Source organism: Trifolium pratense, linkage group LG6, assembly GCF_020283565.1.
Source record: "Trifolium pratense cultivar HEN17-A07 linkage group LG6, ARS_RC_1.1, whole genome shotgun sequence".
NCBI lineage: Eukaryota > Viridiplantae > Streptophyta > Magnoliopsida > Fabales > Fabaceae > Trifolium > Trifolium pratense.
Genome location: NC_060064.1, coordinates 21,577,928 through 21,796,224, shown reverse-complemented (window position 1 = coordinate 21,796,224; position 218,297 = coordinate 21,577,928). Strand labels below are relative to the sequence as shown.

The window sequence follows — 218,297 nt, the reverse complement described above, 5'->3', positions numbered from 1 at the left end:
ACCAAATCAAACGTCGACCTTGATACCACCTTAGAATTAAGAGTTGGATCTAACTCAACCATATACAAATCCGACTTGTAAGGTGAGAATTATACCTTTACTTTATAAACTCATATATATCTAGGTCATCTCACGTCCGATGTGACACTTCTTAACACCACACTTACACCCAAAACTTTAAAGCATTAAGTTTACGGATCCTCTCATTTATAAAATGTTCAACCTCAACTCTTCTAACTATGAGACTTATCTCATACTTGATAGATCTGAATGTGCAAGTCAAAGGCAAGTAAATATTTACATCTAATTAAATGTGCACTTTCATTAAACTCTTTTTTTTTTTAGATCATTAAACTCATTTTTTAATAATGCAATGTTACAAATCACGATTTATTTCAAGTTTAACTACTCCCTCCATCCCATTTTATAAGAGCTAATTTGACGAAATGACACTATTTATTTATCTTACTTTGACCATATTTTGTTAATAATATATAGATATAAATATTAGCATATAAGATCTTGTTTGATTCGTTTTGATGAGTATTTTCAAAATATCAAGTTTTTATAATTTTTACTAATACGAAATAAAAGATATTAACGATTAAAATTGTGCGTTGACATACGCGCATTAGTCAAACTAACTCTTATATTTTGGGACGAAGGGAGTATTAAATTAAATCCACCGTAAAAAAAAAAAACTATTAAATTCAATCTTAGATTGAATAAGTACTTGTTTGGACTCCAAGTATTCTCATCTAGTCACTTGCTTGACTTAATATTCTAAATCTAAACGGCAAGTGACTCAATTAACCTTACTTTGAAGCAACATGCACTATATTATAGACTATTCAAAGATACATAAATCTGAGATTAGAATAAGTACCATGTCTAATAAATGGATATAAAGAATCATCACATTAAAAAATTTAGTCAACATAATTTAATTAGTAAACACATTATAGTATGAAAAGGTCAGAGATCAAACCTCGAATTCTTACACCTATTTGCCTTGCATTATGGGATCAAACTGTGGTAACTAAACAGTAAACAATTTGGAAAAAAAAAAGAGTCACATCAAAATCACCTAAAACAACCAACAAAATACTACTAGTATTAGATAAGGGAAATCAAAATCCAACTACCAAATATCCTAAAAAAAGCTACATCTAAATTATTTATTTGTTCATGAAACGTGTCAACAATTTGTCAAAACAAAAAAGTGTCAACATTATTATTTATTTACGAAAAAATAAGACTCGTTTTCCTGGAATTAACAAATAAGATTGAATTTGAAAATCAACATAATGAAAATCATAAGAGTGATAGTGCTGTACAAAAATACAAAGATTAAGAAAAAGTATATAATAGCTTTACTCCAGAAAAAGTATATAATAGATTATAAAAGACGAAAAGTATGTGTCAAAAAAAAAAATGAAAAGTAGTATACTTATTGGTATTTTTTTTTATAGCATTTCATTACTAATTATGTTACTTGTTGGAGTTGATTGTCAAGTTCCACATCATCTAGTTTCTTAAATAAAGGAGAGGATGTTAAAAAATAGCTATTAGAGAAATCTCACATCGTTTAGTGTGGTGAAATAAGGGGAAAACCAATATAGTAGTTTTTTATATATAAAAAAAATAGTAGAAAAAGTTAATTTTTCATAACGTGACTACTCTAAAGTTTGAACAAACAAGAATTCGAGTTCTAGTTAGAAGTGTTGGTCGCATTTAGTATCTGACAATACCTTAACTCAAATTATCCTCAACAGAGAGATAGGCAAGAGACATGTGATGACAAAAAAATTTAGGATGTTTTTAGATAGTTTTTAGGTTTATTTTAGTTCATTTTAGTAGTTTTTAGAGAGCCAAACATGAAAAATACCTAAGAAATTAAGTTACTTGAAGAAAAAGAAGAGTTAGAAGAATTACACAAAATGGAGCAAAAATTGTAGGAAATTACCTTTGAAGATATCATGCCATAATGGGATACATCGTGCCACGATGAGAATAAATATTTGAAGAAAAACTACGGCTTGCATCGTGCCACGATGGTGAATTTGTGAAGGATCATCCCACAATGGGACTGATCGTGGCATGATCAATGGGCTCGAGTTTGGAGCACAAGAAACTCTATAAATAGAGCTCTTAGCTACCATAATTCACATTAATTCAAGATGAAGCAATTCAAAAGAGTTCAAGAGAAGGCAAGGAACTCAAGGAAGGAAATCTCCCCACCATTGGGAGTAATTCTTCTAGCGTTTTAAAGAGGTTACTTTTTATGTGTAATTTTCTAACTCTTTTGTTATGTTAATTATTATGCTTATGGGTACTATAATTACCTTATGTTAGGTTGAGTAGATGAACTGCTATAAGAATATTTGAAACATGTAATTGGTTCGAAAATCATTATATTACTTGCAATTCAGTTTATTATCTTTGTTCTTCATGCTATTTTATAGGTAGACGTATTTATGAGTTGTTCTCAAGAATTATCTTTCTAGTAACATAACTTTTAAATCTCGATCTGTGGTAATTAATCTAGCCAACACTAGGATAACTCAATTAATTAATGCTTTCATGAATTCCAACACTAGGGGTAATTAAATCTCGATATGTGGTAATTAATCTCCGCAGTGTTATTTTGTCTCTAGTAGAATCTCGGCCGTCGATCATGTGTAGTAGAATCTTCTTCGAATTATTTTCATATATTTATTGGTTGTATTTTGACAAATTTCGCTATTGTAAGTGCAAAATAACATATAAATTGTCCATAGTGATGTAGTTAATATATTTTGAAAAAAATAATAAGAGTAAAAATGAAATAAAATATAAAAAAGTATATGCTATAACCTCATATAGACTACTTAAAATAACATCTTAAAAAGTACTAAAAACTAATTAAATAAATTTATTATCAAACATATCAACTTTTATAAACCAAACTTATAAACTAATCCAATAAACTATAAATCAACTTATTAAACTTACCAACATGTAACTCCGTAAATACATGTAATTAGTGACTATATCGATAGTTTACATCTAAGTCGGTTGATATATAATATATTGGACCCACCAACAAATATTTCCAAGAGAGTGAGAATATCAAAAGGGTCTATTTTTCCACTGCTCTCTCCTATTGTTGGCTGTTTCTGTTCCCCCCACCACCTTCAATCTCATCTTCCTTCATAATTCATGGGTTCCTTTTGTTTTCTTATATACTCACTCTGACATAAAAAAGTTTCAATTTTTCTAACATGGGTCTTTGATATTTTCTGTGTTTTCCTTATCTTTAACTCCCCCTTTTGTGTCTTTGGACTTATGGGTTGTTTCTGATGTGTATTTGGGTGTCACTACTATTGAGTTTTTTGTTGAAGAATCTGTGAAGTGAGTGTTGATTTTTGTGGTTGGAGATGTTGGGTTCAGGGACCAATTTGGTGACAACTGTTATTGGATTTGGCATGAGTGCCACTTTCATTGTGTTTGTCTGCACAAGAATAATTTGTGGAAGGCTTAGAGGTGGTGTTGAATCTAGGATGATGTATGAGATTGAATCAAGATTTGATATAGAACAGGTAATTTCAGTATACACCCCCCTTTTTTGACTTGATTTTTGGCACTTTGCTCAGTTTTATTTGGTCATGATGTGTCCTAGATTATAAATCTGATCCAATACTTGAAGTATGTATATGTAGAATAAGGATATCTTCAATTTACTTTATTTTATTTCTGACTCTGATGCAAATGCTGCATTCTATCTCTAGAATATAATAATCTTACTTACCTATAAAATTATGCATACATATGTATTTGTATGTATGAATATATATAACCAACTTGTTGAGCTCAAGTGATTAATGAGCTTAAGATAAGGACAACTCATTTGGGAGAACCTGAGTTCAAATTTTGGCTGGAACAAATCTTTCGCCACACTTTACTTACTCGGCGAAATTCTGGATTACCAGGGGCCTTCCATAGAGTTAATACAAAAAAAAAATGTATGTATGGATGTATGAACTGATTTCTTTAGGTTTGTGGTAAGAATGGTAAGATAGTTTGTTTTAGCTTCTAAAATCCTCCTTATAGTGAATAGTTTTCACAGGAAATATATCATAATTTCAAGTTCATGAAGTTTTGAATGTTTTCTGACCCTTAAAAAGTTCAATCAATGTGTGGTCACAGCAAAATGTAATGCCTGATTCATAATTTGGTTTATGTCATTTTGTAACTTACCAAGGTTTGGTGCTTTAGTTTTTAATTTTCGATTGTTTACTGATAGCCAGAACATCGTGTTAATGACCCTGACACTGAACCAGTTCTGATTGAAGCAATCCCTACTTTGAAGTTCAATCAAGAGGCTTTCAGTTCCATTGAAGATACACAGTAAGTTGTATTCATCTTATTTCTAAAGTTCTCTATGATAGCTTATGAAAACAACTTATAGCTTATATGAAACTAGGTTGACTTTATTTTATCCTTTGTTATGTATATAACTTATACATATGAATTTATATAATAAGTGATTATGTTGTAAGTAACTAATTAAGTTGTTTATCTAAACAGGGGCCTTAAACTTGATAGATTAATAAGTTTATGGGAAAAGGAGCCAATGAATAGATAAAATAACTGAGTTTTTTCTTCAACAGGTGTGTAATATGTTTGGCAGACTACAAAGAAAGAGAAATATTGCGCATCATGCCCAAATGCGGCCACACTTTTCATCTTTCGTGCATTGATATATGGCTGAGGAAACAATCTACCTGTCCAGTGTGCCGTCTACCATTGAAAAACTCTTCCGAAACAAAACATGTGAGACCTGTGACATTCACTGCGAGCCAACCTCTTGACGAGTCACACACATCGGATAGGAACACAGATATCGAGAGGCACATTGAACCTACTGCTGTTAACTCCATACAACCAACTTCCTCAGAATCAGAAGCAAGGCAATGATCTAAGGTAGCTAAAGGGTTGTTCTGCTCTCAAAAAGAGACTAGTGGTCATTTTCTGGTTCTATAGAAAAACGCTTTTAATTAGATTTTGGATTCAAATTCTTTCTATGTATTATGGTTTTCATATTCAGTTGGTGATGTAAAATAGGCCATGCCAACAGTGGTTTTCTGCAGCAGAGATGTACATAATATATTTTCTTCTGTAGCATATGCAGGTCTAGGTTTTCATGGAATTTATTTTACACCATGTTTCAAGTTCTTTTTTCCTTCAAAAAAAAAAAAGTTCTTTTGATTATAGCATTGCTTCCTCTGGCAAACACACTACTGTTTGTTTATACCGAACAAGATTAAACAAATATTTTTCAGTAGCAATTTTTTTTTTCTTTCTGAACGATGCTTCCTGTCCTAAGATGGATCTTGAAAATTTTGATGCTACTAGGGTGATATATATGTCTTTTTTTTTTTTTGTTACACTAGGGTGATATATATGTCAATATGCAAGAAATGAAATGAGTTAAAAAAGTTGTAGTAGAATATTTATAATTGGTTTTTACATTTTTCTGATAATTTTAAGATATTGTTTTCCTGAAAACTATAAGATATTAAGATTTCTCTGATGACCAATTAAGCAATGATTTCTGCTTTTTTATTTTTTTGATATAAAATTAAGCAATGATTTCTTCCATATGATTGTAGATCCAATCTTCAATTATTGCATTGGTAAATGGTGACAACAAAAGTTGTCTCCCATTGTGGAAATGGATTAGCAATCTGTTTAGCATATCAGTGTACTCATTTCCTCAATGAATTGACTAAGAGCATCCTATAAGATTTCTTTGGTGTCTCCGCTTCAAAAGTTAGTAATAAGATAACTGAACTTAAAATAGTTGGTAATAAAATAAAAATTTCAAAAACCCCATCAAAATATTTGTAATAAGATAACTGAACTTTGTTTCAAAAAATAAAATAAAATAGGGTGATTGAGTAATCCCAGTGAAATCTTCAACTATCATCTTCGGATCTAATATTTGGATGATAAAGTCGTTGTAGTCGTTAGGTGAGGACTTTGGCCTGTAATATAGATGATCATTGTTGGTGATTGAACACTGTTGTTGTGAAGGAGAAGGAGGGATTGGTACATACGCACATTCCGACGATCAAGTCTGTAAGCGCCATAGAATGGGAAGTATTTAGTGTTAGATATTGCAGCTTTGAAGTAACCTTTAGGCAGACTTTATATAAGGAAAAAATTAGGGTTGCAAAAACATAGAATATTCTTTCAACCCCTGTGATTGTGATAGGTGTTGTCTGATGGTAGGGCAGTTGTTCCAGATGATCTACGGATCCCCACCGGACGGTAATCGTCTGTAATCAAGGCGTGTCCAATATATGATTTGCTTTGTCGTTCATGGACCTAACGACCCAGTCCATTACACGAATAGAGGATTAATGAACCCAAATATGGTAAAAGAGTTGGACTTATACTCTTATTTTTATATGCTAACTAGTAATCAAGAGCACTAGTTAATAAACCAAATATAATAATTGTATAGCCATATAATAATTGTATATAGCCACTATTATATAAAAAATATTTTTTTAATAGAAAATTTACTTATTTTATTTTCTTGGTTTAATTAGTCAAGGTCCCATAAAGATATTTTAGGTTTCACAATGGTCCCTTAAAGAAAAAAAAGGTCCGGATTGGTTCCTTAAGGACATCTCCGTTAGTCATTTTGGTTATTTCCGTTAGTTTTTGACAAAAAGCGTTAAATGGTAAAAAAAAAAACACTGTTCATCTTCTTCCTCCTCTCTTCTTCATCTTTTTCATAAACATCATAAAAAATATACTCAAATTTTCAATAAACCTTCAAACAAATCCAAAAATTAATCTTTTTCCTCAATTTTCCAACATCACATTCTTCCTCAATTTGTCTCTTCAATTTCCTTCTAAAGCTTAAACCAAGCAAGTATTGGTTGATTTATGTTCAATATCACGTTCTGAAGCTTTTCCAATCGTTAATTTTGCGTGAGTTTGCTTGAATCATGTTTTGGTCATTTTTATGTTCTTAAGTTGTTGTTTCTATTTTCAAAATATAAGTCTCCACTGTGAAATCTAAGCATAGATTAATGACCAGTGCTAAAAATCAAGCGAATTTGTGTATTCTTTTGTGATTTTTGAAGCCGATTTGAGTTTTTTTGTGAAAGCTCCATTGAAGCTTCAGTGATGTGTTCGTGGTGAGTCCATTGAAGAAGATGAAGAAATGGAGAGAAAAAAATAGTTGTTGATGGTGTATTGCTAGATGTGGTAGACATACAAAATCCAATGGTTACTATTTTGACAAAAGAATCAAAGGTTAAGATTAAATGATTTATTAAGATCTATGGTGGACCACATGTAATGTTGGTCCACCTAATATATTTGGTGTTAATAAATTAACGGAAGGGACCAATGTGGCAAAGGTGATATCAATAAGGGACCAATTCATACATTTTTTTTCTTTAAGGAACCATTATGAAACCTAAAATGTCTTTAAATGATCATTTAACTAATTAAGCCTATTTTCTTTAAGCAGTGACTCATACATTATCCTTTGTGGGCAACAATAAGGTTATGTTTGGATCGATGGAATGAGATGGAATGAAATGGAAAGGAATAGAATAATGCTCCATTGTTTGGATTTGTACAATAATAATGGAATGAAATAGAATAAGATGAAATGAATTTTATCACATATCACCACTTACCTTTAATTTTGTTCCTCTCATTTCTAAAATATCCAAACAATAGAATGAAAGATTTATTTCATTCATCTCCATTGTTTTTCACTCCACTCTATTCCGCTCCGCTACATCCCATTATATTTCATCAATTCAAAGAGAGCCTCCGTTTAATTCGAAGGAAGAAAAATACAAAAACCAAAGAGTTTAGTTGGAAGGAAAAAAAAAAATTAGAAGGAAGAAAAATACGAAAATCGAAGAATGAACGTGGACTATATTTAATTTATATTCATCCATGAATTTTCATGTTTTCCTTTATTCCAACTTTCTTTCCATCCAAACAAACGTACCCTAATCTCACAAGCCAAACTCAAATGATGTGAATATGATATGATGATGTTGTGAATGAACTGAAAAAGTACTGAGTAACGCCCCAAAAAAAAACATCATCAACTTCCTTAACCCAAACAAACCTACCTAGTACACACTTTTCTTGTTCCTTATTTGCTTATTTAACACACACACGCATCACAACACACCCTTTTGTACTTTGTAACTTTATTCCTTAAAATCTCTAAAAAAAAAAGTGATCTTTTTCATTCCATGATGGAAGAACCAAACTCATCATTATCAGAACTCATAGTTTCTCTCGAACAAGCTACTTTCATGGCAAAACAACTATCTTCAAATTCAACCAATCCAACCCATCTCAATCAAATCCACAATTCTTGTCACGACCCAATTCCAATCGTGACCGGCGCACGAACTAATACTAGTCCGGCAAGCCTAATGACCGAATTTAACAAACAATAAATATAATATTTCCAAATCAAAATAAATCCTGTTTACAGCATATACATCATTAAGTCAGAAGTTTCAAAATATACGTTTAAATTTATGCATTTCAACACAAAAGATTCCTAGACTCAAGATAGCTGCAGATATTCGATCAACTCAAAATATACATATACAAAGTAACATTTCATCAAGGAAGCCTACCAAAAGAATGATACCGACGACTCTCAATATCTGCTAGAAACCCCTACTCAGCTGACTTTGAATCTGAAAAAAAAATAGAAGATGAAGGGGTAAGTCACAAGGACTTAGTGAGAGATAACAACCACTACCAACTAGATGGGAAACACACAAGGCACGAGCATTTGATTTTTAGAAAGCTTGTAACAATTCTTGTAAAGTAGTAATTTGGTAATATAAATAATATTCGATTCAAATCATTATAGAGTTTGAAATTTAAATAAGAAAAATATAGAAATCCAATCAAATAAAAAGATTTGTTACGAAAGAATCGAGAGACGGCTCCATCTCGTTGATAGCCCTTTCCTCCTAAGAGTGGCCTTTCACTTAGGGGCGGCTCCATCTAACGGATAGCCCTTTTCTCCTCGATTACGAAAATGCATCCTCATCAAATCAATAAAAGAATTTGTTACGATAGAATCAAGAGACGGCTCCATCTCGTTGATAGCCCTTTCCTCCTAAGAGCGGCCTTTCACTTAGGGGCGGCTCCATCTAACGGATAGCCCTTTTCTCCTTGATATCGTATAACTAGGTGCACCTAGATCGTTATTCTCGTTAACGGCTAAATGGTCAAAATCGTGAATTCAAAATACATTCCACTAAAACCATGTTTTAACAACAATTCCAAACTTATGTAAAATTAAACACAATCAAACCATAATTTTCAATCCGCTACTTTATATATCATAAGAAATCAAACTATCATAAGAAATCAAACTAGAGTCCATATGTAAACAAATAAGGATGACGAAGACGGTTTCAAAGGCGTGTTTCCCAATAAAAATATTTATAATCAATATTAACATAGAAAATTAGTAACATATAATTTATAACGGTAGTTAAAATAAGTGATAATGATCGTCATCAACTCACAGTTATGACGAATCAACTAAGTTTGCTCTCCCACCACTCCTGAGAAGCATGTGAAGCTTCCAGCGTCATATCTGAGTATCAATAATATTATATTTTCCTTTAGATTCACAAACTCATAATAGAACTTTAGTAATGATAGATAACCATGAAATCCTATAATATTATACTCTAACTTCTGAAATTAATTTCTAACCCACTAATCATGTCTAATTATACACTAATTGAAATGTAAGTTGATAAATATACCTCAAAGAGTCTCAATGAACAATTTTCCAAGAGTGGGTATTCATCTCCTTCCTTAAAGCATTAACCCTAACCCCAAAATTATACCCAATAATATTTGTGGAAGCATGAGAAAGCTTATACTAGAGATGTAGTGTCTTCCTTTTAAGTGTATGGTTGATATTTGTTGTTGGAATGAGAAGAGATGAAATGGAAAGATAGAGAAAAGGAAAGAAAGAAAAAACGTGGAACAGGGGAAGTAGAGAAAGTGAAAGAAGAAACTAGAAATGTGGAGAATTGATGGGTGGGGTGGGGTTCAGTGGTTTTTATTTATTTTTATTATTATTTATTTATTTTTTAAATGAAACGGTGCGTTTCAATCTTCCCCCCTTAAAAAAATTCGTCCTCGAATTTATACTACTAACCTTGATTCTCAAATAAACGTGGATACTTGTCACACATGACTTATCTGGGTTCTCAAGCTATTATCTCGTTAAACAATCTCTGTCGTAGATTATTTACTTAAACGACACCCTTTGATCATAAACATATATATCACTTTCTTATCTATATATTATAGTTGTCAAATGGTTCGACATAAGAAAATCCTAGTCTAGCTGCACATTTTCATGACTAATCGCATGAAAGGGTCATAAAGGTATTTCTAGAGCATAGAAATATAACAATCACATGGACTGTCGAGAGATATGGTCGAAGGGCTAAACGAAAAGCTAGAAGTTTGAATTTCTGCCAAAACTTCATTCCAATGAACCTTGAACCAATTTTCCCATTTTTTGTCAAACCACAATACACCCTACATTGGTGAAACATGTAGGAATACATGGACTCCCACCCTAAGCCTTAAGGATGACACCTCTGATTGGAGTAGGACTCTTCCTACTTCGAGTTAGCATTAAACACTCTTAGATGATCTTAACCTTTTCAATAATATCTCGAATCAACTCTAGACGCACTAGTTTAGACTAACCAACCTCAAACCATCCTATCGAAAACATACATCATCTATACACAATGTTGCAAAAGGCACCACTTTAATACTAGATTGGTAACTATTTATATGAAAATTATATCATAGAAAAAACATTGACCAACTTCCTCCAATATTAACAACAATAGCACGAAACATATTCTCTATGTATTGTATAGTTTTAACAGATTGACCATCAGTCCGAGGGTAATGATTGTACTAAGATTTAAAACGGGTTTCCATTTCAGATAGACTTCCAAAACAGAGCAGTCAACTGAGCCATGTTGCTAAAGATAATAGAGATTGACATACCATGTAAAGAAACGATCTCGTTTAAATTATTCTTAGCATACTGAGGTGGAATATTAGTATTCTTAACAAATAAAGAATCTGCAGACTTCGTTAATTAATTTATAATCACCCACAGAGTCATAAACTTTTTGAGTTAGTGGTAAAAATATAATGAAATCCATGACAATGCACTCCCACTTTAGCTTACCTATTTCAACAAGTTGAAGTAAAGTTGAAAGCTTTTGGTCATCAACCTAAACTTGCTAGCACACCAAGCACAAAATCTTTTACCTCCCCTTTCATCCATTTCCAGCGGTATAATTATCTTAAGTATTAGTAGATTTTATTCGAATCTGAGTGAATAGTATAACAAGAATGATGATACTCCTTTAATATTATTTTTTTTTCTTAAATCACCAATATTTGGGACACGTAAAATCAAGACTTCAACCACAAAACACCGTAAAATCAACTAAGAAGTTCGTAACTTACAGTTTCTCGCATTATCTACCAACTTGACCAAGTCTAAACCTTGACAGAGACTTCATGATATCATCAACTACGGAAAAAAATAAATTTGGGGGGACGATTTACACATGGTCTAACAATGTCCTTGAATGATCAAGCTAAAATTAAATTCCACTTTCAACAAGTTCTTGTAATTCTTTAATTATAGGCCCCTTTATTTTGGTAAAATGAGCAAGAATGGGATCATGAACTTCTTTCTTCCTTATAAGCAATATCAGGGATTCCCAAGGAAAAGAAGTTGGGCTAATAAATATCTTATTGAGAAAATCATGTAGTTTCTCTCTTAACACCTAAAGTTTTGTTAACCATTTGTTCTAGACGTATGGATGTCGTTGAGTGTTAGGAACTAAATCTATGGAGAACTTAATCTTCTTATCATGGGGCAATCTAAGAATTTATTTTATTTTTAACTCACTTGTATATTCATAATCAGAACCAATTGTCCTTGACAACCACTGTAAATAAATTGTTAGCTCCTAAACATGAGATTAAATTATATGGTACCAAACCACATTTTTCCTCGAAAGGCCGGAGAAAGTTATTACTCAGCATCTTAATTCTCACTACCTTGTTATAGTAGACTATGGTGACATGATGGAAGAACAACCAATTCATACTCAACATCTTATCTTAATCTATACTAAAGCTACTAGTGTGATAATATTTGCGTCATATCTGCCAACAATCATCCCTCATGTTATGTCATACTCGACCACATTGAAAGCACAATTTTTTTCCATCTTTGTAAAAAAATTCAGATTGAAATCAACCACTATAGAATCAAAATTACTCTAAGGAAAAGTGAATTTTTTTTTTATATGCCTCGTGATCTAATCTACGACTCTGCACTGCCAAAAAGTATGTCTACTAAAACTATCCCACTTGTGATACTAATCTTTGTTGTCCCTAATGACCAAATATAACTTCACCACCACGATAATAATTACAATATGACCATTCAACTCGTTTCTCACGAGAATCTTGTTTACCACCACCCTTAAGCTTTTGTTACCTAATATGGCTCGAAACCTCTATAACTTTCACAATTAGACTCAACCACAAATCAAGAGCAATGCTATGGACAATCCTTCTACACTCACGTTCAAAGACATCCAATAATAGCATGCTACATCACTCTTTTCACTAAAGGCAGTAACCGGCAACCGAAACAGCTAGTTCAAGAATTGAAATACGCATTGCGTTTCTCTCTCTCTCTCTCTCTCTCTCTCTCTCTCTCTCTCTCTCTCTCTCTCTCTCTGAAACGAGCAGTCACTACTCAAAATATGATTTTAGACAGAGTGTGACGGTGGTCAGATACTGAGATATATCGTGTAAAAGATGGCAATAAAGGTGACGACGAACTCAGACTAGTCAAAATTGAAAAGCTCACAAAGGACTTGGATCTGGTCTCTAATCGTTAAATCGGTATCTGTTGTGACGATCGGGAGGTTAAAGAGAAGTGGCCAATTTTAGAGAGAAAATGTGATTCTCACAAACTATGGTAGATCAATTGAGTTGCAGAATAAAAATGTTAAAAGAAAGGGAAATAGACAATAGCTATGAAAGAAGGATGATGTTTGAGTGTGGTGTTAAAGAAATGAAAGATATGCTTGATGAATGATAATGGTGGAGCGTTTGAAGTTGGATTTCTTTATTATTTTATTTTATTTTATATATATATATATATATTTTTTTTTACTCTGGAATTGACATATCCTCAGTTTGTTCAAATCTCTCTCATAATCGTGAGCCAATCCATCCCCAACACTTCCTAGAAGAAAATGGACCATGTACAATCAAGAGATCTCACTCCATGCCAACGTCGATGATCCTATTTGTACATGTAAGTGTATCAAACAAGTCATATACCAAATCCTCCAACTTAAATGATGTCAACTTCACCGCCCTTATATCTGAGCATCCTAATGCTTTTTATAACCTCTTTAGATAGTCAATGAATTTAAGTGGATCCTCACGCACACTAGACGTAGTAAAGGTAAGGATTTAAGTATCATGAATTTATCTATATCAACATTAATCTCTCTAGATGGGGTTATCGTCTAGTACTCACCCTGGCTAACTACTTGTGGCCCATCAAGATTTGTTTGTCTTAGATTATCATTATCATGCTACTTCTCAACAACAATCACAATAAGTTGTTGCAATACCTTTAGCAATATCCGTCTTCCTCTAGGCACCTCAACACTAACTACTACTACAACCAATCACGTCCGTCGACATGAACGCCGCATCCTCGATCATCTACTTTAAATCGACAACGAGTACGTACGAATCATAACCTCTTTAACTAGGTTGGGAAGTATACCATAAGGAACAAACTTCGCTTCTAGTGGAGATCTAGTGGTGGGTGGCATCCTCGCCAAATGAAAGAAAATTGACCGAATATTGGACAAGACGACAGAGGGAGACAAATCAAAGACCAAAAGAGATCATTGGATTGGACAACAAGTGAGACTACCATAGAATGCTAATAGCTTCTTACGAGTAAATGGTGCCGCGGTTCACAATTTACTAGCAAGAATCTATTCTCATTCTATGTCTGCAGCTATTAGGACCTACAACCGAGCTCTGATACCAACTTTGTCACGACCCAATTCCAATCGTGACCGGCGCACGAACTAATACTAGTCCGGCAAGCCTAATGACCGAATTTAACAAACAATAAATATAATATTTCCAAATCAAAATAAATCCTGTTTACAGCATATACATCATTAAGTCAGAAGTTTCAAAATATACGTTTAAATTTATGCATTTCAACACAAAAGATTCCTAGACTCAAGATAGCTGCAGATATTCGATCAACTCAAAATATACATATACAAAGTAACATTTCATCAAGGAAGCCTACCAAAAGAATGATACCGACGACTCTCAATATCTGCTAGAAACCCCTACTCAGCTGACTTTGAATCTGAAAAAAAAATAGAAGATGAAGGGGTAAGTCACAAGGACTTAGTGAGAGATAACAACCACTACCAACTAGATGGGAAACACACAAGGCACGAGCATTTGATTTTTAGAAAGCTTGTAACAATTCTTGTAAAGTAGTAATTTGGTAATATAAATAATATTCGATTCAAATCATTATAGAGTTTGAAATTTAAATAAGAAAAATATAGAAATCCAATCAAATAAAAAGATTTGTTACGAAAGAATCGAGAGACGGCTCCATCTCGTTGATAGCCCTTTCCTCCTAAGAGTGGCCTTTCACTTAGGGGCGGCTCCATCTAACGGATAGCCCTTTTCTCCTCGATTACGAAAATGCATCCTCATCAAATCAATAAAAGAATTTGTTACGATAGAATCAAGAGACGGCTCCATCTCGTTGATAGCCCTTTCCTCCTAAGAGCGGCCTTTCACTTAGGGGCGGCTCCATCTAACGGATAGCCCTTTTCTCCTTGATATCGTATAACTAGGTGCACCTAGATCGTTATTCTCGTTAACGGCTAAATGGTCAAAATCGTGAATTCAAAATACATTCCACTAAAACCATGTTTTAACAACAATTCCAAACTTATGTAAAATTAAACACAATCAAACCATAATTTTCAATCCGCTACTTTATATATCATAAGAAATCAAACTATCATAAGAAATCAAACTAGAGTCCATATGTAAACAAATAAGGATGACGAAGACGGTTTCAAAGGCGTGTTTCCCAATAAAAATATTTATAATCAATATTAACATAGAAAATTAGTAACATATAATTTATAACGGTAGTTAAAATAAGTGATAATGATCGTCATCAACTCACAGTTATGACGAATCAACTAAGTTTGCTCTCCCACCACTCCTGAGAAGCATGTGAAGCTTCCAGCGTCATATCTGAGTATCAATAATATTATATTTTCCTTTAGATTCACAAACTCATAATAGAACTTTAGTAATGATAGATAACCATGAAATCCTATAATATTATACTCTAACTTCTGAAATTAATTTCTAACCCACTAATCATGTCTAATTATACACTAATTGAAATGTAAGTTGATAAATATACCTCAAAGAGTCTCAATGAACAATTTTCCAAGAGTGGGTATTCATCTCCTTCCTTAAAGCATTAACCCTAACCCCAAAATTATACCCAATAATATTTGTGGAAGCATGAGAAAGCTTATACTAGAGATGTAGTGTCTTCCTTTTAAGTGTATGGTTGATATTTGTTGTTGGAATGAGAAGAGATGAAATGGAAAGATAGAGAAAAGGAAAGAAAGAAAAAACGTGGAACAGGGGAAGTAGAGAAAGTGAAAGAAGAAACTAGAAATGTGGAGAATTGATGGGTGGGGTGGGGTTCAGTGGTTTTTATTTATTTTTATTATTATTTATTTATTTTTTAAATGAAACGGTGCGTTTCAATTCTTTACACCAAACACACCATCATCTCACTTCCTTTCTCTCCACCTTTCAATCCCCTCCGGTGCTGGAAAACTCTGTCTCCTCTGCCAACGGTGCAGCCCCTATGCAGCTGGGAGATGATGAGGAGGAGGAGGAGGATGAAGAGACTTCAAAGTGCACAATTGATAAGGTTGAGCAGCAATTAAGAGATTGTTTCATTAAAAATAAGCGGCCAAAACGGCCATTGTCGCCGTCTACCGTGGCACGGGTGGAGGAGAAACGGTTTGCCAATGATGGGTTTGTTAAGGGATATGATCCACATGCTGTTAAGTTGAGGGCATTGGACCTTGTGTACCAGTTTCATGGCTGATGATTATGTATTTTGTGGTTTCAATTTCTCAATCTTGCTACAGAATTTTTTGTTTGTTTAGGAATAGGAAGATTAATTTTTGTGATGATTAATAGGTTTTAGGCATGAAATGGAAGAAGATTTGGGATGTATTGTAGATTGAGATCAGGCTGCATAAATCAAACAAGATTAATTTTTGTGATGATAGCATTTCTCTGTTTCTCTGTTTTTTGTACTAATTATCTTTTATTGGTTACATTACCTATGTAACCATGCGTCATGCCTGCCGTAAGCGGGCTTTGGTGGGGGAACCCGTAGGAACTGGGGACAACCTGCCGAATTCACATCAGAAATCGCCAGAATACAAATGAAATCTTGATGTTTAGCTAATTAATATTTGAGTTCAATTGAAAAATGTCTTCAGTTTCCCTTTATGATATGGCAAGCACCTGTTTCAGCTTCAAGAATAGCTACAAACAAGATTCCGAATTGCAGTTGCATTGCAATACTTGTTATTGTAGAAAATTATGATCAAATACAATTTATGAGACTGTAATTGTGGTTATAGAGACGTCAGAAAACTTATTGTCACAGACGTCACAATCCTGGTTGTGGAATGTTTTTTAAAACCATGGCTACAAGTGCCTTTGATGGCAGTGAAACTTACAAGATTATACACAACATAGTACAAACGGTGCAGTGCAGGGTATGAACCTAATATCTTTCTATTATTTATGAACATCGTACCCCTATTCTTGATACATTAGTTGAAGAAAACTGTTGGGATTCCAATATATTCTCAACCTGAGATGTCATCATGATTCTCAATACTGCGATTCTCTATTTGAATCATGTATGTGCTGCAACAAAGAGCCTTGTGAATCTTTAGGACCTTCTTCTGCTAGAGTTTGGTCTTCAATTCGACATAAATGCAGCCTGCTACTCTTTGGTAATTATGTTATGCAGTTTTACGAAATCATTCATCGTAAGTTCTTCAGGCCTTGACTGGAGACATCAGAAGAACAGATGAGTCAGCAAAATCATTGAGAGACAAAATATCAAATACGCAAAAAAATAAATAGCAAAGAAATAGTACATGCCACATGTGAAGACTGACACAGACACAAATACTAGTGACGACACTAACACGTTGACACCGGTAATAATTTTAAAAAACACAAGTTCATTGAATGTGATCACATGTGCCGTTGTTGGACATTGGCCCATGTTATACACCGGACACTCCATCAATAAGAAGTGTTGGTGCTATAGTGCATGGTGATAACTGATAACTTACAGTACTTAGAACTCCTATGCTTTCTAAAGCTTCTTCTATCTCAACGGATGTGCATATGTGCTGAAGTGACTTGCGTATCATCTTACGCTTTGCGTTGAATGCTGAATTAACCTGTATAGAACTGAACTGTTACTGAAAAATAGTGGAAGGGGTGTCTTTGTGTGTGACATTTGGAAGATAACATTATCTGAGCGATGAAACTGAAGATGAAAATCCTCAGGAGCTCAGTGCATGACAATGTATGATTGAGAAAGGGAAGCTACCATTGCGAAGAAGCTTTTACTCGATGAAACTTGGGGATATTCTGATGGTTGCTTCAGTTTGAATGAGACAACGGCTGCGTCAACCTAGACAAATATGAAAATGAATAAGACTGATTTCTGTTACCACCCACAAAATCTACTGTCATGTAATATACAGCCAATAATCATATTTCCTGTCATTTTAAGGACCTATTACTAACATTCCTTCCTTTTTTATTTTTATAGTTAATAGTTAAATAAAATGGTTTTCTTTACTTTCAGCACCAGTAAAGGTTTCACTTTCTTGAAAAACAGTGTTCGCGAGGCATAGTTTTAAGTGGTTGAGCCGAGACACCCGGAGGAGTTTGAGTAGAAGGTCAAAGGTTCAAACCCTGACTACTACATACTAACAGCTAACATTTGTCTTTCTAACAAATATATCGGGAAAAAATAATTACTTCATGGGAATCACCTGTTTTTCTGTTTGTATTATATATCATATGCGGCACGGTATCAAATTTCAAGTCTCAACTGAAAAAATTTCATCAGCCACTTCGCCTTACAGTTTGTTTTAGATTTTAGTGAAAACAAAATGGCTCGCTTCCCAATACACTTTTTACCAAAAGAGGTTTTTGTTGCTTCAACTGGAATTTCGTTCGATATCATTTAAAAGCTAAAACAACCAGGCAAGTGAGTTTCTTTTAGATTTATTATGGTAGCTAGTGACATATATACATTCTGAAACACAAGTTTCTCGCTTTCCTGAAACGAACTTTCATAGAGTACAATGTTTTTCTTTAATTTAATAAAACCACAAATATCTCTTGATTTCAAAATAATCATATATACAATTACAACTAATGTTTCTTGCATATATTGGATGATCCTAAAAGAATCGCATGGAAAGCAAATTTAGAATGAGATATTTTATACTTTACTGTTCTCAAGTGCATATGAAAACAAAATATCATATCACTTACATTAGGCTCCGGGAAAAAGTTTGTCCTAGCAACCTTAAATTTGTACTCAGGATCTGAAAAGTGAGTCAGGACTTCAGCATAAAATAAACTAAATTTGGTGTAAAGGATATCAAAATCTCTAGTTGCATTTTGATGTACAATAATTATTTAAGAAACCACATCAAAGCATTAAAATCCAATTTATTTTCAAAATGATTTCTGAGAACCATTCATCGATTCATGAATGCCAACACATGTTAAGCGCATTCTTCCATTACTGGATTTGTTTAATGAGTTTTATTTGATTTACTAACATGAAAGCTCGTGATTGTTGATTGTAAAAGGATAGGAACTGTCAACCAATATATGCCAAGGTATTACTCAACTATTATTTTTATGCACCTGAGTAGTAATTAACAAATATATTGATGGGACGATACTCAGGGGTCCGTAGCGATGGTTCTACCAAGCGCAGGGCAGTCTCCTCCTGCAATAATTTGATCTGTTTAGTCAATAATTGTTATTACATCAAGACCATGAAAAATAAAAAGGAAGCCAATAGAAACTTGATATGAATACAATCAGTTACAATGAATCAGATGTAAATATACAGTACACGACTAGTGAGAAATCAATTCTAACCTGAAGTAAGAGAACCACTTCTGAGAAAATGTCACCCATTGGAAGTAATAGTTTGATCACATCTGTACTGATATAGAATGGAATGTTAGCAACCACCTGCAAACAACATACCGCTTCAGGATTTGCAATAAGTTACATAATCATGCAAAATTAATTTGGCAGAGGAGAGCACCAAAATGTCATGGTTAAAATATTGCTACTTAATTTAGGACACATGAAGTTAAGCTGTCAAATGACTTTAATTAGGTTTATGTCATTCAGTTAAGTCAGTGGCTAGTGGGTTATTGCTAATAAATATAGCAACTCAGTTTGCATAGTTACGAAAGAAATGACCAAACAAATCAACAACAATTGTGATTTCCACTTTTCTTCAAGCGATTACACCAAAGATGTCATGTAGGTTACTTAACTCCTCCAAAGAGAGTTAGGTATAAATTATTGGATTTTTGAGAACTACTAAACTACTGAAAATGGTTTTGAACTACTACCTACAAATTATTGGATTAATTAATGTTTGACCTCTTGATAAAATGTTGGCAGGTTTTGAACTACTACCTACAAATTATAGGTTGTCACCCATCGTAATCGTGCTCAAGGCACAACCGAATTAAATGTTAGGTCAAGTTTATCATCCTTTATAAAGTGGCCAACACTTTCTAATGTTTGACAAATAACAAAATAATGGTGTATTGTTGTTTAGTAGTTTGGGAAATAGAATCCTCACTTTTGATTTTCTAGTATCTGAATATATTTCCTTTGTGCTTCCAACCAATGATGATATATGAGCGCGCACATGACATTTGACAATATCCTCATTCAAAACCTGCAAACATTTTATCAAAACGTCAAACTTTAATTATACATAACGATCTAAATTATCATTATTTTAGCATAAAAATCAGACATGTGACACTGACATTGGAAGATGAAATACCACCCATCAATAAAATTAGGAGGCTAAAGATGATCCAAAATTTAAAGCGTTGCGGAGAAATTACAAGGTGTAGCATAAAATCAGTTGAATTAAATAAGAAGCATTTTAGGAGAAAAAGTATGGAACAATAGCTAAAGTAGATTCAAGAGACATTCCTGAACTAAATACAATTTTAGACTCTCTAACTATAACAAGGAAAGCAAGACAAGTAGTACTTGAAGCATGTGACGTGTATATCAAAAAGAGATATAATATAGTGCAAATTCGATTTTTTCAATAATATTATAGCCACATTAGCATGCAAAAAGTTATATAGTGCAAATTCGATTTTTTCAAAAATATTATATCCTACTACAAGTCGCATCTTAATTATTATCAACGAGAAAGCTACAAACATATCATATAAAATTCAAAATCATCACGAGTTGTACCTTGAACTTTCCTGTACTAGAAAATCTTTCACTCACGAGGGCAGCCATGTGTTTATCCTACATCCCATGAAAGATAGAAAAGCATAAACTTAAGTTGTTGAAGTAAAACTAAACAAAGCAATGAGAAAACATCACTTAGAGTTCAGCATAGTTCTACTAACGAAAACCTGCAAACCTTCTCAACTGCCAGAACAAATGCACCAGAGTTTATTAGAGTATTGGTCAAGGAACCAGTTCCTGGCCCAATTTCCAGCACCACGTCACCTTCCTCAACACCAGCCACACCAACAAGTTGCTCATTTATGTCAGAGTTCAGCATATAATTCTGCAAATTAAATAACACCCTAATGAAGCATTAGTTTTACACCCTAATTTAACAAATTTTCGTAAGCATTAGTTTTACACCAAAAACTCTCAAATGAAGCTCTCAAATAATTTCCAGCAAAAGCATCTCTAAATGATAAGACAAAACCGGATTTTGGAATGCTAAAACACAAAATTCATGTCACAACAAAGCACACCCCACCAACAAACAAAATCTTGTGCTCGATAAAAATGCCCCAATGAAATATGCAAGCAGCATCCATATAAATAACTTCCAAACAACAAAACACAAGGACAAAATCAGATTTTGGTCACAAGTTTGGATAAACAGCTTAATTAAGCACTTACAGCATAAGAGTTTATCATGTAAGTCATTTTGATGTATAAACTATTTATATAACACAACACAAAAGATAAAATAACGTCAAACGGTTGCCGTATGAGTTATAAGCTGTTTTCATAAGCTATTTTAGAGAACTTATGGAAATAAGTTGAAACAACTTATGCACATGTGTTATATGTCATAAGTTGTTTCTGTGAATTCTCTCAAACAGTCTCACAAGTGCTTAGACGAGACAACAAGCTCAAATAACACACGCCCACCTCATGTTCGATGAAACGCCCCAGAGAGTACCCACAAAAAAATCACCACAAAACAAATGAATTTTGGAGTGTGACAACACAATTGGTCATACCTGACCAAGAGATTTTCTGGGGATTCTGCCTTTGGAGTTAAGAGCTTTGAGAGTGGCATGGTAATCGTCTTTGGTTGGCGTCGAAGCTCTATTGTTTCCACGGCCACAAGTTACGTATAATTTTCTCCTCCGCTCATTTAACGGCGGATTTTGGCGGCCGTTGAAGGTTGCGCTGTGAGATATTGGCGGGAGCGTTTGAAGATAGCATAGGTGAGAAAGAGAATGAGACATTTTTTCAGGTTGTTAGTTATTCCCGTTACAATATCCCTTTGTGTTTCTAGCTTATACAAATGCTAAAAAGTAGTGAATTATTTCTTATAAAAACAAACAAGTAATTATTAAGTTTGGGGTTTTGTTTGTATTAAGCAGGTATGTGGTATAGACTGAGTAATGTTCAAAAAATGTTGGGTCGCCTAAGATCTATATACGTAATTTTTCAAAGATTGAGTTTTACTATAGATACATAAAGGGTTTAGCGGCTCAACCACAATCAAGTAAACAACCATATAAAACATAATAGTGATGTCAAATTTCGGTAGTGTCAAAATACCATCATCCAACCATTCCTCTTCACTCTCTTTCTAATTCAAACGCTCACTCTCAATCAAAGCACCTCACCTTGTTATCATACTTCTATGTCCCTAGATTTGGAATTTTGGATATATATTCACAGATTGATTGCTAACTCTACCAAAAATTGTAATGCTACTATATTTTCAAAGTTAAGGTACATCATTTTTAATTTTTTTTTTAAAAGTGGTTAAGGTACATTATTATTTATTAGTAGTATAACAATGTACTCAAAGGTAGAAACTGATGACATTATTCAAACTAATTTTTAACTACACATACACACTGAACTACCCTTGGTCATTCATGATCACAAAAAGGGTCTGTTGTCACTGTTTCAACATTCAGTTATCACAAAAGGGTCATTGGTTTCAACATTCAGTTAGCGCATATCACTAGTCAAACAAAAGGCGACGCCTAACAGATTTTGGAATATTAGGACTTGACGATTTTCTCTTCATTTTTGAGCCTCCACTATCCGGGCTATCGTCTTTCTTGGATGATGACTCTTCTCCATGTTTTGGATTATGTTTACTTTTGGTTGTTGGGAAGAACTCTGTTATATTTAGCTGGACACCTTTTGAGTTTAGTGATGATGTTGAGGACGTTTCATTTTCTTGAGATCTTGAGGTTGGATTCTTTTTTCTTTTCGATTCCTTCAGTTCCTGCAAATTTAAATCATTTAGATCTCAACACAAAAGAGGTACCTATATCATGTAAATGGCCTTAAACTATTTCCAAATCCATTTTATATAAAACTAAGATCTCTGAAAGTAAACATATTTCCAACGTTGAAACAAAAGTGGTTAATTGCGTCAGTTAGAGGTTAATCATCAACACTCTTTTAATATTCATAAACAACAGAAGTGGGATAATTAACACACCTGTTCCTGCCAAAACCTTTTCACTTCTTCCGGAAAAGCAGCACCTATAAGGTCCATATTTTCATCTGTCAACAGAAAACTACATCCACCTTCTTCACAAGTCTCAGGAAAATCGCAATCGTCCAGTAGATGTAGATCCACCGTTTCATCAAGCTCTAGATCCATAGCATCTTGTTGCGTGCCAGATTGATTTGATGGAGTTTTAGAAGCAACATTTCCCATCACACGTTTCCACTTGACAACATAAGACTGATATCCGTATCTCGTTTTCACACGTTTTAAAGAATCAAACTCAAACTGTCCAAACAACAAATTATCAGTTGTAGTTGTAGCCATTTCTCTCAAGAAGATGGTGGACATCATAGGAAACATTATCCGTCGAATGTATGACGGATCCCAGTGCTGATGGAAGTTTAGAAAACCAATCAGGAGTTCAACTTTTGGTTGTTCCCATGAGATCTGAGGGCCATCATTTGCTGCAAACAAAGTTATATAAATATAGAATGAGTGAAAGATACAATGGTACACTAATATGCCAAAACCTATGTTTTCAAAACCGAGTCATGGTTCAACTACTTTAAATCCCTCAAATCAGGACGAAACTACGGTAAACCACTTAAATAACTGAACCGTAGACAGAGAATCGTCCGTTTCGGTTTATAAAATGTTGCTTAAAACAACTTTAGTATATATAACATTTTCACATTCAGAAAAAAAAATAAAATATGTCGATGATAATCTTCATCTTAGTTCACGTACCAGAAAAATAACCATTGTCATTGCATAAATACATATCAATGATTTCATCCTTTGGAAAATTTGGCTCCTTTGCAATCTTGTCACAAATTCTTGTGTGCCAATTTTCCATCTTTTTCTGCTCCTTATGTTTCCTATTCTGTCAATCAAATATCATTAAGTGCTTTTGAAATTTATTAAAAAAATGAATGTCTAGCTCAATAAAAATCAATGTTTTGATTAAACCAAAAATATAATTAAAAAATGGGTTCATAGGTGTTTATCCCCCTCCAAAATATTCAACAAATCAGACGGTGACAAATTGATCTAGAGGCCATACCATACCACAAGAGATGCAATCACATTTAAAACCCTCTGGTTTTTTCAGGCAACTTTCATGGTTATCTGTGACACAAAACTCACACGAAAACTTCGTATGATCTTTTTTGCTGCCTGGATGCCCACAGAATGAGCAGTGAGGTTGTTTCGTATTTGGGGAGCTCCCATCAATATCCACATTGTCCTCAGATTTAATGTCAATAGGAATTTGAAAAGCATTCCCTTTGCCTATCTCATGTAATCTGCGTTAAAGATCATAATCAATCAGGACCACAAAGACCGAAAAATTTATCCTGTTCATCTAATATATTTTATGACCACTATTTCATACCTAAACATGAAAGCTATGATATCTTAAGGACTTAACAAATTATCTAGCTTTCTGTTCGAGAAGTTTTGTAACTTCCATAACTGTTACCGAGTTAGCTATAACCCAAACTAACTCTATTATCTATAAATATAGGTGCAACTTAGTGTATCAGTAATTAAATAATTTTATATGATAAATTGCATTCAATTCAGAATCCAGTTTGTACTCTTAAGGATTTATTCATACCTATTCAATACATCATCTTCACTAAAAGCTTGAACAAAACGAAGAGCACTGTCAAGTCCAATCCCTTGAACACCACTCAAATCGTGATCATTTCCAACCAAAAGAGAGATAGCTATTAAGTGTTTCCTCTTCAATCCAAGCCCAGCTTCAATATCTGACATATTGTAGCATTCAAACGGTTCCTGCATGCAAAAAAATTCTCAAACATGGTACAAAAAGGTAAAGAAACTAAGGCGTGCCTACTTTCCAAACTACAGGAAGGGGAGAGAACGAATGCATGACAAGAGTTAGAAAAAAGTATTACCAGAGGATCACTATATTTTTCTGGTTCAATTATCTCGTAAGATGATAAAAGCCAGTGATGGTTGTATGCATGTTTTTGCAGATAACGCAAACTTAAATTATAAACCAAAATTTTCCGTGGTTGTATATTATTCAGTTTTCTGCGAGACAGGAGAGGGAAAATATAAAAAATTATAGTTGCAAATGCTATAGAAGGCTCACAATGTCTTTAAGATGAGAACCAATAGAAGCCGTGGTAGGAAGAGATAGTTAGGAGAACATTATAATTAAGACAGTTGACACAGGTAAAAGTGTAAGTTTGTAAGGCTTTCATGCAAATGTCTAACATTGCAAAGTTATCGAAGTTTTGGGAAAAGATAAACTATCATGGTAGATTAAATAAGTAATTATTTTCATGATTTGACTATTGAGGAAAAAGAAGAAACGGGAACAATAACGTTCCTTTATAGATATAATAACCTGAACAAAACTCAAAACTAAGGTTGTCAGCCTCTATTATAATTAAGATTCACGAATCATGATACCGTTTTTTACTATAAAGAAAAATACAGCAAAGATGGTTACTTACTTTGGAATTGGGAGCGAAAGATTTTATAATGCATTTGGCCCCAAAGAGGAATGCATCGCTGTCAGGTGCGATGCATGCATATACATGATCTTCATTATTTAACTGGGCACAGAGTGCTTCAGCCTCTCCTTTAGCTTTCAGTACAGGAATCCCAAGTAGCTTAGCAAGTTCCTATCACCGATTAACAGGGAACTATAAGAAAAAGGTTGTGCAAAAGAACAACTAACAAAACAAAAATGAAAAACGCGACTCCACATCTGGAAAGTAAATAAGATTTGGGTCGAAAAATAAGATTTTGGTATAAAGGTAAACATATTGGTAGCAACTGAATACAAACATAGAGTCAGCACAATAGTTTGTGTTGATAAAAATCAAGTTGAAAGAATTATCGCACCACACACTCTTGAACACATTTTGAAAATGAACTGTTCCTCTCAGCTGAAACACCGCCTCCAGGTACCGGCAAGCTAGTCAATTCAATTCCAGATGACCGGAAAAATCTAGCAATCCTGGCTTGTGATTTCAATGGCGATGGAGTCCCATCAACAACAAACACGGGAAATGCTCCAAACTACAAAATGAAAACATTATATCATCATCAAACATCACTTTCATCCTTGGTTAGATTTTTCAATACCAACTTAACACAAAAGAACCGAAGTCTAAAAGGAAAAAAGGAACAATAACTTGGATTGCCACCATCAAACTCCACTCCATTCAAATACTACCAACAATAAATACTTCAATTTGAATTCATTAAGCTTCAATTGATGTTGAGTCATACTCAAACATAACCAAAAAGGCAATAACACATTTTACAGCAATCACATAATTAAACTAACCCAAAACCAAACAATATCTTCACTTTTCTCTTATATAATCAAAAGGGTCCCAAAAAAATCAACTCTTATCTACAAAGAAGCTAAAATCATCATCATTTGAATTCAATAAGCCCCAATTGCTGTTGAACCATACTTAAACATAACAAAAAAGGTAACAACACATTTTCTAACAATCACATAATTAAACTAACCCAAACACAAACAATCACTTAACATTTTTTCTAAAATAATCAAAAAAAGTTATAAAAATCAATTCTTTCCACAAAGAAGCTAAAACCATCAACAATTTCATCACATTATCTACCATGCAACAAAAGGTAATAAACGGAATAAGAGAGAACCTTAGAAAACAGATTAATCGTACGGAAGAAAGTGAGTCTGAGATGAGGTTTGTTGACATGGGTTTTGATAACATTGTTATGCTGAACAATCCAAAACGATAAGTCAATAGCAACTCGCTTGTTTCTCAAGAAATCAAAACCTTCATTGCGTGCATAGGGCTTCAACAAGTCCCAGAAATTACCACCAACACCCATTGATAAATTGTGTTTTCTGCTTAATCACGAAAATGGGTAACCGAAAACATAATCAAAATTCAGTCTTGTTGCGAATCAGACACTGAACCGGTTCGTGTGTTAGGTTACGTTTTGGAAGAGAAGAAGACAGAGTGTTTTTTTTTTTTTTGGAACAAAAACATAGAATTTAGCCGTTGGGTGTTTTGTACCGTTACAGATTTGAGATGATTGAGACTTCAAAAGCCCATTTTATGATTTTCAGTGTAATAAGCTCTCAGTCTCTCAATGTTATATACAAAGACATAAGGTTCTGCTATTTGCACCCCATGTTTTACTAAATGTATTACAAGTTCTCATGAGTTTAATGGATATATACTATAAATTAATTTTACACGGAACGATCTAAAATTCTTTATTATACTAAAAAAATAGGGTGAAATGGGGTGATTTGACGACATACAAAGTTGCCGGTGGTTGGTATCCAAAAAAAAATAGTTGATTGTGTATATATTCATTTTTCTCTTATTTATTATGACATCCTATAATATAAATTCACTTTTTAACCAAAAATATATAAATAAAAGTTCACTTTCAAAAATATTATCTATAGATATAAATCTATTGAAAAAATTATATTATTTATTTGTAACACTTAGGTCCTTTATCTTTTATTTTTCTCATTTAGGTCATTTATCTTTTTTTTTCTTTTTGGTACACAAATCCATCCTTTGCTTCATTTTTTGCTTAAAAAATGCTGACATGACAGTGATTTGGCAGCCATGTCACAATTTTTTAAAATTATTTTCCCCATATAATTATTTAAAAGAAATTCTGGAATTTTAAAAATAAAAAATGAAAACTTAACAATCCTCATCTTCAATCCACAAAACTAAAACCTAAAATCCATGAAACCAGAATGTGTTTATGGTTGATTTTAATTTTATGAATTTTGGTAATTTCAATTTTATAGTTTATGAGAAGATTGATGTAAACTATAACACATAGATTTATTTAGTTTTGAGTTTATTTGGATGTATTTGGCTAACTAAAATGAAAATAAAATTTCTGTAAATAAAAATTAATTTAATAATAGTATAAAAATGATATATTAAATTAATAAAATTATATGTTTAGTATAATGAGATTTCCTCTTATTTGTGTTTTATCACTTAGTCTTCTCTATTTCTAAGTTCGATTTTTAGATTTTTTTTTCCACCTTTGTTATTGTATATGTACACTTTGACGTGAAATATATATTACACTAAAATAAAATTTTGTCATATAAAAATTAATTTAATAATATATAATTAACTTAATAATAATATATAAATTAAAAGATATTTTGGTGAACACTTTATTATAGTTTATTGTAGACCTTTGTGATCTAAAGGTGAAAATTAATCTCCCACCATAAAAGACCTACGTTATTTTCCCATGCCAGTCAACATTAGGCGTGATCGTGGTGCGACTTGGTTCGGTTTTGAACATAAAAGTCATTATAACCGCGAGATAAAAATGTATGTGGTTCGGTTTGGTTTTCAGTTGGTTTTTAAAGAGTCATCCAAACCAAACCAAAGTGGTTATGATTGGTTCGGTTTGTGCGATTTATCGCGATATAAAAAATATGACAATATTATCAACTTGTTACAAAATAAATATAGGAAATTTTAATTTATTTTATTGTTTCCATGATATATTATGCATATACAAAAATTGCACATACATAAGACTTATTTTTAATACCAACAGTATAGTTCTTAATCGTGTAAAATGATATATTTTGACAGCCTACTGTTTTATGAATTCAATTTAGGTTAAGCTTGCTAAGTTGGATTAGGTAATATGTTGATTGCTACTAGTTGATAGAGTTTAAGTTAAGTATTACAGTTTGGTTTAGTTCGGTTTCTGAAATAAAAACCGCAAACCAAACCGTGCAGTTTAGAAGAAAAATGATTCGTACAGTTCACACTAAATGTGATTTTTTGCGATTTTCGATTTGGATTGATTCAATTTACGGTTTCACTTTTGGATTGGTTCGGACACAATCCCCTAGTTGGCGCATGTAAATATAGCACACGAAAGTAGCTAACGAAAGATGCAAAGAAGAACCTAAATGCCAAATTAAGCAATTCACATTTCAAACGCACTGAATAATTGTTAACCATATGAATACTTTTTTTGCCACAATTTTGATCGGTGCTTTGCCGTTTCAGTCACGTTGTATTGCAAAGCCGCAAACATTAATTGATGGTCTTCTTAAATTTCTTTTTTTTTTTTTTGACAAAAGAAATTTCTTAATTGTGTCAACTTTTGTGGATTTTATTTTTCTAAAAATAGTTATCTTCACCGATCCTTAATTGATTCAGTAATAATTGATGATATATTCAATAAGAAGAATCACGGTTCGATCTTTTGCAATTGTGATCGGAAAAAAGTTGGAATCACTTGATATCAGAATTGACTTGTAAATCAAATTAGACGGTTTAGTGGACCGAATATCGTAAAAAAAAAAATAGTTACCATAAGATAACTGCAACGTCAATACACATACACTATTTCAACTTGGATAAATTTTTGTGTAAAAAAACATGCATAAAAATTTGTCAACATTGAAGTAAATATGATGGAATGGAAGTTTTGTTTTTTTGGAATGGAAGTTGAGTATAGGTAAAATCTTATGTAAATTTCAAGGGAAATAAAAAAGCTTAAAAATTGCGTCCATTAAACAACATAAAATGAATATGTTCTTATGGTCATTGTAATAAAAAATCTGAATAAATTACAATGACCATATTTTTATTACAATGACCATAACGGATAAATTATTAAAATATTATGATCATTGAAATAAATAAAAGGCCAAATACATTAAGTAATAAATATGTTTTTTAAGTATTTAATTTATTTCATCATTATTATTCGAGTTATTTTTCGTTAAAGAAAAGTCGACGTAACCATTAGCTTAGTGAAGTGACAGTGGCACTAAACACTTCATTTTGGCTTCACAATAACAAGATGCAACATTCAGTTCCACCTCACTAACTCCACGGTCACATCAAGATTTTTATAACGAAAGATATATAATTAGAAGATTAACATTGCCGTAAATTAGAAACTTTTTTTCACAACACAGTAAATTAGAAACTTAAAAAACTCATATATTACCAAAAACTTAAATGACTACTTATCTGTTATATAAAAAATTTAACGATCTATGTGTTACAAAAGCGAAACTTAAATGACCTCTAAATATATTTGGCCTAAATACAACTATTGGAAGGTGGAGTACCGGTAAGCCTCACAAATTGCGGTGTTTTACAGAAGGAACCTTATTTTTTTTTTGAAGAAGCTAAAATGAGATATATATATTAACCAAAAATAGTCACCTCAGCACAAGGTGTGCCTAGATGAGCTACCAGAGTTTACAAAGAGACAAAAAGAAAAATATAAAGATCAAAATCATACAAGGCCCAAACATAACAAAGGACTCGACCACCATCTATGGTAGTTTAAAGCCAAAGTAATATTCTTTGACTTCAGCCACCTATACGAAAATAACTTGATCTTATCCAATAACTGAAGGGAAGTGCTAGTTGAGCCTCTGAACAATATATGATTTCTTTCCGTCCATATGACCCATACGCTGACAAGCTAAATAAGCTGCAAAAAAGACCGGCGTGCCCGAGATCCACCCAAAGATGATGTGAAATGGACGAAGTGGTCCCGGATAGTACTGGAGTCCGTCAAAGAAATGTCAATCCACGTGCATACCAAAGCCCAAAGAGAACCAAAGAAACTACAAGAGATGAATAAATGATGAGCCGACTCTGCCTCCCCACAACCAGCTACACACACCTGTGCTGAAGAAGATATGATGCCTCGAATAACCAGGTTTGTCTTTGTAGGTAACCTGTCACGAAGTAGTCGCCACGCAAAGATGGATACCTTCAGAGGAACCTGAGGATGCCAAATAAGATGATCTGCATCATCCATAGTAACCGAATCACGAGTAGTCAAAAGCTGGTAAACTCCTCGAACAGTGTAACCTGTGTCAGGATCTGGCTGCCACCGCCACCTATCTGAGAACTGTGCCTGTAAAGAAATGTTAGCAAGTAAAGACTGACACTCCCTCAACATGTCCTCCTCCCACGCCCTCAATTGCCTCCGCCAAACCCAAGCCGCCCCATCCATCCCCCACCCTAACGAGAACATCTCAGCCACCGTACGCAATTTGGTCTCTGATAAAGCAAACAGACGGCCAAATTGCTCACATAAAGGAGACTCATCCACCCAGGGGTCAGTCCAAAAAAGAGTATCTGAACCATCCCCCACCATCCTAACAACATTCTCCCCGAACCAACCTCCCCCCGGCTCTCCAACACCATCCCGAATGCTCACTATCTCTCGCCACCACAAAGATCCTCGCCGCCCTCCATCTCTCAATCTCCCTCGCTCCACCCCATAACGAGCTGCCAACACACGAAACCACAACCCCTCTCGATCCACTAACATCCTCCAACACCATTTACCTAACAGTGCCAAATTAAACTCCCGCAACTGTCGTACCCCCAAACCTCCATACTCTTTCCGTAAACAAATAGTTTTCCAATTTACCCAAGCTGTTTTCCTAAAATCCTCACACCCCCCCCAAAAAAATTTAATTAAAAGAGATTCAATAGAGGAAATGATACCCGAAGGAGCTTTGAAGAAGGATAGAGCATAGACAGGTAGAGATGTCAAGACAGACTTAATCAAAACCAGACGACCACCAAAAGAAAGCGACTCTTCCACCCAGATAATCTATTCTTTAAACGTTCCAACACCGATTTCCAAAAGTCCAAACGCCTCGAGTCACCCCCAATAGGAAGGCCCAGATAAAGAAAAGGTATTTTTCCCACTTTACAACATAAAGCAGACGCAGCTTCGCCTAACCAGGATTCGGGAATATTCACCCCAACAAGCATACTTTTGTTAAAATTGACCTTTAAACCTGACATAGTCTCAAACAACACTAGTAACGCTCTCAGTGCCCGTACATTAGCCCAACTCTTCTCCCCCATTAGAAGAGTGTCATTAGCAAACTGCAAGTGCGACACCGAAATAGGATCCGACTCCCCTAAACTATATCCCACAAATAAATTACGCGCTACCATAGCCTCCATCAACACATTTAACCCCTCCGCGGCCAAGAGGAAAAGAAAAGGAGACAATGGATCTCCTTGTCTAAGGCCTCTCTCGAGAGTAAACTCATCAGTTGGGCTACCATTAACCAGAATAGATGCCGTAGCCGTACCCACACACTCCCTAATCCACTTCCTCCATAAAGTAGGAAACGACATACTCTCCATAACCTTGTCCAAATAACTCCAATCCACCGAATCATAGGCTTTCTCGAAATCCACCTTGAAAAGCATAAGTTCCTTCTTAGACTTCCGAGCCTCATCCACAACCTCATTAGCTATAAGAATTCCATCCAGAATCTGCCTATCTTTAACGAACGCCGTCTGAGACTCCGATATCACACTTCCAATAACAAGACGTAACCGATTCGCGAGGACCTTCGCCAAGATTATATAAATACTACCAACTAACGAAATCGGTCGAAAATCATTCAGCCGTTGAGGGCTATCAACCTTTGGGATCAATGCAATAAAAGTAGAATTAATACCTTTTGTCAGTTTTCCATTCCGATGAAAATCTATAATAAAACGCATGACATCTCCACTCAACTCCGTCCAAAAATCCTTAAAGAAACCAAAGTTTATCCCATCAGGCCCAGGACTTTTAAAACTATCACAATCCCACACAGCTGCTTTCACCTCTGCTTCCGTAAAAGGTTTGATAAGGCTACTACACTCAATATGGTTCAACTTCTTAAACTGAAGATTATCCACTCCGGGTCTTTCCATATTTGGATTCTTGAAGTGAGACGCAAAATGCGAGAACACAGCCTGCCTGATCGGAGTCACACCCTCCAAATTAACCCCACCCACTTGAATTACCGAGATAGCATTTCGTCGTCTGCGTTCCGCCAAGACTGAATGGAAGTACTTAGTATTAGCGTCACCCTCCTTGAGCCACAGCGAACGCGACTGTTGCCAACTAATACTAGCATGCAAGCGAGACATCGAGTGAATACCAGCAGTGACCCCATGAAGCTCAGTTAACTCTACTTCTGTCAACTCTTCCTCCTCCCCCTTCTGATCTAAAACCGACAAGCGCTCTTTCAAGGATTCAATTCTGCTAGGCAAATTCTGAACGTGAGCTTGGTGCCAACCTTTCAAAGCTACCTTTATCATCTTAAGCTTCTCCTTAAGCACAAACCCACCCCAGCCATCGACATGAAAAGAATTCCATTTCTCTTTAACAAAAGAATTGTAACCAGGAACATCTGTCCAACATTTAAGCATCCTTGAAGGACGGGGTCCCCAATCTTCCTCACTTGCAGAAAGAACTAGGGGACAGTGATCAGAAAGCCCTCGCAAATTAGCCACCTGCTTGCAATTGGGCCAAGTCAAGCACCATTCCTCAGAAAGCAAAAACCTATCTAAACGGCTCATCGCGAGGCCATCCCCTTTAAACCACGTAAATTTGCGACCAATAAGGGGAAGATCAATAAGATTATTCTCATCAATAAACCGATTAAAAGGAGCAATATCCACACTGCGATGGCTCCCTCTAGAGGAGCGCCTTTCCTCAGGTTGTCTAACTGCATTAAAATCACCTCAAATACACACCCTCTCTCTCCCCATCAATTGAATCCGAGCCGATAAAGAGTCCCAAAGCCCTTGCTTAGCACCATCATCACATGGCGCATAGACATTGGCCAGTAGAAACTCATCTCCAGATTTAACAAACCTACCCCGACACCACAAGACATGGTTGCTAGTCTCAGACGTCCACACCTCCACCTCAGATGTATCCCAAAGTGTTAGCAAACCCCCCGATGCCCCAACTGAAGGCCGATATGAAAACGCATGTTGCGAGCTACCCCAAAGGGCCGAGCACATAAAAACGTCGCAGTGTGATAACTTAGTCTCCTGAAGACAGAGGATGAAAGGTTTCTGGTCCCCCACCAACTTACGCACTTCCTTCCTCTTTTCAAACCCACCCAAGCCTCTAATATTCCAAGATATAATCTTTCTCGGCGTCCTGACTAACCTCTTAGTTAAGGAAAAAAAAAGTGTAAAAAAATTGTATAGAAAATATCATTTTTAAAAGTTTCACTGCATACTTGTTTCAAGATTATATTGCTTTTTTTTTTATTTTTTAATTAGTGCCCCTATCCTAGGGACTTTGGTTAACATTTTTTTTATTGGGTCATGTTAACTCGTGTCCTTATCGCACGATAAATTATCCAAATAAAAAAACTTAATATTAAAAATGTTGATTACACAAGCACAAAAAAAAAATCGATTTCTTAACATGTGCTCATGAGGCATACAATGGCGGTATCAAGGGTGGGCTGGGGTGGGTCACGGCCCACCCCCACTCCAAAAAATATATATTCTTTTATAGAGAAAATATTAGTTCAAATATATTATCAATTTTAAGTGATTTTTTATACGTATTAGTACAAATATCAATATAAATATTAGTTTCGAATTTATTAATGATTATTGTAAGTTACTTGGTACACATATTATTAGTTCAAGTATTAGTTTGTAGTCTATCATTAATGATTTAAGTCACTTGGTATAAGCAAAATATTATTTTAAGTTACACAATTTAATTTTATAATAATCAACTTGATTTTGTTTGGCAAAAAATATCATATAGCTAATTGAATTTGTAGTATTGAATAAAATTAGCAATGAACAAACCTATAAATATGAAATGATATATATAAAAAACTTTTATTAATATTTTAAATTTTTAAAGTAAGATAATAAAGATAAAATTGGAGTAAACCATAGCTAATATAAATAAGCTATAAGCTTATAAAAAAATGTTATCATATTTTATCTTCAATATGAGCTTATAAGCTATGAACCATATGTTTTAACTTTGATATTGCCAAATAGAGTGGTTCTCGTAAACTTAGCTCAATTTATAGAGACGTCGCATATACTTCTTCCGTCCCAAAATATAAGTAAAAGTGAGTCAAAGAAACTTAATGTATTTATTTAAAGATTTGGACCAAATACATTCGTTTTTGTTGACTAACTTTTATTTATATTTTGGTATAAATGAAGTATTATACAAGAGTTAGAGTTCGAATCCTGGACATTTCATATTATCACATGTATCATCATTGAAGTTAAAAACCCAAATGCATTTTAATTATGTTAGTGGCGGCTTCTTGAGTTTAGGATGAGTCACTACTAAAGCACATGCAAGTGTTCTTTGGTTACGTTTAGTAGTTTTCATCCTTCAAATTGTGAAAAGAAGAATCTTGATTGGAAATTGGGGCGAATAACAAAAACTTTTTACTTTTCGTTTCTCAAAAACTAACTATTTGAGTTGTTTTTTTGAAGAAGAACTATTTGAGTTGTTACATGGTTAAAAGTATTACTCCTTCCGTTATAAAATGAATGTCACTTTAATTAAAAGTTGTTTTAAAATGATTATTATTATTCTTTTAATGTAATTTTTTTAGTTTATGTCATCTAATTATTACTATATACGTTATTCCAAAAAAATATAAGAATAATTAGTAGGACTAGTTTAGTAAAAATAGCCAAAATGTGTTTATAGATTTTTTTTTGTTGACAAAAGCGTCTATAGATCTTTTAAGTTTTATATTTGTAATAAATAGGTCCTTTAAATTTTTAAAGTTACAAATATATCATTTAAGTTTTACGTAAAAATATGAGTAGCGAGAATACCAATTTTAGAAAGCTTTTCTCTAGGATGGAGCTCTGGCGATTTCAATTGCACTGTTGTAATCCCTAATCGAAATTTGGGCTTGTAATTTCAGACTGTCGAGCTGCGTCTTCCGCCAGCAATCACTGGGTTGAGTCTTCTGATGCCTTCCTTTTCCTTCTGAAGTGGCTCGATTGCTTTAAGAACGACGGAGGGTTGTGTCTTGTCGTCACCGACATTACACAATAACACACACAACCATTCCTTCTTCAAGGTTAGTTTAAAATATAGCAATTGAGTGAACTGTTGTGGTTTCTTCTCTATGCTTCGTTGTGTTTTTCACTCTGGATTGTTTGTACTTGTTGTATTTATACTGGGATTGTGGTGTTTTCTGCTGCTCAGAACTGTTTTGCTACAAACTGTAGCTACAGTACTAGGACAACAATTAAGCACCCCACTATTTTCCTCTCATGGATCCTTTTCTCCTTGACCCTTCTCAAACCACCATGGTTAACAAAAACAACTTAAGCTCAACGGTGAAGTTGTTTGCTAGAGTGGTTGGTAATGTTTTCGACATTCCGGTTAGCCAACTTCCTCAGCCTTGATACCGCCAGAGTCTGGCACGGGCGTGTGAGCATTGGCACGACCATGATAGAGGCTTCAAGCGTGATCTTCTCAACTTTTGGGGCCTGTCACGACCGTGTGAGCATTGGCACGACCGTGACAGCCTTTAATGGTCTCTTACGTTTCTACTATTTGCATTAGTTAATCATTTCCGCCAGTTTTTTCACTAACTTTATTTGAACTATACATGTGTCCAAGTATCCACATGTATGTCCACGTATGCAAACCGTTTACCACATGCGACAAAACTGATGGAAAGGACTAACTAACGCAAATGGTGGAAACGTAACCAAATTGGTATTTTTTAAACGTAATGGACCAAGTTGAAACCTAAAATAAACGTACGTGACCAAATGTGTAGTTAAACCAATTTTATATTCTAAAATCATAAAATTAGTAATAAATTTTAAGATAACGAAAAATAAATTTCTTAAATAATGGCTTTAAAGTTTTTTTAACATAAAACAACGGTTTATTTATGCGAAGATGGATTAAAGTGTATATTTTAACATACGAGGGGAGGGAAGTGTAATTCAACCTTCTTTCAAGGGAGGGGAGTGTAATTTACTCTTATAAGTATTTAAAATTTTGAATTTTACTTCATTTAAAAAATTTCAAAAAGTTTTGGTTCCTCAATTTTTTTCGACTTTTGGTCCATTCTTTTAAGTCGACTCATGTGTATTTTTCACATATTTAAATAAATCATTTTTTTCATCTTTTATAATATTCTAAGAATCTCAACTACAAATATTTAGAATTTTTTAACTTAAATATTAATAATTTTTAGTCAAAAACTTAAAAAATCATATTTAATTCATTCATTTTTTTTTTGAAGTAACGTTACTATAAGATATACTCTTTGTATATATTATAATATATAGATTAAGAGTTTAATTGTTGTGCACCGTCTGTGTAAAGATTTTTTACACATACATTAATTCAATGATGCGTTGCCACAGCATGTGTAAAATAAATTTAGACCGACGATGCATATAAATTAAATTCTATAGATTAATAATATATAGTAATGTTACACGTTGATATATACACTATTAGAATAGATGAGAAATCACAAAAGTTATTTTTTTTAACCAGATATGTTAATTCTTACTATATATTATTAATTCTTAATATCTCTTATATTCTAAGTTTGTTCCGAAATACAAACCCTAAACCTAATTCTTTTCCCCCTCTTTTTACTACTGTTTTATATTAAAAAAAATACAATTTTGTCTAACATGGGAATCAAACCTGCCTCCATTGCATACAAAAAAATCTTTCAACCACTAAAACATGTTTTTCAATTGTGATTAACGTTAGGAATCTCATCTCTTAACCCTCCCATATATGACATAAATTTATTTCACATCATTATCATTTTTTCCCTCTTTTATTGAGTGACCCACATTCTTAATTTTGCTATCAATTAACTTTAATCTATGCGTATCAATTAATGTTTGGTTGCTAATTTTTTTTATTTTATTTGCATCTATAATAAGATAGCCCACATTCTTAATTTTACTATCAATTAATCTTAATCTATGCGTATCAATCAATGTTTGGTTGCTAATTTTTTTTATTTGCGCCTATAATAAGCCAACCCACATTCTTAATTTATGCATGTCAATCAACGTTGGCTGCTAAAAAAAACTATTTTTCGCCTATAATAAGCATAATTTTTGCACCGCACATGTTGGAAAATTTTACATTAGAAAATTCTTAGTTAACTAATCTTCGTCAATTAAAGGAAAATTTGGTTATTCGTTTTGTAATTTTTTTTATAATATTTTTTTCAACCCGTTACCTAATTTTCAACCCTAATTTTTTGGGACACCTTTCATTTTTTCACATTAAACTAAATAAATTTTCACTAGAAATTTCCACTATTTAATTCCATTCCAAATATTACAAATATACAATTTCAAAATAAATTTTAAAAATATACAAATAAAATTTTTAATATAGTATATAAGAAAATATTTCGTAATATAACATAATTTAAGGGCTCTTAAATATCTTAGAATCCTTTGTATAAAGGCAAATTGAAGAACGTGTATTGGAGCCATTGAGAGCGACGTATAATTATAATTATTACTTTTAATGGCCGAGTGACATATAAATTGACAAAGAGAGTATTTCCAAATTTGATTCTGTATTTTGAAAAGGATGGCCTAATAATACATATTTTCCTTATAATACCAAAATAGTCCTTTCTTATTCAACTGAACAAAATATATTGGGTAAAAAAAAATCTGTTTCTTTATTTGTTCATTAAAGAAAAAAGAAATCTGGTTTTTTTAATACTAAAAGCTAAAAAGGGGGTCATGCTAGTAAAAACTGAAAGGACCCTGCCTAAATAATTTCATTCCTAAATACACACTAACCCCTATCTAGGAGCATGAAATATCTGCATGAAGTCCACATGACATAACTGCCCTTGTATGTGTAGCTGGCCAATTCCTCTTCTAGTAATAATAAGAAAATATTAAATAATTTACTAATAAAATATTAAATAATTTTCCTTCAAAAAAAAAATTTAAATAATTTACTAATAAATAAACTTTAAATTAAAACATTTCTTCGGAAAATTATTAAATTAAAGACATTTACTATGGTTTCAACACGAGACCACATAATTATATGCATGAGAATTTCTAATGGTAATTGTCATTTTCCCTGCATGTAGACTCTAAAGGTCCTTTAAGTTTTGTGTTTGTAATAAATAATTTTTTTAATTTTTTTAAGTAATAAATAAGTTTTTAAAGTTTTTAATTTATTGCACTGTTATTCTAAGTTATTCTCCATTATAAAAATGTTGAAGTAATTTAGTGAGGTGGTAGTGAACACTGCATTTTAACTTCAAAATAAAAAAATAGCTTTTTGTGCAAGTTAACGATTATGTTACTGTTTTTGTAACGGACGCTAGAAGGGTAATAATGCGATAAATTAAAAACTTAAAGACCTATTTGGTACCTAAAAAATTTAAAGACCTATTTATTATTTAAATTTTTTTAAGAACTTATCGGTTACAGACGTGAAACTTAAAGATAATTGATTCCATTATGCAAGATAAAACTTCCAAATTTTGATCCTTTAAGATCCCTCCCATGCATAAAGAGAGAATGTACAAAATCTTAAATACTTTTCCATTTTTTCTAATTAAAATATTAAATTGCGAGTCTTCTCCTCATTCAAACAGAATACGAAAGACTTTTTCAACAAGAAAATCAAAATATCTAATATTTTCCTATAAAGTATGCATAGAAAATCCCTGATCTTTTTGAGAAAAAAAAAATCTCTACTTAACTTCAAAGATGTTTTGAACAGAAAAAATCTCTAAAACTTTAAAGATTTAATCAGGTTAAACTCAATGTTTCAATCGCAGTTCCTAATAATATTGTTTTGTACCGTAATTATCAACTCAATTACTTCATCCGTCTTAATATAAGATCTCTTTCACTAAAGCACAAAAATTAAGAAAAATTGTTTTTGCATTAAATCTGTTAATAATAAACATTTTGTTTCCAAAATTATCCCTCAACTATTAAGATATAGAAATAATGGTCTCTTTATTACTCTTTATTTAATTAGGGGTTTTTTTGTGAAAATTTAATTAATTCACATTGGGACTTCAAAAATATTCTTACAAAATGGAACAACAAAATTTTGAAAAGAGATCTTATATACTACCTCCGTCCCTAATTATAAGACCCAATTTAATTTCAAAAAAATAATTATAAGACCTTGTTTGAGCAGTGCACGTACGCCAATGCACAATTTTAATCACTAATATCTTTAATTGTCTATTAATAAAAATTATAAAAAATTAATATTTTAAAAATACTGATCAAAACAAATTGAACATATCTTATATGTTAATATTTACATTTATATATTATTAAAAAAATATGGTCAAAATAAATTAAATAAATAGTATATTTTTATAAAACATGATTTTATAATTAGGGACGGATGTAGTATTAAAAACGAGTAGTATATTTATAAGTTAAAAATATCTAGTACAATTAATTCCACCTTTGCGTAGAATCAGCATTACACATAAACACATTCACAGTACAGCACACCATAAATTCTATGGTAAGAAACGCACAAACCTACGCACGCTCCTTTCTCTCTCTCCTTACTTTCTCTCTCTATATTTTCCATGCATAAAAATATGCCTCATTAGGACTATTAAACCAAGTTTCCATTTTGTGCCACCACTAAACTCTCTCTTCTTCTTCTTCTTTGCTTAAAGTCAACATGCAAAATTTTTAGCCTAAAATGCTTCTCATTATTTGAGCAACTTTTGAGTTTCAAAAATATAATCTTTCTATTGAATTGGATTCTGGGTTTGTTCCAAAATCCAATTTTTTCATTTGGGTTGGTTCCAAATTTAAAGAAAAATAAGGGGTTAGTGAATGGTAATGAAGGAAGAACAGGGTCGTAGTTTGTTTGGAATTTCACTCTCTGACAGACCCAGATGGCAACAATTCCTCATTTGTTCATCTGGATTCTTCTTTGGATATCTTGTTAATGGTATCTGCGAGGTATACATGTTCTGTTGTCTTTTTTGTTTTCTTGAATTCTTTTCTGTTTTGTTTATGTAATCTTTGTTGTTTACAATTTTTTTCAATTGAATTGTGCTTCAATATAGACAAATAAAAAAATAAACACATTTTTTGTGTTTTTTTATTTGTTTGTTTGTGTAGAAAGGGGTTAAGTTGAATTTTGTTTTGATTGATTTTGATAAATTTCTTCAATATTTTTTCCCTTTTTATGTTTTCATACTCAGTAGCTTAATGTTAATTTTCCAGGATTAGAACTATAGTTTGTATAATCTCCATGGTTTCTTGTATGAAACTTATACTTCAAATTTTTCATTGTTTTTTCTTCTAATCTTAATAGATTTTGTTTGATATATATGATGATATGAATTAATTTTTTTGGATTTAACCCTTCGGTTCCGAGGGGAAGGATTCTGTTAATCCGGAATTCGGCCTGTAGACAAGTAAAGTCTGGCTGGCCAGCCAATAATGATTGTTTTAGTTGGACATTGAATTCTGGATTAATGTGAAGTTATTAATCTGTTATTTGGTATTAATTGTTTTCTCATTTGCTTGATTTTCAGGAATATGTGTATAACAGGCTCCATTTCAGGTGAATTTCATAACCTGTTACTGTTTAATTTGTTACTAGTTTTTAGCTTTCAACTAGTTAAAAAAATGATTGATTTTTTATCGGGAGGGGGCTGAAACTACTTTATACCAGTAGTGACCCCGGAACCAGATTAAACTGGCGGTGAAAGCCAAAAAAAAAAAAAATGATTGATTTTTTATTTTGGTTTTCTTGTTTCAGCTATGGTTGGTACTTCACATTTATTCAAGGATTTGTTTACCTCTTTCTGATTTACCTCCAAGGTTTCACAAGCAAGCAAATGGTGAACCCATGGAAAACTTATGTGAAGCTTTCTGCTGTACTTATGGGTTCACATGGCCTAACAAAGGGATCTTTGGCTTTTCTTAATTACCCTGCACAAATTATGTTTAAATCCACTAAGGTAACTTAAAAAAGCACAATAGTGCATAGACAAAACAAAGCACCTACCTTTACTTTACCCATTTTTGAAGGATACTGTTTTCAATTGGTTATATTAATTTGAAAGACATGGAATCACACGGTTCACTTTTTGTGCTTACGTCAATTTTTGAACAATATTGTTAATCTCCGATTGCAGAAAAAGCAGTTTTCTAAAATTCCGCTACACCGTGAAGCACAGACACTCCTTAGATTAGGCGTGTCCCGGTGTCGGACACGCGTCGGTGTCGGACACTGACACGACACTGACACTTATGATTACATTGAATTATGTCATATTCTTAAATTATTATCGGTGTCGACGTGTCGGTGACCGTGTCGTGTCCGGTGTCTGTGTCCGTGTCCGTGTCCGTGCTTCATAAACACTATAGCACCACTATATCTGCAGTTTAACACATGGTGGTTAAATAGTGGCATAGATTGCATAGAAGAATTGAACATACTGTTTTGTTCCACGATACTCTATTTAACACAAAATATTGTGAAATAGCAGCTATAGCATTGTTGCATAGGAATTTGAACAAACTGCTATTTTCTACAATCTGCAATTGACAACACTTTATACTAAATTGCATGTCGCAAAACAATATCGGTTTCTCCAAATTCTGTTATCCTAAAACCACTATTTCACAACTTATAATTGAATTTAGCAAACTTATAATTCAGAACTTAAAACTAGTTGACACTTGTTAAGTCATAAGTGAACATTGAATTTCCAATATAATCGATCAATTTTTTGATGCAATAGGTTCTGCCAGTGATGATAATGGGTGCCTTTATTCCTGGTCTGAGAAGGAAGTATCCAATTCATGAATATCTATCTGCAGTACTCTTGGTAGTTGGATTGATCTTATTCACGCTAGCAGATGCACATACATCACCTAATTTCAGTGTTGTTGGTGTTGTTATGATAACTGGTGCTTTGGTTATGGATTCTTTTCTTGGAAATCTTCAAGAAGCAATCTTTACTATGAATCCTGATACCACACAGGTGATTTTCAATTACTTCCTATTCATCTGTTTGCTTTTCCATACCAAATTTCCGATCGTTTACATCATTAGAAAATTTTGATATAAAATGCATGTTTAGGGAATAAAGTTCTGTTTGGATTGACTTTTTCAATCTTATCTACTGATATAAAAGTACTTGTGAGACCGTTTGAAAAAACTTATAAGTTGTTTTGGCTTATTTCTATAAGTTACAAGTTAACTTATGAAAACAACTTGTAACATATAAGAAAAACACACATCATTTTATCTTTTGTTAGAGAAATAACTTATACATAAGCACACGTGCTTATGCTAAACGAAAGCATCTAAATTTAACAAAGTTGTTTATCCAAAACAAGGCCTACATTAAAATTGTGACACTTTTTTGTTGTTAACACAGATGGAGATGCTCTTTTGTTCTACAGTAGTGGGATTACCTTTCTTAATCCCACCTATGCTTTTTACAGGAGAATTATTCAAAGCATGGACTTCATGTTCACAGGTAAATTTGGAATAAACAGCTCCTTTTTTTTTCTTTTTTTCTTTTTTCTTTCTACACTTTTTCTTATCAATAGAATCACACTTTTCTTGTCCTTGCAGCATCCCTATGTGTATGGTGTATTAGTCTTTGAAGCAATGGCTACATTTATAGGTCAAGTTTCTGTCCTCTCTCTCATTGCCCTTTTTGGTGCTGCCACTACAGCCATGGTAAATTACTATCACAAGCTATTCCTCATCTCAATATGTCAGTTTGGACCATTGTTTGTAGTACTGTCCCTAACATTAATATGAAAAAACAAGTACCTTGTGCATCATAAATGCTATTAAATGACCATCATAAACACACTTTTATTCCTCATTTCAATATGTCATGTCCCTCATTGACTTGCGCATCTTTATTAAATACTTGAATTTGAATTGCCCTGATAACTCTGAGCTCGGCCGAGAAGTAAATAAAGTTTGTCCAAATATTGTTTTAGTCATGGATTAAACTTTGGTTCTCGATTCAATCATAACTGAAGTTGTTAATTCCATACAATGAGATGAAAATCTTAAAAATTAATTTGTCATACCACCATATTTTTATTTTATTTTTTGGCTTCAAATAGCCTAATGGCGAAACTCACACACAGACACACACACACACACTAAGTGCTGATAAATGGAGAGTTGTCGGTTCAAACCTGTGCCCTTTACTATATGAGTTGTGCTTAAGGAACGTATGAGCACTGTATATGAGATGAAATTTCAATTGTTGTCACATAATGTGATATTAACTTATTTCAATTCATTGATTTGAATGACAGATAACAACAGCAAGAAAGGCAGTGACATTGCTACTATCATACTTGATATTTACAAAACCATTAACAGAACAACATGGGAGTGGACTAATACTCATAGCTATGGGTATCACATTGAAGATGTTGCCTGAAAACAAACCTATAATCACCAAGAGAGCCTTAAATTCATCTCCAAAAACCAATACTGCAAAATCTACTACTGCTGATGAAGAGTTGGGGGAATTGCAGAATTCTGTAGGTGAAGATGATGAAAGGAGGCCCTTGGTCTAGCTAGCTTAAATGTTGTCAATGCAATTTTTATTTATTTATTTATTTTATTTTTCTGTCCTTATTTTAAATTTCATATTTTCTTTCTCATTTTTATATCATGTTAAAGGAAAAAGAAAATAAGTGTAATTTGATGTTCAATATACAAATTTTTATTGAATGCCTTTTAGATAAAAAAATTTACTTTATCCACAGCTTAAATATAAGTACACTTTTTCCTATGTGCTCTTTAATGGACAATAATTGAGCTTGTTCCTTCAAAAGCAAACTTTGAATTGGATTTAAGCATGTTGAGAACATCACAAAAATTTATCAAGATAACAAAATTGAATATATGAGATTATTATTTTAATTTGCTGTTGTTTTTTATTTTCTCATCTTTTCAACTCTTTTATAGAGTTTTATAGGAGAGAATTACCCATGTATAGTTGCAACTATGTTAATTAGTAGGATGGTAACATATATAGCTAGCTTTCAAAATTATTATTATTTTTGATAAATTAAGAGAAAGCTTTCAAAATTATGATGAAAACACCAATTGTATTATTTTGGTTTTTAATGGAATAACATAGGTTTAAATTTTAATGGATATGTTTATGTTAATTATTACAAATTATTTTTACACTAGCATTCAATAATAATTATTTATTTATCCATATGATATAAGCTTTCAATGCAACGGTGAATTTTGTAAAATTTGTATTCGTTAAAGTGTTATTGAGCGGTGTAATATTACTCAAATGTTACATTAGTGTAATTTGATCTCTCCCTATATATATATATATATATATATATATATATATATATATATATATATATATATATATATATATATATATATATATATATATATATATATATATATAATGTAAGGGTTAAATATTTTTTTTTCATATAAAATAATGATCTTTTCAGTTTAATCATAACTTAATTTTTAGTCCCTAAAAAAATTATACTACACTCATTTTAGTCCCTGACTCGATAATAATATTCTTGTGACCAACATTATAAGCCACTAAAAATGATATAATCCCTCCGTCCGGGTAGATCTTGCACTTACTTGTATTCCGATTGGTGTGTTAATCCCTTATTATGTATTTTTAGCATTTAGGGGATTTTCATTGTATTGTAAGGATTTGAGTACTCCTTGTACTCCTTATTAATACAATTTTTGATTATCAAAAAAAAAATATAATCCCTCCGTCCCAAAATATATAGTCAACAAAAGTTGATGTATCATGTATATGCTCTAAAATTTAATTCAGATACATTAACTTTTATTGACCTATTTTTACTTATATTTTGTAAATCAGGGAGTATAACTCTACCATCAAGTAAATGATACCACAAAAATCAAAGAAATTCAATAATCATTGGCCATTATTATTCCTCATAATACCACCCGATCTCCGGAAAGAGAGCTGCCATCAACATTGTTTATATTATGAAGAGAATATACCACCATTGACCCATTTGTTTCTTAGAACTAAAAGTGCTATTCCTGGTTATAAGAAAAGATAGGTATTTTCATAATTTTGGAGCGTTTATCTGACGACAAACAAGAACAAGTCATAATATCTCAAATAAAAATTAATTAAAAGTTACTAGTTATACTACATGCAAATTTATTTATGTGATTTTATTCTTATTATTTGTTGGATAAATATTTCAAATTATCAAAGAGCAATAAAAGCCTCACCAAAAATATAACGTTAAGGATCATACTAACTAGTGTCAACGGGACGAGCTTAAAAAAAGGTCAATTTTGCATCAAAACTAGCATTTTTTATATTTTAAATATATTTATTACATAAGATCCAAAAAAAATGTGTTTGATTTGCTAAAAAATAAAAATCATACAGAACAACTTCAGTTATTTTGTGTTTAATTCTACGCCCATTAATTTACTAATACTACTACCACCGTGTAAAAACAAATTTTAGTCCTTCATTTTTTAGAGCCTCACTATCGCAGGACATGTGGCTGGCCCGAGCTTGTCCTTATCGCACTAATTAGCATTTTCTTAATGTTAATACTAAGATAAAAGAATTCAATTAAATTACAATATTTTTTAAGTCACTATATTTGGTTTAATGATAAAACATTTTGTTAGAAAAAATTCCAATATTTATTGACCGCAGTGTGTGACTAAGATATTTATTGTTACGTTCTTTTCTTTCTGGCAGTTTACAGCTAGACGGTGGCCATGTGGTAATTCACTAAAACGTGTCAACAACGTTCCATGAAAACAGAAAGGTCTTGCTGACCAGTGCCCCGGGACACTAGTTAAGAAACTAAAAGAAGAAATAAAATAAAAGTTGTGCATGGAAAACATCAAAATATAGATTTTTGTTGTATTGATTACACTATTTTCAAGTAAAACTTTTTAAATTTAAATCCTTAACAAGTGCTCCTGAGACACTATTTAGCATTTGCCAAACAAAAATCGCACTCATTGGCTACGTGTTTGTTATTTTTTTTTAAAGGATTGGCTACGTGTTAATTCACCAACATGCAAAGTGACACTTTGATTTTAATATTTTTTTACGGAAACTTTGATTTTAATTTTATATATTTTGTCGAGTAAAGTGACACTTTGATAAACGTAAACAAAAAGAAAAAAAGAAAGAGAAAAGAATAAACCATGAAATTGTTCATCACTGTGAAAACAGAAAACATTGCAAGTACTTGCCATAATTTACCACAACCACAAAGTTCCAAAAATTTAATAATTAAAAAAAAATTTGAGTTGTAATGGATGAGAGTGGTGGCAATAACAACACAAGGCTCCTCCATGAAGATAGTGGTGGTGATTTAGAAAGGAAAAGTGAAAGACCAAAAGAACCTTGGAGAGGAGAATATGTAAAGAGCGTAGTTTATGGAGGGCTTGATGCCATTATCACTTGCTTTTCTCTCATTTCCTCAATCTCAGCTAGTACAGTTCCTCTGGTTCCGCGTTTGTACGTGTCTATTATGCAAATTTATGTAAACAAAAATGTTTTATGTTATGGTGAGTTTGTTCATAAAAGATTTTTACTCTTAATAAGAAAAACGTCAAAGATATTGTTGGTGGTAATGGTATTATGAAAAATTCACACAAAAAAATTGTATATCTTCTTTGTATAAAGGTATATATAGAGTTATAAATTAGCTTATAAATTAATCACCATAAACTCATCAATTAAATGCTATTTGCTATTTTTAACCATTATGCACTTTTCATATAATCCATTTTATTTTAATTGTAAATCCTTATTAATACTCCCTCCGGTTCTTTTTATAAGGAATATTTTGGAAAAAAAAATTTAGTCTTTTTTATAAGAAACTTTGACCAATTTTCAAATGTTTTAAATGTTCAATTTCACTTATGCCCTTATTTATTATGAGAGATAATTTAAAAATAAATAAGTTACTTGAATAAAGAGTAATTAAATAAGGGTATACATGAAATAAATTTAAATTTGTAAGAGTATTAAATGAAAATAACTATGTTAAATGTGCTTCCCTGGTCTGTGTAATTTTTTCAAAGTGTTCCTTATAAAAAGGACCGGAGGGAGTATATACAAATAAATCTTAGCATATGTTATTTATTTGTCTCGACGAATATTTTTAAAATATAAAATTTTATAATCTTTTATAATGGATAATTAAAGATATTTGTGATCAAATTGCAGATTAACATTAACATGTATACAGTGATATAAAACGACACAAAAAACGAAAGGAGGATTAATTTGTAGATTCATTAAATACTTGATGTATCTGATCTATATTTATTATTTAAAATAATCTAAAAGTGACTTATAAAAAAGCAACATATGTAGTGTAAACAAAGCCATGAATTGAGATTGAAGTTGTGGAGTACTTCAACATAAAGGCCTTTCTCTTTTAAATTATTGAAAGAAAATGGAATCCAGTGCTTAATGATGTTATGGTACGTTGTTACAGCATGTTTGTCCTTTTCAAGAACAAAAATTTGTAGTTTGTGCCGACAAAATTTCCATGCAGAATGGAACCAATGTGCGAAATTTTCTCATCACACCCGTGAAAATTCCATTTTTACCCTTGGTCAAAAAATTCGGAACGTGTTTTTCGAATTTTTTTTGCCTTCAAAAACAACTTCGAAATGTGTTTTTCGAATTTTTTCTAAATTTGAACTAAAAAAAATTCGGAAAACACGTTCCGAATTTTTTGAAGGGCAAAAATAGAATTTCCAGAGATGCGGTGAGAAAGTGGGTAGTGGGATGATAAATTTTCCCAATGTGTATATTTAAATATTCTTGTATACATGTCATAGCAAAATAGAAATGACAAATTCTACCAAAAAAAAAAAAGAAATGACAAATTAAGTTGGCTCCCACCAGGTTCTCATTATTGGAGAGATTTCAAACTCCAGATTTTCCTTTTTTTTCACACCTATTGTGTGTGAGTCTAGTCAATTAAGTTATTAGACCCCAAAAAAAACAAGAAGACAAAGTTAAAATCTACTTGCCCTTTGGGACATTTGTTGTAAATATCTAATTATTTGTCTCTTACTTTTTCTTTTTATCAAAAATAAAATGATTCAAGTGTTGTTATATATATGATCCAATTCAAGCTTATGGCCGGGGTGGATCCAGACGTAAATTATCAGTAGGGTTAATATTTTTGGTCTAAAAACTATATTATATTAAATTTACTAAAACATTATACTAAAGATAAATAGTTGTAGCAACTAAATTTACACCCTCCTTAGAGTAGAAAATAGTTTTATTCATTTGTTGAAAATGCGTTAAATTACATCATTACTGACTGTTCTAAGAATATCTCTTAGAACATAAGCATTGTAATGGTAAATGACTTATTGATTATCTAGCTTGAGTTTTAGTGCACTATAGTATTATCTTAAGTGTAGTTTTAGTGAAAAGGGACAAGTAGCACTTTTGGGTGCATTCCCAATGTGTTTTATTTATAGTATTGTCTTCTACATTCAATCATGTTTGTCTGCAATTAATGTTGATTCTCATGCCATTGACAATTAAGGGTGCATGTTATTTTAACAGGATTGAGATTTTCGGATTTGGATTCTCTCAAAAAAAAAAATGTATGTACAAAGAGTAATAAGCATTTAAGAAGAGAGAAAAAAAGAAATGAATGATTAAGATTACTACAATATGACCGCATGCGGCAGACATAAATGAGTTGTTGAGATACCATTTGACTTTGACTGCATGCGGTACAAATCATAAATGAGGAGTTGAGATATCATTCGACGGTACAAATTATAAAGGAACAGTTAAGATTTCACTGCCGAAAATGTTCATCGCAAGAGATTAGATCCCATTTTAACTTGTGTGCTACACTTTGAATGCAGGGAATGTGTTGGTTCTTGGCTTTGCTAACCTAGTAGCAGATGCAATATCAATGGGATTTGGTGACATAGTGTCTGCTAGCTCTGAGAGGGATGTGATCATTGAGGAAAGGAGAGTGACAGAGTGGGATGTCTTAAATAGCAGGGGAAATGAACAAAGAGACTTAGTTAGATACTATCAATCTCTTGGGATGGACTACAATGATGCAGCCACGGTACGTACGTATATACGTTTCCATGTTTGTACCTTGTTTCAAATCTTCGCATTTTAGGAGTCCTCTTTCGATAAACAACTTAATTAAGTATTTATAGCCTAAAGTGTTTATGTATAATATGCAATTTCTATTACCGGAAGCTATACAAGTAGGGCCAATTTCAATGCCGGTTGAAGATAAAATGGCAAATAGTTTAAGTTCTAAACAGTTTAATCCTTTTTTTTTTTTTTTACTTTGGTGCAAGGTTGTGAATATATTTACAAAATACAATGACATACTGGTGGACCAAAAAATGGTAGCTGACAAAGGAATTCTACCAGCAGACCAAGAAGTGAAGCCTTGGAAGAATGGCCTCATCACATTTACATCTTTCATGATCTTTGGCTCAATACCTCTTCTATCTTTCATCATCCTTATACCATTTACAGATAGTGAGTCGGTTAAGTTTGTAAGTGCTTGCCTTGTTTCAGCACTTGGTCTTGCTGTTCTTGGTGTGGCAAGGGCAAGGATTGCTGGTCAAAACATGGTGTTCACAACAGCTATTACTCTTTTCAGTGGTGTCATAGCAGGAGCTGCTGCTTATTTAGTAGGGAAGGTTGATAAACTATAGCTTAATTAGTAGCAATGGCCTCTTTGACTCTTTCTTTGGCAATGAATGATGTATAAACTGGCCTAATCACCTTGGACAAAGTCCAAACTTTGTACATGTTTAGTTCTAGTCTAATATCTATCTTTATTAGGCAGGTTATAAATGCACTTGAAATAGGGATGGCGATGAGTAGGTATGGGTAGGGTAGTTCAGTACCTATCTCTATACTCGTAATTTGAAAAAATACCCGTAACAATTCCCATATCCGCGTGAGTAACACTCTTTGTACTCATGCCCATATATACCCTATGGGTGCCTAAGTACACGTACCCGTCAAGCAGTGAGATCATAGATTTGAGTAATACTCTTTGCATAAAATATAAAGGGACTATCAAATTTTGTTGCAACATTTTTCTCCCAATTTAATCATTTATCTAAACTCTTTTATTTACTTTCTGCACCGTTTGATCTCAATCTAATGATCATCGAAGTATTCAATAATAAATGTTTAAAAGAATTTCTCAAGAAAATTCAAACTCTATAGGCAACATTAGTTTGGTAAAACAAGAATAAGTTCTTCATATTACTTATTGATCATAAAACTTCATTTTCACCCTCATTTTTAAGGGCATGCCAAATGGAGTATAAGAATAATAAATGTGCCAGACATTTTTCAGAATCAACTTTCCACTCTAAAGAATTGGAGCTAAATAACCCTTCCAATAATCATGTAAACTGATAAAAATGATTGAGGCCAAAAACATAAATAACAATGAGTAAAAATCTAACTTGGACTAATGGTTAGGTAACAAGAAGAAGACTTTACAATGCGACATGGTTATTAAGGAACACTGATCTCTTCGTTCATCGATAACTGCAGAGCATGTTCTGCTTCTTTCAAGAATAATCGAGTTAGCTGTTTTTGACCTCGTCTATATACTATAGCAGACCATTTGTTTCTAGTCATCAACTTTGTTTCTGCCGACTCATTTGCCATTCTGCTCAAAGGAAATCAAGAAAAATGTATTACAAAGACAACAATATATTGTAGGAAAAATAGTGTGTGAAAGGCAAGTTTATTTTTTTGGCTGAAAAATGATAATTTATAGAAATCCTGCACATGCAGAGCTTATGAAAATTTATAATTGCTTACTGTTTACTATCTTCCTGGCTATCAATTATAAGGGCCTTCTTGAGCAATTCAGAGTCACTTTCCTCAGTTCCAGAATGCTCTTCAAGATCCATTAACCTTAAATGCAGTCAAAATATGAAATAAATTAGGCGTCGCACACAAGATACATCAATGTTGGCACTCTAGTTTGTCGGTATTTCCTCAATAAGTGAAATGGCACATCGGATATAAAAAAGAACATTCAACTTCATTTGCATACTCAATTTGCAATTAGAAGAATGTAGTGTAGGATTAAGACACCAAATATATTTTAGGTTATAGTTAGTGATAAATACTGATAAAATCGACTGTTAGGGTTGTTACGTAATTCATGGAACTCACTTGACATGAAGAAGATCAACTAGCACTTGTAAAGCTCCAGAATCACCACAAACCTCCCATATTGCTGATTGGACATCTGTATCTGATAATTGCCTCTCCCCTTCAGGTCCAACAAGCTTCATGTAAAAGAATAAAACTTGTAATAATGATGAAATTAAAAATAAGCAATTCAAATCAAAGCATAATTGTCAGGTCTATTTTGTCTTTGAAGATAAATGCATCATACAATTTTCAGATGCTATTCTTGGATTGGCAAAAAGCAGAGTGTTATATATCAATGGTCTGTTTGGATTGGCTAATTTTAGCTTATCATTTAATGGTATAACCAATTATATGATAAGCACTTATGCTATAAGTGTTTAATTAAGTTACTTATCCAAGTAGCAGAAAAAATCACATCACTTAGCAGCAGTGAAGTCATGAATACGACAGGATATATGTGGTAAATCTTGATAGAATGCAGTTTCAGTTACTAAGGCTGGAGCTAATTAAGGGAACCATAAAAAGAAAATGTTGCATAAAAACTGCACCTCTTCTAGCATTGACGAAACCTTGAAAAGCTCATCCTCTTGCATGGCTATGGTCCTCAAGGTAGCCATAAATTTTTCAGGAAAAACAAGCTTGTTTACATAAGATGGAAACTTGCGCTGACCACTCCAACTATAGTTGCAAGCATTGTTGCTCTTTTTATTTTCTCCACTGTTTTCGGTGCCTAATGGAAAAAATCCATTATCCAGGAGAGTTTTGGGTAAAAGACATCTCATTTCAGCATTCTGTAAACACAAACCAAAATAACAGAAAGTGAATATACAATAGATAATATCAAATAGGTAAAATAAATCATATGCGACTTCTTAGAAGAATCGCATAAAGTTGAAGATAAACAACTATTGGCATACCTGCACTTCAAGAAGCTGGCCTTTAGACTCTGACAAAGAAATAGTATTTATCGCTTCTGTAGGATAATGGACCTGAGGGACAATAGAAACTGAATCATGCCAACAGAAACAGCTAAGGAATGGAAGTAGTATGTTAAGTAGAAATTTTAGTCTTGGTGCACAAGATACAAGTGTAAGTCATTACCATGAGGTAGTCATCTTTGTTACCATCAATGACGAAACCATACAGATATAGAAGTTCCTGCATCAAGTGGAAAAATATGGAAACCATGTAACACTTGAAATAAGCTTCAAAGTAACTTACACATCAACCTTCAACAAAACAAAAGCTCCATTTGGGCTCATGCATTTCGTAAACTATTATATGCAAGCATATATTCAAAATTTCACACGCCGAGTCAAATAAGCTAAAAGGTCTAGTGTTTGATGCAATGCCTTGATTAAATTTTATTGACCAGTAAATTATGAATCCAGTTCTATTAAACCTTTTGTTCAGTCAATTTGAATAAACAGCCAGCAAGGCATTGAACCGGTACTGAGCACAAGGAAAACTCATGATAAGGCCTTATGTTTATTGTCGAAAATATATTAGGACCTTTATATTTATCGAATAGGATTATTATATAGGCAATATTGTATCGTATCGTATCATATCATGTAAATAGGAATGATATCTTTTATATTTATTCCCATGAGCATATATTTAAATATCCACTATAATACACCACACTGTGTAATTAAGACACACAGTTTCACAGTATTATGTCTCTGCTCTCACTCAATCAACAGTGCTTAATCAAAAGAAGAGAAGAGAAAAGTAAACTATAGAATATAAAATACCTCATTTCCTTTGTTGCCATAACTAATGGAAATTTCTTGAACAATCTGTGAGGGACTTTGTGTAGCTTTACAGCCAAGAAATGAAATGACGTGAATTTAATATTAACTAGTACAAAATCAAATGCACATACACTACAAGACTGAAAACACAAATGAATGTTACCCGAAAGAAGATACATAGAGACAGGAACTCCTGTTGTTATGCCCGTTCCATCAACTTCCCATGTTGCTATTGGCTTCAGATCTGATTGGCAATGTAATCAAGGTAAATAACATCTTCTCATGAAGCATTTGATATATCTACCATATATCGCAAGAAAAATAATTTAGCCTTGCACAAAACCCGACATGCATATATACATGCATACAAATATCAGCTGTTTGATAATAGGGACTTCGATGCTGTGCAGGAAATTGATAAATAATAACCAAAATATATAAGGTACTTGATTGAGGTGTCAGAATGGGGAAAAAATCAGATTCCAATCAATGAAAAACAAGGAATGTATTTTAAAAGCACATAGTGAAGTGAAATTGTCATAGCTTCAAGCATTAATTTACCATGGTTGCAAAAATCAATGCCAGGAACAAGACCCTCAACCCAAACAGTGTCTCCTTGCACTGTGCTATGTGTTGTTTCCTTAGTTAGATCGTCAGATTTTATAACCTGGTTTCCTGCAACAAAACTTCCTTATTTAGACATCAGTTTAAACTTCCTTATTTAGATATCAGTTTAAACTCAAAACTTCCTTATATATATATTAGAAGGTGTGCTGTGCATATTAGCAAGCTACACCTTTCTACTTTTGACAAAAAAACCATTCTCTATTTATTCAAAAGTAATTAAATCCATGTCTTTTTTGGTCATTTTGCAACTCAACACAACTTTTTTATTTCTCCTAGTTTCAACCCATCACCTTGTTGCTGAAAGAAACTGATTGTTGTTCATTAAAGGCAATAATTTTGAATGTGGCAACGTGATCTCCAGATGAAAAAAATGCATACAAATTAAGACATAATGGAAGCATATATGGAACACACAAATATTAAAAGCATGAGAAAATTGTTTCAAATTATTGGATTGAGGAAGAAGTATAATGGAAGTGAAAAAATGGTTCATTGATGGCTCTTTTTCTTGAAAACATACATGTGCTGAATGTTTAAACACATGAGCGGTGGATAGAGACAAGGAGAAATAAAAGAGTTGTGTTGCAAAATGACAAAAAAAAAATAAAAATTAATTAGAAAATGGTTTTTTTTGTCATAAGTAGAAAGGTGTAGCTTGCTAATGCACACCTTCTAATTTTTGAGTGGGTGTGCATTAGCATTACACACACACACACACACACACACACACACACACACACACACATATATATATATATATATATATATAGAGAGAGAGAGAGAGAGAGAGATGGAGTGACCTTTTTCATCAGCTTCTTGAGTGCAACTCTGATGAACATTTTGCATCTCAGGAAATACATAAGAACGTGGCAATGGAATGTTCAAAGCGCGGCTCCAAAATACTGAATTTGCCCTAGCATGAATGCAAGTCGCATATCAACCTCCACAGATTTAGTTGAAGTCATAATCATACACAAATTCACTAGAAGTACATACCAAAGAAAATCTTCAAAGCACACCTCACTGGAATAAACAGGACACACACAAGAGAACCATTGTTAATGTACGTTTAAAATTTAAAAATTGCTGTTTCAAAAGAATATCAATAAAGCACATTTCAACTATTCACATATAACATTGTATAGCCAGCAACATTTAATTTTTAGTGCAATAATGGCTTTAATGTAAAGTGAAGCAGTGTGGTACTAGTAACAATGTTATCGAGGGTGAATTTAAGGGCGAATAAAATGCCAACTAATATAAATTCTAAACTAACTTAAATTCCTAAATTATTTATTTAAGTCTAATTTCATACTCTATCAGAGGGCGGATGGCAGACCATGGTGGAGAGCCAAAAATCTGACATACCAGCCAACATATGACAGCGTTGTGCCATCATCCTTTACAAAACTACCATATCGGTTTTCCAAAAATCCGCCATGGCCGATATTTGACAACACTGACTAGTAAATTATACTTCGAAAACTGTATTTCTCAATTTGAAAATCAAATTGACGTGATTGACATATATACCCTACATTAAATAAGTCAAACTTTAAGATGTCAAAATATCAATAGGTGTAATACTATGTCAATTATAAACCGCTTAAAAAAGCAAAATAATAAACACAAAATACAATTTTACCCAACACGTACATCTCCGAATTTCCATCATTCAAAAGTTTCTTCACTAAATCCTTCACTTTAGTTTCATACAAATTCAACAGGCTTTTCTTCTGCAAGATAAGACAGTTATCAAATACTCCTAAATAAGATGAAAACAAGTTAATGCCAGAAATAACATCTGGTTCTATCCCAAACCTCATTAAACAAACTAAATTTGTTCACCTGAAAGGTTGAAACAGCCATAAAAAAAGCTAGATTCCCATTACACCATGGAGATTATATTAGAAAAGCTATGTTCGGGTTTTATGTAATTTTCACATAGTATCTAGTGCAATTCCTCCTATACCATTCTAGTGTTGTCAATTGCAAAAATTAGCAATTTGTTCAAATTCCGCTACGCTATTACTGCTGTGCTGCACTATTGCACCACAATAATCTCTATTTAACAAAACTTTGTACTAAATAACATATCGCGGAACAGTAATAAATTTGTTCAAATTCCACTACACTATAGCTCTTATTTGACAACACTGGAAGATTCAGTGATAAGTAAAAAATTATACTGCACACGACCACTTCAAATTAAATATTATTACTCAAGAAAATAGACAAGAGCATCAGAGGAGAGCAATCACAAGGAATATTTTTAAAAATTTTGGGAAACATATAAAGCACATAAACCAACACAGTTATTATTACCTGTAACTCAGTTGCACGGTATAATGTTGTTCCTCTTAGCTCTTGAAGTTCCTCTTCACTAAACCAAAGTGTATTTCCAAAAGTGGTTGGAAGCATATCAAGGTACCTGATTAAATTTCAGGATCTCCACAAGTGAGTGAAACTCCCAACACAATCTGTAGTTTTGAATAAAGTAAAATTAAATAAACCATACATACGGCTTCCATAGAGAACCCTTACGCAAACGCTCCACCGTCAATAGCAACATCATTAAGAGCCTGTCATCTACATCTCCTTCTTCAAACAATGCTCTACATTCTGGTCCTAGAAAAGGATCTTGCAACACCCTCATTGGAGTAATTGCTAACTCTAGTGGAACAACCAACAAAATCCCTTTTTTTTCAAAGAAAACAAAATTACTTTCTCTGTTTTCAAAAAGTAAGGCACAGAGATATAAACATTATTCAATGTAAAAATTGTTTCACATAAGAACACCTGGCAATTAGTATCTCAAATTTTTTCTGTTTTCTGAAGAATGACTTTTTCTTTGCTTCATATACAATATGAGTATGAAGCTGTTTGAAATGACTTGTCTGAACTTATTTATTGGCATAAGCACTTGTGAGAATGTTTGTTAGAGCTTTTGTAAACATTTTCAGTTTATTTCTATAAGCTCTAGATTAGTTATGAACACAATTTTTCTTTATTTTATCTTTTATTATAGAAATGACTTATACATAATAAGCACTTATACCATAAACGATTATGCTATAAGCACTTAAAGAAGCTATTTATCCAAACAAGACCTAAATCAAGTATCCAATATTAATAGAATTGCACATTATCTCAAATTCAAAACAACAAGAATATTGATATTAGCACATGATTACCAGCATCAGAAACATCTTTATCAGAGAAGATGCCAAACCCTTTTATGGAATCACAGTACTTGATATTGCAACCTCGTAGCTCCACCCCATTTGCCTGTATTCAAGACCAAAATCAAAATTAAAAACTAGGCAAAGGAAACCATTTTGAAAATTCATTATTGAATGGTATCAAAGCTTAATGATGTTAAGAAACCTGTAGCCATTGCAAGAAAGTATCGAGCTTTGCTTCTGGGTTCGCCATAGCTACCTCCTCAACTCTTGGTTTGCGCCTATTTTGATAGGAGAAAGGTGAAGGTTTAAAGGGTTTAAAGCTTGTTGTTTATTTTGATTTTGATTTTGATTTGATGTGCTCTGTTTTTAGATCTTTGGTTTTGCCCATTTTCTTGTGATCGTTAGAAATGTTTTGTTTTATTTTATTTTATTAAGTATTTTTTTTAATCGACTAAACAACCATATATAATAAAAAATAGCGATCTAAATTATCATAAGCTGTGTGCACAATCTAGATGCTAAGAAATTGTCAATATACAAAAATAAGCAAAATATATGTTAAACAATATGTTAAACAATCGAAAAGAAAAGTCATTAATCGGACAAACCCAAACAAAGTAAAGGGTTAAAAATCCAAAAGATAAACGAGCAATCGAAATCTTTGAACTTCACTTGAACCACCACCAAACATGTAATGTAATTTGAAAAATCGTTGAATCTGTATCGAAAGTTTTACCATTAAAATAGCAATCATTTCGAGCCATTCATATCGCCCAAATCCTCGCAAACTAGATAACTTAGAAGTACTTATTATACTTCAAAAAGCGAACATGTAATCCGCCGAAGAACGCCACTCCATACCTTATGGGTCAAATCACAGACAAAGAAAAGATACAATAATGTTTCATCGAACTCGCAACCAAGAAGAACACAATGTTAAGCATCAAATATTCAAAACAACCCTTTTAAAGAGGTTATCACGAGTAGGAATCTGATTCTCCATGAAGCGCCAAGCAAACACCGATACCTTAACCAACACCACTTGATTCCAAACAAACTCAGTAGAATTCAACACTGGTTCCGCTTCCTCCTAAGCACAGGTTAAAGATTGATAAGCACCCTTAACAGTAAAAACATCCGAGTGCAAAAACATCCAATGCCACCTGTCGAGCGCATATGCTGCAAAACTAGGAAACTGATCTCGCAATGATACCCCTTCTTCCAACCAAGGGTCATCCCAAAATAAGGAGTCCTCCCCATTACCTACCTGTTTAAAGATGAATTTGTCGAACCAACGATCAATTCCATTGAAGGATCCCTTTTTAATACTATTAATGCCCTTCCACCACCTCGAAGACTTCCGCCCATCTGCGCCAATTAAACATTTACTCTCTCCATATTCAAGAACTAAAACCTCACGCCAAAACCCATCCATCTCCGTATTCAACCTCCAACACCATTTACCTAATATAGCAACATTAAACTCTTTCACCCTCCTAACCCCAAGACCCCCCGACTACTCTCTAGACACACCTTATACTAATGAATCCAATGCACCTTACGAGCCTCCTCATCTCCACCCCACAAAAAAGATTTAAAAAGAGATTTGATGATAGATACAATACTTGCGGGAGCGTTGAAAAAGGAAAGAAAATAAACTGGAAGCGAAGACAAAGCAGCTTTAAGGAGAACCAAACGACCCCTCATAGACATATTACTACACTTCCAGGTTGACAATCGAGATTTAATTTTATCAATGACAGGTTTCCAGAACGATAGTCTTCTAGGATTACCCCCGATAGGCAAACCGAGATAGTTAAAAGGGGTCTTTCCAATTTTACAATGTGACACACTAGCGGCCTCCTCCAACCAAGGATCAGAAACATTCACCTCAGCCAATAAACTTTTTTGAAAGTTAACTTTTAAGCTTGACATCACTTTAAACAATAGCAAAATAGCTTTTATAGCTCGGATATTTGCCCAATTCTTCTCGGCCACCACAAGAGTATCATCAGCAAACTGCAGATAGGTGACCTTATACAGTACATCCTCCCCAACCGAAAAGCCTAAAAACAAATTTACAAGAACTGAAGCATTCACCATTGCATTCAACCCTTCTGCTGCAATCAGGAAAATAAAAGGTGATCAAGGATCTTCCTATCTCAACCCTCTTTCAAATTTGAACTCATCAGTAGGAATATCATTAACTAAGACCGATGTAAAAGCTGATCTTACACACTCTGATATCCATCTTCGCCACTTCCAAGGAAAATTCATTTTCCTCATAACAGAAAATAGATAATTCAACTCCACCGAATCATATGCTTTTTCGAAATCAACTTTGAACAAAGTAAATTCCTTCTTTTTTCTTTTTTGCTTCATCCACAAGCTCATTGGCAATTAAAATACCATCAAGAATCTGACGACCCTTCACAAAAGCTGATTGGTTGACAGAAATCACATTACCAATCACTTTACTCAACTAGTTTGCTAGCACCTTTGCCAAAACCTTATAAATACAACCAACCAAAGAAATAGGTATGTAGTCAGATATGCTCAAAGGAACGTCCACCTTAGGAATAAGAACAATAAATGTGTTATTCACCCCTTTGACCAAACCTTCCATTTGAGTGAAACTCATTGAAAAACGTACAAACTCATTAAGTCTTTCGCGATGCATCGGTCGTCAATAACATTACAACGGATACGAAACCCACTTGGGTTGGTCTGGTGGTATTGGTTTGAGACCCGAGAGTGTGATCCTCCTTAATGTCTCAGGTTCGATTCTCTAGTGTCAATTTGGGTGAGCTAATTTAGCTTCTTCAAAAACAAAACATTACAACGATACGAATTTTACAAAATTCATCGTTGGATTGAAATTTTATACCATATAGATCATCCATTATTTTTTTTTTTTAAAAAAATGAAAATAATTTGATATGTTATTGAGATCCATCAAAATTAACAGCATTCAATAAAAATCCATAAACCGTTAAGTTCGATGAGTCTCAACTTCGGAACGTAAATCCTGAAACTAAGCGTTTTCGAAACATACAATCCTAATCTATGTATATTTCAAAACCTGCAATACAAACATAATTGAGATCAAAACAAGGGATATTTTTGAGTTTTTAGGGGGTTTGGAAGCAGATAGGGGGGCCTAAAGATCAATTTTATAGGATAATTTGGAATTAGTTAAGGATAGCTTCTCTTTGGGGCCCTAGTGTTTCTTTCCCTCTCTTTGGATTTCCTTTTTTGCCCTTCAATAAAAACTTCGGTTTCTGTTTACCGAATTTTTTTTTTGTCTTAAAAAAAAAAACTTCATTTTCTGTTTCTTGAATTTGAACTAGAAAAACTTTGATTTTTGCGTTTCGAATTTTTTTTCAAAGATAAAATTGGAAATCCAAAGGGGAAAAAGAAACATGGCCTCGAAGCCATCTTAGTTAACCCTATGATAAGAGTGTAGTCAGTCTCACACTGGATCTCAGCTCAGATATAGCATTTCCTCTTCCTCGTTCTCATTCTTCATTTTTTCCCAATCCCAACCCAAAGTGTGTAAAGTTAAACGCGATCGATCGAATTAGGGTTTCGATTCTGACATTTTAGAACACGACCAAAAAAATGGGAGGTGGTGGAGCAGATCACGGTCATGGAGCCAATGGAGATTTCAGGTACAAGGTTTGGAGTATGACTGGTGGTCCTAACTGTCGCCCTAAACACTGGAAACGCAACACCGCCATCGCTATGTTCGGCGTCTTCCTCGTCTGTATCCCAATCTTCAAACTTTCCGCTAAACTCGAGGTCTCTCTCTCTCTCTCTCTCAATCCAATTCCTTTTTCTTTTACCAGATTTCACTGTTTTTCTCTTATTTATCGGAGTTATCAACATTTTCGTTGAATTTTAGTGTTTTTGTATTCGGATTTTATTGGTGTTGTTGTTATTGTATTATTATGATTTGACGAAATTAAGAATGTTTTTGGTCAATGTTAATGTTATTGAATGATGATAGCATTTCAAGAATTTTTCTGAATGTTTACTTTGAGATGTGAAAATGTTTATTGATGATTGTGTGTTTAGAAAATATGGTTCTGAATTGTTGTTATGTAGCAACAGGCGACAATTTTGTTGTATGCATCTGCAAAATGAAAGGGAAAGTTAGATTTGCACTGATTCATGGGATTGGATACCATAATATGAATCCATGGTTTGTAGATGGCATATGTGGTTCTTAAAATTGGTGATTCTTAAAACATGTAAGGGTTGGCATTGTGTTAGGAATGAGATGAGACAATACAAGATTGAATTTTTTCCTGTTCGGTCATCATTGCTTTAGCTTTTTTAGAACATTGATTTTGTCTTGGAATTTGGATTCTTCTTATGGTATTAGGGTTTTACTTTGAGTTTTAGTAGTGGTAGAGCCGTAGAGGTATATAAAAGTATAAGAACTGTAAGTTTAGTTTTTTTTTGAATGGCGAGAACTGTAAGTTTAGTGAGTACACAAATTTTAGCTTAGATGTGAAAATTGGAGAATATACCATACCTTTAGTCCCATGGAGATATGTTAACTAAAGTATCCAAGCTGGGGGGATGTAATGGAGAAAGTGGAATTCACATAAAAATACCAATCTTAAAGTTTTTTTTTTACCGAACTGTCATGTATTAATAATATGGAATTGAATGTTGGGCAATAAAGAGGAAACAAGAAAGTAAGCTCATTGTTGCAGATGAGCGGGCACAGAAAACAAGATAGGAATAGGAATCAAATTAGTAGAGGGAGTTGAGGCTTCTCCAATTGTACAATAGATTAGTCTCGTTTTTGGTCATATATGGAGAGCACTCATAAAAACAGTTGGAGGAAGGGAGAGACCTCAAAAAATTCATGTAAAACCAGTAAGAGAATTTAAGTGGTATATATTTGGACATAATTCATGATATGGCATTATGGTTTGGTTTGAACCGTGCAGCCGTTCTCACCTATTGCAAAAGGCTTTAGTTGTTGTTGTTATGGGATGAGGTTTTATCTCATCCTATGGGATTGGGAATTTTTGGTAGATGAGTCACGCACACTTTTACAAATCTATGGTAAATGGTGGATTTATTGAATTCAAAATTTCAAATGTGTAAACTGTTTTCTCCACTGGTATTGTTTGGTTTTATAATTGGATCTGTTCACATTGTCTCTACTGTTAGAAAATGTTTGTTGTTTTAAATTTTTAAGTGCTAACAAATAGAACAACCCACCTCTTTTTTATTTTATAATAATGAGGATTGAAGAATTTAGCCTCATCTTTTAGGAATATTTTGGCAAGTCTCGACTGAAAGAGAACCTATGTCTTAATCCATATACCTGCCTATGTAGAATATAAAATTTTTGGGTTAAATATGTGTTCCATATCCCTGTAAAATTGGCAAATTTGATGTATGTTCTTATTAATTTAAATATGTTGTCTTGATACAAAAGTGATATGCTTATTTTAGTAAATACTTAGCAAGGAACTAAAAACATATTGTAGGATTAAAAACAAATAAAATTTGAATATGGACCAAAATAAAAATTTGCAAATTAATTTTAAAGGGAAGAAAAACATATATAACCTTGGAAATAAAATTTCTCTCATAAAAGAGAGATATGTCAAATTCAAAAGAACATTATTTCATATGATATGTTTGTCTGTATTGTCTCCTGTTGTACTCCTTATCCTGTCTTATGTTTCAGTTTCCAAAGATCGAGATAACTTAGGCTCTTATTCATGTGTGATATATGTAGCTGCGGAGTGTAAATTATTTTCAAATAGAGTGTAGGTTGAAACAATTGGAGCGTAATAGCTGAAGAAGGCCTTTTTCTGAGCAGGGATTGTGTGTATTGGTGTTGTGCTGCAATTGTTGTACTCTTCCAAAAGAGTTCCATGCAGCATAAATTTGGGCAAGATGGTGTTTGGAACCCAATAATTGAATTCCAAAGAAATAACAATTTTATTAAGAAATAGGATAGGATACAAAAGGAGAGAATCTTTCGTCAGGAGGGTTTCCCCTTCATAATAGAGAATACTCTAATCACAATTGCCATATTCAAAGATACTCTGTAACTAATCGAAATAACTAACTAATTTATGTAACAACTCATAACTATTGTAACTACTCTAGTTACCCCTTATCCTCACTTCTTTTTCGAAAGATCAATTAGGCTCGTATTCATGTGTGATATATGTAGCTGCAGAGTGTAAAATAATTTCAAATAGAGTGTAGATTGAAACAATTGGAGTGCAATAGCCGAAAAAGGCCTTGTTCTGAGCAGGGATTGTGTGTATTGGTATTATGCTGCAATTGCACTCTTCCAAAAGAGTTCCCTGCAACATAAATTTGGGCAAGATGGGCAGTTGTGTTTCATCTTTACAGTTGGTATTGTGCTGCAATTTTTCCTGTTTACTTTTTCTTGGTACATTTATTTTTATTTTTTTTTACTTTTTTAAAAGTGAGGTTAATTACTGGTTGAAATCTACATGAATTTAGATTAGCATATACATGAGTTTTAAGTGACAATTGCTAGAGTTTATACATAATTTGCAGTTGTGATTGTATTATACTATATGTGGATCTTATGCTCTCTGGTTTTTCTAGAATTTTGTGCATATAAAATAGAATATTTGTTCCACTTTGCAACAACCAGAAAATTTACCCATGATTTACTTTGGAAATAGATGGATTAGTTAAATTTCTTTTTGGAAAATTCTATCTCTACTTTTCCTAGTTTTTGTTATTCTGTTTATACATATTGAAATGCCGGAAATTTTTGTTTATTATGTTCTTTTTTGGTATAGTTATATGATGTTTACTAGTAGTATTTTGCCATTACTAGCATACTATTATAATGGATAACAATATCTTTTTAATCCTTTCTGCAGCAACGACCACATCACCCGGTTCGCCCAATCCCTTCCCAAATGTGGTGCAAGAATTTTGGAACCAAAGACTACAAAGACTACGAATAATCTAGGACTATCTATTACATCCCTGGTGTGGGTGTTAAAATCTCTTCAAACAATTTCCTTGTTATGAACAGCTTTAAAAGAGTTGCTGCTGTCAATGTTATGTAAGACTTGTCTAGGATCATTGTAATAGACATCCTTTTCTTTCTTGGCTACATTGGCTTTAACTTGAAAGCTGAAGAAATTTCAAATAAGCTACTAATGCCTTGATTCTTTTGATAGCTTGTTCAAACTGGCATTACTTTTTTTTTTGAAAACAACTGGCATTACTGGTTATTACTATATAGTAATTGATGTTTTTATCATACACCTTTTGGTTTATAGGCCCTCAATTTTTGTATACTCTGCGTTTGAGTTTCTACAAAATTTATTGCACGATACATCCTCATTTAATCTGGATAGGATTTTTTTTTTTTTTTGGTTTACAATGAGCTGGGTATCGAACCCATGACCTATAGCGTACTACCCAAACCCCTCACCACTAGAATACGAAAATTACTTTTATGGTTGAATGAACGAATTTTTTTCTTATGATAATGAATGCAATAATTTATATGATTTCAACAGGGACTGTCAAAATTTGTAAAATGTACCAACAAATCTCATGTCTATAATCATAGATTCAGTCTTATGTGTCGACTCTGTCATATAGTACTCCAAATCATCGAGCCAATAACTCAGATTTGGATCCTCTCCAGTATTTCCTCATGTTCCTCATGTTGCCATAATTTTGACCATTCATCTAACATTTTCTCTCCTTTTTTTTCTTCTTTGTGGCTTGATATGCTCGCAAGTGCATGAGTATATTGTAATAAAAGTGTATCGAATCCACAGGGATTAATGAACAATAGAATAATAATTTCTATGAAAATATATATGATAATAGTAATGATGATTATAATGATTGAGATGATGATGATGATGATTATATTGGATTTTAGGAATTATAATAAAAGCAAGCACCCTAAGATCATGGATTTCATAAATAGCATGTATTCTTAATTATTCTCTAAACATAACTTGCTATGTGAGAACCATTTTGAAGACGAGATATAGGTTGTGCAGAATCCTCCTCCATGCTACTCTTACTGGAACGGTCGTTAATCGCTGTGCATGAATTCAAACACCACCCATCCTATCCTTGCCTTGCCTTTTTAAGGTAAGTTGCAGAACATGAGAACCTCTCCTCCAAGCTACCCATTGTTGCAGCAGTCGTTAATAGTTCCGTATCCTTGAATTTGACATCCACACACTCCCAAGTATATGATATCTCATCATACTTGGTCATAGAAAACAAAGGATCGAGGTGTTGGTGATAATCGTTCAATCTCTCGATTATAACCAACATCTTATGATTTCCAAGACACTTATCTATTTCTTATGATACCTTTACTAGTAATCACAATCAACAAATTATATAGAGAAAAGAATCACAAACACACTATAAATTACTTTCCATGACCTCAAGGTGTGGGTGGACAACTCACACCTTGATATAGTAACACTACTCTTATGAAAATATGAAAGAAAACAAGAACAATGACAGGAAAATAACAAGAACTTTTATTTGATGATTGCAATGTTTACAAAGCTTGCTTGATGAGTTTACAAAGTCAATGAGGGCTATATATAGCCTCCAAATGATCATAAAACATACATATTATTGATAAGACCATAATAACTTCACATAAGTTCCATAAAAATGAGAGAATACAAAGAGCCAAAACTGCCAAAATCTGACTTCAGGGTCTGTCACGGCTGTGTGAGGCTTGCCACGGCTGTGGCAGACTTCAGACTCTTGATCTTTGGTGTTTTCCTTCCTGAATGCAAAGTGTAACGGCTCCTTTTGTCATAAACCACGAAATTATGGTCTTTAAGCTCACTTTTGGTTATCCCTTCATAAAGGAAGTGTCCTTTAATGATCATGTGATGTCATGCCTTGCATAATCATCAAATTGGGCCTAGAAAATGCTCATTTCCACTTGTTCATGCTTTTGGACCTACAAAATATAAAACAAGAGGATTGTAGTAAAATAGTCCCAATAAATCAAGTAACAAGCAATATTTATTAGATAAAGTGACTACTAAAACTATGCATATTTTAGAGGTATCATGACTCAATTAACTGTTGAATTAGAAAAATGAACATAAACTGAAGAGAATCTAGATCCAATAACTCACTATGCTCACAATAACCAAAATACTAGAAAGAGTTAAATATGTTTTTGGTCTCTCTCAATATAAAATAGTTGAATAATTAAGATAATGATATTTTAAGGTCTTAATAATGACATGTCATCAAAATAAGTCATTTTGAACCTGTTACATGAACTTTTGTAAAAAAAAAAAGGAAACTAAAATTGAGAACTTGAAATTTAGAGGACCAAAGTTCGAAGAAATTTTTTAGAGGGACTACAAATAAAATTTGGTATATTTGGAGGAACTAAAAACATATTTAATCCTACAAAAAAGTAAAATATTATCTTAGTCCTACATATTAAAAAATAAAAATAGATAGTGGGTTAACAAGAGTTATTATATCTTGTCAAAATTTGTTCCGGGCCGGACTAAAGCCCAATGCACCTAAGACTCAATGCCAGTAAGAAGGCACACGGGGCTCTAATACATATCAACAAGCATATGATAAATGCTCAAGGTAAGGACAATCACGTTCTCTTCGCAGATGGGTTTAACCAATGAGAATTCAGCATAGTGATAAAATTGTATTATTTCCTTACCCCACTCACGTAGTGGTATTACATCTCTCTATGCATACTCATCCAAGATTTTGCCCTATATATACACATATATCTCTAAACCATGCAATCTTCACCCAATTTACTTAGCATTTCCCCTCTTTCGAATACTGACATGAGCATTGCAGTGCTAACATATTTGCACGTACCATTCCATTCATAACTCAAGCTAAGATCACCATATCGATAGTTCGTTTCTACCATTGGAGTTGTCCATTCTGCCCGTCCAGAGCAGTGGCGCCGTATGTGGGCTTAAGTGATTCACTCGTGTATAGGGTGCGCAACAGAACAATGAAGAAAAGGAGTCGATTGAAGAGACAAAAATGTTACCGGAACGGAGGTGAACGAGGGATAAACAGTATACGATGAACAGTGTAAGAGTTTAATTTTCTTGTAGGTGCACGATGGTAAAGGTGGAGGAGTATGAACAGTGTAGTGAATGGTAATATATACGCGTGGTTAATAGTAAGTTGCTAATCTGTATTTTGAAATCTTAATACAAGGGTATTCATATAAACAGACATGGTATGTGGTGATTAACTTAGTTTTTCAATTTTCGTGCCATGTTTTGAACGAATGCAGAATACATGGCAGCCGTTGATTGGATTCGTGCTGACTGCACCGATGCAGATAAAAAAGTTGCTGCTGCGAAGTACTCACCAATAAAATAAAGTGTAGTTCATCCCCTTTTTTCTTCTTCATAACTCATAAGACCGTTTGCCTTTAGATTTGAAACTAGTTTTCATTCAATCATTGACTCTTTAAAAATACGTGATTATATCATAGACTACCACTTCGTTTAAATAATGGTGGACCATAGAATTTCTTAGTTAATTTGTGGTAAATCCAAAACTTCAGATTGTTCAGTTATTATGGAATTTGTCTAGCTAATATGTAACTAATTAACAATGAAATTTGATTATCTACCATCATGGACCATGGTTCACACTAGACATAGCCTTACCGAAATGAAACAAGTTTTCAATTCCACTATTGAAAACTACACATTTTGGTATCTCAAATTTTACATTTTCTATGAAACATGAGATGAGACATATCTTCCTCATCAAACAAATTTGCATTCATTAAACAGTGATTTACCATAAAAATTACACTAGCAAGTTCCATAGTCTTTATCCAGTCTTCTTCCTTTTGAAATCTTGATGTATGTACGCAGGATTGTATGAATCTAACTTATCAAATTTGGCAATGCAATCTTTCATCCTTTTCAAAACTATTGGCATAGCAGAGCAATTGCTTGAGATCTTTTCTTGTACTAGTTTTAGTTTCTCAGCAGCCTCTGGATCTTCTGGTTCAGATGAACTTTCCTCTCTAGAAATGTTTTGTTCTGAAGCACCTGTACAGTGTACAATTTAAATAAGCTCAACACATCACATCAAATATACATCTTGCTAGAGTTGAACAAGGTGTAACCCATATATAGAACAAATCCTAAACCCCAAATGGCACAAGATCATTTCTGATATCGAAATAGTGAGTCACAGTAACAATAATAACATGCAATATGCAAACAGAAAAACAAATGCAAGTATTTTGATTAAAAAAAAGGTAGCAGGAAATATGAAAAAGACATCAGCGATAGAGGGAAGGGAATACAAAATAGGCTAAACATACAATTTGCCAAAATATAATCAGTCAAGTCTACAAATATTTTAAAAACAGAACTTGTTTTTTGTTTACACAAAAATATCCAAAATGCACTTTGAATTTCAAATAAGTTTGAACTATCACTACAACGACAACAATCAAAGTCTCTGCCAACTACATCGGGTCAACTATATGAATCAAATGGTGCTATAAGTAAGTTTGAACCACCACACTATAGTCACCATTAACATATGATGTCTAGTCTCCGTGAGCATAGCTTAGTTGGTTGGGACACCAACTTATTCACCATAAAAGATGAAATTCTAACAACTAGGCTCCTTGACCCCAAAAAAAAAATGAGCCTAGACTAGTTTTAGTTTGCAATAGAGAAAAATTCCAAATTGTATCTCCTCATCACTTGATAGAAATTGGTAGAATTTATATCTGATAGGTGCCGTAAGCTTAGCTCAGTTGGTAGGGAGTAGTGTTTAACCTAGTCTAGGACTAGCCACCTAAACTAGGCCTAATTGCTTGGGCCTTTGAACTTCTGCCTTACATACACCCTTTTAATAGGAGGTCAGGTCTACTAACATCACTCAACTTAGACAGGTGGGTAGGTGAGAAATATTGCTTCAGAAAAAACAAAGGGCAAGAACATACTACTTAGGCATACAAGCTGATGCTGACAATATATAGAAGATTAAAATGATGACCAACAACATATCATTCAAATTATAACTGCTAAGTCAGTATCTTAAAGTTCTTTTCTGTTCAGTTCAAAACAAATTATAGCATCACATGCAGCATGCCACTGTAATTCTTTAATAACAAACAAAAAAATCTTATCTTTAACAACATACAGATCACCAAGACCAGAAAAGTATTTAGGGTTTTTGTTTTGCATGAAACCCAAAACATGCAAAAAAATCTTAGCTTTACCCACATACATACAGGATCACCAATTAACCAAGAAATACAACACAGAACAGCACAGCACAGTCACCTATTGGAGCAATTACAACACCGACCAACAAGCAGATTTAAGCAATCTCAAACAGGAATTGGATCAATGGCTAAGATTACTCAGTTTATTACACTAGAAAGGGAAAAGAAAACCCTAGAAAATAGGAAAGGGGTGAGTACCTGAATTGAGTTGTGGAAGAAAGGGTCGTTGGGAATTGAGAACAGAAAGGAATGTGGATTTGAGGTGATCCGGAAGAGTTGCTCGGTGTTCTAGAATCTTCTGCCCCATTTCTTTCAAATGGAACTCTAACTTCTCTATCTCCGAATCCAAATCTTCTTCACATTCTTCCGGAGCCATATTCTGCGTTTTCTGTTTTCACGTTGACGAACAAGAAGGAGATTTGGATGTTTTGTCAGAGATTGCAAAGGTCAGGTCTTCCGTTTTGAATGAATGAAACTGAGAGAGAGACCGCTTTTGGTTTTGGGGGTTCGATTTGCTTTTCAAATTTGTTGCATACAGTATTTCAAACTCAAATATTGCATGGACCGGTTAATCTGAAATACCTCTGGAAATTTTAAAATTCGTCGAATATTTTTCCTGAAATTTTAAAATAAACAAATACATTTTCTTGAAATTTTAAAACCTCAATCAACATTAGACGGTCTATTTTTAAAACCTGAAATTATACACCGTCTATTTTTGATGACATGACAGTTAACTGCATATGTGATACCTGTCAACATTGCGTAATTGATTAGGATACACGTCACATCGGTAATTAAGTAAAATTTGCAAAATTAGACGGTTAATTGATTGAGAGAGAAGGGGGAGGGAGAGATAAAGAGAGAGGGATAGAGGGCGAAAAAGAGATGGTAAGAGAGAGAGAGAGTTACACAGAGATGGAAAGAGAGAGAGAACAATTGTAAAACAAAAACAACATATAAAATCTCTCGTTCAAGTTTCAACCGTTATAAAACCAACGCTAAGTTCATATTCCAATATCATAAAAATTAAATTAAAGTCAACAATCCAATAAAAAAGACACAAAAATGTCTAGAGATTTGCTTTTGTTACTCTGTTGGTTTCCAGGCGCGATCTACAAAATTATCAAAATATTCATGTCCGCTACTTAGGTAGCGGAATGAGTTCGTCACTTAGATAGCGGGTGTTAAAAAAAATTAGTTTTTTTTTTCCCAATTTAGATCACACGCCCTACCAGATACCCTATTACGTTTTGCATCTTCTACTTAAGTAGCAGCATCCATCCGCTACTTAAGTAGCAGACTAATACCTTCCCTTGCATAATAGACTCCCGAGCCTGAAAATGATTGTGACGACTATCTTTCCATTCCTCAAGGGTTTTATCGATGTTTCCCTTTAAAAATAAATTTTTGGTGGCGACTCTGTAGTCATTTCGAGCATTAGTACGCTCAGACATTTTACACAGCGCGACAACTCTATAGCAATATTCCTCAAAATAGGCAGAATGCAAAATAGGCAATATTTTTCATATGCCCACACATTTGAACCCATCACCAACCGACTTTAAAATTGGGCACAATATTTCCTTATAAGCGGATGCGCCATAGACATCTCTCCATGAACCACTTTATGCAACAAATGACAAGGACATTTCGACTAATCATAATGTTCCCAATTTGGCCACAAGTCCCTCGTTGATGAGCATAACAATCTCTCTAAAGTACATTGAATGGATCATTACGTCTTATCAACGACAAGCTATTCAACCGTTTACACACAAAATGATAAAAACTAAACAAATTAAAATTACTAAAAAAAAGGTAGAGAAGAGAAGTGGGAGAGGTGTGAGAAAAGAGAAGGCCCTATTTATAGAAATTTTCTTGGCTCTTGATTGGCCGTGACCACACAAGTGGCCAATCAAAATTTAACTAATGCAAAAGAGGTCCTAACCACCGACTGGTCCGCTACTTAAGTAACAAACGGTGTCCGCAAGACATGTTACAGATGACATTTTCAAAATTTCTCATTTTTATAACATCCGCTACTTAAGTAATTCTCATGATTGAAATTCCATTTGTAAAACATTTGCATTATGAAAGCTAGTTTTTGAGGTGGTTTAACCCAAGAACATTCATGAAAATATTGATGTATTTGTATTATAGTAGCCATCGTTATTGAAAAAGGTGATGATTGCATCAATATAAGAGAGACAGGGCTGAGGAACAAGTTGAAGGCCTGTGTCACTGTGTGTTATGTAATTTCTGAAAGGAAAACAAGAAAGAGCTTTATATTCATGGAGGTGGTGGTGTGGGTGAGTGGAGAAGAGAGGTGGAAGTGAAAGAGGGAAGGAATGAGGTGGTTTTATTTTATAGATAAAGAAATTGGAGAATGAAAAAATTACAAAAATGGGACACCGTGTCTTTCAAAAGAACAAGGGAAAATAAAACAACGCCAACGGCATATACAACAGCAGCAACAGAGATTATTCTCGGACAGAATTTTGACAACTTTCGGAGCCAAAATTTTCCAGCATAAGAGAAAAGATGAAAGTGACGTGAAAGTTGAAACCATTGTATCTCATTCTATCCCGCTATATTTCTGTACATAATGGAACTTACAATCTGCTGTACATTTTTTTTTCTCACAATTATTTCCCTTTTCCCTACCTTTATTTTCTTCTGCCTTCTACTTTGTATATGTGAGGTAATCTTCATACTGCCAGTGTACTTTCAGAGACTTGGGTCTCATCTAAATCTAATGTATCTGGGGATTGAGATTTGGATTTGCTCATAATTCTAGTATATCCATAACCAAGAGAACTTCCACTTGCTTCACACAACTGCATAAACAGAACAAGAACAAAATACATAGATTCATTCATTCATTCATTCATTCATACATCTACTATACAAGAGAGATTTGAGCATTGCATGATTTTGAATTAGTTTGGAAGATCAAATCACTAATTTAATCTCTAAAATAATGGTGTGCTATCAGTTTTGCCCCTGATATTATTAGTATTTTAAAATAGTCCCTAAAATATAAATTTTCCAATCATATTAGTCATTTTGGATCAGTCAAATTAGACACCAAAATTGTCTAGCAATGACTAATGTGATTGAGAATTTTAATTTGGGGATCATTCAGAACTCTTTAGTTCCAGGAACAAAGTTGACAACACCATACTCAGGGACTAGATCTCCAGAATGCATACCTCTGTAAGCTCAGCTAGATGTCGGCATCTGAATTCATTTATTGTCGCTGAAATCTCTGATGCGGGGAGTTTAGCCTAAAGAAAGAAAAAATACTTTATAAAATTGAATGCCAACAATCTCCATGCATTAAATATTTATATAAGCTGGTATTAACCAAAACCTTTTCTTTGAATACTTTGATTCTGAGAAGGCCTACATTAAACATTACCTGACATTCATTTCCGTTCTTTCATATTTTTTATGAAAGTGCAGCATTTGTTGCTCAGTAAATTATTACACGGGAATTTTTCAGCTAATGTAACCAAGATTTCATCACAACAAGAAACGAAAATGATCTTTTATATCTTAATAATGTCATAATTAAATAAAAGTGTTAACATAAACATTATCAGAGACAGGAGATAAAAATATTTGCATGTGGCAATCAAAATCAACTCAGATTCTCTTCAGCTGTACAGCCCGTCCAGCCAAATACACACCATTGAATCCCATCATATCTTGATTTAGCGGCGAGATTTGGCTGCACTGGTTGCAGAGGATTCAGTTAGGATATTCAATGAAATTTGATTTACCTGAGCAAGTACAGCGGCTGCTAGTTGAAGACTTGGTTCCAAGGTCTCTGGTACCACCTGCAAATGACAGAAAATGCTACAGTAAGCATTCCACTAATTTGATATAGAAAAGCAAGAATTAAGAGCATGACTATTCCTACGGTTTTGGATTTGTCCCATAAGATAACTAAAACATGAATACTGGTAATGGGTATGACAATATTACCGCAGTAGCTCCGGCCTTTTCTAAATTCAATCCATGATCAACGTCATGGGCACGGACAAACGTCTTAACGTTAGGGAAGTACTTGCTAAGAGCCCAAACTGTTCTATAATTTGCTCCAGGAGTATCTAGTGTTATAGCTGCAGCACATGCCCTTTCAGCCCCGACCTTATGTAGGACCTAGTGATCCATTAAAAAGAAAATCAGGTAACAAGAAGTATGTGACACATGTACCTAAGTCATGACTCATGTGTACTACCTCTCGACTGCCAGCATCTCCAAAGTACACAGGGAGATCCAGGGCTCGCCCAACAGCCACTCTTTCACTGTTAATATTGGCAAATATGGATAGCAGGTTAATATTGGCAGATACAGAAAAGATAAGTATTGCAAAGTGTTGAAGATATGCATTTTAGACAAAAGAATGAGAAAAATAATAATCAGTTTGATTGAAAACTATCGATAATAACTTTTGATACAAAGGTTAAACACTACTCCCTATTTATAGTAGGGATACATAACCTCAATCCTAAATAAATAAGGAAAACTTAATAAACTAATCCCAAGAGATAATATAAGACACTCTTAATCTTAAAAGGATAGAAATCATTCGTCGATAAGAAAAATCACAAGAAAAGGATAGAAATTTCGATTAGAATGTTGTGTTACCTTCTCACATCTAGTGCAACAAATGGAATAAGTCGCTCAGAAAGAAGTTGTGCAATGATCTGAAAATAACATAGGTAAACTCCTGCACACTTGATGGAAACTAATTAATATAACAAAAATATAGAGAATTTACCTGGCCAACTCGTCCAAATCCACAAATAATGATATGATCTTGCAGATCATCTGTCTGAAAAAGATGAAATCCAAAATTTCTGTTAGAGCTAGTTATTTGTTAATCTTGTTAGTTAGTTACAGTTACTTGCTTCTCAATAATTTGTGTAAATGCAGTGTATCACTTCATTTTAACATCAATTCATTATGTGAAACCACATTTAGAGTTCTACACTCAAATCTAATTCCTATAAAATATAACAGAAATATTTATCATTTCTCCGATTAAGAATTTTATTCTAAAACACTAGAACTATCGCTATAGAGTACAACAAGGTATTAGGGATTCATGGGACTTTATTAACTGACTTCATATTTACCACCTTAGTCGCAACTATACGCAACTACATTTAGACACAACAATATATAGTGGGGAAACATACTCTAGAAGTAACTCCTTTCAGAAGTTTTCCACTTGAGAACTCTTAAAGGCATTAAATTTTCTCAATCCAACCATCAAATTTAAAGCAACTATTGAGTAGATCAAGTACGCAAATTTTCATAATATTTCAAAAATTGTTTATTACTTCATCAAATAATTTCAATCCAATGAATAATATACTTTTAAAATACAAGTAAAACATCAATTTTAAGATGGTATATGTACGAATGTCCAATTCATCTAAAATTGGGTGTGCATAATCTTTAAGATAATACAACAGCATTTAACAGTTTAATTGATAAAATTTAATGTCTATGTACCGAGTGGAGTAATTTGATCTCTGAAAAGTGTGTATATATATATATATATATATATATTGAAAGGGAAAAAGAAAGAGAAAACAAGAGGCATATGGTGAAAACCGTGTGTATAAGAGCATCATGGACATTCTATTATATAGCCAATTCTACAATTAAGAGCATTAATTACAAAAGGAATATGTACTGTGAAATATGCTATGCTAAGAATAATCTAGGATACTCTATCATATTAAATATCAACAATATACACACACACACACACATAGTTTAAAGGATTAAAATTTAATGAAATTTATTCATCCAACCAATATTTCTTGAAACTCAAGAATAACTGAGCCAATCTTAAACTAATCTATCTATTATAGGAAAAGTCCTTCCTAATGACACGTGACAAAATTTCACACTTCTGTTACTCCTTTTTTCAGCTACATTTGTGCAATCTTGTACCAAATCTTTACTAATTTTTATGGACTACAAAGAAACCAATAGCAGATGCATCTTTGAGTCTTGACTTAGTTTTTCAGGAGATCAATGCATAAAATTTTGGGAATTTGAACTTAAGAAATATAACTAGCAAAGTAGGATTGGGATAGTTTAACTAAAATATTCTTCAGAATCAAGTGAACAAACCCCTGCTTCCTTGATATCAGTCTTAATACATACAACACAGTTTCATTTTACCTGCACTGCAAGACTTTTTTATTCCGATGAAACACAGGAAACAATCTACTTCTAAGAATGGTGGGGTTCAGTAGTTCACCCGTAGGAGAGCCCAGTTATGGACTCTATCATACATCTACTTTAGTAGTTCACTACTTCTAAGAATGGTGGGCTTCAGGGGTTTAGTAGTTCTCAAACAAGTGTGCTCAAAAAATCTTTTTTTATTTTGCTTTGACACACCTTAGACATTTTTTTGATTCATCTAGATACATCTACGAGGGTTATAAAGATGTGTCGAGGAGTTAAAGACATTAAATTTGATCATATCATTTTTAGCTTTTCAGTAGGAGTGGATCGATGAAGGATTATGACATCTTTGTTTAAAAAAAAAAATTAATGAAATAAATTGCTCAATTTAGATGTGTGTGTAATTTAGATCGTTTATAGATAAGTATTCATATAAGTATTCCCGGTGAGAAGTATTCATATTTTAATAAAATAATATAAGTATCGGTGTTATTGTCCTGTGTTTTTTATAGGCTTAACTACACATTTGGTCTCTTACGTTTATTTTAGGTTTCAATTTGGTTTCTTACTTTTAACAAGTATCAATTTGGTCCCTTACGTTTCCACCGTTTGCATTAGTTAGTCTTTTCCGTCAATTCGTTGACTAACTTCGTTTGTAATGTCCACATGGTTAACAGAAATGCACACATGGACACACTTATGTAATTAAAATTTTGTAAAATTCCACATAATATTGAGTTTAATAAAACAAAACATAAAATAGAAAAAATTGATTTTGTAAAGAACAACACACAATCGTCTTCTCCACCACCATCATCTTCTTCATCATATTTACTCAATCCTCTCTTCACCTTCAACAGAAAAAACACAAAGAACACCAACGAAAAATCCAGCAAATCATCATCTTCACCACCACCACCATCACCAGCTTGAGCTTCACCACATATCTACTCCATCCCTTTCACCTTTAACAATAAAAAACTACAAAGGACAAACTAAAGTTCCAGCAAGGGAACAACAACAAAACTACGAAATTGAGGCCACGTTTGTTTTAGATTGAAACTCCAAAATATCAAATCTTAAACCCAAACCTTTGCTCATCTCACCTGATCTAAAACCCATATTGAAACCCCAATCTACTAGATTGAAATGCCCAATCAACTTCCAAATCCCAAATCAAAATATTTTGTATCAAATCTGATTTCATTCTTTTTTTATCTCTGTTTCTTCTTAATCTTATGGTTTTGGAGTTTGTGATTTTCATGGTTTGGGTTTTAATTTATAAGTTTTGGTTTGAATTTGTTTGTTGGATTTTATTTCTGTTGGGTTGAGAGAGTTGAAGGAAGAGAGGTGAATGAAGAATGGCGATGAGTGAAGGAAGAGAGGATGACTAATGAGATTTTGGAGTAGATGAATGTTTGAAGGTTGTGTTTTTAGTTTGCAGATTTGCTTGAACATCATTTGCATTTCATAAAGCATTTAAAAATTATAAATATTTTTTTAATTAAGTGTTTACATGTGGCGCCTACATGTACAAAATAGGATGGCTATGTGTCCAAGTCGGCATTTCTGTTAGCCACGTGCAGGGACGGAGCCACTTGATAGGTTGTGTGGGCATGTGCCTTCACAAAGTTTTGAAAAAAAATTAAGTAGTATATAGAATAGGATACATATATATCTAGGTAACTATAATTTTTCATAAATGTGAACCAGACCACCCAAAAAAAAAAAAAAAACCCAACTCAACACAAGATAACAAGACCCTATATATATATATATATATATATCTTGTTAAACGGTATCCCTTTATCCATTTGTTGTAAAAATTTGTCGCATCGTTACCCTTTCAAGTAATCTCCTCTAACATATTGTCGTTTTCATCAAAATATCCACCATGGTGAAAGTTAATGTTAATGGTCACGGTGCAACAAAGTAAGGAGGTTAACTAGAAGCGTAACAATACAACAAATTAGAAACTTAAAAGACCTATTTGTTACCTAAAAAACTTAAGGATCTAACTGTTACCTAAGAAACGTAAATGACATAACTTTTACAAACGTAAAACTTAAAGATCCTTGAATTTGTGTTAGTAATAGTGAAAACTCTATTGTTACAGAGAATTTTTTTAATTGATAATGAGAAAATTATCAACTATTTTAGAATATAAAACATGTAGAAAACAATTTATGATATATTAAGTTATAAACGGGGCTTAAAAAATGAAATGTTATTTACATATATATATTTTTTGGTACGTGATGTTATTTACATATTTAATTCGACAAATTTATATATAATGCCCCCACTATTCAAAAGTTCTGGCTCCGTCACTGGCCACGTGGGCATTACAAACGGAGTTAGTCAACCTAGTGACGGAAAGGACTAACTTAGCGTAATGTCAATAACGTGAGGGACCAAATTGATACTTTTTAAACATAAGGGACCAAATTGAAACCTAAAATAAACGTAAGGGACCAAATGTGTATTGTGTAGTTAAGCCTTTTTTATATTAGCAATGTCATTGTGTCTGTGTTGTGTCAGATGTTTGTGTCGGAATATATGCTTCATAGATTCTAAGGCTAAAAATTTATGACCACATGCAATTATCAAAGTTACTGGTCAGCTACTAAAGTAAGGAAATTTACCTCACTTTCTACAGGTAATAAACTTCTAACATCATGCTGCTCGAAACGGGAAGCAATAAACTGGCCTCCTGCAGCTAGCCATGGAGTGATGGCCATTGAAATGCCCACAACAAGAAACAGCAAAGAAGATAGCTGAGAAGACATTATGCCCTGCAGAAATGTCAATTAGCAAAAATTAATAGTTTTATTTTTACTGATTATCAAAGAAAATAAAACTTATCAGCTACTAATACACAAATAATTTTATATTTATCAACATACAAAGATGATTGATGATAAAAAAAAACTAAAGGCAACAAGAGATACAAACTTATATTTATATTTAATTTTTTTTTTTTTTGAAAACTTGGTATCCGGCCTTAAGACCGACTAATCCAAGGGGGACCAATCCCATTTATATTTAATATATTAATTATTCTACACTTTCCAAGTAGCTAAGGTTCAGTATACAGCTAGGAGATTAAGTACAACTGCTCAACGTATCTTAGGAAGCTGTGGTCTTAATTACACCCTTGTAAACAACATATGTATTTATTACTATTGTAATTACCAACTCTATAAATAAAACCTGGTGCTGGGTGCAAAGTAGAACTCTAAGCACATTCAGAAAAATTATTTCTTCCTATTTTTCACAAGAACATTATTTATCCATTTGTCAAACTAACTCTGTCAAAATAACTTATTTTACATTGATATAAAGATATAATTCAAAGTGTAATAGTAACGCACAGATTCTTGGTAAGGAAAACAGTATTCAAAAACAAAAACCTGATTAACAGCTTCACCAAAAGCCACAAATGCAAATTCTCCACCAGGAGCAAGAAGAAGACCAGCTCTTAAAGCTGAAATGAGGGAAATCCCAAAGATTCTACCCATCAAAGAAACTAAGATAGTCTTTCCGCATATTAAGAGTGTCAGTGTCCCCATGACGACTGGGAAGTTTGAAACAAAAAGTTTTGGATCGATTGACATTCCAACCTGAAAATTTGCAAAATATAATTGCTATTAATTACATAAATAACATATTGAAGGTGGCTTTTCCCCAGAAATAAAATAAACTATTGAAGTTGGCTTAATCTTTTAATCATCCTCGCGCGCTTAACAACCATGTTTGCAACAATAATACCTAGAATTCAAAGACAAATCAACAGGAAAACTCGATATTTTTTGCTCAATTCAACATAGTTGTTATATCAAGATTCTAGATTAAACCAATGAAGCACGGACACTCCTCGGATTAGGTGCTTCCCGGTGTGGACATGCGTCGGTGTCCAACACCGACACATATGATTACATTGAGTCATGTCATTTTCTCAAATTATTATCGATGTCGCAAGTCGTTACAGGTGTCCGTGTTTGTATCCGTGCTTCATAGAGATTAACAAATGTTTCAAACTGTGTAAAACCCTTCTTGCTTTAAAAAGTTTAGTTTTCTTTCTAATAATATAAAGGTTTATCTCCAACACAAATCCTAGTTAAGTGGGATTAAGTTCGGTTAATGTTGTTGGGGAGGTGTAAAGCTCAATTCATAACCGACCACAATCATCAACGCATGTATTGCTTTTGTGAGAGGATGAGTCCACAAGAAGCATTTAGACGTCATTCATTTTAGTACTAACAAATACTCTACTGAAATTCTTTTTTCAGTTGTTTTCCAACTAAAAGGTATCCTTAAATCTTAAATTTTGAATTCTTCGTCACAAAACCGTTGTCGAATCCAAAACTAACTTTATAAATTTTTCTGGAGCAGCTAGTTACTTTGTATGGACCCATTCAAAAGAAATAGTTTGATCACTAAAGTTTTCAACTTTATATAGTTTTTCACATTGAAGGATCTAACTTTGAATTTTTCATTTTGAAAGATAACTTCGTGGCATGAAATCCTGATCATAATCATTGAATATGAAAGCACAAAGGGCAGCTTAATCTTGAAAGGAAACAAGAAGATGGAGATGAACTGTAGTGTTTGCATTCAATGCAGGAAAGAAATTTTCTATCTGGTGAAAAAATGAAATATTATCCAGTGTACTGTTGTTGCATGAGGTTGTCCCAAAAGAGGACATATAGGACCAAATCAACTCTGCTCTTTGAACAAAACCTAAAATGCATCCTATCCCTTATCCAATGACTATGACTACCATATTGTAGTACACCAGCTATGTACTCCCAAAACATAAGTAATTTAAAACAATTTTTTTGTCTTGTCAAAAAAAAAAAAAACAATTTTTTTTTTTTGTTTTTTCCTTGGAATAAGTTTTATGGAAAAATGTAAAATCAATTTTAATTGGCAATTTGCTATGGAGAAAATGAGAGAGAGAGAGAGAGAGAGAGAGAGAGAGAGAGAGAACAAATTAAATGCAATTTAAATTTAATTTCACAGGAATAAGATCAAAATTATTATTTTTTCTTATAATTTCGGACAAGAAAAGTGAGCTTTTTTCCTTATAAATTTGGACAGAGGGAGTATTTAGTATCCAGCTACCCACCACTTCCCTTTTCATCTCTAATGTATGATTCCCACTTCCCTTTTCATCTCTAATGTATGATTCGTTAAGTGTTAAGTGGTCATTTCATTGCTTTTGAATATTTCTATAAGAATAATTCGCACTAGATAATTGACGAGATGGTTTTAAATTGCAGTTCTCTAATGGATGTTTGTCACATGAACAAATAAAATAAAACAATTAATAAATTTGTGAATTTTGATATTCAGCACCTACCGTCATAAAGAAGAGCCCCAAAAGAAGGCCACGATATGGTGCAATATCAGATTCAACCTGCAAGGAAAATTCAGTTTCTGCCAGTAGTAAACCAGCCAAAAATGCTCCCAGTGCCATTGAAAGTCCTGCCTGTTTAAAGAAAAAGGGAAAAAATGTTAAGCTCAGATTATGGATACAAAAATAATGAACTTAAACCCAATGTTCTGAACATCAAACCAGGTTATGGTTTAATGATCAAACACAAAGACACACACACACACACACAAAAATGCATATTTTTTGAAGGAAAAAAAATGCATATTATTGATTTATTATATTGTTATTCTATACAATTAAGATTTAATAGTAATGAAGTTTGTAAGAATATTAAAATTTCTTTTGAGAAAACGAATAAATATTTGTACAAAACAATGTGGGACTAAGTTAACTTCTAAAAATGTTTGGTAATTTCTTCAATGATTCAGTAGTTTTCAGAATAGTCGTTAAACCAATCAATCAAACCTTGGCTAGCCTTCTCATTTTCTAAAGTATTCTAAGATAATATTACCGAAGACATGAACAATTGCTTCTATAATGAACAAAAACACTAGAAGAAACTCTTCAGCCAGTCAAAAACCTAAAGAAAGGATGAAAAGGAAAGCAATATAATAATCATGTACCCTGGCGGTAAGAAGACTGGTCCCAAGAATAACAAGAAGTGTATTGGCTGAGAAGATTTCGGCATTTTGATTTTCAGCAACTTGCTTGTATATTGGCCGAAGAAGCTGCAAAGAAGAAGATGAAACTCAGTATACACAGCCCACACTATTCTGCAAATGAAGTATCACCATTGAAAGCCTTCCTATTGAATCCCGAAATAATATCACTTATCAATTGAACAAATGGTTGTTTATGATATATATGTTTTATCATTAGGATCCTGAATGGTTGCAGCATTCAATCCACTAACCCAAGGCACAAAAATTACATAGAAACTTCCATCAAGACCTCATATTTCAACCGTTATAAACAACTAGGTACGTTATTGCAACTGGTTGAATGGCCGGCCGCAGCATTCAATCCACTAACAAGGCACAAAATTTATCAAGAACTTCCATCAGGAGTCAGGCCCTAGTAGTTCGACCGTCATAAACAACTAGGTACATTATTTCAAATGGTCCGTAACTTCGGTCAAGCATGACTATAGTTGAAACTATAGAATTGATGGCCTAGCTTTATGCGCTATACACATGTGATTTGAAAAGCACTTGAAGCAAATATTAGCAAGACAAAAATAAAATAGATATAGCGATTCATGAGGACAATAAAAAGTGATATTTCCTTTTCAAGTATAAAAAAGTAAGCGCCAGCTACAAGCCTAGGATTATGTAATAATAATTAGAAGTTGTAGTGATGAGACCTCGCATGTCAATTTTGAAAAAACTTACCAATCGTCCACCTGCAATTATGGCAGTAATGGCGACTGCTGCCTTAACAGCTGCCAGTCCAAGAGCTTCAGCAATGGCTTGAAAACCAACCTGAAAACAGAGACTGTCTCTTTTACAACGACAACCAAGCCTTATCCCACCAAGCCTAATGCATGGACAAACTAAAATATTGAATTTTTCATGTCATGAACTTTCTCAGTCCTCACCGAGGTTCGTGCAACTTGATCATATTCAAAACAGCTAAACCTCATGACAGCAATAGTCTACCTATGAGAAACAAGTATTTTACAACGGAGTGTCTAGAAAAACCTTACCCCTCCTTTGGAAGAATTTGGTGAAATAAGAGGTATGAGTATTAGCAAGACTACAACAGCCAAATCCTGAATAGAAACAAAGAGTAAAATAAATTTTGGGTCCAAATATTGCAATGCCAATTGAAGAAAGATATGAAAGGTATTCCGAGCTAATAAAAAACAGGTAAAATATGACATTTCAAATTCACACAACAATTGACCAGATAGAGCAACAGACCTAAAAAACACTATAGTAGGATAGTGCACACTGCGACTAAATAAAAACTGCTGATTAAATAATCAATATTATCTGCATATTAATGCTCAAACATTTTAAAAATAAAATACTCAAAATTCATGACACACACACGACTTAAGCAATACTTTCAGGGTGCAGAATGGCCCAACACCCCTCTCTGATCTAAGAAACAAAAAACCACACCCTCCCTTTCCCCCCAGCAGCCTACCCTTCTCGACCAATAAAATATTCCTTTCAGAAAAGTGTAGCAATCAAACCTCCTACTTTCAATTGCGGTAGACGCTGCTTCAGCAACCCCCAAAATCTAGAAACCACAACTCCTCCTTTTTCTCTTATGTACTTGACACCATCTCTTGCCCACATGCAACCACATCTCCTCTTTCAATTGCTTCTGTTTCACCTTTACCCAGGATCCAAACTTCCTTCGTAGCTAATGCAGAAGATCTCACAGCAAACACTTCCACTTTTCTCACTCCACAATCATGCACTCACGGCCCAAAAGCATACAAAAAGTTGTGATTTCCATCGCAACAATAAAATGTGACACAAAGAACCCTAGATGCTAGCTGAGGCACCAAGGGGCAACACTACAAATAAAATCTGACACAAAGAACCCTAGATGCTAGCTGAAGCACCAAGGGGCAACACTATGATGGTGCCGCTATTGTACCCTATTAAAAAACTAGTACATCAAAAAATACTAAATAAAAAGCTTGATGGGCAGATATGTAAATGTGTACATCCATCTGTTCCAACATTCAACAGCAGATAAAGATTTTTAGTTTTGCAGTTTAATTCTTGAATCTTGATCAATATTAGGAAGACCCTTGTTTATCATGTGTCATGAACCAACTCTCTCATAACATGGTACTGGCATAGAATCAGTATGCATGAAACATGATAGACTATGCAAACGGCAAAGTGCAATGATATTGATATGATCACTCAAATAACCTCTCCCGCAACTATGTGAGATCCTGTTTAGCTTATCCATAAGGTACATGCAATGGTATGGGGTATTGAAGCCAGTTATGTTTAGCTGATCCATCTTAGAATTGGGATTTGGGCCTAACTTAACCCTACAAAACCGGCTTATAAGGTGAGGATTGCCCTCACTTATAAACACACATTCAGGTCATCTCGCAACCGATGTGGGACTTCTTAACACACAAGAATTAAATTCTCTGTAAAATTTAGACATCATTTACCGATAAACTTTTTTCAGCATCCAATAAGATGGGTAAGATGCAAAATTACCTGAAAAAGTAAAACAGAAAATGTAGCTCGCCCATGCCGTGATGTGCTCTCGCCTCTTTCTTGCAACACCTGTAAAACAAGTTCACTGAAACTATTAAAGCATGGCAAACTCCCAGAAGAAGAAAAAAAAAATATAGATAGAACGTCCAGTGTCTTTTCCCATTTGATGACAAGACAACCTTCATTGCATATATAATATATTTACTCATCAAGAACTTTCGATAAAAAATGTTTATAAGATGTCCCCTAGCCATGAGATGGTGTCAAGTGAGGCAAAGGCCCCTAAGCTGAGATGAGCATTATATTTGACTTGACAGGTTTATAAAAGTTTACACACACGAATCTCTCAAGGAAAGAAAAATCAAATCATAAATTGGTTGGGTTTATAAGTTTTTCTTCCTTTAGTTACTTTATGTCTTGAGTTATGTTGTTGGGGTCTATTCCCTCACCGATAGTGTGACTTACCGCATTTCTCTCCTTTAGGATTGCAAGTAGTAAAGTAGTAGGTTTGTAAGATTTGCTGATCTTCCCAAGTAGTAGAGTAGTCATTATATTTGGCTTGGGGTGGTTTGTAAAATAGAGTTTTGGTGTGTTCTTTAGCATGGCTGCCTGAGGTTAATTAATAGATTTTGTGTGTGCGCGTGTGTGTGTGAGTGTGTGTGGTTAGATGAATTTGGGAGAGATTCTACTGAAACATTGGAAGTCTAATGACAAAATTATAAACACATTTTTAGCATAATTTTATTCTTAAGCTGGGCAGACTAAATGAGCATTGTTAATCTGGACATTGATTGCAATAAAATCAGGCCGTGACAAGAAACAGAAAGCAAGGATGTTAAACTGACTAGTGTGTGAAAATATACCACAAAGTTGGAGATGAAATCCCCTTGAAAAAAGATTAATTAAAAGCACACAATGTTTTGGTTATTAACCTGCAGAACAACGGCAGTGGATGATAAAGCCAGGCCATTCCCGATGACTATAGCAGCAGGGCCAGGTAGGCCACAGATATAATGAGCCACCAAGCCAACAACTGCAGCAGTTGCTAAAACCTGCATTTGTTGTAGTCATACATGCTATGAATTGTCAAGTAATATATTACTAGAGTATAACAAAAAATAGCTTGAGGTGAACAATAATAACAAGGATGGAAGATGGAGGTTCCCAATCACCTGCGCAGAACCTAATCCAAAAACATATTTCTTCATAGAACTGAGCCTTTCAACAGAGAGCTAAAACAACAAAGCAGTTCAAATCTTCAATTTAACTCTTGATTAGTTGATAATGGTGATGTTCAAAGTTAAGGTAGAACAAGAACTTATAGGGAAACCCCACCTCCAGGCCAATATTGAATAAAAGGAAAACAACTCCAAACTCAGCTATTGCTTTAGTCGCATGAACATGACGAATGATAGAGAGACCATAAGGCCCAATCAAGATGCCAGCAGCCAAGTAACCAAGAACAGGACTACCTAAACATCATTGCAAGATGGAGAGCATAGCATCAGCACAATGAAATGTGAATGTAGGACAAGTAATTTTATTATGCATGGCTTTAAAAGAAATTTAACACATCCAGACAATGGTTAGAATCTTCTGACAAAAAAAGCAATTTACTATTTAAGTAAAGTAAAAAGTTTCCTTAAATTTAACAGTTTCATATTGTCATAACCATAGTTTTACAAACTCTGACCAAACAGGTCAGTCAGAAGAACAGGTAAACCATGAACCAATCCACGGGTAGGTCTGATAAGGGCACAGAAACTGTGATTGGAAACCATTCTGAACCGGCGAACCAATCAAACCATGCGAACTGAACAAGGTTTAATGAGGACCAAACAAAATTTTGGTGCCACTAAGCCAAACTATGTCTGTTGCTTAAATATCACATTACATTCTCTATATGAAATCCTTCAAATGAAGGGAATTTTAAATTAATACTGTATTTATCTGTTGCTAAGATTGATTATAGAATATTATGTCTTATCAATATAAATGTATTGTATAGGTAGTGTATAATTATTATCTATTGTATTTATTTACATTTATTATACTCTTTCAATGATACTTCAATCATACAGATATGTGTATATGTATGTGTATGTGTATGTGTATGTGTATGTGTATGTGTATATGTGTATGTGTATGTGTATGTGTATGTGTAAAGTCATATGTTTATAGAATATATAGGCAAGTTTGAAACCCTCTTTGACCTTCACCAGGCCTCCAAACAATATAAAGCAACTCTATTCACCAGTTGACCAATCCAATTTTGAAAACATTGGTCATAACCCACTGTCAACAAGAAACAGGACCATGGGCCAAATAGAGTGGAGATAATCTATGCATCGAAGTTTCATTGAAGCAATTATGGAGTTTGGTGCCTAATCACATTCTCTCTAAAACATCTAGTCCTAGACAAGCAACTTTGTTAATACTATGATAGAATATGTTCAATTCAACACTCAGAAATCATGGTAACAAAGATACCTCCAGGGATTTTTTGAAATATTGGCACAAATATAACACTTGCAAGTAATAACCAGAGCATGTCAAAGAGGGAGGCTTCTTCCTCATTCACCTGGGATAAATATTTACAGTTAGATGAAATTTATAAAGTTGAGCATCAGATTAAAGGAAAAGAATGAAGAAAAGCAAACCTCCTGATGAGGTAACGACGCAATGATTTTCTTAATTTTCTTGGGGATTTTCTGGAGTTTTCTAAATAGAGGCTTTGCATTAGAAGAAAATTCTTCAGCACTGGTCACAATAACATCTGGCTGTTGAAGGAACTGAGCATTTTTCTCAGCCCTATTGGCATAGACAGCAGCTCTGAAATAAGTATTAAAAAAAAACCACATTATCGTGAATACTGGATATGTTCATTGTATAAAAACTTTAAAGATGAATTTACATGGCAAGAAGGCACAATATCGTCTCCTTTAAAAAAATTTGCTTGATATTCTGAATCATCTTTCCCGAAAATCTTAAAAAAATCATCCTAATATTTAAAAAGTTTGAAATAGATAACAATAAAAGAATAAGGCATAGGAAGGTTACACAGACCCTGCTCCCATTAACAATAACCCAAGAACTAGCTTGGGCAACTGCTTCTTTGCAGATAATATGAGGCCTTGGAAAACTGATGCTGGTGTGGACTCAGCCTCCTCTTCGGTAAAAGAAAAGAACGATGCAGAAAAGAATCGAGATGACTTTTTCGATAATGCTTTGGGAGCAAATGGTGAACTATCCTTAGTCAAATCTTTCTGTGTTTCCTGCTTTTTTGTTTGGATGGCATTCTCACTATCACTTATATAATCAGGCTGCGCTGTGTCTTCTGAAATTTGGATGGCTTTTTCAGATTCTGTTTCAGGTGATAACTTGGCAAGCAAAGATGCATCATCAATTGTGGCCAAATCTTTGTCTCTACTAACTGTGACATCATCAGAAAAACTTTCTACATTGTTCTCCTCCTCAGAAACAAGCACGACATCTTGTACTTGTATAGTTTCTACAGTGTCAGCATTCAAATTTGTAAAAGACTTATTAGCTCTCTGTAAAGCAATCTCAGCATCATTCACACGTTGTGTAGCCTCAAGTTCAAATGCAACAGCTTGCTCTGCTAAAAGCATTATGTTTGTAACATTCTCCTCAGCTTTCACTGCATCCAGCTGTGCCTTTTCAGCAATTTCTTGCAATTTGCTAGCTTCGTTTTGCAACTCTTCCTTTTTATTTTGCAAGCGCCTCAATTCTACCTCACAATTTGCCAAAGTTTCCTGGCATTCCTTTATATCTTCTTGTGCAACAAAAAGTGTGCTCTGCTTTTCTGTTAAGTCCTTACCGCCATCACTCTCATTAGAACCTTCATGTACTTCTTTTGCTGCCTCTAAAGACTCTATGACTACCTGGAGTCTTGCCTCGGCTAATGAAAGAGCCATTGTAGCATTTTGGACAGCCTCTTTGGCCTGATGTTCTTCATTTGCAACTTTTTGAATGGTGTCAAGGGTAGAATTAACATCATTCAAAGATCGGGCTGCTTCATCATGCAAAAAGATGGCAGTCTCTGATATTTTTTTAACCTTTTCCTCAAACATGGTACTATTTATTTGCGCAACTTCTAGCTCTTTCAAGGCCTTTTGCAATAGTTCTTTCAATTCATCCACACTTTGTTCCTCTACTCCTATTTCCTTCTCAGCCCTCCCTCCTTCTTCCACTGGAACATCCAATTCAACACTAGATATAGGTACCACTGCTGCATCCTCACCCGAACCTTCCACATAATCAACATTGCGGCCATTGCCATTAACATAAGCTAAAGAATCATTACCCTGGCATTTCAACCAAATGAATCTGGATCCCATAAGAAGTTTCTCATTCTTACATGACATACTTCTCTTTGTGTTCAAAACTTTAAACTCACCACCAGCAACCACTTTTGAATCATTCCAACAAGAAGAAACACAACTAACTTTGTTCTCCACACTAAAACGTGATCTCAAAACACTTTTGCCTAAAAATCCACAACCAAAACCTCTCCTATAGTCAAGAAAACCTACTTGACCTACATATTTTTGTCTATAACTAGTCTCCACGGCTCCGTGTAAAATTCTTGACTGTGGCAAACTACAACCTAAATCCATATTCATATTTCTCAATACTCAAAAAATTTCACCAATACCAATCAGCAATTCATCAAAAACCTAATGAAAAAAGAAAAAAAAAGTCAAATGTGCATATGAATTCATCCAAAGCAAAATAAGTCACAAAATTTGTAATACAGCAATAAGAAAACTAAAATCCGTGTGCGAATCTTTCAAGGATGAACAACTCAGATACAATAATATTTTCTAACGCATTCTCCATAACTAAGCAGCAATTAATCCAAAAATCGAGGCAAAAACAAATTCAAAATTAAAAAATTAAAAAAAATATTGATCAAACAAAATTTCAACATTCATTCATCAAAAACAAATAATTCACTGAGCTAAGTGAGAAAACGATATTGAAACAAATTCATAGATAATTGATCGAGAAATGTAGAGAGATAAAATATGAATTGGAGAATGAATCGACGTGGTGTTCGAAGTTCAGAGCTCAGTTCAACGAAATCTAAGAAAAAGTACAAAACGTAACTCGCAACTCGCCTAAGAAATGGAACAAGAACGCACCTAAGACGACTAGGCAGCGACAACGACGGAGTATCTTGGTGAGGCAGCGACTGCAATACACGACAGCGGTTAGCCGGTGAGTGAAGCTGCCGGCGTAGAGACGATACGAACGAGGACGACGGCGCTGCTTAATGCTACTATGCTCAGAAACTTTGCAAAATTCCAGCGTCACTTTTTCTTTTTTTTCTTTTCTTTTAGAACTAGCGAAACTCTGAAACACTTTTTTTTTTTTGTTACAAAACTCTGAAACACTTTTTATTTATTTATGAGTTGAGATCCTCTCCATTTTTTATGTTTTTCATTTCTTTTATTATCAAAGTTTTTAAATATTTTAGGGTGTATAAATGATATTTGGACCCACTCGATGTCACATTTTTGCATTTATATTCTCAAAATTATATAATAATAGAGGAAATGGAAAGAATTGCAAATGAAGAGGATCCTAACTTACATGTAATAATAATCAATTTCTTAAAAAAAAATGTAATAATAAATTTAGTAGCTAAAAATTTCACTTGAAATACGGATAAGTTGAGTCTTTGGAGTTCGAACTCCATCTTGCATAAAATATGCGATTTTCCTATTGAGTTAAGTTCACAATGAGATAAATATAATAAATTTAAAAAGGGTTTTGCTAACATGTGCCCTAAAGGCACATTTTAAGGTGTATTAAATTAACTAATATCTCATTTAATATACTTCAAAAATAGCAATAACTAACTTTATTAATTAAAAGATATAGTTCATTATATTTATTACCCATTTAAAAAAATTGCATAAGCAAAATATGATAGTTGCCAAATATGATAATTAACTATTTTGTTTTTGCTACAAAGCTTTTTTTTTTGTCAAACTGTTTTTTAAGTTGAAAACAAAATTAAATTATACTGGTAAGTATTATAAAATTCTAAAACATATTAGCAATTCAAAAGTTAAAATAGTACTAACAATCGTTACTATTACAGCATAATACTATAATATTCGGTCTTGTTCACCAAGAAAAAACAAAAAACACAAGTTAACATAAATCAAGTATTACCAGGAGTACATATAAGCCTGATTGTTAACAAACAAAAACAAAAATTGGAATCATATAATTATGGTCGTATAATCAGGCGCGTCATCATAAATCAAATTTGGCAGCATATAATATTTTTGTCTTTCCAATTCTTTTAAATAGGTAATAAATATAGTGGACCATATCTTTTAATTAATAAAGTTGATTATTACTATTTTTGAAGTAAATTAAATGGAATATTAGTTAATTAAATGCACCTTAAAATGTGCCCTTAGGGCACATGTTAGCATTTGCCATTTAAAAATACTATTGTTAATATATTGACGAGATATTCTTGTGTGGTCACGTTACAACTATCAATTTTAGACACACTCACCTACAATTACAATATAGAATTAAGTTTTTGATTATATATGTAATAATTAAAATAAAAAATTAATATTTTATGAGTGTGAATATAAGGTTTGGTGTTGTTTGTCTTTTTTATGGTGAATGACCCTTTTTTATTTTTGAAATGGCTACCAAAACGGCCATTGAGTATATGAGGGGATATTCCTAAGCTCTTTTTGTCTTAGTCTATGTTTGATTTTTAAAAGAAATGATGGAAAACTAAAAGAAAAAAAAATGTATAAAATGAAAAGATTTTTAGGTTTTTTTAGGAGTTAATAAATAGGGATAAATATCTTTTTTGTCCTTATATATCTTAAATTTCATTTTTAGTCTCTATTATTCTAGATCGGCTAAAGTCCAATATACATCAAGGCTTATCATAATGGGATAAGTACAGCATGTGGCGCAAATGACCACGGAACCAATATACGAGCACGTATAAATGATATCATGCTCCTAATATTCAAAACATGCTCCGGGCAAATGACAATTCATATGTTATATGTGGCGGATCCTCTACATATGAATGACCCCACTATATTGTAAATCCTAATATTCTCTTGTACAAGCATTCATACATCAATCCCTATGTATCACATATATGCCTCCAATTCACACTAGTTTTTACCTTATTCAAATACCGGCTTGAGCGTTCGAGTGCTAACATTTTTGCAGGTACCTTTTCCCCGTGTAAAGATCAAGAAATCATCTCATTATCAACATTCACAATTCCTACCAGCCGAATCATCATCACCTAAGACAATCATTTTTGGACAACTAGTTTAGTGGCGCCGTTTGGGATTTGATTTACCTAAAAAAATCATATTCGAACTCATTCCTTCAAAAGAAACATTTCTTTTCAAAAAGGGGAGCAACCCCCACCAGTTTCCTGAAAACTATGTCTAGACTAGGACCTCTTACTCGCAGCAGAGCCATCGCTACAACTCAGCATGGTGAACCTTCAAACCTTCATGATGTTGAAATCGTTCCAGAATCGATCAACACCCAACACAACTGCCAAGTTCCTCAGTTCGCTACTTGATTAGTGAATTTCTGATGCACTTTCTTTTATCTTATGATACGTCAATTATATGATTTCTCCCTTAATTTCTAGTGTTTTTAATGTGTTTACTAGGTTTAGTTGAGTTTTGCTTTTATTTTGTTTTCATGAATAAACACCAGTTTGACACCTTCTCATTACGCATAACATAACTAGAGCTACGAGTATCGAATTGAGGCTCGCGAATATGCGTTGGAAAGCTAAGGTGAAGAGCTACAACTTTTATGTTGAAGCCTAGAGCCAAATATGAAGTCCCATTGTGTCACGATGGCCTACATTGTGCCACGATGAGGAGGATATATTTTTTAAGGATATCTGCGCATAAACAGAAAGTTGAGAAAAATCAGGTAGCCATCGTGCCACTAATATTTGTTCAAGGATTAAAAGAACAATTGGTATTACTAATATTTGTTCAAGTGTGCAGGATTGTAAGATAAAATTTGTATCCACTTAAATTTGGTAAAGATAAGCTAAAAACAAACTGTAAAAGGAAAACTCTGAAGGTATTCAGAGGCAGCAAGCTTCAGAAGTTGAAGAGCGTCAGAAGCAGTGAACATTAAACTCTACGTCAGTGAGACTTGGAAGATCAGACGTTGGTCACTCAGAGGTTCACTTCAGAGTTGACAAAGAGGAAAGAAGAAAGTACAATGTGATCTTGGCATTTGGTGCAGTTGTCCTTTTGCCATGAATATGAAGACATTATCCATATCGTCAAAGCCAATTGAGCGGTTATTACCTAGATTGCAACTACCTTTGTAGAAAGCAAATTACAAATTCCAACAAGCTTCTCAACGGTCATCTTCAACGGATCTATTTCTCTGCCTATAAATAGAGTCATCCAGTTGAAGAAAATTATCAAGACTTATTCTGCTTGAGCGATTGTAATCAGCTGTGATTATAATGAACTCTCTTGAAAGTGCAAGGGGACTGTACTACTCTCGTTTGTGGGAGGAACCCGTATAAAAACTTTTTGTTGTCTTTTCTCTGCTCTTTCTCTCTCTACGTGTTTATATTTTCCGCTACTATACACTATGTTTTGTTAAACACCAAGAGATTTTTTAAAAAGCCAAAACACAAGCAACGTTTCAATCCAAAATTTAAAATGGAGATGTGGTGTCTCAATCTATTGATGATCCTGAATCGTTAGTTTGTTTTTAATCCCTACATTCTTTAACACTTTTCATACAACCCGAGTTTAAGCTTTAGGGGCTTCCATGATATCATGAATTTCATTGTCAATATAGTATCATTAATTACTCCCTAATTATTTCTCATTTGTTTGTTCTCTGCTAACTGAATTATTAAAAGTTCAAAGACAAATAAATTTATGGACAATATTAAATTAAATTATATTCCTTTACTATTATACAAGTTACTATTACATAGTAGTGAAATCACTACAGGAGAATAATAACCTCCAACAAAATGAATACAAGAATTAATACATTGCACATATTGAACAACTCTGTTTGAATACATAAATAAACCTCTCAAATTAGCTTACAATTAATTAAACTAATTTGTAAGCAAATTTTAGATACTGAAATTCAATCAAAAGAAGGTGGAAGGAATTCAATCTTCCTGTGTCTCAGACTTTTCTTCTGTCTGTTCCTCTGTTTCTTCATCTGGCTTTGATGGTTCATCATCAACATCAGCAGCATCAGCTGATTCAGCTGGTTCATCTGATTCAACTGGTTCAGATGGTTCAGGAGGTGGAGTTGCATTCTTTTTATTTGCAGCAGCTTGAAGTACATGATTGTAGTTTCCTTTCTCCATGAAAAGTTGTTGAAAATGGTGCTTGCAATAAAGGACACCATCTAGGGCAGCATATGAAGAATGTGTAAGGTGGCAACCTGCATGAGCACACCTAAAGCAATTCTTGTGGTAACATTCCCCTTCCAGTGTCATCTATTTCACAAAGCAAAAGTTTTAAAAATAGAACAAACTCTCTAGCATTCTTTTCCTAAGATGTTATATCCCAATGGTTGACATTGAAACAACCTCACTATTTTGTGAACAAATCCTAATAAATCATGCAAGTCATAAACAAATTTAGTGACCTATATGAATTTTTATCTAATAAAATAGAATGTGTTGGAAAGAAAGTGTGTTGTTTGCTATGTAACATCGATGTTTCAAATGGAAGGCATCTTCGGTGTTTGATATGTATCATGTCTTACACTGACATGACCCCAACACATATACTTATATTCAATGATACATTTTATCAAACTATTACTGGTGTCGACATGTCAGTCATGTTTTGTTTCCACATCACTCCTTCATAGGTTGCTTGCATTTCTCATTACATGTAATATATGAAATGGTTTTAATTATAATCAAAATATAAAAAGTGTTTAAGATAGTAATGAAAAAATTGTATTGAAATCATTTTTGTGTAATTTTGTAACTGTGAATTTTACAATCAAATTGAGTTTGATGATGTGACAAACCTTTTCCAAAGGATAGACTGTTTTTGTGCAGACTGAACATTTGTCTAGAGTTCCACTAAACATAGAGGATAGTCTGTTGGGGGCTCTATTCTGTAAATGAAGAACATTATAACTTGTATGTTAGAAAGAGTAAAGAACAATATTTAAGAACACTCAAAATCATGATCTTAAATTGCGGCCACATTATAAAAGATTTTGAGGCTTTCATAATGGCTCACAATTGCAATTTTGACTACATTTTCGCCCATTTTGTTGCAATATAAAATTGGCAGTGTAACCACGACCGCAATTTAAAACATGCTCAAAATAGTAACACTTATGTTTAGGTTGGATAGTACATACCGCCTCATTTTGTTTCTCAGAAGACTTTGCTGCCATAATTTAGCCATGAAAAAACATATCATATGTTAGTCAAATCAACACAAAGGGACAAGTGAATGTCAATTTGAGCTCAACAAACAATGTTGTAATAACTAAACAAAAGTAGAAAACAAACAATTGATAACAAAGATGTTCTACATCTTAATACCTGTTTGAAAGTTCTTGCTAAAATTGCCGGATTCTTTGAAAAGCTGCTCAAAATGTGGCTTACAATAGAGGACACCATCCATTGAGGAGTAGGTGCTCATCTGACCAACATATGAAACCAAACATAGAAAAAAAAAAATTAAAACTACACATTAATGTTTCTATCAATCAAATAACAACAAAATGTCAGCTTAATAATTTTATTACAAATTTTAATTATGACACCAAGACACTAGATGCATCATAGTCATATAAAGGATTCAATAATATGCTAAATGTCAATGCATATAGTCATAACCCAATTATGGATTCAAATTTAGTCTTAACAATGCAATCGTGTTAGAATTCTTCAGCATGAACTTTGCCGCCCGTACCTGTCACAAAGGATTAATGTCTCTTTTGCACGCAAAAAATATCTAATTTATGCAAAAATAAAGTCATAACCCTATTTCACTTCATATCAAATATGCATGTAATTAGCTAAATAAATGCATGTATCTATTCTTAACGATTTCAATATATACAATTTCCCACATGGGCTCCAAGACTAGAAAAGACCAACTATTGCTCAAGAATTAGAAATTAGAAAAAAGAAAATGATAAAAAAAGGATGCATAAATTGTTTTTTGGTGAACCAATAGCATAATGACATCAAAAGACCCAGAAGACATCCCAACTAGGTTGTCACCCCTTACGCAAGTGCTCATAATAATATAGAGATAATAAAAAAAGGAATAAATAAGCTAGAAGATGGGGGGGGGGGGGGGCAAGACCAAACCCATCAGAAACCAACAAACAAGAGCAAAACCAAAGAAAAAAACAAGAAAAGAAAAAGCCTAAGTAAATCTATAGCGAATACAATCAATTCTATTCATGATAAAAAAAGTACGCATAAATAAAACATTTTAAAGCAGAAAGAAGATTTAAACAACAATGACAATAGTATCATTAAACCATACCGTAAGATATCCCTTGCAGTGACTACATTTGAAGCAATTTTTATGGTAAGGTATATTTTCAAGAGTTAACAGGTCAACAACATAAACAGTCTTATCACAAGCTTTGCATTTATCAAGAGTTCCTGTGAATGACATTTTGTTGTTTCTTTATTTATTTACTCAAAAATGATAAAATCAAAACTAAAAAAACTTTCTCTTTTTTTTTTTTAACTTTTTCCTTTTAACACAGGTTCTAAGGATAAGAGAAAACAAGACTCATTACTTGCACCTCATGATAAATAAGGGATCGAATAAAGAAAGGACTTTGATATGTTTATGCAAAGTAGTTTATATCAGATTATAGTGGATTTGATTGCATTGGTAAATTATTGACAATTGATTAGAGACCTCACAATATTAAGGAAATGATGTAAAAATAATATGTTGTAATTTGTGGATACAAACTTTATGTTGTAATTTGTGGATACAAACTTATTGTTTGGAGTGAAATCAGGTTGGTCTCTGACCATTTCAACAGTTGAAAATAATTGTGTCTAACAAAAATAACTCATTTCAACTTTTTTTTTTCACTAGAATTTCATCAATTTTTTTTGGTAGAACTTCATAATTAATAGCCAGTCATAATACCATTCAATATGTTGAAATTATGTAATTCACACGGTGACATATATGGCTCTATATTATTGCTCAAAAGCGGGATTACTCAAAGGAACTACAAACTTTGTGTCGCTGTTATTTCTTCCTAAATTTATTTGCGTCGTAAGTTTGGATGTTTATGAACAAAACTCTTTCTCTATACTTAGAACAATATTAATTGTTGAACGACACTAATATCGCATCAGTGTGGAGACGATAACACAAATACTTACTTTTGTACTTTAACAATATAGCAACAACTAATTTAAGTCATTGTAACAAGTTTTTTTTTTCTTAACAATATATCACATTGTCACTGAAAAAAATTACTTATCCCAATGATAATTATTGTTGCCGAAAATAATACAACTTTATAGTATGCATATATCAACAACTAATTTAAGTCGTTGTATCGATTCCCCGCAACTGCGATCGGGAGGAGGCTAGAATCACTTGATGCCAGAACTGACCCCCGAACCAGATTAAACTGGTGGTGAAAACAAAAAAACAAAAACAGAAATTAGGTCGTTGTAATAAGTAGCTTTTTTTCTGTCAACAATCTCATTGTCGCTGGGGAAAGTTACTTATTCCAACAACAATTATTGTTGCTGCTAATAGTCTAATTCTCTTTGTAACCCACTCTTGCATTAGCAGTTCAAGTTATAACAACTTTAATAAGTTCATATAGGTTTTTCTGATTTTACTTGAACAATGCAAGAGTGGGTTACAAAGAGAATTAGATAGCAACGGGAATAGTTGAGATGTATCATATGCTTGGTACGTGAACATTCATGCATTCATTTGTTGAATGAAAAGGCGCTCATCTTTAGGGTGAGAAAAGTGGTGGTTATTGGTTTCAGGTAGCCAATTAAAAGATGATGACTCATCTTTAAGGGTGAGAGTGAGATAGATGGTACCACATGCATGATGTGTTTAGGTAAAATGATATATCTATGTGATATTAGAAGTACTAAAGATTAGGTGCCTTCATTATTGTTATGTGACTTAGTATGGAAATTTTTTAAATCAATATGTGTTATGTGCTTGATCCTGCTTGATGATGTGTTGATTACTTGTAGAATTTTAAATGAATACGTACTTGATTATTGATAACTTATGTTGTACGATGATGAATACTTCTATGTATTAGCTTATTTTATTTATTAAGTGTTAGTATTTAAATACGGACACTTTAGTGATTGCATTATCTAACCCTCTGTTTTGTGTATGTTCGTTGTTGCATTGTTTTAGCTTGTGGTGAGGAGATTAGCTCATGCAACTCCATTTAGTTTTATTACGATTACGATATTAGTTTGAGTTATAGTTTGTAGTGCTCTGAGTACCACTATGTCTAGGATTTCACTATCTTTTCTATACATTTTTGTTGCCGAACTCATGTTGTTTCCTTATTATATCATGAATTATGTTATCATGATTGGATTTTCATATGTTTGGGACTTATGTTGAGAAATCATTATTGGATGAATGATTAAGTACTCTGTGATGATTATTGGATGTTGGATTTGCATGCTTAGAAGATTAAGACAGATTTTAATTTTCGCTGCTTATGAAATAGATTTGTGCATGCATGTTGTATGTTTTAATTGAATGTAATGCTCTGAATGTTTGCCCTTTCCTTATTTAAGTTAATAATAGCGCGTAGATCGTTTAGGGTGTTACACAAGAAGGGGGTTGAATATGTTTAACTAGCAGAGTGTATAGCAGTGGAAAATATAAACACAGAGAGAGAGAGTAGAAAAAAAACAACACAGAAAGAGTAGAAAAAAGACAACACAAAGTTTTTATACTGGTTACTCCCACAAACGAAAGAAGTTCAGTCTCCTTGATACGCTCGCAAGTGCAGGTGTATATCATCATAATAAAAAGAGTACCGAATGGAATGGATTTGAAATAAAAAGTGCACTTGATACATTGTTTGGATTTGAAAAATAATAATGGAATGAAATTGAATATATTGGATTGAATTTCATCTCATACTACTGTTTACCTTCAATTTTGTTATATCCTTTCTAAAATATTCAAACAATGGAATGGTAGATTTATTCCATTTCGCTCCATTTTATTCCACTCCACCCTATTCATCTCGGCTTCATTCCATTATATTCCATCAATCCAAACATAGCCTCAATATTAATCTTTTTAAATGCTATATTTTTAATTCAAAATTTAATTAATAATGCTTATAGTGTTTCACTCTAACTTCAATTAAGTCTCTATGATGAATCAATGCATACAAGATTTTACTCTTTCATGTTAATTTCTTTGTCGGATCCGTCGATAGATTCACTCTGATTTTAATTTAGCCACCTTTACTAGTGGACGATGAAATTGATCCTCCAGATTAGGCTGTCCTCGAACCAGATATCGACTTTCAAGAAAAACCTTCCCAAAAAAATTAATTTTTTATTTTTATTTTTTCTCACATAAAGGCCCAATTTTAATATTTGCCTTAGGTCTCACAATATGTTGAGCCGGCCCTGTTAATTATGATTAGTTTAAGTTCAACTTGATAAAATTTATTTAAGAATTCAATTTGTTTTATTTGATTCAAACTTAAAATTATGATTAAATTAAATTATGCAAAGAAGATTTATAAATTCCTAGGTTCAATCTAAATTAAGGATTACTCTATGTAAATGTAAACATTTGGAATGCAATTAGAAAGCCATAATTAGAACAGAACTTGAAATCAATGGTTCAAACTCTTGCATGGCTCATGCTCACAAATTTGCTAAAGGTTGAACACCCTAAAACCATTCCATTTATAAGAGGCCCCCCATGATTCATGGAACTTTTTTAGATAACACCAGCATAATATATATATGTATATATATATATATATAATATATATATAAAGTCTAATAACATTCCTATTTCTTTGTTGTTCTCTGTTTTTTTTGCTCTGTTTCTGTATTGCGTCTCTGTCTTCCAACACAAATAGCAATGGCAGAGACGCAATTGAAAGCAGAATCATCTGGTTCAGCTGCACCTCCGGCTGTAGTTGAGGTACCATCATCTAATGTGGCTGTAGCTGAGCCTGAGAGTGAGTTTTAATATGCATGTTCATGTTTTCTTATTTTCTTTATTAAATCAAAATTCTCCTTTGATTTAGTTTCATTCATTTCTTATCATATGTTAACTTTACAAATTTTATTGTTAATAAACTCGCTCAGTTGGCAGAGACATCGTACTATATGTCTAGGAGTCGGGGTTTGAACTCCGGACACTCCACTTATTCACCTTTAATGTGGATTTTCTACCCACTAGACTAGTTGACAAAAAAAAACTCCATCAAGACGAATCGTTTCTAGTTCGATTTTTTGTGGGAACAATTTTTGCCCAAATTTTACTTACCTCGCGGTCGAATTATGGATTACTGGCACATTTTCCCTAGAAACCAGATGGTTAATAAAAATAAAAAATAAATAAAAAGCTTCACAAATTTTATTGTTACCACAATTGATTTATTTTTACAAATTTCATGGATTTTGGCTTACAGAGACACCAGTTCCAGCAAATAAATTAAGCTCAAGAGGAGGATCCTATGATAGGGGTTAGTTTTGATTCTTTTGGTATTTAAATTTACATTGTCTTTATTCATAAGTCATAACCAATTGACTTGTGTATATAGATATTGCTCTAGCAGAAGTTGCCAAAGAGAAAAAGTTATCTTATGTGAAGGCATGGGAAAAAAGTGAAAAAACCAAAGCAGATAACAAGTATGACTATTTTATGTGTTTTTTGCATTTTTTCATTGCAATCATAAAGTTTAAATCAAGTGACATTGCAAAAATAATCTACCAAATAAATATTTTTTGGTACTATTGCTGTATTGCATGACACTACTCATAATTCATATCAGTACTTGCATTCTTAATCTAAACTTTGGAAATGAGTTAATTTGTTAACAGAGCTCAGAAGCACATCTCTTCCATTGCTGCTTGGGAAAACAGCAAGAAGGCAGCTCTTGAAGCTGAGCTTAAAAAAATTGAGGTAATACATAACCTGATTTTCAACTTTTTATCAACTTGATCACATTATTTCTTAAAAAAAATTAACGAAGTGTATTTTTACACATTTTCTTTCTATTATACCCTCATTTTAATTCATCAATAAATTCTTATGAACAGGAACAACTAGAGAAAAAGAAAGCACGATATGGTGAAATAATGAAAAACAAGATAGCTTTAGTTGAGAAGGAAGCAGAGGAGAAGAGAGCAGTAATTGAAGCTAAACGAGGTGAAGAGGTTCTCAAGGTAGAGGAAATGGCTGCAAAATACCGTGCAACAGGAACCACTCCAAAGAAAACCATTGGATGTTTTTGATTATTTTGCTTTTTCCAAAATAATTTTTTAGTTGCACATTATTTTGTATATATATTTCTTTGACCTCAATATGTTTGTGTGCAAAAGCCACAACAAAATTGTGCAAAGAATAAATTACAAAGTTTTGTTAATGCCTCTTGTAGATCATTGGCATATAAATTAGATGGTTAATGCAATTTAAATATCAAAGTGTCACATTTTATTAAGAGTATTGCTAAATCTTATGATATAATTTGACAAGTTAATCATAAGATTTAGCAATACTCTTAATAACATAATTTGACAAGTTAACTAAAATAATGCCTAGTTTAAAATTATGATATCATAATTTCTGTCAAAGAGGGGTTTAATAGTATTTTATTAAGAGTATTGCTAAATCTTATGATATTATTTTAAATAGTTAAAATACTATTAAACCCCTCTTTGACAGAAATTATGGGGGTGCGATGTGAGTTTGATTGACTTATTTTTGAGTTTATGCAAAACAACTTATAAAATTAAATAAGTTTTTATGTATTATAAGTTTGTACATGTAATTTATGAAAAAACAGTTTGTAAAGATACAATATTTGTTATTTAAAATTTATAAATCAACATAAAAACTTATTTATTTACGTAAATTATCTTTTCGTACGTTCAAAATAAACCAATCCAATCGTACCAAAGTCATGTCATTTTAGGATTGCATGGATAGAAAGAAATACTACAAAATACCAAATAGATTGCTACATAATACTGCAAATAACATTATACACACAACCAGAAAAAGAAAAATAACAAAAGAAATTTAGAGTAGAAAAATATGAAATATGTCCCTAATTCCGCACGAAATTTCGTAACAAAAGAATTAGAATATTTTTTTTTTCGCTTCATACTAGTAGTGACAAATGCTTAAAGGGAAAAAGCAAAAGAGTTTTCCAAGAAGTTCATGTCATTGTTCATAGGAAAATCCAACAAGAGCTGCAAAGCAGTGTCTGATGAATCATCCATGTCATTAGAGCTTGATGAATCATATCCAAGAATCAAATCTTCAGCACAAAACTTATAGTTTTTCCACTCAAACTCTTCTTTCACACTATTGCTTATTGGATTATTAGAGGCTAACTCTGCTATAACAGAGTCACATTTGTTGGTAGATAATGATCCTGCAGAAATAGGACTCTGACAACAACTAGTAATTTTGTTAACATTGCGAAATGCATCTCCAACTTCAGAGTTCCATATACGGAGAAAGTAATCAGAAGAAGAAGAAGAATCAGTTTTTGTAATGGAATTAGGATTGTTGTTGTTGTTGAAGTGTGATGATGACTCAATTGAGAGTCTTGCTTCTGCTTCAAGCCTTGCACTCTCCCATTGAGCCATGTGACGTGTCGAAATCGAGGCATGTGACTTGTGATTGGGGTAACTTGATGAAGCTACTGGCTCATGTGTTTCTGGATTAATCCCCATGCTTTTCAGACGTTTCTTCAAATGCGTGTTCCAGAAGTTCTTTATCTCATTGTCCGTTCTTCCTGGTAACTGAGATGCAATTGCAGCCCACCTGAAATATTATTAAATTTGTTGAAAAATTATTGTTATTAATTAATGTACTAAAAAAATAATGGTCTGAACTAATTAAGGTTCAAAGAATGCATCCAACTATCTATATTTAATTAGAGTATTTGCAGAACCAACTAAACACATTTGTAGGCTGCAACATCAAAAAATGGATAGCTAATAGGACTTGACTGCAAAAGAAAATGTATAAATTGAAACCAGGTTTAATTAATTAATTAATTAATTAAATGCTGAATTGTTTACCTATTTCCAAGGATGGCATGAAGCTGTATGACTAGTTTTTCTTCCTCAGAAGTAAAGGGACCACGTTTAATGTCAGGTCTGAGATAGTTGGTCCACCTAAGCCTGCAACTCTTACCACAACGAAGAAGACCTGAAAGTAAAATTATATTAATTTTTTTAACGAAAAATATATTAATAACTAGATCAATGCATAACGATAAATTTATTACTCTAATAATTTTTTTTAATACTCATAATGCTTTAGAAGTGTCCAAAGATAAGGAGTCATGGTTTGGTATGCGGCTAGCTGATCTACAGTTTGAATTTTGAAATCTACTAGAGTAAATACAAAATTTGAAGTTACTTAAAATCCTAATATGTACTATATTATGGATTGTGGCTGATTCCAAAGAAAAGTTAAGAAAATGCTCTACCCAAATGTAGTACATTTTTCACCTATTGATAAATAAATAAATAAATAAATAAATAAATAAATAAAAAAGTATGTTTTTTTTTCCCTTTAAAAAATGTTTACTCAAGAATCATGATGTACATGTACCATCAAAATCTTGGTATTACAGTGATTTTGTCGATGTATATTTAATATCACAGTGAATTTATCAAAATAAAAGTGAGAGTTATTGTAATTTTATATCAGCTCCACTTTTTTATCAGCTTTTACAAAATTACGGTGACTAAATGTGATTATGACAAACTCATAGTAATACAAACATTCGCACTCACCAAAAGTGCACTATAGCAAGTCAAATACAAGCAAAAACAGAAAGAAAGAAAGAAAGAAAGAAAGAAAGAAAGAAAGAAAGAAAGAAAGAAAGAAAGAGGATGAAAACCTGTGATCTTGGGGAGAGAACGCCAGCTTCCATGACCACCATTTTTGTTGATATAGTTAGCAAGAATTTCATCCTCTTCAGTAGTCCAAGGTCCTTTCTTCAAACCCTTCTTGTCACAACATGGTGTCCTTCCCATTCTAATTAATTTCTCTCTTCAATTCTCAAACACAAAAGCACAAAAAATGCAGAATTTGGAGCATATATGTTTTCAACACTAAAGAAAAAGCACAGAAGACTGAAAGTAAGGTGAGATAGTAATAAATAGGGAAGAACATGGATTTGTGAAAAAGTTGTGTGTAATCTGAGGTGGCATTATTATTGGATGGGGGCATGCATAATTAATAGCAATAAATGCATGTTCTGTAGCATTGGAGAAGTTGCATCATCATTGAGGCAAAAAACATGCTGAAACAATGAAAGAGATTTTGCAATATTTTGGTTTTCATTTTGCACAGAACTAGTAGTATGAGAGAGAAGAAATATTGCAGTCAAGATGATAGTGATGGCATTTATGGTAGAGACTGAACAACTATGGAATGCATTTATGTTGGATTCTCTTGCAGAAAAGTCAGCGTAAGATTGAAACCAACACAGACAGTTTAAAAGAGAAGGACATTAGCATTAATGGAGGGTGCAATTATTAATGGCTTCTACATGGAGGGTACCAACAGAGTCACACACCATGAAATCAATACCTGATGAGAGAGTACACCATTTGCAATGGCCCCTCGGTGGTGATGCCTAACCATAGGTTGGGTTTGGTCTAGTGAGAAGTTTGAATAATATGCATGACGTCCTAAGCTCGATCCTCGTTGACAACATTGTAAACAAAAATGAAAAAGAACTAAACATTTAAAGCGTGATTTGTGTGGTCTAAATAGGGAGACTCAATAGCATATCATTAGTGAATTTTGGATATGTAACAAGTTATTTTCAATTCATAAATTTATTCCAGGTAAATTTATTAAGCTCATCACTTATAAATTTATTTTCAATTCATATGTAACACGTTATGAGACTCTTAACAAGATCCGAGTGAGGTCAGATGGACCAGTCATTTGAATTCAACAACTCTTGTGTATAAGCAAAGACTTGGATTTCTGTCTGTCTCCCGAGAGGTCACTTGATTGGGGATTTGTTCCTTGATCTTGAGAAACTCGGTTAGAGACTCAGCACCGAAAAAGACTTGGATTTCTTTTACACTATTAGAAATGAAAAGAGAACAAAACTGTTTATCAAAAAATGATTAAAAAACAATTAAGCTTATAAAACAACAAAATCAGGTTACCAATAATGAGCCATTAAGGCTTCTGACTACTTCTGTTTGGGAAGGTCAATAAGGGCATAAGTTATGGTGCATAAGCAAGGCTTATGCACACTATGCATAAATATCCCAGATTGCTTAACGCGCCCCCAGTTTGCTTAATGCACCCCCCATATTGCTTAGCACACCCCCAGTTTGCTTATCGCACCCCCAGTTTACTTAGCGCGCACCCCAAATTGCTTAGGCCCCCCCCAAATTGCTAAGCGCACCCCCCACCCCCAACATAAATAACACACAAAACCATTCCACAAGCAGAATGGTTTTGGATTACAACCCTCAAAAACCATTCGACAGTAAAAATGGTTTTAGTATTATAAGTACATCTAATGTGAAACATTTCACAACAAAAATGGTTTTTTTTTTTGGGGGGGGGGCGCGCGAGAAAATTTGGGGGGTGCGTGAGAAAAAAAGGGGCGCACTAGAAAATTTGGGGGTGCGTTAAGTATATGGGGGGGGCTAAGCAATTTGGGGGGTGCGCTAAGTAATTTTCATTATTTATGCATGGTGCATAAGGAAAAAGCTTATGCACCATAACCACTCCCGTCAATAAGCTAGCTTATAACTTATAAGCTAAAAGCTCTGTTTGGTAACAATTTTTAAAAGGGCTTATAGCTTATTTTTCAAACGCTATTTCAAGTAGCTTACGAGCTTATAACTTATCATTTTTCTCTCAATTTTATCCCTATCATCTTACTTGAAAAAATTAAATATTAATTAAACATATTTTTATATGTCATTTCATACTTATAAACTAGTTCAACCGCTAATTTTACCAAACACCACAAATTTAATCAGCTAGTCTATTCGCTGTCAACTCATCCGCAGTTAGTTTATCAGGTTGTTCGCTATTTTTTACCAAACAGAGTCTAAGTGTGTGGTAAGTCTAATAAGCTATCTTATAGCTTATTGGACTAACTTATAAGCTTATTTGATAAAAATAGACGTGTTTTGTAACAAGCTTATCTAATTAGCTTATAGCTTTTTTCGAGATTCTATTTCAAGTAGTGTATTAGCCTTATAGCTTATAATTTTTTACATTTTATTTCATTTTTACTCTTATTATTTTGATTTATTATTTCTTTATTTTTTTAAAAATTATTATAACTACACAGTAACCATATACTTTTATGTCATTTTGGATTTACAACAACTAAATTTGCTAAACACTTTAATTTTATTCTACTAGTTTTTAAGCTACAAGCTACCAACTATCAGCTATAAATTATCTTTTTAACTATCAGCTAGCTTATAGTTTATTTCACCAAACAGTAGCACGAATTTAAGATTTTTAATTTTTTTTTGTTTTTGCAATATTTTAAAGACTTGTAACTTGGTCGTATACATCATCAAAAAACCATGACGCAATTCATCTAGGAACTTTGTACTTGTTCTCATTCTAACTATGTTTTCAATTTCTGGTCTTTTATTTACTTGCTTTATTTGATTTTCTATTTCTATGCTACTATGAACATAAATGAGTAGTCTCATTCTTCTTAGAATTATAGTTTAAGAATATACTTTCCATAACTCTATCTCTCTTTATCTTTTGCTTAATGTAATTTCCAAACAATCTCAATTCAACCTTGTTGCACCTAAAGCATTTTAAGTATATATGTTAGAATCTAATGAAAAGAGAGAATTGAAAGTAAAATGGCTTTCATTATTGAATGAATGAGTTCAATGTACAACTAATGATCTATATATACAAGTGAAAAGCTCTATGCTAAGCTAAGCTACTCTAGCTATATACAATAACTTGTTCTACAAGTTAGTTACAATCATCTTGTATTAGCTTGCAATGTGTTGATCATAATTATCACTTAACAGCCTCCCACAAGCTGATGCTTGGTATATATCAAGCAGTCCAAGCTTGGATATAAAATTATTGAACTTTGGAGTAGGTAGTGCCTTTGTTAGAAAGTCTGCAAGCTGATCCTGTGTTGAAATGGGCAATAGCCGCATTAGCCCTTCTTGAACCTTTTCCCTCACAAGATGACAATCTATCTCTATGTGTTTAGTCCTTTCATGAAAGACTGGATTGGAAGCTATATGCAAAGCACTTTGATTATCACAAAATATAACTGGCTGCTTAGAACTTTCAACATGTAGATCCTTCAGCAAGTACAAGAGCCAAGTCAATTCACATGTTGCTGAAGATAATGCTCTATATTCTGCTTCAGAAGATGATTTGGATATGGTAGTCTGTTTCTTTGCTTTCCATGAAATCAAAGACGTGCCCAAGAAGAAACAATATCCAGTAGTGGACCTTCTTGTGTCCATACATCCTGCCCAATCTGCATCTGAATATCCAAGTAGTTGTAGATCTGCATTTCTGTGGAATAAGAGACCTCTACCAGGGTTGTGTTTGAGGTACCTAATCACTCTACAGGCTGCTTTATAATGTGTCACAGTTGGATTATGCAGAAATTGACTCAGTTGCTGAGTAGCATAGGTTATATCTGGTCTAGTATTATTGAGATATAACAGCTTACCTACAAGTCTTCTATACAAGCTTATGTCTTCAAATGGTTTACCATTGTCCTGATGAAGCTTAATAGAAGGATCCAGAGGTGTAGAGGCTGGTTTGGATCCAAGTAAGCCTGAGTCATTAAGCAAATCTAAGCAATACTTTCTCTGTGAGATACTGATGCCTTCTTTTGAATGTGCAACTTCTAATCCAAGAAAATATTTCACAACACCTAAATCTTTGATTTTGAAGTTGTGATCTAGAATGCCTTTGATTCTATTGATCTCTTGTATATCAGTACCAGCTAGTATCACATCATCAACATAAATGAGTAATGCTGTGAAATTATTCTGTTGACTGAGTGTGAAAAGGGAGTAATCAGATGTTGATTGTGTATAGCCTTCCCTGACTAACAAGGAGGTGAGCTTCTCATACCATTTCCTGCTAGCCTGTTTTAATCCATACAAACTTTTGAGAAGCTTACACACTTGATTAGGCTTGGTACATTGAACTCCATCTGGAATTTGCATATAGACATTTTCTTGCAGATCTCCATGTAAGAAGGCATTATTGACATCTAATTGATGTAGAAACCACCCTTTAATTGATGCAATAGCAAGGAGCATTCTGACTGTGGTTAGCTTGGCAACTGGTGAGAATGTGTCAAAAAAATCAAGGCCCTCCACCTGGTTATAACCTTTAGCAACTAACTTGGCCTTATATCTTTCAATAGTGCCATCAGACTTATGCTTAATCTTATAAACCCATTTACTACCAATAGGTTTAATGTTGGGTGGTAAATCCACTATCTTCCAAGTACCAGTACGAGCTAATGCCTCAAGTTCAGTATTCATAGCTTGAATCCAAGCTTCTGATTTACAAGCTTCATTATAGGTCTTAGGTTCTGTGTGTTGTGTGAGAGACATAGTGAAGACACTATATGAAGGAGACAATTGATTGAAAGAATGAAAGGAGGAGATAGGATAGAGAGTACCTGTAGATGAAGATTGTGTTGATGAACCTGTTGAATTGCATACAAAATCAGACAGATAAGAAGGTCTATGTTTTAACCTTTCTGGTCTAACATGAGGTTCAGTTGGTGAGATGGTAGGTGGAATGTCAGTTATTACAGGCAAATTTGTAGCTAGTGTGTCAGTTTGGTTAGTATCTGTGGATGGAGAAGGTGATGGTTGCAGGGGTGAAGTAGTATCAGGTGAAAGTGAGTGAGAAGGTGGGGAATCACATTCAATAGAGGTATGGTAATGCCAATGAAATTGGGTTTTATCTGTGATATAAGGTAGAATGTGATCAAAATGAGTGACATTTCTGGATATAAAAATTTCCTTAGACTCAAGATCATAAAGAACTGTGCCTTTGACACCATGCTTGTAGCCTAAGAAAACACACTTTCTGCCTCTTGGAGACAATTTTGTTCGATGAATGGTTAAAGTAGATGCATATGCAAGGGAGCCAAAAACTTTTAAATCATGCAAGTTTGGTGAATCATTATGCAGCATCTCATATGGTGATTTGTTTTGAAGGACAGGAGTAGTAATTCTATTGATAATGAAAGTAGCATGTAACACTGCATAAGACCAAAAATGTTTTGGCAAATTTGATTGATACAAAAGGGCTCTAGCAATATTCAAAATATGCTGATGCTTCCTCTCCACTCTACCATTCTGTTGTGGAGATTCCACACAGCTTGTTTGATGCAAAATACCATTTGAAGAAAAAAATTCATTCATTGAAAATTCTGGTCCATTATCAGACCTTATGATTTTGACTTGATGACTATGTTGTGTTTGTATCATTTTGACCAAATTAATTACATGTTGCCTTGTTTCAGCTTTAGATTTCATTAAAGTAATCCAAGTGAACCTGCTATAATCATCTACAGCAGTAAGAAAATAAGAGTGACCATGAATAGATTTTATTGAAATTGGACCCCAAATATCAAAGTGTATTACATCATAAGCAGATTTTGCTTTATTAAAGCTACTATTATATGGAAGTTTCTTAAACCTAGCAAAATGACAAATGTCACAGATTCCATTATGATCATCAGTTACATAAGGAAATTTATTTCTTAAGCTCACTAGTCTACTATGGGAGGGGTGTCCAAGTCTGAAATGCCAGAGAGCAGATTTAGGTATAGAGGTGTGGTTAGAACCATCAATGGAAGCCACATGAGCTACTTTATCTGTAAGATTGAGATGATACAGTCCATCATGTTCATCAGCAGAACCAATCATCTTCAAACACTTCTTGTCCTGGATTTCACAATGTGTACCATAAAAGTTAACAATGTAATTTGATGAACTACACAATTTAGACACAGCAAGCAAGTTTATAGAAAAGTTTGGTACACAAAGAACATCAGTTATAGCAAATGTTGGAGAAAAATTGACAGTGCCTGTGTATTTTGCAATTGCAGAGTTACCATTAGGTAATTTGATACTAATAGGTTTGATTTCAATATATGATTGAAACCAATTCAAGGAATTGCATATGTGGTGACTAGCACCTGAATCAATTATCCAAGTACTAAGAACACATGCATTATGAGAGGAGAGATTAATACCTTTATGAATCATTGATGTATGATCAATGTTCATGGAAGAACCAACCTGATTGGAGCTTGCAGAAACAGAATTTGGTGCAAGATTTGAATGCTGAAGAAGTGACATTAGTTGATCATACTGTTCTTGAGAGATGGATGGAGGAGTAGCTGCATTGGAATCATGATTGCCTCCCTCAACTGCAGCACTGTGAGCTGATGAAGATTTCTTCATATGTGGTGGTACACCATTCTTTTTGAAGCAATTCTCAACAACATGATTATATTTACCACAATATGAACAAGATCGAGTGGAAGGTTTGGAACTAGAAGCAAACTTTCCATTCTTAGCAGCATTGACTAGAAACTTTGAATCATCAAGTTCAGATGAATTACCTTGGCGTTCATGTTGAATTATCAAAGAAAACACTTTGTTGATGGGAGGAAGAGGATCCATAATCAAGATCTGTGACTTGACTGTGGAAAAACGATCATTCAAGCCAGAAATGAATCTAACCGTCTGAAGTAAGGTGTGATTGCGTCTTGCAGTACGCATAGCTTCGCAAGAACAACGATGGTGACAGGTACAAGTAGGAATTGGAAGATACAACTCCAATTCCTCCCAAAGAGTCTTGAGATCCGAGTAAAATTCAGTAACTGAGCGAGTTTCTTGCCTCAAAGCACAGATTTCTTGCTGCAGCTCTGAAATGCGAACTAAATCTCCTTGAGAAAAACGTTCGCGCAGATCATTCCAAATATCTCTTGCATTTTCCATGAACACCACCGATTGAGCAATGGAAGGTGAAACAGAATTCAAGATCCATGAGGAAATCAATTGATTGCAACGATGCCAAGCACGATAAGCAGGATCAAAATCATCGGTTGGCATTGCAATAGTACCGGTAACAAAATCAAATTTCATCTTCGCGCCAAGTGCGCGCTTCATTGATCGAGACCATGAGTGGTAATTGGAACCGGTGAGAAGAGGAGTGACAACAACGGAGGTAGGACCGTCGCCGGGATGAACATAGTAAGGAGAAGAGTTGTCAAGAACGGGATCCGGTGGAGGACGAACCATTGCAAACGAAGAAGAAAAGGTAGTTACGGCGGAAGCGAAACGGTTATGGTGGAGAGAGAAAACAGTTACGGTGGATCGGTAAGGCGGTTGATACCATGTTAGAATCTAATGAAAAGAGAGAATTGAAAGTAAAATGGCTTTCATTATTGAATGAATGAGTTCAATGTACAACTAATGATCTATATATACAAGTGAAAAGCTCTATGCTAAGCTAAGCTACTCTAGCTATATACAATAACTTGTTCTACAAGTTAGTTACAATCATCTTGTATTAGCTTGCAATGTGTTGATCATAATTATCACTTAACAATATATGTTAGCAAGTAGAGTTGGATAATCCCAATGCTATGATGTATCATAGCCTATGTTGCAGTTTTAACAGATTAAAAGTATTTAGAGTTTATCTTATCCACATTATACGATACTAAAGTCTTTCAACAATTAATATAATTTTAAGTATAAAAAGAGGGCTGGTTTGCACATGAATTGATCAAACAGTAAAACACTATTTAACCCTTACATTAACTATAAAGAAATGTGTTTAAAGAATAAACTCTAGTTCTGCCAAGAAAGAACAATGAACGTCAAAAGCTCATAAATACTTTTTTTTTTGACAAATATGACTATTGATGCTACAATTATTTGCTAACCTTCAAGCAAACAGTTTTGGATAAATATGACTCCACAGGACCTTCAAACTATTAATTCTTTCACTTTCTTAATGTCAATTGATTGCTAACTTCAAATGTCATTAGGCCATGGCTCGGATCGACACAGTAGTATCAAATACATTATTACACAAAAAAAATTACGGATATACCATCATCATAAAACATGCAACACATAGTGAGAAGCAAATGTGAAAATTCCCACTGGAACAAGAAAATCTTTGTGTGAACCCACAATGATGAATCAAAGACTCAATGTCATAAAGGAATAGCCAATATGGAGTCATCACAATAAGGCACATTCCTAAACAGTTTTACCAACGAAATGGGAAAATCTAGAGTAATATCAGTTACTAACAAGCACGATAGCAGATGCAATCCACGGAAAACGCAAATGGTATCCAGCATCAGACATTTAAAAACCCATTATTAAACTATAGGTCTTTTTCAGGGCTCTTAAAAGCATAAATTAAACAACAAAACAGTCAACAAAGACGTCTAACAATACCCTAACTTCCATATTGCATCCTCATGCACAGCATTCACACCTGCTTGCATGGCAGTCACATCAAGCTGTAAAACAGGTACATACACATCAATGAGCAAGAGAAACAGTTGCAACAAAATAAATGAATCCTAGTCGGAAAAGCAGTAAAAAAAAATATAAGGTGCACAAGTAAAACGTATATTTAAATTAGAATTAAAAAATCATTTAGTTGCTTAAATTTTGGCTTAGTTCTTATAGAAATGGAAATGAATTCGACTTGTAATAAAATAAAATGGAAATGAATTTGACTTTTCCAAATGGGGGTGCATTTAGAAGACAGTGCCGGTTCATTGAAAAATCAATGATTGAAATTTAAATGACTATATAATTAGTTAATTTAATCCCATTGATTCTTAAATGAATAGTGGCCATTTCATTTTATTCTCTATGCACCCCTTCACTATAGAGGAGCCAAATGGAAATACGTCTCTTTTTTATGAAAAAAGAAACAATGAAAAGTAGAGCCAATTCGTGTCTAATGAAACAAACTTTGAGACAGGTTACAAATAAAATATAAATATTTATTTTCACTCTTAAATAAATCACAAAATATCATAAACAAGACTGGCCAGCATCATAAATATTAAAGGAAGATGTTTCCTATACTAACCATTGCTATTCACCACAGATGAGGATGCAATACAACCAAGGTAATTACCACCAGTCACCGACAATATATTGCCTGATCAATGAAGGGAGGAATTTGTTTTATTTCAGTGCCGAGTTCTTGCTCAATCCTATACCTGGAAAACATAGATAGAAACACATCAGAAATCTGCGCCAAGTATCTCTGAAATTCATATAACAGAAATACTTACAAATTGAAGCGATCCTCATAGGTTATCAAGTTCACTGCTAAACCAAGGTGTCCAAACCTCCCTGATCGACCAACCTGCATATCAACAGAACATGCATGAAGACACATACAGAGAAACATTATCAATGGTAGAGGAAAAGGCAGAAATCAAACATACATACCCTGTGCAGATATGTTTCTGAGTTCTTGGGAAAATCAAAATTAATAACAACATTCACTGCTTGGATATCTATTCCCCTAGTGAAAAGATCTGTTTCAAAATGAGAAGAAAACAAAGAGTTAATCATCAGGTTGGTTAAAATAATAAAAAAACTAACCAGCTTTTTTTACCAAAAAAAAAAAAAGAATCCAACAAGCTTTAATTAGGAATTTATATGAAACAGAAGATTTAGAACACACATTATCGCTCAAAATATCATCATTGCATCAATGAATTACATTAATCATATAAATGTAAATTATGCGACTATTAACATTTAAAACTGATTTCTAACAAATATTATAGTATCAGAAAATAAAGGAAATACAGACCAGAAACAGTTAGATATTTAAGAAAGTCATAGAAAATACAAAACACTCATGTCATCTATAGCAGGAAGCTGAACTGCAATTAGCATACCGGTACAAACAAGATTCCTGCAGGCACCATTGCGGAAGTCGTGAAAAACTCTATTACGGTGGTCTTGCAACATCTTAGCATGGATATAGAAACATGAATACCCTAGTTCTGTGATTTTCTTGGCAAGGAGTTCAACCCGGTTCACAGAATTGCAGAAGATGATTGACTGGTTTATTTGCAGCTGTAATAGAAGCCAGTATTACTACATAACAAAATCTCGCAAATAAAAACATCTAAAATATTTTAGCATGGGCGACATATACCTTAGAGAAAAGAGTATTTAGGCAGTGGACCTTCTGCCTCTCCTCCACAAATGCATAAAATTGTGTAATACCCTTCAGAGTTAGTTCATCCATAAGGTTAATGATATACGGTTTACGAAGATATCTATCATTGAAGTCCTTTACAGTAACAGGAAATGTAGCTGAAAACATTAGGATTTGACGGTTTGAGGGAAGAAATTGAATCAGCTGTTCTATTGAAGGTTGGAACTCCTGGGAGAGAAGTTTATCAGCCTGAGACAGAGAGAAAAGAGAAAATGTTTATCAAAGATGAAGATGTTCAGCTATATGTTTACAACAGAAACAAGAGATGCAATATACAAAGTTTGTTGCATCAGCTACAGAGTTTAAAAAGTCAACTTAGACAAGGATAGAAAGTCCTTACCCTAGCAGACCAGACAAAAACAATAGAAATATATCACACAATATCAAACATTCTTTCCTTACTCTCATCGTAAGTCCTCGTCTAATAAACAATATTATGCTTCTCTACAAACGCTATATAAATTAGTAGATTTCAGGTAAACTGTCAATACCTCATCCATGACAAGCATAGAACAATCTTTCAGAACACAGACACCCTTCTTTGCAAGATCCAATATTCTTCCTGGAGTACCAACTAGCAGATGAACAGGTTGATATAAACGCATAATGTCATCTTTCAAGCTGGTACCACCTGTTGTGACCATAACTTGAATTTGCAAATGCTTTCCAAGCTCTTTACACACTTGAGATGTTTGCAAAGCCAATTCTCGTGTTGGAACCAGTATAACAACTGTATGAGAGGACAAAACAAAAGGCAATGGTCAGGGTAGAACCTAAAATCAATTCTTATTAAAAAAAAAGATATGAAATAACTAAAATCATCATTGAATAATGAAAGCATACATCTATACAACAAAACATATCCTTTGCTATTTGTTACGAAACAAAATAGAAGAAACGGTAGACCATTACACAATTTTGTCATGTAATTATCTATAAATAATAAATGAACAGTTAATATATGAACAAGGAACAATTAATGGATACACAAAAGACTATAGTAGCCTCACATAACTTATAGTAATTCATCTCATGTTTATATTCTTAACAATAGTAACAGCTTATCCAATAAAAATATGTTGGTTTAAAGGAATTTCCAAAATTTATGGTAAAAATGAAAGAATAATCCAGGAACAAATTACTCCCAAAACTTAATTATTATTCTGGTCAAAGTGCTGAAGACAGATATGTAGTCAAACTTGTTCTCTTTGAATATTCAATATTCACAAAAGGATATTGCAAAAATTCTATTTCCTTTACTTTTAAAATTTAATAAGATAACACTACTGAGCGCTGCCGCTGAGACAAAACAAGGCATAATCATCTCTACTAGACTTCAGAGCATCATGTAAACAAAGAGAAGGAAGCCCACCTTGAATAATATTATTATCTTGATCAATTTTTTCCAATGCAGGAATGCAAAACGCAGCTGTTTTGCCTGTTCCATTTTTAGCCCTAGCAAGAATGTCACTACCAGTAAGGGCAATTGGAATGCTTTCTTCTTGGATTGGGGATGGCCTTTCAAACCCCTTCTCATATATTCCCATTAGCAGCTCACGCTTCAAAAAGTAATCCTCAAACTCATTTCCTTTAGTTGCTGTCACGTCCTGGGGTAAAACAAATATCAAAAGGTCAAGACTAACACAATGTTTAAATGACTAACCCCAAGATGGTAACATTTATCGGGCAATGAAAAGGATATTATGAATATCTGTTGAAATATAGCCACAAACGGACATCTAGCACTTAATTTAGGATGCAAAATATGATCTATAATTATAATAATATTTAAAGAGCGACAATGAGTAGAATTTGAGATTATTTCCTTGATTTATAGATGTGTAAGAAATTATCAATATTTCAAGAATGTGCAGTTTGACAAGCATGTTAATACACCAAATTTTCAAACTCTTAACTCGTCTAATAACTGAAAAATGACATAGTAAATCAAATGTCTAATAGTGCACGGGCCATAAGGTTCTAACAATGACATGAATAACCAAAATGAAAGCAGAAACCTATGCAGAGAATCAACTCCAACAAAGGATATGTACTGTTCCGTACACACTCAAAGATCTTAATTCTCAAACAAAATATATGACCAGAACATAATGCATATTTTACATAAACAATCACTTGGAATATATATGAGAATAACTTTTAATTGTTCAGAAACATACCTCTGTCCTATAGCGTGTATCAGCTGGTGGAAGCTTTAGTCTTGCCTTCCAATCTTGTGAACTAACAAACAAATTCAATTCAGAATAAAATTAAAAGACATTCTTACCTTAGAAAAGAACAATTGCATTAGCTTTATCGGCCAGTAAAATAAAATAATTGAATTTTACACGTTGGTTTGAAATCTTTCACAAACTCATAATGGAGCAAACATCAATCCATATCATATTAGATTCACAAAGCAAGGCATTAGAAATTGATTGTAGACATCATCAACTCAATTTTGCATTAGAGATTAACGATACAACAGAAACCAATACAATACCAGTTATGTTAGACATCTAGTTTTGGGAAGCAAAGCATCAGAGATTTAGAACCTAGAACCACAAAACACAATCAAGCATTCCAGGTTCACTGTTCCAATTTTAGTTTCAACAATCATTTACGGACCATGATAATAACAAAATCATCTAAAACTCTTGATTACATGAAGAAAAAAAATTCTAATTCAATTCTTCACAAGATAGAAAAAGAAAACAAAATCAAGAGTCACTAGTTCACTACACTCTAAGAAAGAAGGATAAAATTCTCAAGCTATCAAAATTAGACATAAGCCATATCAAAAACATTAACAGAAACTATCCTATATAAGAGGATATGATTCCCTCCAACAGTTACATATCATCTGATAGACTTAAGCAAACAACCGCGCACACACAAATAGAATAGAATAATAGATAAACATCAAAAAGGTGTCAATGACATGCCCTAACATAAACAATTCAAAATTCAACAACACAAACACATAAAAACTGTATTTCATTATTCCATCAAATTGCATATGCTGCCTAACAAAAACACAGTCAGACCCTTATTACAAGACAAACACAAACAAATAAATAAATGTATAATAATAATCATAAAACAAAAAATCAAAAGACCAAAGAGCACCGCACCTAGTGTCGTTTGCTTCAGACTGTACAGTCTTCTCAACCTCCTCGACATTGTTGGTGTCAGTACCACCCAACTGGTTCCTTCTCAGCCACTGTTGTTGTTGTTGTTGCTGCTGCTGTTGCTGATACTGATGATTCTGTTGATTCTGCTGCTGGTATTGTTGTGGATTCTGATTTTGCACCATGTGCCTCTGCACATACTGTTGTTGTTGTTGTTGTGGCCTCTGTTGATACCCGGTGTTCGAGTTCAAACCACCACCACCACCTCGCCCTAACCCGATCCCAGGTGGATATCTACCTCTGTTGTTCATCCTACCGAAAAAATCTCTACCCAAAAAGAATGTACAAGAAGCTAATAAACTGAACTAAGAAGCTAGGGTTTCTTCTTCTGGGTAACTGAAACGAGAACTATAGCCGAACGAACCCCTGGAACGATGATTTCTCAAAATGGGGTTACGATTAAAACCTAAACTGACGAAATCTGAGAAGAAAAAAGTGAAATTTGTAAGGGTATGATGATACAAGTACAAGGATCTCCCAAAAAAATTGGGTAGGGTTTCGATTTAGACCGAAATTGAGAGAGGAAAAAGGGGATTTTTGTACAGATCTACAGGTGTTTGAGGGTTTGAGGATTGAAATTGAATCGAGGAAAGATTTGTTGAGGGAAATCGAATTATTGATTTGAAGGGTTAGGGTTTGTTGTTTGATTTGATTCTATGGTGTGTAGAAACATTTCGAATTTGTTTCTCTAATAACTTTCTTGTGTTTGGAGAGGAGTAAGAGTAGACTGGGTTTGTTTTTTCGAACACTGTGTAATAGAAACCTATTTTCCAATTTTGGTGAAATAGTTTTACACTCTCTTCTTTTTTTTATTTACCAAAAAATAGATTTTTTTTTTCAACATAAGCTTATAAGTTTTAAGATATGACCCATAAATTAAAAATATAATAATACGATTCTTTGTGGTTTTTACGACTTATATTATTATATGCAATATTATTTTTATATTTAATTTATATATTATAATTTTTTTGCCCATCTAAAATATTTTTTCTACTTTCGCCTATGATTTTTTTTTTTACAGCGGAGCTAAGGATCGAACTTGGGACCTCATTCATATTACTCAAATCTCTCACTACTAGATCAAATCTAGTGGCTTGTCTACGATCATTTTTCATAACAAAGAATCATAACAAAATATTTTTTCTACTTCCACCTACGATCTTTTGAAGATTTTAGGTTTATATTTAAGATAAAGAATCATTAAGATATCGTCAAGATTTATAATTTATATTTTCGTTTGCAATATTTTAGGATTTTTTTAAAAAAAATTAGAGACTAATTTAAGGACTCGTGCATTCGCATTGGTCACTGATTTTTATTCGATATTTAAGTTTGTCATTATATTATGGTAGAAAATTTATTTAGAATAAAAAATTTAAAAATTTGTTATATAATATTATTAAAATATAAGTGAAACTATTGTGCTATTTTTTTGTAAAATTTATTAAATGAATAAACTTGATTATAATTATCAATGATAAATTATCCAACTTTTATGTATTCATCACAAATAATAGTCTCGTGTATATTTTTAACAAAAAATTAGAAATTTGATTGTGAATATTAAGGATAATTTAGTAAATTTGATAGTAATTAACTTTATTATTTTATTATTATATTACTAGTTTAAAGACCGATGCATTCACATGAGTGTATTAATTTTTATTCGATATTTGAGTTTGTCATTATATTAATGTAGAAAATTTATTTAAAATTAAATATCTAAAAATTTGTTATATAATATTGTTAAAATATAAGTGAAATTATTGTGTTAATTATTTCTTATAGACTTATTTATTCAATTTTTTTGTTTCAGTGACAAATAATAGTCTTGTGTATATTTTTAATCAAAAATTAGAAATTTTATTACGAATATTTAGGATAATTTAGTAAGTTTGATACTAACTAACTTTATTATATTATTATTAATGATTAGTAGTAAACTTTGTAATAATATTATTTATGCTTCGTTTATAAAAAAAAGTTGTTTGTGTTTCTTTTCTTTTTTTGATGAAAAATATTTTTATAGATTTTTTTTAATTTCTATATTCCTATTTTTATGGGTTTTTTTTCCATAATTTTTTTATTGTTTTTTTTTTCCTATTTTTATATATAAATTTTTTTGTTTTGTTCCTATCTATAATCTGTTTTGTTGCTATTTTTAATTATATCATCTTTCTATATTTTTTTTTTAATATTATTTGTAGTGAAATTACAATGAAGGATATAAAACTTGCAACGTGGTTAAAAGTAATAAGGATAAATTAGTAATTTTGGTGGTAATTTTTTTAATTAATATATTAGTAATAGTAATAGATTATTTATATTTCTTTTATAAAAAAAATTTGTTGATGTTTCTTTTTTTCTTTTTTCTTTAATGAAAAATTGTTTATGTTTTTCTTTTTCGAATATTGTTTTTTTATTTTATTTTTTTTGACAAATGTTTTTTTATTTGTATATTCCTATTTTTATGCGGTTTTTTCTTATTTTTTCAGCAATTTTTTTTATTGACTAAACTTTGTATAATTTTTTTATTGTTTTTTGTTCTTCCTATTTTTGTGTATAGATTGTTTCTTTATTGACTAAACAATAGATTTTTTTTTACAGTGACTAAACAATAGATTGTTTCTTCCTATTTTTGTTTTTCTACAATTTTTTTATTGACTAAACTTTGTATAATTTTTCTATATTGTTTTTTTATGTTTCTTTTTTTATTGTTTTGTTCTTATTTTTAACCATATCTTCTTTCTATATTTATTTTATATTTTTTCAGTGAAATTACAATGAAAGATATAAAACTTGTAACGTGGTTAAAAGTAATAAGAATAAATTAGTAACTTTGGTAGTAATCAGATTTAATATATTAGTAGTAGATATAGTTTAAAAATATGTTTTGAACTACAATTTAATTCTTTAAAAATATGTTTTGTACCACGGTTTAATTCTATATATAGAGATGTAATGAATGAATAAGATAATGAGTATTCTCTATAAAAAAATAAAAATCAAGGAGAGTATTCTCATTCTTACAAAAACAACAGTTTCCGCGATACAAACACAACAAACCTGGTCAAAAACATATAATTAGGTATCACTTATTAGAGTGTTCTTCACGTTGACTTAGGGTGAGTTGACCCTAAAGAGTCCGAGTTGTTCCTTATCAATTTAATCAATTTTTTCTTTTTTTAGTTTTTATAAAAGAAGGAAAAAAAATCTTTTGTTTCTTTTTTTTTTGGACCCAAAAGGAAAAATAATAAATATAAAATAAAAAATCTGAATCTGTAATAAATAAATAAAATAGACATATCGTGGATTGTGGTCTTGTACTTACTTTGTTGCATTTGTGTTAGCATGGTGAATAGATGGATTATATTGAGCACACTTTTTTTCATCATCTATTTTATGATTATAAGTGGTTGGAACACCTACATCATCAACCGGTCTGATCCTGTAAGTTTTTCTTCAATTCCTTCATCTTCTCTTCTTTGTCATTGCTGTTAATTTATACTTACATCAATCAATATTAGTTCTCGTTACGTTATGCTTCTTATTTAATGACCATTATTTTTATATCAATGTTTATGTTTATTTGTGTGTACGTAGTTAATCGTATCCTCCAATATATTTTTCTTTTTCTGAACAAAATGATGGCATGAAAACCTCAGTGTTCATGGACATGGCATCAATGACATGACCAGAAACTAAATTCAAACAAATACCATACAGACAAACGACAAGATTTCGGAGGATTATCTAACAAATGAGATTTTTATTGGGTACATGATCCACAAAGAAAATAGTTTTAATTTATAATGAATTCTTTGCCACTTGCGCTTACCTTTCGAGTTGGAACACGTGAGTTCACCATGGTCTAAGAAAGTCTTGTTGAGACACGAGGGGCATTAAGGGGATCATCCACATTAAGGTTTTAGGTTAAAGTGTGGTGTCCAACTCACTTGTAGAGTTGTTCTTAAGCTCAATATGAATGATCCCCAACATAGTCACCTGGTTCGCAATTCGTTCCGGTATGTGGTACGGGTTCTTGTACGCGGTACGCAACCCTCAAAGTATTCGGTACGCAAGGAGGTATACATAGTCGGTACCCTATTTCAGTTCGTGGTACGTTCAATCGGTACACTATAAATTAGAAAGACTATTTAGTTGTTAAAAAGTAAGTGGCTGAGTAACAATGTATGAAGTTTGAAAAGTTTAAGTCCCACATTGATGGTGTTAGTAAACATGGAGGCAATTTGGCTATAAATAAAGTAGTGTTAGTTTATTGATTCACAGTACATCAGAGTGCAATTGATTAGTTGCCACATGGTAGAGTACCGCGAATTGGTTCGCGAATTATGACGAACCAATACGTAAAAGTACAGTGAACCGGTATGCGCGAACCAATTTGCGGTTCGTTGGCTCTGTGGTGACCCTCTCATGACCCAACAAGTATCAGAGCCGATGGTTCGATGAAGGGTTCGACTGCCTCCTTGTATCGAAAGTTTTCCCGACAAAGATGGTCAGACGGCGTGTCCCGTTGAACAGCGACAACGACGGTGCAAGTGTAGTGTAGCTACCCATAAACCTAACACCTTAAAGTTTTGAGTTAAAGTATGATGTCCAACTCACTTGTAGAGTTGTTCTTAAGTCCAATATAGATGATATCCGGCTACCGCTGGTGTGACCCAACAAGTCTATGATTCATAGATTATGCGGAGACATTGATTGATTAGCATATATATTATATATAAGGGTCATGCTAACCGGTGCCCCCGGGGCACTTGTTAAGAAAACCAAAAACAGAAAGTTTTGAAAAGAAAAGAATACTTTTTAAACTTTCGAGGAGTTGACTGCACAAACTCCAATGCCAAATTACTATTTTTGCATCCTTAACCAGTGCCCGGGGGCACTGTTTAGCATTTTCCTATATATATATAATTTTTTAAGTGTTTGTTTTATTGCAGAGGAATAATGGAGAGGAGAAAAAAAAAATCAAATCTCTCTTGATCTTATTTTAAACACTTATATTTAATATGTATTTTTCATACAACCTCCTTTTAGAGTCCCCCGGATTTTAAGTCCCCCAGGTTTTATGTGTTGTCCTCTCTCTTTTTTCTAATATAATTGTTAATTGAACTATATATGAAAAAGAAAATAAGAGAGAGAAAATATTAGATGAATGATCAAGATTATGGCAGCATGAGGAACGTGAGAGAAAGTAATTGTAATTCGAAAACTTTCCCGTCTTTATATTTTGAGGGTCAAAAACATTTGACGATACTCGCAGTTCGGTTTTTAAAACATTCATTGGCCATATATAATTTCTCATATGCACCAACATTAATTCATCTACACAAGTGATAACACAATTATTTTGCTTCTTGTCTTTGATCAGATCAAAACAACAAGCACTTCTCCTACCAAAACAATTACAAACATCAAAAGGCAAGAAATCAAATACACACTAAATTGCATCAATGGCAGCCAGACAAGAACCTGTCCAAGGGATCATTCCCTATTTCAAACATTCAAACAAGATCAAGATTCATCATTAACTGCATCAACATGTCCAGAGCACTTTAGATGGATTCATGAAGATCTAAAACCATGGAAGAGTGTAGGAATCACAAGGGAAATGGTGGAGAGTGGAAAAAACATTTCACAGCTTAGAATTGTGATTAAACAAGGAAAAACTTATGTAGAAACTTATGGAGATTCATTTCAAACAAGGGACCTGTTCACTGTATGGGGAATAGTACAACTTTTAAGGTTGTACCCTGGAAGAGTACCAGATTTGGAGCTATTGTTTGAGACTGGTGACAAAACTGTGTTGGATAAACAAAAGTTTCAAGCTGTGACACCACCACCTATTTTTAGTTATTGTGGACAGAATAATGCTCTTGATATTGTCTTTCCTGATTGGTCCTTTTGGGGTTGGTAAGGCTTCTATATTCAATTACTAGTGTATGTTTGATATCACCATATGTTAGAATCACGGTGACTCAGCAGAAGCTACTATTGAGTGTAGCTTTTGAAAAGTCGATCACTGTAATTCTGATATATCAAATGTAATATCAAACATTGGCTTAACAGTTTTGGTGCATAATTGAATTGACAGTGAATTTCACAGACATATACAAAGCTCTTAAATGTAATTATTGTTTAAACACTGGCAGTTTGATTCTATCGAAGTCTCTGTGAATCCAAACATGTACTTAGAGAATCTCCAAGTTAATTTGGAAAAAATATTTTGTTTATATATATGTTTTGTGACTACAAATTCTTACACATTATTTATTTTGTTTGAATTTTCAAGGGCTGAGACTGGAATAAAACCTTGGGAGAAAGTGTTGAAGGACATACAAGAAGGCAACAAGAAGATCAAATGGAAGGATAGGGTACCCTATGCTTTTTGGAAAGGAAACACACATGTGTCCTCAACAAGGTATAAGCTTAGGATGTGCAATGCCACAGACCAACATGATTGGAATGCTCGTATATATTCACTGGTAAATATATAATTTATCAAATGAATAATATTATATATCAAATGTTTTATGAAAACCTTATATTAATGAATATTATTTGTTTTTAGCACTGGGATAAGGAAATTGAACAAGGGTTCAAGAACACAAAATTAGAAGATCAATGTACACACAGGTAATTAAGTACTTTTTTCATGCTTTTTTGTAACTTATTGTTATTATTTATTAAAAGATGCAGTTATATAGATTTTTTTATCTCGGCCGTTAATCTGATATCACACGATTTAAAAGATAGGACAACATAATCAATTAAAATAATTTCAGCTATTAATTTGAAATCAGACGATTAAGATCGAAAACTGGGTGACGGAGTTACTGCACCAAATTGAAATCCAATTTGTTACCTTTAGATTTGTCACTAATGTAAATTGTTGCATTTCATGTGTTACTTTTCATGTGAAGGTACAAGATTTATGTTGAAGGGGTATCATGGTCAGTGAGTGAAAAATATATAATAGCATGTGACTCAATGACCTTGATCATAAAGCCAAGATATTATGATTTCTTTTCAAGAAGCTTAGTACCTCATAAGCACTTTTGGCCCATCAGCAAGCAAAACATGTGTGAAGATATTAAGCATGCGGTAGATTGGGGCAATACACATCCAAAGAAGGTAATCTAGCTATATATTCAATTTAACCTTCATACTCTAATATTTACTTCACAAAAAAAGACAATAATTTAGATTTTTATTAATATAATAGAAGAAAATATAGTAATTCAAAATTCTCTTCTTTTTTTTTTTTTTTGGTTAGCTAACCTAGTAGCTATAATTTCACCTTTTAAAGGTGAATAAGTTGAGTGTTTAGGGTTCGAACCTCGACTCTTGGATATAAAATGCGATATTCCTACCAACTGAGTTAAGCTCATGAAAACGTAATTCAAAATTCTCTAACATAAGAAGAGTGTGATGAAATCAATCTTAGAAAACCCCATCTTCATAATCATTTTAATTGTAGCTGAATATTTTTTGTATGCATAATTCAACAGGCAAAAGCTATTGGTAGAGAAGGGACAAAGTTCATAGAAGAGAATGTAAAGATGAAGTTAGTGTATGATTATATGTTACATCTATTGACTGAATATGCAAAGCTCTTGAAATTTGAACCAACCATACCTTCAGAAGCTTTTGAGGTTTGTTCTGAAAATTTGGCATGTCCAGTGGATGGTATTTGGAGGGGATTTATGGTTGATTCCATGGTTAAGTCACCAAGTGATACACCTCCATGTACAATTATTTATTGATGACAAATAAGCTATGAAAGGATAATTATATTTTAGTACATTGTAGACTTTTTTTTTAAACAAGAAACAGAACACTAGTACAATATATTATATAATACATACACACACAATAATGTGGACAGCAAGATATATTTGTGAGAAGTTTTGACTTAGTCATATTTTTGTTATATTTATGGACTTGATTTTTTTTATTTTTTTTATCGCATCGCAATTGCAGTGTGATTTTAATTCACTCACGTATACGGCCGTATTGTAACCGCATTATAAGCCACATTAGAGGTTTTAGGCGATGTTCGTTCAAATGTTATCATCAAAAAATAAAATTTATGAACTTCAAATCCGAATTTGTGTTAAATCTAAAGAAAAATCTTACTTTTAACAATATATCGACTGTGTATTTTAAACACATTCAAATTAATGTTTATAGAATAAACTAAGACTATGCAATAGTGGATAATAGTGTAGTTACATAGTAGTTTTATTATATATAGTTTGTGAAATTTCAATACAATTTCACGCCACAACAACAGCATTGCGTGCTGCAGCAACCACAATGACCGCATTCGCAACAACCACAACCGTTACTACCACATCCGCTACCGCAATTTAAAATCTTGAAACGGAAGCACATGTGTCTATACCATGTGAGTGTCAGACCTTGAAATTGAAAGGGTCGGTGCCACATAGTCATAGATTATACATGAACTAGAGTGTTTTTACAGAATTTTGAAAATGATCAAGTTTTTTTTCTTTCAATGTTGTTCTTAAATCATTCCCAAAACCCGGTTATTAAATAGATTTCTAAAGGAAACCTCTCCAATTCTGAAGCCTCTCCACCGAACAACATTCATAGAGTGACATCGTCATCAATTGGATGTTAAAAGGTCCAGTTCAATTCCAAATCAAGGAGTACGACGGGTGTTTCTTTTTTTTTGAATGGCAAATTGTTAGTTGTCCATGACTCTGGCCTCGAACCCTGGAGCCTAGTTTGCTCTCGAGACCAAAGTCATGGACAAAAGGTGTCGAGAGCACCTCAGTTATGCAACATTGATTTCATTTAATGAAGTTATCCAAAACTTGTACTAATATGTATATAACATTGATTTCATTTACTGAAGTTATCCAAAACTTGTACTAATATGTATATAGTTTTTGTTAAGATAACTAGTTGAAATATTCATTCTCTTTTTTTTTTTTATGTTTCTTTTCATCATTTTGTTATTGGACCGTGATTTACTGGTAGCTAACAGAGAAGGAGTGAAAGAAATGCACGAAACCGTAGAGGAAGATAAAAAATAGGAAGGAATGCACGAATCAAGAGAGACAAAAAATGCAGTTATGAATAAGAGCGGGTGATGTAGAATACTTATACAGGTGTTGTTTTTGATTGGGGAACAGCAAAAACTGCACGTGCATAAGTTTTGGCCTATTTTTTAAAACGGCGACATGGACCAATAGTTGAGCAGATGAGGTGTCCAAAAGAGAGTGCTAGAGCGTGTGTCCGTAGCATTCCTCTATTGCAAATATAAACTACTTCACGAATGCATTCTCAGCCATTCAATTAAAAAAAAAAACCACAAAATTATTTGTCATAAATATTGTTTCAAAATCACATAAAACATCTAGCCCAAGTTAATTTTTTCAAAAAGGGCATAAAAAGTATCATTACCAATAAGGAGGAGCATGAAACCTTCAAATTAAATCATGGGTGGGAGGATGATAGCTAAGTGAGATTTATCAATTGCAAAAGTCAGCTTCCTCTACTCTACTCTTTGTACTTTCCATTCTGTCATCGCTCTACTAAAACAAAATTAGAGATGAGTGACCATGATTCTGAATATATACACAGTACACATCAACCACGCATTAAATCAATGTCACCGTGAGAATTACGCATATCCATCGGACGCGATGCTGCTGACCAAGGACTTAAAGATGAGGTTGGGGTCAGATTTTGGTTTGGTGAAATGCTATTCAGTGCACCCGGATTATGAGCTCCTTGATGAACTGATTCCACAGCACCTTCAGCATCTTCTGAACTTTCCTTTTTCTTGTTCCTTCCATTTAATCTACCCCATAGAAAGGTCCCAACCACCACCTACAGTCATGACTTCTATGTTTAGTAAGTAGCTGGAAAATTATATATGATTTTAATTGTGTAAAGTTCATTTAGACTGGCAATCAATCATAAACGCATATCATTTTCCTCAGCAACAAAGAAAACTCGATCATTAAAATTGTTTGACTTGAATCATAACTACTTCTATAGTCACTGTTAGGACTTAAGCACATGAGGAGAGCCCAACCCAAAACACTAGTCCAATAGATGGGAGAGCCTCATGGCTTAAGTACCACATTGAACACTAATAGTGTGTCAAATTTAAACTCATTAGATATATGTTCCAAAAGTATAATACAAAATAGGTTTAAATATATTTTTGGTCCCTACAGATATGCCACATTTTACTTTTAGTATCAGTAAACAAAACAATTGTTTTAAACCATGCAAATATACTTTATTTTTGCTTTTGGTCTTTCTTGTTTCTTTTAGTCCCTGAAATATTTTTTTATGTTTGAATTGAGCCTTGTAATATATAGAACATTTGATTTTAGTCACACCATTGCTGACTACATAAAAAGTAAAATGAATATTGCAAGGACTGATTCCAACGTGAACAAATTTTAAAGAGACAAAACACAGCAAGAAACAAGAAATGTTACCTTGGTAGGAGCTGAAGCAATTAGCTGCCCAGCAACTCTTCCACCAAATACGCGGCCTTCAGGACTAGAAAGCATAACACTTATCCCACCAGCTCGGTCCCGTATGCTGCCATTCTCAGTTGGCAACAAAGAGCCTGACAAGCTCAGGATTTCAAAATGTCCCTAACAAAGTCAAAACCAAGCCGACAATTAAATAAATATATAAACAACCTTATAATGAGAGAGAGTGGATGTAGAGAAAGCAGCAAGTAAAAGCAATACAAACTCGAGAAGGTAAATGTAGAATCCGTGATTATGACTACAAAGGTCTACATTAATAGAAATTTCCTATTCAAAATATGTGCTTAAAGCTAAGATAGTAAACACACCAATCAGAAAAGCATGGTGACTCAAAAAATCAAAAGATTCAATGGCATAAATTTACTTTGTTTTAGTAGAAGTGTATCAAAATTTATTTATACCAGTCATATATGTTATTATACATGTGTGGACACACATACTCAGGATTAGGAATGTATTAATGAATTATTTTGCAACAAATTCCATGTTTAAACTATACAACTAAGTTTCGGTTAGCATGGCATTGTAGAAGAGCTGCGACACATGTTCAAAGGCTCGCATAGAGAACAATTTGAAAAGTAGCCACAAAATATTCTTAAATTGCAGTACTAATACAAGTCTTAACGTGAATAAAAATATTAAGGCATTCTTCCAACAACTGCATTTATTAATCAATCAATCATATTAACTCTAATTAACACAATTACATATGCCATCAACAGCAATTTCATTTGAACCTGTAAGTGTATCCAAATTAAATTAACACAATAATAGTAAGAGAGTGTCCACACCTCATATTGGACAGTGCCACCTGAACTAGAAGGCTGACCAAGTGTGACAGCGGAGACACTGCCAAAACCGGAAAGGACACATAAAGCCCTAGCGCGCACCTGAGACAATGCTATGACTTTTGCTGAAATGTCCTGCAGGAGAAAAAAAGTTCAAAAGTGTAATTCTCCAATATTTATATAAATGCCAAAAAATTGAAACGAGACAAAAAACCATGAAATAAAATCATTATGATTTTAAGTAGCATAAAAGAATTAATGGAAATCAGGTCAATTTTCCTTTTAAGAGGAAAACAGTATATATGAAAATCTGTTCAGTATTTAATTCTAACTTTTATCGTTATTCAAAAAAATTAGTTGTACGAACTACATAGTGCCTACCACCTTTCCTTGCTCCACGATGCAAAAATTCGGTTGTAAATATATGTCAGCAGATCCTTTAGATAAAACTTATAGTAAAATAATAAGAACAGACAAATCAATAGAAATTCAGAAGTTAACATTTATTTAAATAGGTAAAAATATAAGGATTCTTATGCTTTAGGGGTCATCTTATATTAGGCTACTGATTGTAAAACAATGCATATCTACACATCACCATGATATCTTTCTGACATCTAAGTCTTAACAAAAACATAATATCATTCAAATTCATATTTATCTTTTCTCTCTTTTCCGCATATTTGTCCTGCAAATTTAAACAACATATAAATCCAAAACAGAAGATAAATCTAAATTAATTAAAAAAAAAAAACTTACTTCACCAATTGCAACATGGACGATATGTGGAGTGAATCCAACCCCAGCTGAACCAGGCATCGACTCACCTGACAATAAGCAACCACTAAAAACATCAGAAACTGCAGATAAAGAACTTAGCAAACTTATGTGTTATGATAAATATAAGTATCATCATATGTTGTGATCATGAAATTCTTGTTATTTTATAATTTATATGCATGTCGGAGCCCTTGCAACTTTTTATATCACATGCAATCACTCTCTCTCTCTCTCACACACACACACACACTCACACACACACACACACAACACACGTATGGCATGCCGTGCACATACAGTATACTTGGTTAGAAACATTTAATTTTTCAATATTGATAAAATAATTTTCAATAGCTTGATTATTATAACCTGGTACAGTAGCTAATGAATCAGGTAACGCTATTTTCTGTCTATATAATTCTACAATTGTGAAAAGGAATCACGCTATATATAGATGAACATTTAGATCATAATCATCAAATTTAATTGTAATCAGATTTCCTTTCATTCGCAATTAAAAAATGCATCTCTCTCTTGGAGACCAGCAAAAATTTAAACTCAAGAAAATTATTCAATGAACCAAAAAAGTCAATTGTTTCTTATAAAAAGGACCGGAATTAGAATTATAGAACGAAACTTAAATTCCACTGCTTATTCATGTCATTATGATAGCAGCATGCCAAGTTGGCAACATAAAAAATATATAAATAAACAGCTAAAATAAAAATTAGAACCAATAACATTTGAATATAGATTTACAAAACTTCAATCCAAACTTTTAAAAACCCTTACGGCATTGGAGTGATGTTTGACCAGCAATTAAACGAGGCATCTTCGGCGACAGCAGAGGGTAAAGTGAAAGATAAAGAGAGAGTGTGGCGAGAAGAGAGATCAGGCGTATCTCTTCTGTGGCCACAAAAGAGATGAGGATAAACCCCAAAAATACCCCTGTAACTACTCCATTTTAAGGGTATTTTAGGATTTTCAAACCCTAAAAAATTGCGCTCCTGTAGTGGGGCCTCCTTTGCCAAACACGCGTTTCTCATGCGCGAATGCGGCTGCAACTCTATTCTACACCACCTTACCACGTGTGGGGGAGGCTAGGCACTCTTCCGCACCAAACCAACTCTATCACGCCACCCAGAGCGCTATTGAAAGCATAGGAATCAATCAAACCAGTCCAAAATCACCGACGAAGAACCGGTATGAACCAGTTGTCTTTGTTATTTATTAATTTTGTAATAAAAAAATCAAGTCAGACTAAAACAATAATTTAACCTAATAAAAATTCAATTTCAAGTTAAAAGCACAACATATGACATTCAGTAATGAGTATGAATTATTATTTAGTTCTTAATATTGAAGTTTCTTTTTTCTTACAAGATTTAGATTATGATCATTCTAGGTGCAGTCATAGTCATAGCAACACTAATGAACTAGATCCAATAAGATTATGATCATTTTTATGTTCATTTGAATTTTCTCTGAATTTATTACAGCGTTATACTAATATTAGTTAACATGTTCAATAATAATAAAAGTAAATAATGCCCGTTTGTTTAGCTTATGAAAAAAGTGATTTTAAAGTTGTGTAAAAAAAGTTGTGTAAAAAAGTGGTTTATTTCTTAGAGATCTTTACCGTTATCTTTATCTTTATTAATATAAAAGTTATGTCTCCAAGTAACCCTAATTATATAACCCTAAATGGACCTGATGAAATTAATCCATTAAAACAGGTCATTAAATCCGATTTCAAATTTAAATTCAAACGCTGAATATGCTTTCCATTTACTATATATATATATATATATATATATATAAGAGTCAGGGCCAGTCATGGCGAATATCTTCCACAGTCAATTTTCTCTCATGGACAACTATATGTTGCAATGTCAAGAGTAACTTCAAGGAAAGGCTTAAAGTTATTGACAACCAACCGATGAAAAAGGAGAAGATACAAATGAAACTGTAAATGCGGTTTACAAAGAAGTGTTCCATGATGTTCAGCAGTTAATTTGTAAATTATTTATCTAAATCCTTATTTTTTGTCCATAGTTGTACTGTGGACAAAAAGTTGTCCCGTGGTTCAGTGGGGGGTCAAAAATTCTTGTTTTTGTCTGCTACCTATTTTGTCCAGTCCCATAACCAATTTCTAAATCAAACAGGGTACAACAAAAGTTGTCCGGTCTAGTCCTCTGTTTTTTAGCAGATCAAACGCACCCATAGTCTTTTTTCAAAAAAAGACTTAATAACTACCCCTAGGACAAATCGTTCGGGAGAACCCGAGTTCGATTTCTAGTGGGAACAATTTTTGGCCAGGCCTTACTTACCTCGAGGCCGAACTCTGGATTACCGGGCCCCCTTCCCCTAGGAACCAGAGGGTTAATACAAAAAAAAAACTACCTTTTAAAAAAAAATGATTTTGTCAAAAAAAAAATGATTTAATAATTGTAACCAAACAAAAAATAGCTTCTACTTACATTTGTCTAAAAAAACATCTTTTTTATACATAACCTTAAATCATCGGACCCTGGTTTTTTTCAAAATAAGTTATTTTTATGAAAAAGAAAAATACAGTAACAAGTAACAACCAGGCTCATAGTTAAACCAGTTAACTGTAACCATTCTTTTCACCAATCTCATGACCAGTTTGAAAAATTGCTTCAAATCCCATACATACCATTCATGCATCAAACAATAATCATAATTAAGTATTAACACTAACAAACAATAAATTGCAATAGAGAATTACCAAAAGAAGCCAATTGTTGTTTCTTCCCACTCCCAGGTGGACGCCCTCTCCCTCGTTTCGGGCCTCCTTGCATCACGGTTCCGGGATTACTAGATTGTGCTGGACTTGGACTCAGTGCCAACGACACAACTCTATCAGAGCCATATTTCCTCGGCCTTCCTCTCTTCCTTTTCACAGTCTCCCCAGATGGTACCCCGGTAGGACCACTCACATTGACACCTTGAGATGAAATTGGTAAAGATTCTAAAGGTAATGTTGATCCAATGTTACTACCACCACCAATGCTGGATTGAAATGGTAGATTGGGATTAGACAATTGATTAAAACTCGGCGAAACATGTAACTCAGGTTGTGCTCCAGAACCAGCTAGTCCTCTCTGCTGCATATAGTAAGATGCAGAACCGGGTAACGCCATATGGTCCCCGTGATCCATGCATTTACTTCAAAATGCCTTCTTTCACAAGCAACTCTTACCTCCGATATTGAAATATAATAAATACTTATGACCAAGCTCTGTTCACAAATAGAGTTTAATGACAAATATCCATATATTAGAATACCATAAAATATATGAAATTCAATAACAAATAACCAAAAAGAGTCTCAAGTCAAAACAGTGCTTAAGCCTTAAATTATACTATTTGTAACTGTAGTTTGAGAAGAAAGACTAATAATCCTTCAAATCAAAATAGGGTAGCTTCTAGCTGATAAAGTTTTTCCTTGATAACAACATATTAACAATACATACGAAAGAAAATGAAAGGACACAAGACTAAATGGTACCCACAAATGTAGAAGACAAGACAGCCATAAAGTAGAAGATAAATTAGAGATAAAGATGGAAAGCCAAGGCATCCACACAAATAAGGGAACCGCTATCCAATAATAACATGTACATATTTAACAGAAGACAAAAGGAGAAGCTATATGGCATCTTACTAAACATATGAAGCACAGACGCAAACACAGACGCAACCACTAACACGGTAATAAATGAAAGTGATTGAATGTAACCACATATGTAAGTGATTGAATATAACCACATATGTCACTGTCGGACACCAGACACACTTTTAATATGTAGTGTTGTTGCTACATAGTATAACTAAAAAAAGTTACATGTTAAACATGGAAAGGTCCACTCTTACCAGCACCAATTATAAACCTTAGACACAAAGCAATTTCAAAAGTAACCATATACCCATTACAGATAAAACTCAACCCTCCATGCCAAGTTGCCAACACTAAGAAAACCAACAGCCCAAAAACAGAAAAGTAGTCATAAATACATGAAAGAAGTTCCAAACAAAGGGACCTCAAAATGACAGTCATGATGTTTCTGACATATAAAGTCACAAACTTTGGTAAATTGGGCTTTGAATTAGAACAAAATTTAACACCCCAAATACATGAAAGAGAAAATGCAACATGCAGATAAAATATAAATAATGACAAGGGAAGGATCATACATACATTTATAGGAAAGAACAAAAGGTTATGCAGTTGCACATCACCAATTCCACCTGTGCACAAATTGAAGCTAGTGATTGTGGAAAAAGACAAAAAAAAAGATATCGTTTTTCTTTACTTGGAGAAGAGTGGTAGTAAGAAAAAACCAGTGTGAGTGCAAAGAACGCAAATTACTAAGCAACAATGGAGAGAGAGAGAGAGAGAGAGAGAGAGAGAGAGAGAGAGAGAGAGAGAGAGAGAGAGAGAGAGAGAGAGAGAGGAAAAGGGTTATTATAAAAATGAAAAAGGGTAAACGAAAAAATGGTTTTTTTCTCACTCTCTCTCCATCTAGTGTGTGAATGAGCTGCACAGAAAAGTGCTTATCTGGTTGCATAAAATTCTAGGGCTATGCTTACTTTCTCTCTCTAAAAAAAGAGGGTTTATTATTTTGCAATACTTTCTCTCTCCTGGTTTGGGTTGCGATATCGGAGATGCTGATGCTGTGTGTTTGTTTCTGGGATTTAGGTAAGGAGAAGCAAACAGAAAAAGCACTTTTTGTTTGTTTTGTTTTGGATAATACAGAATATTTTATTTTGTATTTTTAAATATTTGAAGCAATATTAGTCAAAAATAATAATATTTGAAGCAATAAAAAAAATGAAATTAAACAAAAAACAAAAAATGATTTTTTTTGTCAAAAAAAAATTGAAATCTAGAGTGATTGGGTGTAAAATCACCTTAGATTTAAAGAGCACTCGGAATAAATTTCAAGATTTTCAGAGAGTTAAGTGAAATACTAGTATATCTTTGTAAATGTTTTATAAATCGTAATATCTTTTTTGTCTTTGATTGAAAACTATCTTATAATCTAATATTCATTATGATAACTCAAATTCAATTTTTCTGATTTTACCTTCGTCTCCACCGAATTTAAATTATTAGATCATCTTTTCGAAAAATTAAAGAGTTAATAGAAAGAAAAAAAATTGAACGATAAATACAATAATATCTTTTGCCAATGAACTATAAAATTATTAAGTAATTAGTGTAGTACTAGTAAATAAAATATACTGTAATATTTTGGGATTGTCAATTGACAATTTTGTAATATCTTTATTTTATTTTGTTTATCACAATATTGGTACGAAGTTTCTAATATATTTTTTTTGTTACAAAAAGAGGGCAAAGTCCACGAAGTTTTTAATGTTATTAACGATGATTAATTTTTGTCGGTGAATATATTAGACACATAAAGTGAATTCTCCACCCTCAAAGAAATATTTTTCATATGCATAAAACAAGAATCGAATTGAGAAAGGTAAAATTGAGGTTTATGTGAAGAATTGATTTTTATGAGAATTGAAAAGCTACAAAATATTGCTTCAATTGGAATCAGTTCTAGGTAATAGAATCAATTCTACAAAGAAAATTCAATCACCCTCTAAACATCATAGAATCAATTCTACATATCCTCTAAAATTGAAACCAATCATATACTAATATTATTGTCACTTGAACATATTCATTTTATAATCTCTCTATCCACGCACTTTGTAGGATCCGATCAATATTTTGTTGCAAGTGCAACCCACTCACGATAGGGTGTTTAACTTCAATATATCATTGGCCTTCATCACCCAAAATATCTCACAAATCTTAGAGAATCTATGCTATCTATTACTACTCCTATAACATTTTCTTTTGACAATAAATATCATATTTAATATGAAAGCCAAAAAAAAAATATGATTTAATATAAATAAAAAGTTTAATCACTCTTTTATCTCTTAACTAATTTTTAGGTTTAACTTTGATCCCTTAGTTCATAAAAGTTTCGTTTAAATCCATTAATTTTTTCATAAACTTCAACAACAAAAATCTAGATCTTCAAACATATAAAGAAAATCTACATATTTTAATGGACTTTTAGACTTAGTTAAAAATATAAAGAAAACACTCATTCAACAATCTCATCAAAATTCATGAGATTCTCAATTTTTTTTATATTGTTATTCATCATTTATCACCTATTATCATCATATTCATCCTTCATCTCTCTCTCTTCTCTCTCTCAATAACCTTGTAAAACATTCAAATAAATCTATGAATTCAATAACATTTGTGAATTCAGCAAATAATAATAACTTTTTATCTCTTATATTGAACAACCCACGGTTGATGTTGTTGTGCTGCAACTATTTCTTTGATCTCTCCTATCTCTTTGTATAAGAAAAAAAGTCAATGACCCGAATGCACTTTTTTTTTTTTTTTTTGTCTTTTGTACGGCCTTTATACTAGTACTAGCGGGTCAGGAAAGCGAGTACCGCAACTGCCTGTGTCTAACTTACGTAAAAAAAAATGTCTTATATTATGAGAAATTTGTTAATAAAATATTTTTGCTGCTAAAAAAATATGTCTTATGTTATGATGAGTTTGTTAATAAAATATTTTTGTTGCTACTAAAAAAATTAAGGGTATTATTGGCATTATGAAAAGTCCACACAAAAACTAATATATAATCTTTATGTATAGTATAGAATACATACATTTATATCACGTCATCATAATAGACGGAGTAAATGAAGCAATGATATTTTATAAACATTTCCCAAATTTAGGAGGAGTGTAGAGTAAATTGTGCTAAAAATTCAAAATTCGTCAAATGCCCCCGAAATTTGAAAATAGGCAAATACTCTTGAAATTATAAAACGTCAATCAAATTATCCCTGACGTGGACTCTGACTGGTAGTGTGAAGGGACAATTTGATTTAATTTTTTTTAATTTCAAGCAATATTTGACTATTTCCAAATTTCATGAGGTATTTGACAAATTTTAAAATTTGAAATGGTATTTGATAGTTTACTCAAGGGTGTATTTGATAATTTTCAATTTTCTGATTTCATTGGTTCAAACATTAGTATTTTGATCGAAAACACCACTATAATATAAAAGAGTAAAAAGTAAAAAGTGTTTATAATATAACCAGAACCACTGTTCTGAGAGCTAAACAGCATTGCATTTCATCTATGGAAGAACCAAAAGCACCTGTAGCTGTTGCTGCAACTCAACAAACTCTTCATACTCAAACTCCCACAACCAGGAAGAGACCACTCGACTCTAATTCTAATTCCAATTCCAATTACTTCAAGATTCGTGCCCTTGTTCGAGACCTTCGTCCCCATTTTATCCAGGTACATATACCACTACCCCCATTTTTCCTAAATCATCTCAAAATCTCTTCTTTTTAGTGTGGTTCTTGTTTTCTTATATGGGTTTAACTTGTTTGTTATGTTCCTGAAAAAAGTTGAATTTATACTCTTGTTAGGGATTTGAACTATGTTATTTTCGTTTATTTGAGAAGCTAATTTTGGTATTTCCAAATTTTGGTCAATGAAATTCTAATTACCCAATTCAGAGTATTAATACTCATCAATACACGTGAAACACAAATTTTTGTACCTCTGCCACTGGTTGTACTGACTACTATAGCAGCCGTTATCACGATCGTTCGTGTGCAAAATGGCTGCTCTAGAGGATCTAGATCCCTTGTGAACATGCCATGCAAAAATTTGTTGATGTAACTTATGAAATTCAAATAAGTTTGTTAGGATGAAGGATGAAGTTTTCAAGGAGATGGGTAGTTTTCATGGTTTCTCTGCAAAAACTTGCTGGTTTTAAGTACTTATTTTCTATAGAAGAAAATGAAATAAAATGAAGGTACATTTGACCTGCTAATCCAGCACAATTTTGGGACTTCACTTTATTTACGGCTCTTAGATTTTATGGTTGTAAGTTGTAACTTGCAAGTGTGATAGAGACCTGAGCGACAAAGGAAAATGGCTATTATTGTAATGAAGAGTATAATGAGGTTTTATAATAAATAATGAGGGGGTTAAGATGCTTAGTTGGCAAGTTTGTTATGCATTAGTAGTATATATATAGTGAGGTGAGGGAAGTGTGGGATTATGGAATATTTTAGTTGAAACCATTATGGTTAGGCAAAGAATGAGTGTTCAATCTTTGAGGAGTTTAGCTCCAAGGGTAGATTGGAAGAGCTTTGTTCTATTTTTATCTTTTCATTTTTCTATTTTTATCTTTTCATTTTTCTATTTTAAGAGCTTTGCTCAATTTTCAGATAATAAACACAATTCTATAGATTTGCATTTTCCACGTGACATCCTGTTTACCTTTCTTCCAAGAGAGCCACCAGGTAAAAGCATCCCCACTCAACCCAAATGCAGTCACCCATCCCACCTTTCTTCCTTCTCAAAGCTGTTGGCCTCAAAATACCGATCTAACTGGATCAGCCACCAGTAACCATCTTCCGGTCCGTCGAATCTAGGAACCACCTTCGTCGACATCACTGGCTCTCTGTCGGATCCGGGAGCTCGGACCATTGTTGGAACCCGAAAATGCAATTATATGAAATAATGTGTTTATCGAGTGAAAATGGAGCAAAAGCTTTTACAATGGAAAATAGCGAAATGAAAGATAAAATGTAGAAGGAAATGAATTCCAATCTACCCTTGGAGCTAAGGTCCTCAAAGAAAGAGAACACTCATTCTTTGCCTAACCATAAAGGTTCCAATAAAAAATCTTCCATAATCCCACACTTCCCTCACCTCACTATATATATACTACTAATGCATAACAAACTTGTCAACTAAGCATCTTAACCCCCTCATTATTTATCATATAACCTCACCATACTCTTTATTACAATAATAGCCATTTTCATATGTCGCTCATACTCAGGTCTCTATCAAAGTGCATGCTCCTCTTACAAAGATGTATATGCATCATTAATTATGATAAACTCTTGCAACCTTTGTTGTACCGTTACGCATTGCCTATATGTTGTACTGGACTACTATGTACATAGCATGTAGTTTCTTTCCAACAAACCAAGTCATGTGTTATAAACTTTAAAGAGGTTTTCTGTGAAGTTGTTTTCTTTGAAGCTAGTAAGAATGTGTTCAACTAGATACATAGAATGACTATTTTTTTTAATACTATAACAAGTGCCTAATGATTTCTGTTTAATCTTGAAGGTTCTCCAAACTCCTGACTATAAAAATTGCAAGGCATCCCATGAAATTCGAGACCGTAAGTTGACCAAGTTATCAAATCATAATTCAAATGACATATACATGTTATACTTCTGACATATTGAAAAACAGCATGAAATTTATGTCTATTTATATTTGGCTGTCCACCAAATTTACTTGGAGTTGGATGTGTTATGCTGACTGCATGTAACTAGAATCATGTTCCTGTTGATGACACCATCTCCTTGTCTAAGCTTTCTTATACTCAGATTAGGTGTTGTAAATGATATTTAGTTTTGCGGTTCCTTGAACTGTAATATGCTTTTGATTTTAACTTTTAATTGCAGAGCTGAAAATTGTTCTGAAGGTATACAATGATATGAAAGCGGATGTAGTTTCTCTGAAGCAGCTACCTCAACGTTTCAAGTCTCCAGAGCAAACTCAAGTAGAGAAAGCATTTGCACGACCATCTGTGGGCGAAGACAGTCAGACATCAGGCACATATATTATTGGAGGATCTGCTTTTGGCTGGAATTTCATCACCTTTTCAGCCCTGGATTCTGTCTATTACGGTAGGACGAAGGAACAATTTCGATTGCAAAAAAAGACCGAGTAATATTTTGGTGCCATGGCGCAATCAAGGACTTCATGCGCAAACTATCCCATTGGAACATCTATTCATTCAGCCAAAAGTAGTGTATCAGTTTCTATAAACTTGCTATATTTTTATGAAGTCCTTCGTTTCATCAACATTTAAAAATTCAGCAAGAGACTAGGCACGTTCTCTGTAATATTTTTAATAGCAGTTGGACTTCATCTTGAAAGAAAATCACATGCTGTTTTTTTTTTTTTTTCCATTAAATATTTACTGAAAAAGGATATGTTTTGTATCTTATGCAAGTTATGTTGCTCTTTTACCATGAACTCCAGTTATTCCATGGGATGTTTTGGCTGCAATATGTGGAATTGATGCCCACAATAAGGCACAATGAATGAAGGTAGAAGTGTGTGCAAAAAATTAGATAATACAGTTTGTTGGCTACACTGCGAACGGATTTTGCAATGTAGGCAGTGAATCTGTCTGCATTAATAAAAATAGTCTCCCATGCAGTCAAACTCTGGTGACATATTTACCTGAAGCAGTGTAGCATAACCTGCCAAAATGCCAAATACTTGCACTTCAGAACGGTGGCATTGGTGTTGCGGGGTCCCAGGCATATGCGTTGAACGCAAGGTCCCTTAAGTACAGAATGTACTTGAGGTCAACATAGTTTTTGCTTTGTTGGAGAATATGGTGGTGGTGCCAACCAAGAAAATCAAGTATGTTCTGACGGCGTGGTCTCGGATTAACATGCTTGCCACATCTTCGTCCCTCTCAACTTGACGTGCAGATCTCTAGTGGTTGGCTAGCAGGGTCTTCAAGTATATAAACCAAGCATGAGCTGCGCAAGTATATGCGAATTCATGGTACGCGACAACGGGACTTGCAACAAAATAGGTCACCATCAGTTCAATACCATTAGACGTGACATCCCTCAATGGAGAGATGCAAAAAATATTGCACGTCATCTAGAGTGATTGTCATCTCCCCACCAGAGATCAAGAAATGAGAAACTACTATTATTGAAAGTAGTTAAAAAGTGTAGCATACAAAGTCTATTTTATTATTCTTAGCAAATAAACATTCAGTAACGAGTTGCACGTTAATAATATTTTTCAATGTAAATACCATATAATTTGTTAAACAGAAGAAGTAAAAATCATAGAAAGCTTGTTTTATTTTTTATTTTTTAAAAAAAATAAGTAAAAATCATTATACGAAATGATAAGAAATGATCGCACAAGTACATATCACGTTTTTTTATTACTACTACTACTACTATTGGGTACTGACTACATCCAATAGAGAGTCTGTTTGTTATAGATTTTTTCAAAATAGATTCTTATAGTATTACATAATATTAAGTAAAAAAAATTCACAAAGAATTTTTTTATAAAAACTTCAAATGAAAATTTGGTTTAAATAGTTATTCTTAAAATGTTATTTTAGGTATTTGATCATTTTATTGAAATTTTTTTGAATATCAAAATTTCAAAAAATCACTTAATTTTGAAACTATTTCAAATAGATTTTCATAAAAATCATTTTTGAAATACAACTTTTTGAAAAAATTGTGATTTTGACTATATTTTGATCTTCAATAATGTGTATTTATGTTATATGATGTCAAAATTAGTGTTTCAATTTAGAAAAAATGAATATAAAAAAACTTGTAATATTTTGAAAAACGATTTTACAAAATCTATTTTCAAAAATACAAAGAAAAAATCCATTTTTTTAAAGCTGAAACAAACAGGCCCAGAGTCTTAAACATATAATGAATTTTCAATAATCACCCTTCCTTCTATTCGTATTATTTTAACTTATACAAAATATAAGGGCATTTTTTTAGTATGTATAACCCATCATTGAATTGCTAATCAAACTTTTTATATAAGACTTGTAAAAGAGAGAGAGAGAACTAAAAGAGAACCACATGACATATGAATTTTCAGCTGTTTAAAACTTGAGTTTATATTTATTTTTTTGACAAAACTTCACAACTTAGAGTTGGTGGCTGATCTTTTGGGAATTTCCTTCCTTGTCAGGCCTTCTTGAACCAATGAAACAAGAAGCTGCAAGTTAACAATGAAAGAAGTTAGACAAGCTGGGAAAAGAAAGGGATCTTATGCTGACAGAAGTATACACACAACATATGAAAAAGAAGATAAAGGTAATAGATGAAGTGATTTAATCCTTTACCTCTCCCTTTTGATTGAACATCCGGCCTGTGACATAGCCACGCGCATTGAAGGCAGCAGGGCTAAATATCTGCAGAACAAATTCGGTTGGGTGTATCAACAACTTTACAATACACACCACAAACAAAATTTGGTGAAAATAAATTTAGGAAAAGTCAAGCACTTGACCAGTTGAGTACTTATTGATATTCAAAATGTGGTCAATGAGTAACCATTTATTGACTTAAATAATCAACTTGGATAGTTTAATTGTTCCTTAAAAATTGTTTTTAATTTTTACCAAGAATTTTGTTGTATGTTGAGATTTTCCCAAAATAATGAAGGCACTAACCTCATATAGTATCCAGTCATCAGCTCTTAACGGTCTGTGAAACCACATGCTGAAATTAAAATGAAAATAGAAACATCAAACACATAGGCTAGAAAGCTTGAAAACTTTCTAAGCACGCCTCACACGTTATTATTTTAATATATAAATAACCTATTGTACAACCAAAAGGACTATGACACTTACGAGTGGTCCAAACTTACAGCACGTGTCTTTAAACCCACCCGACGGTGGGGATTCACACTTACTTGAAGAAATAATAGATCAGAAGCAAATGCTGCCACACACCTGCAATACAAACCAATTATTTGATATAATACCATTGATAAGCCAATTGTTTAAACTTTTTGGATATTTGGTCTAGATGTGTATCAGAGTCCCTTGTCCAAGTGGTTATAACTTATAATTATGATCTTTGACTCTTTAATGTAAGAGTTGAATTTCAGCAAAGTAAATTGGCCTATGCATTGGTAACTTGCAACTAAAGCTTTTGGGATTTGGTTTTTGACATAGGTTCAAATGCATATGCACAATAAAATCAAATTTTCCTCAATCTCCATTTTCACAAATTTTAACATAAACTCCAACACTTTCAAGCACAAGGCTCCTAGTTTAGTGCATCAGTAAAATCCCTCCTAGTTCGTGCATTTTGCCAATATCACTCAACCCTTCAAAACAAGAATATCTAACAGTAGATAAAGGTATGTACCTATGCAAGGCCTGATCATCCGACAATTTTCCTTTTGCTCTAAACCAGTATCTCAAACTGCATTTAAATTTTAAATAAGTTTAGGTAATATGTAATACCATTAAGAATCCCAGATATTGAGGCTATGTGAAAATGATTTACAGAGAAAGGAAGGAAAAGGATAGCTGTATTCCCAAAGGTACACTCATGCTTTCCTTTCCCCTCCTTCCAAATCTTCCATAAAAAACTGGTATAAATAAATGTAAGAAAAAATTGGGACAGAGAGCACCCAGCTAACCTAGGAGGAGACTTGGTCTGATTTGTTGTTGGTCTAGGTTCACAGAATCGTATCTCTATGGGCCAGGGAATGAACTCAGCTGTAGCAACTTTGGCCCGGTAAGTTCTGAAGCAAATAAATTTGTAAATATGGCATAGAAAATCATCATACGCACACAATTATCTGGAGTTGAACTAAATAAACAAATATAGGAAATTATTGCATGAAATAATAAATCTTACCTTGGAAGACGAGGGTCAGTAAGACGTTGCTCTCGTAACTCTTCCAATGATAGAAGCTATAACAGAGAGCAAAAACTAGTACTCCAAAATTCCTAGCAAATTTAGCCTTTTTTTATTGAATATAACTTTACTACTTACCTGGTCTGGGGCAGGGACAGATGGCATAGACACTTCCTGGTGTTGAAATCCTAATTCATCTTTCTGTAGAATTAAGATAATAACAAAATTAAATGTAACTAGAATGTAAAGTAAAATTTCTCAACCAGTATTAGAGTATATATGCTAAAAGAACGCATACCAATCAAAATGAAAACAGCTAAAGACAAAGCTACATCAACCGTGTTATATTTTGTAATCGTGACCGAGCCATATCCCACTAGATGGGGTTGATAACATAGATCACACCGTAACTCTATATCATGTATTAACTTCAAAGATAGACTGTTTACCTCTAAATATATCTCTTAATGGTTTGATATAGTTTCTCTGAAAAAACTGAAGCAGAAGAGATACCCATCATAGATTTATATTCTTACTATTGAATTGACAATGCTAGACAGCATCTCATTTACCGATGGTTCAAATTGCACCAAAATTTCTATCCCTATTAGGAATAAATCCAATCATACATAACAGTATATATAAATATATAAATTTCTTTTATACCAAAAAGCAGAATATAGGGATGCCCATCTATATAGTTGCAATATCTGGGTGGTCCTTCAAATGACATTTCATCTTTTAATTCCCAACAGTAACTAGTCTGAAATATTAAGTTAAAGATAACTGTTTGTCCTCAATACTAAAATTTTCTGTTATTATACAATATTCATTTAAGAATGATAAGAAAATGAAGGTTGGCTCGGCGGTTGGAGTGGAGGAGTTAAGGAGGTTGAGGGTTCTATCATCATCCACAAATAACACTAACATATACTTCCAAAAAACGAAAGAATAATAAGAAAATGCTTATATGAAACAAGAAGAGTGCATAACTTGACCTGATCCGCAGCTAAACAAATAAATAAAAATGACTGAATAATTATCAAACTCCAAGTCAAAAAGAATGAGGATTACCTGAAATGAAGCCAGCAAAGTGAATATGATGTTTCCCTTTTGAATTGCATCCACTTTCCTCGTAGCAAAGCTCTTCCCTTCGCGCAGACGCTTAACTTTATATAGAATTGGTACTGGAATAGGAAAGTGCACAAAATATATAACAAGTATACACAAACAAATATATTTTAAAGTAAAAAATATATTACCAGTACTCATAACCTATAAACACGGACACCGGGCACGTCACTTCTAAAGTAAAAAATATAGGACACCGACACCAATATATTTTATTCTAGTTAAATAAAATATGAACAGCGTATCTACTATCCAACCAATCCATCCAAAATATGAGCGGTTGAAGCTATTCTACCAATACAGAAAAAGGGAGTTACATCAGAGGATTCAGAGCACTGTCAACAAAGTTCAGTGATTAAACATCTTACTGTTAAAATCCCCCACGAGAAGAAAATACACATGCAAGCTATGAACAACTTTAAGACAATCAACAGACTTTGATGCCGCAGCCAATGCCTGGGGATTACGCATTACGTCATAAGAAGTCAACCCTTAGAAATTGCTATAAGAAGAAGATAAAGAAGTTTTATCATACCTGTCCAATTAGCTGTCCCCCAAAAACCTTCCCAAATTTTGGAGCATCTGGTGGGGTTATTCCTTGAAAAATATCTACCTTCCAAAGAGAAAGAGCGGAAAGATATAAGGCTTAATTATTGGAAATTCAGTGTTTTACTACTTATTATCAAAGGTACGCCAAGACAATAATATTTCCTTCTCTAGTGACATGTATCAATTATACTATATCATATGTGTTGCTGAGTACCTCTATTGGTTCCAAATGCAATATATGCTCTACAGGTGAGCATGTCTCAAGAGATTTTTCTGCACTCCAGATAGAATTTGGCTGCAACAGTGTCGAGTGCTCATGGGGCAGCACTAGGCAGGATAGCTGACACAGCAAACAAAAAAATAGTTGCTATAGGATTGTAAGTAACATTTTATTTACAAGTATATCATGTTGATATTGGAAGGCAGTAGGATAATAAACCAAAAAGGGGAACCTTAGTCAAAGCTACAACATCAGCATGGTGAACTGCATTTGATAAACCTGCAAGTCACAAGTTCACATTACCTTCTGTAATTAAAGTTATGAAGCAGTTTAAGGTAATATCTCTCGTGCATTTTATGTAACAAAGAAACTCTAAACAAAAATATCAATAACAAAAAACCTATGCATTTTAGACCAGTGAAACCTCGTTTATTTGACTAAAGAAATTTTAACTAACGTCCATATTTCCAGTGCAGAGTATTGTTGAAAATAGAGAGACGGGTATGTTAAACTACTTTCTCTTGTGTATAATTGAGTGTCAAATTACAGAGTACCAAAACCTATTATACTAGTAATATACTTCTGATACTAATTAAATAAGGAAATGGGTTAGACAATGTTATGAAATCTAGAGGCCATAACTAAGGAAACAAATTGGGCAATGTTACGAAATCTAGAAGCCATAAGGAAAGAGGTTAACAATCTTCGAATACTAATACTAATATGTTAAAAACTAGAATACCGCACTAACTAGATAAAGAAGAATGAGAGCAATACAATCTTTTAAACACTCTTTATAATACATTCTTTATGATTGATCTGTTTCAAAGAAAATATTTCACATGCTTGCCTCATAATTCCATTGCACTTTTTAAAGGGCACGTTGACTTTTTAAAAATGCACCATAGAGAGTATGTTAAACAGTTTGATGCTAGCATTCCTCATAGAGAAATATTAGCATTTTGTTTTGTTTACAGTTACCCATGCTAACTTTTAAAATATTTATTATCTCTTCTTAATTCAGATTATATATTTATATTATCTTTATACTAAAAATATTTGTTCTATTCTAGGGGGGGTTATTTATAAAATCTGCCATATCCGCATGTCTGCAGTGTTTTTTACTCTTATGTCCTTTTTTTCTAGATCATTCTACTAAAGCTAAAGCTAAAATCTGTTATGCTTTTAACTACCCAGAAACCTAACATATGCTAACAAACATAATTAAGAATAACAAATCCATGATGACAGAAACACCAAACAAGACTATACCGTTTGAAATGAAGGGAAAACACAAAAAATAAAGAGCAGTTTTGAGCATAGCTGCATAAGAATTAAGGCTAGAGTTACCAATACCAAAATAGTCATATCTTTTCAGTTGAAATTCTAGATCCTTTTGATCATCAGCAAGACCAGATCCAATAACCTCAGCCTGCAAACCAAGAAACCGAACGTTAAGCACAAAACTCTAAAATATTAAAGAATAGTATTGCATAAATAAATAAAATCTTAACACCCCATTATCCATCATAACCATTAGATGATACATACACTACTCCCTTTCAATTATGATGAATTCTGAAATATAACATGAAGGAAAAATAAAGAGCATACCTCTCCTTCCCAAATGAAGTAAAGACCCTCTCCAGGCTCTCCATCACGAACAACATACTCTCCCGGCTCTACACAGGAACCAACCATTCAAGAATTGAAAACATTAATGCATTCAATAGTTCATCAACCAACTGTCCCTTAAATCAAACATATCTTCCTATGAATCAATATGACATAGACACGTATAAACAACACGACACTAGGCACGACACTGGTACATTGACACAAGTAATAATTCAGAAAATGAAATAATTGAATATAATTATCATATGTGTCGGACACCGCACCTACATGCTCTTTTAGTTGCAAAAAACTTAACTCGCAAATAATGGTTAATGCTACGGTGAACCACCTTCACAAGTGGGTCTACCGTGGACAAGTGATCAGATTATTATAATGAATACGAATTTTCCCCATAAAAAAATATTAAAACTTGAAAATCATCTCATATGTTATTGTGACATATCAAGATTAATGGTTAGCTCGCAAACAATTCATTGCATAAATTTCAATTGAACAACAAAACAAAGTAAATAATGAAAATCTGATTAGTAATTAGTAATTACCATAGTTTTTGAGAATGACAAGTTGAGAAATGTTCCGTAAAGATGATCTAGGAAGCCTCTGAAGCAAAGGGACACAACCGAGAAACTCGAACACTGCAAAAAGATGAAACAAAAGAGTGATCCTAACAGAAATTCAAAAAAAAAAAAAAAAAAAAAGTAAAATCGAAGTATGAAGAAATGAAAGGAAAGAAATATTGTCGGTAAGGATGACCTTCTTCCTTCGCCATTAGAGAATGGATTGAAAATTACGCTTTTTCTAAGATCAAGAATAAAACGAGAGATAAGTGATTACAACAAAAATTAAAGATGACATAAATAAATAAATAATTAAATATTGTAAATTTATAATCTAGAGTGCATAATGGAGGGAGCATCCATTATACTGAAAAGTCCACATCTATTGAAATTTGAAAAATGGAAAAATGTGGTTTATTTTAGAAAAAAATCAATTTTTTTATTAAAATAATCAGTTCTGATTATTACAGATTTTTAAAATAATTAGAAGTTAAAAATAATTAGAAAATAGCTAAAAATGAAAAACTACTAAGAGTAGCTTATAAAATAATAGATTTTTAGAGAAAAAAATGCTAAAAGAATAAAATTATTTGTAATTAAAAAAAAAAAAAAAAAAAAAAAAAAAAAAAAAAAAAAAATTACTTTTATAAATTGTATCCAAACAAACTAAAAATTATTTTATTTAAAAAAATGATTTTTATTATAATAAACAAACATAAAGTAAATTCAACTTTTCTAAAAATCTCTAAAAACTAATCTCTAAATTATTTTACATCAAAATCACTATTTTTTTTTTAATTTGTAACAAACGAACCAGATGTAAAACAAAAAAATCGAAAAAAAATTAATAGAAAAAAAATAGAGAATTCATTCTCGCTTTGAATTAAGTAGTTGACATACAACCGTAAAAAAAATAATGGGTATACCATTATAAATACTAGTTGCCAGACGGACACGTTCGATGCCCGTCTGTGTGATCCGATTTTATGAAAACAAAAACGTGTTAAAAAATGTAAATGATTTGATGAAAACAAAAAAGTATAAATGTTATTTTTTTAGGGTAGAAATTATTAAGATAGAAGTTATTAAATAGAAGTTAATAATAGTTTTGAAAAAATGTAGAAGTTAAGAAGAGTTTTTTTTATAAAAAAAAACCGTTAAGGGTATTATAGGAATTAGAAAAAAAGGCTACTTCAAAAACCAAGTTTATATAGTATAGATTTTAAATTTTGTTTTTAGTTTTTGCCTTTCAAGTTAATTCATGTGTAGCTTACGTTTTATTTAATGAGTTATATTGTTGTTTATAAAACAAATAAAAAAGTTATATTGTTCATGTGTTTATAATATTACAAGAATTTTTCCTACAAAAATTTATGCGTTAACAAAAAATAATTAAATATGAATTTTTAAGCACTAAAAACTTAAAATAATCATATTTAACTAGTTTAAAGCTCAATGCATTCGTATGGATCTATTGACTTTTATTCGATATTTAAGTTTGTCTTTATATTAAGGTAGAAAATTTATTTAGAATAAAATATTTTAAAATTTGTTATATAATATTGTTAAAATATAAATGAAACTATTGTATTATTTCTTGTGAAACTTATTAAATGATTTTTTTTTTATAAATTAAATGAATGAATTTGATTATAATTATGAATAACATATATTTATCTAGTTTTGAATGTATCAGTGACAAATAATGGTTATCCCATAACCTCAATGCCTTTTTTAGAAATTTTATGACCTGAAACAATACCTTCAGTTAACATAAAATGACATTTTTTCCAATTTAAAACAAGGTTTGTTTCAACACATCTTTTTAAAACAGCATCAAGGTGACCAAGGCAATTATCAAAGGAAATAAGAGATTACTGAACCCAGAAAAATCGCCAGAAAAGATAGAAAACATGCACATTTGAAAAGTAGCAGGGGCATTGCATAGACCAAAGGGCATCCTTCGATAAGCAAAGACCCCGTAAGGACAAGTGAAGGTAGCCTTCTCTTGGTCGGCATGGTCAACAACTATTTGATTATATCCTGAGTATCCATCTATAAAACAATAATAAGCTTGACCGGCTAACCTTTTTAGCATCCGGTCCATGAAGGATAATGGGAAGTGATATTTCATTGTTGTCGGATGTAGCCACCGGTAGTCAATACACATTTGCCACCTAGTTACTGTACAAGATGAAATTAACTCGTTCTTCTCATTTTTTATGACTGTCATTCCTCCCTTCTTTGGAACCACATCAACTGGGCTCACCCATGAATTGTTAGGGATGGGGTAGATCATTCCTGCTCCAAGTAATTTGAGAATCTCCTTCTTCACTACTTCTTTCATTGACAGATTTAATCGTCGTTAGGGTTGGACGCCTGACTTGAATTCTTCTTCTAATTTAATCTCATGCATACAATGGGCTGGACATATACCTTTTAGATCTGATATATTCCACCCAAGCCTCTTTGTGTTTTCTCAATGCTCTTAGTAATTTTTCTTCTTCAAGAGGTGCGAGAGAATTGCTAATGATGGCCGGTTGTATCTTCATATCACCCAAAAATACATATTTCAAATGTGTTGCCAGTTCTTTCAATTCTAAACCATTGGGTGATGACACACCCTCAACTATGGGGGGTCCTAGGCTCCAAAGTAAGATACTCGTATTGTTTTGGCCACCTAGCTATTTCACATGTTTCTAGTTGGTGTACATTTTTCATTATTTCCATATTTTGTCCTATCTCTTCTTTTCCTATAAAATGTTAATTTTTATACTCAATTTTTAACCCGTGCCTGGCACGGGTCCGGATACTAGTTACCTGATCAATAGACATACTAGGTGACTCTATTTTTGACTCTTTTCAAGTATTTCATTAATAAAATCAATTCCGTAGTATCAAGTATTCTCTTTTTTATGACGCGTGGCTTCAAAAACATTAAAACTTACCTCCTCATTATGAAACTTAATTTGAGTTCACCTAGTTCAACAATCAACATCAATTATAGCTCGACTGATTGCCAAGAAAGGTCTTCCAAGAAGGAGCGAAACTTCAGAGTTTTCATTCATATCCCTAATCACAAAATCAACTAGGAATAAAAGATCATCAACTGGAAACTGTATTTTTGCATCATTCACTTGTTTTCAAATTCACCCCTATTATCAATTTAATGTCATTCTAGTTCGGACAAATACCAACAAAGAGACAAATTTGATTAAAATTTTACAATTTCATCAACCATTTTAAAATATCAATAAAGTGAACCACTTGATAGATATTTTATTATAATTTCAAAGACTTAGGTATTTACTCATTGAAGACAATTATTACATGTACACATTATTTAAAATAAGTATTTTATAATTAAGTAATCACGGTAATTCGAGTTATCACAAGCTTGTGTCGGTATTGCTTATTGTAACCATAGAAGTTTATAACTTAATTAAGATTTTTATGTTAGGGGTTTGCCAAGTTTTTCATTAGACACATGATGAAAAACAATGTCACACACTTGGAATGCATTTGATCCGCTGAAAAATTGAAAACTGAACAACATTTTTTATACCCTATTTTGATTTAGAAACTAATCACAAGACTGAACAAAATAAATAGCAAAAGACTGGACATTTTTGTCCCTAATTGAACTATGGAATAACTTTAACTAACTTTTTGTCCAAATTACAAACTACCAAAATACCAAAATGCCTTTTTTATTCTCCAACATAAAATCTAAAAATCTTTATCTCGTCGGTACAAAATTATGTTTTGTCTTGTACTATTTTGTCATGTTATGTATAATACTATTTTGTCATGTTTTGTCTTGTACTATTGTTTAAGTAATTAATCAGACCCTTGAGGTGGCAAGAGCTTAATCTTGTAACCTTAAGTTGTCGAGATTGAATCTCGTCAAGGATGTTGTAAAGTGGTCAATAATGACAATAGTTAATATGCATAAGCATTTTCTTATGTATGGTGCATAAGTCATTTACAGCCATCAGATGATTTTACACATGTAATAATCATAACTAAATAACTTTATATTTTTGCTTGCTCAATTTCGGCCACATTTTACATGCGATTCGATCACCGATTTCAAAAATTAATACCGGAAACATTCATAAAATCGAACGACGATCAAAACGGTATAAAGAACGTCGAGTTTCGTTGATTATTGAGGGAGAACGAACCGGGTCGACGAACCGAGTCGTCGTGACCCGTTTCTGCAGAAAATGGGTGAGGAAGATAATGAACAGTGACGCGCGTCCATGCCCACTCTCACTAGTCTAGTTAAATGGTTTCATACCGTTATACACCGAAACCATTAGTCTAGTTAAATGGTTTCATGACGTTATACACCGAAACCATTATTATAGTTAAATGGTTTTATATGAGCATTAGTGTTAAGATGTTATACACTGAAACCATTAGTCTTGTTAATTGGTTTCAAGATGTTATACACTGAAACCATTTGTCTAGTTAAATGGTTTGATACTGTTATACACTGAAACCATTATTATAGTTAAATGGTTTTATATGAGCATTAGTGCCAAGATGTTATACATTGAAATCATTAGTCCTTTTAATTGGTTTCAAGATGTTATACACTGAAACCATTTGTCTAGTTAAATGGTTTCATACTGTTATACACTGAAACCATTATTCTAGTTAAATGGTTTCATAGCGTTATACACTGAAACCATTAGTCTTGTTATTTGGTTTCAAGATGTTATACACTGAAACCATTAGTCTAGTTAAATGGTTTCATAGCGTTATACACTGAAACCATTATTTTAGTTAAATGGTTTCATATGGGCATTAGTGTCAAGATGTTATACATTGAAACCATTGTTATTAAGTAAAACATCACATAACCATTTTACAAAACCATGCTACATAAAGCAAAAAATCATATAAAGCAATTAGGGTTAGTTTAGTTGAAAAAAATTTGGATAGTATGCATGAGATATTGGATTCGATCATTTCTTTATTGTAAAGAAAAATCGATATATATATATATATATATATATATATATATATATATATATATATATATATATATATATATATATATATATGTAATTAATGCATGAAATTTTATTTATATTGTGATTATGATTGATAAAACTTAAAATTAAATTGTATGTTTGACAAGTATGCTTTATATATACATGAATCATTCGTTATTATGTTAGGCTTCGAGGGGGTGTATGACAAAAATTAATTAAAAATGAATTTTTATAATATATACTTCAAAGGAACAAAAGTTATTATTTAATTGGAAAAGGGGGGGCGCGCTAGAAATTTGGGGGGGTGCGCTAGAAGTTTGGAGGAGGGAAAAAAATTGGGGGCGCGCTAGAAATCTAGGGGAAGAAAAAAATTGGGGGGCTCACAAGAAATCTAGGAGAAAAAGGAAAAAAAATTGGGGGGTGCGCTAAGCAAAAGGGGGGCGCAAGTAATGAGGTAGTATATGGAGGGCGCGCGAGTAATGGATTGCCTAATTTTGGGCTTGGGCTGACCTTTGGTTGACTTTTGGTGTAAGAAGCAAATATGGTGGGTGTATGAAGCAAGTTTATGCATAGTGCATAAGTTTGGGCTTATGCACCATAACCACACCCGTCAATAATGCCCCTTGAATTAATAATAAAAATTTTCCACTTCCCCAATTTTGTTAAAAAACAATGTCATCTGCTCAATCAAATCTATAATTGTGACAAACTAGCATATCACACTCTCTCTACTAGATTACTACTATACTGATACAATTTGCAAAAATTGGAGAGGTCAATGTGTAGTAGCTAATACAGGTCACAATTAGTTACAATGTATGGACAAATTTTACATCCAGATTCTATTCTACGAGTTTGAATCCACAAAAAAAAAAAAAAAAAATCTATCCTAACCAACTACTTGATTAACTAGTATGTGCTGTCGCAAGTGACAATTCTATTTTCCTAATCTGTATCAGGATACCCCAACCGCTTTGTTGGGGGAACTATAAATATAAACTCCACAACACAAGATTCTCTTTTCTGCCAGTTATACCTGAAGATCAAGAACAGCTTCTCCTGCAGCGAGAAAAGACACGATCATCACTAAAAACATGCTACTGTTAACTGATATTAAAACTCATTTGATGCTGTTTAACTTATAAAATTATTCCAAACCCAATCAGATAATAGGTTCATGCTATGATTAGCTGTAAAAGGTTAGGTACTGGATATGGAATGCATGGAGATCAAAGGACACTATCAGTGGGAGCCAATAATGAAACTGAAGTGGTTAAGTTACTGAACTATGTTTATTAAAGAAATTTGGGAATTCCAAATTTCTAATTGGACAACAGAGTCTGGAATAGAAAGGTTCTAAGTGACACATGATCATTCATTCAATTAAAGTCAGATAAAGGTTTCTCCTTAACATATTATTTTACAAATAAGAAGAGGCTAGAGATACATTTAAAACTTTCTTGCAGCAACTTACCATGCATTCTCTTGACAAAACGTTCAAACTCTATGAAGTTTTGACGTTCCATCAGAAGTGGACTGAGCCTCAGGTATGTAAAGGATGAAAAGTGCCTTCCATCTGGATCATTCATGGGCTTGGTATTATCCAAAACCTTGTTATAGCTAACTCTGTTTAGGCAAGGAAGTGAATTCTCACTGACAACGGGAAGTCCAACATCCCAACCGGCATTCAACACCTGCAATGCATAACCACAATGTGTATTTTAGATCATACAACTTTTATACTATAATGTATTTGGCACATCCTAATTTTTTCTGTAATAGAAGTATAGAACAACAAAGACCAATTTTCTATTACTTTCTTCCTAATGTAATTGCTTATATAAGAAACAAATTATATAGAAGATAAACTTAAGTATTAAATACTAACTTGCCAAACTAATCGCTCAGGATCAGCAAATGGCTCCGGAAAACCCTCATGTTGATTCAATGTGTGCAGGTCAACACAAGCAATGTTTAAGCTAACTCCATTTCTCTTTAACATTGCAACAATTGCAGCATAGCCATCACGATTGCATGGATTATAATACCCAGCAGTTAATTCAGCAGCATGACTAGCAGTCTTGTACCACCAGTAAATACCTGATAGCTGTATAGAAATTAAAACATATCAAATTGTATAGAAATTAGAACATATCAAATAGATTGCACAAGGCCATGGCACACCTGCAAAAACTAAAAATGAAGTACCTAATAGGGCAAGCATTACTGTAGCATTGATTTTACAAATCTAGTTTTTACATTGAGGGACAGTAATGTTCAAAAAATGTATTAGTTTAGGAGAGTTGTTTTTGTGAAGATTATCGAAAAAGTAATATTATGTAGAGAATATTTTGACCCAAAAATGTATTACTAGAAGTTATTTTCTAACACCATGCTAGTTTTATGCGACAAATGGGCTCAGCTACATGGAACAAATTACGTCATAATGCTCTATCATATTTTTATCAAAACCATTGACTTCTAGGTCTTAATTGATAGTTTCTCTTATAGTTTTTCTTGGTTTTCCATTGCCTCTAGCAATTAGGTTATCCTCCATCTTACTCTCCTTGCTGCGGATTCTATAGGCCTCCTCCACACATGCCTAAATTGAGATTCAAACCATTTTTCGCAATAGGTGCTACCAGAGCTCTCTCTCTCTCTCTCTCTCTCTCTCATTCCTAAACAAACAACAGCCGAAGCCATAATCATAAAGGTGGAATCAGCAAAAATTCATTAAGTTTAATGATAAAGAAAACAATTCAAGAAGCTATTTTTCTAACAGATCACAAAATTATCTTCACATTACAATTTTGATTATCTTACCTTTGCAGCAATGCAGGATCCCTCAAAAGCTAATTTTGCCAGAGAAAGTACTCGGTTTCCATGATCAACTAAAGCCTGAGAGTACCAATTGAGAAAAAACCTACCATAGAAGCCATCATAATCACCCCCATCACAAAAGAAACCTGTTTCGTGTGGCTGAGAATTATAGGTGCCCACATTATCTGGCCCTCTTGCCCAAATAGTGTGCCCTCTTGCTTCTGCTGCTTTCCTAAGATTTTTCAACATATACCGATCATAGCACTGCACAGAAGTGAAAAAGATGATGAGCAAATTGATTAAAAAGGTATTTGAGCCTCTGAGGTGTATGCATAGGCAAAAGGACATTAGCAACTATAAGTGAAGAATAAAAGACAGAGAGATGGGGCTCAGCATAATGAGGATTTTCTTGGTTAAAAGAATTTACTGGAACGCAGATATTTGAGCAAAGGAGGCATTCACAATGAAAAACTGAATCTGAAAATTATCAGATTTCGATAAAAAAAAAATTAATACACTTGAGAAAAGAAGAAAAAAAAACCTTGAATTTTAATAAAAAAGTATATTTAAGGAAACAATTACCTGGAATTCACCAACACCAGGATATCTCCAGCCATGCTTTACAGGAGAAGATGGGTATCTTAGCTCTCCACATGGACCTAGTCCAACTTCAATCATGGAGATGAAGCCATCCTCAAAATACTCGTCAAACTCTATCCGGAAACTTCTCATGAAATCAAAATAAACCTAAAAAAGAGTACAATACACAAATGGCATGCCTTAATTTTATTTGTATAACATAAAACGGAAAACATGTCTCCTCTCACATTCTTGAAAAGCATCTGATAAATAATTCAAATGAATCTATTCAGAGGAAATGTGATTTATGGCTAACACCATAATATGTAATATAGGAGGGATTAAAGCATTTTCCATCATGATTTAATAATTACTTCAAGCTCGGTTTACAGATGTCTACACTGATGACATTTCATTACCATACGCAAAAATCCATTTCATACTAAATGCATTCAGTAGTAGACTAGTAGTAGTAGTAGTAGTAATAATAATAATAATAATAATAATATAACAACAACAACAACAACAATAGTTGTTAATAACAACAGAAGCAAACAACAACTAAAACAAACAACAATAGTTGTCATAGTTGTATTATAAAGTCGTTATTACCTCCACAGCAGTCCGACCTCTCAAAACACGTTCCTTATCTATTCCCCAAGAGAGACATTCAGGGTTGTGTCTTCCCTCTCTATCTGTGAAAAAAATATCTGGATTGCTCCTACCAATTTCAGCAACCCAATGGGGTAATGGAATACAAACATCATCACCAAAATTGCCTCCACATTCATGAAAAGACATGACAACCTAGCCAAATGTAAACAAGACAACTCACTATGAAAGCCAGACTGAATCAGCAAGAGAGTTACCCACAATGATTAAAGTAGCTTACAAAACTCACCTGCAACTTAAGCTTAAGCTCATGCACCATTTGAAAGAGTCTCTTGTAACCATTCCAATTATACTCTTGTGGAGCATGTGCCTCCACTATTCCCCACCAGCAGTCTACCATAACACCGTCAACATTTGCTGATTTTAACACCTTCAGCTGCTTTAGTAGACCATCCGGATCAACAAGCTCACATTTAATATTGATCACCCCCAACTGTCAAACATATAGATAGATAGAATATGGTATATGATGTTAACTGGCGTATAAAGATAATTTCCAATAAGAGAAATTATTTATTTCGCTTAACATACATTTAAAAAAAATCCCAAACAATATATTAAAAAGACCAATATATTTTTTAAGCATAACTACTTACTACAGGCATTTTAAGAAACCAAGAAACAGAACTGAAAAGAAAATGAAAAATAAGAATAAAATCATAGCTCACCGGCAGCATCACATAAACAGGAACATATGGGGTCCCAGCAAAATCACGTTCTGATAATCTGGGTGGAATGTCAACAATCTGCAAAAAATAAAAAGACGTAAAACAATGCCGAGAGACTTGCCTGCTTATGGCACCATATTGAAATTATATGCAAAATAAAAAAGGAACAACATGCCGTTTTGGATAATCCTTCTTGTTGCGCTATCATTTAAAAAAAAAAAAAAACTATAGGGACTGATTTTCAATGATAAACACTGTGGAGATTAGCACTTACTACAAGAACAGAAAATGGAGAAAAATAAGAGATAAATCTAGAGTTCTGCATTAGAACAGAACCTCTAGCCTAAAGTCATTCCACTTATTCCTCTAAATCCATGCCTACCATAAACTATCTATCCTTCCCTCCTATATTCTCCTTCTCCCCAAATGAGTTCACCCCCCACAAGTCTTCACCAGCTCAAAATTCTTTATGCTTAAAACAACATAAACTTTCTCTTTAATTTCTATTATGTACCCCTCATGGACCTCACCCATGTGTTTATCCTTTTATTTCCCAATCCTTGTAGCACATCTAATGGATTAATTTGGAAAAATATGAAAGAGGTCAAGTGGGTCACATTGACAGTGCAGATAAAATTCACAAAGCAAGTAAGATTTGAAATTTTCAATACGTAATTTATTCATTAAAAGTCAATTAACATGCTCTGCTTATTAAATGCATGAGTGAAATTTTGATATTGATATGGAAAGAAAGAATAACGTAGCTACTAGATCATTCCATCAGCATATCACAACAGCAGCCGGAAAAAACTTATTTCTAAAACAAACAGTAAGAGGCCAATCATTCTAAAACAAATCAATAAGAGGCCAATCAACTTCATTAAATACCTGCTTCTCATTAATGGTATCTATTGAACCACCAACCACAGGAGGATTGTCTCTCTGAGCTTCACCATCCCCCACCATAGATGTTTGAGACTGGGAACTTGAGGATAGATCATAAGGAGATGGAGATGGAGCTGGTACGAAAACACCTTTCATTGGACATGCATTATACTCTAAAGGGCTGCCATAGTCAGAAGCAACCCCCTTGAGGGAAACAGATGGTGGCTGTTGGGAAGGCACATGGGATGATGACGAAGTAACAACTGCAGAATTGCCACCAGCAGGCATCTGACCCTGTAAGGTTGAGAAGAAAAGGTTCCAATGTGGGAGTTTTTCTGAGATTTATCAGAACTGAAATTTGCAGATAAACAACAGTAATAAGATTTGCAGATACAACCGTAAAAAAAAAAAAGATTTGCAGATACAAAATGGTAATAAGACATTTATAAGTACATATAATTAATGTCTACACTACTGAAGTTAAATATTTTCTAAACAATGGAGCCATCCAAAACAAATGTTGATTAGGGTTTTTTGAAGAGTAAACAAAGTGCAGAAAAAATTATAAGGCCGTAGTCCCCCCCCCCCCCCCCCCCCCCCCCCCCCCCCCCCTTCGTCGAAAAACAGCAAAGGATGCCAGCGGATGCACACCAAAAGTCACAAAATGCAGCTTTAAGTCTTAACAGATAATTACCTGAGATCTTGAGGGAAATGTAGTTCCATCTGGAAGAACCACCCATCCAGCTTCCCTTGCAAGAGCAGCAATGACATCATTAATGTCAGCCCTAACTCTAAGATTATAATTTCCATGCCTGCGAAGCCCTGCCAAGATCCTTGCAGTGATAGCCCTCCGGCGCCTCTCTCTTAGCTTTGTTCTCTCTTTCTCTTCTACCGGTCTAGATCTTCGAGTGCCTCCACCCGGAGAGCCTACTTGCTCTTGAAACAAGTGGTGCTGCTGAAACCTACTGTCACCATCAGCTCCAGTTCCCATCCCACTCCCACCATCAATCTCTACCATCCTTGAAACATTTCCAAGCACACCTCCATTTTCCTCATAATCTTCATCCTCGTCATCCCCGCCTTTCATACCCATTCCCATTTCTTCTTCATCATCCTCACTCATTCCAACCAGCCTTTGCATATCAGTTGCCATAATCCCAAATCTAAACTCTCAATAATTCAATTCAATCTAATTCATAAATATCCTAGGGATTCTGTTGATGTCCAAATCCATCAAAATTTATCAATGGCCTCCATTTAAAACCTAAAAAATCATGTCCAAATGAATTCCACTGGCTGCACAATAACGCACCCAGGTGAAAATGCACTCTTTCCTTAAATCGCTTAAATTAAATTAAGCCTTCGTAGGTAATTTTCTTTAAAAAAAAAAAAAAAGAAAATATCAAAATAGGATACTTTTGTATATGTAATTAGTATATGTAATTTTCTTTTCCATAATGGGTCATGCTAAACAGTGTCCAGCATACTAAAAAAGGAAACAAATGACAAAATTAACGATGAGAGATGATAACTTTTTACATATTTAAGCCATTGAATGCACAATTTACCAGATAAAATTTCCATTTTAATATCATGAACTAGTGCCGGGGACACTGTTTAACATTTTCCATAATATTTTCTCTTCCCCAAAATCATTTTAAGCTTCCATACCAAAAAAAACATAGCTACTCTAAATGTACCACAATTAGTATTTTAACAATGCATCTTTTTCCTATCCAAAACCACAGCAAAAAAAAGAAATACAAAAAAATGAAAATATCGCGTGGATTCATCATAAATCAGCTCGAGGTTACCTTCGAGATCGAGATCATGATTAAATTAATGAAATTCCCCGTCGATCGGTCTCTTCCTTGCAAGATCCTCGAGAGCTCCGTCGTATACCGATATTCCCGGCGATCGGCGCGGAGTTCCAGCTCGGATCGGAAGAAAATGAGAGGAATCCTGGAGGATCTAGATCCGGAGAGGATGACGGCGGCTCCGGGAAGATCCGGCGGCAAGAAAGAGGTGAAATCTGGCCGGCGGGGAAATGGAAGCGAGCGTGCGAGTGAAGCATGCGAGATGCGTCTCACGAGGTAGGGTTCTCGCTCGTGTCGAGTGTGCGGAGACGAGCGTGTTTGCGAGGTGCACGTGTAAATTAAAAAAACAAACTAAATCACTTGGTTTATTGATTAAATTTTTTTTTTTTTTTTCATAATGTCTAAAAAAATATAGAGATTCTTTTTTGGTGATTTTAAAATAACCTAAAGTTACTTACGGACTTGAGCCAATATTTTCCCTGCCTCAGCCTTACGGACTATACAAATGTGTCACTCAATCAATAGTTACATATTGACTAAGTCAATCTTTCTTTTACAAAGAGTTGTTGGATCACAAGTTTACGAATAAAATTCAATCAAGTTGAGAAGCTTAACATAAGTGCACTCAGTTCACTCGATAGTATACTGATCCAAGTATTTAATTCAGAGATCTAGGAGTGAGAGTGGTTAAAGAAGAGCTTGAAAACTTGTACAGTAAAGACAAGTGTAGAATGAATGTTGTAGTGTAAACTCTTCCTCTTTAAAGGCACCCAAGTATGCTATTTATAGAAGTCGTTTGCTCTGAGTTGCGTGGCCTCCAAGTATGCCTGATGTGGAGCCAAAATCTAGTCGTTGTTCCTTCAAAAGATAGATCAAATAAAGTTGATGAAAGAGAGTAACACTATAGAAACATTCTCAGATTGTTCTTCAAGATTTATAAATGATGAGCGTGAATGTGAGCATACAAGAGTTGTATTAAGCTGTTTTTTTTTGTCAATTAGCTTAATGGCTAGGAAATCTGCTTTAAAGGTGAATAAGTGGAGTGACCCGAGTTCGAACCCGGGATCCTGCACATATAGTGTGATGTCCCTACCAACTGAGTTAAACTCATGAGGACGAGTTGTATCAAGTTGTTAATCGTTGCTCTCTAAGGAAAGACGTTGCAAAATAATAGTTATATTCAAAGTATAACTTTTGTAGACAGCGGGATATGGATGATAAAAGAATGTGCAAAAAGTTGTCTAAAAACAACATTCTCGCAACGTTCTCCAGAATTTTGCTGATATTTGGCCTAGATCAAAGAGGTTGTTGCTTGGTCTTCGAGGTAGCTATTAAGAGCAGAAGAAAACAGTTGAAGCTTCTTATCCAGTTACTATTCAAGTGTGCTTGCAAAAATACAACTAGCTTCCTTCTTCGTAAGAAATGACATGGGAGAATGTTCATCAAATTGTCCTTGAGAAGTACAAGCCAACTATTAGTTCAGAGTTGTTGTCTAACTCTCATTGGTCCATAAAATGTTTTCAAATAATCTCTGGTGGGAGCATGTAATCTTGAGAATTTATGTGTCAAAGACAAGTTAATGTTTATTCCATAAACATGACCAAAGGAAAAACTTTCTTATGTTACTATTTAATTCTTAACTTAAATGACTTATTTGATGTAGAGATTCTATGAAATAAAGTCCTTGCAAAAAGTGTTTCTTTGTCACTTGCTCAGTTGTCATGAAATTAAGTGTTTATGTTGAGATATATTTTTGTACGTGTAAAAGGCATTGACCGGTTTTCATAAACTTGTAGTTTTCAACAATTTCAAAGAGAATAATATATAGTGAATGAACTTTTATTCCTGTCTATATTAATCACTCAAGAGCACTCATTAGATCACAATAAAATTAATCACTCAAGAGCACTCATTAGATCACTATAAAATCAGAATTCATTTAAAATATAATTAAGATATCTTTTTTTTTTGTTAATAGACGAAATGACAAAGATATTGAAAACTCACACACACAAAATAAACTAACCAGAATTTTGATATTTATTATCTTTAAAACATCAAATTAAAATTTTGCGTGAACATATAACAAATGCACCAACCCACAACTTTGCTACTACAAACAAAGAGCAAGTTGATCGTGTAGACCAGAAAGATGCGACCTCGCCGGCGTTTGACGGTGGTTGAGAGCGTTTGAGACCCCTGTTGGAGCGGAGGGGGGTTGTGTACCTGCAGGCACTCCGACGCTCAAGTCAGTATGTGTGTAAGGTTTTCTTAGCTATAAAAAATGCGTACCTTGCAAATGAAGTGGAGATGCATATATATAGCCCCCAGCGCTGGGCTAAGGCCCTTGATGACATTAATGGCCATCAAGTGGCTGCCGGAAAACGGCTTGGAGGCCTTGATGTGCATTAAATGCTCATCATTCCGGTTTACGGCCGTTACAATACGCAAGGGTATCTGACCGTTAGGACGTGCTCGGATGGTATATGTGTTCGACACCCTCTGATGCTCGAGCTCTAAGCTCGGCCCAGAACAGGAGCCCCCCAAGTTGTTATGCTCGTAGGCGAGGGTAATGACTTGAAGCTTTATCGATTCATCTCGATTTACCGAACGTAACAGATCCGAGTTGGGCAGCTGAATTTTCGCAGTGTCCCTATGGTCAAAGTCAAGCTTTGGAAAGGGAAAATCGTTTATTCCAAGTGGTCAATCCTAGGTTTCTGCAGCCGCCTCTCGCATTTATGGGATGTCAGGTGTGGTGACTGGTCCTTTGGGCGGCAAGTTTTGCTATAAATACTTGCTTATCCTTTGGCTTCCCATATCCTGAGTTTGGAGGCTAGCGATGGATAATAGGGATTCCAAGAAGGTTGTTGCTGATGGTTCTGAGTCTCGAAGAGGAAAAAAGAGAGAGGAAGTTCCTAAGCCTGCGCCGGCTCGTTCTCAAAAGGGGAAAGAAGCTAAGGTGATGTTCCCTTCCTCGGATACTTCTGATACCTCAAGTTCCGACGAATCGGCGGATTTTATTGGGGCAATCGAGGAGTTCCTAAGGGCTCGTCAATCTCCCCACCTCTATCCTCCCGGCCCTGCCTCTGGTGAAGGAGGGTCCCAGGTTGGGAAAGAGGCTAAGATATGGCCAGAGGAGGTGCTGTGGACTGATTCGGATTCCGCAATTAGCTCGGGTTCCGAGCACGAGGATTAGGTGCTCGGTTTCCCTTGTAATCCTCTTCCCTTTGTAATGGACTATCATTAATAAAATAATTCTCCTTTGAATTTTCCGAGCATAGTTTATTTGCACTCATGCTTTATATATGCCTTTAATTTAAATGATGTCGAGCTCATATTTAAACGATACCGAGCAGACGTTTCGATCGAAAACCGTACTCCCTTTTCGAGCATGTTTTCGATTTTACAAATTTGTCGAGGATCACGGTGTTCCTATTCGGTTGCTGCGGCCTTCCCCGTATTTTTAGCAAAGAAATAAAGGGAATGGAATCCGAGGATCTTGCATTACCTTTTTTGGTTGCGATTTTCTCGGGATGTGGTGTCTTGGATTTCGCGAGATTTGCGCGAGCAGACGGGTGTGACTTGAAAGGACGAGTCGCTTCGTTTCCTTTCGCCACGTGTAAAGGCTATGAAATAGCACTCGAGTGGCTATTCTCTGAGATTTGAACTTCGAGGTCGTCTTGAACCGTTGGATTTTCGCGCCTTTTCGTTTCTCCTGAGATCAAATCTGAGCCACTTGATCGTGATTGATCCGGACCGTTGGATCGATCTTGTGGTTCAGATGGAAGCGGCGCGAATTTTTCCGTACGGATGCGTTGGCCTATATATAGGAGGGAGGTTTTTTCGTTTGAAACTTTACAGTTTCTTACTCATTTTCTCCATCGTTAGCCTTTCCTTTTCAAGCTTCTTCTGGTGGTTTTGCTCCTCCGGCGTTTTTCTACTACAAACTCCTTACTCCTATCTTCATTTAACCAACAAGTAAGTGTTTCATCCTTTTAATCTTTGAAGATTTTGTGTGGATTTTACTTTGGATTGTTGTAGATAGTTCACGCGGTAGGGGGTTGTAGTGTGTGTTTTTCATGTAGCTTGGGTAGTCTTTTTGGAGGTTGTAGATGGTGATTAGCACCCTTTTCCCCCCAAAAGAAGGGTTTTTCGCGGTTTCTAGGCGAAAAATCGCTTGTTTTCACCAACTGACGGTTGGGTTTTAGCTTAGAACAGTGTCGAGCGCCATATGCATTTCGTGCTCGGTTGTTTACATGAATTTCGCGTTCGGAGAGATGATTTGTCACCTTTAGTTTGCGCGTAATCTTTTGTTTGAGATCCTCGCCCTTTCGCTTGATTTGGCGGTGGAAGGGTGGATTTGAATGTCGAATTCATTTTTCCTTCCTCTGCTTTTTCAGGTTTTCTAGATGGCTGAGGGATCTCAAAGTGACTTCTCGTTCATAGATCAACAGCCTTCCTCATCAATTCGCGTCCGAGCCGACGTTTCGTGGGTGGCGGATGAACCCCGAGAGACGGAGTCAGTTTATCAGGATTGCGAGAGTGACATCCCAGAGACGATGTGCACGGATATTCAGACTCCTCCTACCGAAGACTTCGAGGTGCGGATTCCCACTGCTCGCCACAGGATCTGCGGCAATTGGGCTTGGGGGACGATCCCCATGTACGAGATTGCTTTTAAGCATCTGGGAATTCGACTGCCCTTCACCGATCTGGAGGTGTCCATCTTTCGGCATCTTCGGTTAGCCCCTTCTCAACTTCACCCGAACTCGTTGGCCTTTATCAAGGCTTTCGAAAAGACCGCTGAGTATTTGGGTCTGGGTCCCACCTTGCCTTTATTTTTCTATCATTTTGGCCTTCAACGGAGCTGTCCTCGGGGGGAACAGGCGAAAGGGAAGCTCGCGAAGGGAGCCCCAGTACCGGGCACCAAGCATGGATGGGTTTCTTTGAGGCAACGGAAACGCCACTTTGATATGTTTGACGAGTCGGTACGGGGGTTCAAGTCCGTGTTCTATGGAGTTAGGCCAATCACGACGAAAGGTTGGAACAATTTCGTTCGTAGGGGGCATCGAATTGATGAGCTTGGACAGGAAGTGCTTGATGAGCAGGGTCTCCCTATAGAGGAGGATTTTGCTCGATTCCCGTTCTATTGGCGCAGGGATCATTATTCCATGTCGACCAAAGAATTTGTGTTTACGCTGGGAGCGTTATCAGCTGAGGAGAGAGCTGACTATAAAAAATTATTAGAGTTTGTGGAGGGCTTGCCTCCTTTCCTTCTGAGTGACTCGAATGGCGAGCCTTTGCTTGGGGAAGACGGTCGAAGGTTGACCTGCCCGAAGGTGATCGCTACGAAAGAGTTGCTCGCCTGCGATACCTCGGAAAAATTGACCGCTTTTTGGAGTATGCTCGCAGCTTTCTTTTATTTATTTTTTTTACTAACTGTTTTTGCTTCTTTTACTTGCTCGCCTTCCGTTTTGCTAACTGTTGCTCTAATTTGCGTAGGTACAATGACCAGTGGATCTGCCGCTCTCCGCAAAGCTCGTGCCGCCAAGAACAAGAGGGAGGCGAGCAGTGCTGCTACAACTTCTTCTGCCCCTCAGTCTCCCACAGCTTCCAACGTGGATCGCTCGAAGAGGACTCGACTGGAGGAGGAAACCTCTTCTCGTCAGGATCATGTGGTTGTGGATCTTTCTGGCCAGGATGATCCTCCTCTCCCCGGTCCCCACAGGTTGACTGCCGGCGTTCCTGCCGACAATTTTGTCCTCCCTCCACTCTATGCTCATAGCGAGCTTCTGACCGGAGTTACCAAAGTGAAGATTAACTCGGCGGACGAAGCCATCCTTTCGGATATGGGTCCTGAGACTCTCCGTGCCGAGATAGCCGCCCAATCCATGGCTCTGCTCAAATTGGTCGAGGTGGCGACTTTTTTGAATGGTCGGGAGTGCAAGTACTTGGAGGAGAGGGACGAAGCTCGCAAGGAGTTGCCTTTGTTGCAGCGGAGGCTGGCAGAATCCGAGGCCTCCTGCGAGGTGTACAGGGAAGAGCGCAAAACCCTCTCGACCAACCTCAAGGAAGCAGAGGATAGGCTCAAGACGGTGTCGGAGGAGAGGGACAGTGCGGTGCAGAAGGCTGATGAGCAGAAAGTTTTGATTGGCGAGCTGGAAGGAAAATTGGAGAGGCTCCAAGTCACCGGGGTTGTTGAAGATCGGGAGAAGGAGCTCGATCCTCAAGGGGAGTATACTTCCTCCTCTCGTGCTGATCTGATCGCCAAGATCCAGGAGCTTGAGTCCAACATGGTGGCTGCTGCAGCCTTTAGTTTTAACAACGCAGTGGCTCAGCTCAGGATTCTCAACCCCGGCTTGATCGAGGAGGGTTTGGATGAGGAGAAGGAGGTGCGGGATGGAGCTATCGTTACTCCTGATGATGATGAAGTGTAATTTTGTTTTTCTTCCTTTATTTTGTCCGGGCGTTTGCCCTTCTGATGTAATTGACAATTATGGCCCTTCGGGGTCTTTAACTATCAGTACTTTAATTTACTCTCTTGTCTTTTTACCTTTATCTCATATCTAGATTTAGGGTTTGTATGATGATGCTTTTAATTTCCTCTAAATGTCGAATCGGCCGTTCATACGCTTCAACGTTTTTAGGTTCGTGCGTGGAATATTTTTTCATTGCGATGACCTGTATGCTTGCGCTCGACTAGTTTTGAGGTTTTTAACTTGATAAATTTCCAAACATTCTATGCGCCGAGCTATATGATTCTTCGCGCTAGTGTGTGTCTGGATGGTGGTCATCGTTATGATAGCTGGTACCATTGATGCCGAACTTAGAGGGTGCGGGGAACCATTCTAAGTGTTTGGAGATGTTAATCCAAACTAATAACGAGGAGAGGGACTGTTGTTAAGCTTTCCTCCTCGGGGTGTGAACATCCCATCGCGAGCTGGGGTTCTACCGAGCGTGTACTACGACGATGGTGCTCCGTGGTCTAGAACTATCCTCGCCAACATCATCGAGTTCCAAATGCCTCGACTTTGTTTTATATTTTAAGATTCATGCCCGTACCTAAGCACTCCTCCGTTGTATAGGCGTGCTTCTCATGGGCGAAGACACAGCCTTCGTCGAGGGATGGCTTGGAGCTTCCCTCAACTGTAGTATTGTTTGAGCTTTTCGGCATTCCAAGGTCGTGGAATTTCTTTTCCGTAAAGATCTTCCAAATAATAAGCGCCGTTTTCGGTTTTGGCTCGGACACGATATGGTCCCTCCCAATTTGCCGCGAGTTTACCCTCGCGAGAATCTTTTTGGTTGCGTCGGAGTACTAGTGTCCCAACGTCAAATTCTCGCTTGATGACCTTTTTGTCATGCCGTTTTGCTATTTTTTGTTTCAAAGTAGCTTCTCGGAGGGCTGCGCCTTCTCGGAGTTCTTCCAAGAGGTCGAGCTCCTCTCTGAGCATTTCGTGGTTGTCTTCCCCTTCGAGGGGTACTTCAGTTCGGAAGGAGGATGCTCCGGTTTCTACTGGAATTACGGCCTCTGTTCCGTACGTCAGTCGGAAGGGCGTTTCTCCCGTTGTAGAATGTGGAGTGGTTCGGTAAGACCAGAGTACGCTGTGTAGTTCTTCTGTCCATTTTCCTTTTGCTTCATCCAACCTTCTTTTGAGTCCTCGTAGTATAACCCTATTTGCAGCTTCGGCTTGGCCGTTCGTTTGAGGGTGTTCGACAGAGGTGAAATGTTGGGTTGTACCTATTTTTGCCATGAATTCTCGCACTTTCTTGTCCGTGAATTGAGTCCCGTTATCTGTAACGACAACTTGAGGGATCCCAAACCTCGCAAGTATATTGCGTTTGAAGAATCGCAACACGTTGAATGTTGTGATGTGGGCGAGAGGTTCGGCTTCGATCCATTTTGTGAAGTAGTCGACAGCTACTATTAAGTATTTATTTTGTCCTGCTGCCGTTGGAAACGGTCCTAAGAGGTCCATCCCCCACCAAGAAAACGGCCACGGGGACGATAGCGTTTTTAGCTTGTTTGGAGGGGCCAAGTGCATATCTCCGTGACGTTGGCATTTGTCGCATTTTTTGACATGCTCTTTTGCGTCTGCTTGCATGGTAGGTCAATAGAATCCTGCTCGCAAGGCCTTTCTGGCCAAGGAGCGTCCACCGATGTGTTGACCGTTTATTCCTTCGTGGATCTCGCCGAGGATCGAGGCTACCTCGCTTTCCTCGACACACCTTAGTAGAGGGATGGCAAATCCTCGGCGGTACATTTTTCCATTTAGGATTACGTATGCGCAGGCTCTCCTTTTTACCTTAGCCGCCTCCTTCTTATCAAGTGGGAGGTTTCCAGCGTTCAGAAATTCGAACACGGGTGTCATCCAGCTGTTGGCGTCGATCTCGCATATCAGGAATACCTCGGTGGGTTTCACTATGCTTGGTTTGGATAGCGTTTCCTGAATAAGCGATTGATTTCCGCCTTTCTTTTTCTTAGTGCTTGCGAGCTTTGATAAGATATCTGCTCTTGCATTGTGTTCGCGAGGAACGTGCTTGATTTCAGTTTGTCTGAATTTGGTTAACTTTTCTTTGATCAAGTTTAAATATTCCGTGAGTCGCTCGTCTTTTGTTTGGTATTCCCCGGTTATTTGTGATGCGACGAGCTGTGAGTCCGTGAATATTTTAATTTCCTCGGCTTCCATATCCTGAGCCAACCTTAATCCTGCCAAGAAAGCTTCGTATTCGGCTTGGTTGTTTGTGGTTGGAAAGGCGAGCTCGAGTGAAACTTCTATGAGCGCTCCTTCACCGCTTTCGAGTATGATACCTGCACCACTCCCTTGTGGATTCGAGGATCCATCTACGAAGATGGTCCATTTGTTTTTGTCCGGGGTAGATGGTGTGGTCATCTCGGCTATGAAGTCTGCTAGCACTTGGGCTTTTAAAGCCTTTCTGCTTTCGAAAAAGATTTCGAATTCGGACAACTCGAGCGACCATTTTAGCATTCGTCCTGTCATATCCGGCCTCGCAAGGAGTTGCTTAATTGGTTGATCTGTTCGAACCACGATGGAATGAGCTAAGAAATAGTGTCTTAGCTTCCTCGCGGCCATGACTACTGCTAAGGCCATTTTTTCAATCTGTAAGTATCGGAGTTCTGGTCCTTGCAGAGCCTTACTCACGAAATAGACGGGTTTTTGCCCTTGCTCGGTTTCTCTTATGAGAACGGCGCTGATGGCCTCCGATGCTACGGCGAGATAAAGATACAAGGTTTCCCCTTCGTTGGGTCGTGTTAGGACTGGAGGTTCGGATAGTGCTCGTTTTAAGTGTTGTAGCGCATCCTCGCATTCTTTTGTCCATTCAAATGCGGATTCTTTTCTAAGTAATTTGAATAAAGGTAGCGCGTGTTGAGCAGATTTTGCGACAAAACGAGATAAGGCCGTGAGCATCCCGTTTAATGATTGGATTGATTTCTTTGAGTCCGGCGTAGGGAATTCAAAGAATGCTCTGCATTTATCGGGGTTGGCTTCGATTCCTCTTTCGGTTAAGTAAAACCCGAGGAATTTCCCAGCTTTTACGCCGAACGTGCATTTTTCAGGATTGAATCTCATGTTATACTTTCTCGCTTGGTCGAATACTCTTTTTAGATGGGCTGTATGATCGACTTCCTCTTCGGATTTGACGATCATATCATCCATGTAGACTTCGAGCATGTCACCGATTTCATTATTGAAGACTTTGTTCATCATCCTTTGGTATGTGGCGCCTGCGTTTTTAAGCCCGAAAGGCATTACGTTGTAATAATAATTATCGGATTCGGTCATAAACGCTGTTTTCTTTTTATCGATTTCAGCCATTTTTATTTGATTATAACCCGAGTACGCATCCATAAACGATAGTAATTTAAATCCTGATGAATTATCTACTAATTTGTCTATGTTAGGTAAAGGGTAAGCGTCTTTAGGGCAAGCCCTATTAAGATCGGTATAATCAACACACATGCGCCATTTTCCATTCGATTTCTTAACAAGTACAACATTGGATAGCCAGGTGGTATACCTAGCTTCCGAAATGAAATTTGCCTCGAGGAGGTCTTTTACAGCTTTTTCAGCAGCCTCCGCTTTTTCGGGAGACTGCTTCCTACGCCGCTGAACAACGGCACTAGCCCTAGGATCTAAAGTCAACTGGTGACAGGCGACCTCAGGGTCGATACCAGGCATCTCTGCAGCGCTCCAGGCGAACAGTTCAGCATTATCCTTAAGGCAGGCGATCAGTTGCTTTTTGACCAAGTCGGGGAGCCCAGTTCCAATCTTGATCCCTTTGAGGGGGTCTTCGCCCAAGGGCACCAGTTCGAAATCTCCGTCCGGGATGGGGCGGTAGATTTTCTTTTCAGCATCGGTGAGGTCCTTTTGTTTTTCTTCTTGATGCTCCTTCTTTGTGAGTCGAGCATCTATGTCGACGGAACCTCCAATAGTGTTTACCCCCGGATTTTTCTTTTCAGTTTTCTTGGGGGTTGCCACGGTGCTCAGATTTTTTGCCGCGGCCTCGAAACATCTCCTCGCAGCAGCTATATCGCCGTTGATGGTGGCGACCTGGCCGTCCGGTGTGTAGTATTTCAGCTTCAAGTGAACGGTGGACGACACAGCAAACAGCTCCGCTAAGGTAGTTCTGCCGATGATGCAGTTGTACAACGAGGGACAGTCGACGACCATGAATTGCGTCCTCACAGATTTCATAGTCCTTTCCTCGCCGAAGGTGACGATGAGGTCCATGTATCCCCAAGGTTTGGTAGTCGACCCGTTGAACCCCTGAAGGTCGGGTCCTACATATGGAACCAAGTTCTTCTCCGACAGCTGTAGAGTTTTGAATAGCCCCGAGTACATTACGTCGCACGAGCTCCCCTGATCTACGAGGATGCGGTGGACGTCGAAGTTCGCCATACGAGCCCTTACCAGTAGCGGAATCTGATAGTTTGGTGAGCCCCCAGGAACTTCTGATTTGTAGAAGGCCAGCGGGTCGGAGTCTCCCTCAGGTTTGGTGACGGTGATGGGAGTCACTGAGCAAACGTTTTCCAGCTCCTCGAACTTTCTTTTTACCGATCCGAGGGTGATTTTGTTTAGCCCTCCACCTGTTATCACCAGTGCTTTTGGGAAATTTTCCCATGAGCCATTCAGGTGGGCGTTGAAATGCCTCATGAGCGCTCCCTCGTCTGACCCCGGGGATGGGAGTGGAATTTCAGGTGCGGAGATGGCAAGCGCCTGAGGGGCGATGCCTCTGTTTTCCTGCTCAGGAACATCAATGGCCATTGCGACCTCTTGAGGCTCCCGCCTTGGTTGTTGTTGTTGTTGTTGTGCTTGTTCGTCGTTCTGAACATATCTTCGGGCATAACCCTTTTGTATCAGAATCTCGATGGCATCTTTTAAGTGGACACAGTCCTCAGTGACGTGTCCATGGCTTTTATGATAGCGACAAAATTTCGTCCTATCAGTATTTGCCTTCATGGGCTGCTGTCTTGGGAAGTGTATCCCAGCCTTTTTGAAGTCCGCAGCGGAGACTTCGGCGAAAATGCGATCTCTTGACGCATTCAGTGGAGTGTATGTTGTGAATTTTCCCCGAGGAGGTTTGGAATCTTTAATCCTTTCCTCCTTTTGCTTTTCGTTACCTCTTCGCGAGGTTCCAGCTTCATCTTTCTCATGGTTCCTGGTTTTTTCTTGTCCTTTAGGCCTTCTTAGATCTTTGGCCCTCTGTTTTTCCTCGTAGGCAATGTAATTCTTCGCCTTTTCGAAGAATGCATCCAGCGTTTTCGGCTCTTCGATCCCGACAGCTTTAGCAAAGTCGCTGTCCGGATGTAATCCCCTGTCGAGGAGATACAGCTTCATGCCCTCCTCGACCTTCACTTCTACGGCTGCTTTGTTGAACCGTTCGAGGTAGGCCCTTAGAGGCTCGTTCTCGCCTTGGATAATGGCCTCGAGGGTTGCTTCAGTTTTTGGGTGACGCCTCGAGGAGGTGAAGTGAGCCCGAAAGCGGGCGCACAGGTCCGACCAAGAGTCTATGGATCCTGGCGCCAAGCTCTTGTACCAAGCCATAGCGCCTTTCCTCAGAGTTGTGGGAAAGAGCTTACACTTGATAGAGCCTCGTACATTTCTGTACTCGAGGAGAGCTTCAAGATTTTCGATGTGCTCGTCCGGGTCTGTCGAGCCATCGTAGGTATCCATTGCCGGTGGTTTCTCGAGTCCGACCGGTAGGGGGAGTTCTCGGATTCTTCGGGAGAGGGGGCCTTGGTGACTGTCCCTCTCTTTCGGGGATCGGTTCCTTTGGCGGCGAGGAGGGTTGTCCCTTCTAGGGGAACGTCTCCTCGGCGGGGTGGAGTTTCGAGATATAGCCTCGTTTCTCCTTGGGCTCGACCTCCTTTCGCTTCTGTGTCGAGGTGGTGAGCGAGACCTGGAGTAGGTTCTGCTCCTCACTGGTGTGGGTGAACGGCGAGCTGGGCGAGCTTGCGCCGTGATCCTCGACTCGGCAATTGCGTCGATGCGACGGCTTTGTTGCTCGAGCCTTTGATTCTGCTGCTCGTACCGCTGGTTCTGCTGCAGCAGTAAGTCCGACTGGCGGTTGATTGCATTGACCAGCGCAGCCATCATTTCTTGCATGGGAACGCCCGGAGGGATAGCCACTGCCGGAGTCGCCTGTGGCGGGGTAGCCACAGGGATCTGCGGTTCTTCTGGGTTGTAGGGCTCGTAATGCGCGTCTTGCCCTCCCTGGCCATCTTCCGTTACGGAGGCGAATTGTCCGTCCAGCGGGTGGTACGTCGCGTAGTCCATCGGTGATCCATGGTTCTCCGCCACGTGCTCCGGGATTTGGTGGTTGTTAACGCCAGCCATTGGTCGTGAAGAAGGTGTTTTGAAGGAAGTTTTTTAGTTTTTGGTTTGGTTTAAACAGGGAAACTAGCGTTCCCACAGACGGCGCCACTGATCGTGTAGACCAGAAAGATGCGACCTCGCCGGCGTTTGACGGTGGTTGAGAGCGTTTGAGACCCCTGTTGGAGCGGAGGGGGGTTGTGTACCTGCAGGCACTCCGACGCTCAAGTCAGTATGTGTGTAAGGTTTTCTTAGCTATAAAAAATGCGTACCTTGCAAATGAAGTGGAGATGCATATATATAGCCCCCAGCGCTGGGCTAAGGCCCTTGATGACATTAATGGCCATCAAGTGGCTGCCGGAAAACGGCTTGGAGGCCTTGATGTGCAGTAAATGCTCATCATTCCGGTTTACGGCCGTTACAATACGCAAGGGTATCTGACCGTTAGGACGTGCTCGGATGGTATATGTGTTCGACACCCTCTGATGCTCGAGCTCTAAGCTCGGCCCAGAACACAAGTAAAAAACTATTTCTAACTAAATCCGAATCAAATCAAACCAAGCGGAACGGTAAATTAGCACCAGCAAAGCTCTTAATTTGTATATTGAAAAGAGCTTCAGATGCATTTATTTAAGATACAACTACCATATATTCTTTGTGATGTTCATGAAATATTCATGAATCAAATAATACATACTCTGACAGACTATATATTTATTGTGAGAAATGGGTTGCACGTTTTTGCACATTCAAGGGAATTTAATTTTGCATTTTCATGATTAATTAGTTCTTATTTGATCTTAAATTAAATAAGCATGTGTACCTCCACGTAAATCTTATAATTTTAAGTTTAATTAGTTCTTATTGTCAAAAAAAAATAAATTAGTTAGTTCTTATTTAATTTTAAATTAAACACTGCCCCCGAGCCAGATTAAACTGGTGGTGAAAAACAAAAAAAAGTTAAACACTGCTCCGTCCTAAAATATACTGTAAATGGGAAAAAATATTTTCTTATCTCAATTTTTTTTTTTTAAAAAGAAACAACTGTTTATCTTTTTTATAAAAGAAAGTTTTTGTTTATTCTTATAAAATTAAATACAAATTACATTTAATTTTTTATCCATGAACAATAACCTATAAAAATTACTTTTACATCTTTTCAAACAATTTATTTTTAAAAAATATACTCTAAATTATTATATTTTGATTTTTTTTAATATTATAATTTGGAATTGAAGAAATATTACATAGGCAGCTGCAATACAATGGTTTGTGGTATTTTTTAAGACACTAGGTTAGCTCTAGTGGTTAGGAATTTGAATAGTATGCATGAGGTCCTAGGTTCGATTCTCATCGCCAATATTGTAAATAAATAAATAAAATACAATGGTTTGTGTTTCACATGCATGTGCAAAATAACATTTTTTTTTAATAACTAAAATTAAAAAGAATCGTGGAGATTAAATGTCATTAACATAATAAAATGAATACCTTTTTATTATATATTTAGTTAATTACACTCAATGAGAGGTAAACAGACAATAAGTTACGCGCTAATTCTTTTATATGTCAAAAGGCTCGTTTTAATTAGATTATTTTTGAGATTATGCAATATAAATTAGATTTTATGTTATTTTATAAGTTCGCACTAGTGAAAAATGTATTTTTATAAACTATTTTATCATAAACTATCTTGACAAACTTAAAATAATACATAAAAATTGCATAAGCTCAAAAATAAACTAATTCAAACCAACCAAAAATCAATCCTCTTTAAAACTATATTTTTAGGAGACACAAAATTACTATGACTCTTTAAACTCTTTTTAAAAGATTCATAGTCTCTAGTGCTTAAAAAACCAAAAGTATCAAATACAAATAGTATAAAATCATGTTGATTATCAGAACACGATTACTCATGTGTTTGGCCATTTTACTTGAGATAACTTTGAGGACCATATGTTTTACGGTAAAATCTCAGTCGTCAATCCTACAAGTGGTAAAATAGATTGTTCAAGAAATCGACTTTAAATTCTATTTGAAAGAATCTATCGACCAAACTTTAGGATACTAAGACCTTTTTAAAATTTCCCACCATAAAAAAAAGAAAGAAAAAAAACTAAACAAATATCATGATAAATTAACAATTTTAGAAATATGATTTATTTAGTTTAACGAGCTTAAATTTTAAGCTCAAATACGATTCATTTGTTTCATAAACTAAGTTCAATAAATTTATTATCTAATAAAATCTCAAACTAATTTTGAGTTGATTTGATTAATGTCGACTCTAATTATACCTCCAAATTCAAAAGACAAGTCTAATAGCTTATAAAAAAAAAAAAAGACAAGTCTAATATTCTTTAACTATATATACACATACTAGACCTGATTTTGCTGCTGCTTTTTTTTGGGGCTATTATTAAGTAATTACTAATTCAAATACATTTTATTTAAAATGTGAACTAATATCCATTTATTATAACCACATGCACAACAAGTCTGAAAGAAAGATTCTCACATGTCATCTTCATTTTCAAAATAATACACACTTTGCATGCCTTTGAATCTAACAATAATTTGGCCATTTCTGCAACTTGGTCTTTCTTATATATATTTAATAATTGAACTATATGATTAATCACATTGTTATAGTAGCAGCATGAAATTGAAAAGGCACATTATTTTTTTTTGGTTTTGTTCAAACTCTGCTTTCTTTCTTTTTGCATGGAAATTCTTCACCTATGAAGGTATAAAGTTAGGAGGGAACTGTTTCAAACATTGTTAACTAGTTAATGTTTAAACTTCAAATTCAAATCTACCACATAAAAAAGGTAAAACATTAGAAAAAGAATGTTTGGGACCGTTGCTGCTTTTTTTTTTTTACCAACCGTTTGTTTTGAAGTTTTAAATTTCAGTTAGTTTTCAACCTCAAAAAGTTGTCCAAGGTTGCTTTTTTCCTTCACAGTCCACAACCCTTTACTGCGTTTTTCATTGAATTATTGAGTCTCAGTAGTAGTAGTAGTAGTAACAGCATTGTTTTAAGAGCTTTTGCTTTTTAATTTGCTAGAAAACAAGAACATTCAAATTTTTTGCTTTTTCTTTTTAATCTCTCCTTTTTTTTCCCCTTTTGTTTTTCTATATCTATAGTTTGATTTCAATTGAAATTTTATTATAGTTTAAACTGAGTTTTAATTTTATGTCAAGCTTTATATCATAGTATGTGTGAAAGTGATTATTACAAAAATGGCTTAAATTTAGAGTCCACAACCACAATTTGACTCATTTACCCTTCATGTTTATATATGTGCAGGTGTTAAGGAAGTTCCATTGATTACATATTCTTGAGCTAAGATGGATAAATCATCCAACTTTGGTGATAACTGTGATGTGAGGTATCACCTTTCACCTTCTATGGATCATTCAGTTAGTGAAACTCCTCCTTTTTCTAGATTGAGTGGTGATTCTTTCGGATACTGCCGAGTTTGGACAAGCTCAGACGCGTCAAATTCAAATTTCTCTGACACTCTAGATGATAGCAGCTATGCCAGTGAACCTTCGCCTTTGCCTTCACCTTCGCCTTCTCAGTGGAGGGATGTTAAACCTGGTCTTTCTAGGCTAGGAATGAAGCTGCGCAAGCAATCAGTTGATGATAAACTTGATGATAATGATCTCTTGGATTCAGGTTTGTTTCCATAGTTACTTGAGATGAGAGCTTTTTTTTTCCTCTTAGAATGTCGGTTAGTTTGCATAGTTAATTGTGAACTTTTCTTTTTAGAATATGCATGATTCTATCTACAAAACCTAATGCATGAGGATTCCACTGGATGTACATAGTCTTAATTATCCCTGCAAGCGGAGAGACTGTTTCCAGGATTTGAACATGTGATTCGACATCACAAATCTATATATAGAAGATAATAAACTTAATTTTGTTGACATGATTAGGTGAGCTTGAAATGATGAAGGAAAGATTTGCAAAACTTCTACTAGGAGAAGACATGTCTGGTGGAGGAAAAGGTGTTTCCACAGCAGTTACAATCTCAAATGCCATTACCAATCTCTATGGTAATTCTTTTTATGATTCAACATTATCAATAGCATAATATGATTAAAAAAAAAGGCTATTAGTTTGTCAAATTATTTGTTACTGAACATGTTTCGATTACGAATTTCTGCAGCAACAGTATTTGGACAAAGTTTAAAGTTGGAGCCGCTGAAGCCAGAGAAGAAAGCCATGTGGAAAAGGGAAATGAAGGTTCTTTTATCAGTGTGTGATTACATACAAGAATTTGCCCCAACTGCACAATATTTAGAAGATGGCACAATTGTGGAGGTGAGTTTTGTTTGCCAAATGATTTATTTACGCAAATATCAGTATATTAGTTGTTATTGTGTTAGTACTTTATCCTTCACCAAGGTCTGAACCCTGGTTCTATAACTCCTCAAAATCGTTCGACTCTTAGCTCAAACCAGTTGAGCTAAAATGATAATGAAACTTGTTTGTCATCACTAATATGATTGTTCTCTTTCAGATGATGAAAAGCAGACCAAGGTCAGATATCTATATCAACCTCCCTGCACTACAGAAGCTTGACACAATGCTTATAGTAAGAGAAAACCTCAGTTGCTTCTTTCATGTAAGAACTCAGTTTTCCGTCAAGTTCTTGTGGCTGATAAACATGAAAATGTTGTTTGCAGGAAATATTAGATTCTTTTGAGGATACTGAATTCTGGTATGCAGAGAATATATCAGCAAGTTCGCCTCATTTACGCGCAGCCTCATTTCGGAAGATTGTTCCAAGGAAAGATGAGAAATGGTGGTTACCAGTTCCCTGTGTTCTCCCTGGTGGCCTCTCTGAGAAGTCAAGGAAACACCTTGCAGAGAAACGGGATTGTGCTAATCAAATTCATAAAGCGGCAATGGCAATAAATAGCAATATTCTTGCGGAAATAGATATTCCAGAAACATATATAGATGATCTTCCAAAGGTTAGTCCTCGTTGTTGAATATCATTCGAGTTTTAGAAAGTCTTAATCTGAAAGTAATCTCAGAATAAGTCTGCATTTCTTTCTTTCCAGCTGAAATTCTATTGCCAAGTGATTGAGGATTCCTTTAAATGTGACCCTATAAGACAAATGTCTTGGAATTTATCATCAAATTTGATAAGCCTTTTATGGAAGCCAATAATAGCAGCTGAATCTTGTAGAAAACGGGACGATATAATTTCATATAAGGTACTAGTAGCATGTAACTTCCATGAGATGCATTAATCTTATGTTTATTCCCTTGAAATTTAGTTATAAAAATTCCAAACTAATATAATGTTAATGCATTATAGAAGAATTGTTTTCATGCTACTAGTATAATGCACTGACTTTCATTCACATTTTTTCATCAAAAATGTCTGAAATTTAATCTTACATATATTTTGTTTTTCAAACATTAATTTCTTCAGAGTGGAAGAGGAAGTCTAGGAGACACAATTTACCACTATATGTATACTGCTGACAAGTTCTCGCCTGATCGCCTTCTTGACTGTCTCAAAATAAGTTCTGAGCATGAAGCACTCGATCTAGCAGACAGGGTCGAATCATCGATGTACACGTGGAGACGTAAAGCTTGTCTTAGCCATTCAAAGTCATCATGGAAAGAAGTAAAAGATCTGATGGATGACACCGATTGGAAGGACAAAAACTACATCTTAGCTGACAGAGCTGAAGCTTTGTTGTTTAGCCTCAAGCAAAGATATCCTGAACTTTCACAAACTTCTTTGGATACATGCAAGATCCAATACAACCGTGTAAGTTTAGACTTCTTCCCCAGCTTTAGCAATATCCACTTTTGACTTAGTATAAACATACAAAAGAATAAGATCGAATTAAATTGAGATATTTGAATTTATCAAATGAACTCTTTTGCAGGATGTGGGGAAAGCAGTACTAGAAAGCTATTCAAGAGTTTTAGAAGGCCTAGCATTTAACATTGTTGCTTGGATTGAAGATGTTCTGTGTGCAGATAAATCAATGACAAATAGAGAAGTCTAGAAACCACAACTGGGTTTTACAACTTCATCACAACAATGCTTCTCTTCCATTCAACAATCTTATTGTAAACCAAGGATTTGGGAGAATTTAAGACAGTTAGTACTTGGTAGATGATGTGTGAAAATGTATTATTCACTTGCATCTGTGTGAAGCTCATTTGTCAACAGTATATAGAAGACAGTGTCAACATTCAGTTGAATTTTTAAGCATAACTTCCAACAGACACACAATAAATATACACTAGGAAATATCAGTTAAATTGCTCAACTCTGGAAATTTATTTGATTTTGGGCGCTAGAACTAATAGCCGATCTAATTACATCAAAAATTTAAAACTGTTTTTTCTCTAGACTAAACACAGCTAGGTTTATTAGGTAAATTTTTCCTTTGATTTTGACATGTTTATAAATTTTATTCAAGTTCTATTTTGGTGAACCAAACCAAAATTACCTCCAAATTTCGCCTCATCACATCGATCACATAATTAAAAAGGGATATAACTGAATGATTGAATGTTGCTTTTCATGCAGATTCTCCATATGAAAGCATAGATAATTTTGATAATGTGAATATACAAAAAGAACTATTGGTTAGGTGCCCTCGTGTGTGATTGTGACCTCCTCCTAAATACAGCTCACACATTAAGACACGAATGAGAAAGAAACAGCTATAAACCATTTGAGATATTTTACTCAAAATAAATCAGTAAAGTGAAACAAATCATCCCAATATATACAACAAACCCATGAACTGTGCAACGAAATACACAAGTCCATATTGAGAGGGGGTGGTGATCAAGATGTTAGAAGTTAACCAGGGAAGATTCAACACATGATGGACTGGTATCAACAACACCTTCACTTTTCTTCACCAAAGAATCCATGCCTTTTACCTGTTTCTCAAAATGATGTCCCCTCAACTTCCCTTCAAGTTCAACACAAGAAGGGAAAGCATAAAATGGCATATTTTCGCCAATATGCATCAAAAATATATAACAAAACAATAAATACACCTGATGAGGGATTTGCTTTGAATACTCCAAAACCAATCAAAAATCTTTTTTAATCAACTATCATCATCATCCACGGCACCAATATAAGTAAGGTCTGTCCTTCTCACCCTTACAGCCCCTTTAAGCCAGCTGGCGGCATGAATATTAACAAGGTCGCCACTTCCTTTATTTGCAGAAGGATAAGATCCGGCGCCATCCTCTAAAAGCGTCCAAGGGTCGACTTCAAAATCAGTGTCCTGTTGTTTTGACTTCCCTGATGCTGCTGCAGTCCTTGATAGTGGAACTGCACTCCTCTGAGGGGTAGCCAAACTGCTGGAATTAAACCCGGAATTTTTAATTCTGGGTTGAAGAGATACAATAGAAGAATTTGGAACAGATGATGGCTGGCAAGAGAAAGAGTATAGTGTAGAGCGAGGGAGCACAGGCATTGCAGCTTGGATACGCCACCGGATAGAGTCTGGCAGTTGCATGGAGTCTAAGTGATTCTGCATTAGATAATAGAGTCAGAAGAAAGAGAAAATGAAAGGAAAAAAAAAAAAATAGCCTACATGCTTCCATCTAATCAACATCATCCCTAGAGATAATACCAAGATTGAAATTGAGGTTGTCAAATATGTTAAAAGAAAGGGAAAAATTAGAAAGGAAAAAAAAAATTAGAAAGCTCAAAAAAAAAACATACATCATATTCAATGTTTTCCGTGCTGTTCTTAACTTGAAATATTCATAACTACCATGATTTCCTTAAATACACAAATTTCTGAATAACAACAAAAAATGTATTTTAAGTTAAGAAAGCACAAAAAACACCTAAGGAAGTGCACCTAAGTTTTGTCCTCCAATGTTTGATGCAAGATCAGACCTAGTAGCTAAATGGGATCATCAGTCACAGAAACTAGAAGTTATGCATTAATAGACAGGAAGATCAAACCTGCAAAGTCTCCAACAGCTCTCGATCAAATCCAGAAAACTCTCTTGTCGGTGCATTACTTGTCTTTGAAACAGGTTTCAACCTAAGCCAGCTAGGAGGACTACTACTCAACAAACCATGCAAAATCAACAACAATCGATCAAAAAGGCCCTGCGCAGAAGAATCTACAAAAGCAGCACTAGCAACTTCGAAAGGTGACTCCCCATCCTTTTTTGACAGAGAAGAGTGTGTGGCATTAAACAAAATGTTAGCATCCTCAAACACAATTCGACTACCAAGTAGTCGAAGAATTACAGAGGCAAGAGTGTGTCTCATGTTCCGCACTGAGGGCTCCCTGCAAAAATACATCTAGTTTAACTGTATCTATCTACAGCCATATCAAACAAACTAATGCTGCCAGAAGTTAGTCGATTTCCAGCACCAAATTTTATTCAAGAAATAGTTTGATATAAAAAACAAATTAATGAATAATCATCATCAACACATGCTCCAGGAAAATATCATACTCCCTCTGTCCCATATTAAGTGACCTATTTGCTAAAAAAAATTGTCCCTAAATAATTGACTTGTTCAACTTTCAAGGTAACTTTTCAATTTTACCTCTTCCTTATAAATGCTTTATACACTTTTCTCTCTCTTTCACATCAAGGACTTATTAAGAACATTTCAGTAATAATATCACTCTCTCTCTCTCTCTCTCACACACACACACACTTTTCTTAAAGTATATGAAACAGTCAAATGAGTCGTCTAATATGGGACAGAAGGAGTACTATTTATCCAGATGAAGATAACTTAAATGCAGCAACAATCCAGGAAGAAAAAATACTCCAGCATAGTATCAGGGCCATTTGAAGAATAGAAAAATTGTCTTAATTACCTGTCTGAGCAAAGAATGGGAAGGAATCTCATCATTAACTGGATACGCAATGACATTGAGGCTCGTAGAGCTGCAGGAGAAGGTGGAGAAGAATCTGTTGAAGATGTTGGCCGTCTGGCTAATCCAGGGCTGCCACCTTTTGTAGTTTTGCGGGTATTTACTTTATTTGTCAGACCTTCGGTCACCGGCGTACTTGGTGCTGGCTTACCTGGACCACGATTAATTGCAGCTATTTGTTGCTCAATATAAGTTAATTGTTTGATCAAATCACTAGCGAACGAATAACGAGATTCATCGGAGCTTTGATCTATGGATGGAAGAATTAATTCAAGAAAAGCCCTCTCAGTCCCGCGTAGCTGCTTAATGGTTGAGAATTCAGAGTCAAACACTTGAGAGGACCCTTTTAGGTTCCTTTTCACATCCACTCCTTCAACAACTTCTCCTTCTTCAAGAGAGAAAGAATCAATTTTCCTTTTACCCCTCTTTATAGTTATTGGATCAGTACACGGGCTACACCAACCCCAGGGCTCTGAAAACTGAGGCTTAATAGAAAATCCTTTTGTCTCTGCAATGTTAATTAGCCGTTGCCTAATGGTCTTTCGACCAAAGAGGACATCTTGACCTCCAAGGAACCATTTAGCCTGCAACAACATAGAATCCTCTAGCGACTTCCCAAAAAGATGAATCAACTCTGAAAAAAGGGGTGCAGCATCGGGTCTAACAAGTAATCTTGTGAAAATTATTTGAATAAAATTGTTCTCATTCTCAGAAGCAGCAGCCTTCTCGGACCACGGTGAAGATAACTGTATAGCATTAACCAGTGACATATCATGTGTCTGCAGTTTTTCAATTAGAGCCAGCTCGTTTAAAAGCAGCCTGAGTTCAACCCATTGCCAGTGGAATTTGGAAGGTTGCAGAGCCTCTAAAACATCTACAAGCTTATCCTGAAGCTTAGACTCATTTTCAATAAAATGAATTTTAGATTCACCCGGCCCAGAAATCTGGTTTCCACCATCATTTGTGTAAATAGACTGTGGCATCTTACAATCAATCATGGCATTTAAAAAAAGCCTAGCACGAAGCGGAACAAACGCCGTGGAGTTTAAACGCATGTCAGAGCCATTCAACTCTAGCAGGGTTGCAAACTCTAAATCACTCGTATCTGTAGCCATAAGATCATAAAGACCCTGAGAATCTCTTAAACATGCATCTCGGAAAGGCAAATGTTTTAATGCATCATTTATGGCCATTGTTAGAGTCTGATAAAGTTGATTTGTGTCTTCGCGTATGACTGCATTAGCATTCATAATGAAGGGCCGCCACATGACAAAGGCAAATATTGAATAGGCAGGCGGAAAGACCAAACTTAGAGGAAGCATACGCTGCATTCTTGAAAGAGCTACAATGGATGGTTCACTCAAGAGATCCACCACTAAGCCTTCACATATGGTTCTGCAGTTTCCAACAAGCAGTCTAAACCAGTGGAGATGTACTTCAACTGAACTTTCCACCTTAATAGCCCCAACTGAACGTGCATTTCCATTTGAATTGGATCTCGAGCTTCTTACAAATTGAATTACATCCAGGCCCTCCTTCAATCTGAGAATGGTTACCATTCTCTCCAGGCTGGTAACACCATATATAACTGCACCAACAATAAGTGCAGAAACAGAAGCAGCAATTTTCGTTGTTCTGGCGAGCACGATTTTACTAGAGCTGTTTACAACATCATTTGACATAGTTGCACTGGTATCATGGGTTTCAGGTTGAAACTGATTTCTAGATGCTTTATTAGGAGCAAAAACTCCAGCAAGAGCATTGGAAGCTTCTGTTGCAAGTGCAATGTCAAATACACGGCTCTGACGTTCTCCCAAGGCTTCCTTAAGCAGACACAAACATGTTATATGCATTCGCAGAATGCATTTAGCATAGTTCAATGAACTTGTTGCCAGTGATATATTTGGATGATTATTGCCAGCAGAAAAATCAGGCAATTTTGCTAAAGATGGACCAACACTGCCAACAATGGCAGAAACAGCAGAAGTGACCAAAGAGGGATCTCCTTCTTGAGCAGCACCACCAGTCTGCCTAATGCAATCCATCAGACCCATAACTATTTGTTGAGCAATTTGATATCCACTATCCCATTTTTCTAAAGAAGGAACTTTTGGTGCTCCAGCAGCAAAGAGCTTTCGGTCTTTTCCAAAGAGATAGTGAAATGCATCTTCCACATTACGCTGTACAACATCTCTCATGCCAGAACCTACTCTGGACGGTAACCGGCCACCACTTATCTTTTGACGGAAATAATCATCAGGGTCCTCAATTCCTGCAGGAACGCCAAGGGGAAGTCCAAACTCTCCATTAACTAATCGTCCTCCAGACTCAAGTTCAGAAGCAAGTCTCTTGTCACATGTAGTTTTGAAATTTTTCTCCCACTCAACGACACTGACCACATTGCTATATTTTTTCAACAGATAACGGGCAAAAGCTAGAGCTCCTGAACCTGAAACCCGTCCATTAGATGCTATAATAGCTGCAGCTCGATGCATTATAGATGACAGAATTTCAGGAATAAGATCCGCTGTAGCAAGAATGTTCTCATATCTGAATCAAAATATAATTACAACGTTAGACAAAGAAGACATATGCTAAAAAGAATCAGCATCACATCCCAAAAATCCATTAAAAAAACACTGTTAAATATTAGCATAAAAATGGAAAGTAAAAAACTACTCAAAGCACCCGTTCAGTTATGAAAGATTATAAAGAAGACAAAGATGGGAAAAACTTGGGAGCTCATACAAAGTCATGGCAAACTTAATATCAAACCTGCAGTTCGTTATGAAACTACAAACTAGCAGCGGGACCCATATAAAAAGGCAGAATGATTTTTGCTATCAACCATCAGGACAGAGGATTTCTATCTGGGCAAGTCTGAATGGTTGGGAAAAAACTTAAATTTAAACCGTACTAGCTTGATTTAGTTAAAATGAAAAACAAAAGGAGCATATTAAGCACTGAGACTCTTAACAACTTCTATGGAACCAAATAATAATAAGTTATTAAAAAAGCAGCAGACACTAATGGATTAGAGGGGAAAGCCGGAGGAAGTGCATGTATACTCGTCAATGAAACAAAACCAAATTTTGGCTGAGAAAGCTAATAAAACTACAGAAACAAAGTTGAGTACAAACCTTCTCAGTGATGATAGCAGAAAAGCCTCTCCAACATTACAAACTTGGTTATCCACATTCCTTTGCAGCATTGAAGCATTTCTGCCGCTATTAATTGTAGAATTCGGGTTACTGCTAACCTTTGGTAGCAACCACAGGAGGAATTTAATAGCTGGTACTAAATCATCTGAGACATCCATCAGATAAAGTATAGCAGAAAGTTCATCCTCCCCAAATTTCCACCGTATTGAACTTTTATCATCCACAGTGGCTACTGGCCTGCCAAATTGGCCAACTTTACCAATACTTTTTTCAGTGTCTTCAATAATCTGCCTAATTAAAGTCATCAGCCAAACCGTTATTTGCTTTTTCTCAACAAAACGAAGGCGTTTTAGTGCTCTTCCTGTTGAAACAATATCCCCACACGGACCAGTACGGATTCCGTCAACAGACTTCTCTGTATCTCCATCCATAGCAGTTCTATGGTGAGGGCAGATTACCTTATTATCACATATGTGACTTGTTGATGCCCCTTGGCTTCCCTCAACTCTAGAAGCAGCTAGTTGCGCAAGACTTTGGGTTTTACGCACAGTCTTTTGCCGACTCTTAGTAACCTGCTTAGTTGTCTTAAGTGGTTGATCAACTTTGGGAGGCTCCAAAGATTTTAGCCCCTTTTTCACCCACCATGTATCTTCATCATCGGTTAAAACTGAAAAATGAGCTTGAACAAATGAACTTTTTTCTTCACTTAGTTTTTGTTTCTTTGCTCTTCTACATTCTTCACACCCAGGTGTAGCCTCCATGACATCAATCTTGCTGCGACACCTAGTAGGTCTTTTGACACTGACTTGAGATTCATCCAATCCAGTAGTGGTAAAATTAAATAAACTTTTTGGCAGCTGTAACAATACTGAAATGACTGTCTTCAGGTCTTCAACACTAGTATCATCCTTCTCAACTTTATACGATATTTTATTCAAAGAAACAGTTTTTCGCTGATCAATTGATACTGTAGAAGATCTATCTTTTGTTGAAGATGAACAATGTTTTTTATTGACATCAGAATTATTGGCACCACTGCCATTGTCATGGTTCTCACTAAAGGAACCACGGAGTATGAGGCGTCGCTCATTCAAGTAAACATGTAAGGCTTCAATAAGCAGTGGTCCTTCAATAATCTCTGATTCTTCTAAAGCATGGTGAATGAATTTCCCAGGAAGCTGCTTCAAGATTCGACAATGTCTCTTTTGTCTCTCTAGGTCAACCATATTTACACTTGTATCCATGATCCCACTCACTATCAACTGGCGTACATAAGCCAAAGGGTAAAAGATGCCTGCACGAATGAGTTCCACTATAAAGAGATGCAAGCGCTTGAGGCCTTCTCCTTTATGCACCACATGTTGATCAATCCAGCAAACTATGATATCATGTAGAGGACCCGGGCTTTCAAATGCAACTGAAGAACAGATACCCTGATTCATACTTTTTGAGCTACATTTTATTTTGGATCCAATATTCCAGTTATTCTGCTGACTTGAACATTTTGCTAAATAAGTGACTCCATGATGAGTACTTCCATTCTTTTTTCTTGAGAAAGTCTGCATATTCCTCAGCTTCATCTTTAAAAGTCTAACTGCTATATGTACTTGGGACATATCTTTCTTACCCGTGAACTTTATATCACAAGGAGGAGCAGTCCGAAAATTCCTAAAATCACATGTTGCCCATTCACAAAGGAAAAACACTGAATAAATAAGTGATGTATTTACATTCACAAACCACTTTAGGGATAACCTTAAACAAGGGCTAACTTTTGCAACCCAGGCGTCAGTTGCAGGTCCATCATATAGGTCTTCAAAAAGAAATTTGTATGCTTCACGTATATCACCAAGTACAAGAGAATTATCCAAGGCTTGTGCAGCTTTAGCCAGACAATCACCTGGATAGCCTGGGCTTACAGCCTTTGTGAGATTTTCTGCATGTTTACGAATGCATGCAATAACACGATCAAATGCCAGTGATTCGTATCGTGCATCAAGGCCTTTACTTTTAAATATACACACAACATCTGAACTATTTTTTATCTTTTCTGCAGCTTCAATTGCTTTTGGTACAAAATTACCATCATTATTTGCATGTGAAACTACAGAGGATGGCAAAGGAAAGCAATCCAAAGCAACAAAAGTTTCTGGAACTGCGAGTATTAAATACCGGAGCATCTCAATAAGAGCAGCGGCCGTATATGCCCTCCGAGAATTATCTACTAGATCCGATCCACCTGGAGCAGGATCACGAATAATACGAAGAGCTACTCCAGTAAGAGTGCGTACATATGTTTGGGATAGAACAACAATTTCTAAAAAGCCATATACAATAGGCAAAAGCAGCTGCCAAATCTCAAGCAATTGCTTTTCCTGAAAGAAGCAAAAGAGTAAAAAATCAAAACATGAAGTCTGAAGGATTGAAATCAGCAAAATACATTAATTGATCGGTGTTATTTTTATGAGCACTTAAAACATGTTTTATGCACTTACCTGTAGTTGATGTAAAACCCAGTCAATGACAACAGAAGGAAGAAGCAGTCCTTCAGCATGATGCCACTGTAGAAGCCGAACAACATACCACCATTTAAAATGTAAAGACGGTTCTTCACCATCAGAAACGGGTAATAATTGATTAGTTCTGTGCTTAAGTGACGCAGTATAAGGCATTTGGGGTGATCGATCTCGATTATGAAGAGTAGAATGAGAAGTACTTTTTGAGAAAAAATCATCCAGAAGAGTTTGCAAGTATTCAATAATATCTTTGGTCCAAAACTCAGAACAAGACAGCTGTGTTTTGTCATTAGTCCCAGAAGGAACACTGGCAGAACCAGGACGAACCTGCAAATTCGAACAATTTAACTAAAAATATTAAAAAGGGGTGCCTTTAAGGAAATTATGTAACATTCTGCATCCTTACCAAATTGAGGTATGTAACCTTTACAAACCAGGTTGCCCTCAGCAAAGGAACATTATTCCTAATAAGAACCTCTAACACTGATTTCCTTCTATATTGTGGAACAAGATCAGCCAACGAACGTAATCGCTTGTGCTGTTGAGATAAGCCCTACAAAAACAATTTGAACTTATAAAATTGATAGTAACAAAAAATAATCCAAGAAAATAAGCACTTTCGAGTAGGATTTATGAAAGTATTCAAGCATTTAACATGAATATCAACCTAGACAACAAAAAGCCTATGCAATCTTTTATGCATCTTATAGAACAATGGCTGTATACATCCACATTTTCTTTATAAACATCAGGTTATGGTATGTGCATTATGTATAAAATCTATCTCACATCATGTTGTTGGCTTTTTTTCTTTAATTTTCATCTCTTTAACTAGAACCTACTATTTCAATTTCCCACATGCTAGAATTATATGGTTAGGAGGGAAGGATAGAATGAAAAACGGTTAACAATGGTAAACTAAATATTTATTAGTGTTAAACTATTTATTATTCACTAATTATTACCTCAATCCATTTCTTCCGGAAATCTTCAGGACAAGGCCTTTGTTCGGGGAAAACACTGGATTTTGAAAGTTGTGATCCTGAAAGAGCCACTCCATAGACTTGACCAGCCTGTTAAAGTAAGCACTGTCACGTAGATCAAATACCTTTATAACAAATTGGCATAGGAAGGACCACCAATCCCAAAATGATTGAAATAAAACATATAAATTTGGGCATATCATAGAGGCAGGTATAATCTTCACAATCATAATGAAAAATATTGGTCACCTTCCGCTTCTGAACGCGAGATTCATTGATGGCCCTTAGTCGTTTTCTAATGGCCTGGAGAGAAGATGAAAGACATAGTTAACCTACAAAGATATGCAATGAATACAAAAAACAAATATGGAGAATTTGCACAAAATTCACTGCATACTTATAGAAACAACAGAGCATAAATCTCTCACAGAGATAAGTTAGTCACCTCTTTGCAATTAAGGACAATTGTCTTGTTAAAATGAGGAATCTGAGTCAGCAATATTTCTCTGGCTTCCTGAAAACAGATCAAATAATGCCATGTTATAACAGCTAACAATAAGCTCTTAAGGAATCACAGATTGATTTTCGATGAGTAAAACCAATCAAGAATATACAAATGCCTAGACCACAATCTCAACCATCATGAATCAAAGTTGACATACTGAAGAACAGACTAACAAAACCACTAATTGGATAAATTTAATGATGTACCTCAAGCCCCTCAACTGTATCCCTATATCCAGACAGCAAATATTCTTTGGTGAGAGTCTCCTCAGGACAATTTGGTGTTTGAGGGTTAAAGTCTGGGGGGCCAAGCCTGAGATTAGATAGAGATCTATACTTAAAATTCATATAACAATATAATAAGGAAACATAATGAAATTAAATATTGCCGAGTTTAAATTAACCTTGGTATTGTAGAATAACAAGAAATAAAAGAAAATACCGAACAACAGTGGCATCCAACCAGTTTATCGGCAAATCATTTTGATATTAACAGTATAAATGCAAATTTACCCCAGAAAAGTTTAAGATGACTGTAGTGCATAAACTAACAAAATTTTACATAAATAAATTACCTAGAGTTCAGGGGCTCTTTATCACACTTCAACTTGTACAGGTTTAATGGTGGTTGTCGCCTGAAATCACAAATCCATTGTGTTGAAAGTGATTAACAGCATCAGATAACTGATTTAGCATAACAATACACACAACAATTTATTACCAAGTGTCAAATAAAACAAACTCTTCAAAATTGACACAGATATTGCAAACTCTCTATATTACATTAAAGGAATGTTTCAAATGCTAAAAAAACATAAAGTGAGACCACAGCTCTTACTAACTGTCTACTCGAAATATAACCACCATGTTCCTAATATAAGAATGTCACAAACCTATGTTGCAGTATTGTGGTTCAGGCCATTAAATAATTCATAAGAACATGTAGCAATTCAAATATCTCCACTTTCTTCTATAATTAAAATAGTTGTTACAATTTAACCAAAAAAAAATAGTAGTTACAACAAAAAAAATTAAAAAACTTCACACACCTCAATTGTGGCCTTTATTCTACATGTTTAACACAATTCCGATACTACGATGCTTTGGTTAAATGGCATTATTAACCAAAAGTGGTAATAATTATAAATAAAAGATTTTGATTATTTAAATGATAGAAAAAACACAATGGAAAACACCATATTTATAATATATAGACACATACACACACATGTACATACAAACTCCTGCATATTTGCTACCATTCTCTGATTTTATATATCTCATATCTGATATGCATCTCGTTCCACCCTCAAGTACGCCACACCACGTTCGACGTATTGTCTGTGAGCCCTCACGGTTTTGTCCTTTTTAAAAAGCGCCTCATTGGGTTGAGGAGTGTGGGTGTTGTATATAACCACCCTCAAGTACGCCACACCACATTCGACGTATTGTCTGCGAGCCCTCACGGTTTTGTCCTTTGTAAAAAGCGCCTCATTGGGTTGAGGAGTGTGGGTTTTGTATATAAACTACCCTTAGCCTCGATCCCAAGCGATGTGGGACTTTAAGGTGTACCGAACAGTTGCCCCGCAGTCGAGGCTAAAGGAGAGCATTGTTGGCCTCGACCCCTAGTCAAGTCGCCAATATTTCATTCCACCCTCAAGGTATTGCCCGCTTTGGGCCGCGTGTGAGCTCCCACAGTTTTGTCCTTTGTAAAAGGCCCATCTTTGGGTTGAGGAGTGTGGATGTTGTAAATAACTACCCTTTAGCCTCGATTCCCAAGTGATGTGGGACTTTTAACATGTATCGGAACAATACAATTAATTGACTGTTACTCCTAATTTTTAAGTTCAACCACTATTTCAGCCCTTTCAATTTTAAAATTAAAAAACTGTAGATGAATCAGTTATATGAGCTCGGATAGCAGGCCGCTTTTTTCCTGATAAACAGTGAGCAGTTATTTAACTCATGCTATGACAGTAAATTCATGTTCCCACTCTCAATATTCTTTAAACCCAATTTCCTAGATTAAGGAACCAGAGAGATCCCTGAGAAGCTGTATCATGATTCACAACCACAACAGTTCAGAATAGGCAGTACATTAGTCACAGGTGGAATGATCACAATCAAAATTGTAATAAGATTCTAACAGGAGAACGCCGGCAGAGAGTATCTTACCTTGAACTTACAGGAAAGGCGGTTGGCAAGGAAGATGAATCAATTCTTCCAATGTCCCTAGCCGATGGCCCACCAATTGTACTGTTATTAACTGCACTAGTGCTGCTGCCAGCATGATACCTTTGCATTTCCCCTGACTATAACCGGCATACTGCCCTCAGCATCAAGCCACTACAAGTAGCTGTGCTAGCTGAACTGCTCCATGAAAAATATTCTCTGTGCCATTTCCAACCAGAGCAATTTAGAAGCTAAAAAACACGATGAAAAACTGTAGTGAAGGGATTAAAAAAACGGCACAAAATGAATGAAGTAATAATTACAGCAAATGACCTTACGCATCAAATCTATACCTCGTTGAACTGCCTTCAGCTTCTCAAGAGAATATGCACTGAAATCAAAATGCCCCAAAAACTATATACCTCAATCTTGAGACCCAATTTGTGGACCCAAACGTGTAATGCAGAGTGCTACTATTCTGACCTGTAACAAATTTAAAAAACAAAACAAAAAAATTCCCAGTGAAATCACCATAAGAAGAACCATTAAGAAACATCCAAGTTTGCATCAGAAGAGTGCAACTCAGAAGCAAATAAACATGTTGCAAAAAATGAAATAAAAAATATACTCTAGTCTGAATATTGTACTTGAAATACAAGGAATACAAAATATTTTGAAAACAGGTAAATTAAAGAAAACAAGATCCTAAACTATGCCTGCACCCTGCGCTGAATCCGGTTTCCAACATAGTGACATCATAATTTCTGGATCAAAAGAAATCCCCATGCCTAACAATGTAATAGTCTTTTTTCAAGAAACAGCTCAAAATCAAACATACCAATGAAGTTAGGAACTTTAAATACAACGGCACCTTCCCCTATCAACTAACACAAACATGATCCCACAAATTATACAAGTGAATAAAATTATGGACACTGAAACAGAATTTAACCATTGCAATTGGAAACATTCCATCAAAATTAAAATGTTACTACACATGATATGAAGTTCAACAAAAAACCAAAAAAAAAAAAAAAAAGGTTCCATCTATATGAAGTGCAACTTGAAGGTTTGTGGCAATCATTTGAGAGTTACTACAATCATATCTTCAAGTATTCAACCCTAGCATATATAATAACACACTATAATAGAAATGCCCTTATTTTGTAAAACTTAATTCCCAACTAGAGCTAAACATGGCAGCAAAATGAAAGGGGCGAAAATTGTAGAGACAACCCACCAGCTGAATCGTTCAAAGATCTCAACTTTATCATAAAAAATCCAAGCAATTTCAAAAATCTACAAAATCAAATCTAATGCAACAAAAAGGGTTTCGGAATTTGAGCTCTTAAGCGCGATCAAAAAGCTAGGGTTTTTTGGGGACAAATTGCATAATTAAAAATTGGGGATTTTGAAGCACAGACAAAGCTAGGGTTTTTGATTGACAATTCCGCGGAAGAGAACAAAAGGGGTTTCGTTGAAAAAAATGATAAATAATGGGAAATTTAGCAGATATTGATGAAGAACTGGAAAGGGAAAGATTGGAGGGCATACCTGGAAAGAAAAAATTGGCAACTTTGACAGAAAGAGAGGGAAAGTGTGTCTCAGAGAGAGAGAGAGAGAGAGAGAGAGAGAGGGCTACGAGGCTTTGACTCTCTCTTCTTATTTTTATTTTTTTTAATATTTTTTACTTTTTTTTATAGTGATGAAGATTATTACCGTATTTTTTTCTTAATATTAAAAATTACTCTTTTAGTCCCTAGACGGTTATTTTAGTTGAAATCGAAAGTAACCCTCACTATCATATTAGACATGTTTGCCTCAACTTTTTACTTGTCAAGGTAGTTTATGATAAAATAGCTTATAAAATTATAATTTTTACTAGTGTGAACTTATAAAATAACATAAAATCTAATTTATATTGCATAAGTTATTTGCAAAAAGTCTAAAAAAAGTTGGGCCAAACGAACCCTTAATCTCTGAATCATCAAAAAATATTTAAAAGTTTCTGAATTTAACTTTCTTAAATCATAGTAATCTCTGACGTTAAGTTTCATCTAAAAACTATTTATAGGTACTGACATGAACTAATTGTTGGTCATGACGTGTCATTTGACTTTAAAAAACTATGTCACGTAGCCAGGAACCAAGCTGAAAGATAAAGTATATAAAAAAGAAAGATAAATGTTGGGGGACTAAAACGAAAAAAAATAAATAAATAAATAAATAATAATAATAATAATAATGCAATCAGTCATCAATTATTCATCTTCTTGTAATCATGTTGCCTTTGTTCTTAGGGAGCATTAACATTTTCATAAACTTCAACAAACAAACAAAATCCAAAAATTCAAACAAATCCAAAAAATACGTGGTAAATCAGAGAAGATCACATTACGTGAAGTCATTAAAAAAGGGCTAATTGCAGTTTTAGTCCCTCATGTTTCCTAATTGTGCGATTTTAGTCTCCTTAATTTCAAATGAGCAATTTTATTCCCCGCATTTCTTAATTGTGCGATTTTGGTCCTCTAGTTTCAACTTTCAAACGAGCGATTTTGGTCCCCACATTTGCCCCCTTCTGCATTTCTCTGTCCATGGTGACTATTTTGACAAAAAAAACTGCTTACATGAATATTTTTCACACATGTCTTAATTATATTGGACAACCTATAAAAAATATTTATATATATTTTTTTAAAAAAAAATCAAGGAAGAGCACTTGAGACTATTAGACCAAAGATGATGGTATTCAGTCTCCATCGAAACTTTAACATCAACATCAACCGAATTATCATTATCATCAGCAGAAACCGAATCAGAATTAAGAAACCTAGAAACATCAGGACTCTGATCACCGGAAACAACAGAAGCACCTGATTCCGGCGACTCAAAATTAACAACGCCTTCTGTTCTGGGCCGAGCGTCGAGCTCGAGCATCAGAGGGTGTCGAACACATATACCATCCGAGCACGTCCTAACGGTCAGATACCCTTGCGTATTGTAACGGCCGTAAACCGGAATGATGAGCATTTACTGCACATCAAGGCCTCCAAGCCGTTTTCCGGCAGCCACTTGATGGCCATTAATGTCATCAAGGGCCTTAGCCCAGCGCTGGGGGCTATATATATGCATCTCCACTTCATTTGCAAGGTACGCATTTTTATAGCTAAGAAAACCTTACACACATACTGACTTGAGCGTCGGAGTGCCTGCAGGTACACAACCCCCCTCCGCTCCAACAGGGGTTTCAAACACTCTCAACCACCGCAAACGCCGGCGAAGTCGCTTCATTCTGGTCAACACGATCACCTTCATTATCAATAATAGGCGAAATTGGAACACCGTTAGGGTTCCATGAATCAGGAAGAAGAAATTCTTCGGTATCAGAAGGGATACAAAGATTATCAAGATCGTCGAACGTGATCTCAAGATCTCCAAGATCGTCGTTGAATAAAAAGTCTAATGAAGGTATAGGAACGTTGTTGAATTGGTCGGCGAAGTCATATATATACTTACGGGAGTAAAGCAAAACTTGGGTAATTGGGTTGCAGGGTAAAAACCTATTTATCCTATCAAAAAAGAAAAGAAAAGAAAAAAAAACACTTCCCAGCAAAAAGACACTTCTCACACACCCTCACTCACCGGAAAAGCTTCGACCAGTGACTACCACCACTCGCCTCTCACCACCGGCCGCCACCTTTCTCTCTCTCTCTCTCTGCTCGGCAGAAAAGCTCTTTCACCGGAAAAGCAAGTCGACCACCACAAAAGCTTTCTCTATCTCCTTCTCCCATTTGTCTCTCACTCTGTATTCTCTCTACGCGACAGGCAGGTACAATTTTTCAAAATCTATAAATTTTCTAGGTTTTAGGTGTTTGGGAAATTTTGATTTGTTTCTTTGATTGATTGATTGATTGATTGAATAAATATAGATAATGGATATACTCAATCCTTCTTTGATTGATGATGTTTTCATTGCAATACCAATCAGTTGTTGTAATCAATAACAATTAGCATGCAATGCAGATATACAATATTATTGTTCAAAAGATGGTTATAATGTGTTCCTTGAATTTATTTCATATTGCTATTGCTATTGCTATTGAATAAAAGGATTGCTAGTTGTATCTAAGTTGGAAGGCCTAGATGGTAGAAAAGTTAATTTACTTCATAGTATAGTATTGGTGTAACTGAAAAAATTACTTCTTTTTTTAATAATGACACACATCCAGTGATTATGAGTCTATTGCATATGTGACTTTTAAGGATGCTTATGCATTGGAGACTGCATTGTTGCTGAATGTAAGGCTCTTATCTTCTTTGTTTGATTTCATGGATCAACTTAATATATAACGGACTTCCTTGTTCTTTTCAACTTTCAATTGTGTGCTACTTATAGATATTTATAATCTAAAAAGCATGAAAATTTTGCCCAGGCTCTATTAGAGGCACCAAATCCTAATGTTACTGTTTTTCATTTCATGCAATTAGGGATTGAAATTGGTATTTGATCGATATTGATACAGTATTTGTTCCTGTTAGCCATAAAAGGATAGCTTTCTCTTCATTTTTTGTCATGGGTTTGTCAACAAAGAATATATGATTAGGTGCAAGGTGAGAATAACCATGTATGATAAGTAGCTTCAAGTACATAAAGTAAATTAGCAATGAGGGGAGGTGATCCACTATAATAGTATAAGGTGTAGGGATTGGAAGTACTTAGTTTAGTGTATGAAAGTTTAAGTTGAACATGAGTGTCTAATCTATCTTCGAAGTCTTTGAGCTATAAGCTACGATTCTGCGCTTCTTTTTATCAGGGGTCCAATTTTTAATATTAGAACAGTGTCTCCATGTTGTTTGAGACGGCCCTGATCCACTTAAGTACCCAAAAATAGATTTCTTCATTGTAGATGCTCTAAGCTGCCTCACGCTTGTATCCTCCGATGTGCTGTCGTCGTCTGAAGCCCCTTCGCTTTTGTTGTCTACTCAAATCGTCTGACGCTGCTTGTTTCTTGCATAAAATCTATGATTTTGTTCCCTCTTTCTCGATTTTGATGCTCTTGTTTGGATTATTGGTAATGAATGCTAAAATTTTCAATTATGTTTCTTGTTTGATATTATATTGAACACTCTTTCACATATTACATTTTAATGAAGTTATAGAACAAAATTAGTAGAACTTAACTCTCAAGAGAGTCTCGGTTAAGTTTTCTAATGGTTCATGATACCAAATGATTTTCACTGAAGATTTATATAACTCAACTGCATGGTATTAGCTCTGTTACGAGCTTACGGCTAATCAGTTACTGATCCTATCTTCTTAGTTGGAAGGAAGACAAAATATGTTGTTCTCTCAAACTGAAAGGTTCTTGCCCTATAAAACACTGGAATAGACACATACACGGACACTAACACAAACACAGACAGAGCACTGACACGTCGACACTGGTAACAATTTAAGAAAATGACATGATTGAATTGAAAATGTAATTACATTTGTCAATGTTGTGTTGGTGGCAGATGCATTTTTGCGTCCTCAATCAAGGCTTCAAGATGAAATCTCTCGAATGCCCTTTTTAAAACTGTTTTGTTTAGTTATTAAGGGTATACTAGTCACTTTGAAGTGTTGTAAGTGACCTAATATATATTAATTCTTCCTTTCTCATTTACTGCTTTGTTCTCCTTATCGTGGTTTTCTTTGTGCGACAACTTTGCTTTGGTCTCCTCCTATTTCATTTACTTCTAAGTCTCCTATTTCTTCGTGTGGATTGCATTTGCTCTTGTTTATTCCTTCTTCTGCGTGCGTTTTCTCTGGTGCTGTATTCTTCTCTGTTCTTTAAGTTTCAGTTGTTCTATTCTGCGGGTTTTCTGTTTTACGGAGAAAACAATGACACAATAACCTTCTCTTCTGTCATTTTGATTATTTTTACAACTTAGTTTTGATTGGATGCCATTTTGGTTACTTACAGAACTGTACTTAGTAGTTAAGTTATATTGGGTTTTGATTTTTAATGTCAGTGGCAAGTGACCAACGTTAATTATAAATTTTAATTTGATTCTCTCCCTTTAATTTTGTATATTTTTTTATTATTTATGTATCATGGTGGAATTATGTTTACTCTGTAAAATGTTTTAAGTATTCGCAAAAGTTGAATTAGGGAATATGCTATTATATTTGTAAAGTTGGGCAATAAAGGTCAAATATTTTTTATTTTTAAAATTATGTCATCAGATATTTAGATGTTTGGAATATATAGTTAGTAGTATATATTAATTGTTTCTCTTCAATTCATCAAGGCACGGAAAGCTTGAAATGAGTGCTACAGAAAATCCAAAGAAAGTTGGTGCTCCCCCAATTGTCAAGTTGAATAAGGCCTTGAAATTGGTAACTATTTTCTTTTCTCATCTTGCTATGAATAGAGAATAAGGTTTATATATCATATGTCTATGAAGTGGTTGGTGGATTATTTGATATGGTATAGATCTGCATTCATTCAGATTTCAGATTATTAACTTACGGTGATGAATGTTTTGTTAGATCTGTTTTCTAAGTTTGCAGCAAGTATTTAGCAACAAGATTGTTGTTTTGTGGAGCTTGTTCCAGAAAATGATTTCCATGTTTCTGAAGCAAGTGTTGATTATGCGTAAAATATATAGATATCTTAGAAGGCTGCATTAAAAAGAAAAACCCACAGAAGAGTGTTTTCATATGCATAATTATGTATCTAAAATGCCCTATAAATTGAACATCAGTTTTGATTATGATGTTCAATTTTATAATTAAAACTGTTTTCTTTCCCATCATACTATTTTATGGACTTGAACTTTGATAGTGTTTTAAATATTTGGTAACGGTAATTTAACTTGTAAAGATTGAAAAAATTATTTATTTGTTATGAAAGCTCCAAGCATTGTCTCTATCCTCTAATTTTGACATAGGCTCGCTCCTTTGTTGATCTCTTAAAAATTGATCTCTTAAGAAATTTGCTGAAAGAAATATGTGAAATTTCCATTGATTATGTTGGATCTCAGTATAAACCAATTTATGGTTGATTTGGATTTGTAAGTTAATTCTTTATCCTTGCCCTCAGTCTCATCCTCAAAGAAAAAGTAAAGGAAACAGTGAAAAATATGTTTACATCCAAATCTTGTCACAAAATGTGGTGAGTGGATAACTCATGTATATCTTGAAACTCCTTTTTGTTCTAAAGTTTCATTTTTAATTTTTTTGAGGATAAGCTACGAGGGATTTTATCAAATATTGTGGATTTCTTGTTGCTGCTGTGAGTTACTTGTTAGTTATTGTGATTGGCAGGCTGAGGTATGGGTAAAAAATATGAGCAGATCTGCAGACGATGAAACACCAAGTGTGGATACAGAGGGTCGACCTCAAAGGTCAGTATAATCACCACTGCCGATAAATTCTTGACCGTTCGGCTTCTGCAAATCTGTTTGATGTATACCTACTTTATGTTGTAACATAACAAGTCACAAATCTTTGCAGGCTTGGTCTAGGTGCAAAAGTTTCACGGCAAACCAAAGTAGGGCCTTCAAATGACCCTGTTGAAAGGAAATTGAATGCCAAATTAGATGCTGAAAAAAGAAAAGCAGCTAATATTGCCAAAGAGTGTACTACAATTGCTAGTGATGACGATGATGAAGACAACGAAGATGAAAGCAGAACTAATGTTTTTTCCAAGAGGAAGGCCCCGGCTCCTTTGACCCGGCCTATGCCGGGAAATAAGAAGCCGAAGTGATACTAATATGAATAATGCAAGGCTTTGCGTTATCGCATATTTTGTATTGACTAGACCAACAATGTATACATTATTTTTAAAATATTGGAAGTCATTGGGCATTTCATGGAACTTAGCTTTATTGTTTACCCAGTTGGCATCGTGCCTACCCTACTAGATGAGGGGTTAATCCTGGTCTCAGTTGGCAATGTATAGTCCTGAGAATAAACTTATAATTATCAAAATACCCCTAATATGATACTCCCTCCGATTTTTCATATAAAAAGTTCATTTTTTAGATACATTGAGAGATTGATGCATCTAGACTATATTATAGATTAGATACATTAATTTTTTAATGTATCTAAAAAGTAAACTTAGTATTAAGGACCGGAGGGAGTATAATATATATGCTTTTTTTTTTGCAAGTGAAATATGGATATAAATGTTTTTTACTCCAAAAATGGGTTTCTCATTCATGGGAATCAATTTTACCCACCCTCTCACGAGAATAAAAATTGATAGAAATTAGAAAGTGAGTCAAATAGATTCATGGGTATTATTTTTAATTTTTTTGAAGCAGGGTATTATTCATTCCTAGGCATATTATTTTTGTTCCTTCCTACTAAACATAAGAATAATAATTTTACCTATTCCATTCCCAGGAATGTTATATTTGTTCTCCACTTCAAAACTATACCAAACTGAAATCCCATTTCATTATTTCCACACACTAAATTACAATAGGTTAACCAAAAAGCAAATATACAAAGTAAGGATGGTGTCAAAACAAAATTATAACACACCAGGTATTATGATCAGCAAATCAAACTTTACAAAATCTACAATCAAACAAACACCTTTTACTCTCAGAAGGTGAAGTATGTCACACCAAATAAAACTGTTTCTCTGTCTGATATCATTGAAAACAAGTATAATTTAGTACCATTGCAAGAAGCAGCTGCAACTGTCTGGCTTCCTTATTGAGTATATCCTCATTCACATCATATTTTCCTGTCAGATATGATTAAAAAAATAGTACCAAAGTCCTTGGGTGTCTTAAAGAGGTCTATGACACCTCATTATTCTTCCTGACCAATTTTTGTTTCTCTGCATGATGTATAATTTTTTTACTTGCCTTCAAATTGAAACACAACATTAACTTTCTACAAGTTAATGCTGCACCTCTGCATGATGTTGTTCCACTGACATGTCATCTACAAGTTAATGTTTGCTCTCTATGTCTTTCAATTCAAATTGAAGCACACAACATTAACTTTCTGTACTTTGATTCACAAAGCTCAATATTGCATCTTCCATCAGCTCTACAAGAATGACATCACCCATTTCAAAACCAACTGTTTCAGCATCGAGTCGAAGGTCCATCCATGTTCCATTTCTTGCCATGTCTTTCCTAACAATTTGTTCCAAAGTATGCGGTGGGGGTAAAGGAAGGACATGCCAACACACTCCTTCCCAGACCTTGAGAATAATCTTCTTCATATTTGGAGTTGGCCTTATACTCGGATTTACAAATGATACCCAAGGTGAAACCCCAAAGTAATTCCAACAAACCTCCATGAGAACCTCGTTGATACAGTCGAATAGGAGCTTCTGTTCGTGGCAAAGCATGTTTGAGAAGAACTCTACCTGATCAAACAAGGAAGGATCTAGTATCTTGTCTGAGGAAAGACATTTCATCAATAGTTGATCTTGTGTCAAGCTAGCGGCGTGGAAGACAGCATTTATGTAGTCATATATCAATTCATTTTCTTCCAGACAAGATTTTCTTCTATGAAATCGATCCAACGATGAACAGTCTTGTTCCTCAAATCGAATTTGTAGTGATTGTATGCATAATTTAACTGAAAACCATGAATGAATGTGTTACCAATTAAAACTAATATCATGAACAAAGATGATGATAAAACATAAACAAAGATTAAAACTATTATGATAAACAAAAAGGGTTAGTTTGTCCTTCAAAAACACTTCATACTTCTGTCTATCAGCAGGGAATAAAGGGACAAGATTCTGAACCTACCAAATTATCTGAAAAATAATTCTAGATCATAAAGTATGAATTAACGAACCCCCACCAACCTACTGATTTGTTTCTTTTCTTTGTTTCGGGTTTAGAGACAGCACTATTGGGAAAAAAAGATTCAAAATCTTTTTTTTAAAAAAAAACTTGGTATCCAGTCCTAGGACCGACTAAAAGATTCAAAATCTTGTTTTAAAATATTATTTTATCTTTTAAGAACATAGCTAGTGCAGGAATTTTACCAGGCTGACATGTGGAGTAGCCAGGGTCATCATCGGAGAACGGTATATCGAGCACAGATACTGGACTTGGTCGACCAGATAAATCTGTACAACTTTCTAGCTCTTCCATTTTCTCAGTGATGGAAGAGTGAGAAGGGGAAGATAGTGGAGATGATTGTTGGTTCTCTTTTAAATCCTGCAAAAGAATCATATGATAGTTTACTTTTAAATGAAATCTTACAGTTAAACTTAAAAAGCTTTGAAAGAAATTTTAAAGGGCCCATCGTAACTGATCATTTATATCCAATTTATGCCCCAAATCAAAGATTTACATAAAAATATAATGTATTGAGTGAAATTACCCCATTCAAACATTCAGAACATATAGCATCAACAGCAATTTTTGAGACATCATGATTTTGGTCCTTCCCTGCAGTACAGCAGTTTGGATCTGAGGAAGATTCCAAAACAATAATATCTTTTGTGAATTCTAAATTACCTGCACAAAAATTAAGAAAGGATAAATGAAAGAATATAGGTAAATGTATCCAAGCACACACAGACCAAAGTTTTATCATAGTGTCTATAATAATTTAAATCATGCACTTCAAACTAGTACCTTCCGCAACTATCTCGTCTCTAACAGGATAACTGATTTCAGCAGTATCAACGTGATCAAGATCATGTGAGAGAGTTGAGTCTGACTCAATTTCTGGTACTTCATTAGATCTTTTGTCACAAACGCTTGATTGGTTCCTTGAATTGTTTGTTTCCTGATAGGGTTGTTCAATATAGGTGTCTTGCTTGGGAGACAAGCTATCCTCATTAACCTCCCAAGTTTTATCTGAAGTGGATAATCTTGCATGTGTAGTCAAAAAATTATGCTCCAAATTCCCTCCAGGACTTCCAAGAGGAGAAAAGTTGTACTCAGGAAGAGATAGTATTCTCCCAAGGGTTTTCGGAATCTGCCTGCTAGAAATGCTTGTGTTATCATCTCCATTATCTACCAGCATCTCAGATAAATGTTTCTTAGCCTCGATGTATAAGTTCGAAACTTTTTCCTTCGAAGAACCACTTTCATTTATACCAGTCTTGGTTCCTTTTACAACATCAAACATAGGTCTTGCAATTTTTTCAATGAAAAAATGATCCTTATTAGGAGATTTCATTCCAGTTTTATCTTTACAAATGGCTTTGCCTCTCGAGTCATTGTTTTGACGTTCAGCAGGGAGTTTGTGGTTTCCATGCTTCTCCTTTCCTATAGCATGTTTTAATTTCCTTTTTATCTCTGTAAGAGAAAAAGGTGAACCAACTCTCACAGAAGGATCTTTGTAATGGACAATATCACGAGAATCAAGCGACGAAACAACATTGTTTTCACTTTCTGAATTTTGCATTTTTGTTGGTGCAGGTTTCAGAATGACAATTCTATTTGGAACCTCAGTTTTCACATTTTTATTTGTTGGAACTTTTGATTGAGACTTTACCTTTTTCCAGAAAAATTTATGATGCTTGCGGTTGACAATATCTCGAGTTTGTTTTAGATTGCCAAGGTCTTGTTCGGAGAAGTTGGAATCAGCAACAGAATTGTATTCTTTTTCACTTCTCCCTTGAGCATTTTCCAACTCCTGAATATATCGCAGTAAGTGGGAATTTGGATCTTGTAGAAGTTTTAGAAACAATTCCTTATCCGAGCTTATAACCTGAAGTGTTTCCATGAGTTCGTGAGAGCAAAGGAATTTTTTATCTTCTACCATATCTTTCCCATTCAATATCATCTGATTCACAAAATCATGAATTGCATCTCTTGCAAGTTCTTCAGAATTGATATTCTTTTGGTTTGATTGAGCAAGAACTTTGCTATCATCGTCATCATGCATCAAGGAACAAGCACGTTCAATTTGACAAAAATCTTCCATAATCTTGTCCAAATCTATATTATCTCTTGATTGTTGATTTGAATGCTGATTATGTGTGACTTCAGATTTCAAAGTTGCACTCAAATCATTGCTGTCCATATCTCGGCTTTTCTTTCGTGATTTTCTTTTTCTTTTGGAATCTGTCTTCAGCGAATCTTCAGACCCTAATTCGGTTCGTGTCGATTCAACAACATTACCTTGATCCTTTATTTCATCCTGGTCAATGAACATCTCTTCTTCTATGAGTTTCTTCACACTAAGCTTGTCAGCATCGGTAGTCACCGTTAGTCTCTTACTCTCTCCTCTGTCCTGAAACATAGATGATACAGTTATATCAACATATGAGACTATGCGTAAATCATAATGTAAGCAAATATCATAATCTAATGTAACCTGTGCTCAATTTTGTTATTTAAACTTCAAATTGTTGGCTGAAAGAAAGAAGTCCAGATTTGGATAAGTATGTGGATGAACAAACTTACCATATTGCCTTGATATTCTTCATCCAAATTGCTCAATGCCTCAAATTTGTTCTTGGTAAGTACAGCACCTGTAGAAACAAAAATAATGAAAATTAAATGATTGTTATGATTATTGCAAAGATAGCATATTATGATGAAATATATTAACTCAAACATTGAGCGATATGCATGCAGACATCAATCATACGACAATTGCTTAAAACAAAACATAGTCCTGAAAAGGATATGCAAAACAACACAAGTATATTCAAGATTTTCCATACCATAATACTTGGCACAAAAACAATTAATTATATATTTAGCATACATTACAGACATTCCTTGTACATATAGACATGACAAGTGCAAAGTTGACAAATTATTTGGAAGTAAAAAGTCAGACATTAATCTCATTAAAACATTACCAAGAGCATGCTTGTTGTTGTGCCTCTTATCAGCAATCAACTTCCGAGTAAAGCGAGCATGGCGAAAATCAAACATACTAATAAATCCCCACATACAACCTGACTGATCTTTCTCATACTGCACAGGGAATCTTTGAGACCTCTTTGTCATATTGAAATGATTGGATTTGGCACAGTTGACTTCCTTCTTTTGAATCTTTTCTCTTTTCCCTTTCCTTGGGATGTTAATAAGGTTATCTTGGCTTTTTGTTGTTTATGTTCATACAAAACTCCTCAGTGGTACAATATTTTATAACCTGATGGATGGAAAAATACATTCAATAAACAAATGCCTTTAATAATAGTCATAAAAATGCTCCAAAATCATAGTTTGTGAACAAACACCCTAACAAGAAGGGACAAATAATGCAGACCAAACTAATCTTTTCATGCTAACAAGTTTTTTAAAATCAACCTAGTTAGTCACATGATTAAAGGATATTGGCTCAATAACATGCTCAATTTGTACTTAAATATAGGCAAAAAAGTACATGTATCTGGTACTCCCTCCATCTCAAAATATAAGCAAAAATTAGTCAACAAAAGCTGATGTATTTGGTGTAAAATTTAGACCAAATACATTAACTTTTATTGACTCATTTTTGCTTATATTCTCGGATGGAAAGAGTACATATTTGGATTGGACCAAATAGTGCTTATAATTTAAGTCTGGAGTAGTATAATAGTTTGGTCATCTGAATCATCAAAGCCTCAGGGCACAAAAAATTGGGTTAGAAAATGGAGGATGAAGAAACTAAATCAAGTGGTTAGTAACAAGGCATGTAAGGTAAGACTGAAAAAATTGTGACAACTAAAACTAAGTACCTTATTGTTAAAGGACCTATTTTTTTTGTGTCAAAGAGTACAAGGTATGTAGGTTGATGAGTCCACTTACAAAGCATTTAGGAATTCCAATTTCAGTCCCTAAGTTTCACAACTGAGTGAAGATATCAAAGGATTCCTTTGAAGGGAAAATATCAAGATTCAATGTTTTTTTCCCTTCATGCACAGACATTAATTAACTCAAGTTTCAAAGAGAAAGCTGAAAATTTCAATTATTCACTCTTCTCATAAAAGAAAAGTACAATTGAGACAACTTGCAACAGATTTACAGCTCACAAAAAGTGAATGATTAAAAACTTAATGAAAAAGTTTGATAAAAAAAAAAAAAAAAACTGAATGATTTCTGCATAACAGAATGGATGTATGCAATCTCAGTGAACCATCAAATCCCAATTAGCAACAAAATAATACTACAACTTTATGGTGAAATTTTTGTATACACCCTTGTGAATGAAATTGACCACACATAAAAACAAAATGGATGACTAAAATCTTCCCTCAGTTTCAGCAAAACCCAGATAAGAAAATAAAAAAATGCATAGGGAAACAGAAACACTGTGTTCTGTTTCTCAAAGAAGAGTGAAGCTGCAGCAAAGAAAATGAAGGCTTTTTTCAACAGGGTATCTTTTTGACAGCGAAAAAGTGAAGAAAAATGGAAACTTGCACCGACCCACCATTGTATTTTGATGGTGGCTGCTATTAAAGTCTTGGAGAAAAGTGAAAGCAAAAAAGTAGAGAGAGAGAGAGAGAGAGAGAGAGAGAGAGAGAGAGAAGGTGTTGCTGTTGAAGACAAGTTTGGTATTGTTGAGGGACAGACAGAAGAAGAAGAAAAGGGCACTAACACTAAAGTATCTACGTATGCATGTGGGTCCACATAACATAAGAGAGATTTTGTATTCAATTCTGAAGGTGATGTGATTGTAAATTTGTAACCGGGGTAAAATGTTTATTACATGCATAAATTTTTACTTTATTTATACATACATTGCAATTGCAATGCACCATAAAAACTAACAAAAATAAACGATTCGTTAGTTGCTTCGGTGTTGATTAAAATATGGGTTAGTTCAAATGAGTTATGGGCAGCCCGAGTCCGAATAAATTATAATAAAAAAAATAAAAAATAAACATGAGTATAATTTGTGAAAAGAAATTGTCCTGTTTGTTGTGTAGCAATATAAATTTCGTTCAATTTGTCAAAAAATTATTGATACCGTATATTTATGTATTTTTTTTGCAAGAAATCTTGCTAAACTACAAATTTTTTTTTTTTAAAAAAAAACAAAAAACAATTTTTTGCCATTTTTTATTGAAAAAACAAAAAAAAAATATGGGCTAGCCTGAAAGCCCGAAGCCCATATAGAGTCGGACCATACTTTTCAGACCCATTTTTCATTCAGGCTTTTTGGGCCGGCCCGATGTAGCCCGAAGCCCACCCGGGCAGTTCAGAAATTGGTCAAGCGGCCCGTTTTGACAGCTCTGCCGTAAGCATAAATCAATTAGTAGGGACATTGCATGTAATATGTAGAGATTGGGATTCGAACCATGATGCTCCCAGTTATTCACATTTAAAAAGTGAATTTCTAATCACTAAACTACTAAAAAAAATTGTATAAGATTAAGAGTAGGGATGTCAATAGGACGAAGATTAAACGGAGAGTACTTTACCACTCTTTTGTTAGATAATAATAAAATATGAGCTTATGTTATGAGCCCTTTAAGCTTTTAGGTTTACTATATATATATTTTCTTGTGATTTCATTATGTCAAGTCATCTTTTATATTATAAGCTTGTATACACAAGCAAACCCTAAACCCTAATTTGTTTTTCTTGTTTTCCCTCCATTTTATCTTGCAATTTTTATTAAAAATAATACAATTTTGTCTTGACTAGGATTTGAACCCGCAACCCTTTAGTGCAAGGCAATATTTTCAACCACTATGGCAAGTATACCAATTGTGATTAAAATTATGTGCAATAATTGATAAGCAAAATCAATTTTAAAAGTATATTATATCAAAATTATTGTTGACTATATTATTCATCACAAAATATTTTTATGTCTTTCCTGATCAATGATTTTTTTTCTACCGGATCATAAATTTAGAAAATAATTATCATGTGAGATTTGGAAAGTTATTATCACGTGTAATTTGGAAAGTTATTATCAAACTTAATTCTGCTAAATCAATTTTTTTTGCAATACAACCAAACACAACCATAGTCATGTCACTAATCACATTCATTATTTTGATTTTAACATTGCAGATTTAATATTAACCGATGATCAATTGATACAATATGCACTAGCAGACCAATTGTGATTTAAATTATGTCCACAAAGTGTTAAGCTCCATCAACTTTCATAGGAAATATTTCATACGACAATTAAGCACCATCAATTTTCATTGCACAATTTAAACAATTAAAAACCGATAATCTCTTATATTATAAGCTTGCTAACATAAGCTAACCCTAAACCTAATTTTTTTTTCCCTCTCATTTTCTCTTTCTTTTTATTGCAGCTTTATATAAAAAAAATACAGATTTGTCATCGAACCTGCATCCCTTACTTACAATAACACCTTTCAACCGCTAAAACATGTGCTTCAATTATGAAAGAATTTAGGAATCCTAATATGTTAACTCTGTTTTCAATAAATTTGAACGACAAAATTAATCACAATTTTTATTTATTTATGGATATCTACTTAAGTTTTTGTTCTTGATCATGTTTTTAATTTTTTTTTAACCTTTAATTATCATCAATTTTTTAACCTTTAGTTATCAGCAATTTTTTTAATAAGTAAACAAAACGATGGGGGTCCAAAATTATTTAAAAAATAAATAAAATATAAAATAAGCACATAAAACAAATATAGAATAATTAGTCCATGAAATTCCCTATACTACTCTTATTGAAAATGCTCTTAGAATTTTTATATTTTATTTTTTATTGTTACATATTACACCTAATTAGACTCATGCACCGCATGGGTCAAAGTTCTAGTTGTAGTGTAATCCTAATAAAACCCTAGTAGCCTTTTTTGTCTTTGTATCTTTGATTCTAACATGGTATCAGAGCATGGTTCGATCCTCTCGAACTCTTTGTTGATTCCGCTGTGTAAGTTCCCAAATATTTGGGAATATAATATAGTAGTTTTGTATGTTCTTGAGTTTGTGGATTTTACGTTCATTTTTATGTGTGCAAATCGTTGCTGTCAAAATTCAGTTCCGTCTTTCGCTAATTTTGTGGGTGTTTGAGAAAAGTTTTGTGTGACTTGGTTCTGTTCGGTTTTAGAGAGCATACATTGGTGAACATTGATTTGATGAGATGTGTGTTCAATTTGGATTATTGGAACCGTGGAAGCATTATTGGTTTATTCTCCATTTGGTTTGATTTCAAGTCATTAGAAAAGACATTTCTTGTGGTCATTAGTTGAGTTATAGAATTTGTTGGCAGCCATATTGTTTAAGTCTTTAAGATTATTGGATTGGAAGGCAATTGTGGCAGCAGGTGATTAATTTGATTTTGGTTAGTAGTTATTTTGGTGGTTTGTGAAGCAAAATTTCATGGTGTTTCTTTTGGATAATTTGATGAGTCAAAATAGTGCTCACAATGTGTTTGTGAAAAATTCTCATTGAAGGCAAATTTGAATTTGTGCCCACCACTCTTCTCTTTGGTTTATTCTTTTTTGGTTGATCCTCTCTTTGTTGGTATGTTGGTTTCTCTTCTTTGATCGTTCTTCTTTGGTTTGGATTGATTCCTCTTTAATTGGTTGCTTCTTATGTTTGATTGATTTCCTCCTGTTAATTCTTCCGTTGGATTGTTTCTCCCTATTGATTCTTTCGTTGGATTGTTTCTCCCTATCGATTCTTCTGATTAATTGCACTTCTCCCTATTGATTCTTCTGATTGCATTTCTCCCTGTTGGTTTCTTCTATCTGGTTGATTTTCTCCCTATTGGTTCATTCTGTTTGATTGCTTCTCCCAGTTCATCTCTGTTCATTCCTTTTGTTTGATTGTCTCTCTCTGGTTGATTCTTCTCTATTGGTTTTGATTTGGTTCTTCCTTCTGTTGATTCGGTTTGGCTTGATTTAAGTTGGATGTGTTCAATTGGTTCGGTTTCAGCTGAGTTGGATTGTATATTGGATTGGTTTTATTGAATTGGTTTGAATTAGTTCTCCCCTTGATGGTTTCTCTTTTGGTTGCTAGTTGATGTTCTCCACTGGTCGTGATATATAGTTAGTTTAGTTTATTTGATGGGATAATTTTGTAACAAACTTAAAGCTTAGTATAAGCTTTAGCTTGAGGCGTATTATTAAGATAAAATGTTTTGAGTTTATATTATTAAGTATGTTTTTCGTTTTGTTTGACAAACTCTCGATGCTTCTTGTTGTTGCATCGTGAGTTTGAGGGTAGGTGTTAGATAATAATAAAATATGGGCTTATGTTATCGGGTCCTTTAAGCTTTTAGGTTAGTATAGTCCATTAAGTTCTACTATATATATTTTATTGTAACTTTCATTATGTCAAGCCATTGTAATGTAATCCTAATAAAACCCTAGTAGCCCTTTTTGTCTTCTCTACTTTGTATCTTTGATTCTAACATCTTTGTCCCACCATCTAAAATGTTATCCATCACCATCTTTATTTACCGCTTTGGGGAGTATTCTTCATTCATCATTATCTCTGTGGATCTGCACAGTTTCTGCGGAGATCAATCAACCTTAAAAAGTATCAAATTTGTATTTTTGTTTGTCAGGTAATTTGTATTATTTTCAATCCAACTAGTTGTACCAATAGTAAAGTTTAATTATAAATCAAATAAAAAATAAATAAAATATTATTGTGAGTCTTGTGATAGTAATAAACATCATATATAAACAAATGTATATACATATTGTGTGAAAATATAATTAAAAAGAATTTATAAAGTACTTAATATACATTATTAAAATGTTATTTTAATAAAGTTTTCGGAGAAGTAGTCTCCACGGGGTGGGGGATAAAATGTTGTCCCCAACCCCAAACCTCTCTCGGGGGGACTTTCTCTTCAATCTCCATTTCCCGAGGGGAAAAATTCCCCAAATTTGAGTTCTCAAATGAGGCAATCCCCTCGAAGATTCATATTTACAGATGAAATTGACATCCCTACTTTCAAGTATCTACCTGGAAATTTGGTTAGATGTATGAATAAAGGATTCAGATTCGTTATAGTAAAAAATACATGAAGTTAATGAAGTCAATATTTTTAATGTCGTATGATCAAGATTAGACAACTTATATTTCAATTTTTAATTTTATATTAAATAAAAAAATGAAAGTTGTTTTAAGATATGAACCGTCTGATATTGATCGAACGGTTCAGAGATAATGACTGGAACCAACAAAAATATTTTGGATGAGCCGCTAAAAAAAATTATAATATATAAATTAAATACAAAATTATATTTTCACAAAAAAAATATAACTCGTATAAAGCACAAAGGACTCTATTTGGCAATACCAAATTTTGATCTTATGACTTATAAGCTCATATTGAAAAGAAAAAAACCTACTTAGTAACTTTTTTTTTTCTTTTCTTGAGCATATAGTTTATTAATTATACTAGCTTATAATTTATTTTGATACGCTAATTGAATTAGCTTATAACTTATTTTTTTTATTCCAAATTTACACATATTATCTTATTTGAAAAAATTAAATATTAATCAAACATTTTTTTTAAAGTCATTTCATATTTACATGCTAGTTGGGGCTATGCCCTTTTTCCCATTTAAAAAAATATTTATATGCTATAGTTCAATTGCTAATTTTATCCAAAAAATTCAATCAGCTATCCGCTATTTTTTTCCAAACAAAGCCAAAGTTGACTGCATACCTTAAAATAATACTATACGTATATCAAGTGAATTGAAATCATTAATAATAAAGTATGAACTAATACTTGAACTAATATGTGTAACAAGTGACTTACAATCCATCAATAATAAACTAGTATAAACTAATATTTACATTAATATTTATACTAATATGTATACCGAATGACATAATTTTTTTTATAAGACGAAGAGCATCTAGAAAGCAGGTTTCGCCCCCACCTTTGACGAATCAAAATCTTATTAAGAATCCAAGCAACCCATAACCAATCGAAAGCAATATCGAGGATGATCAGTCAATGAGTCTGAGCACTACGAGCACAAGAATTACAACAATAAAAACCAGCGAACCCATTAGCGCAACGATCGACTACTACTGTCACCACTAAGTATCTAAGAACCTAGCCTTTCAAGCAATATCAGGGCGAGTTAGGTCTAATGAATCCAGCTCATGGGAAGCTTCCAACAAAACAACGCATAGAGACTCCATCATGAAAAATGATTTTGAGAACGACGAATGAATCCGACCGTCAACACGGAAACACACGAACCAACTGCTCACGACAACATCGACAACCACAAAACCAACACCAATAACATGACATCAACGACGGTTATAAAATCTCAATCAAAATCACAAATCAGATCCGAGAGACACAACACGCCAAGCGTCATGAACTAGAAATTTGAGAAGAAAACAGAGACTATCGTTGACGGCAGATGCCGACGGTTGACAACCCACATGGGGTTTACTACCCCTAGTTGGGGTTGAAAGGTGGTGCTGCCGTGAGGGTCACTCAGACCATTGGAGACCATATGTCTACATCAGAACTTCCTGAGAAAAGGTAAACACTAGTAGACGGCGGTGAAAAGTTCTAGAGAAAGGAAAGTGTGGCGGCGCATAAAGGTTAAGAGAGAGAAACTGAATGACTTAAAATCATTAACAATATACTTAAATTAATATTCTATCTATAAGAAATTATTTTTTAAGGCTAGGTTGAGTCTCCGGTGTTATAAGAAGCCAATAATTTACACCCTTTACAACAAATACTCCATATTTTTTAGAGAACAATAATTATCATGAAAAACTAAACTAGCTAGTAAGTCAATTTTCTTATTAAGTTTTTCATCATTTTACACATTTAAAATTCACATTTTACTTTAGTGGATCCAAAGCTGTAAAGCTCATTAAGAAAAGGTTCAAAGTTGAAAATGATCCGTGAACAATCTAATTGGAATTTTTTTCTTTAGTAAGTCAAAAGTCAATTTTTTTAATTTTTTTTTAAAATAAAAAAATTGGAAAATTGCTTTTTAGGCAGAAGAGTCATTTTCATCTAATTGTATGATTATAAAATCGATAATTAATTGTACTAGATCAAATATGATTTGATAAAAAAAATCAAATATGACATATTTATTTGACTGTTTAATTAGCACGCTGCACGCCATTGTATGTATGTAGTCTAAGTGTGAGACATATGCTGCAGATTAATTTTGGGTCTTTGTAACATGTCAAAAGCAGTTGGGCCTAGAAATAGTATCTTTAGGTCCAATTTTTTTTTATCCTACTCACTTTTCACCTTTTAAATTTTACTTTTCTACTATTTAAGTAATAGATATTATATATTTTTTTTAGGATATTTTTTAGGGATATCCGTTACCTAAATAGCAGATAGTGATTTATAGTAAATTTATAGGGCGCACGAGAAAATAGATACGGTGAAAAAAAATTCAATGTAATAAATTGTTCAATCTATGCCTCTATTAGACAAAAATTAGTATGCAGGTTGGAGGCACTTGAATTAATATTAAAAATTTTCTTTTGGAACATTATGAATTTTTCACGTCCCTATTTTTACTCATACGCTGCTTAAATAACAGATGTTATAAAATGAAAAAGAAATAAGAAAAACACCATATATTACTTAAGTAGCGGGTGATATTTGAGAAACTCATAGGACATCAAAAGAAATTACCTTAATATTATGCATGGTTTACACATAATGTTAATAAAAATCTTATCAATATTTTAAAATCATATACAAAAAAGGCGCAATTCTTTTTCATTTATAATTGTACTTTAGTGATGCATATACATGGTGGTTAATTGGTCATAAATAAATTAAATGGATTGAATAGTACTTAACAAACGATCAATTATATATGTGTCATATAAATTTTGTTCTCACATGTATCAACCTGTATCATTGTTCTGGAATCTATTGGAGTCATCAATAAGGCTTTTGTTTTGAGTAATTGGAAAAGGTCTCAAGGGTAACATTTTTGGGACCACTAAGACATGGAATCTAATCTTATATCTACTTCATTAATTATACATATTGGGTGTGTACAACTTATATTATATTGTGAAATCATGAATTGGAGAAAGGGATGTGATACCTTTTTTTTATGTATAAATTAGGCTTGTTTTTCTTAGAATCTCAAATGGAAGGTTTATAAATTGAAGCCTTTTATAAATTATACCCAAGGACTTCTAATCACTTGATTTTATCATTAGAGTTGGTATATGTAGCTGCCATGCCACATGTACATGTGTGATTGGAACGAGTGAAATAAACAAGAAGAGAGAGGAGAGAACTTAGGGACGAGAGGTAGAAAAATCGAAAGAGGAGTATATATAGTCTCCGTGCTGGGCCAAGAATAATATACATGACTCCTCTGCATAAGAGGAGTATATATAACCTCTATGTTGGGTCAAAACCATTGATGAGCGCCATCAATAATTGTCGGAATACGATTGAGGGGCCTTGATGGACCGTAAATATCGTCATTTCGTTGTCAGACATTACAGTATAGCGGAATATTGTACCCGTTGGAAAGAGACGCGCGATCTTGCACCTACTATATTTGGGCCGTGCTCGACGGTTGGAAAGGATAATTTTCTATATAGTACTATTTATCTTCTTCTTTTTTCCTGTATTTCTCAACTCTATTTCAGTTTACATTCTTCTTACAATTTTATCCCCTCACTTTATTCTCTAAACCAATCATAGGAATAATCTGTAATCTGTAGTTGCTTGTGTTAAAACAAAAAATTAAAATATGCTAAAGTTGGCGTGGCATAATCCAGTCAAAAGAAAAGTTGGCGTGGCATGATATATAAAGAATAAGATCTATTAAATGTGAATTAAATAAGTCTACACCTTGGTTGCACTATTTGTGCCTAAACACAGTCACTTATTACTGTGTGAGGCATATGTGGAGCATAGTAGATTTGAGAAAATAGTCATTTCATTTCTCTAGCTTGCCCTCAAAGCCATATACAATATAATTAAAGGTAAAGTTGAGATGGTAGGGTGGGTGCATGACATAATTGAGGACCACAAAGAACTTAAAAATAAGCACTCACTCCTAATTCAATCATTCATGTACTGATATTATATTTTCAATTTTAATTACATTATGCATGTATAGACATGGAGAAAATTCACCTTTCATATCTCAATTAATTCTTGAATATGAAGCAAGAATTCTGGTAAAAAGATGTGATTGTCTGTCTTAGAAAATGACCATATGCATGGATGCTTGTTAATGGGATTATATATGTCAAATTATTAATGATGATTAATTATGTTTATGGTGCTACTGCTACTTAATCTAGATTTTTTTCTTGCTCTTTACTTGTGGTGGGTGAGCATGCACACAAATGCATGGTTGATTTTTTTTTTTTTTTTTAAGAAGCTAAATTAGTCTACTTAAATTGGCGCCAGATATAATCGAACCTCAGACTTCAAGAGAAGCACACACTCAGGTTCCAAGTCAATACCAATGCACCAACCCAAGTGGATTCACTTTCTAAATAATTATAATCTATAAACATACTTGTCTTTTCTTGATGACTGTTTGTGTTGATAAAAATGACAAATAAGATGGTAGTTAACATGTTATTATGTGATTTGTTGTAACTGATGGTCTAGATTTTTTATTTATTTTAATTGGAAAAAATAATTGGTATTCTATCTTGCAATAATCTCAAACCAAACACTAATTAACACAAAAAACAAAAAAACTTCTATCTGTTTATGGATATGTTAATAACCTTCATACATGTTAACTTTTAATTCCTTTTAATGTTAAGTAGTGGGTGGGCTATAACCCCATCTAATGTCTTTAAGCATTGGATTCTCTCTGCGTCTTTGCCACATGTCCGACATGTGCGACGGCACAAGGCCTCATAAAAATAGGGGTCTCTAAAAGAAATTATAGGGTAGTAGTATTGGTAAATAAGAGGTATAAAACTAGGGATTACAAGCTTCCAAATAAGAGATTGTGAAGTTCAAATACCTGAGATACTCTTTATTCTAAAATGATGAATTTATTTGTTACAAAATGTTCCTAAAAGAATTTTTTACTGTGAATACATTTTTTTAGACGTTTTATAGCTAATTGTTATACTATAGTTTTATCAAATGGAGAGACATGTAATAGAAATTGTCTTGTTTATCAAACTTTTTTTATATTAGTAAAAAAATGATTATTTTTTAGGGTTATTGATGTTATTTTTAATTTAAATCGTTGACAATTTTTTTGAAATTTTTCTTTTATTAGGGCCTATTTTTAATAATCGCATAGGGTCTCCAAAAAGTTGGAGACACCCCTGCTCTCTGCCTGCCTCTTTTATCCATGCTGTGTTGTAAAATGGGTTCATAATTAAATGATTAATCCGTTATGCTATTGAAGAAAAATCAAAGTTATTATTTTAATTTTTTATAACGAAATTGAGGGTTGAACCTACGACCAATACAACTTATTTAATTTGGCATAAGATATGCACATATGAGAAGAAGAAGAAACAAGAATACAACTATAAGTTCATATTTACTTATATATATATGGCAGTTTCAGATCAAAACTCCCAACAAACCATCACAACTAACTGCACCATAAAACCCAATACCAAAACAAAAACCAATACAAAATCAAACTTTAATTTCTCCATCAATGTGGAAGTTTTGATGAAACTGTTGGAACAAAATGGATTTATGCAATGTCCTTAGCAGGGACGGATCTAGAAATTTGGAGCGGTGGGGCAATATGTATATTTTTTTTTTATACTAAATGTATACTTTATTATGGTTTCAAATATAAGTAAAAAGTAGTCAAATTTTTAAAACGAATGTTAACATGTACTCAGAAAATTCATCTTAATAAATCCTATAAATTGAGTTCTCCATAGACAACATTTCTCTCTGTCTCATTAATAATAATAATAAAAAACGAAAAGCATATATCTCCCAACCCTTTTTTATAGCTATTTAATGTAAGGATTTTGCTAAGTAGTGTCCGCGGACACTAATTAAGGAACTAAAAAAAATATAAGAATAATTATGTGTTGAAAAAAACAAAATTTAAACTTTTAACGTGTTGGCTGTATAATACTCAACAACTTTCTATTTTTAAATTTTTAATAAGTGCCTTTTAGGACACTTTTTAATATTTGTCTTAATGTAATTAGAACATATGGATGGTATAGTGTTAGTGTATGTATGTACCTGTACATGGAGTTTCGCCAAATATTTATTCCCACCCTGAGAAATGTTATGCCTTCATTTCTTCTCTCTATAATTTACCTAGTGTATGTATAACTGACGTTGCTCAAAATATAGTGGGGCCAGTGCCTACACAAGTGACTATGTAGGTCCGTCCTTGGTCCTTAGAGTTTTGACGATAACAAAGAATTGAAAGAACAAATTAGATATACTAATGTGTGTTCAAGTGTGTAGAAACAACGATTAAATTTATATGAATACATGAAGAGCATATGCATTTTGGGAGAGAAACTACATCAACTGGTCAAAAGCTAGAAAACATATTTTAGTAAGGAAAACTAGAATCTGAAGAAGGTCAGAAACTAGGAAGTCAGATTCTAATAAGCCAGAATCTGAAAAACAACTTTTGAAAAATGTTGCCTCTGAAGAGCATAAAACCTAAATGACACGTCAGCCTCAGAAGCTTATGAAGTGTCACTATCTTGCCCAGAGGCAACTTTGTCTTCTTCTGATCACGTGGAGAAACAAATAAAAAGTTCAAAGACAAATGTAATGAAACGGTAAATTTCTTTTGTGGCAATGGATTTTCAAATGTCTTTCAACGACATTGTCCATATCAGGGAATGCATCAATGTGTGCGAACTAAGCTTCTCCAACAACTCTTTTGTGCAAGGACAGTTCAATGGATCTTTTATTCAAGCCTATATAAGGAGCTGAAGACTTGGAGAAAAGATTAATGTCTATGTGAACAAAAACGCTGAAACTATGTCAAAGCAAAACACAAAAAGTCTTAACTTATAATTTCTTATCAATTGTTGTATCTTAGAAATTCTAAAGAATTTATAGTCGTTCATTGTTTTGTATTACTTGCATTACACCTCTGATTATATCAAGTGTAGAAACACATCTAACTATATTTGTTTAAGTTAGTTGTGATAAGCCTCTTGCTAAAAGCTTGAACATTTGTGAAGTCTCTTGTCATCTGGACTTGAGCAATTGGAAGTCTCTTGTATATGGTACTTGAGCATTAGAAGTCGCTTGTTGGTGGACTTGAGCAATTGAGGAGTCTCTTCCTTAGTGTTTGAGCAATTGTGTAATCTTGGTTATTATAGTGGAACTCATTCGAAAGTGTAATGGGACTAGACTTCTCTCAAGTTGTGAGAGGAACCAATAAAAAACTTCTCTCTCTCTCTCTCTCTCTCTCTCTCTCTCTCTCTCTCTCTCTCTCTTATCTTTGTGTGTTTTATCCGCTGCAAATTCTTTGATATATTGGTCAGATTTTACTTTTGTTTAAGAATCTGACCTTACCTTAAAACGCCTAGATTTAAGAGAAACGTTTTTAAAATCAACACAATTCAACCCCTTTTCTTGTTTTTTTTCTCACCTACAATTGGCATCAGAGCGTCTGGTCTGTTGCTTGCACTTAATTGTGTCACAGAAAATATCCTAAGAAAAACATGTCTGAAGATAACTCCAACACTTTCAATATTGGTGTCACTATTCCTCATGATTTTGGCACCACATCTAATGATAAAGACAATAGTTCTTCTTGAATACCTTTGTTCAATGGAAATTCCACAGAGTTTTCTTGGTGGAAAAGAAAAATGAAAAGTCATGTTATTGGTATTGATGAAGTGTTATGGGAGATTGTAAATGGTGTGGACTTTGTTGTTGATAGTGATGGAATGAATGTTGATAGACCAAACATCGAAGTCGCACGCTTTACTGTACCTCTGTCATTATCTTGATATATTGCAAATATATGGTCAGCTTCATTATGTCCATGTGCAAAATCAGCAGACCGAACCTCCTCTAACCCATCTGATTTCTAGCTTTCTCCAGTTATCAGACAACTAAAGAAAGTGCAATCGACATGACATTATAAAAGATGATCTCGAATTGGAACACACCCTCTGCACAGGCACCATATAATAGGTGACACATCTTGTGAGGTGCACAACCTCTCCAAATATTGTCTCACTCACCTT

General features: G+C 34.1%; 25 protein-coding genes, 1 long non-coding RNA gene and 2 other non-coding genes across 46 annotated transcripts; 11 read left to right on the top strand and 17 right to left on the bottom strand.

The window, feature by feature from the left end:
• The first annotated feature begins 3,096 nt into the window (after positions 1 to 3,096).
• Positions 3,097 to 5,200, top strand: LOC123893187 (RING-H2 finger protein ATL5-like). The gene is made up of 3 exons (XM_045943117.1): positions 3,097 to 3,581; positions 4,286 to 4,389; positions 4,653 to 5,200. The coding sequence occupies exons 1-3, from the start codon at positions 3,420 to 3,422 to the stop codon at positions 4,957 to 4,959; spliced, it is 573 nt and encodes a 190-aa protein (XP_045799073.1). The 5' UTR covers positions 3,097 to 3,419; the 3' UTR covers positions 4,960 to 5,200.
• Positions 5,201 to 8,477: 3,277 nt separating this feature from the next.
• LOC123890658 lies at positions 8,478 to 15,950 on the bottom strand. Of its 2 annotated transcripts, XR_006802910.1 has the most exons (5): positions 15,644 to 15,950; positions 15,398 to 15,468; positions 14,489 to 14,551; positions 9,588 to 9,658; positions 8,478 to 8,741 (listed from the first exon to the last, which is right to left on the bottom strand). It is a non-coding gene; the product is annotated as an uncharacterized LOC123890658 (long non-coding RNA). The 2 variants fall into 2 exon arrangements; XR_006802911.1 differs by lacking the exons at positions 14,489 to 14,551; positions 15,398 to 15,468; positions 15,644 to 15,950 and adding an exon at positions 9,834 to 12,667.
• Positions 15,951 to 16,822: 872 nt separating this feature from the next.
• On the bottom strand, positions 16,823 to 22,333 carry LOC123891260 (ribosomal RNA small subunit methyltransferase, chloroplastic-like). 2 transcript variants are annotated; one of them, XM_045941098.1, is made up of 10 exons: positions 21,852 to 22,333; positions 21,008 to 21,157; positions 20,833 to 20,889; positions 20,192 to 20,290; positions 19,468 to 19,563; positions 19,228 to 19,312; positions 18,847 to 18,899; positions 17,888 to 17,971; positions 17,625 to 17,735; positions 16,823 to 17,332 (listed from the first exon to the last, which is right to left on the bottom strand). In XM_045941098.1, exons 1-10 carry the CDS (start codon positions 22,080 to 22,082, stop codon positions 17,267 to 17,269), a joined length of 1,032 nt encoding a protein of 343 aa, XP_045797054.1. In that variant the 5' UTR covers positions 22,083 to 22,333; the 3' UTR covers positions 16,823 to 17,266. The 2 variants fall into 2 exon arrangements, with proteins under 2 accessions (XP_045797054.1, XP_045797055.1); XM_045941099.1 differs by lacking the exon at positions 17,625 to 17,735 and having other exon boundaries at positions 21,852 to 22,163.
• Positions 22,255 to 27,397, bottom strand: LOC123891259 (flap endonuclease GEN-like 1). Its single transcript, XM_045941097.1, has 8 exons — positions 26,990 to 27,397; positions 26,201 to 26,377; positions 25,807 to 25,977; positions 24,936 to 25,117; positions 24,381 to 24,621; positions 24,065 to 24,200; positions 23,306 to 23,781; positions 22,255 to 23,086 (listed from the first exon to the last, which is right to left on the bottom strand). Exons 1-8 carry the CDS (start codon positions 27,182 to 27,184, stop codon positions 22,817 to 22,819), a joined length of 1,848 nt encoding a protein of 615 aa, XP_045797053.1. The 5' UTR covers positions 27,185 to 27,397; the 3' UTR covers positions 22,255 to 22,816.
• Positions 27,398 to 30,814: 3,417 nt separating this feature from the next.
• Positions 30,815 to 31,675, bottom strand: LOC123891913. Its single transcript, XM_045941782.1, has 2 exons — positions 31,337 to 31,675; positions 30,815 to 31,255 (listed from the first exon to the last, which is right to left on the bottom strand). The coding sequence occupies exons 1-2, from the start codon at positions 31,673 to 31,675 to the stop codon at positions 30,815 to 30,817; spliced, it is 780 nt and encodes a 259-aa protein (XP_045797738.1).
• A 9,008-nt stretch (positions 31,676 to 40,683) lies between these two features.
• On the top strand, positions 40,684 to 44,972 carry LOC123892480 (UDP-galactose/UDP-glucose transporter 2-like). Its single transcript, XM_045942267.1, has 7 exons — positions 40,684 to 41,142; positions 41,724 to 41,752; positions 41,951 to 42,152; positions 42,939 to 43,181; positions 43,581 to 43,682; positions 43,781 to 43,888; positions 44,488 to 44,972. The coding sequence occupies exons 1-7, from the start codon at positions 41,014 to 41,016 to the stop codon at positions 44,752 to 44,754; spliced, it is 1,080 nt and encodes a 359-aa protein (XP_045798223.1). The 5' UTR covers positions 40,684 to 41,013; the 3' UTR covers positions 44,755 to 44,972.
• Positions 44,973 to 49,941: 4,969 nt separating this feature from the next.
• On the top strand, positions 49,942 to 51,258 carry LOC123892569. The gene is made up of 2 exons (XM_045942380.1): positions 49,942 to 50,316; positions 50,561 to 51,258. The coding sequence occupies exons 1-2, from the start codon at positions 50,155 to 50,157 to the stop codon at positions 50,924 to 50,926; spliced, it is 528 nt and encodes a 175-aa protein (XP_045798336.1). The 5' UTR covers positions 49,942 to 50,154; the 3' UTR covers positions 50,927 to 51,258.
• Positions 51,259 to 51,459: 201 nt separating this feature from the next.
• LOC123892725 lies at positions 51,460 to 58,405 on the bottom strand. Its single transcript, XM_045942579.1, has 16 exons — positions 58,172 to 58,405; positions 57,979 to 58,072; positions 57,307 to 57,481; positions 57,110 to 57,215; positions 56,441 to 56,520; positions 55,781 to 55,807; positions 55,585 to 55,697; positions 54,719 to 54,832; positions 54,321 to 54,401; positions 54,158 to 54,222; positions 53,502 to 53,558; positions 53,318 to 53,389; positions 52,949 to 53,191; positions 52,419 to 52,534; positions 52,059 to 52,154; positions 51,460 to 51,903 (listed from the first exon to the last, which is right to left on the bottom strand). The coding sequence occupies exons 1-16, from the start codon at positions 58,217 to 58,219 to the stop codon at positions 51,747 to 51,749; spliced, it is 1,644 nt and encodes a 547-aa protein (XP_045798535.1). The 5' UTR covers positions 58,220 to 58,405; the 3' UTR covers positions 51,460 to 51,746.
• Positions 58,406 to 59,508: 1,103 nt separating this feature from the next.
• On the bottom strand, positions 59,509 to 60,072 carry LOC123891912. The gene has a single exon (XM_045941781.1). It carries the CDS (start codon positions 60,070 to 60,072, stop codon positions 59,509 to 59,511), a length of 564 nt encoding a protein of 187 aa, XP_045797737.1.
• A 1,370-nt stretch (positions 60,073 to 61,442) lies between these two features.
• LOC123892735 lies at positions 61,443 to 65,187 on the top strand. The gene is made up of 2 exons (XM_045942591.1): positions 61,443 to 61,770; positions 64,872 to 65,187. The coding sequence occupies exons 1-2, from the start codon at positions 61,591 to 61,593 to the stop codon at positions 64,956 to 64,958; spliced, it is 267 nt and encodes an 88-aa protein (XP_045798547.1). The 5' UTR covers positions 61,443 to 61,590; the 3' UTR covers positions 64,959 to 65,187.
• LOC123893369 lies at positions 63,814 to 63,919 on the top strand. Its single transcript, XR_006803471.1, has one exon. It is a non-coding gene; the product is annotated as a small nucleolar RNA snoR135 (small nucleolar RNA).
• Positions 64,258 to 64,400, top strand: LOC123893367. The gene has a single exon (XR_006803469.1). It is a non-coding gene; the product is annotated as a small nucleolar RNA snoR135 (small nucleolar RNA).
• A 3,408-nt stretch (positions 65,188 to 68,595) lies between the features above and the next one.
• Positions 68,596 to 70,815, bottom strand: LOC123892477. The gene is made up of 2 exons (XM_045942260.1): positions 70,463 to 70,815; positions 68,596 to 69,068 (listed from the first exon to the last, which is right to left on the bottom strand). The coding sequence occupies exons 1-2, from the start codon at positions 70,638 to 70,640 to the stop codon at positions 68,845 to 68,847; spliced, it is 402 nt and encodes a 133-aa protein (XP_045798216.1). The 5' UTR covers positions 70,641 to 70,815; the 3' UTR covers positions 68,596 to 68,844.
• Positions 70,816 to 72,811: 1,996 nt separating this feature from the next.
• Positions 72,812 to 90,513, bottom strand: LOC123892476 (K(+) efflux antiporter 2, chloroplastic-like). Its single transcript, XM_045942259.1, has 21 exons — positions 90,253 to 90,513; positions 88,151 to 89,784; positions 87,745 to 87,916; positions 87,575 to 87,665; positions 86,420 to 86,556; positions 86,257 to 86,316; positions 86,017 to 86,136; positions 85,085 to 85,153; positions 83,590 to 83,655; positions 83,276 to 83,365; positions 82,508 to 82,612; positions 81,849 to 81,977; positions 79,897 to 80,106; positions 79,129 to 79,278; positions 75,057 to 75,110; positions 74,924 to 74,982; positions 74,514 to 74,580; positions 74,258 to 74,434; positions 74,053 to 74,109; positions 73,480 to 73,554; positions 72,812 to 73,104 (listed from the first exon to the last, which is right to left on the bottom strand). Exons 2-21 carry the CDS (start codon positions 89,728 to 89,730, stop codon positions 72,976 to 72,978), a joined length of 3,597 nt encoding a protein of 1,198 aa, XP_045798215.1. The 5' UTR covers positions 89,731 to 89,784; positions 90,253 to 90,513; the 3' UTR covers positions 72,812 to 72,975.
• A 3,779-nt stretch (positions 90,514 to 94,292) lies between these two features.
• LOC123891911 (LIM domain-containing protein PLIM2c-like) lies at positions 94,293 to 96,795 on the bottom strand. The gene is made up of 5 exons (XM_045941780.1): positions 96,661 to 96,795; positions 95,703 to 95,802; positions 95,516 to 95,544; positions 95,174 to 95,263; positions 94,293 to 94,628 (listed from the first exon to the last, which is right to left on the bottom strand). Exons 1-5 carry the CDS (start codon positions 96,793 to 96,795, stop codon positions 94,293 to 94,295), a joined length of 690 nt encoding a protein of 229 aa, XP_045797736.1.
• A 3,394-nt stretch (positions 96,796 to 100,189) lies between these two features.
• Positions 100,190 to 101,824, top strand: LOC123891173 (remorin-like). The gene is made up of 5 exons (XM_045941014.1): positions 100,190 to 100,360; positions 100,817 to 100,870; positions 100,949 to 101,036; positions 101,229 to 101,310; positions 101,448 to 101,824. The coding sequence occupies exons 1-5, from the start codon at positions 100,261 to 100,263 to the stop codon at positions 101,640 to 101,642; spliced, it is 519 nt and encodes a 172-aa protein (XP_045796970.1). The 5' UTR covers positions 100,190 to 100,260; the 3' UTR covers positions 101,643 to 101,824.
• A 562-nt stretch (positions 101,825 to 102,386) lies between these two features.
• Positions 102,387 to 104,887, bottom strand: LOC123889765 (transcription factor MYB17-like). The gene is made up of 3 exons (XM_045939257.1): positions 104,273 to 104,887; positions 103,443 to 103,572; positions 102,387 to 103,182 (listed from the first exon to the last, which is right to left on the bottom strand). Exons 1-3 carry the CDS (start codon positions 104,406 to 104,408, stop codon positions 102,534 to 102,536), a joined length of 915 nt encoding a protein of 304 aa, XP_045795213.1. The 5' UTR covers positions 104,409 to 104,887; the 3' UTR covers positions 102,387 to 102,533.
• Positions 104,888 to 112,509: 7,622 nt separating this feature from the next.
• Positions 112,510 to 118,660, bottom strand: LOC123888942 (DEAD-box ATP-dependent RNA helicase 8-like). Its single transcript, XM_045938109.1, has 10 exons — positions 117,813 to 118,660; positions 116,859 to 116,919; positions 116,051 to 116,285; positions 115,170 to 115,408; positions 114,616 to 114,867; positions 114,353 to 114,533; positions 113,895 to 113,983; positions 113,735 to 113,808; positions 113,527 to 113,659; positions 112,510 to 112,942 (listed from the first exon to the last, which is right to left on the bottom strand). Exons 1-9 carry the CDS (start codon positions 118,118 to 118,120, stop codon positions 113,581 to 113,583), a joined length of 1,518 nt encoding a protein of 505 aa, XP_045794065.1. The 5' UTR covers positions 118,121 to 118,660; the 3' UTR covers positions 112,510 to 112,942; positions 113,527 to 113,580.
• Positions 118,661 to 121,853: 3,193 nt separating this feature from the next.
• Positions 121,854 to 125,659, top strand: LOC123891910 (O-glucosyltransferase rumi homolog). The gene is made up of 6 exons (XM_045941779.1): positions 121,854 to 121,897; positions 123,228 to 123,806; positions 124,186 to 124,378; positions 124,465 to 124,529; positions 124,817 to 125,027; positions 125,405 to 125,659. Exons 1-6 carry the CDS (start codon positions 121,854 to 121,856, stop codon positions 125,657 to 125,659), a joined length of 1,347 nt encoding a protein of 448 aa, XP_045797735.1.
• Positions 125,660 to 127,224: 1,565 nt separating this feature from the next.
• On the bottom strand, positions 127,225 to 134,770 carry LOC123891204 (AT-hook motif nuclear-localized protein 9-like). Its single transcript, XM_045941046.1, has 6 exons — positions 134,234 to 134,770; positions 132,761 to 133,273; positions 129,988 to 130,055; positions 129,232 to 129,363; positions 128,381 to 128,542; positions 127,225 to 127,757 (listed from the first exon to the last, which is right to left on the bottom strand). The coding sequence occupies exons 2-6, from the start codon at positions 133,191 to 133,193 to the stop codon at positions 127,515 to 127,517; spliced, it is 1,038 nt and encodes a 345-aa protein (XP_045797002.1). The 5' UTR covers positions 133,194 to 133,273; positions 134,234 to 134,770; the 3' UTR covers positions 127,225 to 127,514.
• Positions 134,771 to 137,175: 2,405 nt separating this feature from the next.
• Positions 137,176 to 140,255, top strand: LOC123893206. Its single transcript, XM_045943137.1, has 3 exons — positions 137,176 to 137,401; positions 139,262 to 139,316; positions 139,606 to 140,255. Exons 1-3 carry the CDS (start codon positions 137,237 to 137,239, stop codon positions 139,872 to 139,874), a joined length of 489 nt encoding a protein of 162 aa, XP_045799093.1. The 5' UTR covers positions 137,176 to 137,236; the 3' UTR covers positions 139,875 to 140,255.
• Positions 140,256 to 141,619: 1,364 nt separating this feature from the next.
• Positions 141,620 to 148,077, bottom strand: LOC123890176 (acyl-CoA thioesterase 2-like). Of its 2 annotated transcripts, none has more exons than XM_045939727.1 (17): positions 147,887 to 148,077; positions 147,676 to 147,768; positions 147,110 to 147,177; positions 146,852 to 146,927; positions 145,728 to 145,774; positions 145,490 to 145,615; positions 145,262 to 145,339; positions 145,095 to 145,182; positions 144,670 to 144,782; positions 143,734 to 143,796; positions 143,596 to 143,651; positions 143,375 to 143,479; positions 143,098 to 143,154; positions 142,575 to 142,676; positions 142,392 to 142,440; positions 142,062 to 142,130; positions 141,620 to 141,934 (listed from the first exon to the last, which is right to left on the bottom strand). In XM_045939727.1, the coding sequence occupies exons 1-17, from the start codon at positions 147,900 to 147,902 to the stop codon at positions 141,857 to 141,859; spliced, it is 1,284 nt and encodes a 427-aa protein (XP_045795683.1). In that variant the 5' UTR covers positions 147,903 to 148,077; the 3' UTR covers positions 141,620 to 141,856. The 2 variants fall into 2 exon arrangements, with proteins under 2 accessions (XP_045795683.1, XP_045795682.1); XM_045939726.1 differs by having other exon boundaries at positions 146,846 to 146,927; positions 147,887 to 148,047.
• A 5,375-nt stretch (positions 148,078 to 153,452) lies between these two features.
• LOC123888836 (beta-amylase 7-like) lies at positions 153,453 to 160,477 on the bottom strand. Of its 3 annotated transcripts, none has more exons than XM_045938026.1 (11): positions 160,135 to 160,477; positions 159,015 to 159,616; positions 158,324 to 158,614; positions 157,436 to 157,513; positions 156,997 to 157,200; positions 156,708 to 156,902; positions 156,099 to 156,263; positions 155,520 to 155,780; positions 154,585 to 154,803; positions 154,171 to 154,390; positions 153,453 to 153,755 (listed from the first exon to the last, which is right to left on the bottom strand). In XM_045938026.1, exons 2-11 carry the CDS (start codon positions 159,471 to 159,473, stop codon positions 153,727 to 153,729), a joined length of 2,121 nt encoding a protein of 706 aa, XP_045793982.1. In that variant the 5' UTR covers positions 159,474 to 159,616; positions 160,135 to 160,477; the 3' UTR covers positions 153,453 to 153,726. The 3 variants fall into 3 exon arrangements, with proteins under 3 accessions (XP_045793982.1, XP_045793980.1, XP_045793981.1); XM_045938024.1 differs by having other exon boundaries at positions 159,015 to 159,696; positions 160,135 to 160,468; XM_045938025.1 differs by having other exon boundaries at positions 159,015 to 159,584; positions 160,135 to 160,468.
• Positions 160,478 to 175,609: 15,132 nt separating this feature from the next.
• Positions 175,610 to 179,464, top strand: LOC123888636 (rop guanine nucleotide exchange factor 3-like). 5 transcript variants are annotated; one of them, XM_045937736.1, is made up of 9 exons: positions 175,732 to 175,804; positions 176,284 to 176,655; positions 176,919 to 177,038; positions 177,152 to 177,306; positions 177,506 to 177,580; positions 177,672 to 177,962; positions 178,053 to 178,208; positions 178,430 to 178,774; positions 178,896 to 179,420. In XM_045937736.1, the coding sequence occupies exons 2-9, from the start codon at positions 176,325 to 176,327 to the stop codon at positions 179,016 to 179,018; spliced, it is 1,596 nt and encodes a 531-aa protein (XP_045793692.1). In that variant the 5' UTR covers positions 175,732 to 175,804; positions 176,284 to 176,324; the 3' UTR covers positions 179,019 to 179,420. The 5 variants fall into 5 exon arrangements, with proteins under 5 accessions (XP_045793695.1, XP_045793692.1, XP_045793693.1 ...); XM_045937737.1 differs by lacking the exon at positions 175,732 to 175,804 and adding an exon at positions 175,903 to 175,918; XM_045937735.1 differs by lacking the exon at positions 175,732 to 175,804 and adding an exon at positions 176,155 to 176,189.
• A 51-nt stretch (positions 179,465 to 179,515) lies between these two features.
• LOC123888635 (mediator of RNA polymerase II transcription subunit 12-like) lies at positions 179,516 to 192,901 on the bottom strand. 6 transcript variants are annotated; one of them, XM_045937733.1, is made up of 14 exons: positions 192,786 to 192,901; positions 191,585 to 191,714; positions 191,235 to 191,450; positions 189,635 to 189,694; positions 189,267 to 189,372; positions 189,001 to 189,069; positions 188,805 to 188,858; positions 188,538 to 188,645; positions 187,979 to 188,125; positions 187,552 to 187,899; positions 185,036 to 187,431; positions 181,839 to 184,445; positions 180,959 to 181,292; positions 179,516 to 180,515 (listed from the first exon to the last, which is right to left on the bottom strand). In XM_045937733.1, the coding sequence occupies exons 3-14, from the start codon at positions 191,360 to 191,362 to the stop codon at positions 180,084 to 180,086; spliced, it is 6,789 nt and encodes a 2,262-aa protein (XP_045793689.1). In that variant the 5' UTR covers positions 191,363 to 191,450; positions 191,585 to 191,714; positions 192,786 to 192,901; the 3' UTR covers positions 179,516 to 180,083. The 6 variants fall into 6 exon arrangements, with proteins under 6 accessions (XP_045793689.1, XP_045793687.1, XP_045793688.1 ...); XM_045937731.1 differs by having other exon boundaries at positions 191,565 to 191,714; positions 192,786 to 192,884; XM_045937732.1 differs by having other exon boundaries at positions 191,235 to 191,482; positions 192,786 to 192,884.
• Positions 191,372 to 195,022, bottom strand: LOC123891909. The gene is made up of 5 exons (XM_045941778.1): positions 194,916 to 195,022; positions 194,541 to 194,800; positions 193,951 to 194,134; positions 191,565 to 191,622; positions 191,372 to 191,482 (listed from the first exon to the last, which is right to left on the bottom strand). Exons 1-5 carry the CDS (start codon positions 195,020 to 195,022, stop codon positions 191,372 to 191,374), a joined length of 720 nt encoding a protein of 239 aa, XP_045797734.1.
• Positions 194,796 to 199,096, top strand: LOC123892544. Of its 3 annotated transcripts, XM_045942354.1 has the most exons (5): positions 194,796 to 195,060; positions 195,461 to 195,530; positions 197,526 to 197,613; positions 198,544 to 198,623; positions 198,733 to 199,096. In XM_045942354.1, coding segments are annotated over exons 2-5 (423 nt in total). In that variant the 5' UTR covers positions 194,796 to 195,060; positions 195,461 to 195,528; the 3' UTR covers positions 198,986 to 199,096. The 3 variants fall into 3 exon arrangements, with proteins under 3 accessions (XP_045798310.1, XP_045798312.1, XP_045798311.1); XM_045942356.1 differs by lacking the exon at positions 195,461 to 195,530 and having other exon boundaries at positions 194,796 to 195,056; XM_045942355.1 differs by lacking the exon at positions 195,461 to 195,530.
• A 563-nt stretch (positions 199,097 to 199,659) lies between these two features.
• On the bottom strand, positions 199,660 to 205,735 carry LOC123887984. Of its 3 annotated transcripts, none has more exons than XM_045936916.1 (7): positions 204,899 to 205,735; positions 204,035 to 204,330; positions 203,631 to 203,698; positions 201,849 to 203,457; positions 201,592 to 201,728; positions 201,251 to 201,425; positions 199,660 to 200,829 (listed from the first exon to the last, which is right to left on the bottom strand). In XM_045936916.1, exons 2-7 carry the CDS (start codon positions 204,183 to 204,185, stop codon positions 200,237 to 200,239), a joined length of 2,733 nt encoding a protein of 910 aa, XP_045792872.1. In that variant the 5' UTR covers positions 204,186 to 204,330; positions 204,899 to 205,735; the 3' UTR covers positions 199,660 to 200,236. The 3 variants fall into 3 exon arrangements, with proteins under 3 accessions (XP_045792872.1, XP_045792871.1, XP_045792873.1); XM_045936915.1 differs by having other exon boundaries at positions 204,969 to 205,733; XM_045936917.1 differs by lacking the exons at positions 204,035 to 204,330; positions 204,899 to 205,735 and having other exon boundaries at positions 201,849 to 203,452; positions 203,631 to 203,683.
• Between the last annotated feature and the right edge of the window lie 12,562 nt (positions 205,736 to 218,297).

Bases quoted from the DNA above. Each gene is read 5' to 3' on its own strand.
- LOC123888836 (XM_045938026.1), bottom strand. From the start codon at position 159,473: ATGGCAACTGATATGCAAAGGCTGGTTGGAATGAGTGAGGATGATGAA. The intron at 158,615-159,014 runs GTAATTATCTGT...TCAACCTTACAG, and splicing joins CATTTCCCTCAAGATCTCAG to GGTCAGATGCCTGCTGGTGG. The intron at 156,903-156,996 runs GTGAGTTTTGTA...ACATTTGGCTAG, and splicing joins AGCTTAAGCTTAAGTTGCAG to GTTGTCATGTCTTTTCATGA.
- LOC123887984 (XM_045936916.1), bottom strand. From the start codon at position 204,185: ATGACAAAGAGGTCTCAAAGATTCCCTGTGCAGTATGAGAAAGATCAG. The intron at 203,458-203,630 runs GTAAGTTTGTTC...TCTATGTTTCAG, and splicing joins AAGAATATCAAGGCAATATG to GACAGAGGAGAGAGTAAGAG. The intron at 201,729-201,848 runs GTACTAGTTTGA...ATTTTTGTGCAG, and splicing joins AGACGAGATAGTTGCGGAAG to GTAATTTAGAATTCACAAAA.
- LOC123891910 (XM_045941779.1), top strand. From the start codon at position 121,854: ATGAATGATCCCCAACATAGTCACCTGGTTCGCAATTCGTTCCG. The intron at 124,379-124,464 runs GTAAATATATAA...ATTTGTTTTTAG, and splicing joins ATGCTCGTATATATTCACTG to CACTGGGATAAGGAAATTGA. The intron at 125,028-125,404 runs GTAATCTAGCTA...ATAATTCAACAG, and splicing joins GCAATACACATCCAAAGAAG to GCAAAAGCTATTGGTAGAGA.
- LOC123892735 (XM_045942591.1), top strand. From the start codon at position 61,591: ATGGGAGGTGGTGGAGCAGATCACGGTCATGGAGCCAATGGAGATTTC. The intron at 61,771-64,871 runs GTCTCTCTCTCT...TCCTTTCTGCAG, and splicing joins AACTTTCCGCTAAACTCGAG to CAACGACCACATCACCCGGT.
- LOC123892476 (XM_045942259.1), bottom strand. From the start codon at position 89,730: ATGAATATGGATTTAGGTTGTAGTTTGCCACAGTCAAGAATTTTACAC. The intron at 75,111-79,128 runs GTAAATTTCCTT...CATCTTTTTCAG, and splicing joins TATTACCTGTAGAAAGTGAG to ACAGATGATCTGCAAGATCA. The intron at 74,983-75,056 runs GTAAATTCTCTA...TGTTATTTTCAG, and splicing joins GATTTGGACGAGTTGGCCAG to ATCATTGCACAACTTCTTTC.
- LOC123889765 (XM_045939257.1), bottom strand. From the start codon at position 104,408: ATGGGAAGGACACCATGTTGTGACAAGAAGGGTTTGAAGAAAGGACCT. The intron at 103,573-104,272 runs GTTTTCATCCTC...TTTTACTTTCAG, and splicing joins TTCTCTCCCCAAGATCACAG to GTCTTCTTCGTTGTGGTAAG. The intron at 103,183-103,442 runs GTAAACAATTCA...ATAATATTTCAG, and splicing joins CATGCCATCCTTGGAAATAG to GTGGGCTGCAATTGCATCTC.
- LOC123893187 (XM_045943117.1), top strand. From the start codon at position 3,420: ATGTTGGGTTCAGGGACCAATTTGGTGACAACTGTTATTGGATTTGGC. The intron at 3,582-4,285 runs GTAATTTCAGTA...GTTTACTGATAG, and splicing joins CAAGATTTGATATAGAACAG to CCAGAACATCGTGTTAATGA. The intron at 4,390-4,652 runs GTAAGTTGTATT...TTTCTTCAACAG, and splicing joins AGTTCCATTGAAGATACACA to GTGTGTAATATGTTTGGCAG.
- LOC123892544 (XM_045942354.1), top strand. The intron at 197,614-198,543 runs GTAACTATTTTC...TGTGATTGGCAG, and splicing joins TGAATAAGGCCTTGAAATTG to GCTGAGGTATGGGTAAAAAA. The intron at 198,624-198,732 runs GTCAGTATAATC...AAATCTTTGCAG, and splicing joins ACAGAGGGTCGACCTCAAAG to GCTTGGTCTAGGTGCAAAAG.
- LOC123891911 (XM_045941780.1), bottom strand. From the start codon at position 96,795: ATGTCATTCACAGGAACTCTTGATAAATGCAAAGCTTGTGATAAGACT. The intron at 95,803-96,660 runs GTATGGTTTAAT...TATGTTGGTCAG, and splicing joins ACTGCAAGGGATATCTTACG to ATGAGCACCTACTCCTCAAT. The intron at 95,545-95,702 runs GTATTAAGATGT...AAATTATGGCAG, and splicing joins TAGCAAGAACTTTCAAACAG to CAAAGTCTTCTGAGAAACAA.
- LOC123891913 (XM_045941782.1), bottom strand. From the start codon at position 31,675: ATGTTAGTGGATCGAGAGGGGTTGTGGTTTCGTGTGTTGGCAGCTCGT. The intron at 31,256-31,336 runs GTTTGGCGGAGG...ATTTCTTTACAG, and splicing joins GGATGGATGGGGCGGCTTGG to GCACAGTTCTCAGATAGGTG.
- LOC123888635 (XM_045937733.1), bottom strand. From the start codon at position 191,362: ATGCAAAGGTATCATGCTGGCAGCAGCACTAGTGCAGTTAATAACAGT. The intron at 189,373-189,634 runs GTAATTTATTTA...ATCTAATCTCAG, and splicing joins AAAGAGCCCCTGAACTCTAG to GCTTGGCCCCCCAGACTTTA. The intron at 188,859-189,000 runs GTGACTAACTTA...TCTTCTCTCCAG, and splicing joins TTGTCCTTAATTGCAAAGAG to GCCATTAGAAAACGACTAAG.
- LOC123888636 (XM_045937738.1), top strand. From the start codon at position 176,325: ATGGATAAATCATCCAACTTTGGTGATAACTGTGATGTGAGGTATCAC. The intron at 176,656-176,918 runs GTTTGTTTCCAT...TGACATGATTAG, and splicing joins TAATGATCTCTTGGATTCAG to GTGAGCTTGAAATGATGAAG. The intron at 177,039-177,151 runs GTAATTCTTTTT...GAATTTCTGCAG, and splicing joins TGCCATTACCAATCTCTATG to CAACAGTATTTGGACAAAGT.
- LOC123891912 (XM_045941781.1), bottom strand. From the start codon at position 60,072: ATGGTGAATGCTTCAGTTCTTGTAAATTTGTTTTTAGGCTTTTCGGTT.
- LOC123891204 (XM_045941046.1), bottom strand. From the start codon at position 133,193: ATGGATCACGGGGACCATATGGCGTTACCCGGTTCTGCATCTTACTAT. The intron at 129,364-129,987 runs GTAAGTTTTTTT...TTTCTCCTGCAG, and splicing joins TCCATGTTGCAATTGGTGAA to GACATTTCAGCAAAAGTCAT. The intron at 127,758-128,380 runs GTAACATTTCTT...TCATGACTGTAG, and splicing joins TTGCTTCAGCTCCTACCAAG to GTGGTGGTTGGGACCTTTCT.
- LOC123893206 (XM_045943137.1), top strand. From the start codon at position 137,237: ATGGAAGAACCAAAAGCACCTGTAGCTGTTGCTGCAACTCAACAAACT. The intron at 137,402-139,261 runs GTACATATACCA...TTAATCTTGAAG, and splicing joins TTCGTCCCCATTTTATCCAG to GTTCTCCAAACTCCTGACTA. The intron at 139,317-139,605 runs GTAAGTTGACCA...TTTTAATTGCAG, and splicing joins ATCCCATGAAATTCGAGACC to AGCTGAAAATTGTTCTGAAG.
- LOC123888942 (XM_045938109.1), bottom strand. From the start codon at position 118,120: ATGAACAACAGAGGTAGATATCCACCTGGGATCGGGTTAGGGCGAGGT. The intron at 116,286-116,858 runs GTATGTTTCTGA...GTTTTACCCCAG, and splicing joins ATACACGCTATAGGACAGAG to GACGTGACAGCAACTAAAGG. The intron at 113,984-114,352 runs GTATGCTAATTG...ATTTTGAAACAG, and splicing joins CAGGAATCTTGTTTGTACCG to ATCTTTTCACTAGGGGAATA.
- LOC123891173 (XM_045941014.1), top strand. From the start codon at position 100,261: ATGGCAGAGACGCAATTGAAAGCAGAATCATCTGGTTCAGCTGCACCT. The intron at 100,361-100,816 runs GTGAGTTTTAAT...TTTGGCTTACAG, and splicing joins GGCTGTAGCTGAGCCTGAGA to AGACACCAGTTCCAGCAAAT. The intron at 100,871-100,948 runs GTTAGTTTTGAT...TTGTGTATATAG, and splicing joins AGGAGGATCCTATGATAGGG to ATATTGCTCTAGCAGAAGTT.
- LOC123892477 (XM_045942260.1), bottom strand. From the start codon at position 70,640: ATGGCTCCGGAAGAATGTGAAGAAGATTTGGATTCGGAGATAGAGAAG. The intron at 69,069-70,462 runs GTACTCACCCCT...TACACTGTACAG, and splicing joins TCTTCCACAACTCAATTCAG to GTGCTTCAGAACAAAACATT.
- LOC123891259 (XM_045941097.1), bottom strand. From the start codon at position 27,184: ATGGGTGTTGGTGGTAATTTCTGGGACTTGTTGAAGCCCTATGCACGC. The intron at 26,378-26,989 runs GTTCTCTCTTAT...TTCATTTTGTAG, and splicing joins CGATTAATCTGTTTTCTAAG to TTTGGAGCATTTCCCGTGTT. The intron at 23,782-24,064 runs GTACGTGAACTA...CTTTGTTTGCAG, and splicing joins TGACAATGGTTATTTTTCTG to CAAATGATGGCCCTCAGATC.
- LOC123891909 (XM_045941778.1), bottom strand. From the start codon at position 195,022: ATGGGAGAAGGAGATAGAGAAAGCTTTTGTGGTGGTCGACTTGCTTTT. The intron at 194,801-194,915 runs GTGAGAGGCGAG...CTTTTTTGATAG, and splicing joins GAGAAAGGTGGCGGCCGGTG to GATAAATAGGTTTTTACCCT. The intron at 194,135-194,540 runs GTGATCGTGTTG...CCAGAACAGAAG, and splicing joins GCCTATTATTGATAATGAAG to GCGTTGTTAATTTTGAGTCG.
- LOC123890176 (XM_045939726.1), bottom strand. The intron at 143,797-144,669 runs GTAATCCTCATT...TTAATTCTACAG, and splicing joins CTTTGCTGGCTTCATTTCAG to AAAGATGAATTAGGATTTCA. The intron at 141,935-142,061 runs GTAAAGGATTAA...GTTAACTTGCAG, and splicing joins TGTTCAATCAAAAGGGAGAG to CTTCTTGTTTCATTGGTTCA.
- LOC123892480 (XM_045942267.1), top strand. From the start codon at position 41,014: ATGGTAATGAAGGAAGAACAGGGTCGTAGTTTGTTTGGAATTTCACTC. The intron at 41,143-41,723 runs GTATACATGTTC...CTTGATTTTCAG, and splicing joins TTGTTAATGGTATCTGCGAG to GAATATGTGTATAACAGGCT. The intron at 42,153-42,938 runs GTAACTTAAAAA...TTGATGCAATAG, and splicing joins TTATGTTTAAATCCACTAAG to GTTCTGCCAGTGATGATAAT.
- LOC123892725 (XM_045942579.1), bottom strand. From the start codon at position 58,219: ATGGCGAACCCAGAAGCAAAGCTCGATACTTTCTTGCAATGGCTACAG. The intron at 55,808-56,440 runs GTACGTGTTGGG...TGTTTATTCCAG, and splicing joins AATGATGGAAATTCGGAGAT to TGAGGTGTGCTTTGAAGATT. The intron at 55,698-55,780 runs GTATGTACTTCT...CATTCATGCTAG, and splicing joins TGCTTTGAAGATTTTCTTTG to GGCAAATTCAGTATTTTGGA.
- LOC123891260 (XM_045941098.1), bottom strand. From the start codon at position 22,082: ATGTCTCATTCTCTTTCTCACCTATGCTATCTTCAAACGCTCCCGCCA. The intron at 20,291-20,832 runs GTACAACTCGTG...AAATGTTTGCAG, and splicing joins CTAGTACAGGAAAGTTCAAG to GTTTTGAATGAGGATATTGT. The intron at 19,313-19,467 runs GTTAGAATTGAT...AAATTATTGCAG, and splicing joins AAGTGGTTCTCTTACTTCAG to GAGGAGACTGCCCTGCGCTT.
- LOC123892569 (XM_045942380.1), top strand. From the start codon at position 50,155: ATGGGATTTGGTGACATAGTGTCTGCTAGCTCTGAGAGGGATGTGATC. The intron at 50,317-50,560 runs GTACGTACGTAT...CTTTGGTGCAAG, and splicing joins ACTACAATGATGCAGCCACG to GTTGTGAATATATTTACAAA.